This window comes from Eulemur rufifrons, chromosome 29 (genome assembly GCF_041146395.1).
Source record: "Eulemur rufifrons isolate Redbay chromosome 29, OSU_ERuf_1, whole genome shotgun sequence".
NCBI lineage: Eukaryota > Metazoa > Chordata > Mammalia > Primates > Lemuridae > Eulemur > Eulemur rufifrons.
The window spans coordinates 42,037,183-42,325,540 of NC_091011.1; the positions used below are offsets into that span (position 1 = coordinate 42,037,183).

The window sequence follows — 288,358 nt, forward strand, 5'->3', positions numbered from 1 at the left end:
ATGAGGATAAAATGACAGATTAATACTGTGAGAATCTTTGAAGACAAATCAGGACATTGGAAAGCAAAAAGTAGAAATTGAAAATTTTGTAACATATTTCCCTGAAATGGCACCTATTTTCCTCTTTTGAAGAGAAAAAGTTGTAAGATACATTCTACATTTTGGCTTTTCTAGGAAGACAATAATGGTCTGTGCCAAAAGATTTACCTTAAAGTGAAAGTATATGAGGGAAAAGGCTCCTTAAAAAAATGTATATCAAACATACATTGATAAAATTTATTTTCCAGTGTGGGGTAGGGGCTAATTCTAAAAGTTAAAATCCACAATTTTAAATTTATCTGAAAGGAATCTAAGAATGGATGAGCTTAAAGTATTGTCTGAATCATTTAACTGATCTTTTATTTTAAAAGTTTACAGATTTTATTGAAAGATCTAATTTCAGCTTGGAAGATACAGGTTCAAGGTCTATTCTTGGTTATTCCACAAATTCTGCTTGTAAAATGTTGATAATTTCAACAAAACCTTAGAAAGTTCTTCTAAAATGGACTTTTTCAACCTACTGAACAGAACTCACGCCTACACTTTGATGTTCATTTCAGCAGCACTTGTCTCTGTGAAGCACATCAAAATCACTCAAACATCAAATTGCTGATCTGATAGAATGATTTATTTTCCCATTACAGGAAAGTCATGAGTGACTTGTTTTGAGGTATGTTTTTGATCTATGAAGGACATCTATTAGAAAGCTCCACACTTGAAGGTTTCTCTTTAGGTGATAACATTTTATGGCTGGACAGTCTCTGCAGGTACTAGGTTCCCTGTTGTATCCAACTGCATACATTTACATGTGCATGCAGACACAGGGCACTCTGCATGGTCCCTAAAAAATAGGTCAAATAAACAGTTAAAAATCCAAATTATACATACATACATTTATTCATCTATATCTTTTTTCATGCACAGTATGCCCACCTCTTTATCTATATCTGATATCTATCTATAATGCAACTTTTCAAAATGGCATCTGGAAAACACAAGAATTAAAACCCAGAGGAAAAAAGCATTAAAAGCATCAAATTAGAAATGACTGCCAAGCTGAATTTGGGGAAAAAGGTACTGAAAAATGAATAGCTTTACTTTCTACACATATGGCAAGATACCTCATGCACAACTGTGAAAACAAAACGGATGTGCTCAATATTTAAATTAAAGCTAATGAGACAAATTGGGCATCAATGTTATATCAATGAGGAGCACAGGGCCACTGGCATTTTTCAGAATAAATAAAAGTATGGTCTTGACAGTCTCCAGTGCATGAAGTCCCTGCTAGCTACATAACAAGCTTACTTAGAAGAGAAATGAGACAGCAGTTTGATATGTACCTTATCATTTCATTTATAATTCAATTACATGATATTCAGTTTTAAAAAACTATAAACATATCCTCTTCCTAAATAAAGTTAAATGATGCTAATCAAACATTTAGCTCATATAAAATATCTAAACTATTTCTTATATAAGTATTAACTTTATAGTTAAGATTACATAGGATTTCTAATGATGAAAAGGTGATGACACCATCTTTGTTAACTCAAGTGATGGCAAAAATAAAATTTATCCTTTGGCTATATGTTAACAGATAAACCTGAACTATTTAAAAGCCACCTGCTTTATCTCCTGTAATACTAAGCCTGTTAAAGAAGGAATGTGCTGATTACCTGAACCAACTAAGCATATGTCCAGCATGCCCACCGTGCCTGCAATTATGACACCATGTAAACCAGTTGTTAAATTGAGCTAATTTTTTGTCCTTGCTCAAGTCCACTTTTTCATCTGATTTGGATCCTCCTAAGGAAAAATAAAATAATCTTCATAAACAATATCACAATATTTTATTTTATTTTATTTTATTTTTCAGACAGGGTCTCACTCTGGCACCCGAGCTAGAATGCAGTGGTGTCCTTACAGCTCACTGCAAACTCAAATTCCTGGGCTCAACTGATCCTCCTGCCTTAGCCTTCTGAGTAGCTAGGACTACAGACATGTATCAGTATAGTGGGCTAATTTTTAAAAACTTTTTTGTTAAGACAGGGTCTCACTATGTTGCTCAGGCTGGTCTCAAACTCCTGGCCTCAAGCAATCCTCCACCTTGGCCTCTCAAAGTGCTAAGATTACAGGTATGAGCCACTGTGCCCAGCCAATATTTTATTTAAAGTTACTTAAAAGGTATTCCTAAAACTATGTTCAAAATATAAATAATATGTCATATTGAAATTGCATTTTTGATGCTGGGATTTAATTTACTAATAGATGGAACAAATACTAAATTACAAGAGTTCCCCTACATTTTTAATAGCCAATAAAAATGGAAAGTATCAATTTTCAAAATCCACTAACAAGCAATGTGGAATTAAAACTTTAAAGAAACTAAATCAGTAGTTTAAAATCTTTCCACAAGGAAAATACCAAGCCCAGTTTACAGGTGAGTTTTCCCTAACTTTGAAGGGATAAGTAATCTCATCTATACAAATTCTTTCAAACAACAGAAAAAGAAGAGAAATTTCCCAATGCATTTCAGGAGACTGGTATAACTTTGCTAATAAAATCAGACAAAGATAAAACGAGAAAGGAAGACTACAGACCAATTTCCCTCCTGAACAGACCCAAAAATCCTAAATATGAGTAAACAATCTTACAATATCATAGTCCTGATTTAGCAATTCTACTTTTAGGTAAACACACTAGAGAATGTTTTGCACATGTCAAAAAGAGACATATACAAGAATGTTCATAGCAGCAATATTCATAACAGTAAAAATATGGAAACAATCAAAGTATGCAACAGAAGAGTGCAAAAACTGTGTTATAGTCATGAATGGAACATTAAATAGTAGTGAAAAACAAATAAATTACAAGTACATTCATCAGCGTAACTGAAATTAAACATCCCAAAAATCCAGTGTTGAACAAAAAGGCAAGCCAAAGAACACATTCCACATGACTCATTTATATAGAATTTAAAGTACAGGCAAAACTAAATGTGTGATAAAATTATACAAAAAAACAAGAGACTGATTAACATACAATTCAGGATGGTGGGTACCTCTGGAGAGGAGGAAGGAGGTGTGACTAAGCAAGGAGGAATGACCTAAGGTACTGGTATAGAAAAAGTCTTAAGCAAGTAAAGGCTTCATTGATGTTTGATTTATCACAATAAACGACATATATACTCTTAAATATGTTATAGTTTACAAAAATTTACAGAAAAATGTGCTAATACACAGGCATATTTATACATGTACATCTTCTCAAATCTTTATGTAACTTCTAGTGTTCAAAAAAATGCTCATTCTATTAATTTTGGCTACCTCAATATATTTTCTTTTGTTCTAAAACAACAAATCAAATTAAAATATTTTAATATGTCATATAATTAGAGATAAGAATAGAAAAATGAGTAAGTAAAAATATTAAGTCTAATTAAGCAATCACTACCTTTTAAGAATGTTGCATATTAAAATTTCACTTGGACCATTGCTGGTCACACTTTAATGATGACAGCGATAGTCTTTCAGTCGGGAATAGTTTTAAAAATATCCATCTGTTTTTGCTAATGATATGAGGTGAAAGGATGTGTAAGTGGTTCAAAGATTTAAAATGTATTAGGTTGGTGCAAAAGTAATTGCAGTTTTAGCATTGTTGACATTTGCCATTTGATATTGGAGTACATTCTTAAATAAATGTGATTATGTTATACATCATTTTAATGTACATTTCTCATTTTATGTTTTTTTGCTAATGACTTATTACTTGCTGTTTATTTTATATTTATTTTAGACTATGGAAATGATGTTAGACAAAAAGCAAATTTGAGTGATTTTCTTATTTGAGTTCAAAATGGATTGTAAAGCAGCAAAGACAACTTGCAACATCAACAACGCGTTTGGCCCAGGAAGTGCTAATGAACATACAGTGCAGTGGCGGTTCAAGAAGTTTTGCAAAGGAGATGAGAGCCTTGAAGATGAGGAGCTCAGTGGCCAGCCATCGGAAGTTGACAACGACCAACTGAAAGCAATCATGGAAGCTGATTGTCTTACAACTACACGAGAAGTTGAGAAATTGCCAAGGAACTCAAGGTGGACCATTCTACGGTGGGTTCGGCATTTGAAGCAAACTGGAAAGCTGAAAAAGCTCAAAAAGTGGGTGCTTCATGAGTTGACCGAAAATCAAAAAGATCATCCTTTTGAAGTGTTGTCTTCTCATCTTGTATGCAACAACAACAAACTATTTCTCAATTGGATTGTGAGACTGTGATGTGTGATGAAAAGTGGATTTTATTATGATGATCAATCACCTCAGTGGTTCGACTGAGAAGCAGCTCCAAAGCACTTCCCAAAGCCAAACTTGGACCCCAAAAAAAAGGTCATGGTCACTGTTTGGTGGTCTTCTGCCGGTCTGATCCACTATAGCTTTCTGAATCCCACAGAAACCATTACATCTGGGAAGTATGGTCAGCAAATTGATGAGAGGCACTGAAAACTGCAATGCCTGCAGCTGGCATTGGTCAACAGAAAGGACCCAATTCTCCATGACAATGCCCCATGCACGTCACACAACCAATATTTCAAAGATTGAACGAATTGGGCTACAAAGTTTTGCCTCATCCACCATGTTCATCTGACCTCCCATCAAACGACTACCACTTCTTTAAGCATCTCCACGCATCTCGAAAACTTTTTGTAGGGAAAATGCTTTCACAACCAGCAGGATGCAGAAAATGCTTTCCAAGAGTTTGTAGAATCGTGAAGCACTGATTTTTATGTTACAGTAATAAACAAACTTATTTCTCGTTAGCAAAAAGGTGTCGATTGTAATGGTTCCTATTTTGATTAATAAAGATGTGTTTGAGCCGAGTTATAAATGATTTAAAATTGACTGTCTGAAACCGTAGTTACTTTTGCACCAACCTAATACACTAAATCAATCTAAAAGCTTCACCAACAATGAGAGAAAAAAGGAAAGGAGGAAGAGAAAAAGATAGATCTTATGAAGATACCATAAATGATTTAAAATTAACTGTCTGAAACCATAGTTACTTTTGCACCAACCTAATACACTAAATCAATCTAAAAGCTTCACCAACAATAATGAGAGAAAAAAGGAAAGGAGGAAGAGAAAAAGATAGATCTTAAAAGGCACCATTTTATACTTCTATGTAAAGCTCTCATTGGTGATTTTCACTGTTTCTGTAACTTCTATAATAACATACACAGAAAACAGATTGAATCTAGAGCAGGCTAATCGCTATATTTTTCTGATGAAGCTGGAAATATTAAGGTATACCTTATTCCCAACTAAAAAGGCTTCCTAAGATCAAATGACTTTATAGTGAAATTATGAAGCTAAGTACTACAGAATAATTGAGGGAAACGAGAGTTTCATTTACGTACTAATAGTATGAGAAGAAAGAACCAGTATATAACCTTTTAAAATATATGCCACTGTCGAGAAGTTAAGCTCTGTAAGGGCAGGAATTTTTGTCTGTTTTGTTCACTGTAACATTTCTAAGCACTTAGAAAGATAGGTACTAAATAGACATTTGTTGAATAAGTAATATTTATAATTTGCAATGTTTATAATGATGTTAATTAGAACTGTTTTAATAGAGTTCTAATCTTCAAAGCACAATTGAGTATAAAAATATGCAACTTTCAGTTAAATAAGGTTATAGAAATCCTGGTAATTTGAATCATGAAGCATGATGGATGGATGCAATCTCTTTTTTTTTTGGAGACAGAGTCTCGCTCTGTTGCCCGGGGTTAGAGTGCCGTGGCATCAGCCTAGTTCACAGCAACCTCAGACTCCTGGGCTCAAGCAATCCTTCTGCCTTAGCCTCCCGAGTAGCTGGGACTACAGGCACACACCACCAAGCCTGGCTATTTTTTTCTATATATTTTTAGTTGTCCAGCTAGTTTCTTTCTATTTTTAGTAGAGACAGGGTCTCGCTCTTGCTCAGGCTGGTCTCGAACCCCTGACCTTGAGTGATCCTCTGCCTCGGCCTCCCAGAGTGCCAGGACGCAACTGCAGGAAAAGCACCCACGAGTTTAGGTACCTGAGCGTTTAAACTACCATGAGCCAGCATTTGATTTCTATTAGGTCCTGTTTTATTTTGGAACTAGGATGCTTCGGATTTTGCATACCAAAAAAGAATATGTTTATTATTCTCTAGTTAGCTTAGCAATGCCTTTAAAGATCATACTCAGGCTTTCCCTAATTATTCCATACTGCTCCTACCAATCCACTTTCTAGGTCCTTGTCACACTGATGCACTTCGTACTTCCTGTACACTCCCTGTACTTACCGTATCTCTTTACCCTAGTCCATGTTCTTTATTCTCGGTCAACAACCTAGAAAGGCTTCCCTGAAATCCTTACATAGGTAAGTCTACCAAACTTTAAAGAACCAGTTTAAATGGTACCTTCTGCCTGGAGCTTTCCAGATAACCTTAAGGTAGAAGTAATGTTTCCCTCTTTCAAAATTCCTAACACTTTCCTTATATAATATCCCTTATTCATCCTGGAGGGTCTAGATATGTTTTAGAATCTAGAATGTTTTGGGATTTTAGAAAAATAATAAGGAATAAATAACACCTCTATGGAAATCTGAGGTAGCACCCTATCACCAAACTCATTAGTATTTCTTCAGTGAAACATGAATATTCACAAATAAAAAAGAAATAATAAATAATAAGTAAGATTTTAATAGCCTTTCATGCCAATTCTGAACAGGTTTTGCTGTCAAATGAGATTACTGTAAATTCATTTTTAAAAAACATTGGCTTTTCAAATCTTTTTAGATTTTTGAATGACAGATAAGGAATTACAGACCAGTATTTTTTAAAAATATCCCTTTTTTTATGCTAATTATCTTTGCTTATTGCACATAAGTTTCATGAGGTTCTTTGATTGATTCATCTCAGCATGAGCCTTATCTTAATGTATTAAATGAATGCTCAAATATATACATGAAGAAATTATTTCTGAAATAAATATAAAAAAATTTCTAAAACATGAAAAATGTTAAGATTTGATAAACTTGAGTTTTGAATAGTCACTATATTAGTCATCACAACAGAGAGTTTGATATGTTTTAATTTTCTTCAAATACTAGAAAATTATTTTTTCTTACCTATAGAAAAGGTTGAAAAGCTGGTATCTAGCAAAAAAGAAGAGCACTGAGGTGTCATTAGAAGGCAAATAAGCCTTATAGCTTCCTGAGACTTATGATCCAAAAGATGTCTTACATTTAATTATTTCTATGTATCTCAGTTTACACAGATATATGACTTATTTACTATGTTTTACCTCTTTGTTCTCTCATTGTAGCAGATATTCCAAATTGTTATTTTCTATTTATTAGGACTAGGATCATTATAAAAAACTGACTGGTATGCAATGTATAAAATAAAAATCCTTGACTAAAATTTAAATCAAAGCTAAAATGTACATTGAAAAACATTACATATTGCCTTCATTTGTTAAAAACAAAAGCATCCAGATTGAAAAATAATTACTCGGCTAATAATTATAGATACCAGCAAGTCTCTCACAAACGTTAATGTAACAATAAAGCAGACCACTTACATGAATAAGCTGCAAAACAGAATTATAAAATGTCAGAGGTACAACGGATCTCCAGTCCAACACATATATTAAAAAGGGCTAAAGTAACTCTCAATGTCACAGTGTGAATGACACAGAGCTAGAACTAAAACATACATTCTAACACTCTGTCCAGTTCTTTATTCATCACACCAGTGTGCTAAATACCCAAAATGTTTTTAATCAAAATTTTGCCATACTATCATTTTTAAGTTATGTAAATAGCTGGAATATTCCCAACCACCAGGTACATTATATTCAATTATCTACTATTCTCAAAAAAATTTTCCATATGTTTACTATAAACAGTAAAAAATAATCTTAATATTTCTAACCATTAAAAAAACCTATTATGTTTACTAGATAACTGACGAACAAAGCAGAAGCAGCATCAAAATCTAGAAATCAAGGGCTTCTAAATTAATACGGCCTCTATTTCACAGGCAGGTTTTGAAGATGAAATAAAAGGAAATGTCAAAGTGCTTTGAGACTACCAGATGCTCCTTAAGAATACAAGATATCTATTAATATTACAGATGTGGGCACACTGACTTTTAAATACCAAAGTTCAAAGAACTCCTTTTAGCAGAAACAGTGATAAGAAAACAGTATGCATTTAAGAGTACTTCATGTTTAAGCTTTTCTCATAAACTTTAAGTTTGTCAGCATTTGTGAAATTATCTGAAGTATCATGGATACAGAATTACTTTTAATATATAGATGTTAGAAATTACAGGAACATAAAATCCTTCAAGCCATTAAACTGCCCTTTCTTAGAAATAACATAAAACTCAAGTTAGTACATATTGTATTTGCAACATTAACTAACTCAGTTATGTATAAACAGCTCAGAAAAGTGTTTTGTAGAATCATGTCATACCAGGACAGCTAGAAACAGGTGTTCCCATATTAATGAGGCAAAGCGCACATCGAGGAAGGGGTTTTCGACAGCCAGGACAACTTGTGACTTTAGATTTTGTTGGCGAGCCACTCACACCATACTGACTAAAACCTCTGCCCTGATGAGGCACAGCTGAACAGCTATAGGAGATTGACTTGCCACAGAAATTGCAACTCACAAACACCTATAAAAAACAAATGAAAGGAGGAAAAAATGTAATCGAACCATAATGGAGTGACAAATAAAATTTGATCCTAACAAATTATTTTAAAATAATTTTTTAAACTTCATTTTATACTGTAAAATAATTTATCTCTAAGCTTGACTAGCTCTCATTTCAAATCTCTACTTAGCATTTACATTATTTGGGTACTTCCTTTTTGTTATTTTTGTTTACTTATATTCTTTCCAATAACATTGAAATTGGTAGACAAACTCAGAAACTTTATACCCCAACATTTTAAAAAATAACAAGGACTTTAGATTCACACTGGGCCATTACAAAATATACCAATATGACTTCTAAACCAAAGTTTACCAATAAAATCTTTTGAACAAAATGTTCTTGTAAAGAAAACACTGTTACTAAGATAAAAAGGAGTTAAGGATCCTGTAATGGTAAATAGTTAAAATTTTAGAATAATAGTAATAGAAGCAGTCCATTTTGCTTTTACGGTAAACTCCTAGGTTCTTAATTACTTATTATATAGATTAGTAACATATACTACCATGTAATGCTATTTTACCAATACTCTGGTTCTAAAGTAAGCACTAATTTCTTGACTTCCTAAAATAAGAAAATAGCACCATCCAGTGCTCATATTGAGGATAACCTAATATTTATATGTGAATTAAGATACAGTGATTTCATGTCATATGTCCATGTGATAATTGATCTCACTGTTTAATGCTAAAAAAGTTTCCATTTGTATTTAGACATGATATATGTATATACTGTTAAATTAAGAAAAAACCAAATCCTGCTTTATTGCACATAAATAGTACTGAAAAACTTAATACACAAATGGAATTTATAAAATTATGTTAACAGTTTAGATTCTGAAAGGGCTGGGAATATACTGGAAAACTTCAGACAGCTCTAGGATTGATTTAGGGCTGCCTAAGACCCTTTGGACTTATTATAGTTTGTTCTATCTCAGACTATAGCTCAAGCTGAGATGACCGTTAGGAAGCAGCAGAACCAAACAAGAAAATCAATGAAAAAGTACAGTCCAGAATCGATAAAGACATCAGTGGAAACTCAACATAAGTAAAAGAATGAACTAAAAATTATTAAATTGAATTTTAAAATGTTTTAATCTGATTCTCTCCAAAACAATGCACTTACCTGTGCTAAAGGCTTGGAACTCGGATCCAACTTACTCCTGTGAATATCAAATTCAGCTCGTTTGTGCCAAAACCTCCAAGCATCTAATAAATTTCTATAATTCTCAATCCAGTACTGAACCCTTTCATCTTTAAGAACATCTAAAGGTGAACCCTAAAAAGAAAACATGAATTATTTCAATTGTTCAAAATTTTCTGGCTAAGCCAGGGGATTCTGGGTCACATGGGTATGAGTCACACAGAAGAAACAGTCCCCTTCTTGCCAAAAACTGGCTCCTAATGAAGATACAGATAAAACCGATGGAAGCTCTATTAATCTAGCTTAAGCTGGCTTCCACTAATGACATAAATATGTACTTTATGTATTATACCTGGCGAGGGAAGTACAATTCTCTATCTTTTAATTACATTTAAGGAACCAGGAGCAAACAATTCATCTTCATGATTGAATGCAGGCAATAGTGATATGAATACTCTTTGTCCCAACAATTAAAACCTCTGGGTCCACAAACTCTGTTTACTATCTAATCCAAATGCACACCAAAACTGCTCAATCACATTTAAACTAATAATTAGCCTGGTCCTTTGTACCTAGTAATGCACTGTGAACCGAGATGCTGCTTTTATTAATATATACCTACTTACCTGTAAGTTAAACCTGTCTGTTCTCTCTTGTCTTCAATTAAAATGTATATTTACTGCCTTAATATAATAATAAAAGAAAAACCAAAACAAAACCCAAAATTTTCTTAGTTCTTTTGTCCCTAGGCCACAATGAAAAGCAACCATTTGTTTTACTTAAATTTACTTTAGAGTTCTTCTCATTAAGAACCTCAATTTCTTAAGAATTTTCCTAAAGCTGTATTTTCCCCAGCAGCTGTGACATTCCATATTTCATCTGTGCTTGCTCTGGGTTATTATAGAAGGCTTTCAGTCCTGTCTAGGATACCTTCCTTAACTTTACATGATGGAGAAAGTAGAGAAAGTCTCTACTTCCAATGACACCTTGGGCATGAATTTGAAGCCCCATTTTCTCAGTCCTACTTAAGGGCCAGATAGAAAAGCAAAATGTTAGAGAGAACTTAGTAAACATCTTACTTATGGAAAAAGAACAGAAACTTGTAACAGCTAATATAGACAACCTATCTTCAGACATTCAGTCAAAACCAGAAGGAGTATATTTTTCATCTATTAAATTAGGTGTTAATTTCAATTACCAGAGTTAAACTCAGCTAAAAGAACATGCGAAAAACTCTTAGTTTACAATTTCATTTCTTAAAAAGTAGAGGTCTACTCTAGTCCTAATTATGATCAAAGAGGCAAAACTAAGTATTAAAGTAGTATATAATCTCTTGTTTAAAAAGAAAATTCACAGAAAAATAAGATGTCTTCATATCCCATTCTTTCTTGCTCCATGGCTGCAAGGGGATAAACTAAGAAAGAATTTGGTCAATTCATATATAAGTCTTCTCTAGATCTGCCCTAGTAAAGTCTAAAATCAAGCCCCAGCATGATCTGTAGGGAAGACACTTCAGAGACTGAGTCTGACCAAATTAGAAGGGCATGGTAATATTAATAGCTTGGGCTTTCCACATGTTCACAGTAACAAAATGGAAGACTAAAAGTGATCAACAAGTAACTGAACTTCCATAAATAATAATCAACACTTCAGAAAAAGATAAAAGAAGCCAGATCTCTATAACGTAGTGTATACAAAGCCCAACAGTCAATAAAAAAAGAATCACTAGACATATAAACAAACAGGTAAATGTGGTTGAAAGTAAAGGAAAAAGAGGGCAATAGAAACTAGAGCTAAAACAGCTTTGATGTTACAGTTAGCAGATAATCTTCAAAGCAGCTCTACGAAATGTGTGCAAAGAAATGTATTCAAAGAATTAGAGGAAAATATTGTTTAAATTAGTGAATAGAAAAGGAATCTGAACTGAGAATTGTAAACTATAACAAAGTTGAGATACTACAACTGAAAGACACAACAGCTGAAATTAAGAGTTCCCTGGAAACTTAAACAGCAGATAGAATGTGATAGAAGAGTCAATGAACAAATAAGCAGAAATTATCCAATTTGAAGAACAGAGAAAAAAAGATGGAAGGAAAATGAACAGAGCCCCAAGTAATTATGGACAATATCAAGTGGTTTAATATACATGTAAAAAGAGTCCAAGAAGAAAAAGAGAACGAGATTGGGGAATTAAACAAAAAATATTTAAAGAAATAATGCCCCCAAACTTCCCAAATCTGATGAAAAACACTGACTTATAATCCCAGAAGCTCAATGAACCACAAGCAGGACAAAAAGAACTACAACTAGGCACATGTGGGTCATACTGCTAGAAAATCAAAGTAAAATCTTGAGAGAAGCCCAAAGAAAAATGAAACATCACATAAAGGGAAACAAGGAATAGATAGCTGACTTCTCATGAGAGACTAGAGGCCAGATGACAATGAAACCACCTCTTTAAGGTGCTGAAAGAAAAAATAAGGGTGAAATTCACATCAATAGAAAGAAATAAAGAATGCCAGGAATGGTAAATAGTGAATAAATACAAGAGTCTATGTTTTCTTTCTTCTCATGATTTACATAAAACACAAATTACAAAAGACAAATCATAACACTGTTAAGTTGGAATTTATGTTTGTAGAAGTAAAATATATATGACAAGAGGACAAAGGAGTGGGTATATAAATGAAATTACACTGTTGTAACAATTGTGAAGCATGAAGTATTAAGTGTGAAACGAAACTTGGAAAGTGTCAGGTGTGAGGTAAGAAAAGGAAGGGGTAAAGTAGGAAGCATGATTTGTCAGGTGTGAAATGTGAAGCGTAAGGAGATAAAATATTGACTTTGGTGAATTAAAGATGCATATTGTTAGACCTAGAGCAACACTTAAAAAAAAAAATAATGAAAGGGGTATAGCTAAAAAGCAAAGAGGCAATAAAATGAAAATGGAAATATTTTCATGGAATTATTTAATTAACCCAAAATAAGGCAGGAGAGGAACAGAGGAACAAAAGGAAAAAGGACAAATTGGAAAACAAATAGCAAGATGGCAGACTTAACCTTGACCATATAAATGTAAATGTAAAAAATCCCAATTAAAGGCAATGATTATCAGAATGAATTTAAAAAATGTAAGATCTGATTATATATTGTCTGCATTTAAAATATATTTTATAAATCTTGATAAGGTTATTAATCCGTTTGCCTTCCGTATCCATACAGCTACAGTTTAATTTAAAAGATATAATCTTATTTCAGTAAGAAAAAATGTTATAAAAGTATACCTTTTCTTCCACGGGCAGTGGCTTAATACCTTAGGTAAGTTTACTTTGTGGTTGGTGGGCTACTATCTGTATGTGTTCCTAAGAAGGTAAACTGGGGTAGGGGGGCATTTTACTATGTTTACCCAGTACACAGCACACTATCATATTATGTAAAAGGATAAGAGCAGGAAACGGAAGGTACTGACACCATGTAAGGATAAGATAAGCTGTAGGGCTACAAGAAATCTCTCAGGAAAATACTGTAAATTTTTACCAAATTTCCAGCAAGAGCAAAGTAGAAGATAACCTCTACCCGGAATCTGTTTTTAACCACTAGATAGTAAAAACTGAGAAAACATAAATGACTTGGTTACCCCAAATCACTTCCATTGATAATAATAAAGGAAAATGAGATTTAGGAGAGCTGTGGTATCATCTGCCTTCAACGCTTCAACTGAGACTGTAGTTCAGATCAGGGAAAGGGAATCTCTTTTATGGAAGGTGCAGTTCTGTCAACATTGGAGAAACTGAAGGAGGTTTCTTCTGTTCCATTTGAGCTTTACATAAATTCAGATGCAGTGTCAAGACTGGCATTTCCCAGAGTGAACGGAAAAACTGAATAACCCAATGAGGAGACTTAGGGACAGTAAGAGAAAGCACAAGTCCTCTGTAGATCAACTGACTAGGTTAAAGCTAAATGCTTTTTAAAGATCCTAAGCAAGCAAAGGTGCATACTTACTTTCAATTGAGGGAAGAAAATATGGAATGCATTTTTTTTTTTTTTTTAAAGCTGCTGTCAAACTGCACTGACCTGTAACATGCAGTAACTTGCTGTTTGGACATCTCCAGTTCTATCAACATAGCTCTCCATTAAGTCCACTCCATCTTTAGTGAGGCCTGTAAGCAAAATTCCTTCCAAATTTCCAGCCTCTTTCATTTCATTGGTCAATTTTTCGATGTATCTATTTAACTGAAAATTTCAAAGTGATTTTTCTAAAGCAGCCTGTTTCACTATGTATTTTGTACTTCAAAACTACTACATTTGGAACAACTTCATTCCTAATGGAAAACATTTTAAAACAAAAGCTTTTGCTAAAATCTAGATATGTACTAAGTCTGCATCTATTATAAATTTCAGTGCAGTATCCATAGTCATTAAAAATATTTTAAAAAGACATTTATTATGTTTTGATAATTATTCCATAAAAGAATTAGAGATAGTTTACTATTTTAAAGAGAACTGTCCTCATTATTCTGCAAAGTTCTTCCTATCATAGCAGTATGTGATACAATCTCAGAATCTGAGTTGGAAGGGAACTTCAAGATTAAAAAAAACCATCTCACTAAGGTCTTCCCTGACTTTACCTCAATGCAAACCCTAGCCAAGATTCTTCTACATTCCCCTAGCACTTTATCATTATTACAGTACTTAGTACATTGTATTACTTATTTATTTCTATGCATTTCTTCCTTACTATATACATGGCATAGGCATTTAGCAACTGTTCAATATATTGAAAACGAGGAACTCTTTTTACAGTATCACTAAGAGGTGAGTTTAATATCTTTATAAACTAAAATATTAAGTCAGTATTCTAAACAAGTAAATTTAGTTATGCTAGACGTGTTTACAATATCTTGATCTAATAAATTACTATTAATACCATACTTTTTGGAAGAATTGATATATCAATCTCATGCACAATAATTATACATAAAATTAGTTTCTTGAAATAATTGACACTAAATATTAATCACGTCAAATATGGAATTAAATCAGTTTTCACCTGAGTATCACTAAGGAATTTACAAGCAAATGCCACTCTGTCACGTACTGCAACTTTGTTTTCATACTGGAAAGAAAAGAAAAATGCAATGAGTTACTTATAGATGGTATGACTTTTAAATTTTTGCAGAGACTAAATATTTTATATATCTAATGTGTAAGTTTATTTTCAAATGTCTTAATAAGTTATTGTGGATATCTTGAGAAAGCCAATGATTGCCTAAGATGCCTTTCTTGATGTAACTCTAAGCAAACTGCAAGGCTATCCTTGCAAAGTAAGGATTGACCTCTTAAACGATGACCCAATTCAGTTTTTAAAAAATCCAGTGCAGTCTTTATAACTCCAACATAAAATATAAGCAGTGATGATCAGTATATCAAATTTAAGATGCCATGTAATCTTTTTTTTTTTTTTTTTTTTTTTTTTGTTGAGACAGAGTCTCACTTTGTTGCCCAGGCTAGAGTGAGTGCCGTGGCATCAGCTTAGCTCACAGCAACCTCAAACTCCTGGGCTCAAGCGATCCTACTGCCTCAGCCTCCCGAGTAGCTGGGACTACAGGCATGCGCCACTATGCCCGGCTAATTTTTTCTATATAGATTTTTAGGTGTCCATATAATGTCTTTCTATTTTTAGTAGAGACGGGGTCTCGCTCAGGCTGGTCTCGAACTCCTGACCTTGAGCAATCCACCCGCCTCGGCCTCCCAGAGTGCTAGGATTACAGGCGTGAGCCACCGCGCCCGGCCGACCATGTAATCTTTCCATTAAAGAAATTAATTTTGGGGAAACTAAAGGGAAATCTTTTTTTGGCTACTAAGATAATCAACAAATCTAGGAAATCTGTGAATTGGCTAAACCAGTACAGAATTTAGAAAGAATACTAATAGAGGTTTCTAAAAACAAAGTGACAAGTTTTAAAACTTATAAATAGATAAACTCTTATGGCTAAACTAAAATATTGTTATATAGGTAGTTTGTGGCAAAATTTTCAGAGCTATTATAACTAAAATTTTTGTATACTTGTCAACATTGTAAAACACTATTTTGAGAAATGTTTTCATAAATGTAAAAAGGTGCAATTAATTTTGTGATTAGTAAAAAATAATTTAAAGGTGGAAAAAAGATCCAATTTCCCTTTAAATCACCCTATGAAATAGTTATCCTTCTTGAAACATAAGATCACTTCAGTTGATACTATCTTAGTGTTTTTTAAATGATAAAATATGGTTCTGCACTAAAGAAGAAACATGTTTGGTATAACTAGATTGAACTCTGAGATTCAGTTGCATATCTGATACTTTTCATCTGGAAAGGGTTACAAATATTATCTATACCATTTTACAGCTGAGAAAACTACACCCCCCCAAAAGTTATTGAGTGGCTAAGGTAATTGGGGCAGAGCAAGGACTCAGGCTTTTATCTTCTGACTTCCCAATTCAATACTTTTTACTATCTTACTGCAACTTAACATTTTTTAAGAAAGAGTAACATCACATAATTATTTACACAAAAAGTATAACTAAATAAATTCTTGGAACAGCTTAGAAATATAAACTTCCTATTCAGATATCTCTTACCTAGTAACTCAAATTTAGTATAAGAAGGGTACTTATTTAGGTCATTTAAAATAGAGAAATTTAATATTTCATCAACATACTTCTATAACTATCAACTCAAAAGTTGAATAATCCATTTCTTTTTCTAGTTTCCATCATTCTCTAACACTTCCTGACATCATTTTATCTCTTCAAGATGTAACATTTAAAGTCTTCTGTTTAACAAAAAAGAGTAATAGTTAAAAAAATAAACATCCTTAGATATTAATGTGAAGTGGTTAGAAAAGTTCAATAGTAATTTATTAAAAGTAATGGACAAAATACATAAACTGTGGACATCGTCAAAATGGACACTAATAACATTTATTAAAAATTTCATTAAGATACCCCAATAAAATACATGTTTTTACAAATTCTTAGGTACTGACATTTAAATCACTTGTTCAAGCAATGTATATTTTATAGGAAATGTTATGTATAATAGCAAACATTAGGAATAAGTTTCAATGTAAAAATCTCTTCTCATTGCTAGAAAGATGCCCAACAGCACAAAGAAAGTTGTAGTACCAATACCAAGCTTAAAATCCAACAATTGAAACTGATGAGTAAATCTCATTTCATTCTTTCTTTCTCTATTATGTAATAAAGAACCTATTTGTTGTTATGGTCATATGTGGCTAAAGCAGAAGAGAAAAAAATTAACAACACAAAGACCAAATAATGAAAAAAAATGAAATTGTCCACTGTAATTAGTATTATCATATAGTTTATCTTCCAAACAGGAACATGTCTGAGAATGACAAATTCTAATTCAGGCAAGATATCTGACCACCTTGACCATAACTGATCGGCTGATCATAAGTTGGTTTACTTAACTAAACACACACACACACACACACACACACACACAGAGTATATTTAAATAGCTAATATATTTTTATGTTTATATATTTGTAGATTTCTAGAGCTGAGTTCTTAAGCTAAAGGATAAAATCTTTATTTCTTCTGTATCTGTAAATTATTAAAACTATAAAAATCAAATTCAGTTTGATATGGAGTTAACTATGTTGGTAATCACACTCAAGAGCAGCTGCTCAAAAACAGTTCAAGATGTCTTATTTTAAATAATAAAAACGCATCAAAATATAAAAAATGTCTTTATACAACAGACATTTGAAAATTTTAACAAAGATAAAAATTCCTGTCTAATTCAAAGGAGGATCTCATGAAACAGAAATCAGCTTACCAAAACTCCATCATAAGATCCTGTTTCACTTGTCAGAAATGCAAACATGACACACAGATACGGGTTGTTTAGCTGTAATCGTAGAGTGCTGCACATTTCTCTCCAAAGGGAGTTCTTCTCATCCGTATAACCCGATAAAGCCATTGCTACCACATTGAGATTCAGATCTCCTACATTTTAAAAACAGCCAGCTAATCAAAGTGATCAAAAGCTTAATATCTCCTTCTTCCACATTTCTTAAACCATAACCAGAGATCAGAGGGTGACTTTTACCCCCAGAAAAATGAGCCCACTTGAATAACGGTTTTGATTCGGACTGGAAAATTTGGCAAGGACCACAAACAAAAACTTTCCATTCTTATAAAACTCATGCCTATGCTTGCAAACCCTGTGCAGGAAAGTACATCTTTTAATTTTCAAGTTCTCATTCCAGGCAGGTTCCTACAACAGTATGTTACTGCTTAATAAATGAGGAAAAGTGAAGCCATCCTATCAGAATCACTGACAACTTTATCAAGGAGTTCATTTATGTAAAGATATTTCAAAGCCCTGATAATAAATATTATTGCATCTCAGGACTGAAATTTTCAAAATCATTTTACTTTCCTCTTTTAAATATATAATGCACATACTTATGTATATAAGTGTCAACTGCAAAGCATAGAAAGCCATATTTCAGTATTTTAATTATAGTATTATAATTTTTCTAGGACAAAATGAACTATACAAATTACCACAGAATTGCACTTAGACACATTTGCAATAAAGCATTTGTTACCAAAAGTCTTTTAAACATTGTTCTTAGCAACAAGCTGCTAACCCAGCCTTCAGCCCCATGGCTGCCTAGCCTTCTAATATAAGTTCAGCTTCAAAACAGAAAACTAAATTTACCTTTTACCTTTAAGTGGTTTTTTACATTCATTATAAGTTTTCTTATTCTGTTCCTTGATTCTAATCATTTTCTTTCTCTTCCAAATAAAACAGCACTTCCCACTTTATATTCTTAATAGTCTTATTCTTCAATAAACATATTTTCCCTAAGTTACTATCTGTTTGCTCCCTTTGCCTAATATTAAAGTCTTTTAAAATGAAAAAATATCATAAAAATAGCAAAGAAATATCTGTGGATTCCATATAGAAGAATTTATTTCTAAATGGAAAGGAGTTTAACTCAGAAGTCTTCTCTTTGGTCCTTAACCAAGTTATTAAAATCATTGGAAAGATACTTTTTCCCTATTGTTAGTATGGATGTTTAAATATACCACCAAATTTTCCAAGTACACGTAACAGAAGAGTATCACGCTTTCAATTTGTAGCAAAATTATAATTAGAAATGGCTCTAAATACCAATTCTTTTTTCCATCACCACCTATCTTTTATTGCACTTTCAAATGGGGAGAACTTTTGTTAGAGCAAAGGTGAAGGAAAAGACACCAATTGGAGCAAAATATTAACTTTTTCAATTTTTAAAAAATAGATTATAGTTAATTTCATACTTTTCTCTATGCCACAACCAGAATTATAACTGTTTGAAAAGGGACCAGCAAGTAAGAATTCAGCATTCTCAATATTCAGAAGTAATTTGTTAGATATACTAAAAATCAATATGTATATACATCTTGGTTATTTTCAAGTGAAATATTCCTGATAAGAGAAAAACCTGAAGTTTTGGATTAGATTTGTTTTTCTGAGGATCCTCTGGCAAAATGCCAGAGTAAAAAACTTATCACATTTCTTTCTTTTAAAAAAAATACTAGATGGAAACTCTATTCTAACCACCAGACTCAAGTAAAAGCATTTTTGCAGATCAAAGTATGCTTTTTGTAAGTCTGTATTAGTCTAAATAAAAGCATCATTCAGAGTTTTCTCAAGGTCAACCAATAACTATCTAAAATAGAAAGTATAAACTAAAATACTTTCAAATGTGTGCCATAAAAATGCTTGTAAACTAAAGTAGTCCTACTCTTTAAGGAAATGTATTTTTTAAAATGTATGTGAACTATCTTTAAAACAGAAGATATTAAAAATGGACCTATTTGAGCACTCCTTATGTTAAAATGACATTTAACACGCATCTTTTTTAGACTTAAACCAAAGCACAAATAAAAGAACTAATATTTACTATTATAGTGTTGTGCTAATTTCTCTTTCAACAAAAATCTACATAAAATATTAAGTGATTAGATATGTGAAAATTATCAGCTACCTTTCTTTGAAGGAGTCTATGAACTGCCAGTATTTTAGAATATAGCCTAATACCTTTTTCAGAAGATGCCCCTTCATTCAGGATTTGGATTGCTCGTCGAATATCCAAATTGAACAACGCCACGGCAGCAGCTCTCTCCCATTCCCCTTCTTGTACAAGGGAGTTCAAAAATGGCCCCACATCTATATCCGTTCCTTTCTTTATCCATCCACAAAGCTGTAAAGCTAAGATTCTCTCTTCATTTAAATTCTGAATATCAGTTTGCTTGTCCAACCCACTCCAATTATGTCTGCTGCTTTCCACCATTCCTAAAAACAGAAAACATTTTTATATTGTTTTTATTATTATTATTTTAAAATATATTTGGAAAATAAGTCAGTTCTACAGAAAAATACTTCAAAAACATATTTTATATTTAGAATATTCAACTTCTCAGCCACAATTTTATAGCATAAATGTGAAATATGCCACAAATAAAACATATCTTGCATGTTTCTAACTACAACAGCTTCTTGAGTTAACAAAGAGCTACTGGAATAGGAATCAATGTTCAGATGGGCTGAGTGAGTGCTTCAGAGAAGGCTCCCTGACCACCTAATCTAAAATAGATACACCTCTTGTTACTAATGCACCACCCATAGTTTCCTCTATTAAGCACTTAACATATGCTCTAATATTTTATTAATTTATTTTTCAGTCTTCTTTCTTCTCCCACTAGAACACAAACTCTAAGGCAGGTATCTTGTCTGTTTTATTCACGAGGTATCTCCACTGCCAGAGATCCAGTAGAAGTGCTCTTGCTCTCTTTCTACCTTCTCTGTACAAATACATGAAAAAATGAAATCACAGACTTCAAAGTACTCTGAAAGTTTAAGGTAAGTACTAAAGTTAAAATACAATGGGAATGACTTCAAGGTGATTTTTTCCCTTTCTAAATCAGGAAACTTTTTATTCTCATTTTTTTTTTTCCCAACAATAAAGCCTTACTATTCTTGTAGCATCACTTACATTGCAATCAAGGCAGTTGATCCTAATGGCAGGGTAATTTCACTTGGGATAATACTTGGTGCCAAATAAATGCAAAACAAAGATGAAACTTAAGAACTCTATTAATAACTCAAATTCTTAAATGTTCTCAAAACTTTTACCATCAAAATTGTCATTATATAATTATGTTTATTTTTACAAAAGGGATTTTCAGAATAAACTGAATTATGTATTAGGCAACGTCAATGTCCAATGTTACCAACTTCTTTTATTACTTTTGTAGTAATTTACATTTGTAATTCACAGTAATTATGCATTTATATAATTACATATAATACTGCAGTTGTATATTTGTAAATAACTAGATCAAAAGCAAATATATAGGCTTTTAGAATTCTTAATTCAACTTGGTTATTGACAGAATTTTAAGAAGGGCTCCATGATTCCTGTCCCCTGGTAACCACACTCTTACATAATCCCCTCCCCTTGATTGCAGGTGGAATCTGTGACTTGCTTCTCAGCAACAGAATACAGCAGAGGTGAAAGTATTCTGCAGATATAATTAAGGTCCTTACTCAACTCTGTTCACTTTGAGTGAATCAAAGGAAGATTACCCTGTGTGGGCCTGACCTAATCAGGTGAGCTCTTTAATAGACAGTAGAGTGAGAGAGAGAGACAGACAGAGAGAAAGAGGTATCTATTGCTGGTGTTGAAGTAGTAAAAAACTGTCATCCTGTGAAAGGGTTTGTGATTAGGCTATTTGGCAAGGAACTGTTGATTAGCCTATGGCCATCAGCCAGGAAGAAAATGGGTATCTCTTACAACTGCAAGGAACTGAATACTGCCAACCACCACATGAACTTGGAAGAGCACTCCAACCTCTAGAAAAGAATACAGCTTGGCTGACACCTTCATTTTAGCCCTGTGAAACTGAACAGAGGACCCAGCTAGGCAGTGCTCATACTCCTAACCCAGGGAAATGATGAGATATAAATGAATGAAAACCAACACACTGTCCAAAGTTAATTTAGCTATACTCATTCAGGTCAAGGTATTAAAGACATAAACACTAGCAAAAAAAGAAAATATTAAAAACTTAAATCAGTTGTCACTTGCAAGTTAAATTATATATGTAAAAAAGTGCTAAAAAAAATCACTTAGTCTAAATACTTGGAAAGAGTAAAAATAGTACAAAGGTCTAAGAAAACTCTCCATCATACCTAATTCATACTTTTAAATAACTTGAGTATGTGAAGTTAGGTTGTGGTAAGTCTAAAATATTATTCATGTTAGTACATATTTTAAACTGTATCTGATTGCTTTATGAAAACATTCCAAGATGAGTTATTTGTAAAATTTTGAAAATTCAAAATATAGTTAAATAATTACACTTAAAGGTATTAATACTTATTTTTAACCTGACTATTGTAAACAGTTGCTAATTCAGACCAAGGAATTAAGAGGAAACTTCTGAAAAGATGTTTCTTCTGAAAAGATCTTACTTTAAGAGGATCCCCTACCCACTGAAAAGAGGAAATGCTGCTCTATTCACAACCATGAAGGAAATCAGCCTAAGGATAAAATTACTTTTGGTCTATGAAAGTGAATTTTTTTTTTTTTTTTTTTTGAGACAGAGTCTCACTCTGTTGCCCAGGCTAGAGTGAGTGCCGTGGCGTCAGCCTAGCTCACAGCAACCTCAAACTCCTGAGCTCAAGCGATCCTCCTGTCTCAGCCTCCCGAGTAGCTGGGACTACAGGCATGCACCACCATGCCCGGCTAATTTTTTCTATATATATTTTTAGCTGTCTATATAATTTCTTTCTATTTTTAGTAGAGGTGGGGTCTCGCTCTTGCTCAGGCTGGTCTCGAACTCCTGAGCTCGAACGATCCGCCCACCTCGGCCTCCCAGAGTGCTAGGATTACAGGCGTGAGCCACCGCGCCCGGCAGAATTTTTAAGAACTATAATGTGAAAACTTTGACTAATGATAAAGTTAATAAAACACTTATTTAAAAAATTAAATAAAACATTTTGAATTGGCCGGGTGCGGTGGCTCACGCCTATAATCCTAGCACTCTGGGAGGCCCAGGTGAGGGGATCCTTTGAGCTCAGGAGTTCAAGACAAGCCTGAGCAAGAGTGAGACCGCATCTCTACTAAAACGAAAATAAAAAGAAATTAGCTGGAAAACTAAAAATATATAGAAAAAATTAGCCGGGCATGGTGGTGCACGCCTGTAGTCCCAGCTACTTGGGAGGCTGAGGCAGAGGGATTGCTTGAGCCCAGGAGTTTGAGGTTGCTGTGAGCTAGGCTGACGCCACAGCACTCTAGCCCAGGCAACAGAGTGACAGTCTGTCTCAAAGGGAAAAAAAAAAAAAACTCTGAATAATAAATTGAAATTGTTTAGGAAGAATGTAATCATTAAATTTCAGGTAGAACAAGCTGCTGATGTATTATAAAGTGTTTCATATTTTTCCTATAAATTTTGGATTCAAAGGTGATATATTTAATGGTAAAAAATAATTTAAAACAGGCGAGCAAAAATCAGCAATTTATTTTTCAAATGATTTCTTACACTTTAATAATATTCCTATTTCTTAGTGCTTTTATTTTATAGAAATCATGTCATGGAATAGAGATCACTATACAATCATGCATCACTTAATGATGGGGAAATGTTCTGAGAAATGTGTCATTAAGCAATTTTGCCATTGTGTGAACATCATAGAGTGTACTTGTATTATACAAACCTAGATGGTATAGCCTACTGCACACCTACCCTACATGGTATAGTGAGCCTATTGCTGCTAAGTTAAAAACCTGCACATTACTGTACTGAATATTACAGCCAACTGTAACACAATGGCAAGTATGTGTTTATCTAAACATACAAAAGGTACAGTAAAAATAGGCTATTATAATCTTATGGGACCACTGTCACATATGCAGTCCATCACTGACTGAAATGTCATACGGTGTATGACCATATATGTATCCAAAGAGTTCATTGCTAGGAGATGGAAATATATTCTGTAAGTTAAATGCATGGACATTGTATTGCATATTTTCGGCTGGTCAGAGATGTTTTTATTGCTTGATTAACTATGTTGATAATTAGGGTTATCAAATAAGCAATATGTTATCATGGGTTTTTAATATATAGTTATGTTTTTAATATACATGAATTTTTAATATATTTCTGAAAAAGAATTAAAATCTATTTATGCATGTTATATGATACTAAAGTGACAAAACTGTCTTCCCTAAATTTGAGACTGTCCCATATATAAATAATAGAATCAATGTTTTATTGATGGTTAAGGAAAACAAGTTTACTTACACATTAAAAACCAGGTTTAAAAAATGTTTCAAATCAGCAATCAGACACTATGTTCTTTGTAGATTTTAATTAGCTGCATTTTTATATCTATATATAATAGTAACTAAGCAATAAAATTATCCACCATGTATAAGAAAATTTTGGTGTTAAAAACACTAAAACCCCAGCTATTTTGCCTCTTGAAGTCATTTTTGAGAGAGAGGGTCATCTTGCTATGTTGCCTATGCTGGTTTCAAGTGCCTGGGTTCAACTGATCCTCCCGACTCAGCTTCCTGCGTACTTAGGACTACAGGTGTGTGCCACCATGCCTGGCTAATTTTTAAATTTTTTGTACAGACAGGGTCTCACTATGTTGCCCAGGCTGATCTCGAACATCTGGCCTCGAGCAATCTTCCTACTTCAGCCTCCCAAAGTGTGGGATTATAGGCATGAACTAATGTGCCCAGCAAAAGAACCCCTTTCTAACCATAGCAACCTAGCCTTCCAAAAAAATCTCACCACTTCTATATTGTTGAACTTCACAGTCTCTTCACCTTTTTACTTATCAGTCTTATCCTGCCTTCATTTCATCCCTATCCAAATTAGATTCAAGGGCCAACAAGTGAATCACTCTCTTGCTAATGTACTTAGCTCTCTTGCCCCATTGTCCTTTACTCTACCTTCTGGTAAAACAATGCTGCCCAGTAATCCTGCCGTATTTCTCAAGACAGCTCTCTCTCCTCTTCTCCATATCTTCTTCCCACAGCCTCCCTGCTTCTTCTCAACAGGAGCCATCAAATGGGAAACCCCTCAGCGTCGGTCAGTGAACCATAAACATCCTATAGAGGGCATCCTTTCCCCTTTTTCTCTGGCTAATTTGAATGTATGCGCCCTGCTGTTTAAAGCTAAACCCATACTCTAGATCCCATTTCCTCCCATTCCTTTGTATTCATCCCTTCTCTCTGCACCTTCAGTCTCATTCTATGAGCTTCCTCCTATCAGCATTTAAATATGCTTTCATCAATCCATGTTGAAAATAAAAATAAACAACACAAAGTTCTTCCTTCACTACAGATTTGCCTCCTGCTACTATCGTTTTGTCCTTTTATAGTCATATTTCTTGAAAGATTTATAATCGATGACTTCATTTCCTCAACCCACTCTAAATTTCTAATCCAACTACAATTTGCCGTCCACATCACCACTGAATCCTTTCTCCTATTTTCAGATCCAATGAATACTTTTTACTTATCTTATTTGACTGAATCTGAAGCATGGAGCACTTGGCAACTGACTTCTCTCTTCTCTCCTCCACATAAATGCATATGCCTCTTCTGATCTTTCTCCTACCTCTCTTGTCATTCCCCTCAGTCGCCTTTAAGCCACGTCTTTCTGTTCTTACTCTGAACAATTCCATCTATTCCATCAAATATCACTTATTTCTAACATATTTCTTTCTAGTTGTATTCATCCCACTGAGCTTTGGACTCATATCCCATTGCCAGTGGACATCTCTACCTAGGTATCTTGATTTCACCTTGCTCCAAAATAAACTTCTTCTCAATCACACTCTTCCTGTGTTATTACTAACCAGTACTAAAACTAACTCATTTCCCAAGCTAAATATACATGTGTGCTGTCTTTGACTCCTCTGCCTTCTCCATCCCCTTTATCTAATTAATCATTAAATTTTGTCCTACTCTTTTAGTTTATCCACATTTGTTTAGCCCCTCTGCCACTAACCTTGGTAAGGACACCATCACTTCTTCCCTGAGTACTGCAGGCTTCTACCTGATGTCCCTACTATCAATCTTGATCCTCTTTCCAATTCACTCCACACATAGTGACAGTTCTAAAACACAAATCTAATCGTCATTATCCTTTAAAATCCATCCTTAGTTTCCCCTTCTTACAAGATGATAAATCTCCCTAAATTCTTAACATGATTTCTAAGTCCTTCCTGAATTTAGCACATTGCTTAGCTTTCTAGCCTCCATTCTTTTCTCACTTCTCTCATGCTCTGTTCCAGCCATACTAAACGTGCTATGCTTTCTTCCCTCTGGGCTCACTGCATATGGGGCTCCCTGTCTGGACCTCCTTCTTGACTTTACCTCCTCTAAGAAAAGGAATCCTTCCTATGTATGACTGTCTGTTCTTCTCCATGTTCTAATTGCCTGTTTACTTTATTCTGAATTAGAATGTAAACTCCCCAAGAGCAGGGATGATACTGATCCTGCTCAATCTCCATGAGGGAAGAGATATATCCACTTTGTTGTTATGTCTCCAGTTTCTAGGATAGTTCCTGGTACCTCATGAGCACATAATAAATATGTGCTGTATTAATGAACTTAATTCACATTATAGTTGTAAAAATTAAATACAGTAACATGGGGAAAGCAACTAATTCACAGTAAGCAATCGTATATTATTTGTTACCAAAATTTAAATTTAGCTGTGTGCTCTAATAAACTCGTGCATTATTGTGGGCAAGATGGCTTAATGTGTTGACTTACTCTGTTGAATTATTAGAGATGTAATTAGAAGAGGTATGGCCAAATAAAATAGAAGATTGAAACCTAGGAGTGCCATCTTTGATAATAATTTCTCTACTACCTTTGGGTAGTAGAAACAAAGACATCAATACCAAACAAAACAAAAAGCTGAAAACTGAGCAATGAGAGAATGAGGAAATCTTTCCGACAGTAGTCTTTTTTAGTCTGGGTAAAGACTACTCTAACTCAAGAGTGAGATGCTCAGTTGTCTCTACTGTACCAGAAACACAAAGATATTCAACTTTCCCTCTTTGCTTGTCCTCAGAGGTAGTTTGTTGGCTTTTCTCTAAAATATATCAAAATACAACAAACACCATAATCAACATCTGAATAACTGAGAATGCAATGTGGTCTGAACTACTAGATAACTAAAATACTATAAATTATATAAACTTGGTGTTTAATTCTTCGCAGCTGTGGTTCTAAAATCACGAAGCATGGTATTCAGGCTAATTTATGGGGGTAATACGAAAGTTACTTTTTTTGGTGGAGGACTAATGAGAGAACAACAAAATGAAACAGGTAAGTCATCTACTGCATCTTTCAGCAATGTGGGCCAGAGTAATTTGAAAGTCCTTGGGAAAAAATCCAACACTATATAATAAATATAACAGTTTAATTGCAATGCTTAACCTATTCTAAAAAAAGTATATTATTTGTATTTTATATTATTTGTACAGTATTGCTACAAGTCCTATAAAAAAGTCAAGTTGAATTTATTACTTCTACTATTGCTCTTTGACTCGGGCCCAAATTTGACTACCAAAAGCCAGGGAACAAATGCTAGGTCACAGAGATACAGGTTGAGCATCCCAAATCGGAAAATCCAAACTTTGAAATGCTTCAAAATCTGAAAGTTTTTGAGCACCAATGACACTCAAAGGAAATGCTCATTGAAGCATTTCACATAGGGATGCTCAGTCTGTAAGTATATAATGCAAATATTTCAAAATCCAAAAAATCTGAAATCTGAAACACTTCTGGTCCCAAGCCATTTTGGATAAGGGGTACTCAACTGTAATTATAATATAATTCACAACTCAATTCCAATAAAAAGAATAAGAACTGTTTAAGCCAGTGAGTGAAAAAATAAATTTGTTTTTTGTCACTGTTTTATTCTTAGCTTATCAATTTCAACCCTACGTTAATTCATACATTAATCAATTCATTCACTAATTCATCAAGGACTATTTCAGGTATGGCTCCTTCAGGGTAGGCCATACTTCATGTCACAGTTATAACCCTTGCCATTGGATGGCTCAAAGAAAGTATTTGGGCAGCAAAATAAAAAGGGGTCTTCTTCAACTAGATATCTTTAGATGTAAGTGTTTAAAAAGCAAACTGCTGTGATAAAATCTGAACAATCAGCACCTTATAATATAAATCATCTGGCATAAAACCTCTCAAATTAGATCTTCAAAAAAATAACACTGAATAAATGAATGATTTTAAAAAGTCAACATCACTTCAAAGAACCAAGACTCACTGCAAAAATGGTTTTGGATAGAAATGTAATTATGCATTTAACATAACAATTCACTAAAATATCTAATCAAAAAACCAAAGAAAGAAAAAGGATATTTATGCCCACAATCCTGAAATAAGTAGGTAATTTCCACCAAATTACCTAGGAGGACAAAAATAAGAGTACAAAACTTATAAACATATTGGAGAAAATAAAATGAAATTTTCTTACCCAAAGATGATTTTACAATTGATTTAATTCCTGCATAAACCAATGATCCTTTGTTGCCTGGAGATTTCTGATCCATGTCTTCTGTGTATTGCTTCATAAGTATTTAAATGCATAGGAAATACTAGTGATGATACATAATAAAATATTTAAAAGCTATATTTGATTTGAAGCTAATTCACAGGCATCAGTGCAAATGAGGTGGTTCTACTATAATGCAGAGATACACTTTCCTTCCTCTTATACAATCTACAAAGCAGTATTTGAAGTTCAAGAGTTTTAAACAATTTTACTTCATAGTTTTAGTATTATGGAACTTGTATTTGTATATAAAACATTCAGCATATTTAGACTGACCTTTCAGCAAACTTTAAGAACATTTCTACCTGATTCACCTCACAAAATTAACAATGCAAAGGATATAGTGCAGAGTATACCAGAGTGACTTGAGCTGTGAGTCGTCATTTCCAGCTAAAATATGGTTTCTCCACACCTGCTCCGTATCAAGTCCATACCTCGACAAAGCCCGAAGGCGCATCTTTGTTGCTATATCTTTTTCTAAAGAATTATCATTTTCTTCTTCTGCACATTCATACAAATGACGACCACAAGCCCACATTAAAGATGTAATTGGGCTCCAGGCAAGAGATATCCTTTCAAAAACAGTGAAGTCAGACATTGTTCGGTTGGGAGTTACTACTATCATTCGATTTTGACTTGTTGGATGCCATGCAAAGGAAGCAATGTAATTGTCACAAGGTTGCACACTTCTTTCAATTATTGTGGGTTCAGTTTCATCCCCAATGGGAGTGGGTGTATGCTGCATATCATACAATCTAATAATATTACTATCCCTTGTTAAAGTGGCAAGTAGACCAGTCCTGGTTGGACACCATGCTACTTTTGTTAAGGGCTTTGGTTGTTCGGTCAGTGTCAAAACTGGCTTCTCAAATTTTCTAAGATCCCATATTGCAACCTGACCTTCATAGAAGGAAGCAACACGATCGTGGAAGTACGGGTCTACTGTCACCCCCTGAACAGCTTTTGTATTTACAAACATCTTTTGGCTTGTATTCCGAAGATCAAATATGGCTAGGTTACGATGCATACCAGCAAGGAGAAGTTTCTGGTCTCGTGGAAGCCAACAAAGAGAGAGACAAGCATCATTCTGTCCTAATTCATAAAGAGGTTTTGTTACTAACAATGTTGTTTCCGTTTCACCTGCTGAAAGTCTCACTTTTTCCATGGGAACTATATCAGGAGTATATTTGCTGCAGATATCCCATATTAGCACTGAAAAGTCAGCTCTGTGTTTATCTAGACCAGCAGCAAGCCAGTTACTATCCAGCGGATTCCATGCAAGGGTATTGCACTGTCGTGCATGTTTTGGAACAAATTCTTTTCCTATCAAATCTTTGAATTTTGAGTTATGATCTTGACCAAGACTTGTAAGTACCACTCGGCCATTTGCTTGTCCAACTGCTAGGAGACATTCAGGATCATAATTGAGATACCAGGCAACGCATTTCATATAGGGTGTATCTGAATTTATTGACAATAATGTAGCTGCAGAGTCTTCAGATAAACGTAAAGATCCAGCTTTGAGTTCTGAATTCACAGTAGATTCCACATGATAAAGACTTAGTTCTGAGTCACACACAACAAATCTATCAACCTGGTGTGGTGCCCACAAAATATCAGGTTTGGTACCGCTCATGTTTATTGACGTGCTCAAAGAGTCCAGTCAGGTCCATTTACTGAAAACGTTAAAAATAAAAAGTTTTAAAATATCAACAAAGTACAATTCTTAAGTTGAATAAACTATTCAAAAAGTCAGGAAATTCTCTATACCAGAACCCTTTTTTTCAATATATTTGTATTTCTTCTCTCCGTCTGCTATGAATTCAAGAAAATATTTATTATTAAAAAGGGAGAAAGAAGAGCAACCACTTCCTCTAATAAAATGAGCTGGTAAGAATCTCTGAGAATCCCATCCTGGCTTTTTTTCCCATGATAAGTTATCTTAATTGCATTGTTACACTAGCACCTTCAGTTTAACTTCAGGGTTACATCAACTTCAGTGCAGTGAGCAAATTAAGAAGTAACATCCCTTTGAAGGGTAGAAAACTTAAAGCATTATGAACCATGTTCCTAAGTAATAGCTTAGAGCAGCACTGTCCAAAAGAACTTTCTACAATGATAGAAATATTCTACATCCTTGTTGCCACATGGCTACTGCACACTAGAAATGTGACTAGTTCAAATTTTAATTTTAATATAAATAGCCACATGTGGCCACCACAATGAACAATGCAGATTTAAAGTACAATGCCACACTAAGACAGTTTTTCTCTTCAACTTTCAATAAAAAGCAGCAGCCATATATGGCAGAATAAACATCAGAATGTATTGAGCAAACATGAGTTCTATTCTTAGCTCTGTGGTATATTAGTTATATTCCTTGGAAAGGTCAGTGAATGTGGGAGAGGCCTTTGTTTTCTCATTTATACAATACATAGATGTTGGTTTAGATTAGTATTTCCCAAACCTCAGTCATGTATCACCTGTCCTGTTAATATTTTTCTTTAAACTGACTCACTTTTAAAATCTGAAAATTGACTTTAATCTCATCATAAGGTCCATGAATCATGGGTATGCTATGCTAATGATATTTTTTCTAACATATGGTAAAATAAACATATAGCTATTAAAAATGCTTGATTGTGTTTTATCTAAAATTCATCCCGTTTACAACCAGGGGTAGGCACACACACTTTGGGAAAATGAATTAAGCGATCATTAGACTCTTTCACTTTTCAACTCTATAAACCTTGAATAAGTATTAAAAATGAAATTTTTGAAAAAATAAAGTCTAGCAGCAGAAGTACAAACTAAAAATAGTTCTATAGTTAAAAATGATGTTTTAATAATAAAAGATACCTAGAAAAACTTAAATGTGTGTTTTTACCTGAGGCTAGCAAGACGCAATAGTCTTGATTCAAAACAAATGAACATACTTAAAATCTTCATTGAAATTTTTATCTGTAAAACCAGGTGCTCAGTTCCTAGAGGGCAAAGTAATGGTTCACCTATCTTTCTTTTTTTTTTTTTTTTTTTTTTTTTTGTTGAGACAGAGTCTCACTTTGTTGCCCAGGCTAGAGTGAGTGCCGTGGCGTCAGCTTAGCTCACAGCAACCTCAGACTCCTCGGCTTAAGCGATCCTACTGCCTCAGCCTCCCGAGTAGCTGGGACTACAGGCATGCGCCACTATGCCCGGCTAATTTTTTCTATATAGATTTTTAGTTGTCCATATAATGTCTTTCTATTTTTAGTAGAGACGGGGTCTCGCTCAGGCTGGTCTCGAACTCCTGACCTTGAGCAATCCACCCGCCTCGGCCTCCCAGAGTGCTAGGATTACAGGCGTGAGCCACCGCGCCCGGCCTCACCTATCTTTCTATCCCTAGGACCATATGTAGAGCCTGGCACAGACTCCTAATAAAGATACATTAATACTAAATAATTCAACTCAAACGTAATTGTTTTACCTTTTGATCTTGCAAAAGTTTCAGCTAGGAATTACCAGTCTAGAATTTCATAGATTCATAATTTAGACAATTAGGAAAACCATTTAAGAACTCTTACACTGGTTTTATTTCCTTAACATTTTTGAAGCCCAAGATCAATCATTTCATTTATATTCTTACTAGCATCCTCAATTTCTTTATTTCCTTGTCACTTTGGGTTTGCCTTTCCCCAACCCTAGATCAATCTAATTATTTACCACCTTGTCTCCTCCACTCAGGCTATCAAGGGCTACTAGACTGAGGACAGTCTCAAGGCTCCACACACTGATTCCATAAGAAATTAAGGCATACAACATGTTTGGTCTGTGGTGCTGGCTCAGCAATTCTTTTATTCATCTTTCCACTCTGGTCCTTTGGAAATTAAGGGTTATAGAATATCAGCGTGATTTTTTTTTTTTTTTTTTTTTGTTACTCACCACTATACTACCAAGGACTAGAGTGATCTTTTTACAACACAAACTTGACCAGGTTATTCAACCCTTGCTTAAAATGATTTCCAACCTCTCTTTTTACCAATTTCCTCATGCTTCAACCTTCTACCATTCCTAGTAGACGCTGGCTCCAGCCAAGATCAAAGTGCCCACTGTCATAACTGGTTTCAATGATGGGCAAGTGCCCCAAAATAAGCCATCATAACAGAGGATTACTCTAATACTGTTTCATTTATTCTGTAACTACTGACTGGGCTTCTATGTTCTAGGCACTGTTATAAATGCTGGGAACGTGGCAGCGAACAGGGGCAGATAAGGTCCCTGGTTTAATAAAGATTGCATTCTAGCAATAAAGTTAAGTCTAATCTTAAAGAGAGTTTAAAAATTTAAGAATGAGGAGCAAGAGAGGCACCTAATGTAACAGGAAGTAGCTAAGACAGCAAAGAAAAGGAACAGATACTACCGAGTAAGGGTCCATACACTCTCAGAAACAGAGGAAACCTCTTAAACGGAGATATCCCAAGATCTGGCCCATCTTCCTATCTCACTGAAAGATAAATACTTAAATAAACATACTTTTTTTCTAGGCTTCCATTCCACAACCCTACTCCTTATACAACGGTCTAAGTAAACCTAATACCACATGGAAAAATCCATCTTACAAAACACAAAATAGAAAGTGTTAATGTAATTTTTAAAACTTTGATTTACATGACTCTCAATGGAAAATTATCAGCATTTCTTCTGATGTCATGCACTTAAAATATTTATTTTACCAACCACAAAATCTCATTACAGTAATTTACGCAGAATCACAGAACTTTAGAGTTAGAGACTAGGAAATTCTTCTCATTTCATGTGGGAATAAAGTGAACACCAGATGTTTTGGTGCTTGTCCAATGTCTCTCAACTTTCATCCTAGACTACTGCATAGAGAAAGCAACAGCTACCTAACATGCGGGGCTGCTTACTAAAAAATTATTTAAAAATTTCAAGATGGTGACAGCAGACCACTAAGCCAAGTCCTAGTCATTCTAAATGCTGGGCCCTGTGCTATTATTGCATAGGTTGCACATTATGAAGGTAGTCCTGTACAGAGAGGAGCATCTATAACTACTCTCTTACAAAAAGTATTCACAATTTAATACATAATATAGATGGATCCTCACCAATGAACACACATCACTAGCAATCTAGTGTAGAGCAAAAAAACAACCTGGAGTCAGAAATCCTACAGCCACTCACTAGTTCAGACCCTGACAAATCTTTTAATACTCCAAAACCATAACACTGAGATAGAATCTATCCTATTCCCATCTCACAAAGTTGTGACAATTCATTGAAATGAGCCCTTTGCATCACACGGATGTCAGTATTACTACCATTCCCTTAGTCAGCCCTGGAAGTCAATGCTTTTTTCGAATGCCGGAGACACTGAAAAACTGGATGTAGAAGGGGTGGGGTTTGCAATAATTACAGCTTATATTCAGATCCTCACCTTCAAGTTTAATAAGTGCTCATTTCCCATTAATGGTTTCTCAGCAAAGGAAAGGCATGTTGATTCTGTGTTCATCCCTGGAACATATGTAATAGCACTGTTCAAAAGAAATAAAGTGTGAGCCAAATGATTTAAAAATTTCTAGTAGCCACACTAAAAAGTAAAAAGAAATAAATGGAATTACATTTAAAAATACATTTTATTTAACCAAGATATCAAAAATACTATCCTTTCAACATGTAATCAACGTAAAAATAATCATTAGTGAGATTTTTTACATTTCTTTGGGTACCAAGTCTCAGAAATCTGATGTGTATTTTACACCTAACAGCACATCTCAATCCCATGAGGTTACTCGACAGTGAAGTCCAATACATTACAATAATACTAAGTCTATAACGTATCCAATCACATGCTTTTAGTTGTTGTCTTCTACTTTTCCTACCGTGGCAAATTACAACAATAGCAGTTTCAAGAAAATTCCCACCACCACTATCTTCAAGGAGATGCACTGCACATGACCAAACTTCCCTTAAAATATAGTTATACAAAAGGCCTACAAAAGCAGTCATTTGCTAAGCAATTTAGCAAAGCCCAAGGCGTATGTGAGACGATCCATTCATCCTCTTAAGGAATTTTCATTACTCGTATTTGAAGAGAAGAGAGTTCACTGGGAGGCCGTTTAAGAAATACAGTGTTTAATAGGGTACAACTCAAACAGGGAATGTTGCTATTCCGGGTAAACCACGAATCTGAGGGCGAGTCCCACAGACACCTGGCTGAGCCTGCCGTCAAAGGGTGGGACACGGCTGCGCACGACCCCACCGCCCTGGAGGAGGTCCCCGCGCGCCCTCGCGCCGCCCGCAGTCCCGGGGCTCCCGCCGAGGCCCGACCCGCCGCTCGGCGCGGTTATCATCCCACCGCACGGAACGCTACTCCCCGCCGAGCCTCCCGGGCCCGCCGCCGCCCTGGCCTTTCAACTAGGATATCTCGGGCCCCTCGCGGTGGCCGCCCGGCTCCCGAGAGCCGAGACGCGGCCTGGCCGCACTCACCGACCTGAGCTGGCAGCGCGCCGCCGCACGGCCGCTTCCGGCCTGAGCACCGCCCCTCCCGCCGCCGGAGCCGGGACGCGGGCAAGATGGCGGCCGCGGCGGCGCGGCCCGTGACCGGGACCACCGGACCGGGGTCCACGACCCCACCACCACGCTTCGGGGCCGCGCGGCCGCGCTTGGGCCGCGGAAGGGGAGTTCCCCGCCCGCAAGCCCCGCCCTCCCGCGCCGGGATCGCCCCCCCCCCGCCCCGGCGCTCCAGTCCGCCCCGCGGGCCCCGCCCCTAGGGCCCGCCAGCCGGATGCCCCGGCTAGCAGACTCCTACTGCTTTTCAGAGCCGCTGTCTCGTTTCCAAGCACGTTAACTTACTTTAGCTCATTTGATCGATTTTAATTTCTATTAAAATTGAATGCAGGATATGTAGTAGAAGCTCCAGGGTATTTGATTCATGATGTATTCACTCATTGACTCGTTCCACAAACTTGTCTTGAGCACCTATTGTGTACCCAGCTTGGTGCTGGAATGCTGAAGATACAGGAGTGAAGTAAAAAGACGTGGTCCCAGCAGGAAGCAGGCGATAAGACTGATGGATTCCTGGGGCTAATACAGTGCTACACGGGAGGGACGCACGCTCAGTGTCCGGGGTCAGCAAAGCTTCCTTGAGGACCACTAGGCTGAGACGAGAAGGATGAGTATGGGAGTAGCCAAGGAAAGGGAACAGGGCTGAGGGATTTGCTAGAGAAGAGCCTTCTGAGGCTGAGGAAGAGCAAGTGCTCGGTCAGGAGGGTGGACACAGCAGTGGGGAAGCAGTAGAGCATGGATGAGTGAGCAGAGGAAGTGGGGAGATGCTGGAACAGAAAGGCATTGGACTAGCTTCCTGAGTTGGGTGGACTTTCTCCTAAAACCAGTGGTGGAGTCATTGAATGTTTTTAGCCAGGTGAGTGGCATGATCATTTTTTCCTCAGAGATGTGGCAGTATGGACTATCTGGATGAGGGATGATAGAACCCAAGCTACCAGTGGTATGGAGAGTGGGGATGGGGAGAAGTGGGTGGCCTGGGGGATAGTTAGAAGGCGTGATAAATAGAGCCTGATGATTGACCAGGTGAGTGTGCAGAAAGAGGATTCTAGGTTTCTGGCTCTCAAAACTGAGTGAATGGTGCTGCCACAGGTGTCACAAGTCTGACACAGGTTTTCTTCAGATGGCCGAGAGGCTTTGCTTATCTGTTCATGCTTAAAAGTAGGTGGTCTTGGGCTTGTGGTGGTGATTGCTATAAACAGCATAATGACCTTAGTTCTGAGGCTTTTCAAGGCAGATGGTTTTGGTAGGAGAGTGAGTTTGTGGAGAATATTGCCTTATTTCTGCCCTTGGAAGAATGGAGACTGAAGAAATCACTGCATTACTGAGAAAAGACTCCACAGGATTCATCACTTCAAACACTATCTTGCCAATCTTCTCAATGGTTTTGGCCCTGGCTCCAACTCCCCATACAAAACCTCAGATCAATACTAGTCTCTCCCGTATTCACTCCTACCATACATAGCTGAGGAAAACTTCTCCCCTTGCGCCCAGATGACTTTGTCTTTTACTTCAGAAAGAAAATTAAAGTTATTAGGTAGGAATACCCACAGCCTCCCACTGCTTCCTCCTGTTTCAACATTTTCATTCACTCCCATTCTTACCTTCTTCCAGCTGACATAGTGGAAGAGGAGGGGTATGGTATGTTTCTCCACATCTGAGACCTTGCACCATCAATTTTCTCCTCTTCTATGTATCTTCAACCTCTTCATTTCTACTGGTTCTTTACCTTCAACACATGTTTGAGTCACTCCGATTTTCTGCTCAAAGGAAAGGACTGTACCTGTTCTCTTTAATTCCACTTCCTTCTGTCTCCCCTGAATTCACACCACTAAGTCTTTCATGCCACCAAAACTGCCACTTGTTAAGGTCACTCATGACCTCCATGTTGCCAGTTCCAATGGCCAAATCTTCACCCTTGCAGCCTTTGATACTCTTGACTACTTCCTCCCTCTTGCAATACTTTGTTCATCACTTTCTTCTGGTTTGTCTTCTGTCCCTGTGACTTTGCTGTTCCTTGAATGTGGCAAGTATGCTCTTACCTCAGGTGCTCTGCACTAGCTGCTCCCCCTGCTTCCTTCCACCAGATACCCGCATGCTGCATACTCTCCCTTTATTTAAGACTGCTCACTTGTCACTACCTATAAATTAGCTCCTCTGTCCTTCTGCTTTGTTTTTCTTCATAACACTTACCACAACTTCATATACACAGTCATCTCTTTACTTGCCTATAGTTGTCTTTTTCTAGAATATATGCTCCACATCCCCATTTTTCATTCTGTTGTTTTCTTTTCAGTAAGATGACATACCTCTACACCCAAGTTTTAGCAGGGCACTTGGTGACCCAGTTAAAGATGCCATTCCTTGGCCTCCCTTTCAGCAAGGTGTGGCTATATAAAAAAGTGCCCCGTGAGATGTGAATAGCACTGGATCGTGTCCCTTAAAAGGGAAGCTGCTTGCCCTATACTTCCTCTTCCGTCGTCCTGCTGTCTGGAAAATAGCAAAAAGAAATGTAGACTGGAAATTAAAGCCATATATAAAGGAAGGCAAAGCTGTCCCATTAGCCTAAGTCCCAGCTTAATTTCAGGGAGCTGAGGCACTTCCTCCTTTGAATCAACCACAGACTTGGATGTGTTATGGACCATACTTGTGTTATGGACCAACTTGTGTTATGGACCATAACACAAGAGAAAATAAACTTTGTTCTTTTAAAAATCATTATTGGCTGGGCACGGTGGCTTATGCATGTAATTCCAGCATGTTGGGAGGCTGAGGTGGGAGGATCACTTAAAGCCAGGAATTTGAGACTAGCTTGGACAACATAGTGAGACCCTGTCTCTATGAAAAAATTAAAAAAATTAGCCAGATGTGGTAGCATGCACCTGTAGTGTCAGCTACTCAGGAGGCTGAGGCAGGAGGATCCCTTGAGCCCAGGAGTTTGACAACACTGCACTCTAGCCTGGGTGACAAAGCAAGACCCTGTCTCCAAAAAAATTAAATAAACAAACAAACAAATAAAAATCATTATTTGTTTGGAACCTGTTTGTTGTAGTGGCTTAGCCAATTGCCTAACTAATACACAGGGGCTTTGTCTACTTTGTTCTCTGCTTAATTGCCAGGACCTAAAACAGTGCATAACATAGAGAACATGGTCAATACAAATTCACTGGATACATCCTAAAACAATATCTTTCTCTATTCTACTCCCCCCTCTAGCTAGTGTCTTTTTCTCTGCTTCCTTTCCCACCTAAGTTGGCTACCTTTTACTGTAAAAGGACAGATAGTAAATATTTTAGACTTTTGGAGCTATATGGTCTCCATTGCAACTACTTAACTCTGTTTTGTGGCTAGAAAGTAACTATCAACAAGGAGTGGGGAACAGTTGAGTTCCAATAAATCTTTATTTACAAAATAGCTGATAGGCAGATTTGGCCCACAGGGTATAGTTTGCTGACACCAGTTGTAGATAATGGGGATATCTACATGTTTAGCCCTATTGTAGATAATGTCATTTTTGTCTGCAAAGAACTACTCTTTGCATTGGGGAATTGCCCTGTTCTGTGTGGTTCTGAGGAGACCATCAGTCACACTACCCCTAATACACAGATGGACATGTGATCCAGAATTGCATAGAGAAAGCTATTCATCTGGATAAAGTGATTGAATCAGGAATGGACACATGATCCTGGGACTGTTCTGCTATGGTTCTCAAGGAAGACAGTCTCTTACTTGTAGTGGGATGGTCTCAGTGTTGGAGGGATGAGAATCTGGGGCTGTCAGTAGATATCTGCATCACCAATTGGAGGAAGCTTGTTTGTAGTCAGAAAAAAAACAAGATCAACACAAGAAAGCAGAACTGAGAGATAAACAGGGAGAGAATGCCAGTCAAATTGGTTAAGCCCTAGATTCAGTTATCCCAAGCTTTATTTGTCCTGGGATCAGTAGCATTGCCATTACCTGGGAGCTTTTAGAAATGTGGAATCTGCCATAGTAGCAGTATTTATACAACAGAAATATGCTACAAATTGGGGCTTCAATTACTGTCTTATAGATTGTCTAAAGAAAGTGATGGAGAAAACAATAATGCAGATTAAACTCAAAAGTGTATTGTATCTGTGAGAATTGAACAAGAAAAAAATTGAGGAAATATTCCAGTAGTTGAAAATTATCTTTGTCAGCTGTGAAGTTGCTTATATCAATGACAAATGAAGTTTCAATACACATACATACATCTTTTTCTCTGTTTCACTTTTGTTCTACTTGTTAAAGAAGAGGAAATTGTCAATCAACATTCTTGTTGAAACTACACTCATTCATCAATTGTAACCATTGGTCGGCTAAGAATATAAGAATTTGGCCAAAAATCAATGAAAGTATTCTGTGAGAATCAATATGTCATATGGAATTTACAATAAAGAATATTGTATATTTTTTTATTTTTATAAATTGTATACTATACATTCTTTATATCAATAACATTTATAATAAACTTATGTACATGTATATGTATACATACATGCACTTTTTTTTTTCAGAGAGCCAGTTGTGAAATACTTTTGAGCAAATCACTGGTTACTATGTTTATCCTTCATTTCTTCTGCTTTCCTAGGCCAATTAGGTGCTAAGTTCTTTTATTCCAATTCCTAATATTTCTTAGAATTGTTCAACTCTTTCCATTCTCACTGCTGATGCTGGAGAACCTTATCTCTAGCTGGTATCATAGTAAGCTTCCTAGTGGGTCTCAGTCTCCGGGCTTGCTTTCCCACAATTGGTTCTTCACACAGCAATCAGAGTGGTTTTCCTAAAATGAAAATGTGATCAAGTCAGTCCCCTGCTTACAATTTTTTACTGACTCCCATTGCTTCAAGATAAAGTTTCAACCCTTTAACATGGCATAAAAGAAACTCATGTTTATCCTCTGCTCCTGCACTTTCAACCTTCCTATCACAGCCTGGGCTGGGTGCCCTGTTTGTAGGCCTCTTTTACAGATGTTATCACATTGTATTGCCATTGCCTTTTTTTGTCTAACATTTTGCTATGAAAATTTTCAAACATACAGAAAAATTAACAGGATTGTACAGCAAACCCATTACCCAACATCTAGATTCCACAATTGACATTTGATCCACAATTAACATCTTTGCTCTATCACATATCTATTCATCTACCCATTTCTCTATTCATATTCTTTTTTTATAATGCATTTCCAAGTAGGTTGCAGACACCGGTATATTTTTCTCCCAAACACTTCAGCATGGTATTGCTAACTAGAGTTAGAATATTTGATTACTTAAAAAGATTTTGGGGTAAAATTTGCCATTGCTTTTTACTTGCTTATCTCCTTCACTGGGTTGAAGTGACTGTGTCTTATTTGTTTTCTACCCAATGCCTCACACATAGTAGGAACTAAATTAATATTTATTAAGTGAATGAATTTCAGATTTCATCAGATGTTACTTAGAGAGCTTCTTGATTCATATATAAAAGTTGTTTTAACCCTTTTGGTTTGTCACCTGCCCAGACAATTTTAGAAAGCAATTTACATTCCACCCTTTCAGCAACAAAGGAATTAAGAATTTTAATCTATTAGCAGTAGCAGACAAGCTGACTCTCACACTATGTCTTTCCACAAAGTTCCACAAGGTGGTGCCCAAATATCTTTTTTCAAACACTAGTCCCTCACTCCCCATGATGAATCCTGACTAAATTATGTTAGTATTTGGCATTTTTGAATTTTAGCATAATAGGAAAGATATGATTAAGTAAAACTACTTAATATTAAATAAAATTATATAATTTCAGAATCTATACCTCTGGATATAAAACATGAATAATGATTGTAATAGGTACCTTATATTTATATATAGAGTTTAGTATTATAAAGGTTCTTTCATATCCCCAAATAGTAAAAAAATTAATTCACCTCGAGTCTCTTTTACTATAAACTTTGTCCATGAATAATTTACCCTTAGTACAGAATTTAAAAGAACAGAGCAGCAGCAAACTATTGCACAGGACAAACTATGCAATTTAGATGTAACTCAAAAAATAAATGACTCTATTATCTTAATTAGGAACAATGCCGTGTAAACCGGCATTGTAATGGGTTGACATGATGTGGGAAAATAAATTACTTAATGTTCCTAAAACAATTTTGTTCCAAAATCTGAGTGTTATTAAAAAAATTTTCTTTGTTGGATATTCTTATTAAATCTCAAATATACTGACCAGAAAACTCAAATGGATGTTGAGTTTCTGCAATTTATTATTCATGCAAATGATGGTATCTATCTGTGTTGCTGGCTATATTTCCAACAGGTATCAAACACATGGACCTAGCGTCACTGAAATCAGTGTAACAATGCCCAGCTCCTCAGACAAATCTGCCCAAACCTGGGGGAGAAAGTTCTTCAACTAACTCAGGATTCTAAGAAGTGATGTTCATTGCCTTTGATGGCCCAGGCATTAAGATTTACACAGAGAGATGTTAGACGCACAACATGCTGGAATTTAGCCGAGGAAGATTTGTCCTGAGCCATTTGTCACTAAAGTTAAACCCATATTTTCCCAAACAAAATTTGCTAGCCATATGGCCTCCTTTTTTTTCCTGCTCTGGCACAAACCTGGGTGGTGTAAAGGCCTAAAATCTTCCTACAGTATTTTGGGATTATGAAAGGTGGCCATTTGATGCACAAAGATCTTAATTTTATTTCTTCAATGATATATGATTTGACCTGCAGGTGGGTCTTAATACTTGCCCCCTATATTACTAACTGTGGAATGGCAGAATTAAATTAAAGTGATCTCTAAGTTTTCTTTCAGTTCTAAGTTTTGATGCTATTATTTGTCTCTAATACAAGAAAAGTTTAAAAACCAACTAGTGGGTAATCAAAGAATTCACCAAGATACAGTACAACACTGTCTAATATCTGAAAGTAAAATCAGCTGAATGAAAAAGGGGAAATATTTTCCCCATTAGAAGCAGGGTTTAATCAAGGTGTAAATAGATCTGATTTTTCTCTCTCAGTGGGCTCTGCATTAAAAAGGTAAGGCTGCTTTATCCACTGACTGAAGGAAATAACTAAAGAAAAAAATTGAACATTCAAACCCATGATAGGACCAGATCAATCTATTTTCAGAGATTCCTTAAAAACGAAAATTGTAATATTTTCCAGATGGCACCATGATTTTTTTGGTATAAAATAATTACTTTTAGTAAGAAACAAACAACATGGAAAGAAAAAGTGTTACTATTGAAGGAATATTTTAGAGAAAGAGTTTAATAGTCCTGAGATTGGTACAATGGAATTGATGCTGTCACTGTGGTCTGGGAGGCACTGTGTGTTCCACATGTGACACAATTATTCAATCTGGGGATCAAGTGACAAATCACGAAGCAAGATATATTAGAGAATAAACAACATAAAAAATAATTGAGTCGATATTGCTCTGAACCTAACACAGCTCTAAAAAATAAAATTTAGCAATAAAAAAAGTAGAGAGAATGTGGAATGGTCAACTCGTTTAGAATTTGGTGAGGGGTAGGGCACTGGAGTCACACTGTTCTAGACTTAAGCAATACCACATTTCCTACATTTTATTGCCAAAAAAAATTTTCATTTCTTTATTGTCTTTGAATGCTTTCAGTGCTTCCCCCTTTTTTTTGATAAATAAGATCAATACCATTTTGTTGTTTGATAAGGTTTGGATATTTGACCCTTCAAACCTCATGTTCAAATTTGACCACCAGTGTTGGAGGTGGGGCCCAATGGGAGGTGTCTGGGTGATGGGGTGGATCCCTCCTGAATGGCTCGGTGCTGTCCTCCTCACAGGAGTGAGTGAGCTCTCACTCTGTTAGTTCCTGTGAGAGCTGGTTTTTAAAATGAGCCTGGCACCTCCCTCCCTCTCTCTTGCTTCCTTTTTTGTGTTTCACACAATAAAATTTTCTGAAATACATAAGTCCTAACAGACTCCTTTTAGATGATCCTAGGACCCTAAAATACCATACCCTTCTGAAATGGAGATCGTGGCACTAGTAGCAAAACCTGACAAAGCCAATATAGATTCTACTATGATAGAGTATATTAAAAAAATTGAGAAAGTTGAAAAAAGATTTTCGGTCTAGCAGGGCTTTGGCAAAAAGCAATCTGTTGTATCATAGTCTTCAAGTCATTGACGAACACTGAAAAAAAAATACTTCTAATAATCATTCATTTAACAAATATGTATTGCGTGCTTACTCTGGGCTATCCATGGTATAATGGTAATAAGAAATATAGTGTGCTATTTTTCTTCTAAAAGACTTTACTACAGAACAACTGCCAGAAGGCTTCAAGTTGCCTCTTTCTAGTCATCATGGTTACCCATGCAGTCCCATTTGGTCTGGTGTGCTTGCAGTAGCATGCGAATTCAAGACCATCCGTCAGGATTAAGACTGCAGGGGAATGCATGAGTAGGCAGGACTCCTACCTCCACCAACTTCAATCAAAACAGCTCCTATGTGGGAGGGCTTCAGCCCATTTCTCCCCTCCAGGAATTACCTGTTTGCTTCTTAAAGGCAGTATTCTTCTGCACATTGTTAAGCTGACTCAGCAAAAAGAGAGTTGACCTTCTGGAAAAAAAAATGCTATTAATACCTCCTTGTCCTGTGATTCTCATCTGACAAAAGTAAAGTGTGGCTAACATCCGCAGGCTATTAGGTAAATACATGTTCCCTAGGAAATTCCATTGTTATTTCTGTAGTACACCCATCATTTCTTCTTTCTGTTACCAAAGCCCCACAAAACTACATCAGTTCCTCAAAAACTGCTTTGTGATGAAGAGACAGTGGAAACACACACATTCACATGGATATCTAATTTAATGATGCAATAGTTGTGGTAAGTGAGGCTCAGGGTCATATAGACCTGAGTTAAAACTCCACATTGGCATTCTGTAGCTTTAGTATGACGTGGGCAAGTTACTGAACTCCTCCCTGCCCCCATGTCTAAAAAAATGGGAATTCTTACAGCACCTACTGTAAGCACAGAAGGTCCTTCAGTAACCTTGTTTCGCTGTCATTTTGTTATAACATTGATGAGAAAAAAAATCCATTCCAGTAGATCTCACTGTCTGTGTGGAGTTTGCAAGTACTCCTCATATCTGCATGGGTTTTCTCTGGTACTCTGGTACCCACGTCCCAAAGCTGTGCACATCAGGTGATTGGCATGTCTTCACGGTCCCAGCGCGAGTGAGTGCTGGTGTGCGGGTGAGCACGCCCTGCGATGGGATGGTGTCCTGGTCAGGGTGCGTTTCCTTCCTGTAACCTGAGCTGCTGGAAGAGCCTCCCCTTCCATCTCTACCCCGAAATGGAATAAGCAGGTAAATCATTTTGACTTGTTTTTTTTTTTTTTTAAACTTCATACCATGATACTGCATACTTGTGTTTATTAATCTTTCTTAAATGTATGTACAGCTCACATTTATTTCAATGTTTAATATTAGAAGTGTTTGGGGTCTTTGTTTGTAAGTTTGGTGATGTTTTTGTGACCAGAAATATGCCGTAGGAACTTAACTCTTGTTTAGATCAATTAGCCTATGGTAAAATGCATTTCATTATACATCATTTCTCCTAAAGTTGCAGTTTCCAAGAATCTATTGATGACGTTCAGTGAGGACGCGCAGTATGTAGGTGGTCGTCCTTGTGAAGGACTAAATGAGATAATGTATGTGAAGCAGTTAGCACAGTAGCTAGCCCTGTAAGTGTTCGTGAATTGGAGCTACTATGATTATAATAAGGAAATCCATTATATTAAAATTCCTAAGAAAGTTGATATTAAATAATTATAGCATGGACACTTATATTGCTTTCTTTGATGATTTTGCTATTCTCTATGTCAGAGGCAGTTCGTAGAGAAGCCTGCCTGTTAGCTGTCTAGGGATCAAGGGGTTTCTTGGTGGTACGTTTTATACTGATAAACATTGAATTAATGTGGGCGGTAACCACAAGGTAGAAAATAGGATAAAAAAGAGACTGGAACAACCACAGTGACTTCCTTCCCTGGACAGAGATTTCAAAATATTGACCACTGTAAACCTCTCTCTCATGTTACAGTTGGAAAGGATCTTAATAAATAATTAAATCCAATGCCTCATTTCACAAGTGGGAAACTGAGGCCCCTGTAGGGACAGAACCAGGACTATACTCAGACCACTCTTCCTTTTTATATTATATAGACTTTTTATTATGAAAAATTTCAAAAATCATAGAAACTAGATAACGAACTAGAATAGAACTAGAACTCGAATAATGTATTCATACTTATCATCCAATTTCAGTAATGATCAACATGTTATCTCTTTTGAAAAACCAGTTTTGAATTTGAGTCTGATGTTATTTATCCTCCTTCATAGAGCTGTTCGGAACCAACATCTTAGAGTGCATTTCCCAGGTAAAGAAATGTGGGAATAAAAAGAGAACATAACATGAGAAACAAAGGCAGGCTGTCAATAAAAGCTTAAAATATAGAAGATTTGCTCAAATTGTTTTTACAACTGTCTGGAAAACACAGTCTTTTCCTGAAAGGACACTGTTCCTTTAAATTGCTTACTGATCCCACCCCGATCTTGCACCCTGGCCAAATGCCTGACCACTCTTGCTTTAACTTAGTCTAATAAACACGAATAAAAAAGATTGCAAAAGATCCAAAAGAAAAGGCAAATTTTATTTCCTACAGAACAGAACAATATCAAATAGCTAACTTCATCCCCAACAATTGTCTTTGCTGTTGGCATTTACACAACCAGTCTTTAATTCCTGTTTGACAAACATTATAAGGTAAGACGTAACTGCTTTTTTTAGTCACTTGAAATCAGATAGGCTGTCTAGGAACTGTGGAAGATTGAATGGCTTACATACTTATGTGAAAAAAGCTCGTCAAAAGTTTTTTTATTCTCTGCCATTACTTTAAATCAATTATTAGAAAATATGAATATTATTGAAGTGTAGAAATTTAAAATTTATTTTAAAATTTATTTTTAATTTACAGTATACTATATAGCATTGCAATGATGTTAATATCTTTGGGGACATCTTTTTCTTAATTTGGAGTAAGTTTTTACAATTCAAGATTAATGATAGAATACTTTAACTTCGCTAGTTTGGCAATTTGATAAAGCCTTTATTCAATCATTCTATCTTCCTGTAGAAACAAATGGGAAACAAACAATGTGAATAAAATTGGTAAACTCTGCTAAAATATAATTTTATTTTTGAAAAATCATAAAATAGAAAGTATCTTGGATTTATTGATTCTAATATTTACCCAAAATAAATTTTAGGCAAAAAAGCAAAAATATGGCATTTGGTTAAAGTCATCATTATTTCTGCATTTATAAACCTTAACCTATAGTAAACATAGAGGTTTACATTTCTTTCACTTAACTAATGGCATTTTTTCCCCTGAAAGCTGTTTTGCTTGTATGTGACACATGAAAGAGGGAAAAGTGAGAATTATTAAAAACTGAAGCAAAAATAAAACATGGTAAAAGTGATTCTAATCACTTTTGGGTAGGCTCTCAAGATGCTAAACTAACAAAGAAGAAAGAGATTTCAGGACGGCAGCAAAACCACAAAAGTAGAGCAATAAAAGTAGAAAGGTATGAGTGTCCTCTGGCTACTGGGAAACAGAAACGAATAGCAAGGCACTGGTTTGGGAGGGCTACATAAAAAATGTCAGAGCAAACAATAATAAAATATGAGACATTGTGATTATTGCTGATGAATAAGTTATATTTGTGAACTCATATATATAGGGGTTCAGGTATGAATTCATGATCATATGACAATAAAACTGTATGAGCAGGTGCTTAGTTTGGGGAAAAGATAAGTTTTTATTTAAAGCCAGCATTTCCAAAGGTGGCTCAGTCTACCTTTCTGTGGTTTTCTTCTCAGGATCCTGTACGGGATTCACCTTCTTTAGGTTTTTGAAGAGTTGCTTGATCATGTTGCTTGGAAAATCTTGTTTGTTCTCCATGAAATTCACTACTTAGTCTTATTTCCAGAACTTCTGAGATATTCTTTATGGTATGCACTCAACCAAAAAGAAAAGTTATATGTAACACAAGGGACATGGTGTTATTCCTTTTCCTCTCTGAAAATGGAATAGCAGCTGTGTTTTTCTACATAGACTTATCTTAAAGTCTAATTTTCAGATTTTAAGTTGTATATCCTTTGGTATTCTCCTTGGTTAGCAAGGGGATAACTTGAGAAAGGATGTCTTTGGTGTCCTTCTATTTCCGTAGCATACTTCTTGGTTTGTTTTTAATACCCAGCTGTCTTTACATCTTAGTATACCTGGTCTGAAGATCAGTTGGCATTGGGCCAATAGCACTTGATGCACTTGCTAGCTGGGATGTTTGGTCCTACTGATCCAAAATTCTCCTAAACTTCCAGCTGGATGATGCTATTTGAGGAGCAGACTATGGCATGAAGCTATCCAGTGGTCCACCCCCAACCCAACAGCTTTGTTTCTCTTTGGGGTTTATCCATCTGGCATGTATGAAAAAAGTCAGTCTCCCATCTCACTCCTCACTGCCTTTGCATATATTTCCATGCTCTATTCAGAGCCTGGAAAAATCATGCTCATGATTTCCCAATTCCCAGTCCTTGAAGGCAAGGTGCCAAAGAAGAAAAATGTGATGCCTTTTCCAGAACTCCTGAAGTCAATAAAGTTTAAGCAGGCAAGCATTTTCAAACCATGCTGAATATTAGTTCAAAATAAGCTTTCTTGTTCCCATTCTCTTGGGCACACTGAGGTAGCAACACATGAGTCTTCTCTCGATAGGGAGGTCTGTGTGTTTTAAAGTAATTTGGGGTGTAGTTGGGCATACTAACTGCTGGTGACTGAGGATTTTAATACAGAATTAGATTTTTTTATTGTTACTATATTCAGAAAAATAGTTTTTCAGAGCTGTTCAGAGGGAGTGCTTCTTGACTTCAAGTTCTCTCTCTGTCTGTTAGTTCTTCCAACTAACAATGGAAGAACAGTGTTGCTTTTAAACAAATCTGTTGTTTTTGCTCTCATACTCTTTTCATTCATTGGATATGCAGCTGAAGTCCAGTTTGGATTCCTGATGGAGAAAAAGTTTCCAAAGCAGGAGTAGAAAAGAGAAATGGGAATCTATGGAAACAGAAGGGCAATTTAATTTTTGCCTTGACCTCTGAACTCACTGAAGTGTGTGTGTATTATTAAGACCGAAATGGTGGTGGTTATCTACAATTCTGCAAAAGATTGGATTTGTCAGGAATCAGTTATAATGAAAATGAATGAAATGACCATGTAGTAATCTGAATTCACCCTGAAGAACTTGCAAATTTCAAAGCAGACCCTGTGATTGAACCACAGTCACCAAATAGAGTGGGATTGAAATGTTTTTAAATGCTTCTCCCCACTCTGTGATCCTGATAATATAATTGGAAATTAAGGATATTTGAATATAGTTCTTTGAATATATCAAAATATTAGCTAATAAATGTTTGGTTATGGTGCCATAATTTATTTGGATTAGAAGCTTTTAAAATCTCAATGTGAATATTTTTCTAGAAATAGGAATGAAAACCCCTTTCTCTAATCACATGCCAGTTTTCAACTCTGCTGAAAACAGCAAACATTATATCTTATTAAAGTATTTATAACTTATGTTTCTATTAAAGGTGCTACAAGACAGATGATTTTTCACCATCTACCATAATGTGGAACAGACATTTTGTCTTCTGTCTCCTGCTTTTGCCAGCTTTTATGAGTCAAACAGCATATGGACAAAAAAAGAAAGGACCAAAGCCAAATTTACTTGCAAGGAAATATGACCTCCAGGGTAAAAGAAAAAAGTTCTGTTTTTGTTTTTAATTGTTAGTTTTAGCTTGTTAAAACACAGAAGTGAATTTTTCTAAATAGCATTTGATGTAAACAGCAAAGCACATTTTCATGTGATGTTCTATTTTGATAAAATTGTGATATTATAATACACTTTACATACTTATAGCACATCTGAGTTTGTAGAGCACTTGTGCATTTATTATCTCATTTGAGCCTTACAGTAACCTTGGAAAATAGGCAGGACAAAGATCGCCACCCATATTTTAAAGAAAGTGAGGCCCAGCGAGGTTAAGTGGCACACTAAATATGACAGGAAAATTAACTAGTAAGATGCAGAGTTAGGACTGAAACTCAAATTCTCTGTGTTTGTTTCTTTCTTCGTTACTCTTGCTACAATGTGTGTAGTCATTTTCTCCCTTGATTTCAAGAAAGTTAAAAAAGTCAAATTAACAACAACAAAAAAACAAAGTGGGTAATCACCAATATGACATACAATCTGAGAATTAAGAGTATTATTTGTTTCCAGACAACTTGACAATGTTGCCCAGTGTTTGTTGGATTTTAAAAATATGATGCCCCCTTTTTCTCCCACTTTAAATGGGTTTAATATTGAAAAGATGAACAGAATATACGTGTATTTGATTGCTTTTAATTTGCATGATTTTACAAGGGGAAAAGAATTTATAGACTTGGAAAGAGATTTAGTTCTTTACAATTTAGGCCTTATCTCTAAGGTGTCTCTCCTACCTCACTCAAAACCAAGCAATACACAACACACCACCTCAGGGCTTTCCTTACGCAAAGTTGTTTCATGAGCAGGGACAATTATTTTGCTTAACCTATTTGTTCTATTGCAGACTCCATTTGCTTCATAGATATTGTCTTCATCGTGGACAGCTCTGAAAGTTCTAAAATTGTTCTCTTTGATAAACAGAAAGATTTTGTGGATAGCTTGAGTGACAAGATTTTCCAAATGACTCCGGGTCGGTCCTTGAAATATGACATCAAACTGGCAGCCCTTCAGTTTAGCAGCTCTGTTCAAATTGATCCTCCTTTTTCTTCTTGGAAGGACCTTCAGACTTTTAAGCAGAGGGCCAAGTCTATGAATTTAATTGGGCAAGGTACCTTCTCTTATTATGCCATCTCCAATGCCACTAGACTACTTAAGAGAGAAGGGCGTAAAGGTGGTGTGAAAGTGGCTTTGCTGATGACTGATGGCATCGACCATCCAAAGAATCCAGATGTTCAAAGTATTTCTGAAGATGCCAGGATTTCAGGAATATCATTTATCACCATTGGACTTTCCGATGTAGTCAATGAAGCCAAACTTCGTTTGATATCTGGGGATTCATCCAGTGAACCCATTCTACTGTTGAGTGATCCAGCCCTTGCAGATAAAATTCATGATCACCTGGTAGGTACCCAATGGGTTGGTTATATATTTCTCATAATAATATTGGTATTTTGGTTATAAATTCTATAAGGAAAGATACTAGATCAAAAAAAGAAAAAAGATAGAATTTACCTTGGAAATGGAAAGAAGAATCTTTCTGCAGTCCCTTTCCACTTCCTTGATGGTTTACATTGGATAAACTGGGGAAGTACCAGGCTCATTCCCTGGAATTGCATTTCTATCTTTGTTCGGAGCCAATGCTAAAGGTTTTGGAAGGATTACTTTCCAAGCATATACCTTGGGCTCCTGTTTATACATTCTAAGACCATGAACATACTGACTTATAGTCAATTTGTGCTCAACTTTTGGTATACTGTATTTGTATTAAGTTGGTCTTTTCCCATGTCATATCTGCAGAAATATTTTTGACTTTCTGTCTCACTTATTGTCACACTACTCAAGAAAAGTTCATAGACTTCTAATTGTTTAAATCATCTCCTTTTTTCTTAGATGTTAACAAGCTCATCCAATTTAAAATTAACTGCAACCTGCAGTCAACCAACAGTCTCCATCACATCAATGAGTCCCATTTCGATTGGTCTGATTAGCTTTTCTTTATTGGGTGCTGAGCTGTGTGTGAAGACCTTTCCTTGCTATGTTGTAAAACACAAGGTGAAATAATCAAAATGAAATCCTTCCTCATAGCATTTCTCAAGGAGGAAACTCCAAGAGATAAATTGGTTGGTTTGTTAAGTGTGAAAAATGGATTTTCTTTAAAATACTGATTTCTTTGACTTCCTGAGAAGGCAAGACAAACGTGTCCTTTCAGTACTGAGCATTTCATGTGGTTGTTTTCTATAGGTCGCAAGAAAACTCAAGCCCTATGTCAAAGATTATTTTGCTCCTTTTGTCCTTTCCTCCAATCCTTTTCCCAATATTACTCTTATCTCTTTACTTTCAGTTGTTTTCAGCACGAGACCTGAGTATTTCTTATCTGAATAATAGCTATCGTGTATGAGTGCTCTCTATGTATTAGACATTGGTCTGAACACTTTGTATATTTTATTTTATTTAATGATTGACACAATCTTACGAAGTAGGTAATATTATTATCCCCAATTTATAGTTGAAAATTTAAGGCCAGCAAAGACTCTGCATGCTTAACCCCGTAAAGATATATCTAGAGGGGAAATGGTAACTATTTTTTTAAGGTTCTTTCAATCAGAACTGTGCTGAAACAGGTTAGCAACAACCCTCCTCCAAAGTTACTATTGTTTCTAGCCTTTTCTCCTTGGGGATTGAGGATAGATGGGAGAGTCCTGCTTAGACCAGAGATGGAGAGGATGAGCCCAGCCCCATGGTGCTTGAGGTGAGTGCTTATTCTGAACAGCTCTTTTGCATGAAAGGGACACTTGCAGTGGTGCCTGGCTAACACCTAGCCCTGCCTGTGCCTGCTTTAGGAGGTCCTCACCACTGGACTTAAGACAGAAGTTTCTAGCATGTGCAGGAGAGAATCCTGGGGATGTGAGTGGGCTATTGTTTCTTCTCTACCTTCACCCTGAGTGTGAGAAGAGCTGATTGTAGAAAGGTTTGGGGCAGGCAGCTCCTTGTTTGGCCAAATGTGTAGGCTCAGAATGTTCGTACTCCCTCCAGACACACCCTTGCTGAGAGCTGAGGCTCTTGATGGTAGACTGGAAGCAGGGCTGTTTATCTGTTTCTGGGGAAACCAGAAAATGACCAACACTGTGCTTCCTTAGCATCCTGTGATTTCAGCTTGTTTGCTTAGCATCCTGTGATTTCAGCTTGTTTGTTCAGATGGAAGCTCAGTGAATAAGCCACTTCTTAAAAGAAGGTGCTGCTTTCCAAACACTTCCAAGTTCTTATTAGGCTCCTAAAAGAATGATATGCTAAGTTTCAGTGTTTCAAATTGCCACCATGTAGGAGGCAGAACTTGAATCTCGATGAAATCATTGGAAAATTCCTCATCTAATTCATTTCTATTACATCTTTATTTTAGTTTTTTTAACTTTTTGTTTTGAAATAACTATGTAGTTGACTTTTAAATAAGTTAATTAGATATAATTTATGTATAGAACTGCATCTACTTAAAGTGCAGTTTCATGAGTTTTGGCAGATGTGTGCACTCATGAAACCAATAGCAATTAGGACGGAGAACATTTCCATCACCCCTAAGGGTTTCCTCATGCCTCTTTGTAATATATCCCTCCTTTGCTATGGAATTACTGACCTGAATTTTGTTATTCTAGATTAATATACACTTTCTAGAATTTTATATGCACAAACTCATATAGTGTGTACTCTTTTTGTGTCAGGCTTCTTTTACCCAGCATAATGATTTTGAAATTCATCTGGGTTAAATTTTTTTTTGTATCAGAAGTTTATCCATTTTTTATTGCAGAATAGACTTAGTTGAATGCAATAGATATGATTGTCTAGAATGAATAGATTTTGCAAGAGCCAAGACAAATCAAGAAATCATTGCACATTCCTTGACACTTTTAGTAGGAATTATCATGTAAGAATTCTATGAAAACATTTTGGTTCTGAATTACCCAAGAGAGACCTAATGATTCCAAATTGAAGAGGACATATAAAATATTTTTATTATTATTTTATTATGATTTTATGTATCTGTATTGAAAACTAAGAAACAAATTCAACCTAATGTCCTGGATAAATTACTCAATCCTTTAGAAGAGTAAGAGAAAAAATGTGAAAATTTAAGAAATATTTTTTTCTTTTATCATCTCTGATGTTAAATTTTTAAAAAGTCTTTATAGAAATAAAGGTTGTGACAAATTTGTCTCTTTTTCTGAAGAATCTTTAGAAAAACATAAGTTTAAGGCATCGCTTCCCTCACATACCAAGAAGGGATCAACTTGATAATTTCTATATCATCTTTAGAAGCCTATGCTTTATTTTTTTATTAGTTATGATCAACTTCCCAGTTTTTCAAGAATTCCTTTGTTTAGAGCCTTATTTCTGTTTTCTGTTTCAGATTTTTTAGTGGCTATCTTGCTACTATATTAAGCTGCAAATTTTTTTCGTCATAGAGTTTGTTACCCTTGCCTACCAAGCACTTTGCTATCATCCCATTTTCTGTAACACTAACAACCTTGTCCAGTCCTCACATTTCCTCTGTCCCCTTTTTGTAGCATTTACCTCATACTCATTTACAAAATTGGCAGTTCCATTTTAGCCTTCTCTTTTCACATAGATACCATCACAAAAATCTGAATCCATTAATAAAATCCTGAATGCATCTTCTTTTGCTCTAGTGAGGGCCTTTGCCTATTTATCCTTCTCATGGAAAGTCAAGCATTCACCTAGACCATAATTGAACATACCCTTCTGCCTGGCTTTGACCGTGTTCCCCCAGCCGTTCTCCTCAGCCTGCTTCCCTGCCTAAGTGGAAGCTCTCACCACTTCCCAAGGTCTCCAGCTCTGTCCATGTGGGCCCTTCTGGCCACTCCCTTTAAATGTCCCTCCTCACTGCTTTCTTTGTCTTATTGCCCACACTCATCTTTATGATTTGTTTTCCTCATAAACTTTGACATATAGAACAGCATACCATCAACAAGTTGGTCCTTTGCATTCCTCTCTTCAAAATCATCCAGAAAACCCACCTATTCCAGGAAACCATCTCATTACCAGCTCTTTCTCTCTTCCCCCAGGCGAGGACTCCTTCCTACACTGTTTGTTGTGTGTTGTCCTCTGTCCCTGGGGCTTATAGGCTATAAGTGCCCTTAGGGATGGGGCTTTGTTCTTTGTTTGAAACAGTCTTATCTATTGTGTAGTTATGAGTCCATTTTTGTTTCCATAGAAATACAAATTCCAGCAAACACAAAAATCAAATGAGTTCTAAAAATAATTGGGTTTTATTGTTGTTATGGTTGTAAGACTTATGACATATTTTTAAAGAGTAATGCAGCAAAGAAGAAATTGAGTTTTCAAAGGAAGGGCTGAAAAATAAGTGTAGAATTACACACCGGGCAAAGTAAGAGCTAACTTCCTGAATTTAAAAACCGATTCGGATATTGCTTATTGTAAAAACGTAAAGTGACAAAAATTTGCATTTTTGTTTATTTCAGTACTTGTTTTTAAATATCGAAATTTGACTTGAATTATTAGTTGTTTTATTGCCTCTCTTGAACTCCTTTTGGATTCCCTTTCCCTTTCTCCTTCCCAGAGGAAACCACACTTCTGGTGTGGTTTGAAATATTTTAAATATTTTCATAATTCAGATCATATTGTATGTTTCCATTTACAACTTGCTTTTTGGCTTAATGTTTTTAGAAATTTATGTCGAAATATGTAGATCTAATACATTCACTTTAACTGCTGAATTGTATTTAATTTATTGAACCATTCCACTATTGATGGATATTTTAATTATTTCCAAATTTTCACTATCAAAAATGGTGAATGCTGAAATGTACAAGTGCAAGAATTTCTCTAGAGTATGTCTGGAAGGGATTTCAGGATAACAGGTGAAGGTAAGGATTGTCTGGGCTACCTAGAGATAAGGCATACACATCTTCAGCTTTGTAGGCATAGTCAAATGTTCTGCAGAGGGGTAATGCATTTTAACTGAGACTGTCAGTATAGCTCCTATTTCTCCACATGAGCTACTAGCTCTTAAAGATACAAGTATCTCATCTGCCTGCAGCCTGGATATACATTGGCTAGTAATTCAAAATCATTTGGTGGGGGAGAGCGATAGGTGAGATGCTAAATTTTGTGGGTAGCATATGTGGTCGGAGTTTTATAGCTCTTGAGACCATGTGGTCAAACTTTCCCCTTCAAAATATACGGGAAAAATTATCAGGATGGGTTATATGACTTTCCCAAGGCCACATATCTATTTAATGGTTGAAACAAGATGAAAACCCAGGATGACACTTAATTCCCAGCCTAATTTTTTCCCCATTAAATAATTAGAGCCATTTAAAGCATTTTGCTATCTCTTCCCTCTATATTGTTAGTTTGTATGGAAATAAAGATGAAGTAAGAATAAAACTAAAGAGATGTGAAGTCCTTCATAAAGGTACATACTCTACATTATATTTAACTTCCTTATTAGATCCTTCATTTTTGATATTTTATAACAAATATTCCAGTGCTTATTCCTTCATCTTCTTAATTTATCATATATAAATTACCCCTTCAGATTCAATCATAAGGCACTAGTTTGACACATAATTTCTACCTTAAGAAAGTATTAATTCTATCTGTAGACACAGGTTCATTTTTTTCCAGTGTTTGACTTCTGACATGACCTGCAGTGCATTTGTCATATAACACCCCACTGAGCTAAAGCATGGTAGCAAGGCCTAAGTGTTGGAAAAAACAAGATCATAACATTTCTATAAAATTATAAATTGAAAATAGTTTTAAAAACTATTCTGGCTAATTCCTTCCTGTGTGGGTAAGTATGAAGCGGGATTGAAGATGCTTAGGGGGCTCAGCCCAAGTGTGTGACCTTGGCTGAATCACATCACTGTGGAACCATGTTTCCTTATTGTAAAGCAAGAGGTTGGGCTGATTGATTTCTCAGGCTCCTTAATATTTTATTTTATTTTTCATAATGATCATTTTTTATTATGAAAAACATTTATTATTTTTGGATTAATTTTTCCCCCTAGGTTAATAAGGTTATAAATGTAGGTCTTCTTTTACGTAAGTGATGCATATTGCTATGCACTATTCAAATTTTTCACCAAAATATTGTTCCTGACACTGTTAAAATTTTCTGTTTCCCATAGGTTTTGATATGTTTTATTTTCATTTTCATTTATTTTGAAAAATTTTTAAATTTGTTTCTTAATCTTTTCATTGACCCACTGGTCATTCAGGAGCATATTGTTTAATTTCTATGTGTTTGTATAGTTTCCAATGTTCCTCTTGTTATTGATTTCTAGTTTTATTCTATTTTTGTCATACAAAACACTTGGTATGATTTCAATTTTTTTGAATTTTTTGAGACTTGTTTTGTGGCTGAACATATGGTCTATCCTGGAGAATGATCCATGAGCTCAGGAGAATACATGAATACTGAAGCTGTTGGATGAAATGTTCTGTAAATATCTGTTAGGTCCATTTGGTCCATAGTGCAGATTAAGTCCAATGTTTCATTTTTGATTTTCTGTTTGGGTCATCTGTCCAGTGCTGAAAGTGGAATGTTGAGATCTCCAGCAATTATAGTAAGAGGTTGGGATTTATCTCTCTCTTTAGCTCTGATAGTATTTGTGTTATATATCTGGGTGCTGCAGTGTTGAGTGCATATATATTAATATTTAGAATTGTTATAGCCTCTTGCTGAATTGATCCAACTATCATTATATAATGACCTTCTTTGTCTCTTTTTATGATTTTTGTCTTAAAATCTATTTTATCTGGTAGAAGTATTGCTACTTTTGCTCTTTTTTGGTTTTCATTTGCATGGAATATCTTTTTCCATTCTTTTATTTTCAGTTTATGTGTATCTTTATAGGTGAAGTGGGTTTCTTGCAGACAATATATAGTTGGCTCTTGTTTTTTATCCATTCAGCCACTCCATGTCTTTTGACATCCATTCACATTCAATGTTATTATTGCTAGATGAGGACTTACTACTGCCATGTTGTTATTTGATTTCTGATTGTTTTGTGGTTCTCTCTTTTTTCTTTCCTTCCTGTCTTCCTTTGTAAAAAGTGATTTTCTCTGATAGTGTGTTTTAATTTCTTGCTTTTTATTTTTTGTGTATCTGTTGTAGGATTTTTTGATTTGAGGTTACCATGAGGCTTGCAAAAAGCATTTGATAACCAATTATTTTAAACATATGACAACTCTGCTTACAAAGAAAAATCTAACAGAAATTCTACCCTTTAGCTCCATCCCTCTCCCCCCACCTTTTTAACTTTTTATTGTTCCTATCCGTATCTTTTTAGACTATCTCTCTCTCAAGAGGTTGTTATTTTTGATAGGTTTGTCTTTTAGTCTTTCTACTCAAGATATAAGTGGTTTATACATCACAATTACAGCAATAGAATATTCTGTATTTGTGTCCTTACTATCATCAGTGAGTTACATACCTTCAGAAGATTTCTTATTGTTCAATAATGTTCTTTTCTTTCAGATTGAAGAACTCCTTTCAGCATTTGTTATAGGACAGGTCTGATGTTGATGAAATCTTTCAGCTTTTGTTTGTATGGGAAGGTCTTTATTTCTTCTTTACATGGGAAGGATATTTTTGCAGTATATAATATTTTAGAGTTATGTTTTTTTTCCTTCAGCACTTTGAATATGTCATGCTACTGTCTCCTTTGGTTTCCACTGAGAAGTCTGCTGCCAGATGTATTGGAGCTACTTTATATGTTATTATTTTTTTCTTTTTTCTTGCTTCCTTTAGGATCTTTTCTTTATCTGTGACCTTTGGGGGCTTAATTATTAAATGCCTTGAGCACCTTGTCTGGGTTAAATCTACTTGGTGTTCTATGACCCTTTTTACCTGAATATTGGTATGTTTCTCTAGGTTTGGAATGTTCTCTGTTATTATTTCTTTGAATGAACTTTCTATCTCAATTGCCCTCTCTACCTCCTCTTTAAAGCCAATAACTCATAGATTTGCTCTTCCAAGGCTATTTTCTAGATCTTGTAGGAATGCCTCATTCTTATTTCTTCTTCTTCTTTTTTCTCTTCTGACTATGTATTTTTAAATAGCTTGTCTTCAAGCTCACTAATTCTTTCTTCTTCTTGGTCAATTCTGCTGTTGAGAGACTCTAATGCATTTCTCAGTTTGTCAATTTAATTCTTAACCTCTAGAATTTCTGTTTGATTTCTTTTTATTATTAATATTTCAATCTCTTTATTCAATTTCTCTGATAGGCTTTTGAATTCCTTCTCTGCATTGTCTTGAAGTTCATTGAGCTTCTTCAGGACAGCTATTTTGAATTCTTTATCTGAAAGGTCACCTATCTCCATCACTCCAGGATTGGTCACTATTCAGTGAGGTTGTGTCTTCCTGAATGTTCTTGATGCCTGTGGATGTTCGTCGATGTCTGGGCATTGAAGAATTAATGTATTTAGTTTAGTTTTCACAGTCTAGGCTTGTTTTAACCTATCTTTCTTGAAAAGACTTTCCAGATACTCAAAGAGAATTGAGGATTGTGGACTAAGTCTTTGGTTACTGCAGCCTTATAAGCCCCAAACCCAATAATGCTGTGATTCTTGCAGACTTCTGGTATTACTGCCTTGGTGAGCTTGTGTAAGATACAAGAGAATTCCTTGGATTGCCAGGCAAGGTCTCTCGCTCTCTTTCTTCACTCTCTGTGGTGGGCTGCTGGAATTGGGGGAGGAGTGATATGGGCATTCCCTTGTGGCCACCAGTACCGGGTCACACCTGAAGCCAGCCCAGTCTTACCCAATGCCAGTGGTGACTGTTGCCTGGCTACCTCTGGTGTTTATTCAAAACCCAAGGGTCTTTGGTCAGCAGGTGGTGAATCCTTCCAGGACTGAATCCTTCCTTCAAGGTATCATGTTTTCTTCTGGCCTGTGGTGGGTCCAGAAATGCCATTCAGGAACTAAGGCCTGGGCTCAGAGGTCTCAGGAATCTGCTTGACACTTTATTTTACTATGGCTGGGCTGGTACACAAGTTGTAAAACAAAGTCCTCTGAGCTCTTCCCTTTCCTTTCCTCAAGTGGAAGAAGACTTTCCCTGAGCCAAGCTATCTATAGTTGGGGGAGGGGTGACACAGGCACTGGCTTGGCCATAGCTGCTGGTTTCTCACTGGGTCGCATGAACCCCAAGTCCTCTGGCTTTGAGGCAGAACAGCCATAGGAATTGCCCAAGGACTGTAGCCCTTGTGTCCCAACTGCCTTATGAATTTAGTCCAGACCCCAGGCTGCTTTTGTCAGCCAGTGGTGCAGCTAGTGGGAATTTAGGCTTTGGGGCAAAGGATTTTCCTCTGACTGGGCTGGTCAAAAATGCTCCCTGTATGGGCACTGGCATAATTCTGCTCTGTGCTGTGTTCCCCGGTGCCAGAGTAGGTTTTAATGCAAAGCACCACAATCACTTCACTCTCTCTCCCCTGGGTACACAGATTCTCTCTCCACTTGGTGTGGTGGTGCAGACACTGCTGGGAGGATGGGGCAAGGGTGGCATAGTGGGGAACCTGTGGCCTTGGGGCCACATGTGGCCTTCTGAATTCTTGAGTGAGGCCTTTTGACTGAATCCAAATTTTACAGAACAAATATGTTCTGTGAAGTTTTGATGCAGTCAAGGGGCCACACTTGGGGATCTGGAGGGCCACATGTGGCCTTGAGGCTGCAGGTTCCCCACCCCTGTAAGGCAATGCAAGATTGTCCTTTCTGCCCTCTTCAGAACCTCTGTCCTTGAGGTAATGTTAAAACCAGGCAGTTAAAACCAGATCACTCACCTGATTTTTGGTTCTTCTGAAGGTGCTTGCTTGCATGGATAGATGTTGAAATAGGTGTTCATGTGGAGAGATGATTGCTGGATGTTTCTATTTGGCCATCTTACTCCACCCCCCTCCCCCACACTGTTAAAATGTAAAAGCTGAATATCTTCTTCTTATGCTGAACTTTTATAAAGTATCATATGTGAGGCTCTTCAAACATCAAATATAAGAATCTTTCTCCTAGTGATCATAGTAATGGAAATCTTTGTCTTCTCATAACCCAGATCATTTCAGAAAATGTCATTGGACTTTCTAATTTTCTCTTTTTGAGTTTTAATGTGATTTTCTTAGGTTCATTAGTATTTCATGAAGTTATGACTCTAAAGTTAATGTTTTAATGCTGAAAAATAAATGCACGTATATATACATACAGATGAAAAAAATAGAAAAGAAAATATACAATTTTGTATTCTGCCTCAGTTTTTGTAAGTAAACATGAAAACTTTCTAATTATGACTGATTAAGCTTCTAGCCAAATTATAGAGATTATAGAGCTGATAAAGGAACCAAAAGATAAAAAATAGGATGCAATAAGATAAAGTTCCTAGAAAATATAGATTAATTTTAATGTTAGTCATGTCACCTATTATTATATGTCTCAGAGTGCTCCTTGGGTGGTTGGCTGGTAGACTTTATTGCTTTTACAAGGTTAAAAAGACTGAATTGCTATTCTTCTTGGAAATTGCATATCCCATAGGGAATAATTAAGACTAATAAGTAGCTGGAAGCAGAACCATGAATCGAGTTAATGCTTCATTCTTTTTTCCCTTCTAGGATACCTTATTTGAAAAGAAGGTAAGCACCACATGTTTTGATTACTATGAATTACTATAAAAACTTGCATTATCAAATCGGCATTATAACTCACATTAGAAGATTAGGCATGACTAAATAAAAATGCTTAATTCTTTTTAAAATGAGCCACTCTATTTTGGGACAGCTATCTGATTTCTTTTATGCCACCATATCCACTGCAGGTTGGAAAATTTTTTTAAAAAGTAGGAAATATTTCATATCATTCTAGAGAGTGATTTTAGAAATCAATGGTTTTTGCTTACTTTGATACAGCTTCCTTTATTCTAAGCATGGCTCTGACACTAGCCACTCATGGGGGTCTTATACTTTGGGGGGTGTTTCTGGTGTTGGCGAGGGTTAGAGAAGTGTTCCTAGCTAAGAGACAGAGCTCAGAGTTGCCCCCTGCTGCCTGCTGATTGACTTTAAGCTCATCTTTTTCCCGTTGTGAAGGAATGGGAGCCTGATGATGGCAATCAGGCCACATGGCAAAAAACTCTGACAACACTGGTTGGATAGGACTTAGCAATAGATGATAATGAGCTTGCTGAGCAGTCCTGTACTGGATGTGCATTTCTTAAAGCAAAGAGCTTGGAACATCTGAACTTTGTTCAATGAGCTGCTTATTTGACATTAGGAAATATACAGGTATCGTTGCATAAAATAATAGAAACTAGCCAGGCGTGGTGTCTCAGGCCTGTAATCCTAGCACTTAGGGAGGCTGAGGCAGGAGGATTGCTTGAGGCCAGGAGTTCAAGACCAGCTTGAGCAAGAGCAAGACTCCATGTCTACAAAAAATAGAAAAATTAGCTAGGAATAGTGGTGCATACCTGTAGACCCAGCTAGTAGGGAGGCTGAGGCAGGAGGATCGCTTGAGCCCAGGAGTTTGAGGTTGCTGTGAGCTAGGCTGATGTCACGGCACTCTAGCCTGGGCAACAGAATGAGACTCTGTCTAAAAAAAAAAAAAAAAAAAAGGAAATAAAGGAAGCTAACCCAATAACCCAATCTTGTAGAGCACTGTATTTTATTGAATTATACATGGTCAGATACACCATTATTTTATGTACCAATAATAAAGGAAAAAACCTTGCCAATTAAATTATGACACAGTGTCTTCTTATCAATTACAATTTTTATTTTTATACGTATGGAAAGAATTCTTTTAGATATCTGTATCACTTTTGTTTATACATAGAAGGAAATATATAAGCAAAGTACATTGGTTATTTCTAAAATTTCTTTACATCTGAATCTCAATCTTCTGAATCACTTTTTGTCTGAGTTGCTGATGTCCTCATGATTGAACCTAGTTGACAGCAGTTATAAGACTCATTCTGATTTCAGAGATGTTAAAATGAGGAAAAATGTGTATCTTAGAACTGATAAAATATGGTATAATTCAAATGTTTTTCTTTGCCTAGTAAAGGAATTTTTAATGTTTGTATATTATTGACCTTTGATGTGTTATATAGGAGAAGCAGCGAAAAGTCCACTGAAAATGTTTATTTTCTCCTTTTAACTGGCATCTATACATTATATAGATATTTTTGATGGAATGTCTGTTTTATTCAACCAGGGTAAAGTTTGAGAATACCCTATTAGCTGGCTCTAACTAGGTCCAAGTTTGCCTAGAATAAATGGAGAGAGCAAAATCTCCATAAACTTGCAAAGTAAAATTTCTTCAAGGGAGTGTTCCAGGTGGTCATGTACTGAATAAAATTTGACATGCTGTATTTCGCTATGTGTTAATATTGTATTTCATCATTGATTCAGTGCGAACGCAAGATCTGTGAATGTGAGAAGGGGGATCCAGGCGACCCAGGGCCTCCTGTGAGTATATTTCTGCTTTGAACTTAGGGCTGAGTCAGGAAGTCCTAGCAATGATAGCTCTACTCACTCTTGAAAGCACTGGAGCTATTTTGGGCTGTCAAAAAGCAATTGTTTGGAAATAGCAGCAAAAATGGAAGTACTATGTCTTTCTTGTATTTCTAAAGGGTCACATTCTATCCTTAGATATGAGCCTGGCATTTTACTGACCTGAACTGAGGGCAGACTTGTTTTAAAATGATGAAGTTGTTCCCATAAAGGACATTTCAGCATCACTCCTTATATAGTAATTGGGACTGGAATTTCTCAGTAATGAAGTAAAAATACAGAAAAAGAGAATGCAAATCATCAATGCTTAAGGCAAAGCTTTAGCCCGTTAGAAGCAAGTGACACAAACCTCTCTGGAAGTTAAATATTGTCTTCACACGAATCCAGCAGTACAGTAGCAATAGCGCGTGGCCTCACGGAAAGGAAGTTGGTTAGGATGGATAGGATAGTTGCTTTAGGGCAGTGGTCCCCAACTTTTTTGACACCAGGGACCAGTTTCATGGAAGACTATTTTTCCATGGACTGGGGGCAGTGGGGATGGTTTCACAATGATTCAAAAACATTACATTTATTGTTCAGTCAAACCTCTCTGCTAATGGTAATCTGTATTTGCCACTGCTCCCCAGCACTAGCATCACCACCTCAGATCATCAGGTGTTAGATTCTCAGAAGGAGCGCATAACCTAGATCCTTTGCATGTGCAGTTTACAGTAGGGTTCACACTCCTGTGAGAATCCAATGCCGCTGCTGATCTGACAGGAGGCGGAACTTACTTGGTGATGCAAACGATGGGGAGTGTCTATGAATACAGATGAAGCTTCACTTGCTTACCGGATGCTCACCTCTGCTGTGCACTGTGCGGTCTGGTTCCTAACAGGCCATGGCCCAGTACTGGTCAGCAGCCCCAGGGGTTGGGGAACAGACCACAGCTTTAGGGGATTAGGGTGAATTTTGTGAAACAGCAGTAACCACTTGGCAACCAAAAATAAATAGCAGGATTTACTATGATGATTCAGTATTTGATAAGCTAATCCAAGATGGAGTACTCCCTTTATATTCTGGTCTAATATCTGGTAGGTACAATGTCTGTATCGGGAAAGTATTTGAAATGACATCAAGATTATCGGAGATGTGAACACATCTCATCAGAAAGATCCATGCTACTCATTCAATATTTGTCATTCTAAATCTTACCCTTGAAGTATAGAATCCCAATAAAGATGTTTCACAAAATTCATGAATTAAAGTTTCCAACTAATTCTGGTATTTAGGGGTGGGGAAGGGAAAGCATAATGTGAGTGTATTAGAATGTGAAAAATTTTACCTTGAGACTGGGGTCCAAAGCCTACACTTTTCAAATCACTCTACCCATTAGGGCATTAAAGAATAGGAATGTTTATTTGTCCTTTTGTGTTTTTTTCCCCTCTAAAATACAACTGGTAGAAGTTGACTTTGGCTAAAGCAAAGGCTTACCCTTCTCTTTCTACTAAGTTTTAGTTTATAATTCATACACCAAGAGATTGCCAGGGGAAGGGGTATTCAATTATGTTTTAAAACGAACAGTAACAAAGCTTACAATTGCTAAGCTAGCCTGACAATTTTAGTCATTCAATATCGTCCTATTTTAACCAGGATAAACCACAGAACTATGTTATTTAACATTTATTGGGAACCTCCAAAGCCGGTTTTCAGAAAAGCAAATATTTTGGGGCCTTGGAAATAGGAAAACAAAATGCTTTTCTGGAACAAATTGGAGAGGTCCCTTCTCCCATTTTTTGAGATTGTCCCCTGGATATCAGAACCCCTTTGGCCAAAGGCAAGGAAGCTGGCCTGATTCTTTTAAAGGTGACCAAGTGAGGGGAATTGTACAAGTGGTCCACAGTGAAGAGAGGACAGGAACAACTCCCATCCTCTGCTTGTTGCAGTCACTCTTTTAAATCTTTGTATGAGTTTAATTTTGCTTGCAAAGCTGCTGAGAAGCAATTGTTTGGGGAAGAAGTAATTGACAGGAAGGGAGAGACATTACCCTCTTTTGAGCAAATCCAGAGAATCTGCCAATTGAAGACAGTGCCGTTTTCATGGTGTAGGAAAGGGAAGAAAAGAGTTGAGTCTGTGCGTGGCAGGTGAAGGTTTTACCATATTCCGTCATTCTATGGGATGAAGCTGATCAGAAACTATTATAAAATATAGAAAACTAATAGAATTCTTGCTTAAAATAATCGTTTTTCCTTTGCCTTCAGGGTACACATGGAAACCCAGGTATTAAAGGTGAGCGAGGACAAAAAGGAAACCCGGTAAATGAATAAACAGCTTTTCTTTAAATCAATTTATCTCCTTCTAGATTTATTTAAAGAACAAAAATTAAAAAAAATAAAGAGTATTGTAGTATATGGTAAAAGTCTGACAATTTTGATGAATGATATAGGACGTTCACTTCCTACATTATCTATCTTGTTTGTGTTAGCTTGCATTCACCAATTCTGAGAAACATATGAACATTTTAGTAAGTTTAAGAAACCTAGGGACATTGAATAAGTATAATGGAAACTGGTATTTAAAAAATATAATAATGCTCAGCCCCTGTGCCCAAGAAGCTGATGATGATGGCTGGTATTGATGACCGCTACACTTCAGCCAGGGGCTGCACTGCCACCCTGGGCAACTTTGCAAAGGCCACCTTTGATGCCATCTCCAAGACCTGTAGCTATCTGACTCCTAACCTCTGGAAAGAGACAGTATTCACCAAGTCTCCCTACCAGGAATTCACTGACCATCTTGTCAAGACCCACACTAGAGTCTCTGTGCAGAGGACCCAGGCTCCAGCTGTGGCTACAACATAGCATTTTTATACAAGAAAAATAAAGTGAAATTAAGCCTGTTAAAAATATATATATAATAGTGGCCCAAATTAATCAGGACAATGTTTCATGAACTAATATGTGTTCCACATCAGATTGACATTAGCACTTGTGTTTTTTATGGATCCGTTTTATGGATAACTGGCCTACAATAATAACAGAAAAAACTCCCAGAACATCTTTAGGCATTTCCCCAATTCTTTTCTTTGTGCACCTACCTAAGAAATTGCTAGATTTAAAAAAACATAACTTATCTGTTCAGATCATTGTTGGTATTTTGATGTTCCAAGTTCAAGAACAACTGAATGAATTGCAAGGAGAGAGATTAGCAGATAAACTATGTGAAAATTTAAGGTAAAATTCTGTATAATGAAAAATAATAATTAAAATAAAGAAGACATCAGAAAATATTTGCATCAAATACAGTGGGCATTGAGTTAATTACTATAGTGCGTATATAAAAAACCTTATCAAACTGTTGAGAAAATATCAAGTCTCTAATAATAAAATGGGCAAATGACAATCAATTTTGAAGATATGAAATAAAATTGGTAAAGAAAGAAATAGAAAAACATTTAATTTCATTAGGTAATGAAAGAAATTTAAATAGAGACAATGAGGTACTCTTTAATACTAATTATTTACATTTTTAAAAATTTGGAATCCAGAGGATTTTTTTTGGAAGCAGTTTTCTAGTTCACATAGTTGTTTTGTGTGTGTCTCAAACTTTACAGAACATTTTTTTCCTTAGGGCAATTATGCAGCAATACTAAAACAATAATAACTAGTGACAACAGTGTGGTGGTGAAATTGGTTTGTTCTTTGTTGTAAAGGTAATTTGACACAGACATTTTGGAAAGCAATTAGGCAATACATAAGAGGCATTCAGATACTTAAAAATTTAACTCAATAACTCTATTCCTGAGAATATTTTTTTGAGAGGTAATGAAAAATATAATAAGTTATATACATAAAAGTATTTTGGCAATTGCCTGCTTGTCAAGGAAAAGGAAGAAGGTATGGCATCCTTGGCTAGCTTTACAACACACACACACACACACACACACACACAACACCCTACACTCACTCATCTTATATGAGTCCAAACTGATGCTATCGTGTCTTATTTTTTGTTGAGTTAAATACCTAAATGTATGTTCACGTTTCATCTATTTGGTTTCTGATTTTGTGCTACATAATATATTCTCCTAAGTCTGACTAAAAGCAAGCAATCAGTCTTGAGGACATTTTGGGAAACATTCCAAAGCCCCATGGAGAGAAGCCAGAGTGGCCAGCTCCCAGTGAGAACAATGCCCTGTTTGAGAATAACGGCAGTGTTGTTGAACTGGGGTGTGGCGTAAGCTGTGAGAGTGTACCTGGATTCTGCATCCGACACATCTGGCTTCACTCCAAAGGGCAAAGTTTATCTGAGCTATTTTCTTTCCTAGATTGCATGGTGAAAATGTCGATGGGAAAGACTAAAGATTTTTCCTAATTGAGTTAACCTATTAATATAGGACTTCTGAATAATACATTTTATTGAGCTATCAGTCACTCTGCAGGGCTGTGGAATTTTGACTGAGTTTTTTGTTTGTCACAGGGTGATGCTCAAAAAGGAGAAACTGGAGAAAGAGGTCCAGGGGTATGTACACAACTGGAATGCCTTCCTGAGAAAGTGATCCCAGGATGCTATAATTCTGTGATTGACCGTTTTGACCCCTATAGTGAGTGCACGTGCAAAAGTGATTTCTGTCTACCTGTGCTCTTGATGGCTCAGGCAGGCAATCAGACAGATATGATCTTAGAAGTGGAAATGTGGGGAGAAAATGCTTTATTCAACAGGAGTGAAAATGAGACCTGAAGTGTTCAACCATATGACATTCCCTAGTGCTTAATTTGACATTTGTGAAAGGCTCAAATGAGAAAAGTGTTTTGCTTTATTTCATATGTCTTTTCATATTAAAGAATAAGAATTTCAGGAGCGTAAGAATTATATAGTCTAAACTATGCTTTTGTCAATACAATTGTGTAGACAAAATAAAAGTTATCATTCTAGCTGATTTCTTATCCCCCTAATTGGGAGATACCAGATGTTGCCTGAGAATAATTACAGTACATATCTTTTTTTTTTTTTTTTTGCATTTTTCTGGGCATCGCAGTAAGTGTAGCAAATAGCAGAGACATTTATAGTGAATAAAAAGGAGGTTGTGTTAGTGTTGTCCCACTCCGCTTGTCCCCTTGGATGCAAGCCCTGCACTCAGACCCAGAGATTTTAAAAACTGTTCTCCTATGGGCCCTCTTGGTGCAGTGGGCAGCGCCTCAGTCTCATAAAAACTGTTCTCTTGGTGTTTTTAATCCACTTTATGAAAAAATATGATAGAAAAATTGATGATGTCAATAGAAATTCATTCAGAAATTTGTGTTACTCATTTAGGAAACATTTCTTAGATATCTTTCACATATAAAGTAGACTAGTATGTGAAAATAAAACTAAGACAAAGCACTTATATTTTTTAAAAGTTTGTTATCTTATAGGAAAGGAAAGATATTCAAAATAGCTGTAATATAAAGCAGAATGTCAAAATATTATAAAAATGGCATGAAAAAGGTATTGTAGGCATTAGAAAAAGATTGGAACCATTGGGGTAGGTTTTATGGGATGAATCCTGAAGAAGATAGAGGATTGTGACAGGCAAGGATGGAGCAGGAAGGTGGAAAGGGACAAGCATTCCAGGCGGAGAGAATGCCATGAGCAGCAACCCGAGAGAAGGCAGTGGGGTGGGGAATGGTGAGATGGGGTGCCTGAAGGGCACAGACACAGCTTGAAGGGAGGGTTGGAGTCAGGGTGGATGCTCAGTGCTGGCTGCAAAGTCTGGGTTTTGCTAGGTGATGGGAAGCCCCTCAAATTTTAGATGAGATTTATGACCCAAGAGCTGTGTTTTGGGAAGATTAGTCTGGCAAGGGTCTAAAAACAAATTTGAAGTAAGAACAAGGAAAAGGAAGGAGCACTTAGAAGAAGGTTTGTTGCTATAGCTGGTATGAGAGGTAGCAGGGACATTGGCTAGATCTGCTCTGGCCAATATGGTAGCCACTAGTTATATATGGCTCCTGAGCCACTTGAAACACGGCTAGACCAAAGTGAGGCGTGCTGTAGGAGTTAGATACACAATGAATTTTGAAGATGTAGTATAAGCAAAGGATGTATATCTCACTGATAATTTTTTATATTGATTAAATATTGAAATGATAATATTTTGAACCTATTAGGATAAATAAAATATATTATTAAAATTAATTTTGCATGTTAATTTTTGTTTTTTAAAATGTGGCTGCTAGAATATTTAAAATCACATGTGTGGCTCACCTCTGTGGCTCACACTATATTGGGCAGCATTGGGCTACAGTGGTAACAAAATAGAAAGGAGGAGAACATTGTGAGAATGTGTGGAAATGATAGTGTGTGGTGACTAATTCTAATTCATGTAGTCAATAAATACTTATTGAACACTTGCTATGCACTGGGAACTCTTTTAGCTGGAGATACAGGAGTGAGCAAGACAGAAAGTCCCCGTCTCATGAAGTGTTCTGGGGTGGGGGAGTGGGGAATAAATAGGCAAACAGATAAAAAGATATCTGTTAGTGAGAAGGGTTATGAAAATATAAAACAGAGGAATGAGGGTGTTCTAGGCAGAAGAAGCAGCAAATATAATACAAAGGCCTGAGGTGGGAACAAGGTTGGCAGGCTCAAGAAATGAAAAGAAAGAACCTGTTAATGAAGAGTGACAGGAGGCCAGGCCATCGAGGCTGGCAGGGGCTGGGCCACTCAGGGTCCTGTAGGCCAGCGGAGTGGAATTCACCCTGAGTACAGTGGGAAGCTGTTGCAGAATGTTAAACAGGTTGGATGAAAGGGATGTAATGGGTATGAGGAGAGAGAAAACTAAGACGATTATAAAATTTTGATTCTATGTGATTTGAAGTGTAACATTACTGGAAATAGAAAAGTCAAAAACAAATTTGGCAGAGACTGATGAGTGCAACTTTGGATATTTTAAATTTGAATATTTTAAAACTGATAATTAAGATGCTCTTAAAGGAAGAAAGATGAAGAAAATGAGCCGATATAACAACCAAACAATAAATTGACCAGGGATTTCAGAAAGAAAACCAAGAAAAAAGAATATGCTCTTAAAAGTAATATTCCTTTGTTTTTCTAAAGCCAAATTGGCTGCTTCCAAAATACAATCTTAAATCTTTTACTATAAAGTAATGACAGAATTTTAAATAGGGTTGTGTGTTATAAAGAGTTAAGGGTATCCCAAGATTTCTGAGATTAGAGATTCAGGCTTTTTTTTTTAGCACTACAAATATGAATTGTTTTACTAGAGAATCCTAATTTAACTGTCTATAATATGGTCTTTAATTTTAAGCATAATTCTTAAAATTAGACCATTTATGTGAATAAATATTTCTCAATTGGGTGAAATTGAAGTGTAACAATATTTTTGAATAATTGTACCTTTATCTTCTATTCCTCGGTGACCACTCATTTGGAGAGAAGTGTTATTTTCTTCATGAAGTTTCCTTTTGTGAAAAGGTCATGCAGAACAAAATTTTGTAGCCTGACTCACACGTAACTGCAATAAAAACTTGATTATTCCACAGGTTTCTCAAGCACTCTTTAAATATGCCTCACAATTCTACTTCCATGCTTGAAAAATACAGTTGTATGAAAAAGACAAGAAATCCCATTTGAAAAAGACTTGCTGTTTAGGGCTGGTCATTTCCCAGTCCATTTAGTATTTTATTGTGGTACTTAAAGGGCTTATGGGCAGTAACAGTGGGGAAAATGGTGCAAGATTCCCAAGAGCCACACGGAAGACAGCGGAAGCGCTGGCCCCTTATTTAGCATGAGATAAAAGACAGTCACTTAAAGGTCACTTTTTTATTAGGGTTGATAAAGGAACCATTCATTTCCTTGATGTTATATATTCTAGACTGAATTTGAAAGGATACAAATATTTACACACATTTTAAAGGCCATTATCTCAACTCATTTTCAAAGCCAATTTCTCTAAGAGTCTCTGTGAAACATTCTCGGCTGTAACAGTTCATAGTTTAAAAGTCAATATGACAATTTTGAAAGGACCATTATAGGTCATCACTTGAACAATGACTTTCAGTGCACACTACCTCCGTCAGCTTTGGGCCAAAGGGTAAGAAACTGGATTTGAAAAAATACCTGGAACTGAGAATAGAATGTAATATAGGGAAAAATAGGTTCTTTTTTTCTCCTTAGTAAATGTACGTTCCCCAAGTGCAAAGAGAAGTGAAATAGCTTACATTTATATGGTCTTATTTTCCAAGACTGTACAGATGTGTTTTTGTTAGACCTTGTAAGTGAAAAACATGTAAAACTTACTCTAATTCTGCCTTATAATATCATATTTTACCTTTTCTTTTCTTTTTTTGACTAGGGCATTCCTGGGTATAAGGGTGACAAGGTAAGTTGGAAACAACAAATAGATAGACCAGAATTTCAGAAAGAAAAACAGAAAAATAAGCGTACTTATATATTTAATAAAAGTTATTTTCCTTTGCTCTTATAAGTCTGGATTCCCTCATTCTTATGCATACTCTTGACTCTGTTAACAAAAAACAATAGTAGAACTTAAGATATGGGTTTGTGTTGTTAGGGGTGGACAGCATCCTAAGATTCATGAGATTAGAAGCCAGCCTCCCTCAGCTCTGCAAACATGAATTCTCTTCATAGAGAACCCCAATTTAACAGCCAAGCAGCACAGGTATTAAAAGTTTCCCTGTACAAACATAGAGATGCAGCAATACTGTAAGCAGGTGCTTAACTTCCTGTGAAAACCTACATAGCAAACCCTCTGCCAGGAGGAAGAGAGGATTTATTATGTCCTGGGTAAGCAGTAAAGAACCACTGACTTCATTGAGTCAGGCATCTGGGTACATCTTGCAGGGGGTGTAAATTTGGCAAACAAGCAAACAAATGGTACGGGTTGGTAGATGATTTTATGTGTATATGCAAATTATAAGTTAGGAAATCAAACTGCTTCAGAAGAAATTGACAAGTTGGACTGGGGCTTACGAACCTCTGAAAGTGTGCAATGGTTCATTGATAGGTCTGTCCCACAGTTCTCTCTAGTATTAGATTTTCGATCTGAAATCAGAACATGCGCCTATCATGCATACAGGGGCTACGACCCTCAGGCCTGCACAACAGGCCTGAACTTTAGAGGGTCCTGCTTTGGGTCTCCCCTGGCTTCCCCACTTCCCATGGAGCCAGAGTCTGCAGGAGGTCTGTGCTCCCTTCTAGGTCATGGGCTGGGTGACCAAGACCCGGGAAGGCCCTGCACGATGGCCCAAGACAGCTTGGAGGGCATACACAAATTCCTCCCCATATCCATCTTTTCCCCAGGCCTGAGGGGGAACCAAATGGTAGCTGTTTGTGGAGGAAGGAGAGGTCATTGGGGGGGGGGGTTCTTGTGCTGCCTGAGTATCTTCATGTGTGGGCACCTCTTGCTGTGGAGGGAGCTGGAGGCGGCAAGTAAAGTGGGTGCCAGGCTGCAGGCTGTTGGCTGTGGGCATGGGGCTGCATCCAGCGTGGACTGCTGAGGAATTGCAAAATCCTTTAATTCTTTATTCCTTTTGAAGATATAGTTGTCAAGAAAGGAAGGTAGAACATTATTGGTTTAATTTATAACTTTTGACTATTTACATACATTGTATGTGAGCTTCTGCTTGCACTTTTGCCCTGGGCCTTGAAAATATTAGGGGTGAACATATACACGCCAATAAATATATCCCAATCACTGAAAATGTTAGACCTAAAAGGGGAAGAGTGTAAGAAATCTCATGATTCTGCTCTTAGCAGCCTTCAGAATTTGGGCAGCTCAATGTCTTGGAATGACTGGTTTTTCCTCTGGATAGAACTAGATTAGTATAGGCCTGTCTAACTTACAGGACAGTTGGAGAATGAAATGGAATAATGGGTGTGATAATGTAGTCTAAAACGTTTGCCTGCTATGAATGTAAGGCACTATTATGAAGAGGCAAGGGACAAATATTAATCTGGGAGAGCTAAACAATTTTCATGATTATAAAATTATCCTGTGTTATAGTTGAGGAAAATTATGGGTTGCTCTCTTGCCCCATCTTGATTTATACGATGGGCCAGCTATCAACACCAGGAAGTTTTATATATACATTTTTTTTTTAAAAGATTCATTTAAACTTCTGGAGAATTATAGATTCACTGTGGGAGTTCTCACTTGGAAAATACAAGCTGTCAGAGCAGAATGATCCTGAACCATTGACATTCAAATCAGAATTTCACCAGGAGCAGCAGCATCAGAAATCAGAGGCTAGGAACAGAGCTAATCTGTTCATAGCTTTCTGATGCACTTGCTCTCTGCAGCTATGTAATTGTGGCCATTCCACAGGGATTAATGAGCCCCCAAAAAGGAAAGTGTCTTTGCAGAGGCAAATAACAAGAGTACAATATTTTCATTGATGGAAATCTGCTCTCAAAACAAATGCTGTTCCTCAGGACCCTATAGCTAACAAATCCGTCTGGACAAATGGAATGTAATTTCTGGCCAAAAGAATTTTGAGTGTATTTATGGCACTTTTCTGTTTTATATTTTGGTGCTTGACTCATTTTATTCCCATATGACATTATTAAATAATTGCTTTCTAATTGATTCTTCAAGAGTGATTTTCCAATGCATTCAGAAATAAATGTCAACTTGTTCTAAGTGACAGCTCAGTTTTTCCTGGGTCAGTTTGACTCACAAAGAGATGTGGAGAGAGAACAAATTGCTTTTGAACAGAAGCATAGCTGGCTCTAAGAATTGCATCTCCCTCTTTCCTGCTCTGGATCCAGCTAGAGCCCAGGCAGTACCCTGGAGAGAAGTGCCAGGTTAATAGAAAGTAACTTGCAGCCCATGACAGTGTGCCTTGTTCAGCTATGGGTGACTGATAAGAATATGGACTTGGAGCCTAACTGACTCAAGCTTGTGGTCATGGACAAGCTATGTAATTTCTCTGAGCCTCATTTTGCTTATGTATAGGTGGAGATATATATATATACACACACATATACATATATATATTGTACACACACATGCACTTTACAAGGCTGTTATTAGCTCAAAGGGATTAGCAATAATGGAAAGGGTCTGGCACACACTTTGCATACATAATTGGTGGTCAGAATGATGATTCCCCTCAGAGAAGTGCTATTCAAAGTATGGTCTGCAAGCTGGCTGGCAGTCTAGGAACTGTTTGTTGGTATTCTGCAACATGAAGCTTGCACCAGCATACAATCCACCATATTACTATATACACTGTTAAGTTCAGCTGATATTTATTTTTCATGGCAAGATTTCCTTGACGAAGGAAGCAATGTGTTGATTTACATTCTAGTGCAATTTCCTTCTGTCATCGGGTAGTGGCACTCGGAGCAGCATGTCCTAGAGCAGCACACAGGTAATCAAGCAGCAGCCGAAGCAGCAAAGTGAAGTGCGTGGGGAGGGCCTGGACTGACAGTCACTGGCTGGCGGGGACATTTCAGCAGATCATTTAACCTCTCCAATTGTGCTTCCTTATCTTGAAAACAAGATTTGAAGCTTACGATAAATATATATATATATATATATACATATAAGCATTTTGAAAATTCTAAAATGCTTTATAAACAAGAGATGATATTGTTATGATTAAGAAACTTTAGGCATTTTTTTCTAATTGGCTGTTACTCTTTAGTTCTAATTATTAGAAGTCTTAAAAGTCTGATATAATGGATTAATATTCAGAGGTCCCAATTCTCATTCTACTTGAGCAACCTAATTACCCTTTTAAAAAATGCTTATTTTTATTTAAAAAAATTAATTGGCAAATAAATGTACATATTTGTCATATAACACATGATGTTTTGATATATGTATACATTGTGAAATGGCTAACTTGAGCTAATTAACATATGCATTACCTCGCACACATCATTTTTTGTGGTGAGGACACAAAATTTTCTCTCAGTGATTTTCAAGAATACAAGACATTGTTATTAACTGTATTTATCACATTGTACAATAGATTTCTTGTACTTATTGCTCCTATCTAACTGAAATTTATATTCATTGAAAAACATCTCCCCCACATGCCCATCTGCCACGTACCCCTGGTAATCACCATTCTATTCTCTTATTCTATGAATTCAACATTTTTAGATTTCACCTTCAAGTAAGATCATGCAGTATTTGTCTCTCTGTGACTTGCTTATTTCACTTCACATATGTCCTCCAGGTTCATCCATACTGTCACAAATGAAAGGATTTCCTTCTTAAAGCCTGAATACTATTACACTGTGTATACATACACCACATTTCCTCTACTTAACCTTTTGGAATCACAGATTTTCAGTCTGTAAAATTGGGTCCATGCCTCAGTTAATGTCAGATTAACTGATATAATGTCTATAAAATATCATGAATGCATTCTAAAGCATAATTCAAATGTTAGTTTTTTTCAGTAATGTTCTAGGAAAGACAGGACAGGACAGTGTGATAATGGAAAATACGTAGCTTGCTTGCCACCAAGCCCTGCTCTCTCTCTCACAGCAGACCTTGCTAACTCCTCATGGCACCTTCCCCATCAACTCATGGCACAGTCTTGTCTCAGAACTTTTCTCTCATAGCTCCCCAGGCAAACCCTGCTAGCTGGTCAAGGTTGGCACTCAGGCTGGAGCATGATGTTGTTGAAAAAACAGGGACTCTGAGTTAGAGTTGACCTGGATTCAGATCAATTCTTCTATTTAACTAGCTATATGGTCAAGGGAAGCTATCTTGTAAGGTTTAAACTTTCTCAACCATAAAATAAGAATGGTAAAACTGATGTCATTGGGCCATAACGTGGATTCAACTAAATCATGTATTCAAAGGGCATCTAGTATGTGGTAGATGGTAGTAGGTTCCTTTCCTTCTAATTTTATCCGTTTCTCAAAAATGTCAAACCTCATTAAGTGGTATCACTGATTTGACTCTGTCAAGTTAAGGATGACTCATGGATATGAATTTTCAATACCCCATGTAACCCACAGTATTGAGGATAAAATTGTGTAAAACCAGAGTGATTCTGCTGTGAAGCTTAAAAAAAAAACCCTCAAAATCCTAACATTGAATGATTGCAAATGTTCTCTTATTTATTTCGTTTATTTTTCAGGGTGAACGTGGGGAATGTGGTAAACCAGGAACAAAAGGTGACAAAGTAAGAAACGTGTTTTTAAAATGCTAACAGCTGTGATCCCTTTGGGGCTACGTTTCCTTAAGGAAAAATTCCTGGGCTGAATTATGTTGATCTCACTATTAGAGTTGAAGTCAATGACTCAATTTTCACATCTGTAAAACGTGAAACAAAGTGATACCTAATTTAGTTAAAGGAGCTTCCAAATGTCTTTCTTATGGACCATTAAGACTGTCTTGTGACACCCTAACCTCTGGGGCCATGCCTACTGAATGTGGTGGTGAAAAGAGTAATTTAACCAGCAAAGTCACTTCAAGCTCCAGTTGGCTCAGAGTAGAATTGCTTTCCAGATGTAAACACTGAGAACAGGCACTTTCCAAAACAGAGTGAGAAACTTCATGAAATAAGTTAGTGAACTAGTTATAAACAATGTAGAACAACTAGATATATTAATAGATAGGGGTTTGGAATTTTGAAAATGCAGCAAGACACAGACAATTGGATAGGTATGTATTTTTAGTTAAAAAATAAACATGGAAAAAGTAATTAAACTAGAAACAATATTAAGTACGTTAAAGAGTTCCTTACAGTGGACTCCAAGCTATTTGGCACCAGGGACCGGTTTCATGGAAGACAACTTTTCCATGGACCCTGGGGGAGGGAGGATGGTTTCAGGATGATTCAATCACATTACATTTTTTGTGCAGTCAGACCTCTCTGCTAATGATGATTTGTATTTGCAGCTGTTCCCCAGCGCTGGCATCACCACCTCAGCTCTGCCTCAAATCATCAGGCATTAGATTCTCATAAGGAGCGAGCAACCTAGGTACCGCGTGTATGCATTTTACAGTAGGGTTTGCACTCCTATGAGGATCTAATGCAGCCGCTGATCTGACAGGAGGTGGAGCTTATGCGGTGATGTGAGCGATGGGGAGCAGCTGTAAATACAGATGAACCTTCACTTGCTTGCCTGCCACTCACCTCCTGCTGTGTGTCCTGGTTCCTAACAAGCCACAGACCAGTACCTGGACCATGGTGTGGGGGTTGGGGAACACAGCCTTAATAGAACAAAAATATATAGAAAGTACATTTGAAACATTTTATGTTAAAGTGCCCAAAAATGTACAGAGTAAAAATAGTTTTCCTTATAGTTAAGTCAAGGTACTATAAACTCTTTCAATGGGTATGTTACAATTACGGGAGGGGGTCAAGAAGAGAAAATGAGGCAGAAGGTTTAAAGAAGAGGGTAAAATGATAACACTGGCCCATGGAACTAAACATTTTAAATAGCATGAGATTTTTCTGAAAGCTTTTGACTATAGAGTTAAAGGTCAGGCATTTTGCAATATGTAGGCTCTGTAATTATATCTGGGCAAAACCAAAAGAGTGATAATGAATAGGTTCTTCCTGGAGGATAACTGAAATACAAGATAGACATGGGTACTTGGAAATATAGAAGAAAGGGCACATATAGAGTAGAACAGAAATGAAAATCAAACAATACCTGGGAAAACTATATGAAATAAAAATGGTTGAGAATTTAGTATCATATTTCATTGACTAAGATGCCAGGGTTGTTAAATGTGCCATTATTTTCTGTGCCCAAAAGGAAGAAAGAAAAACACACTGCTAATTATAAATACAAGATGCAATTGATTGTAAGACATACCCCAATGTCAGAGATGTAAAAATGTGAAAAAAATGTGTCTTATAGTCAATGAGATACAGTGTTCTTGACACAAAGAGTTCACACAGGTTTATAACAAAGCCATCTGAACAACGTGAGGAGACACAAAAGAGGAAGTATATTAATAGAAGGAGACAAATATCCAAACACACTAGCACTCAGATAATTGAAATGAAGACATTAAGATATTATTTCACATATCAAATTAGCAAACAAACAGTGAAGTAACATATAATAGCCACTATTGATGGGGATTCCATAAGATGAAGATACACTCACCCATACTCAGGTGGTGCCAATGGACAACTAACTTTATGGAGGAAGTTTCTCTCTCTTTATTTCCATGCACGACATGAGAGAAAAGGGAGAGCCAGAGAGAGCCTTGAATGGGCTCACAGTCCCTGCCTCAGCTAGCGTCTTCTAGGAAGCTATCTTTAGGAATGAATCAGAAGTTGGACAAAGATTTATACACAAAGGTGTTCATTATAACATCGCTTAAAATAGCAATCATCAAAAATACTTAAAGGTCAAAACTAGGGAAATGAGTAAATAAATTATGATAGGTCCCTATTTTCAAATATTACTCTGTTTACATGAGTTTTTAATGACATGGCAAAATATTTTTTATACAATGTGAGGCCAAATAGGTAGAACATAAAATTGGATATACACTCTGATAAAATTATTTGAAGAAAAATCTATTGGGAATAAAATTGAATGAAAATACACCTAAAATGTTAACAGCATTTGCCTCTGTGTGATTTTTTTTAATTGTTTTTTTTTACATTTTTGTATAATCATTATCATTAACAGGTACTATTTTGATAAGCAAAAAATGTGGAAATTTGGGGAACGAGAAATTAGGCTATGTTATATTCTCAGAAAAAATAAATTTTGAAGGGTTTCCTACTTGCAGAACATATTGAAATATTTTCTATTAGAAGAGTGTTGAGAATAAACAGTATTTTGACAAATTACATGTCTTGAAGATGGGCAAAAAAGTGATCTAGGTATTGTGGAAATGCACTAAATTGTTAATTTAATGGACGTTGCCCTCTTGGATGAAACATATTCCACCAAGTTTACTGCCTTTTAGGGAATCTTCTGAAGAACTTTACTATAACCAAAATGTCAATATGTAGGCCAGAGACTTCCATCTAAAATTGTATTTTCATGAGATTTGTTTACTAAAGGAAAGTTTGACTCCCCAGTTGGCTTGTTAATTAAAATAATTTCAATTTGTTATCTTTGATGTTTAGATAACCAGGGAAGATTAGTCATTGCCCAGAACACAGTCCCTTCTCTCCCACCTGAAATCACTTTACTGTGAAGACAGCTATTTAGGGAGACTTATCGATTTTATTCCACAGGGATCCCCAGGGCTGTATGGACCAAAGGGACCCAGAGGACTTCAGGTAAGGAGGCTAAAACCAAATCTAAGTCTGGATTAGAATTACCCAGGGAACTTTTAAAAACCCCTTTGCCCACTTGCACCCTCTACCAGTTAAATCAGAATGTCTGGGGATTGGAGCCAGGCATTGATGTTTTTAAAGATCCCCAGATGATACTAATATACAACAAACTTTGGAAACCACTTCCCTAATGTTTTGATTAACTAACTCAGGCTCCCTAAAGATAGGAACCAATAGGCAAGTCTTCTTAGTGAGTAGCTAAGGGGATGAAGTTAAAAAACTAGAGTGTTGGAAGGTGAAGAAAGTCAAAGTAGTTAAAAGTAAGAGGTAATTATTTTTGCATTGCTACTATAATATAGTTGAGAAAACTATGCATTTTATCTAAATTACAGTATTTGTATTGTTCCGTCATTACAGGTAGTTAATGCTCTATAATATGGACTGATTTCTAAGGCATTTATTTAAGTTAGACATTCTGTGGATTTCAGAAAATAATTTGGATCATTTTTTTCAGTCTAGGGACTTGTCTCTTCTGAAGTTTTATTGGGGGTGTATGTAAACAGTTAATTTCAATATTTCAAAAAGTCTATTGAAAATTATACTTTTACCCAGGATTTCTTAGATGACATCTAGTTAATCATCTACTTCTTTGCCTACATCTGGAATTGTCGGAGCAAAGCTGTAACTCTGGTTATCACAGAGTCATTGGAAGCTCTGACTTTCAGTTATATATGCCTTAGATATTAAAAAAATGTTTAATAGGCAAAATCCTTCAAAAAAGGGAGTCCAGCATAGAAATTAGATTGGAAATATAGGTTCAGAAAACAAACATCTCATTAATAAAGTGCTATTTTAAAAGCTATTTATTTGACTCAAATTTTACCTTATATCATTTCCCAATTGAAAGTAATCTCAATTTAGCTCTGAGTTATATAGTATGACTTCTAACTCTAGGATCTCTAGGGGCCCTAAAAAACGATTCATTCCTGGTTGACCTTTTGTATACAGAACTAATTCTTGGTTTTTCATCTTGGAGCAGGGCATTAGTGGACCTCCAGGGGACCCAGGCCCTAAGGGATTTCAAGGCAATAAGGTAATCTTACCCTTTGGTTAAGACAGGCAAAGTGTCTTTCTCTAGTGCTCTATGTAATGCATATTTTATTAGGTAGAATTCAAGGGACTCTTTCAGAAAGTACCTTTGGAAATGCATGATAGCCTGCAGATGTATACACAGAATCAAGTACATGCAGGAAGTCAGTGGCATTTATCATTTATTATTATATTATTCAAAGGGGGCATTATTAAATATAAGCCATTATCTGGAATCTTTGCTGTTTTCTTCTTACTCCTGATGGTTAGTCATTTTATGGCTCACTAGAAACTGAAAGCGGTGACAAGTAACACAATTCAAACCACTCTGTTTCCCACATGTAATGTCAATTCGATATACAGTTTTTAAGAGAAGGGAATTTACAACTGTTATACCAACAGAAATCAAGCTTTTTTTTTTTTATTATAGGGAAATCTCAACTATCAGTACCACCACGCTTGCAGACAACCAGCCAAGATAGGTGGGGGTTGATTAAGAGCTAAATAGTAGAAGCAAAAGTGCTGATAAAAGGGACCTTTGAAAGATCTGCTTATAAGGCTCCCTTTTCCCATGAGGGTGGCCGTTAGTTTGCTAAAAACAAGCTTTTTATTAATAGTTCCTTTTAACTCTTCTCAATGCTTAGTAAATTTCATGGCTATAGTAAATATCCAGCAAATGGTGTTGACTTAGTGACTGGAGTTGTATGGAATTTGTGGCAGTAATAACAGCAGAAGATGCTGTCCCCAACTGACCCTGGCTAAAGTCAAGTCTTTTAAGGGTGATGTTAAATTTGAGTTGTAGGGAGCACTTAAGAAAGAGGTAAGGAAGTGACAAGTATAGTATTTTTAATGAGATAATGACAGCAGTGTGAGTTATTAGGCCACTTTTACTCAGCAAATTTAAATAGAATGGGCTTCTCAGCGGCAGTGTGCTTAAGCTTCATCTGAGGCAACTGTCTTTTTCAGTCTTTTCCTGTGATTAATTCTCTCTGGGGTAAAGAAATGGCCTTGTTGAATACTGAGTAGAAGTTTTCATAAAATTGTGTTGGCTATGGGTAAAATTCTGCAGCAAGAAAAATAATATATTTTGATAGTCCACACAATATTTCTAGAATTCTTTGGTTACCTATGATGGTATTTTTACATGTTTGTGAAAAAGAGAGTTAGGATCAAACATCAGAGCTGGAGTTTGATGGTGGAGGGCAGGTCCATAAAAGGTGCCGTCATTCTTTATGTCTAATAGATTTACCACTTTGTTTTTTTAAAAACAAATTTATTTCAACAAAATTTAGCTTTTAATCCCCCAAATACATTAATTTTTAATAAATGAATGAGTCAAGTGTTTTTTGAGGGGGTGGTTATAATTTTTCTGACCTAATAGCACTTTGTGATTGACTTTCACAACATAATTGTAAAAGGAGCCATTTCCCCAAAAGTATTTGAGAACTTCATCAATTTCTCAAGGACCTCTCTTTAAAAATTTTTTAAAGACAGTTTTACAAAATTATAAAATATATACGACATAAAATTACCACTTAAGTTTCAATCACAAAGTTCACTGCCAAGTGAACATACAAAGTTCATTGCCAATTGAAAATATGTCAATTTCTAGAGAATGCTGGGAATTGTTGGGAGTCTACACAGTAGAAGTGAGCTTCCCTTTCTCCTTCTATATTTCTGGTTTAAGGTTACAAATTTAGTAGTTTCTTGACTTTTATTTTGAGACTATTACTAACTTCTGTGTAATTTCTATTACTCTTTGGATCCATTAGAGATCCATGTCACATTGATCATTAGCTATTTTTTTTGATTTTATATATTTATTAGTGTATTATCTTAAAAGTCAGGTTTCAGGGAATGATTTTGCCTCCCGGAATGTACTGTACTTCTAAATTTTGAAGATATAATAAACTATTTTGTTCCTCAATCTGGAAATAATGATATATTTTATAGTGACTTATTTCTTTTCATCCATTACCATTTTATTACAAAATGTTTTAAAGAAACTGCTATTGTAATTTGTGCAAAAAAAAAAAAGATCTCTAAAATTCAGTAATTCTATATTCTCTAATGGGCACAGGAAGATTATTTATTTTGAAACTTCTATAACAACAGCTAACATTTATTTGTTGCATATTTACTATGTACAGGTACAGTTTTAAATATTCATTTAACACAAATACCACCTTTTGAAGCATGATCTGTTCTTATCCCCACTGTTCAGATTAGCCTACTAAGGCACAAAGAGTTTAAGCTATGGGCCCAAGTATACAGAGCTAGTAAGGGGCGGAGTCAGGATTCAAGCCCAGAAGTCTGATCGTAACCACCATATCATATTTATCCCCTTAGGGAGAAGTGTCAAATTTCCTGAATATTTGGCCAGAGATAAATGCATTTCTTTTGGATAGTGTGGAAGTTCCATCTGTCTTCCCTTATAGTGGACTCTGGCTGGGAACAACAGTCTATTGAAAGGTGCATTTCTACTTGGTTATAATGTTCATCTGAAAGTACAGGAAAAGAAGGAATAGAATCACTTGGGAAAAAGAAAACAATAACACTAACTGTGCATTTTCAAATGTTATATCTCTTACAAGACCTTAAAATAGAAACCTTCAGACTTGTAACATTTTCAAAGATTTCATGAGTTTCTAGGTGGGGCCTGCCCATGTCTATGAATTTATGAATGGTCTTTCTCATGAACTACAGTCACTTTCTGTTGCTTCAGGGGTTGGATTTTTTTCCATGAAAGAGGTTTTCAGAAAAGGTGGCCAGAGAATAAAAGGAAAAAAATAGTATATGATAAGTTAAGGGAAAATGTCCTTCTGGCCCAGTTTCACAAATCATTTCTGTCATTAATACTTTCCACATGGAAAGTAGCTGCTATTCTGCCCTGAATGCCCTTGTTGCCTTAGCAACAAAACATAGATGTTTCTCAGAATAAAGCCCTGGCTGGGAGGCCACCTCACCATCTCCCACACATGAGGGCCATGTAGTGGCATTCATAAGAAGAACATCTCAGCAGTCTCTGAAGTCAATTAGAATTGTAACCACACAAGTGCCTGAGAATCCTTACCCCTAGGACCAAACTGAAACGTAACTCAGGAGAGAGTACTGTGCTCTGAGGGAAGACTGAACCCCTAAAAACACAATGTGCTGATTTCCATGGGGCTGTTGTGGTGGCTCAGGTTGCAATCACATTTGACCATCAAAGGAGTCCTCTAATAACTAGAAAGAATGGCTCAAGATGGGTAGGCCTTTCAAATCACATTAATTTTAATAAAACACTAAATTAATTTTGAACAAAGAAACACAATGGAACACTGGGTGTGCCCAGCCTATATTAGGTAATTTTTTGCCATTTTCTTGATACCTTTCTGAGGTTATTTCTGATGGATAGTTCCTTCTCAAATCTTATATAAATCTGCTGTTTCTGAAACCATCTTTGTGCCCCCTGGGAGGGGAGACTGCTCTGTGGCATGTGCAAGAAGCTGCTTGTGCTACTTTGAAGCATCCTAACATTAGAGCTCCAGTGCTAAGGCTGAAAGGGAGTGAAGAGATATCCCTGATGTCTCTTCTCAAGGGAAAGTACCATATGCTAATCCTCAAACAATTAAAAAAATGCTGTGATATTACATTATATATTAATTTGTCTTAATAGAAGAATCACCTCTTTTCTTCTAACACCTTTCATTGTGCTGCTCAAGGAAATTCATAATATTTCCCGCAGGGTTTTCATCCTGAGTGTTTTCTTCTTGCTGTACATTCAAGTGCAAGAAACTCAATATCCTTCCTTTTACATATGAGATTGGTCTTCCTTTATGTTCTGTTTAGTTTCTAAAATGTTATGAAACCCATAAAGAAATAGCAGCAGACTAGTCCAGTTTAACAAACGGATATGATTAGGGTAAATAATCTCCAGGGAGTCAAACATCTATCCAAAATCTGTGAAAGACCTAGTATTAATGAATAAACTGAAACTATGTTTCAAGAGGAGTATATGGGGATAAATGAAATATTCAGCTCATTCCAAAGTCCACACCACACCACAATTTTGGGCACCCTACTCTTCCTAATCCTACTCTGCTTCTGTGCCAGTTTTTGAGGTTCCCAAGCACAGGAGATATTTTTCAAGTAGATGATATACTAGTGAAGAGATTTAATAAACAATAGCTAAATGTACAGGCATTGAAATTAAAACTTTAAATTTGGTAGACATCCCTAAGCAAGATCCTGTTTTCTTGAAAATGCTCTATGAAAAGAGATCAGTTTTAGCAAGAAGGCTCCTCATCTTTCAGATATGGTGCTAGGAATGCACATGCAGAGCCTTCTGATAGCTGGAGCTGTGCTAATCAAGTTTCCATCCTTCTAGCTTCCATGTGTTATACCTCAAACATACCTAGCCATTTTCAGACAGGAACCACTCACAGAAAAGTTGAACAGATATATGCAGGTCCATCACTGTGTTTAAAAAGTCTAAAGCAAAAGCTCTAGTGGCAATGGATCAGGACCACTGCTCTCTGAGAGACTAAACATTATGCCACACACACTCATTCACACACATTCAAGTTAAGCAACAAGTATTTCTTGAATGAGTGAATACTCATTTTTAAATGGAGTGAGTGGTCAACAGTAGGCAGGTCACATAGGCCATTGGTTAAGTGGTAATTTAATTGGCAATATTGAGGTCATTGGAAACCTTTGACAGAGCAGCTTCAATAGAAAGGTTGGGGAGATGGCAATGGGTTGTGGAAGGAATCAGAGAGGAGGATGTAGCAGTCAGGAATCTTGACTAGTCTTCAAACATATTTGAGTAGTAAAGAGAAACAAGATAGTGTTGACATAATCCATCAAAATCTTGTGTTTTAAATAATCTCTGTTATTTATACTTCTTTCTTTTAAAAGTGGCATGAAGACTTTGGACTGAAATTTTTTTACAGTTTCAAAAATACAGCTTAGGGCCATGTTTTCTATAATGTCAATATTTTCACTAGAATAGAAAACTCACTAATGAAAATTTAGTAGTTTTAAAAGTTTTGGTCGTTATTTAAATACTTGGTTTGGCTCAGTGTTAGCTTAGTAGCTTTAGTAGGTCAATCTACTAAACAAAACTAATATTTCCAATTGTGGTTTGGACATGTTCAACACCACAAATATGAATAATAATAAAAAATTTTAAACTTTCTCCACAAGCAAGCATCTTGTATAGATATATTTCAGCTCTCAGACAACTGAAACACCTAACACTCTCATAGCATCATGATGTTCTTTCCACCACATAAACAATCATGTTTTGTAACAGGATGTATAACCCCGTATCAGTTGATGTGAAGTAAATCAAGTAAAACATATATAGACATCTGAAATTCCTAGTAAAGAATAATTAATCAAACAAAAGAACTTTTTTAAGTTCACAACTTTCTTAACAGAATGACTATATTTTTTGGCTTCATGTAAAGCATTATAAGTATAGGGACTTAAACATGTTAGCTTTTCTAGTTGTCCAAAAATGATAATGTGCTTTCTGGATCTTCTGGCAGGCTCACAACTTTGAATGAGATTGTGGCTGCTCAGTGCATAGGAAGAATCCCTTTACAATTTTAATTACAAATATCTGTTAAATGAAGAATCATAGCCAAGCTGCCAAACTATGTGAATGTGTTTCCTTCAGAGATGTCAAAGTCTAAATGCTATTTCTGTTCTGGGCTTAATTAAAGGGAAAGAATCATTAGTAATCTAGCAATTCTTGTAGAAAGGGCTTTGACCTACATGCACATCTGCCCACCAAGACTCTAAATGAGCTTATTAACTCATTTGACATGAGACAACTGATAGTGACAACTTGAAGTGGCTGCCAGAACATGTGGGATGTCAGCCAATGGCTTCAAGGTAGATGATTTCCATTCCCAAATTGCTGATGCATGTGGTTCTCGGCAGATGAGGTATATAATCTGTGTGTGTGTGTGTGTGTGTGTGTGTACTGTCAAAGTAAAGCTCTCATGGACAAAGTGAAAGCATGTAGGAACCTAAAATGCTGCCAACATTTCCCACAAAGTTGCTGAGTCTAACCTTCATGCCTAGTCAAACTGGGCACCAATGTGGAACAGAATCAGCCACTGCAATGTCTTCAGAGGGATGTCAGAATTCTTTTTTTTTTTTGGCAATTACATCAATGTCCTATATTATTCCAAGTAAGTTGCAATAGCAGTTTTGCAACAGGGAAATTAGTTTTATTCCAATCATAAAGATTTTTTTTACTGTGGAAAAATATATATAATGTAATATTTGTTATTTGAACCATTTGTAAGTGTACAACTTAGTGGTATTAAATATATTCAGAATGTTGTGTACCCATTATCACTATCCATGCCCAAAACTTTTTCATCATCCCAGCATAAACTCTGTACCTATTAAACAATAACTCATTTTCCCCTCCTCCTACACTCCAAGAGTAAGTTTTTAAGAAACATACCACACTGTCGTATGTATTTATAATGTATCTATCTCCTTTCATAAATCAAGGTTCTTGTTCTGAGATTAATGGAGAGTGATTGCCCTGAATATTTTCTAGCCACTCATTTTGTGCTGTAGAAGCCTAAATAGTGTTTACCAGAGCTACGATTCTCAAAAGCTCTCCCAGAAGCTGCTGACTGGGCCTTGCTTTTAGGGAAAATGACACACAATTCCCTAGATTTTGTTATATGTGACAAAGCATGACTTTCCTATTAGTTGAACCATTTGAATTGCCATTTTGTAAAACACGGTCAAACATGTAGGGCCTTGCAAGGAGCTCTGTCTGAAGCGATGAGCAAACGGAAAGTCCTTGGAATGTTTTACTTGATTAAAATTAAAATTAAAAGATTGCTCCAGCAGCAATAGAGGGAATAAATTGAAACATGCTGGAGGGGATGCAGGTAGAATACTAAGGACTTGGTTGCAGTCTGAACAAGAGGTAATATTAATTTGGTGTAGACTCTGGAGGCATGGTAGAGGGTGGCAGAGGTGGATGGATTTGAGAGAGATTTAGGAGGCATATTTACGGGTTTGGGGATGGATTGCATATGGTGGAAGAGGGAGTCAGCAGTGTCAAGAATGACCCCTAGGTGCTGGTGTGGTACAGGAGGGATTTTGGTGCTCTTCCCTGAGATAGAGAATACTGGAAGATAACTAGGTCTAAGACTGAAAGATTATGAATTTGTCTTTGGAAATGATGAGTCCTTTTTGAAATTCTCTTTTTCTCCAACTCCACACAAGACATCGTCATATTCTTCCACTCCCACCCCACTTAAATCTTGGTACTGTTCATGGTTCTGACCTGAGCTGCCACTCTAAACCTGTGCTGTCCGGTGCAGCAGCTGCATGTGGCTACTGAGCACTTGAACTGTGGCTAGTCCAGATCGAGATGTGCTGTAAGTGTAAGGTACACATCAGATTGCAAAGACTTAGTATTAAAAAGTAGTAAGAAATATAATCATTAATACTTTAAAAATATTGATTACATGTGAAATGACAATATTTTGGATACATCATAAATAAAATGCATTATTTATTATAATTTAGCTGTTTGTTTTTACTTCTTAATATGGCAACTAGAAAATTTAAACTGCATATGTGGCTGTCTGTATATTTCTATTGGACAGTACTGCCCCAGACAGTGACCCTGTTGTCACCTCATTTCTGGCCCCTTGGGCCCACGGGGCTGCTCACTCTCTCTAGGACATTTCCTATCATTTTATGCCTCATACTCTTTCCTCTTCCTGAACTTTTGTCCTCTTTCTTTCCCATAAGATTAGCTATGGCTTCTCTTTCTTTGTTCAGATTAACTATCTTCTCTGCTATATGAAACTTTCCCAATTCCTTAAGGCAGAATTAAACATTTCTGCCTCAGAGTCTTACGTACTCTGTTAATATCTTTATTATAGCTAATTCACTTGCTTGCATTTTGTTTCATAGTCATTTGTCTCTCTAGCCAGATTGTAAACTTCTGCAAAGTGCAGGTGCAATCTGATTTATTTGTCTAATTATGTAACCTGGTACTCAATTAGAGCATAAATTGTTATTCACCTAGTATCATCTAGTTGGTGCTCAATCAAGGTCTGGTGAATAACAATTGAATCTATACATATTAAACAGCTACTGCGTGATTGGTTATGACTTCTCGATGTTTTACAGACAGTATCTTGAATCCTCTCAACAGCGCTACAGGGCAGATATAATTATCCTCATTTTGCATATGGGGATCTTGCAAAAGCTCAAGTTGTTAGTAAACAATAGAGCCAGGATTCCACTACACCGAATGACTCCAAAGCCATGATTTTTCCCTTGTGATTCCATGCATGCTGAAAAGTAGATTAAAAATGGATATTATGTTCCCACAGCATAAAATGGAAAAAAAAAAACCTATTTCCTAGAATTGTTAGATTAAATGAGATAATATATATAAAGTGCTAGGGCAGTGCTTATAAACTATAGGTTTTATTAAACATTAGCTTGCTTTGCTCTTGAGGCCCATAGCATGGGTGTTCTTGATTTCTGAGGAAGACCCAAGGCAGTCCTCACTATCCCCACATATGCTGACACTCACATGGAGGACATGAGAAACAGATGTCTTCTGCGCTATCCATTTTAACCCAGTCCTCTTTGTTTTATTCACTTGTTGGTAAATGGCTCTGATGGCTAACAAAAGTAAAGTAGAGAAATAATTAGTAGTACTGAGGGCATGCAATCTGTGTGTGTGTGTGTGTGTGTGTGCGTGTGTGTGTTGGTGAGGGTTGGGGCAGGAATAGTAATAGGCAAGGAATCAAGCCTGGAGTCTTACCAGAACTATATTGTCTTGCCAAATTCCCAGAAAATCATTCTGATTAGAGCATTGACTCTTCTCTCCCTGTTCTGTCTTACCCACACATTCTATTTTACAGTCAGAATCACTACCACTTTCTTTACACCTCAGGAATCTTTGTAGGAAAGGGAAAGGGGAAATACACAGAGGATAACCAGTAGCTGTAGGTCAACACTGGTCTGTGGACCCTATGTTGAGATGCCAGGCTCCTGAGAAATAAACTTAAACAAGGGGAATATGAACATATATAACAAAGGGCTATGTTCAGGTAAAGAAAAGCAATCTGCTCGCAATCTTCAGATTCCTGTAATTCCCTTGAAAAAGAAATATTAAGAAATTTCTCAATTGCTATTGGTACTTGGCCAAGGCTAAAGAGGGCTTTTGGGCCCAAGGGTGAGATAGTTGCTGCTCCTCTTGATTCTCCTGGTTCACATATTTCAAGGTAACATCCAAACCAATTCTTTGTTACCAACCTGTGCTCTTGGTTTGTTTCTTCTTTCTTTTTTTCTTTTCTTTCTTTCTTTTATTTTCTCCTCCCTCTCTCCCCATCTCCCTCCCTCCCTCCTTTTCTTCCTTTCCTTCAAGACAGGGTCTTGCTCTGTCACCCAGGCTGGAGTGCAGTGACACGATCATGATCATAGCTCACTGCAACCTCAAACTCCTAGGCTCAAGGGATCCTCCTGGCTCAGCCTTCCAAAGATCTGGGATTACAGGCATGAACCTCTATGACTGGCCTTGGTTTGTTTCTGATCAAATATCAAACAACTACTACATAGGGTAGAGCTTTCACTACTCAAAAAACAAACCAACCCTCAAATTCTCTACCAAATGTATAATTTAAATGTCTTCTGATACATTACAGAACCAAAGCTACATAAAAAAGGGACAGAAAATGAATAGAATAAGTGAACTTGAGGCCTTATTATTATTATATTTTCTAATGGTGTTATCTCTTTTATCTCTTACACTAGTCCTTTAAGTTTAGGGCTATATCTTAAACTTCCTCCTGTTTACTTCATGGCCCTCCACAGAGCAAATACTTAGTGTCATTGCTGAGTGATAGAAATGGTCACCCATATGTGACTTGTATAACTGAGAAGGAGATTCCAACTTCAGAGCACAAGAGGTTGTAAGAAAAAGGCTTTTTGAAGTATAAATTTGGAATCTCTAGGAAGGTAAATATTCTCTAGCACTTGATTAAGCTTTAAGATTAAGAAAACAACGTCGGCCGGGCGCGGTGGCTCACGCCTGTAATCCTAGCACTCTGGGAGGCCAAGGTGGGCGGATCGTTTGAGCTCAGGAGTTCGAGACCAGCCTGAGCAAGAGCGAGACCCCACCTCTACCAAAAATAGAAAGAAATTATATGGACAGCTAAAAATATATATAGAAAAAATTAGCTGGGCATGGTGGCGCATGCCTGTAGTCCCAGCTACTCGGGAGGCTGAGACAGGAGGATCGCTTGAGCTCAGGAGTTTGAGGTTGCTGTGAGCTAGGCTGACGCCACGGCACTCACTCTAGCCTGGGCAACAGAGTGAGACTCTGTCTAAAAAAAAAAAGAAAAAAAAAGAAAACAACGTCAAAGTTAGTGAGAACTTTTATGTCTAATGTTATAAAGAGAGAGAAATTCCACAACCAAGAACAGGTAAAATAAGAATTGGCAGTCACTTGGCTGCTCTAGAAAATTTAATCTATATAGAAAAATAAGTACAACCGTAGAATTTTGAAAGAAAAAATTTCAAGTTGATTTGTGTGCCAGAATGACTTGCATTCAACAGGATAAACAGTAGGTACTTTTGAATTCAATCCACTTAAATGCCAAACACTCACAAACTCTGACAACTGATTTTGAAACAGGTTTCCTTTGTTTTAATTCATCTTGAGCCTGGGCATATCTTTTGGGGAGCTGGTTTGACTCTGACCCTTCTTCTCTTTCCCCATTGCAATTGGTCAAAGTCAACAGACTTTCTTAAAGCAATGCCTCTACCGTATCAACAGAACATTGCTCTGGCTTCTACATGTCCCCTTCAAAATCACAAGCCTCTGGAGCAACTTGAGACTTTTAACATGAGTGACAATTCTTCCATTTCCTTTAATCTGAGAGAAGGCTTGTCTCAATTTACTGTTTCATTTTACCGTTGGTTAGTGCAAGCATGAAGAGGGAAATCTTTAAGTTGAATGAAGTTTTAAATAGCAAGTATTCATGAACTCAAACATGAGTATTCAGTCGTCTTCCTTAGCATAAATTAAAGATAAATGTGTGACTATAAAAACACTGGAAGGAAACACACCAAAAATTAATAGTAGTCTTGGAGGGATAATTTAAAATTTTCTTTGTATGCATGGTTTTTAATATATGAAAACCTTTCTATAATGAAGATACCTTATTTTGATGAACAGAAAATTTAGCATTATAGAAAAATCACCTAGAATCAATAGGCACTCTCCTTCCCCCTAGCAACATGCCACAGGACCAGATTCCTGAGAGAACTGCAGGGCTGCATCTCTGTGAATGATAACGAGATGTGAGTTTGGGCAGGCCAGGTAACCTCTCTGGGACTCAGGTTCCTCACCTGTGAAATGTACAGGCTTGAGTGCAAGGGTCTCATCCAGTTCTAAAAAGCCTTAATTCTGTTGTGGGCCTGCCATACAGTACGCTGTATTAAATTGAAAATGTTCTGGCCTCTAGCAATGGAAATCTTGACTAATAGTGGTTTAAATCATAAGAACTCTTGCTATCGAGTAAACAAAATGTTTGAAGGTAGATACATAGTCCAGGACTGGATGAGTAGCTCAGTGAGGTTATCCAGGAGCCAGGCTCTTTTCAATTTTTTTCTGTGTTGTCCTCTTCAACTGCTGGCTTTCATCCTAGCAATTGCTGACTCGTAGTCATAACATAATTATCACATCTGCGTGTAGGAAAGACGAGGCAGAGTCAAAAAGTTTCTTCTTTGTATCCAGTAAGGTCTCTCACATTTCATTGGTCAGAATTGAGCCACATGACCAACCCAGACCAATCAGTGACAAAGGGAAAGGAGGCTCTAACCTTGCGTTAGACCAATTGTCATTCATCCCACATCTCTGAGAGCAAAGAGCAGCTGCCACTCACCTGACCAGAGCAGAGTTCTGTCGGCAGGGAAGCAAGGCAGGGAGAGGATAGCCCCTGGGTGGGAAGCAAAATGTGTCTGCCAGAGCACTTAATAAAGATTTGTGAATGAATGAGTGAGGGCTGCACTATGACTTTTATGGATCCTGAAAACTTTTGCCTGTGTGGGCCCCTTCTTCCATAAAAAAATATTAAAAACTAAATTTTATGACTGAGTTGACATAAAGGCAAATATAGTCCAGGCTGGATTCATTGTTATAGCATCATTATTATTATGTTTATTTTAAAAATCTGATTAAAAAATTAAAATTGAAACATTTTTGTGTGCTCTTAAAAGTATTGTGGGCCTAGATTTTCTCATAACTGTGCCTAGTAAATAATTTGCCCTGGGTCTGTGTTGTCTTTGCAAATGGATTGTAAACAATTGAGGGCAGGGACTGCTTTTGTTTTGTTCTTGCTCTCAAAGCAACATTATACATCTAAGAGCTGCTCAGTAAGCACTATGGAGTTGACCTAACGTTGCTGTTTCTTCCTCTAGGGTGAGCCAGGTCCTCCTGGTCCTTATGGTCCTCCAGGAGCTCCTGGGATTGGACAGCAAGGCATTAAGGTAAAGATACTCATCTCTTTGCCCATTGGTAACTACTGAATTTATTGTAGGGGATGGGGTAGCTGTGATTTGAATTCTCTTCAGTCTAACCCTCATAGATACAAGGAGGCTTCCCGCAGAAGCTACTTATATTGCGTGCTTGGATACTGCAATGCCCTCTTCAGTGGGAGTTAGCACAAGAATAATCAATGAATTTTTTGATTTGGTTGCAATGAAAGATTTGCTTGTCTACAAATACCCACCCTCTCACCAGTGTACATGTAATTCTGTTAAATTTTCATGGACTTTAAACATTCACATGCAAATATGTTATTTGGAAGTGAAATACTTTAACATATCAACTATTGCCACTCACGTTAAATAAACACAAAGGGGCAGAAACCAGAAGGATCATGGCGCTGAAAAAGTAAATATTGACAGAGGTTTTTAGAGAACTAGAAGAGACAGAACAGCCATCCTGAAGTGCTCTGCATCATGCAGGATATAACAGAGCGTAAGTGCTTATCTTGAATGGCTTTTCTATGTGGTTAAGACAATCAGACTTTGATGCAGGACTAAAACAGAGAGCAATACAAAACAGTGTACTTTAAATGTAATCAAGTGTCACCATGTGTAGCATTTCAAAAATAAGCACATGGAGACTACAGGGAACGTGGAGTTTATATGGGCAGAGTTATTGCAGAAGGGTTCTGAAGGAGATCAAGTATGAAACAGAGCTTAGAGGAGGTGAAATGGGACAGAGCGTGGACACAGAGGGGGAGACATTCCAGGACGGTGGCAAGGGGGCAGGGCGTGGTGCATGCACTGTTGGCTTGGTCATCTCAGTTTGCAAAATGAATTGCCACACAGTCTGTCTTGCCAATTCCTATACAATAATATGTAAAAGCTGAGAGTGCTGTATTGCATTTAGACAAGAAGAGATGGTGAACATTTTAGAATAATTTGCTAACCTAAATTCATCTAAATTCAAGTCAATTCTCCTCCTCCAGAATTTTTAAAATCTTTATGAATATGAAAAGTTTGACTATTATGCTATTTATCCTTTTGAAATCTCCAGAGTATTTTGTGATATGTTTATTCATTATTTGAAAACTGAAACTTTCATTCTATTATTTCTTTCTCTTAGGGAGAAAGAGGCCAAGAAGGAAGACTAGGCGCTCCGGGACCAATTGGAGTTGGTGAGCCTGGACAGCCGGTAAGTAGCAAAAATTCTAGATGGAATAAAAAGGATGAATATAGTTTTTATTTGTTGTTTCTGGTTAAAATATATGATCAAATTAATCTACCTTATATCTTTATGAACAATAGATGACAATAAACATGCAAGGACCAAATCCAAGTGTTATTTTTCACAACACTTGAAATAGGATGACATATATTTATATATATACATATGTATACATGTATTATATATATGAGGTTTACAACTGGCTCCCTCTCGCTGTCATCTCTTATAAGATTAATCAGCTTGTACAAAAAGAAAAGAGCTCTCATGTGTCAAAATTTCTTAGGATCTGGATTCAGGCCTAATGTTTATACTTTGTAGTTGACTTTCCTGTAACCATGAGAAAATCACTGAGAATAAGGACCTTGCTCATTATCTGATCCATGAGTGTGCTCTAAAGCTGGGATTGATAGTGATAGACAGATAATACCTGTGTTATTCACAACTTCTGCCTTATCTAGCTTTGAAGTTTGCTATTGTTGGAAGTGAAAAAAGTTTCTGTCAAAAGACATCTGGAGAGGAAGTGAATAAAACATGATTATTCTGGTATAAGAAGCTTCTTAGCTTTTCAAATAATCATTTTGTCATTAGGAAAAACAGTAGCTGACTCACTGAGGTACAAGCAAAAACAACCACCTGTGGATAGTTGGTTTCCCAATTTGGCTTTACGTTTCACAGTTCCTCACATGTACTAACAGAAACGTGTGCTTCCTTACTGTCCTGTGAGTGAAGTGGCAGCATGTGGTTTGGAGCTTAGGTTTTTCACTAATTCACAAAACACAGCATTATCTGGAGGAAAAATATACTAGGTTAATTATCTAGAGACCAGTGATCTAGAGACTCAGTTTTCACTCACTAGATGGTATCCTTAAAAGTAAACCACTGCAAAAGACTTAGAATTATGGGGGAATAAAGTAAACCACTAACTTCTCTGAGTCTCTATTTTGGTTATATATTACTCCATAACAAACTACGTCAACACTTAGCACGTTAAAACAACAATTTGTTATTTCTCGTGATTCCATGGGTTGACTGGGGAGTTTTGCATAACGTGAAGTTAGATGGACTGCTAGAATGTCTGGAATGTTAAAAATGGCCTTACTCACATGGCTGGCAGTTTGGTGCTGGCTGTTGTCTGGGAGTTTATCTGGGGTTGTTGCCCAGATACCTCAGTTCTCCCTTTCGTGTGTGGTTGCTTGGGCTTCCTCACAACTTGGCAGCTTGAATCCAAGCAGGAGTGTTCCAACAGGCAGAAACCATTCGTCATGTAAGGCTCAGCCTCAGTAATTACACAGCAACATTTCTGTAATACAGTTGGCTAAAATAAGTATAGAATCATCTTAGATTTGAGTGCAGTAGGAAAAGACTTCACTTCTCTATAAAAAATTCAAAGAACTTGCAGATATTCAGCATAATCTCAAATTTTAACTTCTGTAAAATTAAAAGATTGAGTTCTCTCTAGGACTATGATTTTCAGAGCTGGAAACATTGAACCAAAGTTCTAAAAATGTCAGGGAAATAAGTCACAACTTTTTTAATCTTTAATATTAAGAAAAACTGATGGGTGTTTTATTCAAAGAACTTTGTGTTTTGCTATTATTTAAACCTTCCAAACTCAATAATGAACTTAAGAATGAGTTTCACTTATTTATTAAAGTTCTTAAAATGTTTTTATATTTAAATAATGAAGTACTTTAAACATACTGAAAAATACAGAGAATGATTGAAGAAACTTTCACCAGGTAGACAAATCTACCTGCTAAATTTGCTACACTTGCTTTAGATTTTCTTTAAAACTTACAAAACATTATGGATACAGTAAAGTCTCCATAATCTCTTTCAGAAAATAGAAGAGGAAGTAACATTTACCTGCTTATTTTATGAGGCCAGTTTTCCCCTGATACCAAAGCAGAGCAGTAACAATACATAAAAATAAAAATACAGACAAATATCCCTTATGAATATAGACACAAAAATCCTTAAAAATACATTGACAAATAGAATTTAGTTATATATAACAATAATTACACAGCATGATCAAGTAGGGTTTATTTCATGGATGCAAGGCTGGTTTAACAATTAAAAATCAATCATTGGCCAGGCGTGGTGGCTTACTCCTGTAATCCTAGCACTCTGGGAGGCCGAGGAGGATCGCTCGAGGTCAGGAGTTCGAGACCAGCCTGAGCAAGAGCGAGACCCTGTCTCTACTAAAAATAGAAAGAAATTAGCTGGACAACTAAAAATATATGAAAAAATTAGCCGAGCATGGTGGTGCATGCCTGTAGTCCCAGCTACTCGGGAGGCTGAGGCAGGAGGATTGCTTGAGCCCAGGAGTTTGAGGTTGCTGTGAGCTAGGCTGATGCCATGACACTCCAGCTCGGGCAACAGAGCGAGACTCTGTCTCAAAAAAAAAAAAAAAAAAAAATCAATCATTGGAATATAACATATTAATAGGCTAAAGAAGAAAGATTACATGATCATATCAAAAGATACAGGAGAGCATTTGGCAAAACTCAAAACTCTCATCAAGCTAATAAAACCCTGATTAAAACTCTTAGAAACCTGGAAATAGAGGGGAACTTTCTCAACTTCTACAAAAAATATATAGCTAACATTATACTTAATGGTGAAAAATTGAGTGCTTCCCTCTAATATCAGGAACAAGACAAGAATGTCTGCTCTAACTAATCTTATTCAATGTATCAATAGTACTGGAAGTCCTAGTCAGCACAATAAGGCAAGAAAAGGAAATACAAGGCATTACGATAAAAAGGAAGAAATAAAACTGTCCCTATTTGCAGATGACATGATGGTCTTCATAGAAAGTCCCCAGAGATCCATAAAAAACCCTCCTAGAATTAACAAGTAAATTAGCAAGGTCACAGGATATAAGATAAACATTACAAAACCATTTTTATTTCTATATACTAGCAATGAGCACATAGAAACTAAAAAGCATAATACCATTTATAATTGCTAAAAAAAGAAAAATACTTGGATATAAATCTAATAAGAAATGTATAGGACTTATGTAAAACTACAAAATACTGATGAAAAAAATCAAAGAATATTTAATACACTGAGAGACATGTTCGTGGATTGGAAGGCTCAACATTAGAAAGATGTCAATTCTCCCTAAACTCATATAAAGTTTTAATACAGGTCTTTACAATATTCCAGCAAGATTTATTTTATAGATAAGGACAGGATTATTTTTAAATTTACATGAGCTGGGTGCAGTGGCTCATGCCTATAATCCCAGCACTTTGGGAAGCCAAGGTGGGAGGATTGCTTGAGTCCAGGAGTTTGAGATCAGCCTGAGCAACATAGTGAGACCCTGTCTCTAAAAAAAAAAAAATAGACTGGTGGCACACGCCTGTAGTCTCAGCTACTCGTGAGGCTGAGGCAGGAGGATTACTTGAGCCCAGGAATTCAAGTGTATATTTAGCTCTGATTGGGGACCTGCACTCCAGCCTGGGTAACAGAGCAAGACCCTGTCTCTAAAAGAAAGAAACAAATAAAATTATATGGAAAGGCATGGGATCTAGAATAGATAAAACAATTTTGAGAAGGAATAATAAACTTGGAGAAATCACACTACCTGGGCTTAAGACTTATTGTATAGCTACAGTAATCAAGACTGTGTGGTGTTGACAGGTTATAGAAACATGATCAATGGAACAGAATCCAAGACACAGATCCACACAAGTGTAGCCAACTGATTTTTGACAAAGGTGCAAAAGGAATCCAATGGAGGAAGCATAGTCTTTTCAACAAATAATGCTGGGGCAATTGGATACACGAAAAATGAACCTCAGCCTAAGTTTCACACCTTATACAAAAATTAACTCAAAATGGACCATAGATTCAAATGCAAAATGTAAAAACTATAAAACTTTTGGAATAAAACATAGGAGAAAACCTTTGGGATCTAGGGCTTGATGATTTCTTAGACTTAATCCAAAAGAAAAAAAATTAATTGGGCTTCATCAAAGTGGAAAGGTTTGCTCTGTAAAAGACTTTATTAAGAGGCTAAAAAGGACATAACCCCTTTGGCTAAAATGTCATCAATATTTCCACTCACTCCTGAAAAATACACTGACTATAGAAGGCCTTGACTCCAATCATCTCTACTACTTTCATAGTATTATTCTCTGTTAACTTAGTTGTACCTTATTTTCATCCCACTAAAATTATTTATTATTGTTGTTTTAATTTTTTCAGTCAGTATTTATTTAGTTTTACCCATATGTTTACCAATTTCTTGGCTCGCCATAGCTTCTCGAATTTCTCTATTCTTTTTGGCTTCTTTCTTTCTTTTTTTAAGAAATACATCTTTTAGAAGTTGTTTTCAGTGAAAGTATATTAGTACTAAACATTTTTGGTCTGATAAACCCATCATAAATAAAAAATATAATAAGTTGAAAATACATTTAATGCTGGCAACACAGAAGATGATCCCTGACTTGCAATGGTTTGATTTATGATTTTTTAAATTTACAGTGGTGCGAAAGTGATACAAATTCAATAGAAATGTAGCCCCATTGTAAGTCATAAGGAGCTCCTTGACTTACCATGGGGCTATATCCTGATAAATCCATTGTAAAGTCTAAAAATTGTAAGTCAAACCATCCTGTCACAAGTCAGGGACCATCTGTATAACTTTGAAGTTCCTACCTTTATGTCAGAAGTTCAGTTCTAATTTTCTCATTTTCCATTGGGCGAGCCAACATCTTAACAAAGACAAACAAAGAGTAACAACTCTTAACAAAGAGTAACAACTCTTTTCCTCTCTAGATTTACTAGACTTATTCCCACCACAGAAACACACTTTTCTCTACAGAATAGCTACAGTACCAGCTTAGATGCTTACCATTCAAGTTTTCAATTCTCTTTCTTTGAACCTTGTGATTTCTGTTATTTTCTTTGGGCTCTGCTATGCCTTTAAAAGTCATTTTAGGATGGGCACAGTGGCTCACACCTGTAATCCTAGCACTCTGGGAAGCTGGGGCAGTGGTGGGAACAAAATTGATTGAGGCCAGGAGTTCGAGACCAGCTTGAGCAATATAGCAAGATCTTGTCGCCAATAAATAAATAAATACAAAAATTAACTGGGCATGCTGGTGTGCACCTGTGGTCCCAGTCACTCAGGAGGCTGAGCAGAAGGATCACTTGAACCCAGGAGTTTGAGGTTGCAGTGAGCTATGATAATGCCACTATACACTAGCCTAGGTAACAGAGCGTGACCATGTCTCAAAAAAAATTGATTTTAAAGAAAAAAATATTACTTGTCTTTCTAACTGTAGCTAGAGAGTTTTAACAATATTTCCAGAACATAAAATTCTTATTTGTTTGCTTGTTTTCCAAGCCACGTAGTAGTGCTGTGAAGTTTTGTGATTTAAGTGGATTTAGTTGGAATGTAAAATCATAACAAAGGTGGGAAAGATCCTAAATAATGTATCAAAATGTTGCACCAAAATTCATTGTAAAAAATCAACAGTGTGAATTTTTGAATTATTTAGGGTGACAAAAGTTCTGCTTACAGTCTCTACTTTTGTTTCTTTGCCTGAATCATTGCAAGCGGTTTTGGGTTGAGTACTACACTGCTTTCATTCCTGGACTAATATAAATCTGCTGATAGATGGAATTAATATTCTAGTTCCAAGACGTAACTTTGAACTGTCAGCTATCATCTTTATGTGATCACCCCTAGCTTTGTGCTGATCTGGTAGATGTAACTGATTCATGAAAAATAAATTGGTTAAGACTCTTAGAGTGATCTGTTTTTTGTGTAAGGTCATCCAGAGCAATAACCCCTGAAGGAGAACTATAATTGCTTTGAGGTTGAAAAATAAAGTAGATGGCACTGTTTGAAGACAATGGACAATTTTTGCTATTATTTAGCATATTTATCTTTAATGCTTGCCATGTATATTGGAACCACTTTTCTTGATTATTAACATTATTGAGATTATTAAGGAAAGTAATAAAATAAATATAATGGATAATCATATTTTATTTCAATGTCTTAAATAAAGCATTTCACTAATCAGACCCTGTTAACTGATAATTAGGACCCTCCACTATTTTTTTAATTAGAGGTGTTCATTAGAAGCCAAGTAAATATGCCATAGTTGCAACTGGTTCTCATGGCCTTTGAAAGGACACTGATTTTTTTTTTTTTATAGAAGCATGTGTGTCTTTTAAAAGTGATCCTTTTATACTGTCTTAATAAATTAAAACTATAGCTCATTTAACCCAAGTATCTGCTATTTCTCTTCTCTGGTTAATAATCATCTTCCATCCTGACTGTTTAATTGGAAAAACTGAGACTATACTGATGGTGTAGAATGTTACTATGACCATTTAGGGTAATTAAACTTTGGATCACTGTTTTTTAAATTCCCCTAAGTGATTGTCCATGAGCATTAACTCTGTTCTCGGCAGCTGTAAGCACACGGCTCCTTAAAGCCTCCATTATTTTCACTTTCACCTTAGCTCGTGTAGTCTGGAGATGCAGAGGAAGGAATATTAAGTGTTTATTCTGTGCAGCTTGCCTCTCTCCACATTGTTTGATTTAAACCATTCACTATGAGACTGCCTTATTTGGAAAAAAAAAAATTCCGTAAAAGGACATTCTGAGCAACAGCAGGACTCAAATAAAATAATTTTGATAATAATAGTAGATATTTATTGGATGTTTAATAGGTAAGAAGAGCTTTACATTTCTCTGACTTAATCCTTACATTGACACTCGTGGTTGAGGGAGATAACTGTGATCTCATTCTGAGGAGGATGCTGAGCTTTCGAGAGACTGGATTACCTGTTTAATATCAAACTGCTAACATGTAGCATAGCTGGGATTTGAAACTCGGTCCAAATGACACCAAAATCTGCTTTTAACTATCATGTAATACTGTAAACTCTGTGAGACAGGGAGCAGTTCTGTCCGCTGTTCCTAGAACCTAGCACAGTGCCTTCCACCTACTAGCCATTTGGTAAATATTTGTTGAATGAATAAAAAAAAGACTTCCTTATGTTTAAGGTAAATTCTGTTTTTTCATTTGTCATATCACTAGGGAAGAAGAGTAATTTGTCAATATTTTCTCTGTTATAGTATGTGATGTTAGCTTGGCACTTTTTGGTTTAGTTTGCAATCTAGTTTTCATGCTCATATTTATTATTTCCCTGGCTAATTGCTTTGCCATTAAAGTAAGCTGTCATGGATATTAGTGCTTTGATTAAGGTCTTGGGATGTTAAAAGCTAGGTTTCCAATAAGCACTGCAATTTAAGTTGAATTAGAGGTTAGCTTTTTCTTTTAATTAAAGTCTTTACTAAATCAGTTATGCATAAATACTAAAGAAGATGGTCTCCTAAAATATGCAAAATTAGGGAAAGGCAAAAAAATTAAACACATTAGCTATTTTTCTGATGGATCTATAACTATGATCAGTCACTGATGGGTATAATGCTCCACTGTAGTTCTGCTAACAGGCTTGAGCAGAAAGCATCTCTTAAGTCACCCTGGATTACTGCATATTAAGCCCAAAGATGATTCAGAGTGTCTGCAGTGTGCTGGCTTGGGGGCTTGTGGGAGACTCAGTAGACTTTGTTCCATTGTAGGTTTACTTCCCTGGCAAGTGAACCTTAATTATCTGTTTAGATCCATTAGAGGAAAAGCTCCAGTTTGTTCTTCTAAGATTCTTATTGTTAGTCCCTGTTCTGCTTTTTTGCCTTCTGGCCAAGAAGAAAAAGAGGGAAAAATTGTCACCTTTTCAATTTCTGGTTTAAATGAAAACCTCACTATTATTGTCTTTAATTTTTCAATTAGTACATTTCTGCCAGTGCATTTCAAAGCCTGAGGCTGTGTTGTTTTTCTAAACTTATGTGAGAAGTCCTCTCCTTTCCCAGTGCCTTTCTGAAAAATAGTCATATGCACTTTTTAATTTTAATCATTGATATTGAAAACTATGTTTCCTCTTAATGATCCTATCAAGATTCCAATTTTCACATAAAACTGCCAGTGGGCTCAACCGGTTCCTGAAATAATTCAAATTTTAATCCAAATTTATCAAGAGAGAAATTAAAACACATGTAAATAGCATTTCATACTTTACAACAGCTGTGTGGTGATTTCTTCTCAGGGCTCCCCTGATAATTAAATCATTAAATCACTCTGCATCCTTCTCCAGCCCACACAGTCCTAGAGTTTTAGTCTTTCCTCATAGAATTTATTCCTTAATCCTCATTCTGAAGCATCACTTAATTTCCATTTTCCTTTAATTTGAGAACACTCGAAAAGAACATCTTATGCCGGTCAAATGGAATGGGTATCTAATACTATGGAATGTTATTCTTCACAGCTTTACAATTCTTCTCATCAGTATAGGGCTTACTGGAAGGATTCTCACTTCAGTGAGATTTAAATAGAACAACAGTCATCCCCCAGAATCCATGGGGAACTGGTTCCAGGACCTCTGTGGATACCAAAATCCATAGATGCTCAAGTCCCTTAAATAAAATGGCATTTTTGCCCATAGCTATGCACATCCTTCTGTATACTTAAAATCATCTCTAGATTACTTTATAATACCTAACACAATGGAAATCCTATGGAAATTGTTGTTATATTGTATTATTTAGGGAATATAAGAAAAAAAAGTCTGTACATGTTCAGTACAGATCCAACCATCCATTTTTTTGATCCGTGTGAACTGAAATATAACCATTCTCTTGCTTCCTCTCTTCTCCTTTCCATCTGTCCTCCTACCATTCTGTCTGTCTTTGTCTCTTCCTGCTTCTCATTTCCTTCTGTCCTAACCAGGGTCCCCGTGGGCCCGAGGGAGCACCAGGAGAGAGGGGCTTACCTGGGGAAGGATTTCCAGGACCAAAGGTAACAATATCTTCTGTACTAGGAAAAAGTGCTTTGTCTTACACGGTCATGAATTGCAAATTTAAAAAATATGTACTAGGCAATTGTTAGAAGTCAAGTATTTTCCTGACCATCTTTATCCATTTAAATGAAGGAATATGTAAACTTCCCCTTAATATAAAAGTATAGTGAAATTTGTAGTTGTGACAGATTCCCACTTCAAGTAATTACTATATATGAAATTAGAAAAATTTCTTAAAGTAGTTTGTAGCCATTAAACCACAGTGATGAATACCAATCTTTATGCCCAGAAGTTGTCACCGAGTGTGGTTATGGCAATGCTTTGCTCACAGCTTTATAAAACACAGGTAAGAAACCAATCTGTAATAGTATTGCTATCAATATAATGAGAAAGGAAATTTTACCACAAGGAACAAAATGTTATGAAAGACCTACCTTTTACCTGGAAATTGAGAATTTAAAGTTTCTTACTGCTTTCCACATATAATTCTTGGAGCTCAAGTTCTACACCAGGTTTGGCAAACATTTTCTGTAAAGGGCCAGCCAGCAAATATTTTGGGCTTTGTGAGCCATATGGTATCTGTTGCAACTATTTAACTCTGCTGTTGTAGCTTGAAAGCAGCCATAAACAATGTATAAATGAATGAGTGTGGCTGTTCCAATAAAACTGTATTTACCAAAAACAGGCAGTGGGCTGCCTTTGGCCAATGGGCCATAGTTCACTATCTCCGTATCTAGGCAGTTTACCCACAACCTATGCCACATTTGTCAAAGGCTACACAGGAAATGTTTTCCCCAAATACTTTGGGCAGCATCAACAAAAATTCAGAGTAAATAAAGATTAACATTTTGGAGTCCTTCTTGATTAATTTCCCAACTCTTTCCTCCAAACATGCACATGTGTGCACACACATACTTCTCAGAGAACCACATGCTGCTTTCTAAGTGTCTAAGACTTTCCACATCAGTCACTCCATCAGGTCACTAAGATATGACCTTTTTAGCATGGCCTCATGCTGTAAAAGTGCATCTCATTCTTAGCCTCTTCCACCTTGCTCAATGTTCAATTACCTATGAGAAGCCTAAATCTCAACTAGAGCGAAAGCAATGAAAACAAAAAATTCATACTAAGTTGTGAGTGACTGCTGGGTTGAATTTTAAAAAAGGCCCTTGTTATCTAACAAATTTTAATTTGTCATAATAATGGAAATAACATGTTGGATAAAGGGACATTACTAATGCCCTTGAGTAACCAAAGTATCACTATCAGAAGACAAAGGTTAGCAATTTGACACTATTATCACAGAAAGCTTTATGTAATGATATATAGTTTCTTAAAAAATTTTTTTGGCATATAATAAATTTTTTTTCATGTGTAGCCCAAACAGTGTGGAAGATTCAAATAGCCCAAATTATTTCTCTTTATAATCTGTTTTTTTTAAATAAAGAAACGAATATATGAACCACTAAGAAGAATATTTCAGGGCATGTCTTAGAGACAGTTCAACATATCTTTATATATTATATAAAGTATGATACAATGATATACTCTTGTATATAATAAACCAAGGGCACTGCATTGACCTCCAGCTCATCAAAGAAAGAACACATCCTGTTTGGTGGTGTTTTAAGATCAAGCATATGTGATTATACTCTGTGTTAATGGTCAGAAGAACCTACTAGTCAGAATACTTCATTCCCCAACTGGTTAGACCCATGGGTGTTTTCTAAATGTGCTACTTGTGGCTAATTTGCAAATGTTCTTTGGTTTTACTCTTGGTTCTAATAAATTTATTAAATGAATGCCATTTCTGATGGATCACATGCTTTACTTTTCATGCAAATGTGTAAAGTGTTATGGCTTCATTGATGTTAAGACCAGATCTAGTCACATAGGTCATGTGACTGTGGAAGTATATCCAAGAAGATTTACCATGAATTCTTTTAAACCTAAATTTTCAGTGAATTTTTACACATTTGTATACAAAATATTTAGTAAGTAATCCAATTCTAGCAAGTATTAGTCCATATACTAATAGTATGAGAGACAAACTGTCCTTATGTGATGGATCCAGTTTAAACAATGTGGAAAAGGAGGCTTGATCTGGCTGATCGTACTATGTACTCGATTAGCTATCTCATTTTCAAATATTTATGTTTAGATTATAAATTGAGCTCTTTTCGAACATCAGTGATCCTGCATATATGTTCTGCTTGAACAGACTCCTTCCTGTTTACATGTTATGACTCATTATTTTTACAAGTTGAAAATCTTAGAGTCAGAATTACCTATCTGCAGTGAGTGGAGAATTTGTATGCTTGATTTAAAAAATCAGTTTGAAGTATAATTCATAATAATTATTACATAAATTTTAAAGTCCTGATTTTTGGTAGTCACTGATATCCCTCCCATGTACTTTCAGGGTGAAAAAGGTTCTGAAGGACCAATTGGCCCACAAGGATTACAAGGCCTGTCAATCAAAGGGGACAAGGTACTGTATACAGGGTGTACAAAGAAACAATTCCAATAAAAGTATTTCTGTCATTATTCTTTATATATGTACATTTTTGAACTGTATACATGACAACTATGCCACACAGGTATCTAGTTGACTATAAATCTATTATATGAAAGGTATATTATTATGTAGGATGAACTATGATCTGAGAAATCCCATTATTTACATTTATAGAAATATTTTACTTATTTGGGTCCTGACATCCTGTGGCTTCAACAATCAGCAAAGCAGCTTTGAACCAAACATTATCAAAAGACACCTCTTCTTAGTAAAGAAAATAGTTGTTAAAAATATACTGACTTTACCCTATTCCAGAAGAGCTTATCCATTCTTAGGCTCTCATTCAAAAATATTACCTTAAAACGGGGTTAAAAAAAGAGAACTCACTTAAGGAAACTAGTGTTGATGCCCTCCAGCAAGGACCAAAAGGAATCCACCTATAGTAGAACAAAGGTTCATTGACTCACTACACAGAGGGAGACCACATACCATGGGGAACCTATAGTGACTCAGGAAAAAGATGAAATACAAGATATTTCATAGAATTTGGGCTTGTGTTGGATGATTTGGGGGAGTGTTCAAGAAAGCAAGGGTTGGCTCTAGATTTGGATGCTATCAGGAAGTGGGGATAATTTTGAATATTTTAAGGAATCTCATCTAGAAGTTGGGAAAAATGGAGTCAGGCAGAGTCGGGGTGGGGAAGCTTTTCATATTGGAAGCCTTCATTAATTTAGCTGTAATCAAATAAGGCTGCATACAAGAAACTTCCATTAGATATATTTAAAAATTTATATTATTTTGTAAAAATCTAACTGCTATGTACTTAATAATTTCAAAAAATGAAAATTATTTGTTAATTTTAAAGTTAACTTACCTTTTAGTGACTTTGTTGTGTCTGCTTTTTGTTAGAAAGCATTTGAAAATTTGGTTGTAGCATGGAGGTCCCCAGTTTCAGTTGATCCTCTAGATGCGTATCAGTCATCTGTGACCTTAAGGGCATCTTGATTTGGGTTGGGTAGGACAATGTCGATTTGCAGAAGTAAGTGGTTGAAAAGCAAGAAAGCATTTTTTGAGCATGTTGCCGAAGGCGTGGGTATTCTACTGCATTTTTCCATGTTTCAATCGGATCTTTCTTAGCATCAAACAATAACTTTAAAATGTCATCTACTGAGAGCTCAATCAATTCGATCTGTAGTTCTTTAGGTGCCTTGATGATATCAACTAGGTGAGGCTGAAATGCTAATTTGAGTGTGATCTCATGATTCTCAAAGTCAGTGAAACTTTCATTATATTCTTCAATTAATAGGTCTATAACAGCTGCATATTCTTCAAATGATTCGCATATATCATCGTGCTCATTAGTGACCTTTGCTAAGTGGGGAAAATGGTCAATCGAAATCTCCTACTGAAATATTTTGAAAAAAGATAGCTTTTTCAAAAGGCTTGGATTTTTTTTTTTTTTTTTTGCCACATATCATTTATAGACTTAGTTTTACCTTGCAAAGAAATACTCAAGTCATTTGAATTTGACATATCACACAGAAATGCTGCATTCCTATAGAGATCTCCTTTCAATAATTCACATTGCTGATTCCGTTCTTCGTAAAATTTAGCTATCTGTTTTTGCAGATAATTTTGGCCAGCACCTGTCCCTGTGATAGTCAGTGCACTTCAGAATGATAATGGCAAATCCATACTGAGTACCTCATTGTTCACCTTTAGCATGTTACCAACTGATGATGCCATGTTGCATTTGCATGAATATAGTTAACAATACTCATAACTTGTTGCAAAGTGTCATTTAAAGTGTTAGCTTTAGTATAGAGATTTTGCTGATGCAAGATACAATGAAAAGAAATGAGTACATCTGGATCTGTTAATACTTTTTAAATCTATGCGATAAACCCCTCATGTTTTCCTGTCATGGAGGGAACTCCATCTGTACATACACTCATGAAATTTACCAAATTCAGTCCAACTTGATGACATTTATCTTGAAAGTTGTTGAAGATATCTATTCCTCATGTTCTGTTCATAAGAGTGCACAAAGCAAGTAACTCTCTTCATAGCAAAGAAAATCTGTTATGACCTGAAGTATAAAACCTGTGCTGAGTCAGTAGTATCGGTTGATTTATCCAAAGCAATTGAGTAATATATATTTTACTTTTGAAGTATTGCATGAAGTTATTCTGTTAAGCTGAAGGCTGATTCATGCTGTCGATCAAGTTGGGTTCTCCCTGAAAGGCAGTCATTTGTATTTTGAAATGTTATTGGAGTCTAAGCACCCTACAACTTCAACGATGCATTCTTTCCCAATTTCTACATCACTAAATGGCTTCCCTTTTCCCAAGTATATAAGCTACCATATAAGTTGTTTCAGTGGCATTATTTCCAAGTCTTATTACTGCTTGAAAGAGTTGTCTTTGCTTTTGTTTTTCATCTTTTAATTTCTGCAATACAACCTTTGTGATTCTCCCTCTAATTTAAAATATTTATGGTTCTTATGAGTGTTATAATGCTGATGAACATTGAATTACTTTAATGTTGATATTGCAGTATCATAAAGCAAGCAAATTATCTTTAGCAGAAAGAAGATAATATTGTAATTCCTAATCCTCATTAAAAAATCTGTTTTTTTCCTTCAGTGTTCTCTTGGTTTTCTTTGACATGATAAGCTATTAAGCAGACAGAATTAAAAAATACTGTTGAGCTGTGCAACTGTTCACAAATTCCACTTCAAACAGAAACACAGTGCACCATTGTCAAAAGCTGATAACGGGCCGGGCGCGGTGGCTCACGCTTGTAATCCTAGCACTCTGGGAGGCCGAGGCGGGTGGATTGTTTGAGCTCAGGAGTTCGAGACCAGCCTGAGCAAGAGCGAGACCCCGTCTCTACTAAAAATAGAAAGAAATTATCTGGCCAACTATAATATATATAGAAAAAATTAGCCGGGCATGGTGGCGCATGCCTGTAGTCCCAGCTACTCGGGAGGCTGAGGCAGTAGGATCGTTTCAGCCCAGGAGTTTGAGGTTGCTGTGAGCTAGGCTGATGCCACGGCACTCACTCTAGCCCGGGCAACAAAGCGAGACTCTGTCTCAAAAAAAAAAAAAAAAAAAAAAAAAAAGCTGATAACGTACTTGATCCCCATAAACTCTCCCCAACCAGCCTCATGCAGTCAGGTGGGGGAAGTTAGAACTAAATCATGAGCACAGCAGCCATCGATTTAGCCCTCATGGCTTACTACTAACATTCTAATTGTGTAGTTCAATCTGGCAGGATTATTTCATTGAAAATTATTTTTTTCTCTGTTATTTTAAATATGTTCATTTTAGAAATAAAATAAAAATATAAAAGAGGAACAAAAATGTTCTAATAAAAATAAAATGACTTGTTCTGTAAAATTTGCCCCTGGCTGATTCATAATTGGTAAAGAAGTAGCAGTCACTCATTTTTGTCAATATCAAAGGATGTTTGACCATTTGGAGGGTTTGGACAGTATTTGTTGTTTTTGTCTGTGCTCAGACATGATTGTGGAGTGGTCTTGCATTTTTCTTGGTCCATCACAGTCATGAAGTGGCCTTATCTGATGTTGATGATCTGTTAAACTATCTATGTTCAGCACCACAGCCTGCTGCCAGGGTCAGGTCAGCCCCTGGCTGTCAGGGGTTGCTTTTCTTTTTCTCATTAGTTATTCATGGTCTTTAAAATAGCTGCAAGTTATACCAGATTATAAATGGGATCAGGCTAGTGATAGAAACTACTGGAGACCAATAAGGCCTTAAAGAGCAGTGGAAATGAAGCTGCCAGAGGGGGAGGGGATATAAGAAATATGTCCCAAATGGAGACCTCGCATCAGCTGGGAGTCATTTATATGTCAACCTTGAAGCATATCATTATCATATATTATATTAGAATAACAATTGATATTCATGATTATTTCAAGTGTTGGGCTTCAATCTTGAATGACTTACTCTCTTTATGTACTGGTAGTTATCTCTTCGGGCTGTCTATGTCTAAATAGCAAAGATAATGATAAATAGTGAGTTATATAAATTTTGGATGTAATACAATTCTTCGTTTACATCATTCAGCTCTGGTTGTAACTGCAGCTCCAAAATACTCCAAAAAATATGTAAGATGTTCTTTGTTCCCTTGGAGCAGTGAGAACTGGGTACAATGGAACCATTGTTTTATGAGTTCAGTAAGTTAACTTTTTCAGGTGGTGTTGTGACATGGTGCTTACATTTTTACATCTGGAGCTCATGCAAAGAAAACACTTTAAAATATCAGGACATTATCACATAGCACAGCTTTTGTCTGCTGTTCCCTTACCAAATCAGTACCATTTCCCTTTTTCCTTCCTCCTTTCTTCATTTTGTTATTCTTTTACATATAACATTAGATTCAGAGACTTTGGTGTCTGAGATTCAAGTGGTAAGATAAACTTCCCTATGTTAAGGGCTCTAATATATATATAATTGATACAAAACAAAGAAGTAGTTATGAGAAAGATATTTAAGGTGTAAATAACACTGCAAAAAAGGGGCTCTCTCTTATGTGTTTATTGAATATTTGCAGAATAGTGGTTATGAGTTGGGTTCTGGAGTCACAGACTGGACTTGAGTCTCACCTTTGCCTTCTGACACTTGTGTGACCTGGGGTGAGTTATTTAAGCTCATCTGGAAAACAGGGATGCCCCCTTCAGAGAGCATTGTGAGGATTAAATGAAATAAAGCATGAAAAGCATTTAGCACAATGGCTAATAATTCATCTCTGATTCAGAACTTGACTCTATTATGTTTTCCTTCCACCATGTTTATTTAGACCAATGGTTGATACAAATGAAACACTGAAAAGCATATTCCAGGGCATATCTTAATGCGGGTTCTATATACTTTAATATTGTATAAAGTTTGATCTAATGATATGTTTTTGTTCATAAAAATATGTATTCAGCCCAGACATTGGCAAACTATGAGCCTGGCCGCCTGTTTTTGTAAATAAGATGTTATTGGAACACAGGCACACCTGTTCATTTATACATTGTCTGTAGCTACTTTTGCACTACCAAAACAGCATTGATCAATTATGCAAGAGATGTTATTATGGCTATGAAGCCAAAAATATTTACTATCCAACTGCTTAAGAACAAGTTTTATAACCCCAACGTAGTCTAAATACAATTGCCATTACATTAAGTGTCTTAAGCATGTTGCCCAATGCAATGGTCCACTCTCAGCTGTCAACTTACTTGACCTACCAGTAGCATTTGACAGAAGAATCCCTCAGCTTCCTGAAACACTCTCTTCTCTTAGTCTCCCTGGCTACTCTTTCTCAGTCTCCACTGCTGTGGCTTCTTCATCTCTCTGACCTCTAAATGGGGTACTTAAAGGGCTCTGTCCTTGGCCCTTCTCTTTTTTTCTATCTACTTGGCAAATTCATTCAATCATGACTTTAAATACCTGACTGAGGGCTCCCAACCAGCCCAGATCTCTGCTACCTACTTGGTATCTCCACTTATATGTCCATTCTAGGCATCTCAAACTCGTGTCTAAAACTGAGCTCCTGATATCACCCCCTCCATCCCCACCCTTGCTTCTCTCTCAGGCTTCTCCTTGGCAAGTGACAACTCTATTCTTCCAAGGACCTTGGAGACATCTTAGAGTCCTCTCAATCCAGCAAATCCTGTCGGTTCTACCTTCAAAATACACGAGGGTCTGAGTACTGCCCACCCCCTCTGCTACCAACATGCTGTTACACACCCCCATCATCTCTCACGTAGATTTCCCTTCTGTCTATTCTCAGTACAGCTTCTGACTGAGCCTTAAAACTAAGATCTTTGCCTTCTCGGCTAAGTGGATTCTCATCTCCCTGAGAGAAAAGTCCTTACAATGGCCTCAAAGGCCCTGTTGCTTGACCCTGCTGCCATGGTCCTCTGCTTCCATTGTCTACCACTCACTGTTGTGGTCATGGCTGCCCTGCACTGTCTCCTTGCTGTTCTGGAACATGCCAGCAATCATCCTTGCACTGGCTGTTTGCTTTTCCTTCAGGTGTCTACCTGTCTTAATTCTTCTCATCAGTGAGGCCATCCCTGGCCATCTTATCCAAAATTGTCACTGCCTCTCTCCTTCCCTGATTGATTTTTATCTATTCGTCTTGTTTATTATCTTTGGTGTCCCCTAGCAAAATGTAAGCTCTATTGAGAACAGCGATTTTGGGGTGTTTTGGTCACTGTTGTTTCTCCAGTGTTTGGAACAGTTCCTGGCACATATTGGGTACTCAACAAATACTTGTATGAAGACTCAAAGAATGAATGAATGATATTGTTCTTTTTATGGATAACTCTCACTTTATTTTCTCAAATTCATGGATGGAGAAGGTGGGGCTCTTTAATTTTGTTGCATTCATCTGAGATCATTCTTTAATTTTCAAAATGCATTTTAGATACGTTTTGGAGGAAAAATTTGTTTAGAAAATTTTAAAATAGTTTTCATCAGTTTCTCTCAAATCCCAGTTTTCTTGTACCCTATGAATTTTATACTTTTAAATATTTCTGTTATGATCCTAATAGGAAGTGTTTGTGTCATTATAATAACTATTCAGGAATTTTTGGTTGTGAGAAATGATTGATAAGTCCAAGTTGGTGAGCAAGCTGATGCAAATGCTCACCAATTTAGACTAAATAGCAAAAATGTCATTTACTATTTTGGCAAATTTAAACTATCAACTGCTTCAAAGGAATGAAATGGAGTTTTATAATTTTACATGTTGGACTTTTTTTATAATGTAAAGATAGATTTTAATCTAGCCTAATTCCATGTTAGCAAAACATGAAACAATAAGGTTTTATTTTATTTAAAAACTTATTTTATTATTATATTTCTGACTTATTTTCTATACAGGGGGATTTAGGACCTGTGGGGCCCCAAGGACCAATTGGCATGCCTGGAATTGGGAGTCAAGGGGAACAGGTAATTAACGCTTTCTTCCTTTGCTTTCAGTACAGAACATTCTGTCCCAAACTTGGTGTTCACTGAAGGCCAGTCCTGAAAACATCCATGAATATATTTGACAGTCAAATTGCAATGGAGTATAAGTCTAGAAGAAAATGTAGGGAAGGATAAGATGGTTTCATAAGAAAATTTTATGTTTTAGAACTTCCAAAGACAATTTATTAAAAAATAACTTGTGTGTTTCATGATGCTGTGAATTTTAACATTAAAACCTAATTAAGGATAAGAGTTTTGGGATAATATTTTATATTTTTAGTTTCCCTTGGAAGCTATAGTTGATTTACCTGTTTGTTTGTGTATTTTTTTCTCCTTGCAGATTTGTAAGTGATTAAATTCCACTCTCTCCCAATGGAGTAGAGTAGTAGTTCCCACCCTCTAGCCATATACCAATCTAAAAACAAGTATTAAACTTAACCCTAAGACCAGAGGTAACCACTTAATTTATGGGTCACTCTTTCTGGATAGAAGCAAATCACAGATAGGATTTATAAATGACACCAGGCCCCTCTTGGGCAGAAGAAGAAGCTGCTTCCAGAATCTTCTGGTAACTTTAGAAAAAGTTGGGCAATTGTGTTAAATCTAAGTTATGTGAAGATAGTATAACAGTACTATATACTGTTGTTTACCAGATGTTTTTACGTACATAGTCTCATTTAATCAAAATGACCCACAAATCCAGATTTATGGTGAATATCCTCCCGACTAGAAAGTGGCAAGTGAGTTTGATTAAAATGTATGATTCAGATGTGAATAATTCCGTTGCCTAGAGAATGAAGAGTGCTTCCTTTATCTAGGGTAGTGAGAGAAGGGAAAATAAAAAAAGCGGATCATTCCAAATCTCATTGTTGACATTAACTTTGAGTTTATTTCTAACCATCTGCTAATTTATTATTATTATTGTTACTTTTTTGTTAGCCCAAGAAATGGCAAAGTTGGATAGGACTCTTTTTTCCACTTCCTTGCCCTTGGCAGAGGTCCTAGTGTAACGCACTAGGAGGATTAAGGTGCAGAAGAAGCCAAGATAAATCTGTAAATAAATATTTAGATAATAAGAGCTAGATATGTTCTCAAACTTTGTATTATAGTTTATTTGCTGGTTTTAGCAGGGATTATGTTCTGATTCTGGAAGTGGCTGGACAGTGCTGCCATGTCCTGGGTTTTGTGGTGTTCTGGTGCTGAGTTACCACGATGAGGATAAAAATGAGGTTCAAAGACAAATCTGCCTGTGAACGCTGGACCTCCCACCTGTGGCTTCCTGTTGCCTTTAATGCTGGTCCTTGATGGAAGTTGTTTTTCTTCAGCTGTAAAAAAAAATCTAACTTCTTTCATTTTCAATGTTTTTCTTATCCTTAATTTGACATGTTTATCAATTGAACTCTTGTTACATTAGATCTTCCCATTTCTCTTATAAAAATGAATTTTCTCCCTCATCTGCTTATGAAGGAACTTTTGTTTCCAACAACATGTTTACAATATCTCTCAAATGGCCTCCAGATTTTCATTAAATATTAATATTTCGAGTCTTGATCACTTCAGATCTAAAGTGAAATATAAATAAAATATAAATATAAATAACTGCATATACACATGTACATATACATATGTGCACATCCCTTTTTACACCCACAATGTGAAAGAGAAAGTCAAGTGTTTGAACATTCTTCAGTTTGGTGTCTGCTGACTATTGCTTCTTAGAGGTTAGATCAAACCTTCAGTTTATGTATTAATAACATCCTGATACATGTCAATTGGTACAAATAGGATATATGTTTGCCTGCATGTGATAGAGCTATGAAATGGGTAAACAATTTCATAGTTAAGATGTAATTTTATTTCTCTTATTTAAAACTCCAAGGTGTGTGGTGGCTCTATTCATCAGTGTCCTCAGGGGTTCAGACTTCTTCATTCTTGCTAGTCTGCCATCCTGAAGGTGCTTTCCTCATCCCCACGATCCTGGATGGCCACTATATCTTCATTCCAGACACTGGGGAAGGGGAAAAGAGAAGGAGAAGGCATACCTCTTCCTTTAGCATGAACCGGAAATTGCACACATCAGTCCATTCACATCCCATTGGCCAGAATCTAGTCCACATGACCACACCTGGCTGCAGCAAGGACTGAGAAATGTGGTCTTTATTCTAGGCAGCCGTGTGAGCCAGTTAAAATTTTTCTTACTGCGGACGAAGGGAAGAATGCATACTATAGTCCAACTATCACACCCCATTTGACAAACATTTATTGAGTATGAGTAATCTATTGTGGAGTGTGTACTAAATTTTTACTTTAGAGGATTTGAAACTACTCTTATCTAAATGTCTTCTTTTTTTTTTTGTTTACCATATATAATATTTTCTTTTTCTCTTACTATTCCAGATTGTTCTTTATCTTTGGTTTTCAGTAGTTTGGTTATAATAGGTATTTGTATAAATTTTTCTACATTTTTCTATTTCATTGTTTATTGAGCTTCTTAAAAAGACATTTGTCTTTTACCAAATTTGGGAATTTGTTGGCATCAAATGCCTTCCTCTCTGGGAAGTCTCTTCTAGGACTACAATGACATGAATGTTAGACCACTTGGTATTGTCTCCCAGATCCTGGAGTCTCAGTCTATTCTTCAAATCTCCTTTATTTACTGTCTTCATATTGGGCAATATTAATTAAGTTGTATTTCTATTTACTATCTCCTTCATCAGTTCTCCATTTTACTATTTAACCCATATAATAAATTATTTACTAATTTAAAGATATTCATGTTTCAAACATTAAAGTTTCCATTTAGATATTTTCGTTTACAGTTTCCGTTTCTCTGCTGAGAATTTAATGCCTTCAAAATTTCACTGATATTATTTTTCAAAATTTTATTTTAAAGGGAATCCAAGGTCCTGTTGGTCCACCTGGTCCACAAGGGCCCCCAGGACAAGGCTCACCTGGTTCCAAGGTAACTTTCTAAATGAGAGAAGAGTTTAATATACCTACGTTATAATTGCTGTTTTCTGGCCAATGCCAGTGCATTTGGAAGAGAACATATAGAATAAACTTAAAAATCAGAGATCTCTACTTATTGAAAAATGTTACTGATATTCATAGCAATTTAAAAATATGATATATATTCTTTATGCTTTAAGAAACTTTTAGTTACACAGTCTTCATTTTTTTTTATTATTATTGTTGTTATTGTTACTTTTACTTATGAGACTCTATTCCAGCAACTCAAGTAGTAATCTCAGTAGAAAGTACCAGTGATTATGTACTTCTCTGTGTTGGTTAATTTTCATTCTTACCAGGATTCTCACAGTAGATCCAACTACCAAAACCTTAAAGAGATGGTGTCACAAATGACCAAACAAATAAAATTTTTCTGTGAATTTGGGAATCAAATTATCTCCTAAGTTGGAACTATTATTTACCTCTAGAGGAGAAGTATGGCACTTTTATTATTTAACTAACTATCCTTACTTTATGTTGCTTCCAATAATTACTAATCATTGTTAAATACATAAAATACTTCTCTGAGACTATTTGTCTTTGAGCACACCCAGAGCTGTCTATGTGAGCAGCAGCTCAACAGAACACCATTGCTGTCCTTGGGACATTTGACTTGGAACTCATCATTGAAACCACAGGTTGTTTCCTCTGGTTATGATACTGCTCTGGATCTGCAGTCACTTGGCTTCTCATGTGTCAATTTTAGTTTTTCTGGAATGTAACTGCCTACCTTTTCCAGGTTCCCTCCACAGGGGCTCCTTAAAATCAATTTTGAATGTGCAAATCAATTTTAAATTTTTGTCTGACCTATATTTTAAGTCAGACCATATATATATAATATATGTGTATATATTCCATATACCAAATTGGGTGAAAAATCTATCCATCTGAAGGAATTTCAGGAAATATATATATGAATTGAACACATGAAACTGTTTTATCTTACTTTGTTGATATAAGATAGCTCCTAAGAGATTAAAATAGGAATATATTATTATTATTTGCTGCTATATTCAAACACTCTTTCCTTCCTAGGGAGAAGTAGGTCAAATGGGACCTACAGGCCCTAGAGGACCAGTGGGAGTTGGAATACAAGGTCCAAAGGTGAGTTGACCATGCTGCTTAGAAGTGATTTGATAATTTATGTAATATCATATAAGATTTCTTTTATATCCAAATGCAACACAGATCATGCATGTGCCATCTAACTGTATATAACCTCTTTCTTTTAACTTTTTAAATGGGGCTACTACTACCACAAAAGTTATATTTACACGTATGTCTTGCCCAATATTTCTATTGGACGGTGTTACTTTAAAATATATACTCTACTGGAACAGGTATCTTGGTTATCTTGTTTATTAGTGAATCCTCAGCTTTGGGGACATGATAGGTACTCATTAAATACTGTTGAATAAATGTGTTAGTTCTTAGTTTATCCTTCACAATTTCTGTAACTTATTTGAAGTTGTATAGGACCTGGCTAACCATGTTGAGCACTAAACTTCACCATTGTCCTGTTGTCATTGTCATTATTTTTATAAGAATATGAGCATTAGAGGAATATGTAAGATGTAGGTCTAAGAAGAATATATTTGTTACATATATAAACATAAAATTATAAAGGATAAAATGTATTAATATAGTAATAATAGTAGCCATTTTTACATGGTTTTGATGTGTTATACAATATGCTAAGTACTAAGTATGACATGCAAATGAGCATACATATATGTAGTATATACATATGTGTATATATGTATACACACATATTCTTTTATATATATGTCAATTTCAGAGAGGTAACATGCACTATAATAAGGCTCCACAGTTAGACTACCTCAGTTCCACTCTCAGTTTCACCACTTATTACATGTGCAATCTTAAGCTTCTCTTACTTTAAAAAATGAATTATTTTAAATATACTTGCAAATATAGAGAAAATACAAAGAAAAGGTATGTATTCCACAGTCCAGATTTATCAAATGTTAACATTGTGCCATATTGACTCTATGTTTTTTTTTTTTTTAATTTTTTGATATGGGGTCTCGCTCTGTCACCCTGACTAAAGTGCAGTGACATTATCATAGCTCATTGCAGCCTCAAACTCCTGGGCTCAAGTGATCCTCCTGTCTCAGCCTCCTGAGTAGCTGGGACTACAGGCACACACCACCACACCTGGCTATTTTTTTTTCTTTTTTGGTAGAGATAGGGTCTCGCTCTTGCTCAGGCTGGTCTTGAACTCCTGACCTCAAGCAATCCTCCTGCCTCAACCTTCCAGAGTGTTAGGATTACAGGCATGAGCCACGGCGCCTGGCCCTTATCTACTAATTCTATCACTGGTATCTTTTTTTGGGTCAGTTTCCATGGATTACTTTTTCTCAACACAATGGGCTGTATCTTCCAGCTTTTAAAAATGCCTGATAATTTTTGATTAGCTGCCTGACATTGTGAATTTTACCTTTCTAGGTGCTAGATATTTTTGCAGTCCTCTATTTTTGAGCTTTGTTCTTGAATCCTTTTAAGTTACCTGAAAACAGATTGAGCCTTTTGGGTTTTGCTTTTAAGCTTTGTTAGGTAGGACTAGAGCAGCGTTTAGTCTAGGATTAATTTTCCCCTACTACTGAGGCAAGACCCTTTTCAGAACTCTAATCTATGTCTTCAGAATTGTGAGGTTTTCTTTCTTGTCATTGGGAGTAGGCACCATCTGGTCCACTGTCAGTTCTCTCTAATCCTTTAAGTTGGTTCTTTCCCATTTGATGTGTTAGAGAGATATCTGAGCTTTTCCTGGTTTCTTTATCCCTATGCTGTGGCCTGAAAACTTTATTCAGGCAGTAAGCTTGGGGGAAATTGTAGCATTTGATTGAAAGCTTAAGTTTCATCTATATTTCATAGGCAGACTGGTCTATAATGTTAGTTTTCTTGTCATTATATAATTTTTTCTGTCAAAGATTTATAAGCCTCATGAAATAAATTGGGTAGACTTCCTCTTTTTCTGTTTCAGAACTGTTTGTATAAGATAGGGAATACCTGTTCTTCAAAGGTTTAAAAGTTGAGTAAGTCTTGACTGTAAAACCAACTAAGCCTGTGATCTTGGAGAGAGAAGAAGTAGGGACTTTCAATCACTGATTCGATTGATTTAATGGTATCGGTTTATTTGACTTGTCCATTCCTTTTTTATATCACTTATATAATTTATATTTTCTTGCAGTTATCCATTTATTAATGTTTTCCAATATATTTGTTTACAATTGTCACAGAAATTTTCTGTGATTAAAAAAATACTATGTATATAGTTACACTTTATTTCATTCCTAATACCATTTATTGGTGCCTTTTTAAATATTAATCATTCCTGTTAGAGGCTTACTAATTTTTATTAGTTTTTTAACATGTATTACTTTTTAATTTTGTGAATCTTCTTTTTGTTTTCAAGTTTATTATTTTCTTCTCTCATCTTTATCACATCCTCCTATTTATTTTTAGAATTATTGTGTTTTTATTTCCACTAGCTTTTTTAGGTCAGTTAAAATGACTTTCAATTAATTTCAAAAAATTTTTTTGGTATTAATAAATGCAGTAAGGACACTTTTATCCTGCTTGAAAGTACCATGTTTTTTTTTTTTCTGAACACTTCAAAAGATTTATTCTTAATCATAAATTAACTTGAAACCAAGTAGAATTATTGAATATTAGAGCTGGAAGTGGTAGTAGGGCTCCAATTTTTCATTTCACTTTTATATTATTTTCCTACAGTTGATGGAAACTGGGTGGCTTAAAACAACAGAAATTGATTGCCTCACAGTTCTGGAGGCTAGAAGTTCAAAATCAAGGTGTCAAGGGCCATACTTCTTCCAAAACCTGGAAAGGAGAATCTTTGTTTCTTCTTAGCTCCTGGGGATGGCTTTCAATCCTTGGCATCCCTTGGCTTGCAGCTGCGTCACTTCCGTCTTTGCCTCTGTTGCCACATGGTCCTCTCCGTGTATTTCTGTCTTCATGTGGCATTTTCCTCTCAGAAGGACACCGGTCATACTGAATTAGGACCCACTCTGATGGCTTCATCCTAACTTGATTATATCTGCAAAGACCCTATTTCCAACTAAGGATACATTCACAGGTACCAAGAATTAGGATATCAACATATATTTTGCAGGGGGTGGGGGGACAGGACATAGTTCAACCTATCACAACAGAATCCAAAACTAAGGCCCAGAGAGGATAAGAAACTTGCCCAAGTGACCTTGGGCAATCACTATTAATCACTATTAATTAGTAATAAGATTTGTTTGAAGCTTTTCACAGACACTATAAAATATATTAGTTGCAAGTACCTCAAAATGGAGTGTATGATATATTATATGAACTTCCGGGAAATAAAATCTTTGTTCATCCACCAGGGGGAGCCAGGCTCAATAGGGCCCCCAGGACAACCAGGAGTACCAGGAGAAGATGGAGCTGCAGGGAAGAAGGTAACACCACGTTTTTCATATGACTGGAGTAAAAACTATTGTGCAAAACTGATGTCTTGGTCCTGCAGGAGCTCAGATTAAACCATCCAGGACAAACTTGGTCTCCTTAAAAAAAAAAAAAATCCCATGATCCTAAAGTTCCCGTTTCACTCCTGTCCCTGGCCATAGAAAGAGTGCCCATTTAACGACTGAGATAGCATCTCACGTTCTCTGCCTTTTCTCTGGTGTTCTGGCTTTGGTGTTCTCCAGGAACCTAATTCCTTCAGGATTTCTAGAAAGCACATTAATTTAAACTTAAGAGAAACACACTTTTTTCCCTCTCTCCAAAAGGAGAGTCTGTAAATGCATTCAGGAAATAAGGTCATTGTAAGGATTTTCTAAAGTATTTTGAGTTGACATTTGAAATATTCATTTTGGAATAAAAGTAGTGAAAAACAGCAGATGTAAAGGCTGAAGGTCTTCCTTGTTTAAAAAAAAATCTGCTGAATGTGAATGAAGAGCCAAAGGAAAGTGAGCTTATTTGCTTTGGAAATTGGCTGAGAAATTGGACTTTTTCATGATATTCCAGCTGCTAAGTTGAACTTGAATTTGATGTTACTTTATTCAAGTTGGTAAACTTCCAAATTAATTTTGAGACTAGAGTGAAGGTCTAGTCTGTTTTGGAGCTTCTCAGCTGAATCCACCGGCAATAAGAGAAGACAAGGGGGAATTATCCACACTTGTCTATGGAGAGTCAGCTGAGATGTCAGTGTCATTTCTTCTAGGGAGAAGCGGGGCTTCCGGGAACAAGAGGGCCAGAAGGACCGCCTGGAAAAGGACAGCCTGGCTCCAAGGTATGGAAATGACAGAGTGTTGGGGGAAACAGACTGTGTGTGTTCTGGTCTTGATATTAAGAAGCCAACTTAGGAGAGATTTGATTGTTATTCTTGCTATGTCAAATGTATTTATGTCTGGCTTAAAATTATGAATACTATTTTGTGAGCTTTTGGAAGACAGCAAGTATATGTTATTAATTTTTATTTTCCTAACATCTATTATAGGACCCAGCATATAGAAGAATTCAACATGTGTTTTCTCAATAAATGGTCAGATTGACATTTAAAAAACACATAGGAAGGAAAAGAAGCCTTGAGAGATATCTTTGAGTTTGATAGTCCATAAATTTTCTTCAAATATTTATGGACTCTCACTCAATAATGAGAAATGTCATCATATTAAATGAAAATTTCACTTCATAACTTGTCATAAAGTTATTTTACACTCTGTAGAAATGCTAGTTGAATAACATCTTTATATGTCAAGATGAGAATATATAATACAAATTCACCAACAGGATGAGATCACTAGTGATATAACCTACAGCCTCTAAGAGCCAGATGTTCCTGCAATTTTTATGTACAGTCATCAATGCTTATATAAAGATGCTTATGGATTACATGAGTCAGGTAAAAATAAATCTATGTACTTATTAGTGTTCTATTTATAATTTTATTAAAATAGTAATTGATAGCTTAAGAAATCTGTGTCTTGGAACTATATTAGCTAAAATTGAATCCCTCATCTTAAATGAGAAAATCTGAAATTTAAATATATTTTTAGGCTTGAAAATATTTTTATTTACTGACTTACCAGACTATGGGATCCTCTTTTGGGGAAGTAGGGGGACAGGGAACACCTTTTTAACATCATGAAAACTACACTTTTAGAAATATTGGCCTATTAACATTCAGAGAACTAATGTTTTCTAGAATATACTTTTGGAAAATAGACGCTTGGAGTTAATCATTGAAGCTGTGAGAATGAATGATATCTTTGAGAAAGAGAACTGAAGTTTAAACCCCACATTCAGTGTGCCCAGCTCAGCAAAGGAATAACTCCTCATGGTTTGCAGCTGAGGCTATTTAAACATAAATGACTACACCAGGATTTTCAAACTTGAGCATCAGCATAATCACCTCGAGGGCTCCTTAGAACAGATTGCTGGGCCTTACACTCAGCTGGGCCCTCTCAAGTTGGTAGCTGGAGAAAGAACACTCAGAACAGCATAAGCAGAATAGTACCATGTTGGAGAAACCAAGGAGAAAGGGTTTCAAGATGAAAGCAAGGGGTGGTATCAAATGCCACCAATAGGGTGAGTAGAATATATATTGGAAAGAGAGGCCACTAGATCTGTGGCTTTGAGGTGATTTGTGGCTTATGGAAGGCTATTGGAGAAGAGTGGTAGGAACATGTTACATAACCTAGGTGTGCCACAGTTCAGTGTTGGCCCTTTATTACATATAATTGGGTTCCTGCTATTGTCTTCGGAGGTAATTTAGATCAATAAGTTACATTAGTGGTAGTGAATGGAAGAAAATAAATAGTTGTGTTTGGGTTTTGTCTCTATTGGCAAATGATAATGATATAATAAATGATATTTGGACATTCAACTTTTTAAAAATACTTTGTTACTCCTCTCCATTAGTATGGACCATGGGGAGTTGATTACACCTCTGTGAATTCTACAGGAGGTCACCTCTTCTTCTAAGTGAAATGTGTGCTTTGCTGATGACTTTAGTATAACCCAGTGGTTCTCAAAATGTGGTCCCTGGACCAGCAGCATCAGCATCACCTGGGAACGTGAGACATGCAAATTGTTGGACTTCAGTGAACACTTACTAAATCAGGAACTCTGGGTGCAGGGCCCAGCAATTGGTGTTGTAACAAGCCCTGCAGGTGATTCTGATGCTTAGGTTGGAAAACCATGGGGTAGTCATTTATATTGTAAATGTTCAAATGGCCTCAGCTGCAAACCACAAGGAGTTATTCCTTTGTTGAGCTAGGCACACACCTGGATATGGTGCTTTGCTGTTGAGCCCTAGTTGAAAGATACTTTTGGCCGGGTGCTCATGGGTGGCTCACGGATGGAGGATCGTTTGAGGTCAGGAGTCTGAGACCAGCCTGAGCAAGAGCAAGACCTCCCACCCCTGACTGTCTCTACTAGAAATAGAAAAATTACCCGGGTGTGGTGGCATGCGACTATAGTCCCAGCTACTCAGGAGGCTGAGGCAGGAGAATCGCTTGAGCCCAGGATTTTGAGGTTTGAGGTTGCTGTGAGCGAGGCTGACACCACAGCACTCTAGCCCAGGTGAGAGAGCTGAGACTCTGTCTCAAAAAAGACAAAACAAAACATACTTTTGTAATGCGGTGAGGCTTCTGGTTAAAAGTCAAAGGATTCTTTTGGGGGAGCACTGCCTTGCACACCGTGCTGGGAAACAGCTAGTAGTCATAGTCAGTTTCTAGCTCTGCATCAGGTTAATGCTCAAGCATCTTCTACTAATAAAATTATTGGCCTCCTTTGAGGGAAAGAACTAGACGTCCCACTGAGGAAGAAATAGGATTTTCTTCCTGTGATTCTTTCTGTGATTTTAAAAAGTGTCTCATTTTATGTTTTATAACTGAAATAGCAGGAAAATTGAAAAACATTATGAAAAAGCATAGATAGCTCTTTTTTCTAAAACTGTGACTGTTTCAGAACCATCTGTTAATAGACTAAGGGTGCAAAAGAACTGCAAATTCAAATTAAAGTGCCCAAAGAAAGATACAGAACTAAGATTTTAAAAAATATTAATTCGTATTCAATAAATGAAGACTGAACCATTCTGAAGTTATCCAATCTGCTTAAGAACGTTGACAAACCCTGCATAACCAAGCAGTGCTCAGGGCACATCACTTTAAAATTGGTATTAGTTGAGAATCTGACTCTGATATGGTCATTATTAGGTTAGGGAGGGTTTGTTAATACAAGGTCTCTATTTTCATAATTATTTTCTCAGGGTGATGAAGGAAAGAAAGGGAGCAAAGGAAATCAAGGACAGAGGGGATTTCCAGGGCCCGAAGGACCAAAGGTATGTTTCTTATGTTCTCATTGGCGCTTTGGGGAGATTTGTAATTATGTCTGGTTTTAATAGAATATTAGATTTCCACTGGACATTTGATTCTTGGTTTCCTTCCCAACAAATACAAAAAGCCAAAAAAAAAAAAAAAGAAAAAACAACCAAAATAAAAAAACCTTTAGGAAACATACTATTCCCAGACCATAATAGAATGGAATAAAGAGATTGCATAAAATATGTAATATTCATAGGAATACATATGCTTCTAAGAGGAATCTGTATGTCAATCCTCTCTAGTAATAAGCAAATATTCAGAAGTTAGGATAAAGGGAGGACCATAGGAGATACAAGTCTCCATCACCTTGTTTTGCTGAACAACAAAAAAGCCCTAGACTGAGGAGGGTGCTGAGGAACAGGTGAAGGAGAGTGTGAGGCAGGCAATTAAGTGTGTGTCCTGACTTAGCAGAGAACACTGAGGTCATTTGAATGTATCAGGAAACAGAAACTGCAAACCTAGGAGAGTTCGTGTCTCTAGGAAGGTGCTAATTGTAAGAAAGAAACAAGGAATATATTTAAGGACCACAGAGAATTTTTTAAAAAATGGCACCAGCAAGACAAGAACAGGTACAAAACAAAGCATCACCTGTAGACCAGTGATTCTTACACTTCAGTGCCCATCAGTATCACCTGGAAAGCTTAGCATAAATCCAGATTTCTTGGTACCATGCCCAGATATCTGGATTAGATAGAAAGAACAATAGAACATTTCTATATAAGAAATGCACTGTATTAGTATAACAGTGATTACTCTTTATGTCTTAGTTACTCTGATTCAAAGTGAATATTTTTCTGTGTTTTAAAATACAGCTATTAAAAGATGAAGATGAAGAATTGCCATGTTTTAAAGGATAATTACCCCTTAATACAGGATCTTTAAGAGAACTGTATACTTTCTATGATGCTTCACATGTTTTAAAAGTAATTGGCCTCTTTAAAAAACAAAGAACAGATTAAATCTACAAGCATAATTTTGCTTTACCCCTGGTTTTAGTGAGGAATTTTAACAGGTTCATGTTTTGTTCTCTTGTCAGAATATTGGATAGGGTGTTTATCTGTGTCCTAGCCTTTCAGGTTTGGATTTAAGGACTGGCACATTCAAGCTGTGGCTGAACTGGGCCCAGTAGGCCCGTGTGTGCAGCTTGCTGGTTGTATTGGCTAATTGGTACAGAGGGGGGCCTCAGCTGGGAAGATGAATGTGGCTCTGTGCAGTTGTCATCACTGGTGCATCTGATTGACGGAGTCCCTTCCAGAAGAAGCCAAATGACCGAATAGGCAGTGATGCTGTTGAGTTTTCAAAAAGCATAAAACAGGCAGAGGCAAGATTAGGCAGCAATCTGAGATCCTACACGGTCAAGTGGAAACACAGCATAGAAATAGTTCATTCTGTAAGACACCTCTATAGTTTTTTTTGGTAAAGGGCCAGAGAATAAATTATCTTAGACTTTGCGAGCCAAGAGGCAAAATTGAAGATATTATGTAGGTACTTGTGTAATGACCATTTCAAAATGTGAAAACCATTCTTAGCCCAAGGCTATACAAAACGAGGGGCGGGCTGGATTTGGCCCATGGGCTGCAGTTTTCTGACAGCTACTCTGAAGCAGTAGTTTCCAACTGTTTGGATTACAAATCTCTCCTGGTAAAATTTTGACCATATTCTGATATAGGTTTTTTATTGTAATTTTTATTCATAAACTATCATACTATTATGCTGTGAAATTATGTAAATAATTGAAATTTTAATAGGTGAGATAAAAGTATATAGAGAAGTTCTAATATTTTTTTTCTTCTATCCCAGTGAGTCATTTGGAACACCTTGTAGTGTGCAGTGACAATTGCTTTGGAATAGTGTTTTTGGAATAGTGTTTTTCAAAGTGTGGTAATGATAGCCATGTCAGAATCACCAGGAGTGCTTTATAAAAATTCATATTCCTGGGTCCCAGCCTCTAGATCTATTGAATCAGAATCTCTGGGGTTTTAAACCCAGGACTGCATTTACCAAACTCTCTGGATAATTCCTCTACTCTCTAAAGTTTGAGAATCGTGGTCTGGATCCAGATGGGGCAGAGGAATTACCTGTTGCTCCAGATTGAGTCTTTGAGACAATATTAGACAACAAAAAAAGAAATATTTTAATTTTTCTATTCAAAATTTCATTTTAAATCATACGGTCTCTACTTAAAAAGGATGTGAGATATTATATAATGGAGTATTGATATACCATGGACTGTTAAAGCAACAAAGGAAAAAGAATTATAAACTAGAAGTGTTCCCTAAAACTTATGTTAAAGATAATTGTTATAATTGAACAAAACATTTATTTCTGAGCTTCCTGGCACATAACTCAAAAGGGAAGCACCGTTAATTGCTAAATTTTTATTGGCTAATAAAAGAATATACAAGAGATATAATTTTCCTAACTTTCAGAAATTAATCGAATACATTTATTTAAAGGCATTGAAATCTTACTGGTTGATAACCTTAGCAGTGATTTATAAAAGATGCTCAAATTATTTTCACATTGGTCTTTGAAACAGAGGTCATAATACCATTTTAATATCCACAGACATTTTTATATTTTTCCTAATATAATCTCCATACATGGTTTCTCTGCTTGAAATGTAATGAGTATTTTGCTCTTTTTAAGGGTGAGCCGGGCATTATGGGTCCTTTTGGAATGCCTGGAGCATCAATTCCTGGACCACCGGGGCCAAAGGTATATATTCTTGGGAATATCTTTTTCTTTTTCTTGGATCTTTGGCAGTTGGAGAAAAAAAAATTTCATGATATCAGTGAATTAGAATTTGAGTTTTGGAAGAGCCCTAGGAAATGATCTAGGTCAGTCCTGGTATTTCACAGACAAGCAAACAGAAAGCCAGCAGTAGAGTTAGGACTAGAAACTGGGTTTTGTGCTCCTGGTCCAAGCTCGTCACTTTAGCCTTCACTGTCTCTTCCAAATCCTAGACCCTGACACAGGTAAGAATTTATTACATTTATCCCGAAGAATCTACTAGGATTTATCATTGAAAAGTCTGGCAGAAAAGAAATCCATGCAGTTTTAAGAACATTCCCAGTCATTCTTGCAGTCCAAATATTTGAGTCTAAATTGCCACCTATTATTTCAGTGGGCTTTCTCCTAACAGCTGTAGTAGTCTTTACTGATAGGTTTTATTAGGATTTGTCCCCTCGAATATGTTGGAAGAATATATGATCTCAAGTCTGAGATGGATAGATTAAGCTCTTTAGAGATTGGCCAATCTCTTTTTTGCTATGTACCCTTGTCATTTCTTAAGCAACCTATAGCCTGTGAATGTTATTTGAAATGTACAGGGAGATAGAGGAGGACCTGGGATGCCTGGATTTAAAGGAGAACCTGGACTTTCTATTCGAGGACCAAAGGTAGGCTTTATTCATGTTCTTTTTCTGTACATGAGAGATATGAAGTAGATTTAATACATAATAAATTGTTCTACCCGGGAAGTCCCTATGTTAATGAACTAAAAAATGTAAGAATATAGCTATTCTCCCTTTTTTTGATCAATGAATCAGTTTATTTTTTATACATGTGGGAAACAGTAGCTTCTACGCTTAAATTTTTTCTGACTAGACAATTGTTTGAAAATGTACTTTTTGCAGTGTCTGGGATACAAGAGATTACGTGACTTCTGGTCTCTTTCATTTACATATTAACTACTGAAGTATCTGTTCTGCAAAACATTCTGCAACAAAGTGTGTGTTTGGAAGCTTTAGTGAATAAAAATTTCCCCTGCTTTGATAAGCCATCCTCTGGCGTTATTTCAGATGAAAATATAAATAATTATAGAAGAAATCAGCTTTAAGTAATCATACCTAGTTTTCCACAGGAATGAAGCACCATTTCCCTCTTTTTAGCGTCCTCAGCATCACAGCAAAATTTAGTGTTTATAACATTGCTACGTGTCAGCACACGCATGTCTGTTTATGAAAACAGTCTTCAGGGCCCCATAATCAGCACCTTTTAGATTAATAGCATGTTGTTCTGTGGCTTTGAAGCTGATGTGTGTGCCCTCCTATCAGGTTGTCTCATCTAGGGTTCAAGTACTAAATCAATGACTTCCAAAGTTAAAAAAAGAAAATGTGGAGTCATCTTTTAAAGGAGATATAATGCAAAACCTGCCGTATAAAACTGATATAAATTGGAGGGTTCTTGTTTGAAGGCAAAGGAAGGATCTGGAGCCCCCACTGTTCCGACTGCCTTAACAGTCCTCCTCCCACTACAGGGACAACTGCCCTGGTTTGCCCGGGGCTGAGGGGGTTCCTAGAATGCACGGCTTTCAGGGCTGAAACTGGGAAACCCTTGGGCAAACTGGGTTGGGCTGTTCACCTGCTCCCCAGACCCTGGGGTAAACGGAACCTAAGCTACGCAGACCCCTCTCTGTAATACCCCAAGCTATACAGCAACTCAGTGAGAAAGTTCTAAATTTTCTAATGTGATAACTGCAGATATGACCTTGATCAATTACATTTGTGTGACAATTTTGATATTGTTTGATAGCTGTGTATGCACAACCCATGATTTATATCTATGTATCTATCTACTTCTCTTTGAAATAGGAAGAAAATCCAATTAAATGTGCTGCCAGAGTTTATAAGCCCCACCTGTTTTCTGCTGATGGTTATTGGGCATTGTAGGTGAGGGTATTTAAAGATATTTACCTCCTGGCACTGCTGGGCTCTGATGATACTTTTTCTGCCACTCTTCCCTCATTCTTTAGGTTTTAAGTTCTGGGAGGGTCATGTATGCCTTTGAATATCTGTTGAAAGTTTGGGCACACTAATTCAATTTTGTGTAGTACTTCAGGCTCTCTCAGATCTCTCATAAAGCTGATTTCAAAATATCAGATTTTCATTTTTGCCCTAATTTCTATTGAATGAGAGAAACACTTCAAAATGAGTTACTTTGTAAGACATTTTCTTGAATCCAGTGCAGAAAAGTCCAGTGGCAGAAATCCATCTATAAAAATATTGTGAGGAGTCCAAAATGAAAATCTGTCCGTACAGGCTCCTTGATATTCCTATTAACATGAGAAGTAACATGCTACCTGAAATGCTTGCAGGAACGAGGACAAAGATCTCTAGGAAAAAAATGTTTGTAAACTGTCAGCGTTTTAATGGTTTTTTTTTTTTTTTTTTTTCCACCCTTCACTGTGGTTGCCAGAGGTTAAGCAATAGCAGCTGCTGATAATTTGTTATGGGCTTGGAACTTAGAAATAAAAACTGAAAAGTGAATTGTGATTCCAATTTTCTTTTCCTTTCAACTTAACTAGGGAGCAGTTACTACTTTATTCTGTTGTTGACCCTCTCCTTGTGTAAACATGGAGAGAAATGGGAATCTGATTTTGGGACAAGTCTCATATGTGAATGTTTAGAGCTTTAACCTTAAATATAGTTGAAATAGCATAAAAAATTGCTCCTGAGAAGTGACCAGTTCCCTGTAGTTGGGGATATACCAAAATTCACTCCTCTGGAAGAATTTACTCTTGTTTTCTCTCATGCAACTTTTTTTCCTTTTTTCCTTCTCTAGTCATAAAGGAATCTCTCATATAACCTTAAGAAATCATCTTGGGTTTTTGTTGATGATAAATAGTTCATTAAGGTTTTATAAGTGACCACATACTTTCTAAAGATGATTGTTCTTAGGAAGGCTAACCAGACAAAACCAGTCTCAGATTTACCAGGAAAAAAACAGCTGTTGCATTCATGGTTTTCAAAGTAAATTTATTTATTTTATTGCTTACAGGGTATGCAGTTTTTCCCCCCTCCCCAATCAATCATTCATTCATAGGAGTAGAATTAAGAAGAGTTTTGGGGATTTGGATTTTGGGCAATATTTTGGCTTAGAATAATGGCAATTTGATCTCAGAATTTGCTTGCATGTAAGGAAAGTACTTAAGAGTCCTGCTACTTTCTTCATTCTTGTATATAAAGGTCTGCCTGTTACTAGAGTTTTCTCCTAATGTAAAAAAATATAAATATTTTTAAACATGAACAGCTCTTTATCAAAAGAAGGGGTGCATACTGACAAGGCCTGTTGTAAGAGTTACCACAGTAACAATAGAATGTGATGTCAAAAGAAATATTACAAGTTTCATATATAAGTGTAATGGACTTATAGTTACTAAGCCTTCTTCTAAAAGATTCTTCTTAATTTGTTTTCTTCCTCTCTCTCCATTTTCCTTTAGTCATACATTTCTCTGATTTCCATTTGTAAGAGAGTTACGTATCTCAGAAGACTCTGTTGTCCAAAGAACAATAATCACCCCTCCTTGCTCTCTGTATAGGAGGCTAATGGTTGCTACTAAAAGTTTTTGTGCCTAAGGTTGTCATTGTAAAGCAATGTTTATAACTTTTTCCTGGGTCTCAAGACATGAACCACATACTCTCAGTGTCCCATCCCTTATAACATGCTTTAAAAAAATTAATGTTTTTATTTTCATGTGGGTTTATTTATTCCTCATGTAATTTGGGCCCCACTGACAACAGGCTTAACATAACAATAGGAAGCATACAGTTATCTTATTCCACATTCAAAATTTTGCTATGTATTCTTTTTCTATTCTTCTCACACTGTGATTACTAAATTTTCTCACTTTTATACTTTCCCTGATTTATGATACACTAAAAATTTGTAATTTTTAAAATTAAAATATCAGCAATAAGCCATTTTCTAATACCTGTGAAGTGTATTTCCTACAGAGCATTTTGCACTGGTTTATATATATTCTTTATATTCATTCCATGCGTCCCACTCAACTCAAGTGGATAAGACTTATGAAGACATAATGAGTTGCATGTGTGGTAGGAATTGCTCCTAAAATTTTTCAAATTATTCCATTGCACTTATGAAGTCCACCTTTGGCATATTGAGTTCATGTTATGCTTAAGTTTGATCTGGTGTTTTATAGTTTAGTCTCATATCACCTGGTGTTGGCATTTATCCAGGGTGCCCAAGGCCCTCAGGGACCAGTGGGTGCTCCAGGACTCAAAGGTGACGGCTATCCCGGTGTGGCTGTAAGTATGAACATTACATTTCCTTCCTCCTTCCCTCCCTCCCTCCCTTCTTTCTGAATACTGCATACTACAGGGATGCTCATCCTCCCTTATTATGTTTTCTCAGGGGCCTCGAGGATTACCAGGACCCCCAGGACCAATGGGTTTACGTGGAGTGGGAGACACTGGAGCAAAGGTAAGATTTTAAAGTAGGCAACATACTAGCTTCTAAAAATGAACCTACAGGTATTCCTCTTCCTATAGCAAGATCAGAGTTCAATCTGGAGCCCTCCTCTCTCCTCTAGCCATGCTCTTTCCCTGGGTACTCTCATCCAGTCCCATGGCTTGAACCACTATCCATATGCTGATGGCTTCCACAGTTCCATCATTCCTCCCCCTAGCTCTGGTCTCACGTATCTAGTTTCTTACCATATATCCCCTCTTGGGCTTCTCACAAACGTTTCTAACCTCACATCCAAAATCGAACCCTTGATTTTCCATGGGCCTGTAAATGGCACATACCATCTGACATGCTCAGGCCAGAAGACCTCAGAAGCATCCTTGGTCCCTTCCTTTCTCTCTCCTTCTTCCACATCTAGTCCTTTGGTAAATCCTACCAGTGCTACCTCCAAAATATATCTGGACTCTGGGTCCTTTTCTCCTTCTGCTTCTGCCAGGCAGATCACTATCATCTCTTGCCTGGGCTATAAAAATAGCCTCTTTGTTGGTCTTCCCTCTTCCACTTCTGCCTTCCTATAACTTAGCAGGCAGAATGGTCTCTAAAAACCATAAATTAGGTCATATCCCATTCCTTCTGAGAAACACTCTGGTGACTTCTCTTTGTATTTGGAACAAACTCGGACCACTTTCCATGGCCTCTAAAGCCCTTTGCACCCTGACTGCAGCTTCTGTCTTTTCTCCCTGGCTGCCCACATCCAGCCACAGTGGCCTGCCCTACTTCAGCTCATTCCTGCTTCAGGGCCTTGGATCTGCCAGGATGGCTGATTCTTAAAGCCTCATCTCAAATCTCACATCCCTGACTTATCTGTACAAAAAAAAAAAAAAAAAATCCTATTTCTCCTCCCCTGTATAGTTCCTATGTAGTGTGGATCCCTTTCTATGATCATCTTGCTCTTTATTGCTGTGCATATCCCATGAGAGTGAAATATGTTTGTTTTGTTCCCTACTAACTTCATGTCACGGATAGGAGCTCTATAACGTGTTGAATGAATGGAAAATGAATGATCAATATTACCTGCAAAAGAGAATTTTTCCCTAGAAATATATCTACTCAATTTTTCTGATGTTTCCAAGTCATTAGAAAAGATGTTGTATGTGCTCAGTGCCAACTTCTCATCTTGGTTCTGTCCCTGCCACAGCACTTAGGAATGACAACACCTTGATACTGCTCCTGTACAATGGGCAGGTGCTGTTTTGCATTCTCCCAGGTAGAATAAAAGATTGTAGACCCATGGTGCTAAATGTCATCTCTAAGGGAGATCTTGCTACTGGCCCTGTCTCTGTTTCTTGGGATAATTATAAGAGACCAGTGAGAGGATGTATCTGAAAGTGATGTGTACACTCTGCAGAGGAGACAAACCCAAGGGGCTTTGATCAGGGTTCTGGCTGGGTCTGACTCAGGACTAAATCAGATCCTTGAATCAGCAGCAACAGCATCAATAAACCATACTGAATTTGGGCATAGAGGTATTCTTTTTGTCTTTGCATAGTATCTGTCAAAATGTTAAAATTTTAAAAATAGAAAGAAATTTAATAGGTAAACCTCATTATTTTCTTCTCTGAGTAAAACATTGGTGAAAATTTTTGTTATACTAAATATTTCCTTAGAGAAGTAGAAGCTTATTCCTATTTAAAATAAGACGGGAAATAAAATACGTTAAATATATACTGGAATGTGTTTGTATTACAGTGGAAACAATTTCCATTTACATTTCCACAGAGTAGATTATTATGAATTTTTTATGTAAGTATACATTGTGTTATATTAAGTTATACCCATCATGTTACTGCTTTGCATTTGGCAATAATAATAAAGACAGACACTTAGGCACAGATAAAGAACATTTAAAAACTTTTCATTCTTGTGATTATTCCACTCTGTCAGATTATTTATGATACAGACTAAAACATTTACTAAATGATTTCATATGCCATTTCCCTCCCGAAGTCTCCTGCATTTGCTTTTATATTTAGGGGAGAAAAGCAAGAAAAAAATATCCCTTGAAAAATTTCATTCTGCCTATTTTGTTTTTTAAATGGCCAGCCTGCTGCCAGAGGATATGTCTGCAGTGAAAGTCACATGGTCTTTGGTAGCCCACGTGGGAGGCTGAGCGGAAGCACGTGGTCTTTGCTCGCCCACACAGGAGGCTGAGTGGAAGCAGCCGCCGGAAGCCGGCTTGTAGCTGTGCGGGTAGTGCAGGCGGCAGAGCCTTAGCCAGGGTCTGTCTCTGTTGGCCCCTTCTTCTCATCTGCCTTTTCCTTCCCTCCGTTGCCTCCTGTCTCTCCCTGTGGAAAGTTATCCAGGATTTCTCTAGCCCCAGAAGGAGATGTTAGGGAGAGAGCTGGCCTTAGAATCAAGGGAACTTGGATCATAAACTTGAAAATAAAGGAAATTCTGAAAGCAAATAACAGCTTTTAAATAACCTTTAAAAATCATCTCTCCTTTTTTATAAATGCCTCAAACTCACTGTGCGCCCTTTTTTTCCTGAAGAAAACTTTTGGAAACACACACATACACTCACACACCCACATGCGGACAGACACTGGTTACGAAAAAAGAGATGTTTTGAAAAGTCTAATTCTGGTTAATGTTGTCCTTCCGGTTTGGTAAAGTGGAGGTGAGGCTTTCAGAATACCCAAAATTGTCAATGGCAGCAAAAGCATAGGACCCAAATGCGTGCAAAATTCTTCTTCCATTTTCAGTTATAATGATAGAGAAACTGTATGTGGGAATGTGTGTGTTAGCATAGACCTATACATCCTGATATGTTTTTCATTTAAACTTTGTGTAGTCACTTTAAAATCTTGGCCTAAAGGCATTAACTTGCCAAACAAATGTGTTTTGAAATGAGGAAACCATTAAGGTTGACGATTAATTTATGGTAGGTTTTTGTGATATTTAGTTAGGGTCACATGTGTTTAGCATATGACATACACATTAAACTTAAAGCTTCTGTGTTTTAGAATATATAAAAAGCAATCCCTGACATCCAGCACCCATGTGCTCTGTGGCTTTTTCCCAAGTGGAAACATTCCATTGAGCATTAGTGGTTATAGTCCTTCTAGATACGAGTACCTTGAATTTAATTCAAATTTTGACAAGACCTGACATATTTCCAAAATTCTTGTAAAAACTATAACTTTCAAGGAGAATAGTAGATATAGTTTTAAAATTCACTTTTGGCACATGCTGGGAAGAGGGACTGATAATTTGGTTTCTTGCTAAGTGGGAAATGCTCACCCAGTATCCAGACTCCTGGACCCAAATTCCTGGCTCAGTGCTGAGGAAGACAGGCTCAAGGACCCTACCCATCACTGCCTGCATTTCTTCAATGAAGCCCTAGACACTAGGGGCACCTCTTGTGATTTGAAGGCAGTCATGTCATTAATCTCATTTTTCTTTGAGAAGCTGCAGATAACTCGTTGCTCCTGTGTTTTCACCCCCAAAAGCTTATGAGGAGCATGTAGCCTAAGAGCTGATTTCCTGATATCCCTGAGTGTAAGAGTTTGTGTCTGGCCTCATAGAAGAGGAATGCAAGGTGTGGCTCTCCTGAGCTCCCTAAGGGCAGGTACAACCTGCCATGCTCCTCTCTCAGCTCTTTCAGTCCCTCTGGGTATGCCAGGGAAGGCCATGACCTCCCCCAAAGCCTTGGGGTGGTTGGACTTAGGCTAGTCCTTGCACAGAGGAGATCTAACCTGAATTTGGGGGCCCTCAAAGGACCTTTTAACCATCAAGTGATTGGAATAAGTCTGTGGGGAGAAAAGACTTATTAGATTATTTGTTTTTTTTTTTGTTGTTGTTGAGACAGAGTCTCACTTTGTTGCCCAGGCTAGAGTGAGTGCCGTGGCGTCAGCTTAGCTCACAGCAACCTCAGACTCCTCGGCTTAAGCGATCCTACTGCCTCAGCCTCCCGAGTAGCTGGGACTACAGGCATGCGCCACTATGCCCGGCTAATTTTTTTCTATATAGATTTTTAGTTGTCCATATAATGTCGTTCTATTTTTTAGTAGAGACGGGGTCTCGCTCAGGCTGGTCTCGAACTCCTGACCTTGAGCAATCCACCCGCCTCGGCCTCCCAGAGTGCTAGGATTACAGGCGTGAGCCACCGCGCCCGGCCTAGATTATTGTTATTATAGGTCTAGTTACCATTATTATTGTAATTATTTTATGTTACCTATTTCCAGAATATTGTGGCATTTTAAACAACTCCCTTATTTTATAGTTGAGAAATCAAGGACCAGGAAAGTTGAACAACTTACTTCTTTACAATATAAACATTTTTGATACTATATTTGTTTTGTATATGAGACAGAGACCATGAATATGGATGAATGAATGAAAAGCTGAATGGATGAATAAATCAGAGCAGAAAGAATGACTTACCCTGATGCATGTATGCTCAATCTCTAATACTGTCCGTCTTCTAACATCTCAGTGCTGTTTTGTGTTCAGTTGGATTGTTTCTCTTTCCATTCTAGCTTTTCCATTGTCAAAACTTAAATTATGTAAACATTAAAGAGAAGCATAAACCCAAACCCAAAAGAGTTAAACATTTTTCAAAAACTTTAAATGTTTGAGTATTGTAAATACATGCTTTATTTGACAAAAGTGGCCTATAGTCATAAATTAAAATGCAAGTCTATGTGAAATTCCACTGAGTATCATTATTCTAAAAATGTTCCCAGTATCTGAATTGCCTCTCTGTTCTCTGCAATGGTTCACATATGTGCACACCACCAACAGGCCATGGTGGAACAGAGGACCGATTCACACAGAGATGCATTAGGAATTTGTGGATTCCATCATCGGCAGACATAGACTGGACAAGGAACTCCATTTTGAACAGTGCCCGATAAGGAGGGCTGGCCTGGGATACAGACTTAATGAAGTTAAGGGCCAAAATTCCAAAGTGGATTTGAAGAAACTCACTTCCCCATAATAGGCCTGCAAAATTGCTACAGGCCAGACAATTGGCTCAAAATGGGGCTAATTAAAGCCAGAGCCATATAAAGTTTAGATACCAGGCAGTTAGACCCATAGGTTTCAGAAAAGGTCACATTCAAGACCAGGAAAACTTGACTAATTGACTTTTCATGGTTACTCCCCAAATTCAGTTCTATGCATGATCTCTAAAATCTGAGCTGCACTCCAGTCTACCTTTCAATATTGTATTCATCTCTCCTTGTTTTCCTAGCACTGCATTTCTCTTCCCAAGAGTAGGTACATACTTTCCCTTCAGCCCTGGAGACACACACTAAATCCCCTTAACATTCACCACCCACATCACCATCAAAACATTTTTATTTTTAATCATGCAGACTTGGAGGAACTTTCTCCCTGTGGAAAATTATATTGAATTTCAGTACAAGAAAGCCTGCGTTTTTCCTTGTCATTGGGGGCAGTATCAGTGTTTCTCTTTTCAAGGCTTACAGCTCAGCTAAATAAGAAAGACTCTTCCTCTCTTATGAAATTCTTGGCACAAGGCAATCATTTGTTCATTGTTGATTAGTTGATTTTGAGGAAAGGAAAAAATATTCAACAACAAATCCTCCTAAATCCTAAGGCAAGTTTTTAAATTATCAGGGACTGTGAGATATAGCTGTTTTGGGGTGAATATTAAAGGTCAAGGAGAGAAATTGATTCAAAGAATTGAAATTATTTTAATTAATTTGAAATTTAGAGCTGGGAACATACCTGAAAGGAAAAGTGATGGCAATTTGAGTGCTTTGTTTTCTAGCATCTGCTTAATTATTTTCTCATCCCTGTGATGACCGTCTGGTGATTGTTATTGTCTCCCTATTCATTTTAAAGCGTGCCAGTGACAAATGACTGAGTGATATGACAATGCCCCATCGATAATCAATACCCGTTGCTAATATCTGGGTTGTCTGTGCACAAGCTTAGAATAAAGGCTCTAAACTCCCACTGACATTCCGGCAACCACAAGTGAGGTGTTCAGGAGTTACTGACCATGACGTATGCTGAGTTACAGAACTCATTAGAGAGTGTGCTTGTATTTGTGGTAGTTGAAGCCTTAGTAGTTATATCTTAATTTTATTTAAAAAGCAGAAAGAAACATTAAGCTTCTGCTAATCATCACTTTGACTTCTTCTACCTTATTTTAAAACTCAATCGTTCCTTGGTTTCATCTTTTAGCAGAATCTTTAGAGTACTGCTCCTTGGAACATCCTTAAGAGGCTGATTCTTTTCGCAGTGAATTCAATTTGCTTTTATTGTTCTCAAAGTAGAAAAGCATAAAATCACTTTTGGAACAAATGTAACTCGCTTTTACAGTCCTCTCAGAGTGGTGGGGACTTAATGGGCACAGAGAGAGAGAGAGGGTGATTAAAGCCTTGTTAATGTATAGCTGTGTGTGTGTGTGTGTGTGTGTGTGTGTGTGTGTTGGGGGGAGGGAAATAGTCGAATGAGCTGATTATTTTCTCAATTATTGTATTTAAGCTTTATAAAACTTGTAAGGCATGTGGGTTTTTTCCTTGTCACTGCTCCACCTTGAAACCTCTGCCACTTCTTAGCTGTGCGACCTTAGCAAGTCATTTCATCTCCCTGAAGTTCGTCATCCTCATTGCTGATTTGGGAAAACAATGCCTACCTCACAGGTTTATTCTGAGAAATTAATAGAATAATGTACATAAAATATTTTTATGAATTCTAATACATTAAATATTATAATTAGTAGTAGTAGCCATATTATACATTACTGTGACAAATCAAGTACATTGTAGGAGGGATCAAAAGAAAGATTAAGAATTTGTGTAGGTAGGAGATCTGGAATGAGAACAATTAAAACATTAGGGTAAACCACAAAACTGAGGAATGGCAATGGAGGGAAAATGGAAAAAGATGCTATAGACAGCTGGATTGTGTGGGCCTCTTATAATCCAGGACGAATCTTATAAAACAGGATGTTCATTCATCTCCTTGAGAGAGTGTGATTGACTTAATGCAGGAAAAGGACTTTCACTGCCACCCTGCTGTCGTCCTTGCATTAAATGGTAGAGCTGGAAACAAGTCTGTGGAGAAGTTAGCATCTTGCTTCTAGTCCCAGCCAACATCAAAATGGGAGATGGGCTCTGGAGTCACATCTGGGTTTGGATATCTCCAGGCTGCATGGTTTTTGGCAAGTCGTATATCCTTTCTAGCCTCAATTCCCTTATCTGTAAAATGGAGTAAGTTCATGTTATAGGCTCAGGTAAGATAATGAATGAAAAGTATCTGCCACCTAATAAATTCAATAAATGTTGATTTTTACTTATTTATTATAATAGTGTTAGTATTAACCAAAGCAAAGATTTAAAATGAGAAAATGAATGAATGTGAGTGTGTTTGTTCTCCTTTTTATTTTCTGTCTTTTAAAATGTGAAAGCTTGAATGTATGGCTATTAGAATCATCGTAAGATTAAGTTTTTTTTTTGTTTGTTTGTTTGTTTTTTGAGACGGAGTCTTGCTTTGTTGCCCGGGCTAGAGTGAGTGCCGTGGCATCATCCTAGCTCACAGCAACCTCAAACTCCTGGGCTTAAGTGATCCTACTGCCTCAGCCTCCCGAGTAGCTGGGACTGCAGGCATGTACCACCATGCCCGGCTAATTTTTTTTTTATATATATATTTTAGTTGGCCAGATAATTTCTTTCTATTTTTAGTAGAGACGGGGGTCTCGCTCTTGCTCAGGCTGGTCTCGAACTCCTGACCCCGAGCGATCCACCACGCCTCGGCCTCCCAGAGTGTTAGGATTACAGGCGTGAGCCATCGCGCCCGGCCAGATTAAGTTTGTTTTTAAAGGAGTTAAAATTAACCACTCTGTGAGATTATAGTCTAGGTAAAACCTTCACTGAATCATTTGTTAAGTTCACATGCACAAGTACTGCAGACAAGCTTACATTTGGCCATGTCCTGTGAAAATGAAAGGAGTACCTTTCACCTAGAATCCTTTTTGTGGGCCAAGGGGAAAGGGTAGGAAATCTAAACAGTTACTCTTCTTTTGAGGGAGTGGATGCAGGGGGAGGCGTGGGGCTTAGGCTATGGTCCTATGAAATTGATGCATGTTGTTATGAGTAGCAACTCTAAAATTGCTCACAGGTTGCTCATTATCTCCTAATGCAAGGGCTCCCTCTGCAGGCTCCAACAACCCTCAGATGTTGCGTGGGAGGCTAAGTCCAGTGATATAAGAACCTGTTGTAATTTCCTTTATTCGTGAATGTCACTCTAGCCATTGTCAATAAACTGAATATCTGAAAATATCACAGGTCAATGCACTTCTTAGGTACTGATGGTGCTGCATTAAGGCAGAACCAGTGTCGTCAAGTGCCAAAGTGAGACCTGCCCACAATTCTCTTGCTCACATTCACAAGTGTGGCAGCCTAACATGGACACATGGCTCATGGAACAACAAAAGACACTATCCATTTTCAAAGATTCCACCATAGTGGAGAGACACTATATCTGTGGATTCACAGCTAAGTGCCTAATATTCCCATCTGTTGAAAGCATGATACATATATCTGAGGAGTAACCCTCATACCCTGTTATAGACCAATGTGAACATGTATGAAATATTAAGACTTGATTTTAAATGTATCACATTTATAAAAGCATAGGTACGTATCATATCATTTCCCCATAGATTGAAAGATACAAAAGACTGATAGATGAAACACAGCTATATGTCAACTATTACATGGATAAGGATAGAAAACTTGTTCAAGGTAAACACTGAAGTACCACGGATGACATGGGATCACACCCTGAAAACTCATGGCTGAGGCTCCAGGACAGAAAGGACAATAAGGTACCCACAGGGCCCACTGTCCTGCTGCAGTTAGCCTTCAGACATTCGTAAGTGGTGAAGGTTAGAGGGAACTGAGTATAAGAGAGAATACGAAGGAGAAAATGAATAGCAATTCTGAGTGTTGAGGAGGCTAGCCTGAGGTAGACTATGACTTTATTTTACCCATTTTTCCCACTGGCTTTCCCATTTTGTGTGTGTGTGTGTTAGTATGACTAACACTAGTTAAGGGATTTTAACTAAAATCCTCACCAGAAAAACATCATTAATTAAGTAGCACAGTGTTAAATTCTTTCTTAAAGAAATACTACTTTATAAAAAAAAAATCCTGCCTTCCTTCCCTGTCCTTAAGTTTAAATAATTATGTCACATTTGGTACATACCAAGAATACATGCAACACATATAAATTCTATTCATGATGTTGAATCAACCTGTGTGCTCCTTCCCATTGCCCGTGTAAAAAAATCTTTTAAATTGCATATTCTTATTATTAAGGATGACCATGACAGCAACACTTCCTCATGCTCACTGATGAGATTTTGAAGGGGTATTGTTTATGGATTTTTAAAATGTTATTACATTTTATTATGAAAATTGTTAGGCATACATAAAAGTAGAAAGACTAGTAAAATCAACTCCCGTGTACTCATCACCATTTCCTTAGCAATTATCTACCTGTTAATTTGTTTTATCTCTGTTCCCCACTCTTTCCTTACTGTATTATTCTGAAGCAATCTGCAAACATCACCTTATGAAGCTTTATTATTTCTCTCAAATGTAAGAACTCTTTTTAAAAACTTAACAGCAGTGCCATGATCAAACCTAAAAAATTTAACATGTCTTTAATATAGCAAATTTCCAGTGCTCATATTTTCCAGCTTGTCTCATACATTTGTTACAAATGGTTTGCTTGAATTGGGATCCAAAGCATGTGCACACGTTGCATTTGATCGAGAGAACTTTTAAATCTCTGTTAGTCAAAATTTATCCTCCCTTGTTTTGTCCTTGCACTTCCTTTGTGGGTGTGTTCTTTGTACTTGAGAATTTTGCTGATGATGTCCTTCTGGTGGTATTTAATGTGTTTCTCTATCTTCTGTCTATTATTGTGAATTGGTAGATCTGGAGACCTGTTCGAATCCAGGTCAGTTTTTCCTGGCCAGAATATTCACAGGTGGGGCTGTGTGTTCCCCACTGCATTACAGCAGCAGGCAGAGGGTGTCTGGCCATAGCCTCTCTAACCTCTTTACTTTATCATGGAAAAGTACAGGTGAACAGAAACACAAGAGAGGAGGCCATAGAATCTGGGGTGGGTTGGGGTGACCAGGCAAAGAAGACAATTATTTTTGACAAAACATTCAGAGCTTCTGGGTAAAATATATTTAACTATGTTTACCTATGTTTTGTTTTGTTAGAGAATGTCAATATGTTCAGAAGAGAAAAGACACATCCCCTTTGATGAAGAAGCAAAGTGTGTGAATCAGTCAGGTGTAGTCAGAAGCACTCAGGCAGTGAACGTACCGATACTCCCTTGAAAGGCACTTCAGAGGTACTCAAGGAAGAAGGGAGCATAGAAATGTATGCGGTACAGGACACCATGTTCTCTACTTGGAGCTCTTGCTGTTGGAGTAATCCTTCAAGCAGGGAGGAACGTGGGGACACTCAGAGATGGAGTCAGTGGGAGAGGTGTTAAGAGATAGCACCTGCAGCCTCAAAAGCAGCTAAGTACCAAATGGAAGGGATGGAAACAGGAAACCAGAATCATAAAAGTGGCCTGTAAGAAAAAGAGAAATACATAATTATGAAAGTAGAGATTAAAAGAATTCATTCGGTAATAAAGTATAGTTTAAAAGTTTTCCCCACTCTTTGAAGGCCTTATTTTATCTAGAAGTATTTTAGAGTGTCTAAGTGGAAAGTAAATTAAAAGATGGGCTGTTTCTATAGATAAACAATTTTGACTTCTGCACTGTTGAAAGCTGTTTAGAAGCTGTTTAGCTCGTAACAGGACACAGGCAAAACAGCACCTAAGTCAAAGGTCTTGGAAGATGTAGGTTCAAGGCTGACTCTGGTTCTTTCTTTTTTCTTTATAACTTTATTGATGCATATTTTACACATCATAGAATTCACCCCTTTCAAATATACAATTTAATGATTTTTTAAGTAAATTTACCAAGCTGTACAGCCATCATCATAAATCAGTGTTAGAACATTTTCATCTCCCAGTAAGATTCCTCACACCAATTACAGTTAATCCATTTTCCTGTCCTTAGTCCTTGGCAACCACTAATCTACTTTCTGTTTCTATAGGTTTCCTGGACATTTCATATGAATAGAATCATACAATATGTCTGGTGTATTTCATTGAGAATAACATTTTTGAAGTTTATCCATGTCATAGCATGTATCCATAGTACATTTCTTTTTATTGATGAATTTACTACGTTTTGTCTGTCTATTCACTAGCTGATGGGCAGTTGTTTCCAGTTTTGAGCTATTATGAATAATGCTGCTAAAGGCATTCATATACAGGTCCTTGTGTAGACATATGTTTTCATTTTCCTTGGGTGTATACGAGTGAAATTGCTGGATCATATGGTAAATTTATGTCGACCTTTTAAAGAAACTGTTTTCCAAATGGCTACACAGCAATTATGAGGGTTCCTGCTTTTCTATATCCTCTTAGCCCTGTATATTAATAGCTGTGTGGTCTTGGGCAAACTTTAGTTTCCTCTTTGATAAAGCAAGTGGTGGGAAGCTAACGTTTATCAAGTGCCTGTTCTGTGCTAGACATTGTGGTAGAAGCAATTATATGCTTTGTCTCACTTCATTCTTATCCCTATGAAATGTAGATCTTATTGTCTACATATATGATTTATTTACTGAGGTTCAGAAAAGTTAGGAACAGTCATTGTTGTTATACAGGATTGCTGTGAATACTAACTTACATTAAGTAATGTATATGAATGTGCCTAGAACTGTGTTGGGCATACAGAATGTGGCTAATGAAACAATTTTTATTTCTCTGCTGCTTTTCACCATTAGCAGCTCAAGTAGGTCTAACCACAGGGCCTGACCTTCCTCATCTGGTCCTACCAATTTGCTGGTAATAGCTGCCTGCTATGAAACTGTCACGCCTTGGAGAGATTGAAAAGCCTTTATAGAATTTACTGTGTGTGATGCCAATTACTCTAGTGGCAGAAATATAGAGCCAAGCCCTAATTCAAATAGCATAACATTTGTTGCATAAAATAATGAAAGCAGCTAATTCAGCATGTGGTTATATCTCTTAATTGTTGTTGTTTAATTCGTGCCTTTTTAGCCCTCTATTCACAATATTGGTAATTACTTTTCTAAATTCTAGAGAAGGGAGTTCTGAAAAAAGTATATCTTAATGTTGGCCAAGGAGTTAATTAACTTGATTGATTTGAAATGGACCTGGATCAGTTGGTTTGAATATTGCCTAAGTGGCGACAGGAAAGTGATCTAGGAGAAAAGGGCTCAATTAATATCTTAGTCAAATTCAGGGGGGTTTTGATTTAAAAATATAATTTTTGAAAATATATTTTAATATGAAATGTTATACAATCTCAAATTTAAAAAAAAAAACCAGTAACTTGTCAATCATTGTGTCTTTTCAGGGAGAGCCTGGGGTCAGAGGCCCTCCAGGTCCTTCTGGGCCTCGGGGTGTAGGAACCCAAGGGCCAAAGGTGAGTCCTCAGGTCTGTGCTCTGTGTGAGGGTCAGACACCATCAGTGACAACCAAGTAAACAGTGACTTCATAGTATGTGTTCCTTTTGGTGTTTGCTTATTTTTTCCTGATTACTGAAGAAAAGTCTTATTTTTTCATATCATATAAACTTCCAGTAAAATAGAACATTAAAGTTTATAAAGCCATTTACTTCTATAAAAGAAATCAGAAAGTCAGCCTCTCTTGAGTAGTTGCAAAGCACTCAAACTATTCCAGGTTTCTTAGAGGCTATGCCGTAGTCAAGAAGCACATCTTTACTTTGGCCAGAGGTGCTCAGGTGGTCTTTTAACAGGTCACCTGCCAATGTATCTACTGTGCCCTGTGTGCCCCGTTCACTCTTCCAGGGCCCTGGTGAAGGGTCTAGATTGATTGTCCCCACAGAAGGTGAGAGGACCTTCTTTTGGCCCATTTTGGGGATGGGTGATGGAAAGATGGATCTATTCTTCTTCTTCATGTTGTCATCTTTATTTCTGTTTTTAATTTTAATTTTTTGCAATGGGCAAGTATTCTTTTTTACATTCAGAAAAAATCAAGCTTTTTTCATACTGGAAAGAAAAAGACTGAGTTATGCAGTAACTTATGTTAACCCAGCATTTCTCAAAACTGCTTCCATCCAATGTTAATTTGGGAACTTACAGGATAAACAAAATTAAACTAATTTCTTTATTGTAAGACTTCTTAGAGCCTTTAATATATTAATGTGCACTAAAGATCTTAAGGGAAGGCACATACTGTTTTCCAATCTTATTCCACTGTAAAGTCTTTCCAACGAACATAGGGCCAGCTTATGAACACATCCTGGGAAATGGTGTATGTGATTATTGCTTCATCTACATGTTTTCTTAAAAATTCTAGTACTAATTCACATTGATATCTAATGATTCTTTAACTGCAACCCCAGTGAATTGGTCCTCCAGACTGAAATGGAGCGACATGTTAAAACCTACGTAGAGTCTCATGTGTCAGTGATTTTTAGATTTGGTGCAGGGCAGCCCTGGTGTTCAGGGGTTGGTGGTAGGGTAGTGAGGGGAACCCAAGCAGTTGAGACCCCCGGGCCCCCAGTTCTGCTTAGGCCAAGCAGCTCTGCTTACCTCTTTATTTATATTTGGTTTATATGTATGATTTTGTTTGCAAAGAATTCTGTGGCTTAAAAATATTGGGGAAAATGCTGCTTTAAGTAAAATAGGAAGTAGCTCATGGGCTGTGTGCAGGTCCTGATCAGACCTTCAGTAAGAAAGAAGCTGAGAGCAGTAATGCCTATGTTGTTTCTTCCCCTATCTTCTTACACTTTGTCTTTAATTTCTCCCCACCTTCCACCAGGGTGATCTTGGGCAGAAAGGCTTGCCTGGCCCTCCTGGACCCCCCGGCTACGGATCACAAGGAATTAAAGTAAGTGAATGTGATTGTGCTGGAGTCACTTCTCAATTCATCAGGGTGAAGGGGAGAAGAGGAAAACACAAAATGTGTGATTATGAGATGTATTTATTGTGAGCTTACCAGTTAAATTGCATCCAGTATTTAGAGACATCATCCGGAAGTATAAAAATGGTGTCAGTACCATAATTTCACATTGAATGCTAAACATTATATAAATCGCTTGATGCAAAATTTAACTGTTCTTATGATTTCTTACTCTCCTCAGTTTTTGAGCTGAATGGAGCATGTATGCCCAGCTGTGTGTGCTCTCTGCCTCCCTTACCCTCCTCACCTGTATCCTGCATCCGTAGTCTAGGGCTTCCCAATGTTAACTCACAGTGGAATCACCTGGGGAGCTTTTGAATAATACTGATGCCCTTTCCTAGAGGAATGAAATCTGAATCTCTGGGGAGGGAGCTTGAGTACTGTGGTTTTAAAAGCTCCCCAGGTGGTTCTCCTGAGCAGCTGGGCTGAGAACCACTGCTCTAGGCCAAGGGTCTGTTATTGGAATTCACAGCTCTGCATTTTGCTTTGTTCCCACTTCAGCAGCAGCAAGCTGATCTAACAAGGTGGAATTCTCAGGGTCTCCCATGTCTTAATAGACAAAATTTGGCATCTAAATGTTACTATGTGATTTCAAACTCTTCCCTCTACTACTTCTAATATGTTGATTTTTTTATTGGCTCATTGTCTTTCTCCCTATTCCACTGCCACCCCTCCATAAGCTGTTTTTTATTTTATTTTATATATATACTTTTTGCCATGCTTAAGCTTTGAAACTTACTTATTCACCTCTGGGTAATTGAGATTGACTCTACAAATGTGAGAACATTCAAAATAAACTCTCTTTGAAATAGCAGAACTTAGTAGGTAGGAGACAGTGGGAGTTTAAGATAAATGTGAAAATCCTGTGTTGAAATTAAACTGCCTACTGCTGTGTAGAGAGTGTGAGCTTAGTTGAGAGCAAAACTCATTGAATCTGTGTCCAATCTTCCACTCTGTCATGTTATGTCTGGGGCTTCCACAGCAGGTCTTTTAACTAGCAGTTGTTCACCTGTCAGGCTGAGTATCCAAGCAAAGGCCAGACAGCATGTTCCCATGTTGTACAAGGGCTGGAAAATATAGCAAAACCCTACTTCCTTGTAAACAATACCACTCTGATACTTAATCTTTAAATTCTATGATTAAAAGATGGTAATGCTATACACATGGTTTTGCATGAGTTTGTTTAAGGTATAAACCTGTGTCAAACCACCATTTTAGCACCAATGTAAGCTCAGTTCACATGTGCTGTTAGTTCATTACTGCCACCTCTTTAAATCTGGGGCAGGTTTTTTCCCTCTATAATTTGGGAAATATTTCCTTATTCACACTGGTGCTCCTGGGTTGCCTTTAATTAATCCTCCCCAGCTGTGACTCATCTGGCTTCCAGCCCTTCCTTATCCCCTCCAGGTTATGCCATATTCAATCATCCTGAGTGGAACCAGGTCCTAGAGCCTGCCGTCATAGGGAAAGAACCAAAATCAAAACTGCCACATGCCCAGTCCTATCAGGAATGAGGTAAAGTTCTCCTCCACTTAGGGCTGTGGCCTTTTGCTGCTTGGCCGTGGGCCCTGACCAAGGCTGACTCACGAAACGTCTTTAGACGTACTGGATTGCCTTGCAGCCCGCTGGCAGCCGGGCAGAGGTGTTTCCCTCAGGACTCCTACCTCCTGTTCCTGACCCTTGGTTGTAACCGTCACTGCAAAAGGCAGGAGACTGAAACATCACATTGGTGGTGCTCCTCTAAGTCATTTTAAGGCTACATGAGCAGTGAAATTTCATTTCTTACATTCATTTGGTGGATCATGTCCCACCCCTTTCTAAAGACCATTTAAATCGGTGAAACTTGCTTCTGTTAGTATGTCTGCTAGGAAGGCTTTGATGGAAGCCTTTGTTGCTGTTAACCTTTAACACTGGGGCTCAAACCGTGCCATCCCGCCTGTGGGGAAAGTAAGGGGTTGGGCAGCAATCACAGAAATTATTTGCTTCAGCACCCACCTAAGTTTGTTGCCGAAATATTGGCTCTTCAGTCAGTCAGTCATTCAACCAACCAACCAACACTGATTGAGCACCGTCTATTAATATATTAGGCAAACAAGCTAAGTGCTGGTATAAAATAGTGAAAAGACATGAACTTATTCCCCATGGAGTTTACAGGCCATAAAATAATCAGACTTTGAGCACCAGAGAGTGTGGAGGGGTGGCACAATGGAATAAGTTGGAGTTACTAGGGTATATAGGGCCCCTTCTGGGTTTTGTAGGCTCCAGTAATGAGTTTGGTTTTAATCCTAAAAGCAATTGAAAGTGGCCTGATCAATTTAGAAAAGACTCACTCTGGATACCATCTGTAGGATGGATGGCCATGACTAGAGGAAATGTGGGGGCAGAAGGGCTCCCCCTCCCATTCTCCTGATTCTACATGTGGAAGAGTGTGATCTTCTGAGAACCTCTTCCTCCTGCCTTTCCTAGGGCTCTGGGACCACCCTGGGCTGCTGCTGTGGCAGCCCTGGTCCTAGGCAGCCCTGAGAGCATGATGGGCTCCCTTGTTGGGTACCACGGCAGCCCCCCGCTGTTCTCTGCAGTCTCTGCTGTGGTGCGGAGGGCTCTGCAGAAGGAGGAGCTCCAGCTCCTTCAGGGAACTCAGTGCTATCTCCCGATTACAAATGTCTGTTGAGTGGATGAATGAATATGGGATTGTGGCTCCTTGATCCAAAAATGGTTTTGGTCTTTCAGATTCATGTCATAGGTCAGGAGATTGTATGATGCCACCAACTTGTCCCACTGGGAGCCTCCAGCACAAACTGTTCCGCTAGATATAGACTCTAGGTGTGTCAAAAATCCCGCAGATTAAGTCAGAAGGGACAAGGGGTAGGGCTGTGTCTTGAGGGAGTCCTTTATAGGCCAAGTAGCCCTTGTGAGGCTAGCCTTGTAGAGGCCAGGAGGAATGTCACGGGAGGGTGGGCCATCCAGGTGAAAAAGCCACACATGGGGACAGACAGAGTTGGCTCCTCCCCATTCTTCATTGCTCCTCGGAGGTTATACCCATTTCCCTCTTTCCATCCTTGTCTAAATCAGTTCCAGTGTCCTGATCAGCCCTGACATTCCCTTAGTGCTTTTTCTTGTTTGATTAGGAAGTTTTTACATAAACAAGATTTTTGGTAGCTCTTCTTGACTTTAAAGAGTTTCTGAGGTAGATTTGTGAACTGGGCTCCGCTATAATCTGTGCTATGCAAAAACCCTTTATTCATTGAAATAATTAGTTTTCATGCCCCTGACTTCAGTTCTTTGGGCCTGAACATGGCTGATCCAACCCTGGCTGATGGTACTTTCCACGTAGTAAGGCTGTGGCAAAGATGGCCCATTTCAGGCCTAACCAGTTTGTTATCAATATTAAAAAGAAACAGCCACAGTGATATGCTGGGGAAACTGGTGAACACCATCTGACAGAAACCCCCGTGTCTGCAAAGCTGACAAACAGTCATGATTGCAGTGGTCACATGGTCACAGACCTAACAGATCAACCACCGAGACATCTGAGGCCCATGAATAGAGGGAAGCTCACTCTGCATGACCTTCCCCCTCACGAGTCTTGGAGCCACTCAGAACATCCTGAATCTAGGCTCTTATTCTTTCTCGTTGTGTAACCTGAGACAAATCATTTATCTTTGTTGAATCTCAGCTTTACTCATCTTTAAAATAGTGGCAATAAGGCCTTATGAACAAGGTGTGAAGATGAAATTGTATAAAGTGCCTGGTGCACGGCAGTGGATGCTCAACCAGGGCTTGGGCTGTGGATTTGAATCACGGCTTCTCCACTTCCTGAGTGCTGCATCTCTGCCTCGGTTTCCACATCTGAGCAAGGGGGATAGTAACAGTTACTATTTCTTAAAGTTGTTGAGAAGAATAGTTGAAATTAAATATACCTTATAATATATGCAATAAATATTTGAGTTTATTCATATCATTATTCCTTCCCACTGCCCTTCCCTTTCCACTAGTCTCTCTTGTATTTTCCAGACAGAAGGCCTAGAATTCTGACATTCAAGTGATCTAATGCTCTTAAACATAACGTATTGGTTGCATTAGTTAGTTTAGACCCTGCTCTCGTACCAAATGGACCCCACAATGTATAATGGCTCAAACACAATAGAGGATTTTGCTCACATAACAGTCCGGTGTGGGTGTTCCTGGTGGGTGGGCACTTTTCTTCCACACAGAATTTCTCAGAACCCTGTCTTCCATTTACGGTTCCTCCATTGGCTGCTGCCTTTGCCACTTGTGCTCAGCAGGCAGAAAGAAAGTATGTAGAATGGGCACACCTGTTTCTGTAAAGTCTTGGCCAGGAGGCGCCACACATCACCTCTGCGCACATTTGATTAGTGAGAGCTAGTCACATGGCTATACTTAATTGCAAGGGAGTGTGGGAAGAGTAGTCTAGCTGGGTGTCTGGGCAGAAAAGGAACCAGAGGTTTGGTGAAAAGCTGACAATGATTGCCACACATAATTTAACCTGTTTTTAGGAAAGATGGACATTTGAAAAATTATTTGTTGCTCTGAAGTATGTTGGTACCGCCAGAAGAGAACAGAAAACATGAGTGGTCTTCATAGCAACTTCTAGAATGCCCCATCATTCTTCTGATGCTGTAGGGCACAGACACCTGGTCTTATAAGGACTGGCTTCAGCGTCATCATTTCTTTTATCCCCTCCTAAAAAGAAAACCTTGGAGCCTCGATAACCTTCTTAGTTATTTTCAAGGAGCATCAGTAGTACGAGTGAATGGTTTAGAAATTGTTTGAGTAGACAGGCTGAGTACCAGCCAAAGAACTCGAGGAAGGTTGGAGTTTGGAAGGACCAGAAAGAAACAAGAAGTGCTTATTCATGTCTATGGCAAAGCCAGGGCCAGAGAATGAGGGTCACCTGAAATCTGGTAGGAGCGCGATGGTTCAGAGGCTGGGGAGAGATGGGCGGGGCATCAGAGGAGGGGCGAAGCTGGCACAGAGAGCCTGATTTCAGGAGAGAGAGAGGGGCCAGCTATTAGGCTCATGTGAGGAAGAGGGAAGGCTGTGAGTCCTGGGGTAATACTTGGGATGCCAGTGGCATTTCAGGCCAGCAGGGGTGTGATGGTGGGTGGGTCAGACCAACATGCAGGGCCTGGTGTGGGGGCAGCCGGAGAATAGCTTCTCCCACCAAAGCTCTCTGACTTAGGAATTCAAGGCAGAGTGTGGAACTTTGCAAGATTCCTGGCTCTGTGTTTAAGGTTAATCTCATTTCTTAGGTAGATTTCTTTTGATTTGTCTCAGTTGTGCCAAAATAACTGTGTTTCTGTAAACTCCAGGGCTCTTTTAACTAAATCAGGTGTTTTTGCTACCGCTGGTGTTCCTTCACCAGAAAAGCTAACGCTTGAAAGAACGTCAGGCTTCTGTAGTGGAAATCTCCCGTGGAGCCTGCCAACCTTCTGTTTGACTCCTACCTGCGACCTGATTGCTTTGAAAGTGCTTCCAGAACCCATTTGACTAGATTTGTAGTTAGAATGCACCTTTTACAGCATGGAAAATTGCCACCTTTAAAGGCCAGATAGAAATGATTTATTCATTGAAATGTAACTGACTTTGGGGGGAAAAAAAGAATCTCAGCTATAAAAAAGTCAGGAATGGGTTTGATATATACTAACTGCCTGCAGAGGGGTTAGGAAGTATTGACATGAGGAATTTTTTTTAGTCTTCTGAACTCATAACCATGGTGTATGATTGTGCTAATACTATGAAGGAAGCAACACACACACACATTTTAATATTAAGACTTTCTGGTATTTGAATTTAAGGTTTTCTTTCTCCCTCCTGACTGCAAACAAATAAAAAAACAACAACAGCATGAAAAACAATAAACAAAACCAATCCTGGTAATAATATCACTACTACATTCAATTTGAACACACTAGTGAAATTAAATAGAAACAATAAATAATATAGTTAAAAGCACATTGCAGATTGTGTGTGTGCCCATGCTATGCCAGAAACCATCTCCTCTTTTTTTTTTTTTTTTTTTTGAGACAAAGTCTTGCTCTGTTGCCCAGGCTAGAGTGCAGCAGAGTCATCATAGCTCATAGCAACCCTAAACTCCTGGGCTGTAGCTGTCCTTTTGCCTCAGTCTCCCATGTAGCCAGGACTGCAGGTGTGCGCCACCACCCCTGGCTAATTTTTCTATTTTTTTGTAGAGATCGTGTCTCACTCTTGCTCAGGCTGGTCTCAAACTCCTGACTTCAAGCAATCCTCCTGCTTTGGCCTCCCAAAGTGCTAGGATTATAGGTGTGAGCCACCGTGCTCAGCCCCAAAACCATTTTTGAATGAACTTCTGTTAATTATCTCTTATTATAATTTTCAAATTCACACAGTGATTCCTCTACATAAGAGGAGTCAAAACCACATGAGAGGTTTCAACTTTAAATAGTTCAGTGTCTTAGTTACACCTGCCAAAATGACTGCGGCAGGGGAGGGAGGTTCTGGCTAAAAATGGATCCTGGTGATCAAAGTCCACAAACCTAGTTTCAGACATTGAAGGCATCCTCATACCTTTATACCTTTTATCATTTTTTTAAACCAAATTGAAAATAATTTTATGGGTTATAAACCAAAGCCAAAAGCGCTGAGTTCACGGTATTCTCTGTGTAGATTGCACAGGTCAGGGAACATTTGCATTTATGAAGTGGGACTGGCTCTGAGACCGTTTGTGTTTCTCACTTACTGGTTCACACTTTCATTTTCCCCCTGGGCCAAGTTGCTTTCATTCCTTCAAGCCAGTTAAGAAAAAGGATAGTTTTTTTTTTTTTTTTAATTCCTAAATCTTAATCTGAGTATATAGGAGGCTGTTTTTCTCTCATAATTTTATTAAATTTTCCTTTTTTAATAGCCAAATCAGAATTGGAATGAAAACTTTAGGCTCTCAATTTAGTGAGGCTTGAATCACCATTGTTACCAGCTTGTATTTCTGGCCTATCTGCTGTGAGCAAGACCCTGTGCAATGACCAGCGACTGTTATGGATTTGCTTAACTTCTACCACACTCCTTTCACTGCCATGAACCAAAGAAACAAAAACTACTTTGAAATGATTTTTTTTCCAAAGTAAATATGGTTTACTGTGGTTTTCCCAGTTCTAGGAGAGAAGTTAAAATGACTGCTGAGTGGGTAACGAAGATAAGACATAGTTCAATGCCATGTGCTGATGCTGAATATTTAAACAAAGATTTAGAGTATCACCAAAAGTTAGAAAATTATATGAAAGATTTCATTTGAGCAGTTACATACTAAAACTCATCATGCTATAATAGTACGTAATTTGTAATTATAGTGAGCATGCTGCCAGTTTAAATTGGTCTTTTTCTCTTCTTTTCCTTCCTTCATTTCTTTCTCCCTTCCTTCTACCCACCTACTCATGTCTGTCTAATATACAAAGATGTAGATACTATATATTTCTTTCTTTTTATTTTTGTGACAGATAGTGCCCATATGAAACCAAGTTGAGTGAAGGACATGAATAGTTACTCTTAGCTGCTGCTACCATCTTTATAGCCCACAAATTTCACTGTTGAAAATTTATAAAAGGCATTTTATCTTTCTGCCACCTGTCAATGGTTGGTCAGAAGTAAGTTACTAGTATATATTTTTCCCCTTCTCCTTTCAGCAAGATAAGAAGGACATTTACTATTCAAAACTTTGAGCTCCTGGAGAGACGTAGGGCTATACTACTCTCTAAATTCCATGCATTATTTTATTAAAACCTCACCGTCCCATGAGACAGGCTCTAGGAAACTAAGGCACAGAGATGTTGTAACATACCCAGATCCCTCAGAGCTACTCTTCCACGCAGTTTACCTGAAGTAATCTTGTGTCAGATAGTGATCAAGTCAGAGTAGAAGTCAGAGGAAACTGTTCAATTTGAATCTTTGAAAAGTAAATGTCCCTCAAAATTTGTGTCTTAAAAGTTAATGCCTTGAGATGTGAGATATATACAGGGAGGTTTTTTGTCCTGACAATCTAAATTTTTCACAAGACAGAATTATAAAAAGCAATTACTTTTCCCCAAGTACTGTTCTGTCACACTCTAGGGGTTGGATTTAGTGACCTTTTGAAATCAACGGTAGATTTACTAGGAATAACATCAGGATCTGGGCTGGCGTGTGTAGCTGCCCTGGGTGGGGCTGTGATAATCATCACACTCCTCACACATTTAGGGGCTTATCAAGTCCTTTCCAGGTTGCCTGGTTTAAGGACATATTCTTCTGTACTGTAAACCTCTGTGACAAATCAGTGCATAGTGCATAATCTAAACTGATTTTTATTGTTCTTAAAAACATCTTAAGAACTTTATAATTGTTGGCTTTTACCATCAGCACCTTTTCTTGTCTAGTTTTAGATATAACTTCTCATTTTAAATATAAGAAATGAGGAAAAATGAAATAAATTACCTCTTCAGGATTACTCAAGAATCCCTAACAAAAAAAGATAATAAAGTTTTATAAGTATTTGTGGCTCAGATTGGCAGGTCATAAAGATAGCCTCAGAATAATGTTTATTTGATCTTGCAAAAAATTCTTCATTAGTGATTCTTCAGATCTGCTTTTCACATTGTCAGAGTGGGAATCACAGGCCCATGCTGTATGTAACACAGAAACTAGTGTTCACTCTGCCCTAAAAAAGCCAAACAAGAAGAGTGAGGAGTATTAAAATGAAAAGAAACTTTGAGAAAGGGAAATAGAAGAAAGAGAATAGAAAATTGGTTGTGATGACTTTGTTAGGACACCCTGTTTAGTAATGCTTTGGGCCTTTAAGTCTTTTATTATCTGAAATTAATGTAGGTACTGTCTTTTGGTTAAACTTTACTAGTGTTATATTTTTATGCTTTTACTTACAACTTTTTGTATCCTTTTATTTTACATGTTGCTTTTAGACAAAATGTATTTGGATTTTAAAAAATACAATCTGACAATCTTTGTCTTTTACTGGGAACATTTAGTTCATTTACATTTAATGTAATTAACTATTTTTATTTATTTCTGCCACCTAATTTTGGGCAGTTTGTCTCACCTATGCTATTTCTTTTTTTTCTCTGTTCTTCCCCTTTTAGAAATTCATTAATTTTTAGCTATTGTATTTTTCCTTTTACTAGTTTGGAAGTTACATATTATTTCTTTCCTCTTTTTTAAACATTTACTCTTAATTAAAATAATTACATTTAACTTATGAAAATTTAAAGGTACCCTTACCACCTTTCTGGTTAGTACAATAACTTAAAACACTTTAATTCCATTTACCCAAGCTTGATGTTATTGTTTTATATTTTAATCAATTTTGAACCCTTTAAAACATTATTTCATTTTTTATAGTCATTGTTTATTTAGATTTATCCATGTATTTACTAGTCTCTTTCTCTTTCATCCATCTTGCATCTTAGATAGGAACCACTTTCCTTCTGCCTGAATTATAGTCTTCAGAATTTTCTTTGGTAAAGGTCTACTTAGAGCAATTTGTTTACATTTTTGTTTGAAGGAGAATATCTTTTTTTTTTTCATCCTTAATATCTTTTTAAAAGATTTTTTTCTGAGCATTGAATTCTAAGTACCCAGTATTTCCTCTTAGTGCATGGAAGATTTTCCTCTGTTTTTTGGCCTCCATTAGTGATCTTGAGAAGTTCCCTGTCAGTCTCGCTATTCCTTTCATGGTAATTTGCCTTATTCTCTGTGGCTATTGATGCTTTCTCTTTTTATCTGGTGTTTTACAGTCTTACTATTATGTGTTTAGATGTAAATTTCTTTTTACTTATCCTGCTTAAAATTTATTAGAATTTCTGATTCTGTGGGCTAGTATCTTTTATCATTTCTAAAAAATTTACTGCCTTATCTTTTCAAAGAATGCTTTTGACCCGTCTTCCTCCCTCTTTCTCCCCTTGTCATCTTTCTGAAACTCCAAATAATTAGACCTTTTAATTCTTTCCTCTGTAAAAATCTATCCTTTCATATTTTCAATCTCATCTCTCTGAGCTACATTATAGCTGATATTTTTCTGATCTATTTTCCAGTTCACTAAATCTTTCTTTAGCTACATTAAATATGTTTTTCAACCTGTCCACTTAATTTTTACTTTCAATTATATTTTTCATTTTCAGAAGTTCTGTTTGATTTTTTAAAATGCACACAGTCATTCTATATAGATACAATATTATTTTGGAAAAAGAATTCAGTTCATATCACTTCCTTGCCTAAAAGGATTCTAAAGGCTTCCTATAATATTTGAAAAAAATAAAAGAAAAGAAAGAAGGAAAACAAACCACCACAAGGCTGTTTATGATCCAGATGATTTCTAACTCTCTGACTTTATCTTGCATCTCTCTTTATCTCACTCAATACAATCAAGGCACATCAGCTATCTTTTGTTATTTAATTTTATTTATTTCAAAATATCAGTTAAGGGTGTACAAGTGTTTTTGTTACGTGGACATCTTGTATAATGCTTAAGTTAGGGCTTTTGGTGTACCCACCACCACAATAGTGTTCATTGTACCCAATAGGTAAGTTTTTATCCCACACCCACCCTCCTACCCTCTTCCCTTCTTGGTTTGTCATGTCCTTTATATCACTTTGTGCCCATGTGTACCCATCTATTAGCTTCCACTTATTAGTGAGAACACATGGTGTTTGGTTTTCCATGCCTGAGATACTTCACTTAGGATAATGGTCTTTAGTTCCATCCAAATTGCTGCAAATGACATTATTTCATTCTTTTTTATGGCTGAGTAGTACTCCATGGTATATATATATACCATATTTCTTTTATCTACTCATGAATTGAAGGGTACTTAGGTTTATTCCACATCTTTGCAATTGTAAATTGGATGGTGATAAACATTCAAATGCAGATATCTTTTTTATAAAATGACCTCCTTTCCTTTGAGGTACCCTACAGTGGTATTGCTGAATCAAGTGGTAGGTCTACATTTATTTCTTTAGGAAATCTCCATACTGTTTTCCATAGGGGTTGTATTAATTTGCAGTCCCACAGATAGTATATAAGCATTCCTTTTTCTTTGCCTCTATGTCAGCATTTATTTATTTATTTTTTTTTTACTTTTTAATAATGGTCATTCTGATAGAGGTATGGTGGTATCTCATTATAGTTTTAATTTGCATATCCCTGATGATTAATGATGTTGAGTATTTTTTCATATGTTTGTTGGCCATTAGTCTACCTTCTTTGGAAAAACTTCTGTTCATGTCTTTACCCACTTTTTGAGAGGGATGTTTGTTTTTATCTTGCTGATTTGTTTGAGTTCTTTGTAGATTCTGGATATTAGTACTTTGTTGGATGAATGGTTTGTGAATATTTTCTCCCATTCTGTAGGTTGTCTGTTTACTATGTTAATTATGTCCTTTGTTGTGCAGTAGTTTTTTAATTTAATCAAGTCCCATTTATTTTGTTGTTGCTACATTTGCCTTTGAGGTTCTAGTCGTAAATTCTTTACTTAGGCCTATATCTAGAAGAGTTTATTCTATATTTTCTTCTAGAATTTGTATGGTTTCTTGCCTATATGTGTCTTACTCATCTTGAATGAAAAGTTTTGTATTTGGCAAGAGCCAGTTATCTTGTTTCATTCTTCTGCATGTGGCCATCCAGTTTTCCCAGCACTGTTTATTAAATAGGCTTCCTTTCCCTAGTGTATGTCATTGTCTGTTTTGTTGATCAGTTTGTTGTAGGTAGATGGTTTTATATCTGGGTCCTCTATTCTGTTCAGTTGGTCTAAGTCTCTGCTTTTATGCCAGTACCATGCTGTTTTGGTTACTATATCCTTGTAGTATAATTTGAAGTCAGGTACTGTGATGCCTCCAGATTTGTTCTTTTTACTTAAGATTGCATTGTCAATTTGGGCTCAATTTTGGTTATAAATAAAGCTTAGGATTATTTTTTCTAGATCTGTGAAATATGATGCTGGTATTTTGATGGGAATTGCATTGAATCTGTAAATCACTTTGGCTACTATAGATATTTTAACAATGTTGATTCTGCCAATCCATGAACGTGTGATGTTGTTCCCTTTGTTTTGTGTCATCTGCAATTTCTTTCATCAGTGTTTTGTAGTTTTCCTTGTAGAGATCTTTAACCTCCTTTATTAAGTATATTCTTAGGCCTTTTATTTTCTTTGTAGCTATTGTGAATAGTATTGAGTTCTTGATTTGACTCTCCACTTGACTGTTATAAGTATATAAAAATGTTACTAATTTGTGTACATTGATTTTTATAACCTAAGACTTTGTAGAATTTGTTTATCGATTCCAGAAGTCTTCTGGTGGACTCTTTATGGTTTTCTAAATACAAAATCATATCATCAGCAAACATGGATAGTTTAATATCCTCTTTCCTGATTTGGATGCCCTTATGTCTTTCTCTTGCCTGATTGCTCTGCCTAGCACTTCCAGTACTATGTTAAATAGAAGTGGTAACAGTGGGCACCCTTGTCTTGTTCCAGTTCTTAGGAGGAATGCTTTCAACTTTTCCCCATTCAGTATGATGTTGGCTGTGGTTTGTCATATATGGCTTTTTATAATTTTGAGATATATTCCTTCTATGCCAGTTTGTTGGGTGTTTTTATCATGAAAGGGTGCTGGTTTTTCTGAATGCTTTTTCTGAATCTATTGAGAGGAACATGTGGTCTTTGTTTTTGTTTCTGGTTATGTGTTGAATCACATTTATTGATTTGCATTTTTGCATCCCTGGGATGAAACACACTTGATCATGGTGGATTATCTTTTTAATGTTCTGTTGAATTTGGTTTGCTAGTATTTTGTTGAGGATTTTTGTATCTATATTCATAAGGGATATTGATCTATGGTTTTCTTTTTTTGTTGGGTCCTTTCCTGGTTTTGGAATCAGGGTGATACTGGCTTCATAGAATAAGTTAGGGATGATTCCTTCCATCTCGATGTTATAGAATAGTTTCTGTAGGATAGGTATCAGTTCTTTTCTATAGGTTTTGTCAAATTTGGCTGTGAATCCGTCTGGTCCAAGGCTTTTGCTTGTTGGGAGCTTTTTTTTTTTTTTTTTATTACTACTTCAATCTCGCTTATTATTGATCTGTTCAGGGTTTCTATTTCTATTTCAATTTCTAATTGAACCTTGGAAGATGTGTGTTTCTAAGAATTTATCCATTTTTTCTAGGTTTTCTAGTTTGTTTGTATAGAAGTTTTCACAGTATTCATGGATAATATTTTGCATTTCTGTGATATCAGTTTTAGTGTCTCCTTTTTCATTTCTGATTGAGGTTATTTGAGTCTTTTCTCTTCTATTTCTGGTTAATCTGGCTACTGGTCTATCAATTTTGTTTATCTTTTCAAAGAAGCAACATTTTTTTATCATTGATCCTTTCTATTTTGTTTTATTTATTTATTTATTTATTTTTGAGACAGTCTTGCTCTGTTGCCTGGGTTATTGTGCCATGGCATCAGCCTAGCTCACAGCAACCTCAAACTCTAGGGCTCAAGAAATCCTTCTGGCGCTCTGGTCGCCTTTGTCCCTCTCCCTGGAAGGCAGCCCACTCGGAGTGTCCAAGCTCTGGGATCACACAGTTCAGTTCCTCTGGGGCCCACTAGGCCCCTGTGGCCACCACAGTCTGGGCACGTGTTGGGAAATGTTTGTGTGAGGTCCAGTGACATGAAAACTGAAGGGCTTGAAGCTCCCTGGGGAAGACAAAGGCATACAGTGGGTGAAGAAGCAGTATGGTGTCCACCACCTTGGCTTGGATCTGTGGTGGTAGGAAGTGACCCTGAGGAGGCTGGCAGCCTGGTACTTTGTTCTCAAGAAGCTCCCAGTTCACTGGCAGTAGCAGCTTTTGGGCTTGAGAAGATAAAGGAAGTGCTCTAGCAGCTCAGGATCCTGCTGACTACCAGAGGTGTGAGAGGAGGAGAAACAAAACCCCCACCTTCCGTTTCCTTAGGACTCCAGGTTTCTCAGGGGTTGATCTCTGCTAAAATTTTGCTCCTTCTCGTTCTGCTCCACAACTTCTTCCCGTGGAATCTCTGTAGGTTCTGACAGTTTTCCCTCAGAATTACACTGAGCTATGTTTTTTTTTAAATCTAGATTTTTTCCTTCTTTCTGAGGTGATCTGATAACTGATGTCTCTAGTCAACCATCTTGCCCTGATCCCATGGTCTTACATCCTGTTTCTCAAAAGCAAAGTTCATTCCTTCTGCAGGGCCTTTGCACTGGCGTTTCTTCTACCTTGGCATTTGAGATGGCTGGTTACTTCTTTTTATGTAAGTCTTAGTTCAGATGTTATCTCCTAAGAGAGACCATCTCTGGCCACATTATTCTATTCCTACCATTGTATCATATTATCCTGTTTTATTATTTTAATAGTACTGTAATTATCTGAAAATACTTGTTTATTTGTTATCTTCTCCGAGTAAAAAGAAGCCCCATGAGAACAGAGACTTTGTTTTTTTATCTAGCTCTAATTCCCAGGACCTAGCAGAGTGTCTGCCCATAGAATAGGCACCTAATACATATTTTTGAATGAATGAACAAAGTAATGAATACTTGAATGAATGTATGGAGGCTATATGGTGAGTGATGATAAAGCTCTACCTGCAACCATACTGTTCAACCCATAAAATGATTCATTCACACATGCTTTAATTCGACAAATGATTATTGAATTCCATTATTAAAGAGAACCTTAAACTTGTGAAATAATTAATTCTCTTCTAAATCCTAGTGTTTAATAGTGGAAGTACCTCACTCTTACAAGTTGGTATACTTGGTTGGCCTAACAGTTAGACACTTAGTAGAGCTGGACGTGGCTTTCTTGAATGTATATCTTTGTGATCAAATTATCTATTACTACAATGCAATAGTATCACAATGAATGCAATAAAAGTCAGTGTACTTACTTGATATGAATAAACCTGAGAGTATTGTGTCTAGTGGTACTTTTGTAGGCTCAGTGGGTTTTGTGCAGTGATAGGATATATATTCAGTAAATTTTTGATTGATCTGATCTAGGTCCTTCTTTTAAAGACTCACATTAATAGATTAAAGAACGAAGGTGGAGAAGCCTTAAACTATTATTACCTGCCACTAAATCAGCCAGTCATTATGCAACGCTATTATACTTTCTATGGTCCTCTTAGATTAGTAATTAAATTAGAAGAAGCTGAGACACCTTGTGCTATCCAGTTGCTAGATTTTCACAACTTTGTGGTTTTTATCACAAAGTTTAAGGCTTGGAAATGGACAGATTTTCCTGCAAAATCATATTTGTAGAGATGACATTTAAAGAGTAGTACTAACATATTCATTATAATTCTTCTTTGTTGGCATAAAGATAGTGAGCTTTTATAAGACTTTTGGCGTATACAATTATGCCTTTAAATTGTACTTCTTAAATTTCAAAGTAGAAAATAGATTTTTAATCCATTAGAATACTAGGCTTCTGAAAGTTCTCCAATTGGCTTCCGTTGGTTTTGAAAAATGAAATTTGATGTGTTAATAGTTCCCATTGTGATTATCATGCCAGTTTTAGAAATAAATCTTGCACAGACCTCAATCTTTCCCTCTTTCTAACATTACCTTACTGTGGTGATTTTGTAAAGTAAATGATATTTGCTGTGTTTTCCTGTTATGTATATGCTTAAATAATAGTTTATAGACACTCTTTGCCAGGATTATGAGATGCATATTGCTAATATACTCTTTAAAATAGAATCAGCTTTTGTTTATATATAAGGAAAATAGGTTTATATACAAGTTTTTAAATCAAATCTTCTGCTTTAAGTGAAAGATACTGATTCCACTAGTCAATCCTTGCTAGTTGTACAAAATTTTATTTCAATAACTTATTCAATAAATATTTACTACGCATAGGTAAATATGCCAGGCACTCTGTTCTAGGTGTTTGAGATGTACCATAAACAGAGTGACAAAGATTTCTGACTTTATGGAAATTGCATTCTATTGGCAATGAATATAATAAATAAAGAAGTTGTATAATATGTTTAAAGGTGAAAACTGCTATGGCAAAAAAGAAAGAGCAGGATAAAGAGGATGGAAGGGTGTGATGAAGTTTAAGTAGATGGCCTTGTGAGAAGGTAACGTCTGAGCAGAGACCTGAGGAGGCGGGGGTTGGGGGAGCCTGGTAGATTTCTGGGGGAAGAGCCTTCCAGGGAAAAGGAAAAGTTCCCCAAAAGGCCCTGTAATGGCAAAGGGTGCCTGGTATGTTCAAAAAAGAGTAGAGTGATCAGCATTGCTGGAGATGAGGTCAGGGAGGTGACAGCAGTGAGGTTGGGGGAGGGCCTATAGCCACATAGGTCTTGTGAGGTCCTTGGCTTTCCCTCAGGGTGAAGTGGGGAGCCATTTTCTGAGTTTTAACCAACAGCATGATGTGGTCTGAATTACTCTTTGAAAGAATGACGGTGGCTCATGGGCTGAGAATAGACTGTAACAGGGCCAGGATTGTGCCAAGAAGACTATTGTAGGAATCCAGGCAATTACAAATGGCATTTTAAAATCTAGTTCACATAAATTTAACTTCTTGGGAAAAGATTTATATCTAGTGTCCTGCATCTGAAAGCTGAAACATGTAATAGAAAACATTTTATTATGACAAGGTTGATGTCAGGTATATAAATCTGATTGCAAATCTATCCACTGAATTTTAGGCTATTGAACCCATACCCAGCTGTATTTTATATCTGGACTGTGGCACAAAACAAGAAAATCCTATCCCTAGATGCATGTTTTTATTGTGCATTTGATAAGGACAAAGATGGCATCCATCCCTTCCCTTCTTTCCTCAATCTATGACTATCCCATGTTGAGCCATTACTGGTGAAACTACCAGGTTTAGGACACACGTGTAACAGAAGTACCACTCATCCTTACCTGGCTTCCTGCCAAAGTCCAGTGAAGAGGTGTCTGGCTATTATTGGCCGAACATTCTGGAATGTACTACTTCTTAATAAACTAAACCTTTATCCATAGTAAAATGTGAGTATAAATATGTTATCCAAAATCCATTTTATAATTTTGAAAACCTTTATGTTTTATTTATCAACAAAAACAAGAGTTTTTTACACATACCCAAAGAGATCAGCTCTAAAAATTTGTATACTCATGTGATCTTGGTGTACCCATGCTCAAGTCTTCTCAACCCCTCAGCTCTAAAAGATCTAGTCATCCTGGAAGTCTTTTGGTTCCCTGTGAAAACTGTGTTTCCTGGTCTGGGGGCTTATGCACATGCTGCTGCCTCTTTCCTCTTCCTGGAGTGATCCCCTTCACCCCTCACTTCAACAGGTTGATTCTTACTCATATATCAGGACTCATATTAGATAGCACTTACTCTAGAAGGCTTTCCTGTCTCCTTAAGTCTCTGTTCTCTTTGTGTTTCCATAGCATACTGGATAGTCCCAACACAGCACTTCTCATAGCACTATAAGTGCTCATTTTCTTATCTAACCAGTGGACTATGAGATAGCAGATGTCTTGTTTGTTACTGTATCCTGAGCACCTAACATATACCTGGCATGTAGTAGCTAGCCAATAAAAAAGAATGCATCCCGTCTATAGCTTTTTAGTATTTATAATCTTGCCTGTCTTTCAGAACATCTAGTCAACAAATTTTAATGAGCATCTACTATGTGCTTGGTGCAGTGTTAAATGGTGGGGATAGAAGTGATATGACAACTAAAATCCCTGTGCATGAAAATTAGATTCTATAGAGTCTCCATCTATGTTCCCTTATAAACATTAGCTTAAAAAATATCAAAATATACAGTGAAGGAGGAAAAAAAGAAGGACCTGTGGTTTGGGTCTGTTAGTCGTTTACCTTATAAAGGATAAGATGGTATTTTGACTTGATATTTGTTTAATACCTGGTAGAGCTGGTTCTAGCATTTTCATCTCATAGCAAAAACTACAAGTCTGCCTAATCAGATTCTCTAAACACCTGTACAAGGCAATTTTCTTTAAATATGAGACATCTACTATATATATTCTTCCATATGTTAATTGAGTAATAGATTGTGTTTACAATAAAAGTATTGGATAAAGAGTGGCATATGAGGTGGGATTGGGAACTAGTAAGACTAAATCCATATACCACACTCTAAAATGAGTCCATTCCTTCTGAGCCATAGACCATGTGTATTTATAACTTACCACTTCTCACCATACAGAATAATGGCAGCAACCAGCCTTGATGAGAAATAGCAAAGTGTCCTGAAGTTTAACCTTTGCTTTGCTGATGAAATTATCAACTGGAACCAATCCTGATAATGTCAATGTGCAATACAAACAGTTTCCCAGAGTTACCAGGTATATTGATGGTAGATTTTGAAGTATGATTTAAGGAACAAAAGACTCAGGGCAACACCTCACCCATTGGGGTAATCCGTTTACTTCCTGCTTTTGCTTATTTTTCAAAAACACTCCCTTATTAGCAATGTTCTTTGTCCTTCCCCACCCTGCATTCCTGGCCTTTGACATTCAATGCTGCATGTTTAAATGTGGGGTAGAAGCTCAGGCAGTGGGTAGAAGAAAGTTTGAGGATTCTTAATTAGGGATTTGGGATAAGAATCCATGCCTGGAATATTCAAGGAAAACAGTGACAATCTGACTGGAATGCAGTGAGCCATGGCTGACATGAGAAGCTCTTTGGAGGGCTTTGCACAAAGGAGTGACCTGATATAAATCATGTTTTAAAAGGCTGGTTCTGGCAGCATCCAGACAAGTAGACTGTGGGGGCACAAAGACAAATAAAGAGGTAAGATGGGAAGCTATTGCCAAAGTGCTGGTGAGAGATGTTGGTGGCTCAGCCCAGGGTGGTCATGGTGGAAGTGGTAGAGGGTAGTTGGATTCTGGATTAGATATGGGATATATAATAATATAAACAAAGAAGTCAAAGATAACTAAGATTTTTGGCTTGAATAACTGGAAGGATGGAGTTGCCATTTTCTGAGATGGAAGACATTATAGGAAGAATGGGGGTGGATCAGTGTAGAAGAAATAAGAAATTTAGACTTGAGCATGTAAAGCTAAACTTTCCAATGGACCTGTTAAGTCAGTATTTGGGGATAGAAATCTGGGGTTCAGGGGAGGTCAGAGTAAGAGATATAAATTTTTTTTAACAATTTATAGATGGTATTTAAAGTCTTGAGACTGGATGAGTCATGTGCAGAGTGAGTGTAGATATATTAATAGAAGAGAAGAAATCCAGTGACTAGGCTGTGGGCCCTTGAGCGTTCGGAGGTTTGTATGAGGAGGAGCACCCAGCAGAGGAGCCTGAGAAGGAGCAGCCAGTGCGGTAGGAGGAGAACCAGGAGAGAATGCTGTCCTGAAAGCCACAGGAAGAAGTGTTGCAAGGAGGGCTGATTTCAGTGCTGCTAATTGGATGAGAATGGAAACATGACCATTAGATTTGACAACGTGGAAGTCATCGGTGACCTTGAAAAGAGCTGTGTACACATGCATGTGCACACACATAGAAAGCGAATGAAACAAATGTGGAAAATCTTAATTGATGAATCTGGGTGAAGGAAATATGGGAAATATTTGTATGATTCCTGTGATTTTTCTGTAAGTTGAAAATTATTTTGAAATAAAATTTGAAAAGGAAAATGATGAGACATGAAGACAGATTATACAGGCAACGCTTTTGAAAGAGAAGGCATAGAAGTGAAGTGATAGAGGGAGTGATATGTGTGAGTAAGATATTTTTTTAAAAGATGGGAGATACGTTGTATGCTGATGGTAATGATCTAGTAATTAAGAAAAAATTCAAATTCATAATGCCAAAGAGAAAGGAGTTGCTAGGCATGTGATATTTCAAATTAGAAAGGGCATCTTCTAAGCCCCCTCCCACCCAACATGAGAATCCATTCTACAAAAGTCTAAAGCAGTGGTCCCCAACCTTTTTGGCACCAGTGACTGGTTTCATGGAAGACAATTTTTCCACAGACTGGGCTGGGGGATGGGTTCAGGATGATTCAAACACATTACATTTATAATGCATTTTATTTCTATCATCATTACATTGTAATATATGATGAAATAATTCTACAACTCACCATAATGCAACCTTCTGCTAATCATAATCTGCATTTGCAGCTGCTCCCCAGTGCTAGCATCACTGCCTTAGCTCCACCTCAGATCATCAGGCATTAGATTGTCATAAGGAGCACACAACCTAGATCCCTCACATGTGCAGTTTACAGTAGGGTTCATGCTTCTGTGAGAATCTAATGCTGCCACTGATCTGACAGGAGGCGGAGCTCAGGTAGTGATGTGAGTGATGGGGAGTGGCTATAAATACAGATGAAGCTTTGCTTGCTTGCCTGCCACTCACCTCCTCCTGTGAGGCCTGGTTTGTAACAGGCTGGGGCATGGGGACCACAGGTCTACAGAGCATTTGGCCATCCAGTCTCTGCTTGGACATTCCTGGGAATGGAAACATTCTTCTTTTATTGTATGTTTCCAAAGACCTTGTAACAAACTTAATAAGTTTTATTACTTTTTAAAATGAAAACAATGCATAACCGTATTACATACAAATCCCTCATAATCATGTAAAGTTGTGAAAGCATCCCTTTCCCCTTCAGTCCTACCCTGTAGCCATTATCACTGTTTGCAGTTTGGTGTGTAGCTTCCATGCTTTTGAGTAGATGTGTACTTATATATATAGCACAACACCCTTTGATATCATTCTATACAGAATTTCCCCAACTGTCTTTTTTCTCCCAGTTAATATAGCATGGATGCCCTCCAAATCAATACCTAATCTACTTCCCACAACTGAAAACATTACTGGCGAAAAAAGGAACCAAACATAATTTACTGTATTTTTTTATATTTAAATTAAGCTTTATTAATAGTTAATAGTGTATTGACACAGTATTTTTTATTCATATTTTACTTTTTTAATCATCCAGCCCCAAATGTCAAATACTGTATTTTTTATAGCTACATAGTACTGTAGTCCATTACGTGGGCGAAACATAATTTATTTATATATTTCCCTACCTTACATACTGCTGGAGAGAACTTCTCATATTTTCTCATACTTGTACTAATATTTCCATTTCATTGTGTTTTGAAAGGCTTATTCTATAGCTATAATTGGTAGACTTTGCTCCCTTATAGGGAAGTGAAATCTGCCAACCTGTGAATTTTTCTGCTGCTGCCAGTCCTTTGATGTGGTTTTCTACTTCACTTTGAGCATGAGTTTAGGCTTATAAAAATTTGTGAACACAATTTCATTATACCTATATTTCTCTCTTTTACTGTTAAACTTCTGCTGAAATGTTTTCTTGCTTTATCCTTGAAGCAAGCACGATGCAATAAAAACCCGAGTTAACTTTGTTAAAAACTGAATTTTCCTTAAAGCTATGTTTTTATAGGAGACTGTGACTCTGTAGATCTTTTTAAATTGTTTCAATCTGTTTCTTGGCCTCAGATATGCTGTCCACATATATGCCTCCTGTGCCACAGCAAAGCCAACAATTTGGTTGTCATTAAGTAGTTTATAAAGAAAATCTAGAATAGTTCTGCAGGGAAAATCAAGAGGAAAGTTTCTGTATGTGAGTAAGCTCTGCCCCTCTGAACCTGGTCTGAGTGGTCAGGGATACTTCTTGTGTTAAGTTGGAAGCAATGAGCAAGGAAAACAGGCCCTGTAAATGAATGCCTAACACTGCCTGCAGGAAGTGTTAACCACAGTCCTCTACTGTACTTTTATTTAAAGAATTCGTAAGACTTTATAAATATTATGTCCTTAATCCTCATAGCACATCCAAAAAAGAGACACTTAACAGGGCTAATCTTGTGAATTCTCTGGTGAAAGACATTTTCTGAGAGGGCAATTAGTCATTAGCCCTTTATGTGCTATTAATTCCTGGTGGAGAATAACTGATCTTAGAATACTACTGTCTTTCAGTAGCTATAATCCTTTTTGACAGACGGTAAAACTTTGAGAACAATTCAGAGGCTTTCTGTCCTGTGATTCGCTTCTCAAATACAAGGATTTAAAAGCAAAATGTTTCCATTTTTAGAGGGGTGGCAATCTAAGTGCTAGGATGGCTGGGGGCCTGACCCGGAAGTGGCATTGGCACAGGAAGCACTCTGCATACAGCGGGTTGGAGGCCACTGGTGTGCCAAAGGTCATGGGATGAAGTGTGGGGCAGTCGCCCTGGGTCTGCTACTTGGTGCACGACACAAGTTAACAGGCCTCACAGACACTGCTGACAGGAAATCACTTAGATCTAAGGGAAGATCTGGCTGAATGTCATTCTTTTTTATATAATTAAATATGTATGTATCTCATATAATTAAATATTCCTTTGATACAATTAAGCATGTAACATACAGTCCAAACAAGTTTCTCTTTTCCCAGAATCGTACAGTGATGATATAAAGTAGGCATCATTTTGTACCAGCCTTCACACCTGAAAGTCCTCCAGGCAAGACACAGTCATCCTGACAGCGGGAGCTGCTACCTTCTGCTTATGTGCACAGCTGCCTGCTGTACTTTTCTGTTCCTCTCAAGTTTATACCAGACTCTCAACATTCGTTTCCTCTTGAACACTGAGGCTGGTTAACTCTAATTAGAATCTTTCCTGTGGATACATGCCCAAGGACTCATGGATTCTATATTTTGGTATATTTGGAATTTCTGTGTTTATAGCTCATGAATATTCTTTGGTTTTTTCCATTCCTTTTTCTTTATGGTTCCTCTCCCAGGGGATTTGGACAAGGAAGGTAGCACCAGCTTTAGGAGAAGTAGTTACTTGTTTGTATGAGACAGGGTGTGAGATTGGCCCCAATTACTGGTTTGAAACATTAATTAGTCAAGTGCCTATAGTCCCAGCCACTCAGGAGGCTGAGGCAGGAGAATCACTTGAGCCCAGGAGTTCAAGACCAGCCTGGACAACATAGCAAGACCCTGTTTTTTTAACCAAAAAACAAACAAACAAACAAAAAACCCTGAAACATAAATTGAATAGCTACTGTGTGCCAGGCACTGGGCTAGACACTAGGGATAAATAGATATCTAATACAGTATGGGAGAACTAGACTAGAAATAGATCTATATAAATTAGGGTTAAGATGAGATTGAAACCTACAGAGAAACAGGCCCGGAACCAGATCGTGGAAGGGCTTTCTGGCCACGCTGAAGAGCTCCAGCTGGATCCTCTTGGTCAGCAGTTCCCCCATCGTGATTGATGGCCAGCTCTATCAGCATCACCTAGAACCTGTTAGAAATGTGAGTTCTTGGGCCCCACCTAGACCTAATGGATCAGTGACTTTGAGAGTGGAGCCCAGTTATCCTTGTTTTAACAAGCTCTAATGGTATTTCTGATGCACATTAATGTTTGAGGACCACTTTTTTGATGGTAGGGAGCCCTGGAAGAGTTTGTTTATTTAAAAAAACCCAGTTCTATTGAAATATAATTCATTTACCATAATATTTACCCATCAAAATGATACAATTCAGTGATTTTTAGTATTTTCACAGAGCTGTGTTACTATCACCACAACCTAATTTTAGAACATTTTCATCATCGCAAAGAGAAAGCCTATACCCCTTAGCAGTCACTTCCTTTCCTTTCCCACTTAGCCCTCAGCCTCTGGCAACCACTAATCTACTTTCCATCTCCATAGATTTGCCTATTCTAGATGTTTCATATAAATGGAATCATACAATATGTGGTCTTTTGTGACTTGCTTCTTTCACTTAGCACAGTGTTTTCCAGGGCCATCATGTGATATCAGAACTTCATTCCTTTTTATGGCCAAATAATATTACATGGTTTGGATATACCATGTTTTGTTTATCCATTTGTCTGTGGATGGACATTTGGGTTGTTTTTACTTTCTGGCTGTTATAAGTAATGCTGTGGATAGCCATGTGTAGATGTTTGTGTGGATGTGTGCTTTCGTTCTGTCGGGTATGTGCTCTGTTGGAGGTTTAAGGACAGAGCAGCCTGGTCAGCTGAGTGTCTGAGTGTGTCGGAGCTTGGCCATGGGTCCTCATTCCTCTGCCTCCAGGCTCCTCACATGCCCACGCACTCCCTCAGCAACCGCTCTCATTTTAGATGGTGGTGTGGGGGTGTGGGGTGGGCAGTGTCATTGAAATTGTCTTCTTCCCAGCAGATTCTGAGGGCTTCCCATAGCATCCCTGCCCCACCGTTGGGATCTCTGGCATGGATGGATGTGAGCTGAAAAAAAAGATATAGATTAAGAAGCTTTTGCAATAGTTGAGTCCACAGGTGCTGTGGGTCTGAACAGAGCAAGTTTAGAAGGGATAGACATGTTGATTCTGAACCACTGCCCTTAGTGACTCGTGGCCTTCTTCCAGCAGTCTCCAACTGTACTGCAAAGGTGAAGTTATAGCTCGAATAACCTTCCCCTTGCTGTGAAATGTTTTTTAGCATTCCTTTCTCTCCCGAAGGCAGAAAAGCCACAAAAGAGTGCCACTCCCCTGAAGAACTATCCTTGCCCTGAGCTGCTTGTCTGAAAATCCCAAGGGTGCTCATGGGCTCTTCATTTTAATGTCACGATTTTCACTTTCTGACACTTGAGGTAGACTGCTTTCTGAGCCAAAGTATTTTTTGATAATTTAGTGCAAAATGTTCTGATCTGCTGAAAGTGAGAAGAAATAATAACATTAGTATTTGTGTTAGTTTCCTATGGTTGCTGTAACAAATTATCACAAATTTAGTGGCTTAATACAATTCAAATTTATTCTCTTCCAGTTTTGAAACCCAAAAATCGGAAATGAATCTTACAGAGGTAACATCAAGTGTTGGCAGGGAGTTCAGAGGCTGTAAGGGGGAATACATGTCCTAGTTGTTGCCAGCTTCTAGAGAAAGCCACATGCCTTGTATTCCTTGGCTCATGTCCCCTCCTCCGTGTTCAAAGCCAATGGTTTGTATCTTTTCTCTCTGATTCTCTCTGACGCTGCTTCACTCTGTGTCTGTGACGTGGCCTTGACATGGCTGCCTTCTCTTCTGTCTGTTAAGTCTTCCTCTGCTTCCCTCTTGTAAGAATATTTCTGATTACATTTAGTACCCACCCAGGTAACTCAAGATAATCTCCCCATGCCAAGGTCCTAACTTAATCACATCTGCATAGATTCTTTTTCCATAGGCGATAACATTCACAGTTTCCAGGGATTAGGACCTGGATATCTGGGGCCATTATTTAGCCTACCCCGGTATTAAATCAACATGAAGGAGGCTTTGCCCTTTTCACTGCTTTTGGGTCCATTCTTATCTGTTAATGAACTGACAGATGGAAAAAAGAAGAGTAATTTGAAAAGCATGCAACATTTAATGGAATCCTTTCATTCAGCAAACTCGCACACAGGGATTGAATGCCGTGCTCAGAGGCCCCGCTTCCTGCTGCTGTGGTAGCAGCCGTGGCTGCACAGGTCAGCAGTTCTTGCCGTCCTTAGGCGCTGGCAGCTCTGCAAAGTGGCCTGCACAGTCAGCAGAAGGCTATTCAAATGAGTTGCAATGGTTTTCTAACTTGTGGTAACCCCTTTACCTGCTTTACTCCACTGTCTCAGAGGCCATTGTCACAGGAGCACTAATAAAGTGACCCCTAGACTCAGCTCCAGATTCTAGACACAGAGAACCTGGTTATAAATATAAATACCTCTTTTGGTTGGCCCACATAATGAATTCTCTGATGGCACTTTTCCATGTATCCCTATTTTATTATCTCTTTTCCATACCGAACCCCAAAAGTTTATCGTGAAATTTGCCTTCTGTCAACCTGAAAGGCACCAAGGCTAAACAAGACAAGAGTTCAGGGTTCATAGTCTCTAGGCAACTTCTGCCCAAAAGATGGCCAACTTCTATATCCACTCTCTCTTGGTCGGCGTGATATACAGGGCCCGGAATTAGGCGTCAGAAGGTAGAAAGACAAATAAGATGAGTTGCCTCTACTTCTGGAGCATATGCATCATAAGTAGGACAGACAGGTTGTGCGCATCCAAAGCTGATATGAGTCATGCTACAAAAGAGGTACAGGTTGATACAGGAGATGTTACTCTTGGCTTGGGTGAGGGCAGATCAGGGAAGCCTTCTTGGATGTGTTTGGAAAGCTAGGACTTGCCCACAGACTGGGTGTGTTTGTTCAGGGAGCACAGAGACCAGAACAGGAAGAGAATCTGAGCCTAGGAGACTGAGGGGTGAGTGGAGGGAGGGCAAACCAAGAGGGAAAAGCAGACGTGGCCGAGTAGGAGTTCTGTATTTGATGGATTTGGTTCTGAAATGGCTAGCAACTGGAAGTTCTAGAAAGAAATGTGAACTTAGGGCTGGAGCTTAGAGACAAGAGTGAGACTGGAGACTAGAGAATTGGAGATGAGCCCTAGAGGGTCACTATTATAATAAAGTCATAGATGTGGACAAGATACCATGAAAATAAAAGTAAAGGACCTCGGCAGACATCTACTCTGAGGGCCTAAGGAACACGAAGACACACTGACAACCAAACACACAGACCACTGGAACTCTCAGGGGGACCAGGAGACTGTTGTGCAGCTGGCCAGCAAGGGGAGCGTTCCAGACATCCTTGTCTCTGGCAGAGTCAGTCACCACAAAGCCAGCCCTGTCTCTCTGTGTTTATCACTTGCGGTGCAAGTCTATTCAAATGTCATGTGAGACAGTCATGACATTTGGCAGGTATTACAGACAGCTGTGTAGACAGGAGGGCAGGACAAGTTAATGTATGCAACTGAGTCCAGCTGGAAAAGCCCCTCAATGCCAGGGTGCTCTTTGCTCTGTGGCCTATCAATGGATTTAATTCTAGGATTTAAACTATTATAAGAACAATTTTGTTATCAGAAAATAGATCTAAATCCTGTGACTTGAATAGAAAATTTTAACAATGGGCACCTGTCCATGAAGCAATCAAATAGGCCAGTGAAGTGGCTTGTTGCTGAGATTATTCGCAAATATTCATTTGCTTCTTGCCCAATCACTTTATCATCTGTTAGTGGTTATAAACAGAAAAAGGGAGGCAGGGATTAAAAGTTTAAGAAAAATGATTGGAGGGAAAAAAATGTCTAAATTGAGAACATTTGGCTAATGAGTATTGTGAGCTGAGCTAAGACACTTTGGATATTTACAGTTAGTTTTTTTTTTTTTTTTTTTTGATGACTATCAAAAGAATGGCCCCTGAAGATTAGAAGTCAGTAGGAGTCACCTGCTTCCTTCTAGACAACCTTGCTATCAGGTGGTACGTTGCAGTTAAAACAAGTTGCAGACAGAATTCTACCCTATGTTCAGCTATTTATTAACAAGCAGGTACAAAAACTTGTACTGAAAGGTTGGTCAAAGTTGCAATTCTTTGTCTTTTTAAGTACTTTAACAGGTACTTTACATAAAATGAACATTTTGAGGCAAATATGACAATATTCTCATGACAGGACCAATTAACCTTTTAGTCAGATCAGGTGAAGCGATTCTTCATTATGGGATGAGGGTGGGAGGCACTTGTTCTGACTGGAGTTCTAGAAGTAGGGTGCGCTCCCAGAAGCATTTGGCCAGTGGGCTCACCTGACTGTTATTCCGTATTCATGTAAGGGGTGAGGTACCTGTGCAACATTTCTAGCTGCCACGTGTCTTCAACACTTCTTATTTCACCAAAGATAAATTGTTCTTCATTATTCTTCTAGAGCAAATCAAAAGCAGTTGAAGCACATACTTTGGAAGTGTGGACTATTGAGTTTGGAATCTCAAGTGTTAACTCAGCATTCCTAGAATGTAAATTAATTTACGCATACACATATTTATGATATTGTCTAAACGGAATTATGGTAAGGTAAATTACAGGCAATATAACAATTATCTTACTTTTCTTGCATGAATAGGGCAAAAGCCGCTACGGTAGTGTGCTTCGTGCTCCCAAAGGATGTCCGTGTCTGAATCTCTGGAATTTGTGAAATATTACCTTACATGGCAGAAGGAATCCTGAGATAGGGAGATTATCCTGGATTATCTGGGTGGGTCCTAAATGTAATCCCAAGTGTCCTTATCAGAGGGAGGCAGAGGGAGAATAGACTATTGAAGAGGCAGCGTGATGATGGAGTCAGAGGCTGGAGTGGAGGAAGATGAAGGAAAACTGAAGAATACAGGGGGCCACTAAAAGCTGAGAAAGTCAAGGAAATATTCTCTCCTTGGAGCCTCCAGGGAAAACCAGCCCTGTCAACACCTTGACTTTTAGCCCAGTGAAACTGATTTTGGCTTTGTGACTTCCAGAACTCTAAGAGAATACCTCGGTGTTGCTTTAAGCCACGGAATTCATGGTAATTCATTACAGCAGCAATAGGAAACAGATGCAGTCATCACTATTAGCATCAGCAGCATCTTGTTCCAGCTCATGGAAGTTTCCATGGCCGACAGTTCTCAGGTTATTAACAAAGGGCCTGCATTGAGAGCCATGGAGAGAGGAGAAGAGGTACAAATGGTGCAGGTTTTAAACTGCTTTTAGGAGCAGATTCAAAATCAGCCTCTGAATCTGTAAGAGGTCAACTATTTCCTTGCCTCTCACTGGACACAATGGGACTAGATCACCATTTGGATAAAAACCAAATATAATGAAGCCATGTTTCTGTTCTGTCAAGCCATTAGGACTGTATTCTGGCCAGGTACCAGATGAGCAAGGGCTACACTCCAGCAAATAGCCAGGCTGATAACAAGTAACCTCATTGATTCTGTTCCTAACCAAATGGGCTGCTTTATTGAATAAGCATTGAGCTGTTTTAGTCACTATTGGAGAATGTTAACATATCAAAATGGTATGTTAAGTTAGAGGAATTCAATTCCACAAGGGAAAAGGATTTTAAGAAACTGGAAACTATTATCAGGTTAGAGAGGGGCTTCTACTCTATGCCAAGACAGTACTGAGGAATGAAAATCATCAGAGCCTTTCTTCCGAGGGACTGTCAGCTTTGCATTTGGAAGAGAGAATTACTGTTCAAAGTATTATTGTGAAAGTAGATATAATCCACGGTGACAAGGAAAGATTGCAAAAGCCTTGGTTTTATCATTTACATACTTGCTCCCAAGGTTATTACAGAAATTAAATGAGAATTAGCTCAGTCCTTCGCAGGTAGGCACACGATAAATGGCTGTTGCTATCAATAGTTACAACAGGAAGTTGTTATGATCAGAGCTTCAGGGAGAAGGATATCCATACCCAAATATCCATCAGGTTACTCTAGGGCTCTCTGGATACACTCCTTCTATCAATATGTACAATTTTATGTACTATGAAGGCCAATAAGAAAGTACATTTTCCTTCTTAAGTGAACTAGTTGTACCCATGAAGCAGAAAACAATCCCTTTCAATGCAAAGTGGTTCCTGGATTCCAGACCTAATACTGGATGGCTATTCAGGCAGGTCACTGCATCTTGCTAACTCTACCATTTACCCACTAAGTCAACATCTTTTTTTTTTTTTTTTTTTAATAGAGAAGAGGTCTCACATTATTGCCCAGGCTAGAGTGCAGTGGTATGATCACTGTTCACTGCAACCTCTAACTCCTGGGCTTAAGCAATCCTCCCACCTCAGCCACCTGAGTAGCTGGGACTACAGGTATGTGCCACCACACCCAGCTAATTTTTTAATTTTTTTTATGGAGACAGGTTCTTGCTATGTCACCCAGGCTGGTCTCGAACTCCTGGCCTTAAGCAATCCTCCCACCTTGGCATCCCAAAATTTTGGGATTACAGATGTGAGCTACTGAGCAGACCTATGTCAACATCTTAATACAATACTGGCTTCTTTATTTGAACTGGCAGAAGGCTTTCACTCTCCACTTTCAAAATTTACAACTCTCTGGTTCCTAATTAGCAATATTGTAATCACCAAGGAGGAAAGGCAAACTAGAAGAGAAGCAGAGGAAGGAATGGTAAATTAATTTATTCTGGAATGTTTTGGGGGCCATGACAAAGTAGTGGGGATGGGTTTAAACTTTTGATATGGTTGCACAATTGCATCCCAGCAAAGAAAATTCTGTACTAAAGTAAAATGCTTCCTCTTTGCAGAGCTTCTACAGCAAGTGCTCTCAACCTAGAGTGTTCCAGTTGACCTATAACTGAGGGTTAGCCAAAATTTTCATTTGTTTTCAATATGTCACCAGGTCTCAACGGTTTCTCAGACAGGACTGCAAATCTTGATGGAGGAGAAACCCAAGCTTCTGTTTGAGCTGGAAGTACTGGCCCTTGGACTCCTTTTATAGCAATTATTGACTTTAGCCCTTTTTCTTTTAGCAAGAGATGGAAAATGATAAGGAAGAAAGCAGCTCAACAGTAAAATGAAAAGAGTATAAAGATGAAAACTAAAATGGTGAAGTGTTTTCACTGAAATAAACCTGAGTTTGGGCCAAAATCCCATTTTGTTTCCATAGTTGCTTTTTTTTCCCCCTCACCTTCCACATTTCAGTCTGAGATAATGAGTGAGTGCTGAAATTCTAGAACAACTTGTTTCTTTTTTCTCTTAAAAGTGGACCTCCTAGTACCCTTTTGTAAATGTGAAATACATATCTCTTCTTAGAGATAAGTAATGTGTTATAAATAATTATCCCTATCATCGCCTGTGAGATGACAGAGGAATCTCGGGAGGTGTGAACTCCAACAGGAAGGGAAACAGTAGCTGCAGACTCCCTTCTTGCTGTCCAGCCCCGCTGTCCATGTCTCTCTCAGCATTTATATCATCCTGTGTAGATCAAAGGCACAGTTTTGGGGTAGATACCAGCATCTGGCTTATAAACTGGCCATGTCCAAGTGGGACAATCCTATAGCTGGTTTAAAAGGTTGAACTGAAGTTAGTATGAATGTAAATCCTGGGGCAATGTAAAGCTTTCTGGTGCCAGTGGGAGCCTCCTGAATTCTAAGAGCAGAAGTTGCCTCTGGGTAGGGGGAAATCCACATCTGTGGCTTTGTCTTTCTTAGGTCTCTTGGTATTCTTCTAGCCTGTGGGCTCCCAAACTTTGGGTAGGAAAAGTACCTGTATATTCACATGCTTCAGCTGCTGGGCTGGTGACATCTTTTTGGAACCATTCAGTGCATTCATCCATTCAATCATGCACTCCTTTTGTATATTATTTTAATGTTTAGCTTTTACTTTGAGATAATTTCAGCCTTACAGAATCTTTACAAAGACAGTTCAAACAATTCTCATATGCCCTTTACCCTGATTCCCTAAATGTTAACATTACCACACTGGCTTTATTAAACTCTGTGTGTATATGTATGTGTCTGTGTGTACACACACGCATGTTATTTTTCTGAAACCTTTGAGAGTAAGTTGCAGATATGGTACCTCTTTACCCCTACATACGTCAGTATTTTTTGCTACAAAAAAGCACATTCTCTTCCATAACACGATACAGTGATAAACATAAAAAAAATTCATTGATACAATACTATTTAATCTATAGACCTCATTCAAATTTTGCCAAGTGTACAATAAATCTTTTAAATTTTTTAAAGAAATTTTTTCATTCTTTAATGAAGGATTATTTACATCCAGTAAAAATTTCCCTTTTTAGTGTACAGTTTACTAGGTTCTAGCAAACTCATAGGCGGCATCTAATGGTCTGGGCTGACCATGGTTTTCTGACCCTCCCCGAGCAGCAGGGCATGTCTAAAGGTCTGGGCCCAGGTTCGTTCATTGCCACAGGTTTTATTCTGTTTCCAAGGAAACAGAATATGGTCTGAATATTTGTGTCTCCCCACCCCAAATTCATATGCTGAAATCTTCACCCCCAAGGTGGTGTATTAGGAACTGGGGCCTTTGGGAGGTGATTAGGTCGCTTCCACCCTCAGGCATGGGATTAGTGCCCTTAAAAAAGAGGCCCCAGGGTGCTGCCTTGCCCTTGCCACCATGTGAAGACACACCAGGAAGGCACTATCTGTGAACCAGGACATGGACCCTCACCAAATACTGAATCCACCAGTGCCTTGATCCTGGGCTTCCTAATCTCCAGAACTGTGGGAAATAAACTACTGTTGTTTGTAAGGCACGTCATCTATGGTATTTTATTATAGTAGCCCAAACCGACTGAGCCACTGATGCCTGCTGCTTCCCTCCCCGGGCCTGCACCACAAGGGAAGCTTTCTCTGGACTCTAGCTCTGCTCCTAGTCTTTCTCTTGAGCATGGGTGAAGTCCCTAGAGAAGAGCCTGTGAGTGGATGTCATCTCCCCTGTGCCTGCAGCTCCCAGGGGTCCTGTCCTCTCATGCTAGCCCACACTAGGCCTTTGCAATTTGTTAAAAATTTTAGCTGAATTCTTCTTATTGGCTTGTATAACATCTGGCATCTCCTCCAGGTAAGTGGGTGTCCAAGTTCTGTCTCTCCTTGGAGGATCCTGAGTTTCCTTGGATGCTGAGTTAGCTGGTTGCCCTGCCACTGTAGCTCTGTGATGAATTCAAGAAAAGTTGTGACTTAAAAGATTAGTTAGCATTTTTTTGTTGTTGTAAGAATGAGAGCAACATTTTCCCCCACTTATCCACACTCTAAGCAGAAGCCAGACATCCATTTTATAATTTTTGATCACCTATGGATTTGATCTTTTTCTTACTGCACCTTACTAAGAAAACATTTGGAAAGAAAAACTATTCTTTCTTGACATACCAGTAAAAAAAAAAACTATTAAAATATTAATGTAGTTGTGTATTATCCTTAGAAATTTCTCTCCCAGAGAACAAACAATCATCTGAAAAATTAAAACTATCACATTTTGGCCCCTGTACCTGCTCTGTCTCTGCTACCCATGTAGTCTGGCTGGGGACCCCAGGTGACCGGGGCCAGGCCTTGGTGCGCTGCATGACCTCCAGGAAGGGTGTGCAACTTAATTTTTTCTGAGTCTTACTAGAATAAGTGCTTTATCATACAGTAGCCAATACATTCCTCCTCCATTTCATCAGCTGAATAGTGGAGTGCATTTTCCACTGTCTCACCCTGTTCTGGTCTACGTGGCTTTAGTTTTATGAAGTTGCACTTGCTTCTCAGGCAAAGGGGTGCTGCCTCTTGTTGGTAGGGTGCATTAATCGAGATCCGTTTCTCTGCTTGCTTTATGTTTCTTGCCACCTAGGGAATAAGACATATACTTTTCTTGGTTGTTCTCCTTTTTACTGGGCATCCAGGTTGTTTATAATTTTGCAGCATAATAAATGATACTGTCATGCACATAAAAAAAGATCACATTTTTAGCAGGACACATCTAAGAATGGAATATACTGATATAGTGACTAAGAAGCTGGGTTTGAAATTTAGATTTAATTATACCTCTGATAGACAGGTTCTTTCCTGCAGTGGCTTCTGACACGCATACAAATCATTGTCTATCATTTTCCTGAGATTATAAAGAAAAAATATTACTGAATAGCATTTGCCTCTGCCAAGCTAAGACATGGACTTACTTGCTAAAGGCTTTTAGCCAGATAGTCTACTCTGAAAGTTACAGGAATCCTTTAAGTACTTGGAAGGAAAACTAGTGATTTAAAAGAAAAAAAAATGCCTTTATTATAGGGAAACTTGGATGCCTGGAATAGCTAGAGTGTTAACAATTATATAGAAAAATGTTTATATTCTGAAGTCATACAAAATGAATTCCTGAACATGGAACTGATTCTCACATGATAATTGGCTACTCTGAGGTTTTTCTTTCAGGGCATAGCAATGAAGCCTCAAAAGCCTTCAGCTTTGCTAAGAAATTGTGTTTTTCTTAAAGGCAGCTAGCTAGTTAGTCATAAACATTTATTGGACACCCTATTAGCTACTATAGGAATCTAAAATGTTGTAAAAGAAATAATTATTCTGAGTAATTGTCAGAAAGGTATGGAATTCTTTCTGGATCCACTTTATCTAAATATCTAACTCCCAGTGGTAATTCACCATCTCACCATAGTCCCAGCTCTGTTGTTTTTCACACGGTTCTTTGGGGTTGGGACAAAGCTAACCACAGATTTCCTTTCAGTGTTCTCCTATAAACCTTTAATCTCCCTTATACCTGGCAGTTGGACCTCCTGACTCAGGTGCCAATGGTCTGAAGCATCTCCCTGACAACCCGAAGCTGCCTTCCTGTCATACACCTCATTGAATGAAGGGTGTCCTCATTCACCTCCACAAAAAATCTGAGAAAACAAATTTATACCAAAGTGTCCTTTACTGAGACATCCTTCTTAAGAGGATACCTTTCTCATAATATTTGTTTTTTGTTTTCTTTTTGATTGGACAGAGGATATTAGAATCTCAGGCAGGTGTCTCCCATGGTCCTTCACATCACCGTGTGGGCTGCCACGTGCGTGGTCTGCGTGTAGGCAGACCCTCCCAACCTGCACACGCAGGAGCAGGCTGCAGACCCACTCCCAGTAGAGCAGGTTCTTCAGTGGGCGTCACGAGGTTGGTCTGTGTTACCTACACATTCCCGCCTATCCCCCTTCGTGACACCTGTGTTATAAGTACTATCTTTGGAAACACACAGATTTTTCTCCTTTCTTCTGTTTGAATCTTCAGCTTGGAATCCAAGTGTTAGTTTAATGTTTAGGTCTTACTTAACTGATACCGATCCCGTTCCACAGTTCTGGGGTTCCCAATACTCTCAGTGTTCCTGGTGGGAAAAGATTATAGTATGTTCCAAGATCCCCAGTGGATGCCTGAAACTGCAAATAGTACGGAACCACATATATGCTATGTTTTTTCCCCATACATAATACCTATAATAAAATTTAATTTATAAATTAGGCACAGGAGGTTAACAACAATAACCAATAACAAAAATAGAAAAATTATAATGATATGCCATAATGAAAGTTATGTGAATGTGGTCTCTCTCTCTCCTCTCTCTCGCTCTCAAAATATCTCATTGTTCTGTACTCATTATTTTCCAACTGCGGTTGATGATGAGTAACTGAAAACATGGAAAGTGAAAATGCACATAAAGACAGACTACTTATTCTCTCAGCTGTGAACTGATTCAAGAAGACCACCAATCCCTGCCTACTAAGATATGGTAGATGATGCAACAATGCAGTTTTAAACTGTGTTATTCTGAGTTATTCTGGGAAATTAATAGGAACATCTCTTTCTCATATCCTGCACAGGGGGAACAAGGACCTCGAGGCTTTCCAGGGCCAAAGGGCACTATGGGCCTTGGCCTCCCAGGCCAGAAGGTAAGTGCTTCAGCATCTTAGAGAAATGTTTAGGCTTAGGATCTCAATAGCTTAGCTTTAACTTTAGATGACCTCTTATGTGTGTTTCATGCTCCTCCTTATAACTCTCAGGGGAAAAAAAAATCCACTTGAAATTAAATCTTTATGCATTTCTACCTATAAACATGCTCACTTTATAAAAATCTCCTCTTGTTCGTTCTCAGAAGCCAGCTAATAAGGAAATAAATCCTTACAACATACCGTGTAGGAAATACCAGACAACTCAGTTATCTGGTAAATTACATAATAGTTGAATGTCCTGAAGGCAGTGAGCTAATCAGATGGTATCTCAAGATCTCTTCACTTTGAGATTTCTGGTTCATCAGGAATTAGATTATGGTATCTGAAGGAATATAAATAAACTATTGTTTGTCTCCACAAGAACAGCATGTGTTTAGGAGATACCAGCTGCAAGTAAATCAAATTGTAGAGTTTTTCTCATTTGGTTTTAATATCCACTTCTGAACTTATCTGTTTTTTGTATTATGAAGGGAGAGCATGGAGAACAGGGCGATGCGGGAAAGAAAGGTGATAAAGGGGAAATCGGAGAGCCCGGAGCTCCAGGGATGCAGGCAAGGAGGAGTTTTTAAAGTCTCACTATGATTTTATACTCTAACTGGTTCCAACCTATATTGACTGTTACTCTTCTTCCACTAAGTAGGGGTTACAAGGACCAAAAGGAGACCAAGGACTTACAGTGAGTATCCCTCGTAGAGAGTAATTGAGGGCTTGTGCTTACAAGATTATTGCATTCATGTTTTAGCTTTCAAATTATGAATTCTTTGGATGTAGAATTCCAGGTGCTATTTAAATGAGTGTGACTGTTACCAGCCCAGTGGTGACTTAGATGAATGAGGTAATTGAATCTAAATGTGAGGGGGAAATAACACCAGGCAGCCTGGCCTGGACTCGACTCATGGTGGAGGTGGGGACTACTGTCTCTGAGCCCTAGGAGAAAGGATCGCGTTGCTACCTTGGCAACAAGGAGGTGAGCTGTTTCAAAGAAGCCATTGGATCAAGTGACTTTGTATTTTATGTGGCTCTTCTCATTTCAGAATGGGAGCTCTCTTTTTCCTGAACAAGGTCCTTTAGGAAGTGCTCTGCAGAGAATGGCAATCATGAAATTGGGATGACATTTATGTATTGATTCACTTATTCAATATTTATTTCTTGGGCATCTACAAAGGTTTCCCTGTTCTTTTCTCCGCACCATTAAAAACAGAAATCTGTCTCTTTGAAGTCTCATGGGTGGGAAAGTTTTAGAATTTCTATAGCAAAGTCTAATTCTTCCTTTCTGATTTGAAGGCACTACATTTCCTGGAGTGGAGAAAAAGGGACCTTTTCTGCTTTTCCTTTCTGTTTTTCTCGTGGGTCTTGGTCTGGGGATGCTGATCGTATGGGCTGTGCCTGGAAAATCCAGGTGTGAGAGGGGAGTTCAGGTGGTGAAAGCCACAGAGCTGGGCCTGTGACACACAGAGCTGCATATGTGCTTTATGGTCTGTCTGCCTTTTTCTCTTTGTTGTTCCCCAACACAAGTCAGACCCCCAAAGGTGCCTTCAGTGGATGAAGCAGCAATTCTTCCCCAAAAGTAGCAGGGGAGAGTGTATGTAATTGAGCAGAGGAACATTCCTCAGGGCTTTATACCTGCCCTCTCCCAACATGGGGAGTGAGAATAGTTTCCTTCATCCCTTTGTTTGTTCATTTATTCATTCATTTCACCAACATTTATTGGGTGTCTAAAATAAACCTTCTTCTGGGTCAGGCTCTGACATAGGCACTTGGGAAATAGTGGAGAATGAGACGGTTCCCTGGACTGAAGCAGCTCAGAGCTGAGTGGAGAGAAAACCAAGCAAAGGAGTTTCCCCTGCAATGTGCTAAACGCTGTGATGGAAGTGGTTATGGGGGCCCAGAGCAAAAAATGACACATGATGATGTTTGGGGGCAAGAAAGGCTTTATCTCTTGAGTGGAAGGTTTTTAACCAAGAGTCAGAGACCTTAGAAATGGGGACATCATTCTGCTGACTTTGGCTTTGTAGATTCTAGAGGAAGAGACTAGCAGGAAGAGAAGAGTGAAGGAAAATAGAATTTGCATTAAATGTAGTCTAGTGTGTGTCAGGTCCTGTGTTAGGCCTCTTCACATTGGTACCACCCTTCCCCAAGACTGCAGGGTGCCTGAGCCCAAACTTTAGAGGGCCCCACTGTGGATCTCTAGTCCTTCTCCAGCTGCTCTCCTTCCTGAGTGAGGAGTCCATGGGGCCAAAGGGCAAGACCATCCTGCACATATGCCTCCTCTCTGGAATGATGGAATTCCAGAATTCTCAGCCCAGATGGCCCCAGGTTTGGAAAGCTAAGAGCACTGGCCTGTATACATGGGCCCAGCCAAGAGTGGCCAAGGGGCAGGTGTTTTCAGGGGATTTGGACAAAGGTTGGAAGTGAGGACATGGTTCACTGCATGAATGCTGGCCAAGACCCCATGCAGTGTGGGACTGGTGTGGGATAGGGTGCAAAAAGAAGAGGGCAGGCCGGCAGCCATGGCCTCCTCTTACCTAAGACCCCACATTTAATCTTCCTGACAACTCCATGAGGTAGACAGTACCTTCATTTCAACTGAAGACATGCTAAGTCAGAAAGGTTGAGCAATATGCCCAAAGTCACCTAGCTAGCAAATAGCAGAGCCCTTCTAGCTAGAGTTGGCCTGTCCAATGCCAAGTTCAGGCTGCTGCCATGAGGGATATTCTTGAAAGCCCTCTTTACCCGCTTCTCTCCCAAATCAAACATATCCCCCAATAGCTATCAACTGCAGATTCATTCCAGACTAATAAACTCCTCCTTTAAGAGGCAAATACCATTGTTGGAGATAAATGTTTTAACAACCATCACTAAGTGAGCTAAAAAGGCTCCGTCTCTCCACCTGTCCCCTCAGTGTCAACATCCCCAGTGTCTGCCCTCAGCCTTTTCTGTCTTCAAACCCTCAGGGAGGGGCAACCATTAAAACAAGGGGATATACGGTTTGAAAAGGCTAGTTTTATAGCATATGTTAAATAAAAATATTGCTTTTATAGCACAAACAGAAAGAATATATTTATCAGATGGGGGGAGGGGGAAACACATTTGTTAGGAGAAGGCTGAGAAGCCTTGCTCCAGGCAATCTCGTCTTCAGTCCCTGTTTTAGCAGCCAGGTGTACACTGCCATTTCTTAAATTCACCTTAAGCTTAGACCACTCTCCTGAGCACCAGACCTCACGTCCTGCTGCCCACTGGACATGTCCAGGGGGACATCCTATAGATGGGTCAAGGTCAGCCAGGCCCACGCTGGGCTGTTATTCGTGAGCTCCCCACCTGCCTGGTCCCATCCCTCCCTATCTCAGCCATGGCACCACCACTATTTGCTTCCACTTACTCTCCAACCCCTCATTCTCCTCTGGAATGTCCCTTCAGGCCACTTCTCCTCATCCATCACCTCCACCACCACTGCCTTCTGTTGTCTTTTTTTTTTTTTTTTTGCCTGAACTATTTAAGAACCACAAACCCCTCTGTTGGCTGCTGTAACCATCTCTCTTAAATAAAAGTGTGATCAGAGATCTTCCCTGCTTAGGGATCATGTGAGTCCCACTGCCCAGGATAAAGTTCACGCCCTTCAACACCACACTAAGGCCTTCCCGAGTCCCTCTGTCTTCAACATTTCTTGTTGCTTTTTCTGCTATGCACCCTGAGTCATAAGTTTACCCGGGTACTGCAATGCAATGTGCTCTGTGTGAAGGCTGACACCCCCCACCCCCAAAACACTCCTCCCACACCTGCAACCTGGTCAAAGTCTGCCTCTTTGGACCACGATCACATCCCACCCCTAGAGTTCCCAGATCAACATAGTTCCCAGGCTCTGAATAGCTCTTATAGAAGTTTTTGTTTACCTCCTACTAGACTGTGAATCCTTTGATGGGTATAAATTTGAGAACTTCATCAATGGCACCAAGTAGCCAAGGCAGTTATTGAACAATTTTAGTGGAAAGAATGAACTATTCTAGTCACTTAAAAGCATATTCCTCATATTAATGAGGAAAAGATTGACTACTTAAAACATTTTAAAAACTGGTTATGCCATAAAAACATGTTAAAAAGAATTGAAATCCAAACCTGATATATGCATTACTCTTAAAAGTCAATAAAAAACACCAATAGAAAAAAAATGGGACACAGAACATACAAAGACTATGCACAAGAGAATACAACTTGGCAACATGCATGCGAAATGAAATGTAGCCTCACTTTTAACAGATGCTATTTAAAGCAATGGAATATTTTGCTCTACCAAATGACAAAGATCGTATAATAATCATAACCAGCATTGGGGATCTAAATAAAACATGCTTTATTATATGCTGCTGTTGAAAGGTGTCAGTTACTACAACTTTTCTGAAGTGCAGTTTGACATTGTGCATCAAAGGGCCTTCAGATGGCCACACATTCGACTTCAATAATCAAGTTTTTCAGAATCCTTAATAGTATGGAAAACTGATTATGATATGATGTTAAGTGAAAAACTGTAACCACAAGGTTTAGTGTATTGTATTTTCTCCACTTACAAAAAATTAAACATAAACATAAATATATAAATATACATTTCCCCTTTCTAGATAAACTTAATGTAAATATATAAATACATACATTTTCCCTTTCTATTCATGTTCTAGTTTCAGGTTTATTAAATGCCTCTCTAAATGTGGAAAAGTATGACAAGGCCTGAAAAAAGAGATGGCTGTTGACTCCGTCATTTTATATAATTGTATTAGTGTAACTCAGTATGTGTATTGGAAGTTCTTTTTAAATAGCCACTTGGAATCACTGACTTTTACTCAGTTTATAGTTTAAAAAGTTAAAATACCCTGAATATTCCCCACATGTGCTACTTTTAAGCCACATACCAAAGACATCACCTCCACCCCAATTCTGTCATTATGGATTTGTTCTTTAAAATTTTACTTTTGCTATTATATAATCTTATGGAAACATCAAAAAAAAAAAAGATAAAATTTTACTTTTGCTATTATATAATCTTATGGAAACACCACACACAAAAAAAAAAAAGATAAAATTTTACTTTTGTACCTGTTAATTTTATCTTCTTTGGGTTCCCTGCTCCTTCCTGTTGAGATCCAGTTTCTGTTACTCATCCCTTTCTGCTTCAAGGCTTTGGCAAGTGTAGAATCCTGCCTTTTCTACTCTCATCCCAGTTACTTATAAACACTCTGCACAGGGCAGGGCACTGGTGGGTTTACGTCTAGGACCCAGCTTATCTCAGGCCCTTCTGATGGAGCTCCCGGGCAGCAGGACAAGGAGGGGGCATTCAGGAACATGGGCATGTTTCATGGAAGAGCCAAAGTGGGAGTATTAAGAAACCAAGGAGGGAACTCGCAAAATCGTGGATTAGTACAGAAAAGAAAGAGAGAATATAGGATAGAATGAGTTCTCTTTAGGTCCCAGGGCTAGTCTTGGTTGCTCAACACCTGTGGCTTTAGTCATATAACTGAATGCATGCGTTGCACCATGCCACTGTAGGTAGTGTTAGAGTTGCTGGACCCTGGGCCAGTGTGTACATTAACCTCACTTAATCCACACCACAGTCCTGACACAGAGATGCTCTTAGGTCATCTAATGACCAGGGTCACATAGTTGATAAATGCTGGAGCTGCAATTTGAACTCCAAAAGTCAGAACTATTTAGCTTCACCACTCAAACCCATTTTAGTTATGATATATTATATCTAACTTTTAACCTCTGTGTTATTTATGTTATTTTCTGCAGTGGAAGGATTAAATCAAATGGCCCAATGCTGATTTTATCTTTTATGACTATAGGAAAAAATATTACAGCCATACATTTAATGTTAATACATTTTCCTTTTTTCCCCCAGAAAGAAGAAATTATCAAACTTATTATTGAAATATGTGGTAAGACTTAACTATCAAAAAAAATTATCACTTTAAAGTACTAGCCCCACTATATACTGTGTTGGTGGGATAATGTGTTCACTGGAAGATGTACATTATATAGCTACTGGGAAAGTTTGAAGCTCATTTGAAAAGTCAATGGGGAATTGAAAGAAAGCAGCAAGAGAGGCTGTGGGAGTTCTGATTTAAGAAAGGAAAATCATCTTCCCAGGCTGGTTAAGGCGTGTGAAGGTGTGGGCCCAGAGTGTGTAGGCAGCGAGGTCTTTTGCAAGCACAGTGCTCATTTGTATTCAGTGACATTTACCTGAGCTCAGGAGGAAAAATGCAACAAAGGAAATATGACTAGAAGAGCCCAGCTGGCATTTGAGTCCAGCCTAGCTGGGGATTATAATGTCTGTGTTTTTCCTGAAGCCAAAAAGTCTTTCTCAATTGAGTTTTGAGTTGCACTGAATCCCAAAGGCAGGAGGAGGACAGAGTCAGGAGTTCATCTTGCTTTGTAAGTACTAAATGCGTTCATGGCTGAACACTTTAGACTTAAAATAGTTACCAGAAAGAAGAAGTGAAGAAAAAAGATTAGCCAAAAGGCAAGAGATTAATGGAATAATCATGAGACAGTCTTCTGTGTTTAAAGTGAACAGAGGCAGGAATAATCGTCCTTCCAAAAAGAGAATCCCAGAACTGGCTTATTCCCCTAAAAGCTTCCAGAGCTAAGAACCAGCCTAGAAGTCTCTATGGTGATAGCCAATTTAGACATGGCTTCTGGGTTCTAGAGGCCCTGTGAAAATAGCGCCCAGCTTCCTGATGGTTTCCTGTGGTAGGGTTATTGGGCAACATGAAGATATGAAAGAAATGAAACCCTGATAATTTCTGTTCCCTGGTGACTCTGGCAACTGCTTTAAATGGTTGTTTATTGGCCAGGTGCAGTGGCTCACACGTGTAATCTTAGCACTCTGGGAGGCTGAAGCGGGAGGATAGCTTGAGCTCAGGAGTTTGAGACCAGCCTGAGCAAGAGTGAGACCCCGTCTCTACTAAAAGTAGAAAAAATTAGCTTGGCATGGTGGCGCACACTTGTAGTCCCAGCTACTCGGGAGGCTGAGGCAGGAGGACTGCTTGAACCCAGGAGTTTGAGGTTGCTGTGAGCTACGCTGATGCCACAGCACTCTAGCCGCACTCTAACCCAGACAGAGACTCTGTTTCAAGAAATAAATAAAACAAATGCGTATCTATTGACCTAAATAGAAGTTTTTTATTGACCAGCGTTCCCTGGGATCACTCCCTCAGAAGATTTCATAGTATGGATATACTGCTCGCCTCCTTGATAACGTGGAAGTCACCATAGTTGTCATTGTTGGTGACTGGGGATATAAACTAGAGTAGTTAGGGGTAGCTATTCTTGTGTAGTTTAAGGCCCCAATCCTTCCCCCACAATTAAAATTTTTCATCCTATTACTTCAACCATTGGCCTAGCCAGTGAGCAAGTTTCCATTTTCATATAAGAATGTGGTTGAAGACTGAAATATCAGCTTTCAGATTCAGGTTCAGATTAAATACAAATGGTGGAGTGATAAAGAGCAAATCGGGGACAGTGGTTACCTCTTGGGCAGAAGGGGAGGGATGTAACTGGGAGAGCATACACAGGGTGTGCCAACTCTTTTAAAAGTATCTTATTTTTTAAATCTGAGAAATGGGCACATAGGTGTTTATTATTTTATCCACCACAGTGGGTTTTTTCCCAATATATTATTTCTTAAAAAGTCAAATGTAGAATCCAGAAGGGAGAGAGTTGTCCGCTGTCTTCACAATCACAGAAAAGGAAGGTGGTGATACAGGTCTCGGGTTCATTTGTGCCCTTCTCTCCGCTCCCCTCCTCAGTGTGATGCCAATCAGTGATGCTTTGATTTTCATTCCTGCAACGTTTCTGTCTGAACGTTCATCTTTTAGGTTGTGGGCCCAAATGCAAAGAGACTCCACTAGAGCTTCTGTTTGTGATTGACAGCTCAGAAAGTGTGGGGCCAGAGAACTTCCAGATCATCAAAAATTTTGTGAAGACTCTGGCTGACCGGGTTGCTCTGGACCTCACCACAGCCCGCATAGGTATAATCAACTACAGCCATAAGGTGGAGAAGGTGGCCAATTTGAAGCAGTTCTCCAGCAAGGACGACTTCAAGCTGGCTGTGGACAACATGCAGTATCTGGGAGAAGGCACCTACACAGCCACTGCTCTCCAAGCAGCCAATGACATGTTCGAGGATGCGAGGCCAGGCGTTAAGAAGGTAGCCTTGGTCATCACTGATGGGCAGATGGATTCCCGAGATAAAAGGAAACTGACGGAAGCAGTGAAGAACGCCAGTGATGCCAATGTGGAGATATTTGTCATTGGAGTGGTGAAGAAAAATGACCCCAACTTTGAAATATTCCGCAAAGAAATGATTCTAATTGCTACTGACCCAGAGCATGTTTATCAATTTGATGACTTCTTTACCCTTCAAGGTAAGGAAGCTTGTCTTTCCCAGGGGAAAGGAATTTGCATTGTTTTTCCAAGTGCCACATCACTGGATTATCCTTACCCAACAGGGAAATCGGGAGGTTAATAAGGTTTATGCCAACATTAAACTGTAACACATAAACTACAGAAGGTAAAAAAGTTTAGTATCATCCAGTTTGGAGGGTACAATCCCTTGTCTTTATCCATGTGTGATAAGTGTGAGTTGGCCTTGGAGTTAACTGGGCTCCACAGTCAATGGACAGGGATGAAAAGAAAGAATGGGACTAGGGAGTATTGCTAAGATTGGTTAATGTTCAGAAAGTTGCTTAATTAAACTAAGGGACTGAGCAACCAGGTAGCAGGGCAGAAAACAGACTTGATCAAAATGAATTAAGAAGTGCATGTTGAAGGAAAAATGTTTTGGTAATCTAGAGAGATGAGAAATGCAAGTAACTGGGATTATTTCGAGGGCATGCTCTATTCTCTATTTTTATGAAAACAGATAATGATGAGTAGACAGGTTGATGTCAGGAATTTATCATAAAGAACAACCTTTTAGATGTCCATTGTACAGTCAATGCCAATCAGATGGGCTTCCCTATGCTAAGTTCACCTTTTCACATTAACTGATGTTTATTAACGAGGCATCTAGGACACTGACTCATCTGTGATTAAATTATGGCCAGTATCACTTTACAGTGAAATTATATTCCAATTCTTTGGAAACTGATGACTCATTCTGGTGGGGCCTGTACCTGGCAAGCTGGTAGAGTAAGTGGAAGTTATTCTTAGCATGGTTGCATGCTTCAGTTTGGCTCTATCCTTCCTCCTCCACCCACCTGGGAGAGGGCATGGGTTGGGGGGCACAGACCCTCAATGCCCCATGCCCTGCCTACTCCAGCTCCAGCACAGCTGGCCCCGTGGATAGCATGCCATGCTCAGAAGCTTTCCCTTTTCCATATCTCTCCCTCTCCAGAGCTTTCTAACCTGCAGTTCCATTTCCTCAACACCCTTCTGGGTGACTGGTGGGTTGACCTTATATATTTAATCTCAATGGGTTGTGAATGTGTTAGAGTGGCCAGAGACATTTTAGAGCCAACTTATATTTTAATCATTGAAGAGCTTTATCATCTTTCCTGAAGGAGTTAGTAATTTATTATAGTCAGTGAAGAATATATTTTTGGATTGGATGGCCTTTTGCTATCCCTAAAACCAGAGGTAATAGCCTATTCAACTTATTATGGATGAGGCTATCCCTTTATATAGAGTAATTCACAGTTAACAGACACTTTAAACAAGCATTTAAATCATTCTTTTGCCTCTTTGTGCCATCATATGATATTAAATTAGTTTAGATGGCCTCATACAGATGATGTAAAAATGCCTTATAAGTTAGTTCACTTAGCAGTTGATTGCAAGTAATGGGAAATTGCTTATTTTCAGGAGAGTACAGATCTCTTTAAACAGGTTTTAAGTAATGTTTCATTGCTTCTACTATCTCCCTTTTCTACTTCTCTTTTAAAAGACACCCTGAAGAAAAAATTGTTTACAAAAATTTGTGAGGATTTTGATACCTATCTCGTTCAAATTTTTGGTTCATCGTCACGTCAACCTGGACTTGGGATATTGGAGGAAGAACTTGGTGAACCTACTCCAGAGCCTCAAAAAGAAGCTTCTGAGTCAGTAAGTGACTGTCTCTCTTACTTTGTGACCTTCAAATGCATGTTCTTCCTGTTTTGTATCAAAGACCATTTTGCTCGGCACCATCAAGAATCAGCTGGGGTATGTGTATTTTCAAGTCCTTGGCTCTAAATGTTAGTATCTTGACTCTAGATTTCCAGTTCTGAAATAGCTTTGGGGGTTGTAAACATGAATATGACATTTTTAAAAATTCCATACTTTATAAACAATTATTGATTAAACGTTGCAAAATATTTTTACATTGTACCCCTATCACCACCAAAGTAATCATGCATGCTAGAACAAATTAACACTATAATATTTGCATTCATCCAATTGCCATGCTGTGCAGATTCTTTCATATCAGAGTACAGCTGTCTCCCCTCCAATGGTGCATACACTCCCCACTTTGTACCCGCTCAAGTTTTTTCAGTATGTGTACATGCCCAGATGGCCTGTCTCCCAGGCTTAAAGCCATACTCTTGGTCATTTAGCTTCCACCTCCTGTGCTCACAGTGGGGACCGGGAGAGAGGACACACAGGCACATGGTGCAAAGCTCTGTGTCAGAGCTCCCTTAATCATGTGGTAGGAGAAGAACTACCTCCTGAGTGTATTCAGACAAACGTGGCCATCCTCATTGCAAGTTTCTGGCAACTAACTTCAGCCAATCAGATCATGAGCAACTATTCGATTCCTTTAGATAAAAATTGGGGAGCCTCCCATTGTTACTAGTGAGTGCTAGTCTCTTTCCCACCAAGTTACAACTAACGCAAGTCTCAACCAATTTCTGCTACACACATGGACATCCTCTGGCAAGCAGGCACACAGCAGTTGTGCCCCACTCTGTAAGTCAGTGAAGTCCCTGAACTGTCCTTTTATGATGGTTTCATGTACATGAAAAGTCATCATGAGCAAGGATTTCGCTAACATCAGGATTTAGCTAACGGTCTAGTTAGACTAAGGCCCTGAGAAACATCCAGATTCATAGCTTGACCAAGGGCCATTTAGGGATCAGGCCTAGGATACCATTCCTAAGGGCACAGACTATATGACTCACTAGATTTTTATACCCTATTCGAAAAAGGGCAGAAAGGCCTCTAACACGTTTCTATTTGATTAAATACTAACAGACTCTGAAATGAGTAATTCTAATTGGGGCGACAGAAACTGCCCCTAGATTGTGGATTGAAATTAACACACACATTTATACCACATGGTCTATACCAGGGGTCAGCAAACTCTGTTTGTAAGGCCCATATACTGAAATCTTTGGGCTCTGTAGGCCATTGGCTTTCTGTTTCAAATACTCAACTCTGCCTTTGAAGTGCAAAAGTAGCCACAGACAATACTTAAATGAATGATCATGGCTTATTTTATAAAAATAGTCTTATCAGACTTGCTTATAAAAACAGATGGTGACTTGGATTTGGCCCACAGAGGTTTGAGCATTTTAAAATAAATTACAGACAATAATGTACATAGTCTGTCTGCTACTAGGGCCTTGTCTGTTTGTGTGACTTATCACTTTGTCCCTCCCCTAGTCCCATGTCCCTTTCTAAAGTCTTCCTAAACAAGAACAAGCTCAGGTTTAATCCAGGAAGTGATATATAAACTGAGTCCTGCTCATAATCACTGAATCAAATTTTTGTTATATTAACACCAGTGAATTCCAGTAGCATGTATTGATCATTTACTGCTGTGCTAGGTGGTGGCTCTTAACACACAGTTTGTGCCTGAGAGAAGCCCACATTCTGTGAGGGAGACAAAGTAAGTACAGGATGCATTAGGAGTTTTAGCAGAGCTATGGAGGAAGAGAATGTAATGGAAAGTATCTCAGTCTGCTTGGGCTGCTATAACAAAAATATTATAGACTGGCTTAAACAACAAACATTTATTTCTCATAGTTCTGGAGGCTGGGAAGTCCAAAATCTGGTGTTTGTGAGGGGTTGCTTCCTGGCTTATAGACAGCCACAATTTTGTGTCCGCACATGGCTGAGAGACGGCTCATCTCTCTCATGTCTCACAAGGGCACTAATCCCATTCATGAGGGCTCCACCCTCATGGTCTAATTACCCCCCAGACAAAGGTCCCGCCTCCAAATACCATCACGTTGGGGATTCAGGTTTTAGTATATGAATTTTTGGAGGGACACAAACCTTTAGTCTATCACAGAAGGCTTCACAGAGGAGGTAGCATTGAGCCAAGTTTTTAGAATCACTAGGAGTTTTTCAAGGGAAGAGTAGGATAAAATGTGTTTCCAGCAAAGAGAACCTGTGGGAAGAGGAGGATTCCAAAGTGGCATGGCATTTCAAGAAAGTCAAGTTCAGTCTAATTGTAGCATAGGGGGTGTGTGTGTGGCAGAATGGTGAGAGTTAAAGCTGGACAGGTAATTTGAGGACTAATTATAAATGGTTTCATGTGTCAAGTCAAGGAGCTTGAACTTCATCCACAGGCTAGGCAGCCAGACACAGCAGAGGAGTTTTTAAAGCCAGGCTCAAATGGTCATACTTGGTCCACAAAAAGTATAACCGTGGTTGCAGTGAAAGATACCTAGGAGGGGGAGGTGAGGACACTGGGATGTAAGGTGGGAGGGTCCAGGTGGAAGATAACAAGGCTCTGCATGAAGGCAGGGCCAGTGGGAGTAAAAAGAGGCACAGATTGAAGCCATTTCTGGGATAGAATTGACTATAGTGATTGAATGGATTGGAGGTTAGGGAGAGGAAGGGATTTGGGTATTACTATTGGGTTTCTGGCTTCAAGATGGCATGGATTAAAACATCATATACTGAGATGGAGAATACAGGCAGTAAGGTGGGTTTTTTACAGAGGTAATAATAAGTTCAGTTTACACCATGTAAAGCAGAGGTGCCTGAGGGACACTCAAGGCAGTCATGACACAGAATAAGGAACAGCAAGAACGTGCCTCTGTATCATGTCCCAGCAAGTCTGATGGCCTTGAGAGACAAATGACATTAACAGGCTACAAAAGATGAAGTGTTCTAGTAGCTGGGAGGGGAGGTCATGAAAAGAGTACATCCAAAATAGTTCATAACATCACGAGCAACATGGAGGGAAACTGAGCATCAGTTAGGTCTCTCTGGGGGCCTTTGACCCCAACAGTGGGAGCTTACAGTGAACTTGAGCTTCTCGGATAGTTCCTCTTTCTCTAGACCTTCTCACCCTCACTCTCTTTGCAGAAGCACCAAGGCAAAACTGAATTTTTTAAACAATGATTTCCTAATAGATATTTAGTCTGAACAAACATACATGCATTTATATTCACATTTAAATCTCTGATATACAGTCATGCATTGCTTAATGACGGGGACACATCCTGAGAAATGTGTCATTAGGCAATTTTGTCAACCCCTGTTGCTCCTAGGCCATAAATCTGTACAGCATGTTACTGTTCTGAACACTGTAGGCAATTATAATACAATGGTAAGTATTTGTGTATTTAAACAAAGAAAAGGTACAATAAAAGTGCAGTATTACAATCTTATGGGACAACTGTCATTTGTGCAGTCCATGGTTGCCCAAAATGTTGTTTGTTATGTGGTGCATGACTCTGTGTGCGTGTGTGTGAGTGTGTGTGTGTGGTATATGCACCCATACATACAAAAACATATCTTTGTGCGTGCATACCCACCTTTATCTAATAAGTATAATTACAAATTTATCTAGAATCAAGTGACTCTGTCAAAAGCTTTAGATTCTCAGATTATTCCTGATCCTACCCTAGGGAACACTGCAAAGCAAGTAAACAATGATCTCAGAAGTATCATTTCTCTTTTGGTGTCTGTCTGTCTTTTCTTTCTTGTCCCTTCTATCACTTCCTTAAAATATCTAGCTCTGTCCTTTCCTTCCTCCTCTTCTTTCTACCAAAGTCTGTTCTTAGGGGAAAATTTGTATCCGCTATTTACACTTTAGTGTGAAATCTAAGTCAGTTGGTTTCCATCTCAAAGAAGAAGTAATGTTTAAGCATCACATCTAATTGTGGAATGAGACTTGATCCTGATTCAGATGTAGTCTACATATCTGGGAACAGGTATGTTGAGAAATATGGAAAGCAGAAGGATTGCCCCAAGTTTTACTAAATCCCTAATATAAGCAACGGCCTGCTCTGTTCCTCTTATAGGCCAGTCTTGGGAAGCTAAAAACATACATTCATTCTACTCTGTCCCTCTCCTGCAATCTCAGGATAATTTATACTTTCTTCTGGAATTTATCACATTTTATGTTAATAATTATTTATGAATATACCTTAACTTTATTAATGGGTTTACATTCCTGAGGACATGATCTGTGTCTAATTAAACTTTGTGTCCCACTCGTGACCTAAAATAGTGCTTTGTTTTACACACAGTAGGTGCTCAATACATGCTTAGAGACCGCTACAGCAAGTGTTGAGCTAAAAAAAGAAATCTGAATATTTTCTTCAAAAAAAAAGCCATCAATTAACACTGTTAAAAAAAAGATTTTGGCCGGGCGCGGTGGCTCACGCCTGTAATCCTAGCACTCTGGGAGGCCGAGGTGGGCGGATCGTTTGAGCTCAGGAGTTCGAGACCAGCCTGAGCAAGAGCGAGACCCCATCTCTACTAAAAATAGAAAGAAATTATATGGACAGCTAAAAATATATATAGAAAAAATTAGCCGGGCATGGTGGCACATGCCTGTAGTCCCAGCTACTCGGGAGGCTGAGACAGGAGGATCACTTGAGCTCAGGAGTCTGAGGTTGCTGTGAGCTAGGCTGACGCCACGGCACTCACTCTAGCCTGGGCAACAGAGTGAGACTCTGTCTCAAAAAAAAAAAAAAAAAAAAAGATTTTGTACATAAAAAGATCCTTATATTTGATGGAATTCATAACATTAACACTTCACGTTCCTTTATTCTTTCTGGATTTGGCCAGTTGGATTAAGATTTCCAGTATATAAATGGGAGCGAGGCAATAAATCAAGTAAACATCATTTGATCAGGCCAACAGGTTATATTCAGTAATGGTCCATTAAGCAAATAAGCATATTAATTTTTTGCATGAGGTCACTTTTTGCCATTCTAATTGCATTAATAATGTCAATGCATACACAGGGTGTTTATTCACTGGAGCTGATTTCTTATAATATTTTAGATTTTTTTCCCCTTGAAGAAGTAGAAAGAAAAAAAAACTCTACTGTTTCAAAAAACTTCTTTCTTGTATTATGAAAAATCATTTCTGACTGCAAATAGCTTAGATAACTGGTGGCGGAGGCGTTTTCTTCCTGTAGAAAGGAGGCTGCCAGATTCCCGTGCAGAGCGATTCCACGGCAGCCCAGAGACTGAGACAGCCCAGCTAGCGTGGACGAGCCCCTCTCAGTAGCTCCTGCACCAGGCAGGGGAGGCTTAGTGGAGGAAAAGGAGGGCTGTGAGTTTCCTCCTTCCCCTGATATCATCCGGAGGATGTATAGTTCAATGCCAGCCTCCAGTCTAGATGCAGGCTCCTCATTTCTATGAGGAAAATGCTCTTCTGTACCCACGTACACTACAGAAGACCAGCACAGCAGCCAACCTTGCTGGCTGTCCCCCAAGTCCAGTCTCTGTCTCAGTGGGACCCCATGACCAGTCCCCGTATCGGCTCATTTCTTCCCTGCCATTGTCATCACACAAGCTGCTCAAAGTCTCCTTTTCCTTCTTGCGTCTTTTCCATCCTTTAACTCCCCTTTCTCCACAGCCCACCCTCACTCATTCTTACTCCACCTCAAGATGCATCCAAAGAAAGCCACTTCGGAACCCGGGGCTCCACTGGCGGGTTTTTCACCGACTAGAGTCCTGAGCGGGTTCAGACTTGATAATGGAATTGCATGTGCCCCAATATCCCCAAATCGGAAGCCCAGCTCTGTCCTCGACTCTGGGGTGACACATTTTAGTCCTCTTCCTGTGCTCTCAGGCCTGTTCCCTTCTGCCTCTTCCATGATTAGAACTTTGCTTCGCTGCTGTGCCCTTTCCCTCCAATATTTCAGACTCCTTCCCTAGGCTCAGTAAACAGGTTTCCTAACCCTCTCTTAAGTCACCCATCCCTCTTGCTACTACCCTATCTCTTTTTATCTTTTTATAATAAAATTATCCCACAGACGCGCCTCTACTGTCTCTGTCTCTCGCTTTCCCTCCCTCTCTCCTGCCCTCCCACCTCCCTCTCTCCCTTTCCTGCTCCCTCCTGCTCTGACCCTCACTCTCAGCTTCCTTGCTTCCCATCCACTCGGGAAACCCTCTGGTCAGCCTCCCTAGTAGCTGGGACTACAGGCATGTGCCACCACGACTGGTTAATTTTTAAAAAATTTTTAGTAGAGACGGGGGCGGGGGGTGGGTTCACTTTGGCTCAGGCTGGTTTTGAACTCCTGACCTCAAGCGATCCTCCCACCTCAGCCTCCCAGAGTACTAGGATTACAAGCATGAGCCACTACGCCTGGACTGCCTATTTTCTTGAGGTCTCAGTTTTCTCATTTGTAAAATAAAGGATTATTACCAGAGTGTTCTTCCTGTTCTAAAGGTATATAATCACAGTGGTCAAAACCATGTCCGAATGCAGGGCATTATACTGTACTAATGTGTGAGAGGGCTTAAACAGAATAAAATCCTGCATTCCACCCTCTATGAAAGCCCCAGTCAGTCTGAGGAGGTGCAGCCCAAGCTCAGGGTGTTCCTGAAGGCCCTCAGCAATCTTAAAATGCAGATAAATAGCCTTCAGTTTAAGTCCATTCAGTGCTGAGAGACCTGGCAGAGAAGTGTTATCACCTGGGAAGAATCAATCAAGAAGGGCCCTGAGAAGTCAGACACCTGGAAGGTGCTGGCTGGGGAGCAGCTGGCAGTAGTAGAATCCCCACGGCCAAGTGGGAGAAATTTTGACCTGCACTGCTGGGAAACTGCTAAGTCTGAACACAAGGGCTAAGGCAGATGATCATTAGCATTCATCCAGAGCAGACAGGAGCTCAAATTTGAAGAGCTGGTCGGTAATATATGCAAAATTCTGGGTAGGGAATTACAAGGAAAGTGTTTGGAAATCAGAAACCAAAAGGCCTTTTGGAACGGAGTGAGGCCTGGTCGGTAATCCTCCTCAGCTCAGCCATTCGTGTTCCTGGGATACTGCACTGAGTCTGTTTCCTCCCCTTAAAGACCAGCTCAAAGGCTGAAAAAGAATGACGGTAACACAGCTGCTTGTCCAGCTGCACAGAGCAGCCCCGGACTCCAGGTGTCAGCCCTTCACATGGCCCTAGACTCCTCTTTTATGCCTTGTGCTGTGGGGAACCCCTGCTTGGAGCTGGAACCGTCCCTGTCCTCCAAGGCAGGCTAGTGTGGCAGGAGTAGAAATGAGCAGAGCTGATAGGCGGGCTTGTGTTTTTAGGTTTAAGGTTTATAAAAGCGGGAAAACAACAGACACTTGAGTGCTCACCACCCAGAAGTAACCAGTGTTTCCATGTGTTCACTCTTGCTTCAGATAAAGTTCTAGCTTATTTCCTCCAGAGCTTTTTCCTCCTCTCTCCACAGGCAACCACTATCATGAAATGGTGTTTATTCTGCTGGTGAAGTTTGTGTTGCTTAAATACCACTTTTATAGTTGGAAGGTATGTTAGGGCCTAATCTTTTTTATTTTATAAATGATAACATTAAAGCCTAGAGGAATTGAATAATCCAAAGTTGCGTCTCATTTTCTCTCAAATCCTTATTAAGTTCAGCCTGAAGATGAGTATGATGGAGAGACTCTCATCCATTAATTTATTCAGTGGCTAGTGTTGGCCTATTCTATGCTATAGAGACAGATGAAGAGGAAGAGAAAGAAGGAAAGAAAGATGTGGCATGGGTTTAATTTCTTTTATCAAGGGAGTGATATTTATGCGTGTAAAATAGGAAATGGTGCAAAATAGTGGAGGGGAGGAAAATCTTTCTTTTCCCTCTACCCACCTTAAGTTCACTGGCTGGGGCTCTATACGTTAGACTGACAAAAGACAGATTAACAGAGAGAAACTAAGAGAAGTTTTTAACATGATGAGTTACTCAAAAGGGTGGCTAGAACTTGGAGCTTATATAGCATCTTAACAAAAGAACAATAAATGTTAGAGGAGTGACAAGACAAAGGAAATGAACTTTGAGCTTCTAAGGTGGCAAGTCATGGGAAGGTAAATATAGGGGGAATTAATAGAAGATGAGAGTGAGTTACTGGTTTGTTATGTAGAGTGGGCTAAGGGTATAACGTTGTCTCCAGTAATTAACTAAGTCCACTCTGGCAGGGGGAGGGGGGACAACTTTACAAATTTATGTCTTGCTCTGGGGCAAATAGGGAAGGGCAGAGAACTTATATCAGCTTCTTTATTGTCTTCAGCTTAAAATAATCCATGTGCCAATGTGGCATATTTTGGGGTGGCATATTCTGCTACTGTTCAATAGGATAGGACTATGGGTTACGTTCTTTACGATCAGGGCCAAGTGCAGAAGGGTCAGAAGGTACTGGCTGGGGTATTGGAGAAGGTTTTGTGGATGGTGACCAACTTTTCCTGGGCTGTGGTGGGAGGCTCAATATTGAGAGCCTGAGGCAGAAGGAAGAGGAAGAAGGAACAAAAGGTTGTAGCCAGGTATTCTGGGAGTATGGGAAGGAGAGGTTATAAATGTAGGGAGGCCACAGACTGTGGCAGGGCTATGTGGATCAGCTGAAGAGTGTTTCACCATCAAGCTGGTGCTTATCTCTTTTTCCAATCATAATAGCTAGTAAATATGATCGTTTAGGAAAAGACACTCCTAGGGAGTATGCAAACTTATAAAAATTTTGTGGAGGGAGCTTTCTCTCAAAAGCCTTAAATATATATGTTTTTTTGAGCTAGCAATTAGCCATGAGGTTTATAACAGGGAAAAAAGGAAGTAAATATTCAAAAAGACCATTGTATTATATATATTCTATATTTAAAACAGTGTTATAGAGTCACAGTAAAATATATGAAATGATCATAATATAGTAAATAAAAAATAAATAGCATACAGCATAGAAAACCAAACATAGTATTTTTTGTGTAAAAAAAAAGTATACGTACATAGAGAAAAGACTGGGGAAAAACACCTGAATATCAATGATTTTCTCTAGGAGGTGGAATTAGTTTTGATTTCTATTTTCTTCTTTGTGATTTCTGTATTTTCTAAAATTCCTTTCAATCAACATGTTTGTTTTTGTAAGAAGATTATATTAGGTTATTAAATATGAAATGTCTGATTTCCTTAAGTACTAAATTTGACACTGATTATCTCTGACATTTCACTTTGACACTTGTTTTATTTTTATTGTGAAGGTACATCCTCATTCTTTCAAATGACTAGTTTGTCTTGTCAATTTTTTTTAAGAGCAATTTTTGTGAAACTATGGATAAGTCAAAAACTTCATGCTATTTTCGAATATGAGTTCCATCATGGAACCAATGCTGTGCACACAGCTTGAAATATCAATGAGGTGTTTGGGAAGGATGTGGCTAATGAATTCACAGTACATCAATGGTTTGAGAAGTTCCATTCTGGTGATTTTAATCTTGAAATGAGCCACGTGGGTGACCTGAGACCAAGGTGGATAATGATGAGCTGAAAGCTGTAGTGGAAGTGAATCCATCTCAACCTATGAGTGAATTAGCAGCAAGGTTTGATGTTACTATTCCAACAATATTGGACGGTTAGAAACAAATTGGCAAGGTAAAGAAGCTGGATAGATGGGTACTGCATGAATTAAACGAGCATCAGCAGAGAAATCGTCTCGAAGTTTGCCTTTCTTTGCTGTCACAACATAAAGGCAAACCATTTCTACACTGTATTGTTATGTGTGATGAAAAATGGATTATTTTTGACAATCGCAAGCATTCGGCACAATGGTTGGATAAGGATGAAGTGCTGAAGCACAGTCCAAAACCAAATATTCATCACAAAAGCTAACGGTGTCCGTTTGGTGTCCAGCGCTGGTGTTATCTACTACAACTTCATCAAACCTTATCAATCGATTACAGCAGATGTCTACTGCAACCAACTGGATGAAATGATGAGGATGCTTGTGATAAAGCAGCCAGGATTGGTCAATAAAGACAGGCCAATTCTCTTGCAAAAAAAAAACGCTCTACCACATGTTGCATAAACAACGCTGCTCAAACTACAGAAGCTGGACTTGGAAACTCTCTGTCATCCACCATAGTATTCACCGAATCTTGTACTAACTGACTACCCCTTCTTCCAGGCTTTGGACCCTTCTTGCAAGGAAAAATATTCGATTCTCAATAAGCTGTGGAAAACACCTTTCGTGATTTCATTGCCACTTGCTCTCCAGTCTTCTTCACTGCTGGCATAAACAAGCTACCATTAAGATGACAAAATTGTGTCAGTAGTTTAGGTGCATACTTTGATTAATTGTACTGCTTCTTGTTTGATATATAATAAACTTTAATTGAAATCGGACATTTCATATTTAATGACCTAATAAAAATTGCAAGTCATAATAATTATGTATTTGTTTAATATAAAATCTCATTGAGCCAGATTGATGAAATTATTTCCATTTATCAAAAAAAGTTAATTTTGCTTGTTCTGGAACCTGTGGTGTAATGTTACAGTAGTCAAAATTTCCAAATGATTAGGTGATTGAGAATGAAAACACACATTCCCAAACTTACAAGAGGTGAAGAATAACTTATGAGACCTCAGGACTTGAATAAGATAAAGATTTAAAGGCTGAGTTAATTCATTTTAAGAAAACCATGCTGCCTGCCCACTTCTTCAAAGGAGTATTCTCACCTTATAGACCGTGTGTCTGAAGTGTGGACTAATAGCAGTTGACTTCCATGTTGCATAAACTACTTCTCAAACTCTTCTTTTAATTTATTTCTTGTTTGAAATGAAATATGTGCAAGCAAAAAAAAAAAAAAAAAAAAAAACCAGTATTTTTTCCTGAGGGTTTTACATAGATTTTTCCACTAGCTTGCTTACCACTATAAATTTTGGCAAGTTCCTTAATCATTTGGAGTTTTGTATTCCCCCCAGTGGAAAAGGAGGGACTGAGAAAGTTTTCCTCTAGCTTTGAAATTCTCTAGTTCTATGATTATAACAAAACTTCACATTCAAATTGCCATATGTACACATAGGATCATTCTGAAAGAAAGAAGAACCTCAAGTGATCCGTAGTTTTACCTCCATTTTCACCCAAATTTGGGTTTGGGGGGAATGAAAAGTTACTGCTGTGTTTGAATTGAGTGCCCTTTATGGGGCTGATGACCAGTTCTAATGGAACTGTTTGCTCTGAATCACCTGGTAGTACTTTAACCACTGCAAAAATACACATACATGAGTAATAGCGTTAATTAGCCCTTCCCTCTGGGGGGGTGTGTATGTATGTGTATAAAGAATCAAAAGCAGTCAAACAGCTCAGACGGCAGGGGGCAGCTCACGGTGATTGTTGGCTCTGGTCACAGTGGGCTAGGAACCCTGGATAAAAAAAGCATCAGAACTACTTTATCTAGTTCACAGATTTGCCTATTTAAATAAGTAAACAAAAACCAAACAAACAAGAGAGAGACTTGCAAGGATAAATAACCATACTGTGCCAGGACTGAGGTGAATGATTGACTCAAATTTGTGCAGCTGGGATACAAGGAAAAAGAAAAGAAAAAAGAACAATTATTTCCATGAAAGATTTGCCTAGCTCCTGGCAATTATAGTCAAGAATAACTGACACAATCTTTTTTTTTTTTTTTTTAAAGCAAACTGCCTTTCTTCCTTGTTTCATTACATATCATAAATTTAGATGAAACTTGGGAGATTTAGTCCAGAAAATTTGCTTTTGAAATCATAAGCCTTTGTTCCTTAGGTATCAAACGTTTCTCAGAACTTCCGAGAAGTTAAGCACTCTACAGCATTTGGCATTAGCTGGGGTCTGGATAGTAGGGAGGTCAGGCAAAAGGTGTTTTCTGCTGCTATTTGGGAAAGGAATCAAAGAAGATGAAAAATGATTGCTATTGTTTTTATTTCAGCTGTGTTGTTCTCTGCCACCCCAGTTCCCAGTCTCAAAGTTGATTGAGTTCATAATAGGTAGTTTGGAATACATTGTTAAATTCTCTAGTGTTAGAAAATGGAGAGAAAAAGGCCATAAAAATGTTAAAGAAATTAGTGGTTATTTTCCCTCTTCATAGCAATTGACTAACAAAAGAATCAAGATAAACTCCCAACCTCTCATCTTTCACACCTTCTCTGGAAGGCCCAGCACAAAAACATCTGTGCCTGAAGATAGACAATGTGTGTGTGTGCGTGTATGTACATGTGTACACCCACACAGAGTGGTGGGAAAATCTACACTTAGGTATTCAGGGATATATGACACAGAGGAGGGGCATTATTTTTGAAACTTTTATTTGAAATCATTAATATCAGCGAGTTGAGGAGACATAGCATTGCTGAACTTTTCCTTAAGTGTTCCCAAAAGCAAACTAGCTTCTTTGACTTGCTAATTATCAGAAATGAAAAATGTGAATGTTTTGTGTAGCCCAGTGTCCCTGGAGGGCAGGATGAAGAGAATGAGCCTCCAGAGCCTACCTGGACTGATGGCCTGTCTGCCACTCTCCCATCCGAGGCTGCCACCACCCACGGGCCAGTGCTCAGCACCCCAGAGGGTGGAGCGGAGGGTATGGAATCCAGAACTCCAACTCCTGTGGCGATTTCACAGCCAGAAAATTTGCTGTACAAAGGTAAGAGATACCTGCCATCAGCGGCTGTATCTATGATGTGAGGAAGGCACAGGAAGGATGGTCTCTAAAACCTCATCCAGAGAGAAATGTTACAACTCTAAACAGGGAGGACAAAAGATATTTTTCACTAGAGATTATAAATTTGATCTATGAAAAGTTTTAAAGCACTCATAGTATTTATTATTGTTTTAATTTGAATGCCTTTAGAGAGGATTATGTTTTCCTGTTTGCCGTAGTTCCTACTGCTCCCTGTTGTCTCAGCCTTGCCTTTCACATGTGTAGGCATCTGAATTTTTGACCTCTTGATTATATAGGAAAGAGAAAAAAAGCTTAACTCTAGATTCTAATTCATCAACATATTTTCTATAGAGTTAATATCTATAGAAAAATTCATCATTATATATATATTTTTTGCAGAACATGCAAGAGAGACAACATCCATGCCCCACAGAAGCTTAGATTGGCTCAAAAACAAATTCCACAATATACATTATTTAGTTTTGTTTTTATGAGGAGAGGTAGTAGAAATCTACTTCTCCTTTCCATTTGGTCTAAGGAGTCTTTATAGAAGAGGTAGATTTAGAGGTAAGCTTTAGAAAATGAATGGAGATATACTCCAAATCTGGGGAAATGTTTAAAGGAAATGGAGAGAGGGCTGGTTTTGCTATTGAGTTATGAAGCTTATGACATATAAACCATCTCACAGACTACAAGTCCCAGATAGCGATAACCTATTTGGTTTTTGCAATTACCTCTGGCTTCTCCTACATTGGGATCACTTCCTCTGGTAGGAAATACTAATCAAGGCACTACAGAGTACCAGATGACAAAAGGGGCTTTAACAAATGGGAAGCCCTATAATTAAAGGAAGCTAATTTAGTGCAATGTGGCTTTATTTTTATAGCTCTCCTTTGTTTTCTTACGGTGGATGCGGTTCTGAAATTTGTTTGTAAACTGATGTTGGAAGGTCACATCATGTTTCGTGCCCTGCAAGAGCTGTTCTTTTTAAGGGAATTGTGATATAAAGAGAGCCACTCATTTTATTTTTTTGTAGCTTAAAGGGTTTTCCTTTTTTAGTAGGCATAATTCCATGTGATTATACAGGTGCATTCTGTGAACAGACTGGAGGGAATGTGTACAGAAGGTGGAAATATTTTTCACTCCAAATATTAGTTTGAATGTACATCAAATCCAAAGTAAATGAAAGAAGTCCTATCTTTCTCCTGTCAACTACTCCCCCAATAGTATTAGTTCATGAAGTCTCACTTAGGCTTTCGGGGGAATATGCATTTTTGATGGGGTTTCATGAAGATCAAAACTTTTATGTTTTCAAAGGAATGAATATCTAGTGGTAGAGTTTCAGGTGGTGGGGGAAATAGTTTTGGTGTTACGGAACCCTTTTTCACTTGCTTATAACCATATTTTTCTTAGTTGGGCTGTTAGTGGGCATGGAGAATAAATAGTTTATATAGTCTCATAAAGTTTCTATTTTTCATCTCTTTGGTATAAGAAAAACCTATAACAACACATTATCCTTTTATGACTCTAGATCCTAGATGTTTGGAAGCCTTGAAGCCTGGAAACTGTGGTGAATATGTGGTTCGATGGTATTACGACAAACAGGTCAACTCTTGTGCCCGCTTTTGGTTCAGCGGCTGTAACGGCTCAGGAAATAGATTCAACAGTGAAAAGGAGTGTCAAGAAATCTGCATTCAAGGATGAGCAAGTAAATTAACCTGTGTGTTTCAAAAACCTAGAAAGAACCTCTATAGTTTCAACATACTCACCTAGTACAAATGAAGCACCATAACTGAGTATATACTGAGTATTTCCAGTTCATAAGTGTGATCCAGTTCTTGCCACAACCCTAGGGTATAAGTATTATTAACCACTTATACAGATAAGGAAGCCGAGACTCTGGGAAGTTTACTACTTTGTCATCTCACCCAACAAAAAAGTGCCAGAGCTGGTGATTTGGACTTAGCTGTCCAAAGCTTTAGGGCACAAGCTCTATCATCTTCTCGCATTCTATGGATTATGACAGATCAAACCCCTGCCCCAACGTACACCCTCATTCCCCCAACCTCCTCATGTCCCTGCCAGCAGCAAAAGGTAGGTGGTGGGGAAGGACTTCGGTTTGGAAATTGGAAGTGATGGGAATATATTCATCCATTAGTAGATTAGATTTAATAAGATTTCTGCTTCACTTGTCCTGAAAGTGATAATAGGGAGAAACCAATCTAAATTGAGATTATTTGATTTAAATGTATTACAGCCGTCACTTGCCATTTCTCCAACATGTTGGGTAACAAAGCCTTTATTGTAGGTTTAAACCATGTATAGTTTTAAAAGGATCTTTTTATACTCTTCTTTTAAAATATGTGAATGGGATTTTCAATTTTAGAGCATAGAAAGGCGGAAGCACTTGATGGCCAAGAAACTCTTGAAGCCCATGTTCACTCATGAGCAGGGTATCCTAAAGATAGGACTTGCACTGGAAAATGAGCCACCAAATTGAAATACGAGTACTGAAGAGTAATGGGGAATTGGCTCTGTCGTTCTGTAATAATTTTGCCACATGTAGTCTAGGAAGACCATTAGTTCTGAGCTGAGCTCAGATGGCATTTGTATATTTCATCTGACAGCATGCTTCCTCCTTCTGTCAGGTCTGTGACCCACATTCAAGTTCAAGAGTGCAAAAAAGAGCACTCAAGGAAGGAGATGGAAAAATAGCCATCTCAGCAGAAATAATATTACAAATTTTTGTGGTTTAATTAAAAATTTATTATGTAATATTTGGTACTACAAAAGCATGTATGTGACATACTTGTAAGTTAAAAAAATGCAGTAAGACAAACACCAGTGAACACATCACCTAGAGAATGAACCAACATCACCACTTCCATTGACGTTTCCTCTGTTGTGTCCCTCCACCGTCCCAACTTCCTGTTCCATGCCAGGACAAACCATCTTGAACTTTGTGTTTACCATGTCAATTTGCTGTTGGTTTTTATAGGTAATTTTACATGTAAAACTACATATTTTTTGTATGTCTAAACAGTACATATTCAGTCTTATTTGAGAGCTTTATAAAAATGGTATTATACTCTAGTCTTCTGCATCTTGCTTGCTATTTCCATTTATTTCAACATTATAATTAATCCATATGTTTTACTATATATAAATATATTCCTAAATAATTTATTATTTAGGTTTTTTTGAGCTTTAGAAAAGTTGTGTCATATAATTCTCTGCAACTTGCTAGATTACTATAATTCATGCATGTTCATTTACTTTCACAATTATGCTTGTGTGAATTTGCCACAATATATTTAACCATTGCTTTGTCTATGATCAATTCAGTTGTTTCTATTTCATTTTTTCACAGTTCTACCAGTGCTGCTATGAATGCTTTTATTCATGTTTCTGGGTACACACACACCGGAGTTTTTCTAGGGTATATATCCACAAGTGGAATTATTGGGTTGCAGGGTATATAAACATTCAAAACTGGTATGTCGTACCAATTTATTATAAATTCCAACCAGTTGTGTATGAGTTCCCATTGCTTGATATTCTCAACACTCAGAGTTATCAGACTTCTTAATTTTGCTAATATGGGAGTAAAATGGCATCTTGTTTCAATCTTCTTTCCTCTGGTGGCATCTTACTATGTTTATTTGCTGTCTGCACTGATGCTACCCTGAAATGCCTGCTTGTCACTGGGAAAGATTTTTTTTTTTTGATTGTCTGCCTTTTCCTTATTGAATTCTTGGAATTTTTGTATATTCTGAAATCTAATTCTTTGCTCACTATTTGTGTTGCTAATATCTTTGTAGTTTGTCTTTTTACTTTTCTTTTTGTTTTAATGAACTCAATTTTAATGCAGTGCAATTGATCCATTTTTTCCTTTTGTGGCTGGCACTTTTGTTCCTTGTTTATGCTGCTCAGCCTCTCAGCCACCTTTCTTGGATGGGAACCTTCCCCAGGACAAAAATGACTCTGAGTGTTGGCCCCACTTCTCTAGATCCCATCTTCATGCCTGGTGACTCCTTGGGGTCCTATTAGCTCTTTGGCGATTTCTGCGTGATTTTTAAAAAAAATTACTTTATCATTTTTAGTTGTCCTTGGCATGAAAGTGGGCATGAATTACACAAATAACCTTTACCATATTTTTTTTTATTGTGGGATGGAGGGCTTTGGGTATTTTCTTATTTCCAAAGAGCCCAGCAACACATTAAAAAATCTGTGTTAGTCTCCATATTGTTGTTTGAAAACAGAAGGACCCTTGGAGTATCTAGGATGCTCTTTTGACAGAAGTACTTATATTCCTTTTTCAAGATTTTTACAACTTTGCCCATATAGGAAATTGATGTGCAAACATGTTGTAATGCTGACTTGAGTGTTCATCTCTTTGTCTGAAATGTCCTTTTCCTCCCTCTGTGACTAACCAAATCCTAATACTTCAAGGACAACTTGAAAGCCTCTTCCTTTGTGGTGTCTTCTCACCCCTATCACGGGGGCCACTCACTCCCAGCAGCATGGACACAAGGCACTGGGCTTACGCCTCCATTTTGCACAGGGACCATGGCCAGGGCTGCTTTGCATTTCGTCGGGGGATATCTGCATTAATTTCCGCTGATTTGGTGGCTTAAACCATAAAAATAATGTCTTATAGTTCTGTAGGTCAGAAGTCTGATGCCAGTCTCACTGGGCTAAAATCAAGGTCTCCCTAGGGCCGTGTCTCTTCTGAAGGGTCTCGGGGGAGAATTCATTTCCTTGACTTTTCCAGCATCTAAAGGCCACCCACATTCCTTGGCTCATACACCCTTCCTCTGTTTTTTAAAGCCAGCAACAGCAGGTTGGGTCCTTCTCATGTTACCATCCTTCTGGTTCTCTGACTACATAGGGGAATGTTCTCTGCTTTAAGGGCTCATGTGATAAGATTGGGCTCACCTGAATAATACAGGGTAATCTTCCTGCCTCAAATTCCTTTATCTCAATCACATCTACAAAAGCCCTTTTGCTATGTAAAGTAACATACTCATCAGGTTCCAGGAATGGAGAGTGGGCATTTTGTAGGCCATCATTCTATCTACCACAGCAGCTGTATCCCCTGCCTGCTCTCTGAGCTACTTAGCAGCAAAGATATGCCTTCTCTCTTATGTCCCCAGTTCCTTACACACAGGAAGAACTCAATATATTTTTTTAAAAAAATAAATTGAACTCATTTTATAAGTCATTACAGAAATAATTAGCTACTTGCAAGAAAGAAATATAAAAGATCAGAAAACAATCATACCAGTTTAAAAGGAGACTGAGAGAAAAGTGATATGTCAATCAGTGGAAACTATTACCCTCTGATCCATGTTGAGATTAAGACCCCTTTCCCCCCTACACCTCTCCATCATGGGCAACACAAAGGGAAAAATCAGAGGAGTGTTGTCTAGTTAGGTTAGGAGTCAATGACGCTGAATCGAGCAATCCTAGAATTAATTCTGGAAAAGAGAATGATGATTTATATTTTCATTTTAAGCTAGTTAAAAAGCCAATAGAGATGGCAGACATTTATGACATTTTGTTTTTCCAATCTCAGCTGAAGAAAGGATAAAATATGTACACAATGTGCTAAAAAGGATAGTATGTATCTGAAGTCTTAATTTTAAATTAAGCATTGAGAAATTTTTAGTATTTTATAAAGTACTAATCGATAAATTTTAACTGCAAAAAATCTTCATTGGTATGTTAAAATATCTTAGATGAATATTTTGATCATTTTCGTTTAGTTGAAACCTCAGCTTTGCTGACTATAACAAATACTCTAATCAGGTGTCTGGAGAGCATGCTAAATTTATAAAATGACAATCAGGCTTGGTGATTTTAGTCTTAATGTTTATTCAAAACACACAAAAAGTAAATGAAAGAATAAGAAAAAAATACTTGCGACACATATAACAGAATTATTTCAGATCTCTAATAAACCAAGAGATCCTATAAATCAAAAAGAATAAAAAAGAAAAATAGGAAAATGATAGAGATTGGCAATTTAAAGAAGATGGCCAGTAAACATTTAAAGAGATGCTCAACTTCATTAATTGTCAGATGTTACAGCAGGTCTAGGATGGGGCCAGGGCATGTGCACATCATAAAAATCCAGAAGTGATTCTGTTGAGCAACCCTTGCCTGGAGCCACCAAGGCGACATCTGAATCATGCTAACCTTAACAGAGAGTCTAATATTTGACTTGGAATGTTAGGTGTTTATTTATTTATGCCCCTTTCCTCTACAGATCTATAATTCAATGTCTTTGGTGAATAGCAATGCACAGATAGATTACTGCTGTTGAAGTGTCCAAGATTTTTTTCCCTTATAGTATCTTTGAGTGAAATGTCACTAAAATAAGACATTTTAGAATAGCCCAGAAATGTGTATGTCTGGTTGTTAAAACAAGAACAGCTCCAAATCATATTTCACACATATATGTATGACATTTTGGTTTTTAATTTTTAAAATATTGGACTGATTTGTTTTTTAAAAGCATTCATTATTTCTTATTCTTTTGCATAAATTAGTAATCTTTGATAAAATCCTTCATTTAAACTAATTCATTTAAAATCACATCAGACTCTAAAGATTAGGAATGTTTAAACCCTGTTTTAATCAGGTTGAGGAAATATGGGCTCTTAGAATCACCAACAATCTTCTCGTCCTATGTCCCCTCTATTGCTTATAACCTTTGGACAAATACCCTAAGTGACTGGGCATTCTCAGGGTTTCTGCAGGACATTATGTCTTCCCTGAGGCAGCCCATTCTTTAGATAACACTCCCATTGCTGTAAGTGGAGCTGGATGTTTCTTGTGGCTTCTGGCTTTGACCCCTACAAATTCCTAATTTGATCTTGTGGAGCCATTCATAACGGTTGTGTTATTATTTCAAGACAGCCGATGTATCTTCTTTCATTCTGGCTGCTTCAGCAGCGTCTCTCATTTCCATTGCTCTTTGACCATCCTGTCCTCTAATTCTGAGCATGCCCTCCAACTTGTGATGATGTTCTTGGTAAGCAGAGAGAGGGAGAGAAGCAAACCAACATTTCCCTTGTTCTAAATATATTCCTATGGCCTCCACCTAAGATGGCTGCCACATGAATAGAAGACATAGGAAAATTTCCCATCTATCCTGGAAGCAAAACTAAACAGAGAAATTACACAGTAGAGAATTATAAATAGTAAATTAGGACTTGTGTATTGCAAAGACAGCAAAGTAAAGACTTTCTCCTCCTGTTTCTCTCTAACTGGAGGCTTCAATATTATTTTCATCATTCTTCAAATTTACCCTTAAATTCCAAACTCACAGTTTCTTGCCATTATCTTTAAATACCAATGGAATTCTCCAGTTATTTCCTCCTTGGCATATTAGTTGTTGTTATGTTAAATTGATCATTTGGCCATTTTTCCTTTGTCACATCTTAAGAAGAAATGCTATGTTTGCTACTATCTGTAACTTGGGATTTTTCTCAAACTGATTGTACTATGAATAAATCACTGCTCAAACTTGCCTTCAGCTATTAAAAGAAAAAAAAAAAAAAACCAAAAAACAGGGCATGTCCCTGTTGGAAAATAAAACAGAAACAGAAAGTACTCTTTATGTAATCATCTCATCTCTAATCTTCTAAGAAATAAATATTGGAATTGGTATAGACTTTCTCTCTTGGGTATTACATGTTTTGTTATTAGAAAAATATTGACAAATACAGTAAAACTGACTAAAATTGTGCTGCTTGAAATTCTGGAGTGTTACTTGAGCTTTTCCCAATACTGAAAATTCGAGACCAAGCCTATTAAATTTGCTTTGTCCCACCCTCCACCTTCCCTGCAAACCCGCAATCCCACAGTGTTTCGTCTCTCTGTGAATGGCACAGTCACACAGCCATTGACCGCAGCTGGCCCCTGAGAACATTCCAGATCATTTCTTCTTCCTCATTCCTCATATCCCATTGTTCAGTGGAGCTGGTCCATCTTTCTTCTCCCTGTTCCTCTCCACCCTGAGTCTAACATTGCTCCTGGCTTTCAAATTGGCCTCATCACCTCCAGTCTTAGCCCTCGCCTCCAATCTTTATCCACACAGTGCTTTGGAGTTACAATAATTCTGACCCCATTACTTTCTTCCTTAAAATGTTCTCCATTTTCTTTAAGATAAGGGACAAACCTTTTAGCATGGTATTCAAGGTTCTTCAGGACCTTACTGCTGCTTATATTTCTAGTTTATCTCTGTCCAGGTCCTTACACATGTTCTTCAATTCAGCTGTGCTCAACTATTTGCTACTTTTTAAAAAAAATTTCAGAATAATACATGGGTACAAACGTTTTGATTACATGTTTTGCTTTTGTGCAGTTTGAGTGAAAGTTATAAGTGTGCCCATCACTGAGGAAACATGCATTGTACCCATGAGGTGTGAATTTACCCGTCCCCTCCTCCTCCCCCCCACCTACTTGGTTTCTGTTGAGTTTTACTACCATGTGTGCACATGGGTGTTGATCAATTAGTTCCAATTTAATAGTGAGTGCAATCAAACTATTGCTCTTTGCTAATGGTATGATCTTATATCTAGAAAACCTCAAAGGCTCTGCCAAGAGACTCCTGGAATTGATAAATTCAGCAAAGTTTCAGGTTACAAAATCAGTGTACACAAATCAGTAGCATATGCATACACCAACAACAGTCAAGCTGAGACTCAAATCAAAAATTCAATACCTTTCATAATAGCAACAAAGAAAATAAAATACTTAGGAATATATTTAACTAAGGAGGGGAAAGTCCTCTACAGGGAGAACTACAAAACACTGAGGAAAGAAATTGCAGTGGATGTAAACAGATGGTAAAACATGTCATGCTCATGGATTGGCAGAATCAACATTGTTAAAATGTCTATATTACCCAAAGTGATCTACAGATTCAGTGAAATCCCCATTAAAATACCAACATCATTTTTCGCAGATCTAGGAAAAATAGTTCTACACTTCATAAGGAACCAGAAAAGACCTGGAATAGCTAAAACAACCTTAAGTATTTGCTACTTTTTGAGAGCACTATTGATTTCCTTTTGGAATTTTCCCTTCTTTGCCTCCTCCCTTCCTTTGCCCCTAATTCCCTCCGCTCCATTCTTTACTTCTGCACTTACCATTATGAAATTCATTCCTTATCAGTAAAGAGCTACCTTAATTCTTTTTAAGAGCTTCATAGCTGTTCCTTTTATTTAATCAGTTCATCTTTGCTGGACATTTAAATGTTTTCAGTCTTTTGCTATTATGACCAAAGCTTCCTCGAATATCCTTGTACACATTAGTCTTTGGGTAGGTATATCTATAGAATATATATATAAAGGGAAATTGTAGGACAAAGAGATGTACTTTTCATAGATATGCCAAATTGCCCTTCTTAAACATTGTGTCAATTTACATTCCGTCAACTTATAAGCATGCCTGTTTTTCCTTTCCTCACCATCACTATTAACAGTTATTTGATTTTTGCCCATTAATGAATGAAAATGGCATCTCACTTTAGTTGTAATCTGTATTTTCCATTTTTTATATTGTGAAATATTTGGTATATGTAAAAGAATATATGTCACATATAAATAGGGTTTACAGTAAACTAATCATACAAAAACCTGTGTATCTACTACCCAGCTTAAGAAATAGAACATTACTAATACCATTGGAGCCCTCTCTAAATTTTTCCCAAAATGGACAAAGCCAAAACCAACTTGAAAATAAGTAGTAATGGTGTTTTAAGTTGCCCAAGAATGTGCTATATGCATCCCCAGAGCTTAGTGTACCCAGCAATGTGCTGTGTGGGTCCTGAGGTTACTGTGCCCAATGACACCCTATGTGGATCCATAGGTCACTCTAGGATGCAGTTCAAAACTGTATAATCTGGGGCAGCCAATTCAGTGCTACCTACAAATACCTGACACTAACAGGGAAAAGTTCTATGCTAGAGCTCTGCTGAAGCCTCAGCACTTGTGGCTCACAGGGATAAAATGTCAGGTTCTAAACACCACCAGACACCTTGCCCAACACAGGAGCCTTGATCTCCTTCCCTGGTACTCTACTTCCCATGCTGCCACTCAATATGCCAGGGGTTAAAACTGGGTGCAGTTATGGAAGGTGTTCATTTGGAATTATGCCCAGAACCCTGGGATCCCTGGGTGTTGCTTCAAACCCCAGCTCTCTATAACCACAAGAATATGTACACGGAACAACAGCAAAGGGGACAAAAAGCCCTACTTTGTTTTCTATACTTGAGCCAAGTACCAGGGCTGTGCCCTCTGGCAAAACATGGCTGGACCATGTAGCATTTGTGGTCCTAAGCTAGTTCAGCCTAAAAAGTTTTTAATCAAATGATGTCTAGGACATTTCTTAGTGCCATGAGAAAGTAAGCACAGAAAGACATTCATTTATTCATGCATTCATGCGTGCATGCGTTATTTACTGCCTACTGTGTGCCAGGCACACTGTTCCTGCATGTATGAAGCTTATTTTCTGGTGGAGGAAAGACAAAGAGTCAAATAAATGTCAAAATTAATCTCTGAAATACTATGATGTAGTCGATATAACGAAGAAAGATCCATTGTGCTAGTAGAGCACATAGTAGAAAAAATAGAGCAAGAGAGAACAAGTCTTCAATGCTGAGGGAGATTATAATTGTTTATGGTTATTCTTTCTTTCTTTATTCTTGCCATGTTCCTTGTAGGTAGAGAACACTTTCCCACACATTTGCCTTTGGGCTTGGCTATTGGCTTGCTCTGACCAATGGAATGTGCATAGGTATGAGGTATGCCATGACTGAGCAGTGGCTTTCAATGGTTTATCTGCTTGGCCATATGCCTCTTACTCTGAGCCTCCAAAAAAAAAAAAAGAAAAGAAAGAAAAGCATGCCCTGATCTTCAGTTCTTGAAAAAGAAGACACACAGAGCTGAACCTAGCCCAGGCAAGCCTGGCTGAACCAAGCCAAGTCAGCTGAGGCCAGCAGAGTTGGAGTCAGCTGCAGCCCACATGTAATGTGAGCAAGAAATAAATGTTTGTCATCATAGGCCACTTAGATTTGGGGTTGTTACCACGGTAATAGTTGACAAATACAAATTCCGACTTCCACAGCTTGCCTTAGCTGTGGCTGAGAGGCTGTAGCCCCTGGTCTGGCTGACGTGACAGAAGAGTGAGGCTGTAAGAGATAGCTGGGTCTCTTCTCATGTAGGAAAGGGCTCTGACATTTCCAGCTTCTTGGAAGGAAAAAGAGAGAGAGATGGACAATGTTGCTTACAATCAAGATGAAGTAACAAGGACCAGATCTACCCTCATGCCTGAAACAACCAAAACCAAATAAAACATACAGAAAGACCATTTGAAAGACACTGTAAGTCAAGCAAGAAAGAACAGTGATCCCTGAGAGGAAGGAAAGAAAATGAAGTGAGCCCTATGGTTTCCCCATCTTACTGCTTTGAGAGTTTCCAGGCCATGGCACAGAGAGGTGAAACCAAGGCAGAGCCTGGCAGACTCCCTCGAGTGAGGTGAAGAACTGAGAGTCCAGGAAGACCAAGGCAGCTGGAATTCTGAGGGCAGAGTCTTGTAAAGAAGAGAAGTTCACAGAAAACTTGAGAGACCCTCAGAGGGTTGCTCTTGAGTGTTAAGCTAAGTGTTGATGAGTGAATGCATGTGAGGAAATTACCCAAAGGCAGTAACACAACCAACTGAAGGATTAGACGGCTTAGAGGCTAATACGGGGCTAGAAATAGTGCTTGTCACACCAGCCAGACTGGAAAATTTCAAGATTCATGAAGTATTGGGTAGAATACATATTCTGGGCCATAAATAAGTGTCAGTAAACGTAAAGAACTCAAATCATACAGAGTATATTCTCTTATCACAATGAAATTAAACTAGAAATCAATAACAATATATTTGGAAACTTCTCAAATATTTCCAAACTATATACAACACTCTAGATCCACAGGTGAAAAATGAATCAAAGAAGAAATTAAAACATGTTTTGAATTGAATGAAAAGAAGTATACAACATATCAAAATTTGGGGGATGCTATTAAAGCAGTTCTTAGGGGGAAATTGATAGAACCAAATGTCTACTAGAAAAAAAGAAAGATCTCAAATCAATGACCTAAGCATTCACCTTAAGACACCAGAAAGGAAGTGCAAATTAAATCTGAAATAGGAAGAAGAAAGGAAATAATAAAGACCAGAGTGGAAACTAATGAAATAAAAAACAAAAAATTATGGATATATACATATGTCAAAACTTTTCAAATTATATAATTCAAATATATGTGGTTTAGTGTATGTCACCTATACCTCAATAAAGCTGTCAAGTATTTTTTAAAGGGAGAGCGGGAGGAGGAGGCGGGGAGTGGTAGGGGGAGATTTGAGTCTGATTATCATATTAGCTCTTAACCTTGAAGGGAGGAGCTGGGGGGTTGAGAGATGGATGGAGAGCTTAACCTTTCCCCTTACATTGCTTAACCCATAAAGCAGCAGGAATAGCTCCAGTGATAACTCCAAGTCCTTCTGAACCCCAGCTTTACTCCTGTCATCCCCATCTCAGTTGATGGCATCACCGTGTAGCCAATCTTCCAAGCTTACCTTCAGCTCTTACCTCCCTCTCACATTCCATAAGTCACTGAGTCCTATCAATTAGACCTTAGAAATTTCTCTCAAATCTATTGCTTGCCAACTTCTATCTTTAAATGTTCTTCTTTTATTAGTTGTCCTTATCAATTAATGCCCATAGAATCATCAGAAATATTCTTTCTAAGATACATATGATACTATTTTCCAAGTATTACCCCCCACCATTACCTACCTGATGAAGCTCAACCTCCTTAACAGGGCTTATAATTCCCTTCACAATCCAGCCTTCATTTTGTTTTATCATTCCCTTTCCACCTATGCTCCAGCTCTAGCCATTCTACCTAGTAATCCTAAACCTACTAAGTTGGGCTTGTTTTTGCTATTTTTGTCTTTGTGTCTTCACATCTGCTGTTTCCTCTACCTCTTCTCCACATGGCAGTCTCCTATATATTCTATAAGATTTAATTAAAATATCATACCTTTGATGTCTTCTCCATCTCCCCAGAAAAATGGCCTTCTTTTGTTGGACCCCACATAGTTTTGCCGTAGTGACATTTACTAATGGCACAGCTAAGATGCTAACTGCAACCTGGGACAGTGAAATTAGGCTCCTGCAGTGGTTTGGGCCAGAAGAAGTCATTGAAATGCTGGTGTCAAGACAAAGTAGCAGGAAGAGAGAGTGACTGCTTAGATTAGAGGTTACAGTATCCCCCTTCTCTTGGAGCCACATAGAGACTAAGAATATTTTTGGAAATATAGCAATAAAATATGAAGAACAGGCATTTTTATTAGATATAAGAAGAAAGAGCCGTGTCTGGGTATTCAGAAGCTTGCAATTTTTAACTCCACCCACCTGGGAAAGAAATAATTTGCTTAATGACAAAGGACGTTGTATCATTCAAAAGAACTCTAACCAGGTATTGTAAATGGAGGCTCATGCACCAGGGACAAGAAGGAAATCAGTCATTTCCTTACACTAGCCAGTGTAGCCAAAGACTAATTGAAAGCTCATGTACACTCTTTTTTGCTAGCGTGGACATTATGATTCATTTTAATCAAGATCCATCACTATGTGGAAAAGTGACCTGGTATTAAGAAGTAAAAGTTAGATTTCTTAATTTATCTCTGCTAAAGCGTTCACAACTGATTTATCTGGTTTGTTTGATAAAGAAAAACAATTTTAAATATCTTAATAAAGCTTTTAAACTTGACCCCATAGATAATATTTATACTCAAATATCAAAAGGCTCTGGCAAATAATTTTTAAGTGGAATTTTGGCACAAATAGGCGTAAATTTTTTTTCCGTGATATATTTGTTATCTGCTTTTTCCCAGAACTGTTAGTTTCAAATTAATGAATGTCTCTCTTAAACCCCTTTTCTCAGTGCAAACACTGACCCTCCTTCAGGTCATTTCTCTTTCACGTAAAGTTTAAATGACCTTCAAAATAAATGGACTTTATTTTGAGAAAAGCTTCTCAAATCAATTACTACAGGAAACTGAATGGTATCATTTTATTTTCTGAACCATCAACTATAAAATATACATGAAACATATTAAAGGGCTTGAGTAGTTTTCCAGTACTTTCTGTACGTTTTCTTTAATTTCTACTTCCACAATGGGAATCTTTATTTTCTTTCCAATTCAAACAACTTTGTATGGCCCTTAATAGAGAAAGCTTGTTTATTCTCTGGATACTCTTCATTTTAGTAAGAATGTGTATCTTTTTGGAACAGTTCTTTAGTAAATTAGTAATTTAGTAAATTTAATAGGTTCTTAATAATAAAAAAAAATCTGGATCTATTTAAAAGTAGAGACTTCTGTTTCTGGTGATATGCAGGGCCAACTTTATTTGGGCAAATCCTTATGCTGAAAACAACTAATTCCATGAAGAAAGTGGAAAACATTTCTAAAAAGACCTCTTAAATCTTAAAAAAAAAAAAAAAATTTCTTGAAGCTAGCTAATGAGATGTTAAGGAGTTGCAAGGCTAAAATCTCAGGGAAAATGGAAAATCAGAGAGATTAGTAGAACACTGGAGCTGGTTTTGCTACTGAACTCTTGTTATTTCAGAATGCTTAAACTTTGAATTTAGTAGCTTCTGCATATGAAAGGAACAAAATTTAAAGCTCACATTAGAGGACCACATGAAATGGGGAATTTAATAGGAGACCCTTCTACCAAAGGGATAATGACTGCAAAAGGACATGAAGGAGTTTTTGGAGTGATGAAAATAGTCTATATTTGAAAAAGTAGAGATAATCTCAAATTAGGTAGAAAGAAATAACTTACAGGCCTAAGGAGCTAAAAAACCTCAAGCAGGATGAATACAAAAAGGAAACACACCTAGCCACATCATATTCAAATTGCTGAAAGCCAAAATTGAAGGGAAAATCTTGGAAGCAACAAAAGAAAAATGACACATTACATATGGGGGACCAACAGTATAATTAACTTATTTCTCATCAAAAATAATGGAGGCCAGAAGATATTGGCACATTTTCAAAATGCTGGAAGAAAAATATCTGTCAACACAGAATTCTGTATCCAGTGAAACTATCCTTCTAATATGAAGATAAAAGTGGGGCCAAAAGAGGGGGCCAAGATGACAGACTAGAAGCAGCCTGTCACTCCCTGCTGTTAAGGAGAGGATCAAAGGTTGCTGGTAGAGGTTCAGCCTCACATGGACCCTCTTGGAGAGAGCACTATGAATCATCAGAGAAGTGACTGCAGACACCCAAAGTGGGGGAGAGAGAGGCAGGGTGATCCACTTGGCAAGATCCGAAGGTACCTGGGGGGATCGTCCAGATGTGGAGAAAGGTCAGGGGAGAGATCCCCAGGGCTCTGCACTTCCCCAGAGGACACTGAAACCTGAGCTGTGAGGGGGCTCCTGCACCATAGCAGGCCTCTGAACTGATGAGGGAGCTTCTTGGAGACTGGGCAGCAGCATTGCACCAGCAGAGTGGGCACAGTGGGGTCTCGCCAGCTTCTGGTCCCAGATCACTGCAACAGACAGCACTGTGCATGCTCAGCCCCGAAGAACCCAGTTATCAGAGGGATTGGTTCCACAGCAGCCGCCTCCTTGGCTGCCAGGCCAAGGAGGGAGCAGGGAGGGGAGGAGCTCTCATGTGCACTGTGACTAGATGCTCTGTATTCCCCCAAACACCCCCACAAGCCACTTCCAAGGGATCCAAGCAGAGCAGACACCCCCTGGAGCTTAGCATCTGCCACTCTCATCTTGCCATCTTGATAGTGCCTTTGCTGCCACCTAAGTAGCTCTGCCACCAGCTGCAGTCTCATGACATGTCCAGGCATTAGCCAAGGTCCCATGACACACCCAGGTGGCTACCAAGATCCTGTGACCCACCCAGTCACCAGCCAAGGTATTGCAACCCACCCAGGTGTCCACCTAGGACCCGTGACCTGCCCAGGTGCTGGCCAAGGTCCTGTGCCCCATGTGCCGCAATGGACTGACAAGCCACAAGCCTGGGGGTTCAGTGCACCATGCAAATCAGAGACCCCAATTGTGCCCTGCACAACATGGCCTCCCTGGCACTGCCCCTCTTGCACATTGCTGCAGACTTGCTCACCCTCCCCCAATGCATGCCACCATTGTCCCTGGAACTGAGCAGAGCAAATGTGCAGAGACCTGCCATCTGGGGCCACTGCCTAAATAGCTTCACCCAGCTGCCCTAGCCACTGCTGCAGGGTGGCCTGAGCAGAGCAAACTCTCATGCCACCCATCTCCATAGAGAGGGACTTGCCCAGCCTCCCACCTGAGAATCCAACAGTGGCCTGGGGACCAACCCACCACTCCATACAAATATTCCCCAGCTCTGGCTCACACTGTGACAGTTACAGAGGAATAGAATCCTGCAAGAGAACAGTGACTCTCAGTGATTCTGCCCCTCTCCCATTGGGTCAGTCCTCTAGAGTAGGACACAAAGGCACTATCTAGGGACCTCTCCTTCTAAGTAGAAGAGTTCGCTGCAAAGGAGAATATGTGTGCTGTAAATCTATCTGCCCTGAGCTAAGAGAATAGGTTTCAGATGAAAAGAAACCAGCAAAAGAAGTCTGGCAAAATGAAAAAACAACCAAAAAGATCACAATAGATCCACAGCAATGGACCCCAACCAAAAGGAAATTGTTGAAAGTCAGAAATGAAATTCAAAATATGGATGACAAATAAGATGAATGATTGAAGAGAAAGTTGAAAGCCAACTCAAGCCAAAAATAAATAAGGACATGAATGAAAAAAAATGAAAAACTCATTAAAGAGATAGACAATATAAAAAAGGATATAAAGAATGTAAAGAAATGAGTCATTTAGAGAATTCCAAAATACAGCAGAAAGATTTGCCAACAGGGTAGACCAAGCAGAAGAAAGAATCTCAGAGCTTGAAAATGAGGCTTTCAAAGTAACCCAGTCAGTGGAGGATGCAGATGAAATAATAAAGAAGAATGAACAATCACTCAGAGAAATATGGGAGTATGTGAAATAAGCCAATATACAAATTATAGGTATTCCTGAGGAAGAAGAAGAAAAAGCAAAAAGTATGGAAAATTGATTAGAGAGAGTTATTGAGGAGAACTTCCCTGGTATCATCAAGGATTCAGATACAATATAGTCATTGAACACTGGGAAGATTCATAGCAAATTGGGCATCTCCAAGACATATAGTCGTCAACCTGGCCAAACTCAAAATGAAGGGGAAAATTCTACAGGCTGCAAGATGAAAGTAATACCTAACTTACAAATGAAAACCCATCAGGTTAACATCAGATTTCTCAACAGAGACCTTACAAGCCAGAAGGGATTAGGGTCCTGTTTTTAGTCTTCTTAAACAGAACTATGGCCTACCAAGAATTCCACATCCTGCAAAACTAAGTTTCATAAATGATGGAGAAATACTTTCCTAGAAAAGGAGACACTAAAGGAATTTGTCATTATTAGACCTGCCCTACAGGAAATGCTCAAAAATGCATTATACATGGAACATCACAACAGATACCCACCAATGTAGAAACATGAAAGTAAAAGCTCACAGTTCATATAAAACAATAACTAACACAAGAGAGAAAACAAAAAAACAAGATATCATCCAACATGATGAACAGAACAGCAACCCACATATCAATACAGACACTGAACATGAGTGGTCTGAATGCCCCACTTAAAAGACATAGACTGGCTGAATGGATGAAAAAACACAATCCAAATTTCTGCTGTCTCCAAGAAACACATCTAACCTGCAAGGACTCACACAGATTCAAGGTAAAGAGATGGAAAAAAATATGTCATGCAAATAGAAACCAAAAACGAGCAGGTGTAGCCATTCTCATATCAGATAAAATAGACTTTAAATCAACAATGGTAAAAAAGGACAAAGATGGTCATTATATAATGGTAAAGGGAGGAATTCAAGAAGATCTAACAATCCTAAGTATATATACACCTCACACAGGAGCTCCTAGATTCATAAATCAAATTATATTAGATCTAAGGAAAGAAATAAACAGTAGCATCTTAATTCCTAGGGAATTCTACACCCCACTTATAGAACTAGACAGATCAATGAAGCAGAAAATGAATAAAGAAATCCTGTACTTAAATGGGGCTCTAAAATAAATGGACCTAACAGAAATTTACAGAACATTCTATCCCAAAACTACTGAATATACATTTTCTCATCAGCACATGGAACATTGTCCAAGATTGATCATATCTTAGTCCACAAGACAAGTCTCAGAAAATTTAAAAATACCGAAATAATACCATGTATCTTCTCAGACCACAGTGGAATAAAACTAGAAATCAATTTCAAGAGAAAAACTCAAACGTACACAAAGTCATGGAAATTAAACATCAGCTGCTGAATGATCCTTGGGTCAATAATGAAATTAAGATGGAAATCAAGAGATTCCTCGAGCTAAATGACAAGGGGGAAACATGTTCAAAAATCAATGGGATACAGCAAAAGCTGTTCTAAGGGTGAAGTTCATAGCTTTAAATGCCTACACCAAAACGACAGAAAGATCACAAATTATTAATGTCATATCTCAAGGAACTAGAAAAAGAAGAACAAACCAAACCCAAAGCCAGCAGAAGAAAAGAAATAACAGAGCTCAGAGCAGAGCTAAACAAAACAGAAACAAACAAAAAAATATAAAAGATAAATGAAACAAGTTATTTCTTTGAAAAGATAAACAAAATCTATAGACCAGTAGCCAGATTAACCAGAAATAGAAGAGAAAGGACTCGAATAAGCTCAATCAGAAATGAAAAAGGAGACATTACAAGTGATACCACAAAAATACAAAAATATCATCTATTGGGCCGGGCGCGGTGGCTCACGCCTGTAATCCTAGCACTCTGGAAGGCTGAGGCGGGTGGATCGCTCGAGGTCAGGAGTTTGAGACCAGCCTGACCAAGAGCGAGACCCCGGCTCTACTAAAAATAGAAAGAAATTATATGGACAACTAAAAATCTATATAGAAAAAAAAAATTAGCCGGGCATAGTGGCGCATGCCTGTAGTCCCAGCTACTCGGAAGGCTGAGGCAGTAGGATCGCTTAAGCCCAGGAGTCTGAGGTTGCTGTGAGCTAAGCTGACGCCACGGCACTCACTCTAGCCTGGGCAACAAAGTGAGACTCTGTCTCAACAAAAAAAAAAAAAAAAAAAAAAAATATCATCTATGAATACTATGAAAAGCTCTGTGCACACAAATAGAAAACCTAGAAGAAATGGATAACTTCCTGGAAATACACAACGTACCAGTCCTGAATCAGGAAGATATAGAAATCCTAAACAGTCCGATAACGAGCAGTAAGATTGAAGCAGTAATAAAAAATCTCCCCAAAACAACAAAAAAACCCAGAGCAGATGGATTCCACAGTACAATTCTCCCAGACCTACAAACAAGAACAGGTACCTATCCTCCAGAAATTATTCCATGACATGGAGAAGGAGGGAATCCTCCCTAAGGCATTCTATGAAGCCAGTGTTGCCTTGATACCAAAGCCAGAAAAGGACACAACAAATATAAGAAAAGTGCAGACCAATATCTTTTACGAACATAAGTGCAAAAATCCTCAACAAAATTCTAACAAACTGAATTAACACAACAAAAAGATAATTTACCATGATCAATTGGGTTTCATCCCAGGGATACAAGGATGGTTCAACATATGCAAATCAATAAATGTGATTCACCACATAAACAGAAGGAAAAACAAAGACCATATAATCATCTCAATAGATGCAGAAAAAGCATTCAATAAATTCCAGCTTCTTTTCATGATAAAAATTCTCAACAAACTAGGCATAGAAGGAACATATCTTAAAGTTGTAAAAGCCATATGTGGCAAACCCACAGCCAACATCATGCTGAATGGGGAAAAGTTGAAAGCATTCCCCCTAAGAACTGGAACAAGACAAGGTTGTCCACTGTCACCACTTCTATTCAACATACTACTAGAAGTCCTAGCCAGAGCAATTAGGCAAGAGAAAGAAAGAAAGAGTATCTAAATCAGGAAAGAGAAGGTCAAATTATCCCTGTTTGTTGACAAGATGATATTGTATTTAGAAAACCCTAAAGACTCTACCAAAAGACTGCTCATTCTTCATTAAACCTAAGCATAAAAATAGAGTTTTCCCTGGGTCTTTGGTTCTTTATATCTGAAGGCTCCCATGTCACATTAAATTTGATTAAAATAAATTTGTTATGCTAAAAATAAATGAAATGAAGATAAAAAACACAAAAAACCAAAAACTGAAAATAATTCATTTCCAGTAGATATGCATTATAAGAAATAGTAAAGGAAGTTCTCTACCAGAAGAGAAATTATACCAGATGTTAATTTGGATTTACTGGAAGGAATGGAGAACACCAGAAATAATAACTATGTAGGTAAAAGTAGTATACAAATTAATTAGTATAGGATGTTGGATTATATCATTTGATTTCCTAAGCCACCAACTACAAAATAGTAATAAACATATTAAAAACCTTGAATAGGATTCCAGTACTTTTTATATGCTTTTTTCCCCCCAGTTTCCACAACCACTGTGGGAAATTTTTATTTTTCTGTCAATAAAAACATCATATGACTTTTAATAGGTAGGGCTTTTTTATTTTCTGAATTTTCACATTTCAGAAAGAATATATATATTCTATTACCTTTCTTTATGCACTTAAAAGACATATGATGGCTTAAAGCAAAAAATTATTTCTCTGTAATTTTGGAATTTTAACCTACATAGATGTAATATTTATGACAAGAATAACACAAAGAATAGTAGATGAGGTAAATGAAAATTATATTGCAAATTTGCTATGTTCTATCTGAAGTAATTCAATACTAAGTATAAATAGATTGTGATAAATTAAAAATGCATATTATAATCACTAGACCAACCACTGAAAAATAAGGCAAAGAAATATAACTAAAAAGCCAGTAGAGGATTACTGTAGAATACTAAAAAATATTTGAATAACAAAAAAGAAGGCAGGAAAAGAGGAAAGAAAATGAACAAAATGAGATGAGACGTGAGAAAATAAATAGTAAAATAACAGCCATACATTTAAACATATAAATAGTTATTTTAAATACAAGAGGCTAAATCATTAGGCAGAGAATGTCAGATTGAATAAAAACGGCAAGACTCAACTACATGCTATACATAAGAAATGCACTTTAAATATAGAGGAAGAAATAGGTTAAGAATAAAAAGATGAGAAAAGATATACGAAGCAAACAGGAAGCATACCAAAGGTAGAATGGCTGTATTCATATATCTTATAATGTCTGTAACTTTATTTGTCAAAACTCATATAAAACTATACACTTGAAATGGGTGCATTTCATTGTATGTAAATTATATCTCACGGAAGTTGATTTTAAAATAACACAGATAACAGATTATATGTAATAGAAGAGAGAAAACTGGAAGATTATTCAGAAGACATTCTCTAGCATATAGCAAGAAGAAAGATGAAGGAAAATATGAAGGAAAGGTTAAAAGGCATGGAAGATAGAGTGAGAAGTCTGAGATTAATTGGAATCTTAGATTGAAAAGAAAAAAGAGCATAAGACAAAGACAATTTCCAAAAAAAAGTGATAACAGCTGAGAATTTTCCAGGACTAATAAAAGATATCAATTTAAAAGTTCAAGTATCCTGGTGAATCTTAAGAGACACAAGAAATTTGGCTGGGAATTAAGAGGAAAAAGACTAGGTTAGCTGAAAAGGGACATGCAGTGTATTAGTTAGCTGTTACTGTGTAACAAATAACACCAATACTCAGTGGTTTAAAACAGCAAGTGTTTGTTATAACTCAAATGTCTATGAGTGAGCCAGATGTTTCTGCTGTTCTGGGCCTGGCTGGACTCATGCATTTGGGGGCAGCTGAGGATGGGCTGATCTAGGATGATCCTACTCATAGTTTTGGAAGTTGATTTTTCACTGGCTTGGGTGACGAAGGTGACTGAACCATATTTCTCTCATCATCCAGCATGCTAGTGCATGTGGCAATGGCAGGACTCTAAGAGAAAGCAGAAGTCTGTGGGATCCCTGGAGGCCCTAGTCATGAATTGGCACACTATTCTGCCACATCCTACTGACCAAGGCCAGTCACAAAGTGAGCCAAAATTCAGGGTATAGAGAGAGGGATTGAACTCTTGATAGGAGGAGCTACAAAATCTCATTGCAGAGCACACCAGTAGGTGCAAAGAATTGGAGCCATTTCTTTGGAATCACTCTACCGTTGACATGGAGGCTGGTTTTTATATTTGTTTTTAATGGAAAAGACTTGCGTATATTTAAATGATGTTATAAAGGAGTTGTATAGAGGGAGAGGTCGAAGACATGAGAGAGAAGAGATAACTGAAAGCAGGAAGTTCCTGCCAAGAGGTAGAGCGTATGATCTATAGCGCAAGTGGTAGGGCTAGCCAGAGACACTGCTTCTGTACAAACGTGGGAAGGAGGAATAGGTGGGTGTAGAACAGAGCCATGTGTTGGTTTGATGGTAGGAAGTAGAGAAAATTGTTGTCTGATGCTCCTTTTCACTGAGAAGGAGGCAAAATAATTAGTCAAGAGCAAGAGGAGAGGTAGCAGGGTTGCATGTCTCTGGGTATGGAAAGAAACCTACTAAGGAAATAGTGTGCCTGGTTGAGATTTGAGATATGACTAAAATTTCATCAGTTAGCATGCTGCTGCTGTGATTTTCTCCAACCACATTCAGCTGCGTAGATGCAGGCGTGGACAAGATGGATAGTTATATTCATCCAAGGTTGGGATTTTGCTAGGCAGGGAACTGGAAGGACAGTGGCACAAGGAAGTAGGAAGAGAATGGGGCAGGGTCACGAACGCAGACCAGATTGAGAAAGAAGCAAGAATGGAAGGTGGTTGTGTTAGTTTGCTAGGTCTGCTGTAACAAATATTATAGATTGCATGGCTTAAACTTAACAGAAATTTATTTTCTCATAATTCTGGAAGTTAGAAGTTCAGCAAGCCTAGTTTCTCCTGGGGCCTCTCTCCTTGGCTGGCAGATGACTGTCTTCTCACCATGTCCTCACATGGTCTTTCCTCTGTGCACATGCTTGTCTGTGTCCTAATCTCCTCTTCTTATAAGGACTCCAGTTGTATTGGATTAAGACCCACCTGTATGACCGTATTTTCCCTTCATTACCTCTATAAAGGTTTTATCTCCAAATCAGTCATATTCTGAGGTATTAGGGGTTAGGACTTTGTCATACAAATTTTGGAGGGACACAATTCAGCCCAAAACAGTGGTGATAATTGGGACGTGAAGGAATTCAGTGGCTACTGGCTTTAAGTCAAGAACCAGTGTCATGAGGATGGATAAAAAGGCAATTAAAAGAACGTAAGTTTGTGGTTAGAGAGTGGGATGCCTGAACTGATTACTTCAGAGGAGCAGTTGCTCCGCAGGTGATGACAAAGTTTAAGACAAGGCCATGAGAGTGGGTAGTAGAAGAGGAAAGAGTGATCATGAGCTCAAGAGAGTAGCATTCTGGAGGGGTCTTGCTTGGAAATGGAAGTCACAAGTTGAGGCAGGACTTGACGTAGGGGGCTCTGACAATAAGGGCAGGTTTATGGGATCTGCAAAACTATAAGAGAATCAGTCCTTGAAGACCTTTGATTGGACATAGAGGCCCTCCTTTGAGAGGGACTTAGGAGTAGTCAAATACAGTGTATGGGAGACTCTGCCCCCTCGGGAAAGAGTCAGCTTCAGACTGTCTTGCATGTGCGGACTCAGGGGAGAGGCCTTGAGCTTGGAGCTCCTGGATGGCAGGGTCTGAGGCCCTCTAGGCATGGAAGTCCTAGAGAGATGTGAGAGGGTGGTGATGCCAGTGGAAGGGATTGGGGGTGGGGGTAAGCATGAGGCCCTCGTGCTCTGTCTTTGAGCTGAATTCAGGTGGGAACATTAACTCCTTACTTTACACTTTTACTGTCAGCACACAGCAGGAGAGAGCAATACTAAACACTGAAATATTAGGAAAATAAATGTTAATATCCCTGTTGTTAAATCACATGGTGCCTCATTACTATGGTTACCGTGTTTTCCAGGCCAAAAACCTGAGACACGTGGGCTGGCAATTGGACAGAAATGAAAAACAGGCTGGTGCTGGACCTTTGTTCTCACTAGTAATAATAATAGCATATGTCGAGTCAATGGATATTATGTGCCAAATCCTACTCTAAACAATGTATTTAATTTTCATAACAACCTGCCTTTTACACAGACTTTTAGATGTTCTAGATTTGGGATTCACATCGGTTATATATATTGCAAAAACCCTCTTCCATTGTGTGGATTACCTGTACAATCTCTTACTAATTAATGCCTTTCATGATCTTAATCTTATAGTCTTATTTATATTATAGTCCTATTTATCAGTTTTTTCCTGTATTACAGCACTTTTCCTCTTCTGTTTAAGAAATCTTTGCTTGTTCCAAAGTAATGAAGATGTTCTCCTGTTATTAAACTAAAAATGTTATTGCTTTATATTTCATATTTAAATCTTCAATCCATTTGGAATTGATTGAGGTATGATGTGAAGTAGATATTAAGACATTTTTTCCCATACAGCTATGCAGTTAGCTGAGTCCCATTTACTGAAATGACCGTCCTTTCCCCATTGCACTGAAGTTCCACCTTCATTGTACATCAGGTGAGGAGATGTGAGTGATGTGTTTCTGGGCTCTCTATTCTGTTCCATTGCTTTATTTGTTGTTGTGTGGTTACCATTATTAACCTAATTTTACAGATGAGGAAACTTAGGCACAGGAAGTTTAAGTAACTTGCCCTCAGTTGCATAACTAGTAAATCCACCCTGTTAATTATATAATATATATATCTTTTTTATTTTGTAGAGACAGGGTCTCTCTATGTTGCCCAGGTTGGTCTTGAACTCCTGGCCTCAAATGATTCTCTTGCCTCGGCTTCCCAAAGTTCTGGGACTACAGGCATGAGCCACTGTGCTCAGCCCATATAATACTTTTATGTTAAGAGCAAGTTTACCAAAAGTTACTACATTTTTCTAAGGAGGTTCCTGAATTGCTTCTTCAAAGAATACTCCCCCTGAATTGGGAAATGGTATTAGGGATTAATTGAAGAAGGTGCAAATCACACAGATGTGGGCTTAAATCACTGTTCCAACAATATTCATTAGCAATAAGAATACCGGCAATTAAACCCACCAAAATGTTTTTTTATTTGTGAAATGAGATAAGCAATACTTATGTAGTGAGGTTGCACAAAAACCAATCAGACCATGCATACATAACCTAGCACATGGTACTTAAAAATGTATAATGATTTGTTTCCTAGTCCCTGGACAAAAGTCCTTAAACTTGAAATTTATAGATGAATTTTCTGACACTATATGTACTGAGCAATTTTAGTGTGTTTAGTTGGTTATTGGGTGGTTTGCTTTGGGGACTGACTCTAATTTGAAATCAAGTGTTGGGTCTTACTAAGAAAAATAAATGAATAGTTATTAATACCTAACAACAAGGAAAAAAGGAGAAGGAAGAATAGAGCTGAGAAAAAAAACCCCAGTAAACTACTAGTAATTCTGGCTGGATACCATCACCCTAGCCATAAAGTCTCAATCTTTATTTTCATTCTACTTTGCAAACAGTTATCTTGAGATTATAGATGAAAAATACACAGAAAGTTAGCAGCTTGCCTAAAGCATTACTAGTAGATTAATGTAGGATTAGAATGCATGACCTGTTACTCAGACACTTGTGTTGCCTAATTTACTGTCAGGAACCTATGATCATGGAAGTCGTTTTTAGAGGCAATTTATACTTCCAACAAAAACAGCACCTCTTAAAAAAACATTTTTTCTGTCCTTCTTGCCTCTCACCTTCTTACCTCTTCTAATTCTATTTTTTCCTCCTCTCAACTTTTCCCACGTCATCTCTTCCTATGTTTAAACCTACCTGCACATGATACCACCTGTAGCATTTCCCTCTAGCCTAATGAAATGCTATCTCCTGCATCAACTTCAAGCAGCTTTTTGGAAATAAACTGATCCTGAACCAGTGAGAAGCACTTGTATAGCAACCCACTGTGCTTTGCAAAATTACCTTGATTTGAGAGATAGTTCACAATTCTCAAATATTTGCAAAAGGAAATGATTTTAAATTTACTTGAAAACTGCATATGGTGGCGCTCATCCTGTTATGTCAGAGGAGGAGGGGACATACCAGCTCTTAGCCCCATTGGTGCCCAGATTCACCCCTGCTATGAGCAGATGCATCGGGCATCACAGACTGACGCCAGCAGATATTTGGCATCCCACCAAGTCCCCTAGCTCTCATTCAAGGCCCCTGAAGCATCCTTCTGATTATGATTTCCATGAAATGTGCCTATTGGGAGAGATGAAATTTATCCTGTATTTCTTCTTTGCTTACCAAGAATAGGAGGAATTGAAATTTCTTAATTTCAGTGATTTTTTAAAGACTTGAGCTAATGCAATTCCTCCGACCAAAACATAGGAAAAGAAGCACAAAATTTGTCCTGGAGTCACATTCCAAACTGATGGTTAATATGCAGAAGTCATCTAAATAGAATAAAACATTTAATTTCAGAATATATAAAGAATGTGTGAGGACCATTTTAAAAAGCAGGAGAGTATGTCTTATACTAACCGTTTTTCTTCTCCTTGCAGAATGTGAGGCTGTTTTGTAGCTTTATTAAATGGTATATGCCCCGGGCTTTGCTTTTTAATAATTCCATTTTCCCTGGAACTTTCACTCTGAACCATTCTAGGATCTAATAGTATGCTGGAATTTTAAGCATGTGAGGAAAATAATTGAGAAACTTATTTCTGTTTGCTTTCCCCAGTACTTCAGAAAGCAATTACAGACATGTCTGGCACCATCTAAAACCCAGAGCCCTTCACACTTTGGGTACAAGGCAGGATTTTTCAATCTTTGTGTCCTGAATCAAGACAATGAATGGGGCTTATGCCCAAAAGCAAAGAAAAAAAATATGGGAAGAGAAGTGGTGGGAGCCTTTTGAGTTGGGAAAGGACAGGAACCTCTGACATCTGGAAGGGGCAAAACCAATGACAGTTTTCCTTAATCCCTTGATAGGATCTAGAATTCAGGTCTAGAAAACAAAAGGTGGTATCTGGGGTCTAGAACTGGACATCTCTGAAAGTTCCCGGTCTCTGTCCACGATTTCCTCCTTGTGTTCTCCCCCAGTCCCTCTGCCTCCTCCCTATTACTGATGTCAGTGAGGGAAGGAAGGCCTTCCAGAACCTCTGTCAACACTCAAAATTCCAGGAGGTATGTTTGTTGGCATGCCAGTTCCTGGAATTCATTTCCTGTTGGCAATGGTTTCTCAGCAATGCCTGGAGGATAAAGGCTTAGTTAAGAGTCTAAGCTTGTTTAACACCTCTCTGGCTCTGCGGAGCCAGTGCCAGGGCTGCAGAATCACACCCCCAAGCTACTGTGAGCAGGGAGGCTTCACTCTGGTCTCTTGTCTGCTCCGTCCCTAGACACAGCTTAACGACAGATGTAGCTATGAAGTCTATTTTAAAATCTGGAGCTTCATGAACATAAAGTTGGAAGAAAAACATAAAACTTACAAGCAGAAGTAAAAATAAAGTGCCACTAAGGTAATTTTACCTCCTTGGGCAACAAGTGGTACTGAGAGATTAAATTTACTTAGCTGAGTGTGTCCTGGGGAGATGGGGATGGAACGATGAGTCTCCAAACCTTCTTTGGTCACATGTCCTCAAACTCAGCTCCCAGGGAAATCCCATTTCTAACCATTGTACAGTGAGGATATGTGTACCACATGGAGAAAACAGGGCTTGTGTATGCAAGTACCGCCAATATGCTAATTTACTTCTTAAACTTGACTTCCTCTATTGTCCTTGTGAAAACCCCATAGCAACGTAATCTTCTTCTTTTCTCAGACTGCAGGCTCCTCGAGGGTTGGAAACCATGCTTTTTCTTCCATGTATGCTGAGCACCGATGTATAATAGTTATGGAGAGAATGAACAACATTTGAAGTAGGATTCCAAGGGAGGAGGCAGTGAAAGACCATAGACAGTCTTTTTTTCTTTCTAAAATGAGAAAATCATCAGCATAAAATGAACTATTTGTTATTTGAAAAATATTTTAAATAATGAAAGAAAGCAGAAAACTTTCAGAAGATCACTGGAATGTTCATAATCCTTTTTTTTCCATTTTGGTATGTGTGATGGTTAATTTTTTGTGTCCACTAGCCTGGGCTTTGGTGCCCAGATGTTTGATCAAACACTGGTCTGGATGTTGCTGTGAAGATATTTTTTAGATGTGATTCCTATGTAAATCAGTAGACTTTGAGTAAAGCAGATTACATTTTATGATGTGGGTGGGCCTCACCCAAACAACTGAAGGCCTTAAGAGAAACAACTGAAGTCCCCTGAAGAAGAAGGAATTCTGCCCCCAGACATCCTTTGGACCCAAGCTGCCACGTCAACTCTTCCCTGGCTCTCCGAATCGTGTGAGTCAATTCCTTAAAATCTGTCTCTCTCTCCCTCTCTCCCCCCAACCCCACCCTCTCTTTCTTTCTGTCTCTCTCTCCTTCCTATTTGTTCTGTTTCTCTGGAGAACTCTACTATACTATGTAGCAGTTACCTTTTGAGAACATAATTGGGAATTGACAATGAATGTGTTGGGTGTTGGTGCTGCTGTTGAAATGTTAGGACTTTAAGAACAAGTTCTAAGGGGAAAAGTGGGAGGCACCTGGGCATTTAATCTCTTCAATGGAGTACACATGAGAACCCTTTTAATGCGATCACTCTGGATCTCATTTTCAGCCACTGACCTTCTCTAAGGGGGAAGCACAAATATGCACCACACTTAGTCTACTGACTGATTAGCTAGGAAGACAAAAGTGGCATTTAATCAGAGAAGCATGTCCAAACAAGGAGCCATGTCTTTTCTCCCCCTGACTGCCTAGATTCAGGCAATAATTAAATTTTTATTGACTGCTGACTATATTTAGAGTACTGAATTAGGTGGTGTTGGGACTGAAAAAGAAGTGATATTGTACATCCACTGAGCCTATATACTAAAGAAGTCAATTTAAGATTAAATCCACATGTAGACAGCAAATCAACTATAATATCTTATAAAACAATCTTTGCTAGAGAATAACAGGTGCTTTTCAAATGAACTCTTCGTATAAACTGAACTTTTTCATCCAGTACTGAAATTGTTTTCTAACTGAAACAAACAATATTGGGGGTTTTAATGAAGTATGTATATTACCTATTATTAAGAAAATCCAAAAATGTTGCTGTATCAGTTAAGCATCTTTGTAATTCCAAGACTGACTTAATGGAATCATTTGGGAAATAACTTAGGGAGTTTTAGATAAACCAGACCTAGACTTTTTTTCCTTAGAGCTTAACATCCTAAATTATATAAACTTCATGTTAACTTTTAGCTATGTCTCTACTTCTGTAGAAATCAGACTTTTATCACATTTCCTGCCTTATGGACTTACATTGTTTTGATATAGGTGGTTTCACACTCAGCTGGTCACTTTAGTTAATCTAACTAGTCACATGGCTAGTTATCTAGTAAAGTTACTACTCAAAACCAGTTCTAACTCCAAGAAACATGTTGCTATTGCTTTACTGCCCAGGTTGTTGCTCAGGGTATCTGGAAATGGGTTCATTGACCCACTGGGATCCTTCACAAAGAGCCAACTCCCAAAGGCTTGTGAGCTCTGTCTAGCCTCAGGGTGCTGGCTGCTCTGTGGTTTGTTAAGACCTCAGAGTCTGATAGTGAAGAAACAGTAGTTTTCAGCCTTTCTGGTTCAGGGTCATTCCTGGGTCACAGGTATCCAGAAGGAAAGATGAGCTATGAGTCAGACCCTTGGGTTTTAGTGACTCTGGGCAGCCCAATTGCTGAAACAGAAACTCAACTTCTTTTCATATGGAAACTATATTAGAAATATGAGTCAGATAGCAGTAGCTACTTGCAAATACTGCGTTTGGACTATTAATAGAGTGCCTCTTAAAGTTGAGTTGAAATTTAAGAGTTGTTCATGGGTTCTCTTGAGTGCGTAACCTAAACCTGGAGTATGACCTAGAACCAAGTGGCTTGGAATTTTATTTTATTTATTTATTTTTTTACATGGGTCTGTAAACATTGGATTTCTTTCTCCATATTTTTTTTATTTATTTCATCTTATTATTATGGGGGATACAGAATTGCAGGTTACATACGTTGCCCATGTACCACCTGTCCCCCCAAGTCAAAGCTCCAGGCGTGTCCGTTCCCCAGACAGTGCGTGTTGCACCCATCATGTAGGTATATATCCCTCCCCTCTCCACGCCCCCTTCCCGAGTCAGCACCTTCAAGCGTGAACAAAATCCTAGCTCCCTTTCCTACAATCTCGAGATCCAAATAGGCCCTTTCCAGTCCTTTGTTCTCTTGAAGTAGATTGTAATTGAAGATGGATCCAGGACGAATTTCATTAGGATTTCATACACATTTCCATGCATGAGGCTCTCAGTGTTGTTTTGCAATTACTATTGACTGTTATTTGTGAAACACCAATTCTTCTTTACCTTAATACTGAATTTCGTCTGTAATTTTCACAATGCAATTTCTTCTGATTCAACAGTGATTCCAGACCCCTTAAAAATTAGGTTAGAGATTGTGGATTACATCAATGTTAAATTTCCTGATTTTGATCATTGTACCGTGATTATGTAACAGAAGAGGAAGTCCTTATTTTTTGGAAATTCACACTGAAGTATTTGCCAGTAAAAGCACATGATATCAACAACTTGTTCTCAAATGGTTCAGAAAAATAATAATGTGTGTGTGCACATGTGTTGAGGGAAGAGGAGAAAGCAAATGGAACAAATATTAAAAAGGAAAAGCTATTCTGAAAAAAAGAACTAGGTTAGAGGGCAACACATCAATGTTAGGAAGGGAAACTGAGGTACTTCAGAATGGAACCCAAGTGGTTTAGTAAGAATTCACATAATTGTTGAGGCAAGGGTGGCCCACTAAGTGCTTTGCCACTTCCACCTGGATGCCGAGTGAGGGGCCAAAAGCCTTCTTTGTGTGGAGGTAGGTTGGATGTTCCCTGAGAAGGCATGTTCTGTAAGAGACAAGGGCTTGCCATGGACCGAGACTAGGTTCAGTCCCCTGTATGTCACAAATGTATCAGTGTTTACCTCTGCTTGGAGTGGGGCTCATTTTCAAGTGAGTCCCAGCACTAACTATAGTGATTAACTCAGTGCTGAGAACACTGCACAGGCCCTGGGTCTTTGTCTTCTACCAAGGAGGGCCCTCATAGACCTATGTGGCCCTTTGTCCTCACGTGGTACACAATCTAGGGCTTCCGATCTTGGCCCAGTGCCCTTTCCACATGGCCTTTGTGCACCATGCTGCCATTCAGAGGCAGTAACTTCAGTGACTCAAATGAGAAGAAAGTAACATGACTCCTAATATGTTAAAACATTTGTACAGCATCATACATAGGCAATACACCGAAACCCTTCTTACACCTATTTTCTCACGGCAAAATGGCATCGTGCTTCTTTGATGGATTTGAGGTTTGTTTTAACTTTACCCATGTGCTTTTCTATTCCTAATTCCCTCATGTCCCCTCCAATTATAAGACTATAAATTTAGTCTTCTTCAAGTCTTATAAAAACAAACATAAAAAACTATGAATCTGGAATCTCTGCTTCCTCTTACCTCCTACAGAAAAGGTCTAACTTATTTGGGTCAGAATTCCCCATCTCTCCCCACGTACAGGGAAGTCTATCAACCATTTGGCCTTGTAAAGAGCAAGATAGTCATGCTTGCTTCTGCTGAATCTGGTTCTTTTAAATCATTTCATTAGTTAGATTCTTTCAGATAGCAAGGTAGAAGCTTGTTGGTATAATTTAGATGAGCATATCTACAGAGAGGGCAGATAGTGAGGAATGATCTCTCAGCCCAGTGTCTGCTCCAATCTCAGCACTTCCAAGGATAGGATATTCAGAGAGCCAGAGGGACAGCGGGATAGAAACCTTGGTACTATCTACTCATCCATTTCTGTGCTGTTTGAATAATGCCTGTGTTCAAGTTGAAAGCATAAAGCAATTAGTAGTATTTGAAAAATGATTGTGAAAAATGAGGTTGCTTTTACAAGCCATAGGTCCCCCCACATTCTTTTTATATGTGTGAAGTGAAGGTCACAGCTTAGATCTAATTTACATGTCTACCTTGGGCATTCTAGAACATTAGGGCCAGCTGTGAGTCCAATTTGTATGAGGACATTCTCAAGACCCCCGTGAGAAGAGGAAAAAGCAACTTGAGAACAGATGGTCAGATTCCTGGGGTGGGGTGACTCGCCTGGGCAGAGGATGCAGCCACAGCAGTCCCCAACCCTTTTTCACCAGGAATCAGGGGTCAGTTAAGCAGCTGGCACTGGCTGTAGGTTCCATGGCGGCAGAGGTGGCGAGGGACAGACCAAGTTAGGAGTCACTGGGTAAAGCTGATGTTCAAACTCTGGAAACACCATCCACAAATGGTCATTACCAAGGATCAAAGTCAGGTCCACGGAGTCTAGGGTCAACATCACACTGGATCAGACTGACCGTAGGATGGGAATAAGTGGGGGTAACATGATAGTTGCTGAGGTGACTCCAGGGTGTTGGCTGTCAGAGGAAGTAGGAGGTGGCTTGGTGGGAGCCATTCAAAGAACCAGGGGCAGGACAACCCAGAGTCAGAACACTGAAAGGGCTGTTCTAGGTGGCAACTAGTAATGACCTTCAAATGCCCTCTAGCATGACTCTGGAACATTTTCATCAAGCAAAATCTCTCTAATCATGAGGTAAGATCCATCCCAGCACTCCTCATTCCCGGATAGTCTTGGCAGCAGCTAAGTGGCAGCAACGGGAGGAGGAGAGCTATGAGTGTCCAGGTGGCAGCTAAGGTGCTAGGTGGCCAGTAGACAGTGATGAGAGTGTGGGCACATACCCCCAGCAGAAAGGACCCCATGGTCCAAGGATGACCAAACGCCATCGAGATCTTTGGGAACTGGGGAGAGATTTCTGGGTGGGGAGGAAAACAGTGAATGCCTCTCTGAGTTTCGACTCTCTCCCCAGCTGGCAGAATGAGGCTGAGGGGGAATTCCTCAGTTTCCCACATCATTCTCCACTCTCCTCCCTCCCGCCCTGATACACAATACATTCTCCCATGGCCGCTCGTGTGGTCGTTATTCATCCAGATTATATCGGGCCACTCTCCTACAGTGAATCATCCAGTGGCTTCTCATTAAACCTTCAAGACAGGCCCGTGTGACCTGGCACGTGCCTGCCTACCTGGGCCTCTCACACCTCTCCCCTTCCCTTCCCACGAACTCCAGCCACACTGTCATCCTTTCTGTCCCTCCATAGGCGAGGCTCTTTGCCATCTCAGAGTGTTCGTACTTGCTGTCCCCTCCCCTGGGAGGCTCTTCCCTGGCTCTTTGCATGGCTGGCTCGGTCGTCACCTCTCAGGCCTCAGTGGCAGTGTATACGGTCTTGCCTGACTTTCCCGTCTAGGTTCACCGTCCCTGCCGTGAGTCTTCACCATCTGTTTATTTGTTTACTTTTTATTATCTCTTCTGCGCACAAGTGCCTTGTATGTCTTGCTCAGAATATCCCCAGAGTCCGGCACGGTGTCCTGTGCATGGTAGGTGCTCCAGTACGCTTGTGTCAGTGGAACCAGTGACTGAGAGAGTCCTCAGCGAGGAAGTGGGGACAGGGTGGGAGGAGGAGTAGGACCAGCAGGTCTGTGCCGTAACGAAGCAATTCTGAAACATCACTGCCCCACTCTTCTGCCTGCGGGGCCACCCCTCCCCGCTCTCCTGTTGTCTCTAGTCCCTTTTCCTAGTATCTGAGCTCAGGGAAGGCAGCAGCAGCCGGTGCAGATTTCAAAGACAGATAAGGCAGGTTCCAAGGTTCTGTGGAGGAGGAAACATCTCTTTTTCTCTACGTATCCTAGATTCATGGTGGAGGCCCCTGTGACTAGAGAAAAGCATACACATTTATTAAATGTGAGTTTTACTTGACACGGGAGACTTCATCAGGAAATGAGGACCCACAGAAACAGTTATACCTGAGTATATTTTGCAGTGGTTTTGAGCAACGGTGAATAGTGGTGCAGAAACAACAGGACAAAGGAATGTCAGGATCTACTGGCGCTAACCTGGGGCAAGCGTAGGCAGATTCCTCTTGGCTCCTCTCCTGTCTCCTTTCCTCCTGTGTCGGGCACACCTCTCACGTGGGGGTCTCATGACCTGCTGCAGGGGAGAAGGGCGGGGGGAGGTGAGAGGTGACCTTTCTTCTTCTGCTGTTTTCTCAAATGCCAAGGAGCCATATTTGGGGTAGTGTGTCCTGAACCCCATCAGTTCTGTGATGTGAAGGGGTTGGCAAGTGCTCTGTGGCCTTAAACTATCTATCCCCTCTACTTGCCACATTGTCCTGCCATTAGCATTGAATAGTCATGCCTTTGAGCTAAGACAGAGCCTCCTGGGACCTCCTTTTTCCAAATGTAAACAGCTCCAGGCAGGGCACCAAGAAAACTTGTCACCAGCTCCCTGCCATCAACTGCAGAGAGCAAGATCCTGCTTGGGTCAGAAGCATAATGAGGTGACTCTCCTTTACCAGATAAATAAAGTCCCAAGAGTCCTACCTTAGTGACAAGAACGAGCCCAATAAGGCACAGAATCATTGTTTTAAAAGAACAAAACATTTTCACTGTAGGGGAAAAATAATAACCTCCACTTAGTTGGACCCTGTTACTAAAGACAAATTAACAAAAGAAAAACAGAAGGTTATCACCCTGTATATAACACATATACATGGGATACATTCAGAAAATGAATAGTTCACAAAGAGGCAGCTTTGAATTCCAGCTTATAGAGCATCTGCAACAAAGAACAGTATGTTTTTAGAGAAATGACAAGACAAAGGAAAGTTGGGGAAAGGCAAATAAATGGCAGATAAAGGGTAGTTGCTAAAGCATTTAGTGTAAGTTCCTCTGGTACCATCTCCAGGCTGCTGAGGGTCTAAAGCTGTCTTCAGTGGTTAAGGTTTTCCCTGGTGGAAAGTCGGGCCAGGACACCTTTTGTCTTTGTAAATCTAAGTCCTGCTTTTAGGCATATAGAGGGAGGGCATAGACCTCCTGTATCCATTTCTTCTTCACTGCCTTCCTGTTTGGGGGAGGCATATTCTTGTCTTCCAGAGAAGCACATGGTGAATAGAATCCAGCTCAGGCTACCACGAAGCCCGGAGCCAGGTCAGCCACACGCAGCAGATTGACTGGGCCCTACTCTAATGGCCCCACTGAAGCTGTTGCCCAGCTTCAAGAGTTTAGTCTCACTCACTAACTTCTTTTGGAGGCCTCTTCTTCCGCAAGTGTGAGGATGACAGGGCTGGATCAGATAATAACCTTGAACATGACTAACCTGCCTCCCCTGTGTCCTAGGTTGTGCAAATGTAAGCTTTGATATTGACGTAAGCAGTTCTGCCCCGGGCGGGGGCTGTTCCTTCATTTGTGCCTCACATTACTTTGGAGGGTTTCCAATAGGAAAATCACTGGACCCTGAATGCACATCACTCTTGGAACCAGCACATTCTATGCTGGCATTTTAGATGTAACTAGCAGTGTCTGCAGATGGTAATTTAAAAGTCATTCTCTGAGACTAACATTTTTCTCCCTCCTGCTCTTAGGCTTCTCCTTTGCCTCATTTCAATCCCCTTTATGCACACACACGCACACACACACATACACATACACACATGTGTACACCCTCTGCTTGGGTTCCAAAGTTCATCTCATGACCTGAAGCATCAGTATTGATCCAGGTTCCCATGCAGGTTGGCCTACGTGATCCTGCCTGCCTACTCTCTAGGGGCCTGGTGCGTTCTGCCAGCATCTCTAGCAGTCATTGCTAAAGCCTTCTGCACACCCACACCTGTGTGAGTCACCAAGACCTGTGACATAGTTCTCAGACTTTGCAATTCAAACCTAGGCCTTTAACTATGTCTTGCCTAGTTTTCACTTACAACCAAACATTTTGTTCTTGTTTTCTTGGTTTACCAGGCAGCCACTAAAAGGCATGAAGCTTTCTATTTTAGTAGCTCAAGCTTCGTAAGAGTTTATTTTTATTGTATGTCATGGATTTTTTTTTCCACACAGTCTTGATCTAACCTGGGCCCCAAAATGTATTGCATTCGCATTTACTTCAAGTGCTATGGCCAGAAAAGTTCACTGATAACCAAGAAAAAATTAGTTTTGAAGGAAAAAATGTAAATTCCTAAAGGAAGGTCAGGGGTTGGCTCTACTAACATACCTATTTTACAGACAAAGAAAGCAAAATTTATAGATTATTCAAGCAATTTGACCAAGGCACACTGCTGTGCAGGACCAGCAGAGATGGACCTGAAACCATGGCCAGCTGCCTCCAGGCTGGACGTCTTCCCACTGGGTAGGATGGTCGGGGCTGCTTTGGCAGGGAGACTCAAGGGGGAAGACTGCACAACTAGCGCATCACTTAGGACTAGGTGCAGTTGACATAGAACAGAAAACAAATGCATGACAGTGCTTTAACAAATTAGGGATATGTATATTTTTTTCAATGAAAAAAGAATCAAAAGGACAATAGTCCAAGACTGGCATGGAGGCTCCATAACATCATCGAGATCAAGTAATTCAGGGACCTTCTAGCTTCCCCGTTCACCTTCCTTGGGGTCTCCAGTCATCCTCCTGCTGTCGGGATGGATTTCCAGCCATCGCATCCATGTTTCGGGCAGGAAGAAAGGGATGAGCTAAGGGACTGAGCGCTTGTGCCAGCTGAGGTAGTCCCTTTTAAGGAACTTTCCAAAATTCCCCATTCTACACCTTCTGTTTACACCTCACCGGCTAGACCTGTGCCATGTGGTTACTTCTAGATTCAGAGGAGGTGAATACACAAGCACTGTGGATGAAACAGGGGTTCTGTGAGTAAGGAAGAGGGGAAAATACTCAGTAGGCAAAAAGCAATCTCCCCAAACTGGGGAAGATGGGCTCTAGGTGCCACCGGGGATAAATCTATTCTATGAATTGGGAAGAAACAGGGAGGAGAGGGGCCAAACGCAGTGGAAAATCCTCAGGTTTCATTCTACTCATCCCTTGGCAGCCTTGCAAACAGTTGATCACTCCCTTCTTCTTAAGCGCCTATTTTCCCCTGGGCTTCCAGGAAATTCTCTCCTGGTTTCCTCCTCTAACACTGGTCATTTCTTCTCGGTCTTGTTGGCTGCACTTTCTTTCCCTCCCTGAGCCCTAGAATGGAGTGCCCTGGGGCTCGGGCCTCAGGTGGCTTCTCAATCCATGCTTTCTCCCTGGAGGTCTCATCCAGCCCCCTGGCTCGTATACTTACGTACTGAACATGCCCCCATTTTAATCTCTAGCCCTGCCCTCTACCCTCTAGTCTCATCTGTCTGTCTGCCTAAAATCTCCACTTAGATGTTTAATAGGTCTCTCAATACTAATGTGTACAAAGCCAAAATTTTATTTAGACTCCAAACTGATTTTCCCCCAGTATTCTCCATCTCCATAATAACACCACCATTTCCATGTTCATGCCAAAGCCTTAGTGTCATCCTCAACTCCTCTTGTTTTCTCTTTCGCTGATGCAAGATCTTCAAAGTGTATCCAGAATCTGACCACCTCTCACCAACGCCAGCACCACATTCCTGGCCCAACTCACCACCATATCATCTCTTGCCAAGCCTACGCCTCCTAGTTGTCTCCTCACTTCCACTCCTGCCCTTCTATAGCCAATTCTTCACGCTGCAGCCAGAGTGAGCTTTTTAAAATGTAAATCAGGTATGTCCTTGTTGCTAGCTGTGAAATGATTCCAAACACTTACACAGTTTGCTATGTGAGTGATGTGTTTTGTTGTGACCAGAACATGGAGTGTAATCCTACTCCCTGTGAGAATGTTATGTCACACCTCATCAGACCACATATGTGAGTTATTGGCTTCAGCTACTGGACTCCATGACATATATATACCCAAGATTTTACAGAACTTCGAGAGTTTAGGCTGTGGCAGGGCTGCTCTTTGTCAGTCTTCAAGCTACTTTTGGAAGCCTCGTCCGTCTGCATTGTCACTGCTCTTTAACATTGAGGGACCTGCCATGTTGTCACAGATCTCCACTGTGTCAGTGAGGCCATCTCCCCCAAGAACCTCTTGTTGAAAGGTACACCTCGAAACTGTGATTAGACTTTACATCTACAGGGGTCTGCTTCCACCCCAGTTGAGCAACTAGACTTTAATAATTGGACTCTAAATGAAGTTGGGACTTATTTATTATGGGGTTAACGCACCAGTCTATTGAGAGTGTCCTCTGTGAGATTTGTTCTCATTCCTCCCTCTCTCTTTAAGCACTGAGATGAAAGAAAAAAAAAAACTCTTTGTATGGCAATAAACTATGTGATTTGTACAATCATACTTTGATCATCTTCTTATTTTAATCATACAAAATAGTCCCCTAAAAAATTGCCTAATGGTTTATAGGATCCTCATTACCCTCTCTAACTGCATCTCCATTCTTTCCCTTGTTCTTGGTTCTCCAGCTACCCTGGCCCAGGCATGTTCCTGAGGCAAAGCCTTTGCACTTGCTGTTCCCTGTTCCTGGAATGCTTTGCCCTGAAATCCATGTTGCTCCTTCCCTCCGTTGACTCAAGTCTCTTCAGAGAGGCCTGCCCTGCTGACCTGTCATATTGTTCTTCGTCCCTTGACTCTGCATTATTTTATTTTCATAAAACTTACCACTGTCTTACATTATGGTCTATATATTAATTGCTTATTTGTTTTGTGTGTGTCTGTCTTCCCCTTGAGAATGTATCCTCCGTGAAAGCAGGGAGTTCATTTCTTTCAACACTTTATCCCCAGTGTCTGGTGTAAAGTAGGTACTCGATGAAGATTCATTGAATGAATAAAAAAAAACCGTTAGGAGACATTAATCATAATATGGTTTTTGAGTCTTTCTTAGGGAGGCTTATATAGGGCTTCAGAATATTTCTCTTAAGGCCACAGAGAGATCCCAAGAGACAGGCGGATCAAGCAGGCAATATCCTATAGGAATCCTCTGATGACAGACGCATATGCCCTATTTATGTCAATGCTAATTCCATCCATCTTACAATAATAAGCACTGCTAACTTTCAACACTATAATCCCTATCCAGCAGGTGATGAAAACTCTGGGAAGTGGGATGGAAAGGCATTGCTTCATCTTCAAAATGGCATTGAAAATATAACCCCAGTCTGAGCCCAAGAAACATGAGGAAAGATTATGTTCTGATCTGAGGCTGCTGCTGATCTCAAATTTGGGGAACTGACTGGGTTCCCAACAGCAAACCAACTCTTGCAGGTGGGGTAAGGATATGATGTACTTTCTGACCAAGCTGCTTCTCGACCAGAAGTTTAGGTTGGTCACGAGAAGGGTACATGGGTAGAGTGGGAACCCATATATTCATATGGCCAAGTGAGAAATAAGAGCAATTAGCCAGAGGGCAGTGGTTCAAGAAAACCTTGAAAGGTCAGTGATCCGTAGCAAGTCAGGACATCAATGACAGGGAGAAAAAGACCCAAGTATGAGTGGAAAAGTGCTGGAAGAAAAAGTTACAAAAGATTCATTGTTGTTAAAGCAACAGTGGATGCTCTGTCTTAACGGCTTGTTCAGATGTCTCAAAAATAGCCTTTATAAACATGAGAAGAAAGTACTAGAAGAAAACATGGAACAATCGTTTTTACTATTATTTTAGAGTAAGTAAATCTCTTCGAAGCAAGAGACTAACTCCAGAATTCACAAAGTAAAATAATGACAAATTAATTATATAAAAAATACTGTAGGAAAAAGAAATTGATTAATGACAAATAGATGACAGACAAATGAAAAACTGGGAAAAATATTTTGCCAATATATGATCAAGTGCTAATTTCCTTAGTCTATAAAGAACCCTTAGTTAATTAAATCAATAATATGGACAATAAACCAATGGAAAAATAGGCCAAGGGCAAAAATAGAAATTAAATTGCTTGTAAACATAATCATTTAAAATGTGCAAGCTCAACTCATTGGTAAATAAGCAAAATATAATTTTTATTTTTCTAAAAGTTGCTGCTAGCTGTACTCTCTTGAAGTAGATCTCCCCCACCCTTGATCTCCACCTATAGCTGTCAGCAATCATGTAATTTAATATCTCCACCTAACTCCACATGTTTTCAGTCATTAAAACAATCTCATTTCAGTTCTTACAATTCAGTCATGTTCCCTTATAAAATTTCAATCTCCTGTTCAATGAAAATGGTAATATATAAAACTTCAGTATCATATTCAACCCACCCTGTCCCCCTCCAGCACAGGCTAGACTGATGGTGGGGGAGCCCACGCCCCTCCTCTGCCCTGTGACTGGTGAGGAGAGGATAGGAAAGCTGCTGCCTGGGGCAAGGTTGTCCCTTTCCCTTGGTTGTTATCACCTCCCTCTCTAAGAGTGACTGGCTGTGGTTTCCATAGATAAGGAAGATGGCCAAAGCCAGCTCTCCAGGGCATTGGTCATTTGTTTGCTGTAAGGGGCTTCCACCGTACATAACTGCTCTGGCAGCGCCTGCCAAGGCCTGGCCTCTTCCTTGCCCCCATCCACATCCCCTCAACGGCCTCAGGGATGGTGTGTCCACCACACCTGCCCTTCCTGGGGAGGCTTCGCATCTCTGTTCCCTCCTCTCCGGTTCCAAGAGAACTTTCTGCCCATGGGATGGGTGGTTAGAAAGCCCTACTTGCTGTGATTAAAATGTTTTTTAATGGTTTACATTTTGAAACTTAGGTCTTCAAAGCTTAAAGGCAAGAACAAAATGTATTGACTATCTATGGGGGACTAGGGGAGGTGGTGGAGGTGTGTGATGGGCAGAAGGTTCCCCGTGCGTCCTGCCCCTCTCAGCAGCTGGGCCACCACCTACCCCCAAAGTAGCAAAACTGTAAGGTGGAACTGCTCCTTTAGTTGACTGGCGGTAGCCTTAGAAGTGACACTCTGTAGCCTGCCTCCTTCCCTTGCCTCTATCAAAATTTTTTCCGGTGAGAAACCCTCTGTGCTCCCAAAGCCTCAAGCTTTCGGTCGGTGTCTGGAAAAGAATATACTCTCACATTGACATGAACCTCAGCTCACAAAGTCAAGTACACGAGAAATTTCATCTCTATTTTTAAAATGTATTGCTTTAGTTTCTATTCTGAGTTCCCACGAAGCTAACCTGGAAGTAAATTCTACCTCATCTACACCTGGGCACCTCCAAGTCCTCCCGCCTGGATGATGTCAAGGTTCCTGGGCTGACTTAGCGCAGAAGGCGTTGTGTGAACTTTCGGTCATCAATTTCATGTCCCAAAAGTGCTGTCCGTTGTCCCTGAGGGTACAGCGGCTTCAGGCCTGGCCCTTCTTTTTGGTTCCATGCTAGTCTTAGGCCACAGCCATGTTTTTGGTGCTGTGGCTTGGAATTCTAGGCCCTGTGACCTCCCGCCTGGACTTGTCAGGAGCCATTGTCCTTGATGGCTTATCACCTCCGCCGGCAGGGCACTGTCCTGCTCCTCCCAGCCCACAGCTCTCTCTCCTCCTCACCTCAGTCTCTCGCCCCAGGCTGGCCTGCCTCTTTCCCTGCAGCCCCCATCTGTCCCGTTGGCTCCAGCTTCTAGGAGGACAACTCCATGGTATCTCCAAGCTTCTACACGCCTCTGCTTTCCACCCCTCCACATACCCGCTCTGAGACAGTGGGGCACACAGCATGCTATGAGCAGGGACGGCAGCGGGACGGAGGAGATAAAAAAACAACAGAAATTTGATGATTGTAAGAATTATACAAAATATTTCCAACCAAGTCTTGCTCTGGTGCTCTGTTTTCTTAGCACTTAAATCACCCTGCCATGTCGGGGCCCCCTCACAATGTGACATCCAGGCAAGCTTCCCAGGACGTGTGGCCTGCTGGCATGCCATGTTATATAAGGTTGCCCTGGGTCAGTCTCTGTATGAATAAGGCTCCAAACAGGGTGGTGAGAGGTAAGAAAACCCCATTTCAAATAATTCCTCTTTACTCCTGAGGCCTGTGAATGAATCTACTAATCTATCGACTTTGGAGCTTTCTCTTTGGTTGGATGCACAGACATTTAATAGTAAAATAATTAGACATTTGTAGATTGTCTAAGTGCAGCTAATGGAATTTCAATGTTCCTGTTACATTCTCCTTTTGTCTCGCCTGATGAGCTGCCATTCTTGGTTCAGAATGAGACTCATTTATGAATAGGCAGGTTATGGCATTGTCCATCTGTGTGATCTAAGGGGTTCAGAAGTTTTATCCCAAAGAACCAAATATCTCCTCTATCTGTCGTTGCTATCTGAAATTCTACTAGTTTACATTTATTTCCTTATAATGAGCAATGCTTCTGGGATAGTTAATGTGTCTGTTTAAAAATGCAAATATTGTCCTTGGAAAAGAGAATGTGCTTTTATGTGATGTGATTCTATCTGATTGCTTTTAATTTGAAAGGAACAGCTAATACCCTGACTCTCCTGATGCCCCAGGGAATGTGGACAATGATTACTGAGAAAATAGTGTGTAATTAATGTAACCCCAGTCTGGACAAGCTTGTGGCTATCAAGTCAGGCCATCTTTTTTTTTTTTTTTTTTTTTTTAAGTATCCATGATTCAATGACACAGAATCTTCATTCCTTAGATGAAAATCTATTTTTCTACCTGGTTTACCTCCCCAAAGAAATCTCAGAATATCACTGAGGAATGTTTACCTGGTCCACAGATTCCTCCTGGCGGTGTGTCACCTTTGCCATGCTCTGAGCTGCTTGCTGCAGCACCAGGGCTCAGCAGTCGCCTCTTGAAATCCTGCAGTTGGCTTCTATAGGCTGCTGCTTTCTTTTTTTTAAAACCACTTTCCTTCATCGGTGGTCCCTTTGCTAATTTCCCCAATACAGCTAAGAGCAGGCAGAGGGTTGAAAAACTTTAGTGAAGACTTGAGGATATTAGTAAAGAGCTATATTTCAAAAAAGAAAACTCAAAGCTGTGCCTGGGCTATTGCTGCTCTGACAGTGAGAGACCACACACCCCTCCACAAGGGTGTCCATCTAACGACAGCCTCTCTCCTTAGCTTCCCCCAGCGTTGAAGTAGCAACTTTATCTTCCACCAAGAGAGGGGCCATTCCCCACCATGTCCTTACCACTGCCAAATGCCACCATCAACACAAAGTCATCTCCAACAATTCAACTCTACCCTTTTCAAGAGAATCTGCCAAATTATTATGCTTAGCAATTCACTATCTCATATCTTAGACCAGCAATGCCCAACCTTTCTGACACCAGGGACAGGTTTCATGGAAGACAATTTTCCCATGACTGGAGGGCAGGGGATTGTTTCGGGATGATTCAAGTGCATTACATTTATTATGCACTTTATTTCTATTATTATTGCATTGTAATATCTAATGAAATAATTATACAACTCACCATGATGCAGAATCTAATGCCGTCACTGATCTAAAAGGAGGTGGATCTCAGGCGGTGATGCGAGCGACGGGGAGTGGCTGTAAATACAGACGAAGCTTTGCTGGCTCTCTGCCACTCACCTCCTGCTGTGCGGTCCCATTCCTAACAGGCCACAGATGGTACCGATCCATGGCCCAGGGGTTGGGGACCACAGTCTTAGGTGAAACGGACAAATTCATAGAAAGATACAGATTATCCAGTCTGACTCAAGAAGAAACAGAAAATCTGAATAGACCTATAACAAACAAAAAGTTTAATTAGCAATTAAAATATTTACCACAAAGAAAAGCCTAGTTCCAGATAGCTATGCTTGTGAATTCTATTAAATATTTCAGGGGAAACAGTACCAATATGAAACAAATTCTTGTAGAAAATAGAGGAGGAGAGAACACTTCCTGATTCATTTTATGAGGTTTTAGCCTCATTACAAAGCCAAATAAAGGCATCACAAGAAAACTAGGATTATGAACGTAGGTACAAAAATCTTTAATAAAAAATATTAACAAAATAAACCCAGCAAAATATAAAAAGAATTATATACCATAAACAAATGAGATGTACCCCAGAGTGCAAAGTAGGTTTTACATTCCAAAATCAATTAACATAATACAGTACCTTAATACAATAAAAGAGGATAAAAAATATGATCATTCTAATAGAAACTGAAAAGGCATCTGACAAATTCTGACACACATTCATAATTAAAAACCTTTAACACACTAGGAATATAAGGAAACCTCCTCAGTCTGATAAAGGACATCTACAAAAACCCTACAGCTAACATTATACTTAATGTGAAAGATTGAATGGTTTTCCTGTTAAGAGCAGGAACAAGGCAAAGATATCCTCTCTAACCACTTCTATTCAGTACTGTACTGGAGGTGCTAGCCAGTGCAAAAAGAGGAAAAAATAATTTAGAGGCATACAGATTGGAAAAGAGGAGGTAAAATTGTATTTATTCACAGATGACATAATCTTGTGTATAGAAAATCCTAAAAAACCTACAAAATCTATTACAACTACTGATTTTAGCAATGTTACAGGATACAAGATCATGAACAAAAATCAATTGTGTTTCAGTATACTAGCAGCTAACAATCTGAAAATAAAATTAAGAAAACAAGTGTATTCACAATAGCATCAAAAAAAATAAAATACTTAGGAATAAATTTTAAAAAATAACTGTAAGATCTATACAAGAAAACAATACAACATTGTTGAAAAAATTTAAAATGCTTATATAAATGAGAAGATATGTCATGCTTATGGAATAGAAGACTCTGTGTTATTAAGATAGCAATTCTTCCCAAATTGATCTACAGATTCAACACAATCTCAATCAAAATCTCAGCAGGGTTTTTTTTTTTGTAATAGAAATTGACAAGTTGATTCTAAAATGTATGTGGAAATGCAAAGGACCTAGAATAGCCAAAATAATTTTTAAGAAGAACAAATTTCAGACTTATTATAAAGCCACAGTCATCAAGACACTGTGGTACTGGAATAAGGGAGAGAGTTCAGAAATAAATTCATGGTGAATTGATACTTGACGAAGGGCAATTCAATGTCAAAAGGATATTTTTAACCCTTTGTCTGGACAATTAGATATACATATGCAAATAAACAAACCTTAGACCCTTACCTTATACTATACACAAAAAATAACTCAGCATGCATTAAAGACCTAAATGTTGGAGATTTAGTTAGAAAACTTCTAGAAGGTAACATAAGAAAAAGACCTTTATAATCTTGAGATAGACAAAGATTTCTGAGATAGGATACTAAAACCAAGATCCATTAAAGAAAAAAAAAATCAATGAATTAGATTTTATCAACATTTAAAACTTTTGCTTTTTAAAAGACACCATTTAGAGAATGAAATGACAGCAAGAGACTAAAGTATTTACAAATCATATGCTTGGTAAAAGACTTGCTTCTAGTATAAAAACGTCTTATAGCTCAATAAAAAGACAATCTTATTTTTAAAATGGGCAAAATATTGGGAAAGACATTTCACCAAAGAAAATACGTATGTTTATAATAATCACATGAAAATATGCTCAATATCATTAGTCATTAGAGAATGCAAATTAAAATCACAAGAAATCACTTCACACCCATTAGACTTGCTATAGCAAAAAGGATTTGCATTACCAAGTGTTGGTGAGGATACAGAGAAATTGGAACTGATTAGAATGTTAAATGGCATGGTCACTTTGGAAAATAGTCTGATAATTTCTTAAAAATTTAAACATAGACTTACCATCGACCCTGCAATTCCATTCCTAGGTAGTAACCCAAGGGAAATGAAAACATATGTCTACACAAAGATTTATACAGAAGTGTTGATTATAACATTATTCATAGTAGCCCCAAACTGGAAGCAATCAAATATCCCAGCAGCTGGTGAATAAATAAATAAACAGTGGTATATCCATGTGTGGAATACTACTCAGCAATTATAAGGAACAAACAATTGACAACAGCAATATAGATGAACCTCAAAAACATTGTGTCAGGCTAAGCAAAAGAAACCCAACACAAATGACTTATTGTAAGTTACATTTGCCTAAAATTTCTAGTAAAAGCAAAATTATAGAGACAGAAAGGAGATGGAAATGGAAACTGACAGGAAAGGAGCATGAGGGAACCTTTTAGGATGATGGCAATATCCTAATATTCAATTGTGATGATGGGACACTGTATATATTTATTAAAACTTATGAATTCTATTGTATGTATGCTAGTAGGGAATAATTTGAGGCATATGCCCGTAGGTCCTGATGGACTACTTCACCCAGCTGCATCGTGGAGTCTCCCCAGTCTCTCCCCACACATGGCTGCCATCTGAGTCACGTACTGTACAGTTACATTGGTTCAAATTCCCAGTTGTTGCAGGACTATTTGTTTTCGCTTGGCCATTAGATATCTTTATGTTTAGCAGATTTTAGTATGAGATTTGTCTCTATTATCTTTTACCATCTGATGGTGAGACGTTTCTGGCTTGATGGATGATTTAATGACTCTAAGCTGCCTGTACTTGATGCTACAGATAATCTCTAAAAAGAGACTGACATCTGCTGAGTGACCATATTGTCCTAGGTGTGTTCCACACAGGCAGTACTTCAAGCTCAACACTGCTCTGAAAAGCCGTCAGTGATAGTCCCAAGCCATAGATCACCCCCTGGTCTGGGAGGCACCTGTACCTCCTCATTCAAGTATCCGTCCCTCTGTTTCCTCTACTGTTTTCTCCTGTTGGAGATATCTCTTGGACTCCTAGATTAATCTCTCACTTTTCTCATCTTTTCCCTTGTATTTTCATTCTTTGTTTTTTTCTTCTATTTTCTGGGACTTTCCTCAATTTCCTCCACTTTCTACCCTTCTTGTTAATTTTGAACTATAGAGGAATACATACAAAGAGTTTTTTTTTTTTAGATGAGTTTTCCTTAAGACGTATCTTAGAAGTCAATGGCAACTTTTCCGTATCACAGTTATCTCTAATGCAGCAAGGAGAAATGATCATTAATGTGCGATCAATATTATCAGCCGGCCATAGAACAAAAGAAGAGCACTAAATGAGAAGTAAAACAGATATTAGGGACCTTTCAGAGTCAGAAGATTTGAGAACTCAGGAAGAGGGAGAAGGAAAAAATACTCCCAAGCTATCCATAACCACCATGAAAAGAGGAAAGTCAGAAGTAGCATTTTTGGTGAGGGTGGAAGATGGAAGTAATAACGAATGGGGCTTAGTGGTAGATTTTGTTTTAAATTTGTTTAGCGTGGATAACCATTAGGTCATAAGGGAAGAGTCCACCAGTGGGCAGGTGGAAACATGTATCTTCAGAATATGTTCAGAAGAGAGGTGACCAAATTCCCAAGTTGGTCTGGCACCAAAAGATAAGCTGCCTGTGTTCATTCCCTAGGGCTGCTGTAACCAATTACCATTAACTGGGTGGCTTAAAACAACCATTTTATTCTCTCACAGTTCCGGAGGCTGGAAGTCTGAAATCAAGTTGGCAGGGCCATTCTCCCTCCAAAGGCTCTAGGGAAGGTTCGTTCTTGCCTCTCTCAGTTTCTGGTGGTTGTCCACAATTCTTGTTCCCTGGCTTGTAGATGCATCTCTCCAGTCTCTGCCTCTGCTGTCACATGGCATTCTTCATACGTGTCTTTTTTCCTGTGTCAAAATTTGACCTTTTCTTGTAAGGACATTAGTTGTATTGGATTTATAGCCCATTTTAATCTAGTATGACCTCATCCTAATTTAATTACATCTGCAAAGATGTTATTGCCAAATAAGGTCACACTTATAAGGACTGTGGGTTAGGACTTGGGCATATCTTTTTGAAGGACACAATTCAACCCTAAATACTGGATCAATCAACATTTTTCTCTCGGGAATGAGAATTAAGAAAAACATAGGACCAACCAGTTGCTAGTGCAGTTCAAAGTAAAACAAAGCGATGTGCTTGGATCACAAACGAGGCAACTGAAAGCCATGTGCAAACAGGAGGTTATTTGGGTGCAGAAAAGATATGGGGTGGCAACCAAGGCAGCTGGAAGAAGAGAGGAGACTGGAGCAGCCACAGTGACAGAAATAGAGCCAGGGATGCTGAGGGTGGTCCCTGAAGCTGCCCCTATACTCTCTTGACTTTCTGCCTCCAATCTCCCTCCAGCTGTATGTTAAATCTTCTCTTCTTAAGGTAATTGCTTTAACAATTTTTTCCTTGTAACTGCATGAGCTAAGGTAAAAGAATCCAAGGAGAATCTTTGTTTTAGAGATCAGGAATTAAAGGCCCTGAGAGATACAGTGACTCTGACCCAGTGCTCAGCCTCCAAGGGTTGCTGTCTTCCATGAGTGTCAGCTCCTCTTGATCTCTGGGTTCTGGGGGAAGCTGGGCAGTGGAAAAGTGTCCATCAGCACCTCCCTAAAAGAGTAATAATTACCCACAGGCTACAGGAACATGATCAAGCCTGCCAAGGAGGCACAAGAGTGGTGCAATAGCTACCTTTCCAGTGTGATTCCTGGATTCCAGGCCAAATTCTAGCTAGACGTGCAGGTTAGGGTATGCTGCTTGCTGTTTACCTACTTCATCACTCTCACACAGCCTAGAAGGTGACAGGCCATGTGACTTAATCAAGAACTGCCCTTTTCACTTTTCGACCTGGGATTCCCCTGACCCAGTCTCCCCCCTAGCTGGCAAAGAGTAGACCACTCCATTCTTTTCTACCATTAGTGGAAATCCGATGACCAGAATCCCTGAAATGAAGAGGGGGAGAGAGTGAGGGAGGGAGAGGTGGAGAGAAGCAGAGGGATTTATTCAGGGATCACATTATATTCCACCTCCACTTGTTCCCCACTTTGCTACCCCTAAAGAAAAGTTTTACATATTAAAATAATTTATAAAATAATAATACAATAGATGCTTATGAAGAACTTCCTTATAAAGCTCTCAACGGTGAATGTTTGAATGACTGAGAAATTCATTTTAAGTTTGAATACCAGGAAAGAGAAAAAACCATTTGGAAGTCAGAGAGGTGGTTTCTAGTCCTGCTGCTCTGTTAAACCATGGACCCCTTAGCAAGGCAAGATTTTGATCTGACAAATGAGAATGTAGAAGTAGGAGATCTCGAAGGTCACTTGTTCATCTACTTATCTATGACTCCCCTGGAACTGCCAGAATTGACATGGCTGTTCCTTTTTTTTTTTTTTTTTTTTTTTTTTTTGAGACAGGGTCTTGCTCTGTCACCAAAGCTGGAGTGCAAGGTGGTGCAATCACAGCTCACTGCAGCTTCCAACCCCTGGGCTCAAGTGATCCTCCTGCTTTAGCCTCCCAAATAGCTAAGACTAGAGGCATGTGCCACCCTGCCTAGCTAATTTTTAATTTTGGGAGTTAATGATGGGGGTCTCACGTGTTGCCCAGGCTGGTCTTGAACTCTTGGGCTCAAGTGATCTTCCTACTGTGGTTTCTCAAAGTGCTGAGATTACAGGTGTGGGCCACGATGCCCAGCCCTGGCTATCACTCTTAAATGCAGAAGTTATAGAGAGGAAAAAGACACTTACACCATTTGACTGCAGACCATTCATAGGAATGTGGGGGAATTTACTGCAGATTATCTCATTTAATCCTCCAAACTACATAAAGAAATAGGTCTAACAAATGACAAACTGGAGGACCAGAGAGATTTAAGGAGATTTCTGGTACCTGAATTTCTGGTTGAGCAGGAAATACTAGGAGATCATTATTAGTTTGAATTTTTTATTTGTATTAGCCTTCTTCCTTTAGAAGGGATTAGAAAGGTAAAAAAAAAAAAAAAGTGCAGACTTGAAATATGAAAGGTAAAATTTCAGCCACTAAATGTGTATAAAGATTTTATATTAATGTAGGAAAATGTTTATGTTAAAAGATTATATTAAAAAAGCCAGATGCAAAATTACAAATACATTGCCATCTCTGTTTCACACTTTCTTCTCTAAAGTAGCAAACCTAAACAAACAAAAATAAAACTGCTTTTCCAAATCTGGAGGTAAATACATCAAAATATTAAACAATGGGGGACATGTGGGTAGTCTTTCCTGCTTTCCTAATTTTCTACAAAACAATATCTCTATAATGAAAAAACATGCATTATAATTATTTTAAGGGAAGCAATCACCCCACAGGGATTCAGAGAATGGTGTCTTGGTCATTTAGGGAAACTGTAAGTACCCTCTATGGTTAGAACTTGGGAGGATTCTATTCTGAAGTCTCAAGGAAGCCACTGAAGGGTTTAAATGAGAGTGATATTAAAGTCAGATTTGATTTTTAGAAGACTGCTGTGGGACAATGTACAGAAGGAATTGGAGGCCAGAAGACAGGAAAGGTGGCCTTGTGGAATTTTTTTATGGTACCTAGTGTTACAGCTCAGCCAGGTTCATTGCCTGCTGCTCAAGAGGAAGCCAACACACTAAAACAGCAGACGTTGCAGTGGAGAAAAAGTTTAATATCACAGGGCACCAAGCTAGGAGATGAGAGAAATTTCTCAAATCCATCTCCCTGAGAATTTGGAGACTAGGGTTTTTAAGGATGGTTTGGGGGGCAGGGGCTAGGGAATTGGTATTGCTGATTGGCTGGGTTGGGGGTGAAATCATAGGGGTGTAGAAATTGTCTTCCTGGGCTGAGTCAGTTCCTGGTGGGAGATCACAAGATCAGTGGAGCCAGTTCCTTGGTATGGGCCACCGGTCTGGGTGGGTCAGTTGGTCCACTGGAATGCAGGGTCTAGAAGATATCTCAAAGACCAGCCTTAGGTTTCACAAGGGTGACGTTATCTATGGGAGCAAGTAAGAGCGCTAAGAATCTTTACAACCATCAGCTATGCCATTTCTGAGGGGTAAGCAATTATAGGAAAGCAAGCCAGGGAACAATGGCTGCTTATTTTGTTTTTAACTATGCCTATACTTTTGCAGAGTTCAGGCCCCTACCATAGCTCCCAACTTACAGCCTTTTATTAATTTTATTAAGGACAGTTCACTAGGGTATGTGTTTTACCTTGGCCGAGGGGGCCAAGCTTTCTTTTCATGCCACCATCACATCATGGATGTCCCAGAGACCTACCCCCAATCCCAGGCCACTGTACAGGTCATGTGTGTGTGTGTGTGTGTGTGTGTGTGTGCGCACGCTGGGCAGGCTTTCCATGCATAGAGAAGTGTTATTCCACTTAGGCTGCTTGCCTGGGGGACAACTTTCCTGCTGGTGACTCTCCTTGTGTTTGTCTCTGCACAGCTCTCTGGTTCTCCTTCCAGGATTGAGGTTTCTCCATTCCATGCTCTCCAGTTCCCATTCTAATGTACCTAGTCCCTGAATGATAAAACACTCAGGCTTTCAACATGTATCTGAATCTTTCAGAAACATTCTCAGCCTTTCAGTCTGGAGGTCAGATGGTGGATGCTGAGTACAAGAGGAGGAGGCTGTGTGGGAGAGGCCCTGGGTAATAGGAGTGGCTGAATCATTTCCCACCCAAAAGATACGTCAAAGTCCTCACCCCTGGTATCTGTGAATGTGATCTTACTTGGAACATAGGGTCTTTGCAGATATAATTAAGTTGAGGATCTCGAGATGAGATCAGTTTGGATTTAGGGTAGACCCAAATCCAATGTCTGGTGCCTTTATAAGAGAAAGGAGAAGGAGACTTGAGACCCAAAGAGACACACAGAGGAGAAGGCCATGGGAAGATGAAGACGGAGATTGGAGTGATGCCTCTGCAAGCCAAAGAATACAGAGATTGCCGGAGCCAGCAGAAGCTCGGGGAGAGGCATGGAACTGATCCTCCCTCAGAACCTTCAGGAGGAATCAACCCTACCGACATTTTGATTTTGGACTTCTGGCCTCCAGAATTGTGAGGAATGAAGTTCTGTTGTGTTACGCCATGCAGTTTGTGGTCATTTGTTAGAGCAGCCCTAGGAAATTGATACAATGACATATTGGGAAAAATTTGGTGAAAGCAGAGGAAGGAATGACCACTCAGACACTCAGGTTGCTAATTAGATTATGTTTCCACACAGGCAAGAGACAATGAGGTCTAAAGCAAGTAGGGGCTGAGGATGGAGAGAAGTAGAGAGATTTAAGCAATATGTATTTCCTGTCTTTAAGGGAAGACTCTTCCCTCTTAGACTCTGGTACCCTGAAGTGGAGATACATCTTGTTGCCAATCTTACACGTGGCTAATGCCCCATCGTTCCCCCGTCACTAAAAACTCTTACTAAATTGGTGTTTTAAAAAATGTTATCTTAGACTTGAGAGCATAAAGTGTAACAAGGTACTGAAATTGACTTTTTTTTTTGTCTTGAAACTTCAGCAGAGGCCTGAAGTTTCAAAAATAGGACAGTCAGTGCCAAGTTCTCCCTCATTCCAAAGCAAGGTAGGGATGGCCCTGCAGAGTGAGCGAAGAGATTGTGGAACGGGTTTTGCCAGCATCAGCTCATCACCTCCCTCCAGACCACAAAGAAAGAGAAGGTGCAGAATCATTGGGAGGTTGCAGAGCCTCTTGTGAGCATTTCTGTACAGAGAGGTATTGGCATGTTCCCCACAACAGGGTTGCAAAAGAGAATGTTTCCTCCTCACTTTAGGCTAAGGAGCTTAGAGAAAACCATGTCTGAAAAGCTTGAGCTTGTGTCCCCTAATATTTGAGGATCACTGGAACCATCATCTGCCTCCTGCCTGGGAAAGTCTGAAGCTAGGAGGCTGTGGTGGGAGCTGGCTCTGTCTGGCCACAGAAAGAGGAGAGATGGTTGCCTAGGAACAACCTGTACTGCTACAGCTGGGCAGGTCAGAATGCGTCAGTGTGTCCAGCGGGCTCTGTGGACCATGGGCAGGCAGCTGGATGGGGACATTTTGAGAAGGACTCCATCCAAATAGACTGCCTGGTCAGGGGTTCACAGTAGGGAGTGATTCCAACAATGGAGAGAACTCTATCTGGGACCCTGGCGCTGAGTGGGCTCTCACAAGCAGATACCTGGAGAAGGTGGCGCTTCTATCCAAACACTGACAGGTGAGAGACTCATCAGTAATACAGAATCCCCAAGGATCCCACAGGAGTGCCAATGCGAGGAGCGGGCTCTGGCTTTCATCACGCCTCGGGGGCACCAGCAAGGATTACAGCTGCACGTTTCCAGAAAGTTACATATTTTATGCCCATTCTTTCTTTCTTTTTTTTTTTTTTTTGAGACAGAGTCTCACTCTGTTGCCCGGGCTAGAGTGAGTGCCGTGGCGTCAGTCTAGCTCACAGCAACCTCAAACTCCTGGGCTTAAGCGATCCTACTGCCTCAGCCTCCCGAGTAGCTGGGACTACAGACATGCGCCACCATGCCCGGCTAATTTTTTGTATATATATATTTTAGTTGTCCATATAATTTCTTTCTATTTTTTTAGTAGAGATGGGGTCTCACTCTTGCTCAGGCTGGTCTCGAACTCCTGACCTCGAGCGATCCACCCGCCTCGGCCTCCCAGAGTGCTAGGATTACAGGCGTGAGCCACCGCGCCCGGCCATGCCCATTCTTTCTGATCACCAATCTTCCTGTGCCCTATCCCTGGAAAGGCCCTAAATAGCATCCACATAGAGGGGAGGAGGTAGAACAGCACTAAAGAAGAATCCAAAACTAAAGAATCCTCTTACTGCAGATTTCTCAGCCTGAAGTAGGCCTGATCCAGGGAAGAGGAAAAGTTTAAAATTGAAAGAGACTTTTGAGTTTCCCTACTACCCTGCACTGGACTATATATATTTTTGATGGTTGTTAGTCGTGCCTGTATTCACTTTAGTTCATTAAAAGTATACTTGTTTTAAAGATCCTATAAATAAAGTGACCACCCACTAATGTGTTATAGGTCACCCTCATTGTATTTTTTAAAGCAATATTTCTTGTAGGAATCTTATTGATCACACAGGAGCCATAAGGATGTCAGATATAATGACATACACAATCTAAACAAGACAGGCTGCAAGAATTTACATAAAGTAAAAACACACATTAAAAGTCAGCCCTGTAGACAGATGCGTGCAGTGGGAAGAGGAGGTGACAGAAGTTGGGGATCCCTTTATGGTCAGTTGAGGGCCCATATTGCAGGGAAATTGCCTTCTTCTCTCCATCAGTTGTTAATAAATAACTTCCACTACAGATATAGGTATTCCACACACATCTCAGTACACAGGATGAATTTTGACCTGCTACCTCTAAAGTATATAGTGACATAACTATGATATGTGATACTCCCATGAAAATCGTAAAGCATAAACCCCATGCAAACAGCAGAAAGCATCAAGTCATGTACTCTGGATCGAACTTTGCAGATGTTTAACTCTTGACCTTGTATTTATAAAGAGCATATGTCTCCTTTTGCCATGTTTTCTTCACAATTGACATGCACTTAGATTGGGGGAATTTTTGATGGTTGTTTTACCCAACAGTGATAACTGAACTGACAACTGCTTCTTTATTTATCAAATTCTCAATAGGCACTAGTTGGAATTCTTAGATTAGAGGAAATCCAAAACGAAGAAATGCTACTTCTTTTCTCTGGCACCTTTTTAGAAGCTAGACCAAAACTATAAATTATTCAAGGTTCCTATTAACTATATTTTTTTCCCTGAGTATAACAGTCCAGGCACAAACCAAATAAGAACTTGCTACAACTGCAAGAAAGTTGACTTTTGGTACACTTCCTATAAAGAATCAAAAACTTTGAAGAACAACTGAGTCAGGTTTTTTGTTTTTTTTTTTAATACGCCCCCTGCTTTGTACCAACTACAACAGCAAATGAGTTTTGGGGGGCTTATGCTTGACAAGTTATGCTTAAAGATCCTCTTGCGGGGGATGTAGTTGAGAAGAAATCCTTCTATAACAAGTTGGCAGGTTCTGTGAAACTAAAGAGAAAAATTTAATGTTTGAATAATTTTAAGTTACTGCTTGAATTGCAAATTCATATTGGGGGAAAAAAGAGCATTAAAGTAACTTGAAGGCCTATTTTATTGCCAACTTAAAATACAAAGTATTTTATTTTTATACTCCTACATCCCAGGTTAAATAAAGTTTTCCAAAGCTGCATGTGCTCATTTGGAGCTCAGTTTTTCTGCTTGAACTACAAAAACAACTTCCTAAAACTCCTAGGTGGAAACACTACTGTTTCGATGACCTGTGATTGAATGAACTGATCAATCTCAGTTGGTAATATGTTTTTTCCCTTGGTAAGTGTTTTAAAAATTCTAGAATAGATGCATCTTGCCAGTCTTACACCAGCAATTTCATCCCAGATGTCTTCTGAGCGTCATTTACCATATGTAGGAGTCCATCTTCATCCTTCTCACTTTTATACGGTGCCCGCTCACAAACAGTACGAAGGCTTGATTAGCATTCAGCTGTAAGCACCTTCTAATTCTTTTGATTAGTTACTCATGTTGACATGATCCGTCATGAGAAGCTTGGTTTTATCTAGTACAGGAAGCTGCTTCTCACCCCTGTATCTCTCTGGTGTTCCTGGGACTTTGGTAGGATGCTGCTTTCAGCTAAGTTGGACATCTACTGTTTGTTCGAAGGTGTGGTGCTTGACGGTCTTCCCCACTGTGTGGGGCAGGAAGGCAGTTGGTAACAGTGGCTCTGACTCGAGACCGAGACTGCCCTTGTGTTTCCTCAGCCCTGCAGCCCTGCAGCGGGGACAGCTAGACCAGACTTTTTGTTATGTAATAGCGGCTAGAAAGGTTACACAACTTGCCTGAGATTTCTTCCAGAGCTGGCCTAGAATTCTACAGTGCCATACAACGTGGGTTGAGGAAGAGTATTTATTGGGAAAAGGGAAGAATTATTGGGGTGGGTCCTCAAGGGATAAAACAGCAGGTCTCCATTCTCCCATCATCCCACAGAGAAGTACGCTGGGGCAGGGTGCCTGGCTGGCTGTGCAGTGTGGGTCTAAGTTCCAATGCAGGGCCCTGCCCCCTTGATACCTTCCTTTTCATTGGGCAGGTAGGACGAAGCAGCCTGCTTCAAGGGGAGACACACTGTGAGAGGCTGCGTGAGGAATGCCGGTCGTCCAGCACGGGGAAACTTTGCACCCATGGGAGGTTGCATGAGGTAGGAGGGATGGGTGGGGGGAGGGGACTGGTCCCTTGAGCAGCTGGTGTGAGTTCAGCCTCTTCTGCTGTGAGAAGGAGCCTCCCATCACAGCTGGCCCACTGTCCTGGCAACCAAGAATGAGCATCTGGAATCACTTCAGGCTCTTCTGATGACTGTATCACAATACAGAGGAGAGAAGAAAAAGAGAAAGCAGGAATTAATCTTAGCTTTCAGACCTGGACAATTGGATATCTAAAGGAGGAGGAGGGAGGGAGCAGGTAGAAGGAGAAGGGAGGAAGGGAGAAGTTTGAGAAAAAGACTTAAAGGGATTTATTTTAAGAAGTAGCCATCATTTCCTTGGTTGCACAATGAAACAAATGAGAATGTACTGAATACCAAGACGGATAAGTCTGCCAAGTTCAAACGTTAAATTTTGTCAGCTATTTTCTGATAAAGTAGGTTTGAAGATAAATATCTACGATTTAAAAGAAAAAATTTTAAAATAATAAAAATTGTGCTCTCTTGCCCTCATCCCACTCCAGAATATGGTAGAAAGGAAACCAGTGGTTTCAGTGTTGTCATAAATTTGTTCAATATAGTTGCTGCCTAAGCATTCATTTTTAGGACTCATGTAAGTTATTTAAAACCTAGTCATGCCCCATCACATTTGGTCTGGTGGTTTTGAAATAGTTCATTTGTTACTCATCCCACAGACCCAAACCCGCCCCATCCCACAGCTGCCAACCGTGATAAAACCTAATGGTCCACACCAGAGTCATATAAATAAAGTCCCCTTCCCACGTGTGTGTGTTTTTCTCTAATGAGCAAACCCACAGTCCTCTGGGAAAAGCCAAAGGCCTAACACCTGTGAACCTTCATAAAGGCTTAATCCCGCGGGCTCTCCCTCTATCCTTCCCCCACTCGCCGCCGGTTGAGCTCTCTGTCGCCTTCAGACTTCCTGCGCACCTCCCCCGGCACCCCTCACCTCTCTGGGACGAGTAAGTAATACATTTCCTCTGTTTCACGCATTTTGGTTTCACCCCCTCATTGTCTCACCTGACCAACAAATCCTAATCTAACTTTCCCAGGTCTGTTTTAGAGAGTGACTATCTTGGCTTATGGCCACTCTTCACAAAGACACCTCAAGATCAAATCAGAAAGAAACCATAACAATAAACATTACACAGTACTCATCATGGTTTTAACTTTGAGCCGGTAAAGAGCTGAGTCCATAATGCCCAAGGACTGAAACTTCAGCAAGTCGGGGCATTTGTGCTAGAACTTGCACCTGGAAATGACACGTGGACAAGGTTCTTCATCACAGCATTTTTCTTTGAAATAAAAGATTGAAAATAATTAAAATGGTTATTAAAATGGTACTCATTACATAAATTATGTTACACAATTTACTGTAATACAGTGCAGCTGGAAAAAACAATGAAGTTTTTTTTATGTGCTAATTCTTAATGATGTCCAAAATTCACATTTAGTTAAAAGAGTAAGGTTCCAAACAGTATATATTCTATACTATCATTTGTGTAAAAAAAAAAAAAATTGTGGTAGTGGGGTATATGTGTGTATGGTTTTGTACATGCATGTAGTATTTCTGGGAAGATATGTAAGAAACTAAATATTGATTGCCTTCAGGAAGGGGCACCAGGTGGCTGGGGGCAGGGGTGAGAGAAATTTCACTACAGTACATTTGGTGTCTTTCGAACCATGTGAATCTATTATGTACTTTGAAAAATATATGGTTTAAAAACAGCATATAGAACCTTAGATTTATTATCTCTTTCACACAAAGTCTGCATTTGCTCATGGTCTTTTGTTAAAGTTTCTGTTACATCATTTTTCTGTTTTGGTTTTTTTTTTTTTTTTTAAGGCAGTGAAGTGTATTTCTAAATTTTGTGTAGAGTATGAGCTTTGGCGTCAGAACTAGACTGAGAGCTGGCTCCACCACTGCCTGGCTGTATGAACTTAGGCTGCTTTAGCTGCATCTGAGTCCTTGTTTACAAAATGGGGGTGGAAACACCTTTCATAGGGCTGATAGTGAAAAGCATATCAGATAACCCTATACAAAGTCCTCAGCAAGGTTTCTGGTACAGACCGAATACCTGATAAGTGGCAGCCACTGCTACTATTAAATATAATTGATTTTTGCTCTGCCATGATAAAATATGAACATGCTGAGAGAGTTTTGGGCTCAGTCAGACCTAGGGCAATTTGGTCATTTTCATCTGTCATGTCTCTTTAGCAAATTTCGATAAAGTCTAAAGACGAGAACTAGGTGACAGCTATGGGTAGTTTTATTGTCTATTGCTGCATAATACATCACTCTCAAATTTAGCAATGTTAAGAAACATTTTAGATCCTTGGACAGTTTCTGAGGATCAGGAATCTGGGACTGGCTTAGCCAGATGGTTCTAGCTCAGGGTCTCTCATGAAGTTGTAGTCAAGCTGTCAGTTGGGGCTGTCATCTCTGAAGGCTTGGCTGGGGTGAAGGATCCACTTCCACAGTGGCCTACTCCCTCAGCTGTTGGTGGGAGGCCTCAGGTCCTTGCCATGTGGGTCTCTCAGGGCTGCTTGGGTGTCCTCACAACATGGCAGCTGGCTTTCCCCAAAGAGAGCAATCCAAAAGAGAGCAATGGTGTCTTTTATGACAGAGATAAAAGTCAGACTCCCTCATTTCTGCTTTATTCTATTCCTAAGAAGCCAGTCACTAAATCCAGCCTGTACTCAAGGGTGTGAAATTAGGTTCCACCTCTTGAAGAGAGACATAGCAAAGAATTTGTGGACATATTTTTAAAATACCACAAAAGAGCAATCATATAATTCGTCATCCAAACTTGGACACTTTTAGAAGTGAAAGGTGGTGCAATTAGTAGTTATGACTGGACAGAAAGTATAAACTGAGACCCTCCTGGGCAAACCAGGTTGTATGATCACTGAGGTTCAGGTCTTCCTACAACCTCTCACGAAGATAAATCGCAGGCAAGACACGTGCACAAATATCTATTCCAGGCGGATTCCCAAACAGTCATACTTCTTACTGTGTAAGCTTAGTGAGGTCCTGGCACCCTGCCTGTTTAGGAACTTGAATAACTGCTTTGCCTGAAAAACTAATACCCAGGAAAAATGGGAAAGTGTTCTCACTGAAAGATCAGCTAACTGTCTGGTTTTATCAGACACTTCATTAGGGGGAGAAATGCAGGACAGGGTTCTAAATTTTAGGAGCCTTTTCCCAGGGTGTTAGACTGCCAGACTCTTCTCATACTTATGTTCAACCAGGAGTGCAGGCATATCATCCATTTTCCCGTTAAAAGTTGTCTTGTACTGTCCTTTTTAAAACTCCTAATATAGATTCAGAGAGCAATTTTTGAAGCTCTTGCAGAAATGTTATCTGGAGTATAGCATCTTCCACAGACAACCCACCTTTCAAGTGTGAATTTATGGTAGAGTGCTTTGGATGTTAAACATCTCCTTAGCTATAGATTAAAGCTAATTTAAACAGACACCTACATATTACAGTATCTATGCTGAAGTACTTAAATTTCAGATAGTATAAAAAAACTCAATAACTGGGTTCCTAAGCAACCAACCAACCTTCAGTTTTTAACAATTCCATTAAAGAACTGTCATTTAAATGGGAAAATGGAAGTTATAGACTAGAGAGATTCAGACTAGTAATAACGCATTTTTTCCCTGCAGAAATTCTTATGCAAAGTATTTTCTTTAATAGTGTATGACTATAAAATTTCCCCCATCTTTATTAAGGTATAATTGAAAAATAAACATGGTTTCTATTTAAGGTATACAGTGTGATGTTTTGATAAACATACACATTGTGAACTGATTCCCCCATCAAGCTAAATAACCCACTTATCACTTCATATAGTTCATTTTTTTTTTTTTTTGGCAAGAGCACTTAAGATCTAAGCAAATTTCAAGTATACAATACATTATTATTAACTGTAGCCACCATGCTGTACATTAGATCTCCAGAACATATTCAAATTCTAAAAGCTTATCACCTTTCACCAACATCCCCCCATTCCACTTCACTCTCTGGCAACCACTGTTCTACTACGTCTATAAGTTAAACTTTTTTAGATTCCACATTCTATGAATTTGACTTCTTTAAATTCTACTTTTTTAGATTTGAGATTTTTAGATTCCTAGCCCCTGGCAACCACAATTCTACTTTGTCTCTAAGAGTTCAACTTTTTTAGATTCTGTTTTTTTAGATTTTGATTTAAATGAGATAGTGTAGTATTTGTCTTTCTGTGCCTGTGATTATTTCACTTAGCATAAACTCCTCTAGGTTCATCCGTGTTATTGCAAATGGCAAGATTTCTCTTTTAAAGGCAGGATAATATTCCATTGTGTGTGTATGTGTGTGTGTGTGTGTGTGTGTATATATCACATTTTTTTTTTTTTTTTACCCATTCATCCATCAATGAATACTTAGGTTATTTCCATATCTTGGCTATTGTGAGTAATGCTGCAAAGAACATGGGAGTACAGATATCACTTTGAGATACTAATCTCATTTTCTTTGAAAATATACCCAGAAGTGGGATTGTTGGATCATATAATAATTTTGGTTTTAGATTTCTTAAGAAACTGCCATACTGTTTTCCATAATAGCTACAATAATTTACAATTCCACCAGTTGTGTAGAGGATTCTCTTTTCCCTACATTCTTGCCAACACTTGTTATTTTCTGACTTTTTGAAAATAGCCTAACATGAGATGATAGCTTATTATGGTTTTGATTTACATTTCTCTGATGATCAGTGATGTTGAGTCAAGTCTAGTCAAGTCAAATGTCTAGTCAAGTCCTTTGCCTATTTTTTTAATCAAGTTGATTTTTTGCTATTGTATGAATTCCTTAACCCTACTGGATATACAGTTTGCAAATATATTCTCCCATTCCATAGGTTGCCTTTTCATTTTGTTGATTGTTTTTTTTGCTGTGCAGAAACTTTTTACTTTGATATAGGCCCACTGGTTTATTTTTGCTTCCGTTGCCTGTGCTTTTGGTGTGATATCCAAGAAATCACTGACAAGTCTAATTTCAAGGAGATTTTTGCCTAGGTTTCTACTAGTAGTTTTATAGTTCAGGTCTTATGTTTAAGACTTTAATACATTTTAAGCTAATTTTTGCATATGGTGTAAGGTAAGGGTCCAATTTTATTCTTTTGCATGGGGATATCCAGTTTTCCCAACACCATTTACTAAAGAGAATATCCTTACTCCATTGTGTATTCTTGAAGCCTTTGTCAAAGATTAGTGACTGCATATGTGTGGATCTATATCTGGGCTCTCTGATTCATTGGTCTATGTGTTTTTATGCCAGTACCATACTGTTTTGATTGCTGTAGTTTTGTGATATAATTTGAAATCAGATTGTGTGATGCCTCCAGCTTTCTTGTTCTTTGTCAAGATTGCTTTGGCTGGCCGGGCGCGGTGGCTCACGCCTGTAATCCTAGCACTCTGGGAGGCCGAGGCGGGTGGATTGCTCAAGGTCAGGAGTTCGAGACCAGCCTGAGCGAGACCCTGTCTCTACTAAAAATAGAAAGACATTATATGGACAACTAAAAATCTATATAGAAAAAATTAGCCGGGCATAGTGGCGCATGCCTGTAGTCCCAGCTACTTGGGAGGCTGAGGCAGTAGGATCGCTTAAGCCCAGGAGTCTGAGGTTGCTGTGAGCTAAGCTGACGCCACGGCACTCACTCTAGCCTGGGCAACAAAGTGAGACTCTGTCTCAACAAAAAAACAAAACAAAAAAAAAAAAAAAAAAGATTGCTTTGGCTATTTGGGATCTTCTTTCATACAAATCTTAGGATTTTTTTCCTATTTCTATAAAAAAAATTATTTGGAATTTTGATATGGATTGCACTAATTCATAGGTCACTTGAGTAAGATGGATATTTTAACAATATTGTTCCAATCCTTGAACATCAGATATTTTTCCAATTATTTGTGTCATCTTCAATTTCTTTTATCAATGTTTTATAGTTTTCAGTATAGAGATCTTTTCCCTACTTGGTTAAATTTATTACTGTTTTATGTTTTTTGATACTATTGTAAATGGGATTGTTTTCTTGTTTTTTTTTTGGTGGGGGCATAGGGGGAGGATAGTTCATTGTTAGTGTATAAAAATGCTACTGGTTTTATATGTTGATTTTGTATCCCACAACTTTCTTAATTCATTTATTAGTTCAAATAGCCTTTTGTTTGAGTCTTTGTAGGCTTTCTATATACAAAATTATGTTATCTGTGAACAGGGACAATTTAACTTCCTCCTTTCTGATTTGGATGTCTTTTATTTCTTTTTCTTGCTTAATTGCTCTGCCTAGGCCTTCCATTACTGTATTGAATAGAAGTGGTGAGAATAGGCATGCTTGTCTTGTTCTTGATCTTAGAGGAAAAGCTTTCAGCTTGTCACCACTGAATGTGATGTTTGTTGTGGGCTTGTCATATATGGCCTTTGCTATGTTGAGGTACATTCCTTCTATGCCTAATTCGTTGAAAGTTTTAATTATGAAAGGATGTTGAGTTGTGTCAAATGCTTTTTCTGCATCTATTGAGATGATCATTTGGTTTTTGTCCTTGATTTTGTTAATGTGATGTGTCACTCTTACAGATTTGTGTATATTAAACCATCCTTACATCCCTGGGATAAATCCCACTTGATCATGGTGTATGATTCTTTTAACATGTTGTTGAATTTGGCTTGCTAGCATTTTTTTGAGGAGTTTTGCATCTATGTTCATTAGAGATATTAGCCTCCTAATTTTCCTGTAGCTTCTTTGTCTGGCTTTTGTATCAGTGTAATCCTGGCCTCATGAGTTTGGAAGTATTCTCTCTTCAATTTTTTTTGAAGAATTGGGAAGAATTGATATTCTTTAAATGTTTGGTAGAATTCACCAGGGAAACCATCAGGTCTGGGCTTTGCTTTGTTGGGAGATTTTTGATTACTGATATAATCTCATTACTCATTGGTCTTTTCAGATTTTCTATTTCTTCATGCCTCGGTCTTGGTAGGTTTTACATTTCTAGAAATTTACTCATTTTCTTCAAGATCATCCAATTTGTTGACATATAATTATTCATGATAGTCTCTTATGGTCCTTTTTATTTCCATGGCATCAGCTGTAGTGTTTCCTGTTTCATTTATGAGTTTGAGTCTTCTTTTTTTTCTTAATCTAGCTAAAGTTTTGTTAGCTTTGTTTATCTTTTCAAAAAATAATCTTAGTTTTATTGATGTTTTCTGTTATTTTTCTAGTCTCTATTTTATTTCTGCTCTGATCTTATATTTCATAATTTAGCCATACATATCATTCCTTTCATTGTCGTCTTGAGAGAAAGTATCGAGGCTTATTTTTTTTCTTTTTAAGTCTAGCAGATTGCCTTGCATATAATAAAGTACTCAATAAACATTTGCCATTTTAAGGTGCATTGTGTTGAATTTACTACAAAAGAAAGGAAGCTATCTATTTAAAAGCAAGCAACTTGTATTGAATGAAACACCTGCCAAGCCAATATGTTTTCTACCTACAGGGAAACCAGAAGCTGTCTTAGTCACTCTATATCCAAAGCAACAGTTAATTATATGGAAATTGCTTACATTGTGTGGTAATTCAACAAAGTCCTCATTGCTAAATTAACGATGATACTTTATTTAGCTATTCTCACTTTAAAACTGTGCAGGCTCCCTCTCCCCCTTTGGCATATTGTCTATTAACTTAGTAAAAATATTCTGTCATTTCTCAGAAAACTGCCATTTAGTCTGTATTAGGCACTGAGGATTGTTGAAAGAGATGGAAAGAAACCGTATCTGCTTTGACTAAATACATATTAAGTGGTCAAATCTCCCCGAGTCCCATTCTATCTAAAGAGTATTCTGGCTGTCCTAGGAGAAGCAGCGAAGTAGCACTAGAGCACTGGACTTCCTCCTCCTGAGTTCTGCCTTTTCCCCTCTGCTGGTTTTGTCTGCTGTGAGGCTGCAAAGGGCACCACACTGTCTGCCTTATAGGGGTCCCAGAGCTAAGGATTACTTAAGTTTCTTCCTCAGTGAAAGTATATGACAATCACCTTATGCCAAAGAACCATTTACTAATGGTATACCTAATGCATAGGTATTTGAACTGTATTTATTTTGACAATAGAAATGAAGCCCTGTGGGTCTCTGACCTAACCTAAGTTCTCTACCTTCCTAGGTTTGTTCTGTAGCTGGGGCCCTAGAAATTGAATAGACAAAAATCAGATTAACAAGAAAAAAAAACAGTTTATTAATGCATGCTGCATGCGTACATGTGGGAGAAACTCCATGATGAGTAACTCAGAAGGGTGGTTAGAACTTGGGGCTTACACAGCATCTTAACAAAGAACAATACATTTGTGGAGAAGTGACAAGACAAAGGAAAGGGGATTAGGCTTTTACGGGGGGCATACTGTGGGAAGGTAAATATATGGGGGAAACTAATGGAAGATAAGGGTTATTTACTAAAGTTTATTATGTAGATTCCTCTTGGTGCCATTTCTAGGCTGATAAGAACATAAGGTTGTCTCCAGTGATTAAGGATCTAAGAGCTGTCCTCTTCCTGGTACAAGAGAAGGAAACACTTTTACAAATCAAATTGTATGTTCTTTTAGGCAAATGGTGGTGAGGGCGAAGAGCTTTTTATGGTGTCTGTTATTTCTTAGTTGTCTTCAACTCAAGATAATCCTCATGCCAAAGTGGCATATTTTGGGGTGGTACATTCTGATCCCCTAGAATATAAAGAGCTTTCTCATTCACCAGTAGTAGTAGACTTTGCAGAATGTAGGTACCCTTAAGTAAGATGAGATTGTTCCACGTTAAGACCTTGTGCTATAGCATGAAGAATCCTGGGTTAAAATATTAGGTTAACCATTCATTCATTGGGATATATTGAGCAAGTTAATAAACTTCTCTGGGCTTTGTTTCTTTGTGGGCAATAATACCATTTAGTTCATAAAATCATTGTGAGGTTTAAATGAGATAAGATACAGTATATAAAGTGGTCCATGGTAAATGGCTAATAAATATGAGAGATTATTTTCTTTTGAGAAAAAGATACCCATTTATAAAACAATAAGTAACATGCTTTTTAATGCCCTCTGTAGTGCAGGTCCTATGCTGGACCTTGTACATATATCATCTCAGTTAATAACCACAACCGCACAATAAAGCAGAACCTTTCTCAGGTCATGATCCACATAGAAAATGATAACATTTGCTCAGAACACTGAGATAGACAGGGGAGGTGCTCAAAACCGGGGGTGAATATGCCAAGGGCACCAGCAATATTTGGTATCCTTGAAACATATTTGGGATACCAGGACGCCTCAACACACCATTTGGAAACTTCACTATAAAATGTTATTGTCTTTTACCATACACAGGAGGGACCTTGAGGCTTGGAAGAGTTAAGGCTACGTAACTCATAAATAGCTAATAAATAGTGGTGCTGGGTGCTAGGACTGAATGTGTCCTCACCACAATTCACATGTTGAAACATGATCTGCTGATCATGTGATAATATTAAGAGATAGGGATTTTAGGAGGTGATTAAGTCACGAGGGTAGAGTCCTCCTGAATGGAATTAGTGACCTTATAAAAGGTCCGGAGGGAACTAGCTTAGGACCTTTTGCCCTTCCATTCTTCTGCCAAGTGAGGGCACAGCGTTTGTCCCTCTGGGGGACACAGCAACAAGGCTCCACTTGGGAACAGAGACAGGACCCTCACCCAACACTGAACCTACCAGTGCCTGAATCTTGTACTTCCAGCCTCCAGAACTGTAAGAAATAAATTCCTATTGTTCATAAGTTACCGGGTGTCAGGTATTTTTTGTTACAGCAGCAAGGATGGATGAAGACATTGGGATTGAGTCTTTAACAATCTCAGAAATATTTGCTGAAACTAACATATGTTTAGTATAGCATTTGTGTTCATTATTTTCTTCACTAAACTTATTTTGAATTAATTATTGATTCTTATGCAGCTGTAAGAAATAATACAGAGAGAGTCAGGAGGAGATTCCATGTACCCTTTACCAGTTTACCCCAGTGGTAACATCTTGCAAAACCGTAGTATAATATCACAGCCAGGATGTTCACGCTGATGCAATCAAGATACAGAACATTTTCATCACCACAGGGATCTCCCATGTTGCCGTTTTATAGCCTCACCCACTTGCCTCCCACCTCCACCCCTTACTTAACCCCTGGCAACCACTCCCTGATCTCCATTTCTGTAATTTTGTCATGTCAAGATTGTTATATAAATGGAATCACATGACTTTCGTGTTGCTATGGACAGTAGTAGATGTGAATCAAAGCACATATGCTCATTCAGTGAGCTATAAAAAGGAGTGTAGGGTAGATATGGAAACCTGAAGCCTATGAACCTGAAGAGGTAGACAGGAGTCAGATCACATATGATAATTAGGACATCATTCTATAGGCATGGACAGCTGTTTAAGGATTTTAATGAGAATAACAATTTCAGATGTGTGATTTAAAAAGCTCAGTCTGCCAGCCATGTGCTACTGGACTAGGTAAGAAGCAGGGAGAACAATCAGAATGTAATCTCTAGGGCCAGGTGTGGTGGCTCACGGTGTAATCCTAGCACTCTGGGAGGCCAAGGCCGGAGGATAATTTGAGGTCAGGAGTTCGAGACCAGCCTCAGCAAGAGTGAGACTCTGTCTCTGCTAAAATACATAGAAATTAGCCAGACCACTAAAAAACAAAAATAGCAAAAATTGGCTGGATGTGGTGGCACATGCCTCTGTAGTCCCAGCTACTCAGGAGGCTGAGGCAGGAGGATTGCTTGAGCCCAGCAGTTTGAGGTTGCTGCACTCTAGCTTGGGCACCAGAATGAGATTCTGTCTCAAAAAAAAAAAAAAAAAAGAATGTAATCTCAGGAGTCCACAGAGGAGATTATAAAGAGCTGAACTAAGCAGTGGCAATAAGAGGAGGAGGTTACACATAAAAAAGATTAAAGAGAAAGGATGGAGGTGGAGGCTGAAGCCCAGGACTCTGGCTTGGGTGACTGGTCGGGTAGCAGGGCCATTTAGCGGGACAAATGGACAAGATTGGAGTGAGGATGAATTAGTTTTTAAATACTAATTTCAAGGTACTTGTGGGACATTTATGGATAATGTCCAGGTAGATACAAGGATCTGAGCTCTAAAGAGAAGTCTAGGTTAAAGATAATGATTTTTCAGTCTCCTACCCACACTAAGAGGTCGTGGGATCCATGGTAATGGGGCATCCTGCAGAGGCCATGATACACAGAGGACAGTGAACAAAAGACAAGTCACTTTGCTTCTGTTTTCTCATCACAAAATTGAGTATAATGATAACCACCAAGCCTACATCATATTCCCAGGGGAGAAAGTTTGCATGGCAAGGATCAAAAATAGAAAAGAATTTCACAAATTCAAGATATTACTATCACAATACAGATCATCTTGAAACATAGAACTATAATCAAATACCAGCAAATTTTTAGCCCATTTTCCTTTTAGCACTAAGCACTTTCTTAACCTTTTTCCAAAATAGTCATGCTCCTATTTTAGAAGAACTCAGAGGGGCAGATGTGTAATTACAGTGATATTCTGAGTAGTTCTTCATGCATAAACAGCAGCTTCAACAACCAGAATCTTATAATTAGGGACAAATCCTCAGCCACAACTCCTGAAAAAAGTGGATGGGACCAAGTAAAGCACCAAAGGCTCAGATTGTCATTGAAAAAGTGACATTCACGTGCATCTTTTCTTCCACTGGTACATCTCATTTCTGAATTTTCCATTCATATATTGTTCTGAATACTCCCTGCCAACACACAGTTGATACAAGGAGAGGAGCAACCGTCACATGGGAGAGAGCCCACTTGCAAATTAAAACATATCTAATCATTCAGAAGGGAGGGCCTCCCTCCTGTCCTCCCCTTCCCCACCATCCCCAGCCTCACCGTAGGGGTGACCTATTTCCTCTACTTTCTTTACTGTTCTTATTAATAGGATCCGTGGCTACTACAGGGAAAAGCACAAGAGAGACACCAAACTGGTTAAAAATAAGATGCACAAAAGTACCTAACTGAATAAAATCCAAAGCTAAATCATAATGTACTATGTGTGTCTGGGAAATGAAATCATAGAGTTCCACATATTCCCGAGAACTCATAAATTCTATCAAATTTGCACATGTGTTTATTGGACTGTTTCCCTTTTGTTAGACTGAGAGAAATAGAAATCACTTATCCAAATTCTTCATGTCACATTGATTAATGAATGCTTTCATTTATCTAAACAGTATTTATCCAGTGAGGGCTGTGAGGAGGCAGCTTGGGGCTTACAGAGAGAATTCCTCAAAAAATTTACAATCTAGTGGATGCTAGTGACTTAATAGGATTTGGGTTATGATATTAAAATCTATCTACATTTTTAAAGAGTTCAATATCACCTAAGGGACCTCAGGAAACCAAAGGCATGTATACCATAGATTCTCCACATTACCTAATTCTTTTTTGTATATATAAAGTTGTCTATAGAGAATGATCTTATTTATCATTGCCTAATTTCAAAAAAGTTTTGCGGTAGCAGCTAAGGGTCCCCAGTCACGAGTTGAAGAAAGGAGACCAGCAAAAGTGCAGTAAAGAATCCTACATAACCAGACAATGTGCCAAGGCTGCAGCTGTCCCTGGAAAAAAACTGAGTATTCCTGCAGGAAGTCACTCTGTGCCATTCTGAAGCTTTGCTGAATACAGTTGTGCCGCAAGTCAAGGCATTTAATCAGTAGGGCTCGTTTGTTGTTTAATAATGGATGAAATTCAGGAAGCTATCAAGTATCCTTCAGGAAGGCCCTGTCCACCCCTCGCCTATGTTGCATTTTACTTTTCATTTAGGCTTTATCTGCACCGGGAAAAATTGCTCCTAGTTACCGCCTCCCTGTTGCCCGAGTGGCGCTGAGAAGAGCCCCTGCAGGGAGGAGCAGGGCAGTGCCCTATGGTGTGATGCGACAGAGGAGAGGTGGGAGAATCGCTTCAAGGGCTGGGGCTGGGACTCAGCATGGACAAAGCAGATCCTTTGCAGGTCAAGGAAAAGAAATAAGTGGTGCTGGCAATGGGGAAAGCTAGAGAAGCTAAGAAACGTAAGAGGGATTCTTTGCTTTGACTTGAATACTTGGCTTTTTACTGCTTCTAAATCTAGAGTAGGTTTTTGCAGGCTGGCTGGCTGTTTACCTCTCCAATAATGAAAGTGTGATGGAATACTAGCCAGTTTAATTAATTACTGATTCAACGAATATTTATTGTGCATCTGCTGTGTGCCAGGTTTTTCCAAGAGCTGGGAGACAGCCATGAATAAGACAGGAAGCTCATATTCCAGGGTGAGGTGGGAGATAAACATCCCGGTAGCCAGCATCCTGACCATTCCAGTGCCCTTGACCCTGTGTTCAACATTTTACTTGTTTGCATGTCCTTGACCTCCTGTCACATGCTCTACTTAATAGGAGACGACAGTGAGCCACTCCTTCTCAACTTCCTGGACACTTGGTCTCAGCCTTGCCATACTTGCTCCTCTTAATCATCTTCATCCCCACTTTCTGCCTCATTGGCTCCTTTGCACGATCTGCAACAGAAGCACAACAATGAGCAGGTTTTAGGATTTGAGTAAGACCCAAGACCTGAGGTTCCACCCAACACCATTTCTCATTTTCATAGACTTCCTGGCTTAACCACAGCCCTGGATTTATCCAACCTTTGCTCCAAGCCCTCAGCTTTTGTAAGTGTCCCTCCCACTGTTGACTTGTATATACACTATTTTTTGCACCTGCTGTCACATATGAGTAATAGATGACTTCAGCACATGTGCCTGTGCAGAGAAATGTCAATATTAATGTTCCTTCCTGTGCAGAGCAGGTTGTACTTTGCCTGCAAGCCCCAGTAGGAGAGATACCACCCACCATGCTGTAAAACACCACTCAGACCTATTGGGATTATTCTCATGTAGACAACTGCCCTTTTTAAAAGCTAGAATCACCACCAGCTCTCTGAGACTTGGGTCTAGACATCTCAGGGGATGATGAACGGGCAGAAACCAAACTCCCCAACCCCTGTACTTGGATATGGACTGTCTGGAACAAGTGTGGGATTATATCTTGAGCTGGGACATTTGTGAAGCACTCCCCCATCACACCTCTAATTGTTAATTACCAGCTGAGAGATCATTTAGGCATCATATCATTATGAGAATTATTACTGTGTACATACGAGATCATTTTACCCCAAGGTAAAAGTAAGTGGTGGACGTTGGTTGGGTGAGCAGCCTAGGTAGTGTTCTCTAAGAGACTATGAGACCAAAGAGGCAAAGGTTTCCTGCCTAGCACCTCTCCCTCTTCAGGGACAGGTATTGTGACTTGCTGCGGGTTTCACTTCTTCCCACTCCCTTTCTTCTCTTCCACACTCAATAATTTAGGACACTTACCAGTGTACAAGAGAGTTTGGTGTGGAAACACCGTCCTAAAGGGCTATAAACTAAATCAAAGGCATGGTTTCAGGGGAGCTTCTCTGTGTCAAAGAGAATCAGACCCTCGGGTACTTTGAGCTACTGGGGAGATCAGACATAGATTCCTGAAGTAGAAAAAGGAGTCACGTAAAGCAACATAACAAAGAAATGCAAATTAGAGCTATACCAGGATGACTATAAATTCTAGAGAGACTCCAAATAGAGATGTAACACAGAGGTGACAGTAAAAGGAGGCTGCTGGAAGCAGAATCCTCTCCAGATCATCAGTGTGGCGCCTCTTGGCAGTCTGCGACATCACAGCTGCCAGAAAGGAGGAGAACCAGCCAGGGACGCTAGGAAAAAACATCCAATGTCTGTGACGAGCTATCAGACAGTCGTTAGCATTCCCCTGACCACAGAGGGACTCGGATTCGAAGGTCTCGCCTGATCAGACACACTTTCTGAGTAATGAAGTATTGAGCCAATCCTTGGAATAAAAAAACCTGTAAGTGTCCTTGGAACTACACTGCCACTTGGAACACATCCATCTCCTGCCTGCGGGTGTGTTCCCTCTGGGTCTGGTTTCTTTCTTCAATTTCAACTATTAAAATGGAAGGAAATGATTTACTTTAAGGTAAAACTAACATCTGATCCATGTTCTTCTAAATTGGATAATAAAGACGTTGGTATTTCTGATATAGTAAATAGTATTTAAGTTGACCTACATTTCTAAATAAGAAACTAATGTAATTCTAAAACAACAGGTGGTTTGAATAGGATAGATCATTTTTTTTCCTTCTGATAAATTTCTTTTACCTACTTGTGCATTATGTATATACTTGAAATGTATTTGCCTTTTATTCAAAGAACAGAAATACCACTTTTTTCTATTTGTTTTCCAAATTTTAGAATGCATATTCTTTTTACTGTACATTAAGGTTAACAACTATATACTCAGATTTCCTAGAGGAAGTCACTTGGAAATGCGTCCTCTGCCCATACTTGTATTATCAAAAATAAACACTAAGTTTACCTTAAGGCAGGTTGAATCTATGAAACAGTGTGATTCAGGGATCAGAACAACTGGGTTGCCACCCCATTCTTAGGTTCTCAGGAGTCTGTAATTAATTCTCTGTAACTCATCTTGGATGTATATCTTTAGGATTTGCCCAGACAACAAAGTGTGTGTTAATGCAGGGTGAAAGGCATTGTTGGAGGTGTTATTTCTTTATCCAGCTAGTAACTTGGTTCATAAGGGGTTACACCCAAACCCAAAAGCTGCAGGGAGAGTTGAATGAGTGGCTGTAAGACTATGATTGCTGGGGTGTGTATATCCCTGGGCTCAAAATCTAAGAGGATTATAACACAGTAGTTCTTTCCCAAACAGATGTAGGTTCCTGAAAACACCCAAGGAAGCATTATTTGAGGTTGAATAAATTAAAACCCTATACAAAATAAATAAAAAATACACTTGGCAGACTCTGGTTGTACGTAAATTTAAAAATCTCATAAGGTTTACTAAAATACAGCAACAAAGGCAGTAACTGAAATAGAAATGATATAATGTTTTACTCATTTTACATGGATAATGATGAATAATTTATAGTTTATTTCCATTTTTCATTCCCCATTCACTGGAAATATAACTGGCAATAATCCCTCCCTCACCCTTTCAGTAAGATGTGTCTAATCGAGCTTTATTTTGCTACAGATAATATTTTCAAGAGTATCTTTTTTCATCTGGGTGGGTTTCTTCCCAACTGTACCATACTGTTATAAGTGTGCTCCATTTCAAATAACAAAAAATATTGTGGCTCAAGGCTTTCCTCAGGAATCATGTTCCTTCCCTCTCTCAGCTCCTCCTAAGTCATGTAATTTTCTTCCTCATGGTTGCAAGATGGCTGCTGCTATCCCACCGACCACTCACAATGCAGGAAGAAGGAGAAAGAGCATAGGGGGAATAGCAACTTGTCTTCCTGGGGTTTTGTCACTTACTGGGGAAGGAAAGGCTCTAGGGATATTTGCCTGCGTCTCACTGGTGTCACATCAGATCTTAGCTGGAGGGAAGTCTAGGAAGGTGAGTATCTGAACCGAGGACGTTACTGCCCTACCTAAATAAATGGGTATTTTGTTAGTTCAGAAGGATAAAATGGAATCCTGTAGATAACTAGCCATATTTGCTATAATTATTTTTCTGAGCCTGTAACTCTGGGGTTGTGGACTTTGTCTCCCTTCCCAGCTTCTCATCTCCTCAGGACTTCTCCCTACTCGTATATCCTGGCAGGCTTGATTCTTAGGCCCATGGCTACTTTTCCTTATCTTCTTTTATCTTTCCAGTATTTTATTGCACACAGCTCTATTCTTTATTCTGGAAACTCTCTCTGCCTCCTCTTGTCTATGCCTATTCTTTGTTTTTGTTTTTTTTTGTTTTTTTGTTTTTTTTCCTAAGTACTCCTGACAGGAGCTGCTCTGATCCAAAATTCTTCTGTTAACCAGTACTTACTCAGAAATAAATTCATGTATGTTTTCTCCTAAATATCATTAAATCAGACATTTTTATATCTATAAAGTTTTATATCCATAAAATTGTGAGTCTGTCAGGATTTCCTCCCAAGGAGACTGGCACCCCGGTAGGTCTTTAGTTGTGAATCGAGGGCCATGACCTCAGGTGATTCAAGGATACATGACCGGACCAAAGAGGCAGAGTCCTGGTTAAAAACAGGCAGGTGTCAGTGCAGGGTCTCAGACTGGCAGGAACCAGGCAGTGTGGAGACTGGAAAAGGGTGATATGAGGGACTTGTCTTCGTAGCTTAGTAAACATGCTGCAGTACTTTGTTGACTTACTGATGTGATCATGAGGAGTATATATACACAATGCTGAATCTACTTTGAGCACTTGCTGGGTGTGGGTGGCTGAGCAGACGGACTCACCCAGACACGCAGAGAGACAGAAGCACCAAGTCAGCAGAGGAAAACCTCACAGCCATCTGCAGCAGCTGCAGAGAATTCCAGATGTCTTTGTTCCCAAGAAGCAAGCTCACACACCCCAGTGGACCCCACGGGACCTGGGGATGAGCCTGTGTGAGACAGACTTTCTTCTTTGGAGAAGCAGACACTGGTAGCAAAACCACCTTTGTCTCTAGACAATCTTTCTAATTCCCAGTTCTAACCAATGTACACTTTAATAAAATGCTATATATGTAAGGGCTTTCCACACTACCTGCATCCTCTCATGGTGGAGACCCTGAAAACAGATCGGTGCCCTGTTGGAACGTGAGAAGATGAGATAACTGGCCAAGGGGATGGGAGGGAGGGAGTGAGGCTGAGATGTCAGGTGCCGGCTCCAACACCTTCAGATAAGACTGATTGCCACCAAAGAAGGGAAGGGAGCTGCCGTTGGCACATGGATGTACAGAAACTGCCAACTGAGGAACACTGGAGGGAAGGGGAGACCATACTGAGTTGACATATTGGATGTAGACGTGCTGAGCCTTCAAGATCCCATAGCACATGAGAAGAACGCCTGCTTGAAATGATTTTATGTTCAGCATGTGTTCTTATGATTTAGACATAGTTACCACATTTGTTTTATATCAACAAGAGTGATGACGCAATGCCCTAGCTTTTCAAGTTGCTCCTTAACACATATTATGGTCTATCAAAACCTGTAAGACATGGTTTAAAATGAAAGGCAAATGAATGCCTGCATTAGGTTTCAGTTACGTTTAGATCAGGGCAGTGGGCTTTGTGTTGAATTGCTGCTGTTGGAACAACAAGCACCAGATCTTTGGAAAGCTGTACTGAGTTTAGATTTTGAACCCTTATGGCAACTTGCATCCTTTTTTCCTCAGATTATGTCTTTACACTATGCATCATAAACTGCTGAAGAAGACAACACTTTTTACATAATTATAACTATAGAATGAAAACAGTTTATTGCAATCCTGAATTAATAAGAACACATTAAAATGATTGCCATATAAAAACAATATATTCTTTAGTAGCTTTTGTTCCAAGATATTAAAGAAATGAGGATATTTTCCTTGAAAGTAACTATATTCATGTCATCATCAATTTCTAGTCCTTATTTTGAAGTATAAAAGTGAGAAAAATCTAAAATCATATAACTTCCACTGTTGTCTTTGCCATTTGTAGGACATGCTAGTCAAGTTCACCAGAAATTCCCAAGACTTTCTTTGCTAAATATATTCATCAAGTCATAATTAAATAAAATTTTATAAACAAGACTATCATTAATAGAATTGAGTTTATTTATTCATTTATTTTTTTAGACAGGGTCTTGCTCTGTTGCCTGAGCTAGAGTGTAATGGTGTCATCATAGCTCATGGCAGCCTTGAACTCCTAGAATCAAGTGATCCTCCCGCCTCAGCCTCCCAAAGTGCTAGGAATACAGGTGTGAGCCACTGTACCCAACCAGTATGCTTGGCTTTAGTTTTGTTTTTTCTACCTGAAATCTCTAATGGAAAAACATCCATAAAAATAAATCATTCAGTTGTTGCAAATATGTTGTCACATTAGTTGCAATGGTCATGTCTTTGTTTTCTAAAACTGTTTCATCAAGAAAAAAAAAAAGTTATTTTAATGGGCTTTCTCCCAACTAAAATTTCCTTAAAAAAGCAAATAATTTCTCTCTGGCTACCCCATATTCTTATTATATTAGATTAATATTTGGATGAATTAACTGTTCATTTTTGTGTTTGACTACAGCTACTAGATATGTATTCTGGTTTTTTAGTTGTCAAATACAGTATTATTTTTGTTGTAAATAAGCAGGCTTTTATTTCTCATGGCTTTCAAAAACAAATGTAACCAAGTTACAAATTTAACTTATGCTACAATTGAGACATGCTCCTCTATTTTTATCAATGAATATTGTGGGCTTCCCCTGATGTTTAGTAGTGGGGGGCAGGGAGATTTTAGCCCTGAGTGAAATCTTAATTCAGAATAATAAAGGAAACAATCCCTTCAAATAATGTTCAGATGTGGAGAAAAAGACAACCCCCCCAAAAAAAGAGCATTCCATATTTCTTATCTAGGTTGTCCCCCAATTCTTCTCTAAGATGGCTTTTGTGGATGTGGGGGAACAAGTGTGGTTTTCCTGGTTCCTGGGTGAAGGAGAAGAGCCTTGGTCTTAGAGGTCTTTGGGGTGGTGGACCTAATGCACCCAGGGGGTACTTGCTAGTATCTGGGGCTGACTTCTGTGGCTGCTGTACCATGCACAGTGCATAGGATGTCCCCGTGTGGGCAGGTTAGGCAGTATCTGTACACTCCCCTTCATTCTCCACACAAGTTTTAACTTTGTTCATATTCTTCTGGATCTCTTCTTCAGTGGTGTTGGTTAGGGATCATTAAAGCAGTCCCTGAGTTCTGTTCTGTGGTCTTCATGTGGTTAGAGCACAGGCTCATCAGAGGGACTGTGGCCACTCTAACATCTGGTCTCTCCTTGACTGATTCAGCCCCATCCTGGTTCCTCAGGGACAGTTCTGGTTCCTAGGACTGGTGACCTGCTGTGTCATGCTCTCTACTACTGCAACCACAGCAGAGCCCACCAGAATGCTCTCTGCCACAGACTCAGTGACTACAGGATCCCTGTATATACACCACATGGGAACCAAGGCCACTGGGGGAACCACAGTCTTCTCCTGACCTACTGCACTACCACATGATGTGGATTCTCTGCATTTTGGTGCAGAACAGCCTGTGCAAGAATCCCTCCGAGGCCCATGTGGACAGTGAGGCCAAGAGCTGCCCTGCCCACCTCTAGTTACGAGTTTTCCTCACTCATCTAAGCTGTGGGAGGGTTGAAGGGAGGTTTGGAAGATGCATCATCTTTGCACTTTGCTTTCCTAGTCCTCCTCTCCCATTCTGCTTCCTCCTTCCCACCATTCCCTGGGAAGAAAAATGGGTGGGTTGTCTTCTATTTTGTGATGTTGTATCTTCTGCCACGTAGCAACAGTACTTGGAGCTTTGCTGTCATAGGTAGCAAAGGTTTCTTCTCTAGCTCACAGGAGAATTGCCTTAGCTGGATCTTCCAGGCCAGGACTGTGGTATGTTAAAGAGGAGAGATAAGAGTATTTGGAAAATCTTCTCTCAAGGCAATAGCCTGACTTGGAAGTTTATCTATCTACTCTTTTTCTGCATAACCTTATTTCTTATGCCAGAATCTGAATAATATAATGTTTTTTGCATTCTTTCTTACTATAATTCCCAATCTCATCCAATATATGCCTCCACCTTCAATTAGATGGGCACCCAGGCCAACTAGGGGAAGGCCACCCTCTCAGACACTTCACTAATTTTCATACCTTTATCCTGTTATAAAATAAATATGTTACTGTGAGAAGTCACATCATTTCTATAAGGAAATGAATGATGTGCCAGCTACCAATCCCTTTACAAAAATCATGGAAGAAACTAAAGACTTGGCTTTTTATTTTTTTATCTTCCTAGAGTTTTTGTTACTATATAAAGAAGACAGAACATTCTTCATTTTTGTAGACAAATGTTTTGCAGCAAGTGCATGATAATGCATTATATGAATAGCTACTCCAGGTTTTTTTTTTTTTTTTTTTTAATTTAGGCAGCAAAGCTTGATGTTTTACCAAGCATAGCAGGGGGTATCATCAGTACAAATTGATCCCCACATACGAAGTGTTAGCTAATGGTTCAAAAAGAAATCTTGGATGAGATTGAATACATTTATTCCTTTCATAGTTAACTGAAACAGCTCACAAAAGAGGAATTCATCTACACTCTCTCCCTTAGATACTGCAAAAATAACAATAGCTGACTATAGCCATTAGTATCACTTGGCTCAACAAGCTGGATACCTACTTCAAGAGGAATAGGTTTTGCATTTTTTATAACTTCCACGTACCGTGGCTTTTCATATAAATTTTAAAACAGATCTCACTATTAGACAAAGAAACATACTGAAGCTTCTTTGGTACATCTCCTTTCAATTTAATTAAAATTTTTCGAATGCCCCAAAATTCACCCATTACAGGGGCTTCTTTTCCTTGGCATATGAATTTGCCACTTGATAAAATGTTTATATCCAGAGCTTCTCAAGTCACACAAACTCACATGTCCTCAAGGTTTTAGTATGATCAAATCACTTCTTTGTATATACATGAGAACAAGTATATCTTCTCACGGTAAAAAATATTTGATATCAGAGTTTCAGTGTTTGAAATAACAAGGCGGCACATAGTTGACATTGCAGTTGAGTTCCATCCCTATCTAATATACAGGTGAAGTTGAATAAAACTTCTGATTCTGGTTCTATTTGTGTCTTTATGACATGGCACAAAAAATAACAAAGGTATGGAATTTTGCTAATTTTCCAGTAAACTGTAATCAACACATTGACAGTTAATGGCTAACTACTCAAGCAAACTTATCTATGCTATTGACACGTCATTGTCTGCACATGCATCAAGAAATACTCCACAACATGGCAAGATGGATGAAGCCACAATAGAACAGCTCTACATGAGCAAGTCAAATTTCCACCACACACACATTATGGCTTGCATGTGCTTTTTTATATTTTAATTACTAACAAAGTTGTGTTAGACTCAGTTATGTATATTGGTGAACTGGGCACTAGCAAGATGTGGGGCCAGTGAATTCCACTGTGAGGACTAAATCTGTGTTCTTGATAATGAAATCAGGCATGTCTTCCTCTCCCAGAAAGAGAAGAGTCCCAATAAATAACCTCTAGTGTAGAGAATTGAACTGTAACACCCAACATCAAGATGCAGTATAAGTTCTATGTGCATTATCCCAGGCAATATTTAGAAATAGTTTATAAGCCAAGACCTATGAGTACCTAGATACCCTTTAAATTTATCTCCAAATATTTCTTCATCACTTCTTCATAAGTGAGGTTGAGCTTTGCATAGAGAAAGGGTGGAGAAGGAGAGATGTTGGTAGCATTACCCAGTTCAGGCCTCTATCCTTTACACCCGAAAAGCAAGATAGCACATGATCAGGTCACTGAACCCACACTTGGTAGTTCAGTGAACATCTGGTATTACCCCAAAATGCTCCTGGAGGCCTTAGTGCTCATCCTTAGGTCAAAGTATTCCCTTCATAAACAGTACTCTCCCTGAGGTGGGCAAGTTCTAGTGAACAGTATTGTATTTCCAAAAATGTTTTGGTACCCCTTATAGACTGGTGCCTCTGCCAGATGCCTTCTCCTTAATCTGGCTTTCAAAACATGGAGACCCTGGAAAAGTTTCTCCCTCTGTCTGGGTAGCCACATATTAATGGTGTTTACTGAGGGGGGAAAATGTACTGAACCACCCAATAGAAGGCTATAAACTCTTATAAATAATATTTCCTGGGACTATGGAGTGAATGGAGAGGATGTGAGGCTCACACAGTCATAGAATTAGGGAATTATAGATAAGAAATGGAAATAAAGGCTTATGTACTCTCTCTTGCCCAGTAATATAAGTAGGTGTCTTTGTACCTTGATCACAATTCATGGAGAATGAGCAAAACATTAATGATGTAATCACTTACATTGGCAAACAAGATTCTTGGGCCCCATCTTCCTTCCTAAGAAATAGAACCCCACATGAAGGCTGAGATGCTTTAGCTTAGAGTTAGATCTTGAGAATGAGAATATCAGAAACTAGAGTAGAGCTCCCTCTAATTTTCTGTTTTCCAGCATAGATTCGATTGGTTCAAGTACACAACTTAGTAGAAGAATTGAGCTCTTACATGTTCCCGACACTATACTAAGTAACTTCCCTGCTCATGACATTGCTTATGCCTACTTTATAGATTGAGGAAAGGGAGGCCCAGAACTTCTAATCAATGTACTTAATATTCCCCAGCTAGTAAGAGGTGGAGCTGGGACTTACACCCAAGAAAATTACTTAATCTCAGCTTCATTGGTAAATTGGGATAGTTAAGCCTACCTTGCACAGTAATTGTAAGGATTCACTATAAATACATGGCACACTAGTACTAGCTACTGAGCTGTATGTGAGCTCTTTTGCTTCCCCTAAATGTCTTCTTTACACACTCAGTTATGGCTTCTGTCAAGTTTTCATTTATTTTCTCAACTATGAATTAAAACTCATTTAATATTCTTTGTTCTGTTTTAGTCTCCTGTTACTCTGGTATGTAATGTCCACTGCTCTGGCTCTCCCTATTGCATCATGTTTTAAAATCAAAGCAAGAGGAAAGAGGCGTGTATTTCTTACTGCATTCTTTTTTCCTTTCATACAAATCCATATGTATTAACTCTTTAAAAAATAAACACATTTACAATACTCATTTAAGAAAGGCATGTTGGAACACACATGCCTACCACACCTCATCAGTCAAGTCAATTTCCTATCACATTTATTACCAAAATGCCATCCTTAAATTGAAATATAGATATTTTAGGGTTGGTAATTTACTTAGCAGTTAGGCTTATGTTTTTTAAGATTGTAGTACTGGGGAGAAATATTTTCATCCAGAAAGTATTTGTTCAATAGAATATTGCCAACACATAATATCTCTGGAAACACCACCAGATACCAGAAAAATCCCAGACTACCAACACCCAGATCTGACAAGACAACTTGCTATTTGGCATAGAGGCAAACTTCTCCTTTCCTTAATCAAGACATAGTTAACACTTAAACAAAACTTTCAGATCTATCCATCAAAAGCTAACACTGTCATTTTAGGAACTCTTATTTGGAAAACTATAAGTGGCTCTTTCTAGATTTGAGGCATTTCTTGGGTCTTGGCCATTGAGGCTTCCAGCCGTCTACATAAGCCCATTCTGTGTGTGGCTCAAGCCCTTCCTCCTGGCTGGGCCAACAGTGTAGATCCAGGCCTGTGGAGAGTTAGGATTTAAAGATTAAAGGATATGGCAATGGATGTCATAGTATCCCTCTGTGTTTGTGCTCTTTCTTCCCTTTGTGCCTAAGTTCAGGTACCCCCTTCCACAAGGACTCCCCATTGGTGCATTCGCCATCCATGCTGGCCCATGGGCAGTAAACTCACTCACTCAGCACATGGCTTACTCTCATGCTCTTAGATACCTGGGGTCTCAATCATTGTATATAAAGTCTAAAGCTCAAATAATGGACGAAACTCAACTTCAACCATTTTCTACCATATTGGTCTTTTAGAAAGGAGTGCTAGGAAGTAGTACAAGGGCCTGGATGGTTGGGGCAGAGGAGTGTTAGCAGGTTGCTCAGGACCAGGCATAGTAGGTGTCTGAAGACAGCTTCGCCTGCACTGTCATGGTTCTGGTTAATTTTGTCTCTTCTGAGGCCATGTGGGAAGGAGCCCCTCCCTACAGGGAGATAACCATTCAGACAACCAACATTTATTGCCCAGTATCCTACGTTCAAGCCCTTGTCCTGTATATCATAGGAAATGCAAAGATAAGTCACACTTAATCTTTGCCTTCTAAGAAATGCCGATCTGTTTATTAAAAGATATAAGATATGTAAGATATATACCGAGTGGTTGTAACAAGGCTTATATTGAGAGGTACAGAGAAGAGTGGTGGGAGTTCCCTGGAGGGGTTTGAACTGACAAGGAGGACTTGGACAGTTGGGGAAGGAAAGTGTGGAGGGTGCACAGACAGACCAAAAAGGGAGACATGTTCTGGAAGCACCACAGGAGTTTTTGGGGAATAAGAGGCTGTCAGTTCCCAAAGTGTAAGGGACCTTCTGGATCTTCTGGAATCTAGAGGCTGAACATCCCCTACTATGTTCAAAGCACTGTGCTGCAGGCTACAGATAGGACAATGAACAAAAGGATGTGGCTACTCTCTTCAGGAAGCCCACGTACAACTTTTATGCTTGAAATCACTTCCAAAATGGGTAACACCAAAGATGACTCTAGGGATTATGATAAAGATAAAAAACACCCTAAATGGGAAATCTGGAAGCTTTTTGGACAAAGAGCTTGTGTCTGTATGTATATGTAGGTTATTAAAGTGTGTTCTGGTATGTGCAGTTAACATATTTATGAAAAGTTGTATAAACGGATTATGGTGACCATTCTCAGAGATCTGGGAGCTCCTCCCCTCTCCTTCAGAGGGTTCTTTGATGTTAACGTGCAAAGTGAGGCTATCTGGGCTGCCCCTCTTCTCCCATCCTTCCCCACATACCCATTGCTTCCTGATTTATCTGCACATACGGGTTTCACAGACTGGGTTTGTTTTTTTCCCCCCAACAAAATCTTGTAGACATGTTTTCTCCAGATTATTTTCTTAGTTATTATTTTCTGATGTGTCTAATACCAAGATTCCCACGGGGAGTGTGTAATAAGGGAGGAATGCAGACATCTTTCCATTCATCTGTAGCACTGGAAAGAGGAAAAGACATGGACCAGTTAGAAGCAGCTTCATCATTTCCTGAATATGTGACCTTAGACTTTGCAGCACAAAGAATTGGGTGGCTGTTAAAAATCCAAATAACCCAGTCCTCACCACCAGAAATTCTTACTTGCATTTTATTTTATTTTATTTATTTATTTTTTTAGACGAGTCAAGTGCAGTAGTGAGGAGGGGGGAAAGTAGTAGAACAAGGAGTTCAATCTGTAACTGACTGTGAACAATCAAGTGAGATAACTCACTACCTTCGGACCAGCCCTTACTTGCATTTTTTTTTTTTTTTTTTTGAGACAGAGTCTCACTCTGTTGCCCAGGCTAGAGTGAGTGCCGTGGCGTTAGCCTAGCTCACAGCAACCTCAAACTCCTGAGCTCAAGGGATCCTCCTGTCTCAGCCTCCTGAGTAGCTGGGATTACAGGCATGCACCACCATGCCCGGCTAATTTTTTCTATATATATTTTTAGCTGTCTATATAATTTCTTTCTATTTTTAGTAGAGATGGGGTCTCGCTCTTGCTCAGGCTGGTCTCGAACTCCTGAGCTCAAACGATCCGCCCACCTTGGCCTCCCAGAGTGCTAGGATTACAGGCGTGAGCCACTGTGCCCGGCCCCTTACTTGCATTTTAAATTAGTCTTGTGTACAGTTAGAAATGCTTTCAGCTGTAAGTAGCAAATATCCAGTAATAACTTAATATCTCACATAATAAATCTCCTAGTCATTGTTCCAGGGTTGGTGCAGCTCAACAAAGTCATTAAGGTCCCAGGCTCTTTCTGACCGCTTGTCCTACCTTCTTAACACTTCAGCACTTCATCCAGAGCCGTGTCACCTCATGGCCATAGATGACTGCTGCTCCCAGTAGCATGTGCCCTCACCACCGTGCTCGAGGCATGGTGCCAGACAACTCTCCTTGTTCACCTTTATCTTTTTTCAGAAGCAAACAAAATCTTTCCCAGAAATTCCCCACTCCTGGCAGGATCTCATATGTTTTTGGCTAGAACTGTGTCACTGGTTGCCTCTAGCTGCAAGGAGATGGGAAGTGTATTAGGGTTCTCTAGAGAAACAGAACCAGTAGGATATATTTTTATGTATATAAAATAGATTTAGTTTGAAGAATTGGTCATGCAATTATAGAGGCTGAGAAGTCCCATAATGTGCGATCTGCAAGCTGGAGACGTGGCAAAGCTGGTAGTATTCTTCAATCCAAGTCTGAAGGCCTGAGAACCAGAGGAGCTGGTGGCATAAATCCCAGTCCAGGGGCCAGAAAAGGCGAAATGACCCAGGTCAAGTGATGAGGTGGCAAAAAGGGACAAATTCCTCCTTCCTCCACCTTTTGTTCTATTCAGGCCCTCAGTGGACTGGATAGTGCCCACCCACATTAGGGAGGGTGATCTAATTTACTCAGCCCGCTGATTCAAATGCTAATCCCATCTGGAAACACCCTCACAGACACACCCAGATGTAATGCTTAATTGGGGAACCCCATGGCCAGTCAAGTTGACACGTGAAATTAACCATCACAGGGGCGGGTATTTGGGAAAGAGAAATGGGGTAGCATGGCTAGAGACTAAAATTGAAATAACCGTGACTTATCCCCTCAAACCAGGCACACTGCCACCTGAGCATACCTGGGTCCTGCTGGAAATGAGGAAATAGAGGATGACTGTTAGGGTTACAACCACTGTGTCTGCCCCAACGTGGAGGGGATTCTGATGCAGGTGCCCACGAACCACACTTTAAGCCACTGGTTGTCAAACATCTGGATTATATCAGAATCATCCAAGGAGCTTTACTAAGTGCCAGAGGCCTGGACTGCACTGACTTGGTGGGTCAGGGTTAAGGCCTGAGCATCAGGACCTTTTTAAAACTCACTAGGTCTGCAGTCCCCAGCCCTGGGGCCACGGCCTGGTATCAGTTTGTGGCCTGTTAGGAAATGGGCCGTGCATCACTGCCTGAGCTCTGCACCAGCCCCACCCCCACCTCCCACCTCCCACGGCCCCACGCCTCACCCTGAGCCATGAAAAAATTGTCTTCTATGAAACCAGTCCATGGTACCAAATAGGTTGGGGACCGCTACTAGGTGATTTTGAGGTACAGCTAGGATTGAGAACTCACCGGATCAATCACTTTCTCCAGTTAGAAACCCATGGAGATAATACTAGGATAATAATAGTGCTTGTCACATAGGGTAGGTGTTAGATATAGATGGTTTGGTATATATGCAGTTAAAGCTCAAGCCAGCATGTACATGACAGGTGAACAGTAAGTTTGGGTATCAGCCCACTCTCTCCTTATGCCAGATGATTTCAGAGGCAGACTCCAGTTTCTTCCAAAGAAAGTGTTTTTCAAAAATAGTGAGAAGTAGACTTGTTTGTCTTGGCTACTCTGTACTAACTCTCTACTGCTGCAGCAACAAATCAGCACAAACTAAGCAGCTTAAAACAACATCAATTTATTATCTCACACTTCTGTAGGTTAGAAGTCCAGGCAGGCTAGGCTGGGGGCTATGCTCAGAGTCCCACAGGCCAAAATCAAGGTGTTGGTTGGGCTTGTCTCTAGAGGCTTGGGAATGCACTTCCGAGCTCACTCAGATCATTGGCAGAAGTCAGTCCCATGTGGCCACAAGGCTGAGGTCCCCTCTCTGCTCTTAGAGGCCATCTGCATTCCTTCTCCTGTGGTCCCCTGCGTCTTCAGAGCAGCAGCAATGTGTCAAGTATTTCTGAAGCTCCAACTCTAACTTCTTCTTCTGCACCCAGTTAGAAAATCTCTCTGTTTTTAAAGGCCCATGTGGGCCCATGTGGATAATCTCCTTATTTTAAGGTTAACTGTGTCTTATGACAAAATCGTGGAAGTGGTATCGCATTGTATTCAACAGATTCTGGGGATTAGGATGAAACATCTTGAGGACCTTTTCAGAAATTCTGCCTCCTGTAGCTGTCCATCTACTTTCCTGTGTAGCCCCCCTAGCCGTTAGCATTGAAGAGTGACTCTCACCCATTCCTCAATCTTGTTATCACCTGGTGTTTAGCTATCTCCAGGTGAAGTGCTAGCACCTCTCATGTCTTTGATTGCAGCTCCATGCGGGAATAATTGATTTCCCATATTAGGCAAACACCAAGGCAGGTATTTCACTGGCGTGTCCTGGCCACGTATGTGGAGGAACAGCAGGCTGGCACGACCGGAGGGGTTGGAGGCATCAGGTATTCAAGCCTGTGGATTTCAGTTAGACACAAAAGGACAAACAGCAAAAGGAGACAGTTCAGTCCGAGGGACAGC

The 288,358-nt window shown here is 38.5% G+C and overlaps 2 protein-coding genes across 2 annotated transcripts; one reads left to right on the forward strand and one right to left on the reverse strand.

Annotated features, from left to right (window-relative positions):
* Positions 1-443: 443 nt before the first annotated feature.
* On the reverse strand, positions 444-35,258 carry MIOS (meiosis regulator for oocyte development). Its single transcript, XM_069461510.1, has 12 exons — positions 35,100-35,258; positions 34,044-34,140; positions 28,955-30,288; positions 28,535-28,633; positions 20,037-20,291; positions 17,778-17,947; positions 14,979-15,044; positions 14,003-14,161; positions 9,911-10,063; positions 8,542-8,746; positions 1,719-1,848; positions 444-880 (listed from the first exon to the last, which is right to left on the reverse strand). Exons 3-12 carry the CDS (start codon positions 30,246-30,248, stop codon positions 784-786), a joined length of 2,628 nt encoding a protein of 875 aa, XP_069317611.1. The 5' UTR covers positions 30,249-30,288; positions 34,044-34,140; positions 35,100-35,258; the 3' UTR covers positions 444-783.
* A 10,603-nt stretch (positions 35,259-45,861) lies between these two features.
* COL28A1 (collagen type XXVIII alpha 1 chain) lies at positions 45,862-204,554 on the forward strand. Its single transcript, XM_069462091.1, has 35 exons — positions 45,862-45,986; positions 48,864-49,024; positions 49,884-50,440; positions 60,673-60,693; positions 62,464-62,520; positions 64,806-64,859; positions 67,024-67,065; positions 70,898-70,924; positions 75,669-75,713; positions 78,747-78,791; positions 79,828-79,881; positions 92,355-92,423; positions 93,550-93,618; positions 102,474-102,542; positions 104,966-105,034; positions 111,964-112,032; positions 114,944-115,012; positions 116,095-116,163; positions 119,457-119,528; positions 120,293-120,361; positions 123,344-123,415; positions 126,108-126,176; positions 126,791-126,859; positions 130,442-130,510; positions 130,617-130,685; positions 143,167-143,235; positions 144,597-144,665; positions 179,885-179,953; positions 180,484-180,564; positions 180,654-180,689; positions 185,904-185,940; positions 187,882-188,430; positions 189,951-190,108; positions 202,631-202,769; positions 204,382-204,554. Exons 2-35 carry the CDS (start codon positions 48,901-48,903, stop codon positions 204,552-204,554), a joined length of 3,378 nt encoding a protein of 1,125 aa, XP_069318192.1. The 5' UTR covers positions 45,862-45,986; positions 48,864-48,900.
* Positions 204,555-288,358: the final 83,804 nt, after the last annotated feature.

What these genes read in the sequence shown, in the direction of transcription:
- MIOS (XM_069461510.1), bottom strand. Translation starts at nt 30,248, where the DNA reads ATGAGCGGTACCAAACCTGATATTTTGTGGGCACCACACCAGGTTGAT. An exon ending in AATTGTAAAATCATCTTTGG is followed by an intron (nt 20,292 to 28,534) that starts GTAAGAAAATTT and finishes TTCTGTTTTTAG; the next exon opens with GAATGGTGGAAAGCAGCAGA. An exon ending in AGGGGCATCTTCTGAAAAAG is followed by an intron (nt 17,948 to 20,036) that starts GTATTAGGCTAT and finishes TTTAAAATGTAG; the next exon opens with GAGATCTGAATCTCAATGTG.
- COL28A1 (XM_069462091.1), top strand. Translation starts at nt 48,901, where the DNA reads ATGTGGAACAGACATTTTGTCTTCTGTCTCCTGCTTTTGCCAGCTTTT. An exon ending in CTGGGTATAAGGGTGACAAG is followed by an intron (nt 70,925 to 75,668) that starts GTAAGTTGGAAA and finishes TTTATTTTTCAG; the next exon opens with GGTGAACGTGGGGAATGTGG. An exon ending in TTGGGAGTCAAGGGGAACAG is followed by an intron (nt 112,033 to 114,943) that starts GTAATTAACGCT and finishes TTTATTTTAAAG; the next exon opens with GGAATCCAAGGTCCTGTTGG.